General features: G+C 40.1%; 11 protein-coding genes across 20 annotated transcripts in view; 5 read left to right on the top strand and 6 right to left on the bottom strand.

Moving 5' to 3' along the window:
* LOC124140877 (deubiquitinase OTUD6B-like) overlaps positions 1–2,897 on the top strand; it is a 51,790-nt gene extending 48,893 nt beyond the window's left edge. The window contains exons 9-10 of the mRNA XM_046508692.2: positions 319–428; positions 1,630–2,897. Coding sequence (XP_046364648.2) covers positions 319–428; positions 1,630–1,717 — 198 coding nt within the window. The 3' untranslated portion in view covers positions 1,718–2,897. The remainder of the gene's footprint in view (positions 1–318; positions 429–1,629) is intronic.
* A 5,243-nt stretch (positions 2,898–8,140) lies between these two features.
* On the bottom strand, positions 8,141–30,764 carry LOC124140876 (lysine--tRNA ligase-like). Of its 4 annotated transcripts, none has more exons than XM_046508689.2 (16): positions 30,635–30,720; positions 28,391–28,608; positions 25,935–26,070; positions 24,489–24,660; positions 22,968–23,061; positions 22,309–22,391; positions 19,865–19,968; positions 18,712–18,837; positions 18,210–18,329; positions 16,584–16,746; positions 15,508–15,681; positions 14,088–14,173; positions 12,591–12,676; positions 11,084–11,210; positions 10,549–10,692; positions 8,141–9,685 (listed from the first exon to the last, which is right to left on the bottom strand). In XM_046508689.2, exons 2-16 carry the CDS (start codon positions 28,579–28,581, stop codon positions 9,596–9,598), a joined length of 1,896 nt encoding a protein of 631 aa, XP_046364645.2. In that variant the 5' UTR covers positions 28,582–28,608; positions 30,635–30,720; the 3' UTR covers positions 8,141–9,595. The 4 variants fall into 4 exon arrangements, with proteins under 4 accessions (XP_046364645.2, XP_048253589.1, XP_046364646.2 ...); XM_048397632.1 differs by having other exon boundaries at positions 28,391–28,650; positions 30,635–30,697; XM_046508690.2 differs by lacking the exon at positions 28,391–28,608 and having other exon boundaries at positions 30,635–30,764.
* A 2,757-nt stretch (positions 30,765–33,521) lies between these two features.
* Positions 33,522–45,667, top strand: LOC124140875 (serine-rich adhesin for platelets-like). Its single transcript, XM_046508688.2, has 5 exons — positions 33,522–33,754; positions 36,076–39,674; positions 40,175–40,300; positions 42,513–42,688; positions 43,894–45,667. Exons 1-5 carry the CDS (start codon positions 33,614–33,616, stop codon positions 45,066–45,068), a joined length of 5,217 nt encoding a protein of 1,738 aa, XP_046364644.2. The 5' UTR covers positions 33,522–33,613; the 3' UTR covers positions 45,069–45,667.
* A 2,401-nt stretch (positions 45,668–48,068) lies between these two features.
* On the bottom strand, positions 48,069–78,613 carry LOC124140874. Its single transcript, XM_046508687.2, has 21 exons — positions 78,529–78,613; positions 78,044–78,129; positions 76,584–76,661; positions 75,214–75,355; positions 73,864–74,124; positions 72,783–72,991; positions 71,843–72,077; positions 69,991–70,673; positions 69,423–69,485; positions 68,638–68,887; positions 66,925–67,026; positions 63,066–63,240; positions 62,710–62,903; positions 60,186–60,303; positions 59,134–59,272; positions 58,437–58,563; positions 53,724–53,874; positions 52,858–52,987; positions 52,552–52,676; positions 49,805–49,959; positions 48,069–48,957 (listed from the first exon to the last, which is right to left on the bottom strand). The coding sequence occupies exons 1-21, from the start codon at positions 78,548–78,550 to the stop codon at positions 48,503–48,505; spliced, it is 3,900 nt and encodes a 1,299-aa protein (XP_046364643.2). The 5' UTR covers positions 78,551–78,613; the 3' UTR covers positions 48,069–48,502.
* A 4,178-nt stretch (positions 78,614–82,791) lies between these two features.
* Positions 82,792–89,631, bottom strand: LOC124140873 (BTB/POZ domain-containing protein 17-like). Its single transcript, XM_046508685.2, has 2 exons — positions 89,573–89,631; positions 82,792–87,295 (listed from the first exon to the last, which is right to left on the bottom strand). Exon 2 carries the CDS (start codon positions 87,251–87,253, stop codon positions 85,808–85,810), a length of 1,446 nt encoding a protein of 481 aa, XP_046364641.1. The 5' UTR covers positions 87,254–87,295; positions 89,573–89,631; the 3' UTR covers positions 82,792–85,807.
* A 48-nt stretch (positions 89,632–89,679) lies between these two features.
* On the top strand, positions 89,680–102,705 carry LOC124140872 (transcription factor E2F5-like). The gene is made up of 9 exons (XM_046508684.2): positions 89,680–89,805; positions 93,182–93,291; positions 94,282–94,443; positions 94,906–95,014; positions 96,340–96,546; positions 97,043–97,166; positions 98,077–98,178; positions 99,035–99,076; positions 99,568–102,705. The coding sequence occupies exons 1-9, from the start codon at positions 89,698–89,700 to the stop codon at positions 99,681–99,683; spliced, it is 1,080 nt and encodes a 359-aa protein (XP_046364640.1). The 5' UTR covers positions 89,680–89,697; the 3' UTR covers positions 99,684–102,705.
* Positions 102,706–111,376: 8,671 nt separating this feature from the next.
* LOC124140870 (kinesin-like protein KIF28P) lies at positions 111,377–190,455 on the bottom strand. 5 transcript variants are annotated; one of them, XM_048397628.1, is made up of 28 exons: positions 190,301–190,455; positions 189,842–189,880; positions 186,944–187,020; positions 161,458–161,474; positions 160,465–160,487; positions 159,502–159,623; positions 158,287–158,365; positions 156,662–156,728; positions 155,578–155,764; positions 153,899–154,051; positions 153,106–153,203; positions 152,899–152,996; positions 151,365–151,515; positions 150,217–150,295; positions 149,932–150,032; positions 148,005–148,210; positions 146,792–146,937; positions 146,251–146,394; positions 144,641–144,794; positions 143,780–143,800; positions 132,213–132,300; positions 131,520–131,813; positions 131,025–131,291; positions 130,281–130,445; positions 128,639–128,767; positions 124,635–124,796; positions 122,069–122,236; positions 111,377–112,805 (listed from the first exon to the last, which is right to left on the bottom strand). In XM_048397628.1, the coding sequence occupies exons 1-28, from the start codon at positions 190,312–190,314 to the stop codon at positions 112,716–112,718; spliced, it is 3,339 nt and encodes a 1,112-aa protein (XP_048253585.1). In that variant the 5' UTR covers positions 190,315–190,455; the 3' UTR covers positions 111,377–112,715. The 5 variants fall into 5 exon arrangements, with proteins under 5 accessions (XP_048253585.1, XP_048253584.1, XP_048253588.1 ...); XM_048397627.1 differs by lacking the exon at positions 143,780–143,800 and adding an exon at positions 141,897–141,917; XM_048397631.1 differs by lacking the exons at positions 122,069–122,236; positions 124,635–124,796; positions 143,780–143,800 and adding exons at positions 125,664–125,720; positions 141,897–141,917.
* A 4,383-nt stretch (positions 190,456–194,838) lies between these two features.
* Positions 194,839–207,837, bottom strand: LOC124140869 ((Lyso)-N-acylphosphatidylethanolamine lipase-like). Of its 3 annotated transcripts, none has more exons than XM_046508677.2 (6): positions 207,613–207,837; positions 205,394–205,482; positions 202,681–203,208; positions 201,167–201,278; positions 200,023–200,209; positions 194,839–198,571 (listed from the first exon to the last, which is right to left on the bottom strand). In XM_046508677.2, the coding sequence occupies exons 1-6, from the start codon at positions 207,660–207,662 to the stop codon at positions 198,368–198,370; spliced, it is 1,170 nt and encodes a 389-aa protein (XP_046364633.1). In that variant the 5' UTR covers positions 207,663–207,837; the 3' UTR covers positions 194,839–198,367. The 3 variants fall into 3 exon arrangements, with proteins under 3 accessions (XP_046364633.1, XP_046364632.1, XP_046364634.1); XM_046508676.2 differs by lacking the exon at positions 207,613–207,837 and adding an exon at positions 207,135–207,281; XM_046508678.2 differs by lacking the exon at positions 207,613–207,837 and adding an exon at positions 207,047–207,082.
* Positions 207,838–226,069: 18,232 nt separating this feature from the next.
* Positions 226,070–226,651, top strand: LOC125381123 (splicing factor 3A subunit 2-like). The gene has a single exon (XM_048397351.1). The coding sequence runs from the start codon at positions 226,070–226,072 to the stop codon at positions 226,649–226,651; it is 582 nt and encodes a 193-aa protein (XP_048253308.1).
* An 856-nt stretch (positions 226,652–227,507) lies between these two features.
* Positions 227,508–263,963, bottom strand: LOC124140868 (fatty acid 2-hydroxylase-like). The gene is made up of 6 exons (XM_046508675.2): positions 263,627–263,963; positions 242,221–242,277; positions 238,807–239,059; positions 236,864–237,030; positions 235,130–235,379; positions 227,508–233,689 (listed from the first exon to the last, which is right to left on the bottom strand). The coding sequence occupies exons 1-6, from the start codon at positions 263,882–263,884 to the stop codon at positions 233,631–233,633; spliced, it is 1,044 nt and encodes a 347-aa protein (XP_046364631.2). The 5' UTR covers positions 263,885–263,963; the 3' UTR covers positions 227,508–233,630.
* Positions 263,964–267,486: 3,523 nt separating this feature from the next.
* Positions 267,487–283,235, top strand: LOC124140867. Its single transcript, XM_046508674.2, has 6 exons — positions 267,487–267,691; positions 271,400–271,431; positions 277,464–277,690; positions 278,374–278,470; positions 279,392–279,587; positions 282,656–283,235. The coding sequence occupies exons 1-6, from the start codon at positions 267,576–267,578 to the stop codon at positions 282,951–282,953; spliced, it is 966 nt and encodes a 321-aa protein (XP_046364630.2). The 5' UTR covers positions 267,487–267,575; the 3' UTR covers positions 282,954–283,235.
* Positions 283,236–288,358: the final 5,123 nt, after the last annotated feature.

The raw sequence follows: 288,358 nt of genomic DNA, 5'->3' as shown, positions 1-288,358 counted from the left end.
CCCATGCTTGCCGTAAAAGTCGACTGTGCTTGTCGTAAGAGGCAACTAACAGGATCGGGTGGTCAGACTCGCTAATTTGGTTGATGCATGTCATGTTAATCACTGGATTGTTTGGTCCAGACTCAATTATTTACAGACTGCCATCATACAGCTGGAATATTGCAACAAACAAACACTTCATACGACCATTATTAATCCTACTTTAACCTGGAATCCCCACTGGGCTGTTACTATTGATAAAAAATTATATATGTACATAAACGAAGACATATATTGCATAACAAATTTTTTATTCAGAACATAAATGAAATGTTTCAGCTGCGAGCCCTGTCACATGTGTTGCGTCTCCCTCTGGAGGTGATCCAGGCCGAGGGGCCAGCCATCTTGGTTGGGGAGGAGTACTCCGACAACAGCCCAGTCATCCTCACGTTAGTACTGTCTCTATCAGTTGTCGGGTTTCTTCTACTCGGGGGGCAGTGGGGTCATGCCGAAGACCCGGGTTTGATTCCCCACATGGGTACAATGTTTGGAGCACTTCTGTTGTCCCCTGCCGTGATATTACTGGAATATTTATAAAATCCGCATAAAACCATACTCACTCACTTACTCACTCTTGTTCTCTGTAGGGCGGTCAGGTAGCCTAGTGGTTAAGGTGTTCGCTCGTCATGCCGGGTTGGATTCCTGACATGGGTACAATGTGTGAAGCCCATTGCTGGTGTCCCCCACCGTGATATTGTTGGAATATTGCTAAAAACAGCATAAAACCATACTCACTCACTCACTCTTGTTCTCTGTCATTCCAGGTTCTAGGTTGTTCCTGTAGATTCACAAATATTATCCTAGGTCTGACAACACCATAGTCTGTTTCGGGTTTCATCAAAGTGGTAAACATTTATGACGTGTGTGAACATCTATGATACATACTGAACAAAAATGGTTAGGGACAGAATATTTTGGGGATATTTTATTATAGTGAAGACTAAGCACACAATTTCATACAAATATTTGTGATCCCTAACTTTTTTTAGCTCTGTTTATAAAAATAAATGTGCCAGGACATTTATTTTATAATGTGCATGAAAATCTAATATTATGGTCTTATGGACGAAAATTTGATATATCTTTGATAATCTGTTCCCTGAAAATGCTTGGAAAATAGTAGGGATGGGATGGGAAGGGTAACTCAGGTTCTCGGGTCGGGTGGGTCCTGAGTAAGACCCGGGTACCCACAGGACTACCCAGACCCGTGGTTAGTCACATCATATATTGTATAATGACAAAAACTCACTATAGCTCAGTGGTTTTACTACAAGTTGCTAATGTTAGCATTTCTTTCTGACGATGCACACATTCCTTCTGAATTCTGTATATGTTTGAGTAAAATAAAGCTTCTGTCAACTTCAGAGTATGCATGATCTGATTTTTTATACATGTATCTAAATAGTTTTTGCCAGGGCTGCCGTAAAACAATTCCCAATCAGACATTTTGTTTCCAACTCTTGAGACCTACAGTGGGTACCTGGGTAGGGTCGGGTAATTGGTGGTGGGTACCCAGGGCTCGTCCCAGCCCAAGAAAAGAGTAAACTCAGCTCCATTTTTACAATATAATATGTATAGTTTGTCTTTCAGGTATCACCGCCACGCATTTGGCCTGGGGGAGCATTACAACTCCGTGAAGGAGAAGCAGCCAGACACTCAGGAAGATGGCTTCAGCTAACCCTGATGAAACATAGGAACATCTCCACGGTCACATGACAAGACAAACAGGGTCAAGGTCACCAGATCAGCCAATAGGAATGTCTCATAGGCCAATCAGTATCATATCATTGTCATATTGTGAAGGGCTCGATTCTCACAACAGTTGCATGATGGTGTTGGATTGTTTGTTTGTTACACTGATGAATGTCCTGATGCTGGGCCGTGTAATAAATCCTATATATCATGTGTAGGCTAGAAAAAGTCCAGGTTTATTACCCAATGACATTACCCGACCAGAGCTAGGTAGCCATTTTGTTTACTATATTTACTTTATACAGTGAATATGTTTTTTTTCTTGCTCAAGTCAGGACCGTTATTATATATGGTTGAACAATTGTTCTAAAAGCAAACTTTTGTTGATTTTGCTGTAAAATCATATTTTATTGTTTGTGGTTCTGAAGGTCTCTGAAGGCGTTGTTTTTCTGAAAGATCTTTAGTACGTTTACATTAGGATTCAGACTTTCATTCTCAACCTCAAACACTAAAATCATATGAACAAACAAAATACTTTCCAACAAGGTGACAATTCAACATTTTGACACTTGTAACGGTGTCATGCTTTGTTTAATGACATAACATTTTGCTTGGTTTTGTAAATCAGCAATGCAACACTGCAACAATGTCCCAGCTAGGACTCCATAGTTGGGAGGATCCATCTGGTCCATCTCAATAATTTACAGACCATCATCATGTGGCTGGAATATTGCCGAGGGTGGCATTAATTTAAATAACAAACAAACATGTCCTTTTTCAATAGACTCCATGCATTTACTCTCATGTAACATATTTATCACCCATATCCAGGACTACTTTGCTCAGAATGTCTCTAGTCTCTATTGTCCCATAGCCAGATTTAGTCCTAGAGGACTCAGCAGCCACCATGGTGCTCCAGACTTTACTGTTATCAGGGATGTATGATCAATAAGCTTCTGTAGAATGCAAGGAACTTTAATCTCAGTGATTGTAGGCTGAAAAGTCTATACCTTTCCCCAGTCAACTCAGATGTATATCATGCGCTTTTAGGCTAAAAAAAATAATAGTCTTGGTTCTCAGGCACCGCCCACATCATCCTAAAGTTCATCGTACGTTTCGTTTTTATTTCCATTTTATAAAAAAATAATTAAAAAATCCTTAAATATTCCAAGTCCAACGGTAGTCAAATAGTGTATTCCAGTATTTTACTCATCAAGGTATACATTTATGTAGGGAGGCCCATTCCAAGGTTGATTGTACACAATTGTTTATTGGTTACATACTAGTTTGAACAACCAAAAAAAAAAAGACACCGCCCACCCACACAATATTTTCAAAAACCTTCGCCTGAGAACCAAGTCTTTTATTTTTTTAAGCCTAAGCTTGGATTGCACACCATGGTATATATTGTATACAAGCAGACCTCCTCCCTTATTGCACACCATGGTATATATTGTATACAAGCTGACCCCCCTCCTCCCTTATTGCACACCATGGTATATATTGTATACAAGCTGACCCCCCTCCTCCCTTATTGCACACCATGGTATATATTGTATACAAGCTGACCCCTCCTCCCTTATTGCACACCATGGTATATATTGTATACAAGCTGACCCCCTCCTCCCTTATTGCAGACCATGGTATATATTGTATACAAGCTGACCCCCCTCCTCCCTTATTGCACACCATGGTATATATTGTATACAAGCAGACCTCCTCCCTTATTGCACACCATGGTATATATTGTATACAAGCTGACCTCCTCCCTTATTGCACACCATGGTATATATTGTATACAAGCTGACCCCCTCCTCCCTTATTGCACACCATGGTATATATTGTATACAAGCTGACCCCCCTCCTCCCTTATTGCACACCATGGTATATATTGTATACAAGCTGACCCCCCTCCTCCCTTATTGCACACCATGGTATATATTGTATACAAGCTGACCCCCCTCCTCCCTTATTGCACACCATGGTATATATTGTATACAAGCTGACCCCCTCCTCCCTTATTGCAGACCATGGTATATATTGTATACAAGCTGACCCCCCTCCTCCCTTATTGCACACCATGGTATATATTGTATACAAGCAGACCTCCTCCCTTATTGCACACCATGGTATATATTGTATACAAGCTGACCTCCTCCCTTATTGCACACCATGGTATATATTGTATACAAGCTGACCCCCTCCTCCCTTATTGCACACCATGGTATATATTGTATACAAGCTGACCCCCCTCCTCCCTTATTGCACACCATGGTATATATTGTATACAAGCTGACCCCCTCCTCCCTTATTGCACACCATGGTATATATTGTATACAAGCTGACCCCCCTCCTCCCTTATTGCACACCATGGTATATATTGTATACAAGCTGACCCCCCTCCTCCCTTATTGCACACCATGGTATATATTGTATACAAGCTGACCCCCTCCTCCCTTATTGCAGACCATGGTATATATTGTATACAAGCTGACCCCCCTCCTCCCTTATTGCACACCATGGTATATATTGTATACAAGCAGACCTCCTCCCTTATTGCACACCATGGTATATATTGTATACAAGCTGACCCCCCTCCTCCCTTATTGCACACCATGGTATATATTGTATACAAGCTGACCCCCCTCCTCCCTTATTGCATACTATGGTATATATTGTATACAAGCTGACCCCCTCCTCCCTTATTGCAGACCATGGTATATATTGTATACAAGCTGACCCCCTCCTCCCTTATTGCAGACCATGGTATATATTGTATACAAGCTGACCTCCTCCCTTATTGCAGACCATGGTATATATTGTATACAAGCTGACCCCCTCCTCCCTTATTGCACACCATGGTATATATTGTATACAAGCTGACCCCCTCCTCCCTTATTGCACACCATGGTATATATTGTATACAAGCTGACCCCCTCCTCCCTTATTGCAGACCATGGTATATATTGTATACAAGCTGACCCCCTCCTCCCTTATTGCACACCATGGTATATATTGTATACAAGCTGACCCCTCCTCCTCCCTTATTGCACACCATGGTATATATTGTATACAAGCTGACCCCCTCCTCCCTTATTGCACATCATGGTATATGTTGTATACAAGCTGACCGCCCTCCCTATATTGCACATCATGGTATATATTGTATACAAGCTGACCCTCCCATATTGCACACCATGGTACATATTGTATACAAGCTGACCCTCCCTTATTGTACACCATGGTACATATTGTATACAAACTGACCCTCCCTTATTGCACACCATGGTATATATGGTATAAAAGCTGACCCCCCTTCCCATAATGAAGACCATGGGTGGCCCAGTCATCCAAGGCGCCACAATTCGTTCTGAAGAGTTGCGTCCCTTGGGCTCGCCAGAAACCTATGGTCGTGGGTTCAAATCCTGGTTCGCCCTGATTGTTTCTAGGTTTGTCAGCACCATACCTGTGCTCATGGGTTTCACTGAAGTGGTAAATGTCTGAGACCTGCATCACTTGGGGCTTTCCTCCGACATTAAAAGCTGGCACTCCGTGATATAACTGGAATACTGTTAAAAGCGGCATTCAACACAACTCACTCACTGAAGACCATGGTGTATAACAAATGCTCCCTAACGTGGTTACGTTCAGGAACCCACGTCACATGTGATACTGCAATACCAAATACTCCAGGTACATTCAATACAACTTATGGTATTGGAGCATTGTACATGATAGTCAGCCAAGTTTTCATGTTGTATTCATCCAAGGCCTGCTGTTTGATGATGATAGTAATAATGACATGAGGACCACAAGGAATAGCAGCCATCGGTAGACACAGATGTGTGAAGTGTGGACGCCACTCATGCATCATGAAAGAAATCATTGATATACAAAACTGACAGCCCTGACACGGATACAGACGAAAAATTCACCTTCAAAACAGCCAAAATTTGTACAATGCCACCATTGATATTCATAGTAGTACCTACAACACAGGTCTCATTTGTTCTGTGTATGCCAGTATGCATCTTCCTGAGGCAAGGGAGTTAACAGACTCCAAAAGTCCAGTTTCCACCCTTGCCAAACTAGGCTTGAATTTCTGGTCTCGTTCATAGCACCACCAGTGGCTGCTACGAGTCATGTTCCTTCTATGCCCTCCTTTTGACCAATCAGATTTCACCTCTCATATCACTTGCATTTGCTTCAAACAAAATGGCGACGCTCAGTAAAGACAATCTGATCGATGATCAGGATATATAGTGTAATAACTTCGTGATGTGCATCAAATCACATGAGCACCTTGATTAAAACATGAAAACATTTGGAAAATATCTGTTGATGCCCAGTTGACGGTACACATTCTTTGCAAATCCTAGTCAACCGAAATCTGCACATAGATATCCATGTTGTTTATGGACCGGATGTCGATTTTGTTGTGCAATTTTGATTGGACTATGCATAGACTCGTTAGTCCAGCCATACTTGCAGCCTAGTTTGACAAGGGTGGAAACTGGACTTTATGGTCAGTTAAGTCCCTTGTCCCGGGTTGATGACCAGTACTGTGCTCGACGTCCAAGGTGTGATGTTTATTTGTGTATATCCCTCCATGCTGTTACCACACTACCAGTATGCCCAATGCATGCCACCTCAATAAACAATATTACGATATGAATTATGTCTCTTGTTTATCAGTTTACAGTGCCATGTGTGTGAGTGAGTATGGTTTTACGCCGCTTTTAGCAATATGTCAGCAATATCACGGCAGGGGACACCAGAAAGGGGCTTCACACATTGTACCCAAGTCGGGAATCGAACCCGGGTCTTATGCGCGACGAGCAAATGCTTTAACCACTAGGCTAGCCATGTGTGTGAGCCTTCAAGGTGAGGTAAAATAGGGTTTGGCATTGTGCTCAAGATTATTACACTTTTTAGTGACGTGTGTGTTGCTGCTTGTACTAGTCTCAACTAATGCCTGATTTATTAGTGCCAACTGAGATACCATGCAACAGTTTTGAGATGATGCCCCACTCGGACACAGTATGCCGACTCCAAGCCGTCCAGACCGGGTTTTTATCTCCTCAATGCCAAGCAACAGTCAGGGTAACAATTTAGCAATATTCAAGCAATAGCACGGGGTACTTTACACATTGTACCCATGTGGGGAATCGAACCTGGGCCTTTGGCGTCATGAGCGAATGCTTTAACCACTAGGCTTCCCCACTGCCCGGAAGGGTAACAACTGGTACCACCTTTTAATGTCTTCTGCAAGGACGTGGCTTGGGAGCAAACTCTCGACCTTCTGCTCCCCTTAACATGGAGGCAGTCTGATCCTTCAAATGGACAGTGTGATGTTGTATCATGTTTGTGATATTGTTCCTTTATCTCAGCAGCACAAATATTTCACATACACCTAGCGGGTCCATAACCATAGATAGGATTACGGGACAAACAAGTGACTGATATCATGAGCAACGTCCCACACCAGGGTACAATGACAAGCCATCAATCAAGTCTCCAAGTCCGACCATCCAATCTATTAAGTCGCTTTGTGTAACAGGCATAGGTTGCTTGGGATCAATGCAAATCCTGACTCCACACAGGGGAGGTCACTCTATGGTCACCTACACTAGCATACCACTAAATCAGTAGCCTGCAACAATGTGAGTTTGGCCTCTATGCTGGCTGTAAGAGACGACTTAGTGGTTCAGGTCAGGTCAGATAGGCGACTTGGTTGATAGCGTGTCATTGTATCCCAACAGCATGGATCGGAGTTCAAATATCACTGGATTGTCTGGTCCAGACTCATATTTACAGCTGTCATATAGCTGGAATATTGTGGGGTGCAGCGATAAACAATACAATTAACAAAATACAGTATTCCTCCTACGTTAAGGTGACGCAGAGTAATGTAACAGAAACACTGTTGATAAATGGCCCACCTCTAGCCCCTAAATGCTGAGCGCCAGACAAGGTAACAACAAGTACCATCTTTCATTCCAAGCCGACCAGTCCTTGTTTTAGCCCCTAAATGCCGAGCGCAAGACTAGGTAACAACAAGTACCATCTTTGATTCCAAGCCAACCAGTCTTTGTTTTAGCCCCAAAATGCCAAGCGCCAGATAAGGAATCAACAAGTACCATCTTTTAACATCTTTTGGTATGACGTGAGGCGGTCCCCAAGCGCCAGATAAGGAATCAACAAGAACTATCTTTTAACATCTTTTGGTATGACGTGAGGCGGTCCCCAAGCGCCAGATAAGGAATCAACAAGAACTATCTTTTAACATCTTTTGGTATGACGTGAGGCGGTCCCCAAGCGCCAGATAAGGAATCAACAAGTACTATCTTTTAACATCTTTTGGTATGACGTGAGGCGGTCCCCCAGACTGAATAAGCAAGACAACAACATTGGTCAAAGAGTTTATATTCCTAATAAATTATTCACAATTTATTTTACAGTCCACTTCCAGAAATATTTTTTTCATTGACAAGAATCATGGCCACAACTGTACAGAAACATGACATGTTGATCTTCACGAGTCTGTACCAATACGCTGGCAATGCAAATACAACTTGCATTGACCAGTATCAATTATCTGTGGTCTTGAAAGTAATAAAATCCTACATCTGTAATACAGTTTACACATATTGATGAATAAATTATATTAACCTCTCCAAACTTCTTGACACAATATATACTACTCAAAAGAAATAAGAAATCACAGTTTTTCTCATGACAAGTTAATCTGTCATGGTTGGTGGGTATTGCAACACACAGACTTCCAATTAGCAGTGTTCCTTAACTTGTTTTGAGTAGTATAGTACAGGTATGTCATGATGGTGATGTAAGTAGTTGTATGGAATATATTACAATTAACAGGAAACTTGCACAACTGATTATGAAAAGAGCGTCCGTAGTGTCGACATCAGATCATAGTTTCTATATCGTCAATATTCAACCAGTGTCAACATTTGACTATGGTGTCAATATAAGACCATGGTGGAAAAATGGATTCCGCGTGGATCACAAACTAACATTGTCTTAACAATATTTCAAAGTCAACAAGGTCTTACTGTATATTATTACTACAAATATCAGGGTTCATAATAATCATATGTGCCCTAGGGTCATATCACGTAATGAGACAACAGTGTTATATTTCCTTCATCTGGACGTCATTGTTGACGTCATTCGATTCTTATAGTGACGTGAGGTCGGATGATGTCACGCTAGAAACGACATCATAGCTGAAGATTGATGACGTCAATCGACAAATTGTGGTTCCGCTGCTGTTGCGACTTGCTGTCCTTAGGTAAACACTAAAATTCTCTGTATGTAGACATCTTCGGTAATAAATAGAACATTATAGGAGTCTTCATGTCATACTATGTTTACGACACTCGTGCCTAAGAACCGGAATTTAGACACTCGTGTCGTAAACAGAGTATGACATAAACATAATATAATATCCTCTATTTATTTTTTGTCAATTGGAAGAAAGAATAAGGGACTTAAGGTCACAGGAAATCATTCAACCCCCTTTCCCAGAGATACAATATTGCACATTGACTCCAAATGAAATATCGCGATAGAACTGACACACATCTATACAATCCATTAAGAATTTCATAATCCCTGGACACCTTAACCCTGGAATCTACAAGCCTTGATTCTTCTGATAAGTGACATGGGCACTTCCACCCTACCCTGGAATCTAGAAGTCTATCTATTGATGCTACATAAGTGGACATCAGGACTGAAACTGAGCCGCAACAATGAAGAATAACAATGGCTGCAACAATGGTTTCTGGAGGAGGTATGTAGACACACAGACACATGTACACGATGTGTGGAGCTGATGTTAAGATGTTTCCTTCGGGGCGGCGTCTGCTGCGTCTTCCGGCTTCGGGTTGTTGTCTTCTGGTTTCATTGCTGGGAACAGGAGCACTTCCTGTGGGCAAACACATCATAGCTAGCTTTAGGACGGAGATGTATCTTGATATGTGTACTACATCATTGAAGAAATAGCTTTGAATTCACAGAATGGACACACACATGGCTGACTTTTGTGAAATTTCTTTGCATGTTCCACATAACATATATTCATATATATTTACTTTTCATGAAATGGCTTTGAGTAACCCATAAAAGAATCTCAGAATTACAAACGTTAAATAAATTTGTTTTTGTTTTTTGGTTCATTTGTTGTTTAACGCCACACTCAGCAATATTCAAGCTATATGACGGCAGTCTGTAAATAATCGAGTCTAGACGAGACAATCCAGTGATACATATCATGAACATCGATCCACACAATTGGAATATGATGACATGCATCAACCACTTCATTGAGCCTGACCACCCGATCACGTTAGTAGCCTCTTACGGCAAGAATGGGTTGCTGAAGACCTATTCTAACCCAGATCTGACAAATGACTGGTGCAACCATTACAACATAAAGTCTTGATTATGTGAGAGTTTGGTTTAAGGCTCTTTTGAAAAATATTTCACTTAAGTCACAATTTGAGAACTTAATATGGAGTGAAAGTGATGCAGGTCTTAGACATCATGAATATGGTGCAGACAAACCAAGAATTTTAATCAGGGGAAATGTGGGATTCAAACCGTTAATCATTAGCCTGGCACGACCCTAATCTGTGAGTGAGCTTTTAACTTGCTTCTAGCACTAATGTAGCCATACCACAGCAGGTGACACAAAGATTAGGTATGGATTTCGGGATTTGAACTCAGAACCCCACTGCCCCAAATAGTCCCGACTCCTCGTAGGTCCCTGTTTGACCTTGAACTGTTTACCTTGATGTTGTTGGAGTCGGTGAGGAACATGGCAAGTCGGTCTATCCCCATGCCCCATCCTGCTGTGGGGGGGAGGCCGTACTCTAATGCTGTACAGAAGTTCTCGTCCACAAACATGGCTTCATCATCCCCAGCTGCCTTGTCCTAGAAGAGAAACATGAAGTAATAAAGTGGTGAGGTGACATGGGGTTTAAAACTGCGTTCAAGATTATTTCATTCACATATCCATGATAGCAACATTGTTTGTTGTTTAACGCTGCACTCAGCAGTATTCCAGCTATATGAGGGTGGTCTGTAAATAATCGAGTCTGGACCAGACAATCAAGTGATTGACATCATGAGCATCGATCCACGCAATTGGGATACAATGATATGCATCAACTAAGTCAGCGAGCCTGACCATCTGATCCTGTTTGTTGCCTCTTACGACAATCACAGTCGCCTTTTACGGCAAGCATGGGTTGCTGAAGACCTATTCTACCCCGGATCTTCACGGGTCACCACACTCATGAAATATTCTCTGTATGTTACAAACCTTGGCCTGCTGCTGAAACCTATCTCTCTGGACTACAGGGTCGTTCAACTCGGTGTAGGCATTAGCAACCTCCTTCTTCATGACAAACAGCTCAAACCGTTCCGTCAAACCTGGCTTGGATCGATGCCTGCAACAAGATGCACTAGTTACCACGGTGACATGTCATTAGCTGGATGACAATGAGTGGGATGGTGTACACAAACTGAACAGAACACAAAATCAGAAATAAGATTGCCATCTCATCCTACCGGGTACCCATTCACTGCTGGGTGAACAGAGGCACCTTTCGAACAAAGTCACTTGCCCAAGGACACGCCACATGTGTAACACATGCTTCAGTGTGGGGCAGGACGGAAGCCCTAGAAACTCTCAGGAGCCAAGGTGACGAAACGTGGCCACCCATCCAAGGACTATCCACGACCGACATTGCTAAAGTTCACCTGCTTTATGACCTGTGCCCTGTGCACAGGACTACATGCCACCACAATATCGAAGGAGAGCCAAACCAAACCAACCATCATTGATTAACAAAAAACAAAAACAAGATGTGTTATTCACAACAAAATCTTTGACAATACCATATTATTCGAGAGACTTTGGCCTAGCACATCCAAAGGCCCCACGTTACATAGGTGCAACCCATCTGAAGCCCTGTTACAACTGCCCCAGCTCTGAGATATCTGAGATTGGTTAGAGCTATATTAGTGAGTGAGTATGGTTTAACGTCACTTTCAGCAATATTCCAGCAATATCACGGGTTGGGACAACGTAAAATGGGCTTCACACATTGTACCCATGTGGGGAATCGAACCCGTGCCTTCAATGTGACAAGCCAACGCTTTAACCACTAGGCTACACGACCGACCCTACAGCTATATTAAGTTGTCACCCAATCAACTAAGATCGCTAGTGCAGCTCCCACCCTGCTAAAAAAAGAATAAAGACAACAATTTCTCGGGGGCCTCCAATGCTGGCAGGGATTTACCTTGACATGCTCAGAGGCCGATGTTTGTAACTATTGGTAACAATTCCAGAGTGAGTGAGTGAGTGAGTGAGTGAGTGAGTGAGTGAGTGAGAGTGAGTGAGGTTTTATGCCGCTTTTAGCAATATTCCAGCAATATCACGGCGGGGGACACCAGAAATGGGCTTCACACATTGTACCCATGTTGGGAATCGAACCTGGGTCTTCGGCGTGACGAGCTAACGCTTGAACCACTAGGCTACCCGACCAATTCCAGAATTGTGATCTAAAATTTCAAGTTCATGTTAATATATGTAAAGTGAAAACTAATGTTACATCATAGTAGACGTGACTTGTATTCACTGAGAACAGAACCGATAAAGAGACCAATGATTGGTTTTAAACTACTGGACAGAATACAATGGTCAACGTATTAAAATCAATCATAATACCTCTGAATTTAGAAAAAAATAACTTTAAACAAAATGTTTTTTCCCAGTTTGTTCAGAATCCTAGATAAATCCCTATCTCTGGACAAAAACTCACCATTTAGCCAGCGGGCTCATGACCTGAGGGTGTTCGGTGATGAATGCTGGGTTGATGATGTTCTCCTCTAAATATTCACCCACCAGCTGAAACAAAGAAAGAGAATATAGCAGAGCTGAGCCGGAAATCTGAGATTAGATTAGAAGAAATAGCAATTCTATTTAATGCAATATTATAATCAGGATTAGAAATTAACGCTTGTTCAGTAGCACAGGCTGGTAAATCTTCAAAAGGGCTAGTTGTGACGTGCACAGTCTGACTGAGTGAGTTGGATTTAATTGGTTTGGTTGGTTGGTTTGTTGTTTAACGCAGCACTCAGCAATATTCCAGCTATATGACGGCGGTCTGTAAATAATCAAGTCTGGACCAGACCATCCAGTGATTAATTTCATGAGCATCGATCCACGCAATGTGGATTGATGACATGCATCAACCAAGTCAGCGAGCCTGACCACCTGATCCCGTTAGTGGCCTATTACGACAAGCATAGTCACCTTTTACGGCAAGCATGGGTTCCTGAAGACCTATTGGATTTAAGACTGCCTTGATCAGCTTTTCCTTCAAATCACAACATGTCAGCTTAATGTTGGAGGGAAGTCGAATGTGATGCTGGTCCTAGATGTTTACCATGAGAGTTAGTGACTGAGTTGGATTTAATGCCGCTTATAACAGAACTCGAGTTATATAACGGTGTGTCAGGTTAATGTGAGAGGAGTGAGTGAGTTGGGTTTAACGCCGTTTTTAGCAGTATACCAGGTATATCTCACAGCGTGTCAGCTAAATGTGGGAGGAAAGCCCCAAGTGATGCAGATCTCAGACGTTTACCACTTTGGTGAAACCCACGAGCACGGGTATGGTGCTGACAAACCTAGAAACACAATCGGGGCGAACCGGGATTCGTACCCACAATCATAGATTTCTGGTGTATCCAAGGGACGCAACTCTGCACAGCAAATCGCGGCGCCTTAGACGACTGGGCCCTGTGCCCAGGAATGTGAGAGAAGTCTTAAGTGAGGCGGCTCTTAGATGTTTGCAATAAGAGCATCCCAAGCCATAGGGGTTGGCTGACATGCTATAAACCACGCCACCTGTACCCCATACTGATTAGTGGTGAGGTGAGGTGAAATTGGGATTAACGTCGCGTCCAAGATTATTGCACTTACATATAGCGACGTGCATGCACGTGTGTGTGAGTGTGTGGCTGCTTGTACTAGTCCGGACTGATGCCGATCTAAAGTGCTAGCTCACTGAGATACCATGCCGCAGTTTAACATGAATACCCCACTCAGACACAGTATACTGACTCCGAGCCGACCAGTCCTTGTTTTAGCTCCTTAATGCCGAGCGCCAGACAGGGTAACAACAAGTACCATCTTTTAACGTCTTTTGGTATGACTCGGCCGGGGATCAAACCCCGGACCTTCCCCTCTCCAGGCAGACGCTCTACCCCTAGACCACGGATTAGTGATGCCTGTGAAGTAACCATGGTGACCATACCTTGTCCAGCAGTCGACTGAGTGTCCGGGGGGAGGCACATTCCACCTCTTGCTTACGACACAGATCATCAAAGAACTTGCGGGCTCCTGCAGACACAACACGCAAACATAAAATGAATGTGTCATAATACACCCCAATTTTCCTAAAAAGAACATTCCTTGTTAGTTTCGTTCTTGTTTGTCATTGTTTCTTGTTTAACGTCGCACTCAGCAATATTCCAGCTATATGACGGCGGTCTGTAAATAATCGAGCCTGGACCAAACAATCCAGTGATTGACATCATTAGCATCCATCCATGCAATTGGAATATGATGACATGCATCAACCAAGTCAGCAAGCCTCACCCCCAGATCCTGTTAGTCTCCTCTTACGACAAGCATAGTTGCCTTTTACGGCAAGCATGTTTTGCTGAAGACTAACACAGATCTTCATGTGGTCATTGTTAGTAATAATAAACACTAACTAGAAATGCCCCTTATAAAATAAAGCCCAAATATCCTGCAAAATTTTTACATTAAATAATATAATCAATTTATTTTTCACATGTATTTCAAAAAGAGAAATCTCCACTGTGGGCAGACAGACAAATGGCCCAACTTTGTTTCCTTGTTACCTGACACGACCAAATCCAGTGATTGGCCCAGACAATCCAGTGTTTGACATGTGACATGGACGATGACATCCAATCAACAAGTCATATCTTCCTGAGGCAAGTTAGATGACTGACAGGGGGGGGGGGGGGGGGGGGGAGAGGGGAGAGAGAAAACTTTTTATCATTTAACTTAAGCATTTATCCATGACATAAGCTTATGACATAATAACATGTATGTCATACCCCAATGACATAAGTGTGCAAATTAGATATGCAAATTAGATAACCAGAAGAGCGAGCGGTTTGATTTGAAACTATATATTATAAGTGAAGTTACACCAGAGATATAATCAGATTACACAGAATCGTTGTTGTTACCGTTATTAAAGTTTCAATCATTCTGCAAAAGTCTGTTCAAGTATTTTGTTTAAAATAATCAGAGGAACTTTTTTTCTCAGCGAATTGTTTATTTTGGTTTACATGGCTATGGAAAACATGTATCACTACGCACGATCTATACGTAAGATTTCGACAAGTTGCTGATGTTAATGTTTAAAGCAATTATTCCTTAATTTGGAAGCAAAAATGTGAAAATGATAAATAGAATTCATCACTCATGTTTTTTAATATGGGAAATATCAACCTCGTCCCGTTAATCGGTATTTGCCTCGCCAAAGGCTCGGCAAATACCGATTAACTAAGACTCGGTTGATATTTCCCATATTAAAAAACACTCGTGATGAATCCTCTATGTTTGTTGTAAGGGTAACCTAGCTACTAATATTACCGACATTGCAATAGCGATAACGCCCCTGTAGACCTCCTTACCCTCTGTGGCGAACGTTGTTGGGTCTGGGAACTTCACCTTCAGGATCTTCTCTAGCTCCTCGCACAGACTGATGCGTCGGAACGGCGGCGTGAAATCTATCTCGACCCCCTCTCCGTCTGGTCCATCGGGGTGGAACGTCACCTTGTAACCCCCGTACAGGTACTTCACCATACCTGGACACACAGGTAAACAGCTAAGTATGTGATTGACAGGTAAGTGAGTAGGTGTAACAACAATACAGGTACATTTTCACACCTGGACACACAGGTAAACAGGTCAGTATGTGATTGACAGGTAAGTGAGTAGGCGAGTGTCTTGTTTTACACTGCAGTGAGCAATACTACAGATATTAAACTACTATAAATAGAGGTTATCAAGGGAGTGTGTTTGGGGTTGTAAATAACCAATAGCCAAGGCTCCCCAATGCTTATTCCTTATAGTTATACAGGATATTTACAATCCAAAAACACACAAGCATGATAACCTCTTTATGACATTCTTAAATTCCATCATCGGAAATAAATTCTCTCACAAACAGTCCCTAGAAGTCTTCCTGGAATGTGAACATTAATATACTAAGTCACAAGGTCGGTCAGACAGTAACTACAGATGATAAAGTTCCAAATCAAACATTGGTTTGACTACTCCGAAGGCAAAATCTTAAACGTATTTTTTTAAAGCATAAAATTAACCTTTTAGGCAATTCACAGGTTCACCCATTTGAGTAATTATCCTTTACCAAAGAGAAGCTTCACCAGACTATGAGACATCACGTTTGTAAAAAATCTGCCTGGTCATATTACATTATCGTGAGTCAGAAGTCTCACATAATGAGAAATTGAAACCACGAGAAATTGAAAGAGTAAAATTTCAGACTTGTTATGGCCAAATCCACATATAACATCGGGAAAAGATCCCAAGCTGCAGAGGTCAATAAGCACAGGTATAGAAATTGATATGTCTACCATCCTCAGGAAGGCTCGATGCTGATTTTCGGTATTTTAGACTAACTATTTTGAGCATCATTCACCAACACAGCAAATAACACATCTACAGCCATGGAGACAGCACTGACCTGAGACCATGGACTCGGTGAGCTTCATGAGATCCTGGTAGTCGGCGTACGCCATGTAGAACTCACACGTGGTGAACTCGGGGTTGTGCGTCATGTCAATACCCTCGTTACGGAACTGCTTGCCAATCTCGTACACTCGGTCAAGGCCTCCCACAACCAACATCTGGAGAAAACACATTAGTGGATACTCACTCAAGTTTCACTTAATAATATTTCTCACGATTCCATGATGACTTTAATCTAGCAGATCCTTATGAGCGAGTGAGTTCAGACTTCATGTCGCCATAGCAATCATGGCAATGTTTCAGTAAAATAGCAAAGAGACCACCCCTTATGATTTTGTTATTTCAGCAAATTCCATGATCATAAATAAAAAACTATAACTTATGACTTGTATGACATACAGACAAGTTTTGTCTTATCAAACTCCATGTAATCTGAGTGAATTGGGTTCAAGGCTGCTTTGATCAGTATTCCAGTTTTACTTCTGCGTGTCAGCTTAATGTGGGAGGAAAGCCAAAAGTGATGCAGGTCTCAGATGTTTAGTTTACCACTTTGGTGAAACCGACGAGCACAGGCATGGTGCTGACAAACCTAGAAACATAATTGGGGAAAAACCCGGTTTCTGACCACAATCATCGGTTCCTGGTTGCCCAAGGGACACAACCCTGCACAGTCTAAGATAACTGGGCCACCTGTGAGGATGTTTTACTTATGACAGTGGACACCAGGAAGGGGCTCCACACATTTTACCGAAGTGGGGAATTGAACCTGAACCAAAGTAATGATAAGCAAAGACTTTAACCACTAGGCTACAATCACCACTTTCAAAAACTCGTAAAATCTGGATATTTTTTATATTTGTATACTTACCCTGCATTTCTCCTTAATGCATTCACTGCTAACTTTTGACAGAAACAAAGGTGTGATTGGTCTAGCGATGAGAGTGAGTGAGTGAGTTGGGTTTAACGCCACTTTTAACAGTAATCAGTAACAAGTAATCGTGTCAGCTTAATGTGGGAGGAAAATCCCAAATGATGCAGGTCTCAGACATTTACCACTTCGGTAAAACCCACGAGCACAGGTATGGTACTGACAAACCTAGAAACATAATCGGGGTGAACCGGGATTCGAACCCACAATCATAGGTTTCTGGCGTGCCCAAGGGACGCAACTGGGCCACCCGTGCCCCCCACCCCCAGCAATGAGAAGACCAAGAGTCAGCCATGTCATGCCGGAAGTGGTGGCTGATGATTGGAGTTCCTGCTTCTAGAATGGAACAACCTCTTTTCTTCTCATCTGCTGGGGGGGGTGGGTAGCCTAGTGGTTAAAGTGTTCGCTCGTCATGCCGAAGACCCGGGTTCAATTCCCGACATGGGTACAATGTGTGAAGCCCATTTTCTGGTGTCCCCCGCCATGATATTGCTGGAATATTGCCAAAAGCAGCATAAAACCATACTCACTCACTCACTCTCATCTGCTGGACCAATCACAGCTTCGTTTCCATCAAAAGTAAGCAGTGAATGCATTGAGGAGTAATGCAGGATAAGTTAACAACTAAGCATGTTACTAGGGACGGTTCATCCCCAGAATGCCCCAGGGATGAGGAGAGTGTTGTTTGCCTACCTTGAGGTACAACTCCGGCGCCACCCTCATGTACAGGTCCAGTTTCAGATCATTGTGGTGGGTGATGAAAGGCTTGGCAGTGGCGCCCCCTGGGATCATATTCATCATCGGCGTCTCCACCTACAAACACACGGAAAAACAAACAATCAGAAAACCAGAGTCGCTAGTGTGTGTGACTTAATATTTTTTTAAGGTATATAAAAAAAAAAACGCAAATATAATTTCTTGGTTAGCAAGCCAAATGTCAGGGAATCATTGTATTGTATTATATAACAACATACTGCATTTAGAAGCCCCTAAACCAGAATTACTTTGGTTGATATTTAAATTATTCGTTGTAAATGTTCAAAATAGGTTGAATTCCATTTCCATTAAATGAATAACTCTTGGCTCATATCAGTAGATCTGGGCAAAAGGTTACCTTGGAGGTCTATAGTCTATCATGCTCCCTCAGTAAACAATTCACCTGATACAAAGACCAACAGTTTGAAAACCAACTCACCTCAAGAAATCCTAATTCATCCAGGAATTTGCGTACATAGTTGATAATCTTGGCTCGAGTGACAAACTTTCTTCTGACAGGCTCATTAATAATCAAGTCCAGATATCGCTGTCTAAATCTTGTTTCCTGTGAAAGAAATACTATCAATAGATTCTGCAAGTGAGTGAGTAAGGTTGTTTTATTGTAATATTTGGGAACATTGTGACAGTAGAATCATGAAAACAGGGTACAGGGATTTTTAAGTTATATCTTCCCGAGGCAAGGGAGTTAACTGACCATAAAAGTCCAGTTTCCACCCTTGCCAAACTAGGCTGCAATTATGGAGTTACATTTGGGCTGGACTAATGAGTCTATGCATAGTCCAATCAAAATCATGTAACAAAATCAATATCCAATATATAAACTGCCGTGAGGTTTTCGGTCAATTGCAGGATTTGTAAAGCATGTGTACCGTCAACTTTGCGTCAACAGATATGTTCAAAATCTTTTCATGTTTTTAATCAAGGTGCTCACGTGATTTGATGCACCTCGCGCAGAAAGACCCGTTTTACTATATTATAGATCTTTATTATCGATCAGATCGTCTAGACTGGGTGCTGCCATGTTTTTTTAAGCAAATGCAAGTGATATCAGAGGAGGAATCTGATTGGTCAATAGGAGGGACATAACTGATGATAGCCACTGGTGGCGCTACGGTCGAGTTCGGCAAGGGAGGAAACTGGAGTTTTACGGTCACTTAACTCCCTTGCCTCGGGAAGATGCCTATACAGTGATCAACAGTTGGGGTGAAACCATATAACAGGTCACGATACCATATGTGTCATGATACATAGGTCACGATATGAGGCACATTTACTCCAAATCACACGAAAACGTCTTGACTGTAAATATTTCAGAGCAGATTCCAAAGGAAAAGCTAGCTGTAGACACATGTTAGTAGCAGCTATATTTAGACATGAACTTGAAGCACTAATTACATTACATTTTGCGATATTTGTCTGACAAAATGCTGGGAGTCATTAAATCAGAAGTAATTTATTTTCGCAAGTGGAGAAAAAAATGTATCATGTATCATATAGTTGCATGAAACCCAGCACCGGTAAGCGGGGATCAATTCTAACCCAGAATCCCCTAATCCCGAAAATAAGCTCACCTTATCCTTGACCCCGTAGTAGAGATGAGGCAGTTGGTGTAGACAGGGCGACAATAAGGTGATCTCTGAGGGCACGATGCTCAGCTCACCCTTCTTCGTCTTCCCTAGAGGAGTAATTCCGACAGAGCAAGTGTATTAGAGAGAATGGTGTTTAATGTTGCATTGAGCAATCTTCCTCAATTATCCAATCCAATTTATGACATTCAGTTAATTCTCTACCGATGCTTTGGTTGGTTGGTTTGTTGTTTAACGCCGCACTCAGCAATATTCCAGCTATATGACGGCGGTCTGTAGATAATCGAGTCTGGACCAGACAATCCAGTGATTAATATCAAGAGCATCGATCCACGCAATTGGGATCGATGACATGCATCAACCAAGTCAGCGCGTCTGACCACCCGATCCCGGCAAGCATGGGTTGCTGAAGAACTGTTCTAACCCGGAATCTTCACGGGTCACCAATGCTTTGAGTCTGGTTCCTTAATCCCAGATCATTAATTACATTGGATAATTGAGGAAGGACTGTTAAATACTACAACTCTCCTGAGTGATCAGAGGTGTTCAATCCCAGTTCCAATGGCTATATGTGGTTCTGGATCATATACAACATACTTGAGTTAAAGCAGGCTACGATTTAAGGAACTTCTTTCAAATTGCACCAGGTTCATGTTGACATGAAAACCTGGTTGCACCATACAAAAAAGGTTGCACTCTTGTCACATAAAATATCAAAGAGTGAGTGAGTGAGTTGGGTTTTATGCCGCTTTTAGCAATATTCCAGCAATATCAAGCCAGGGGACACCAGAAATGGGCTTCACACATTGTACCCATGTCAGGAATCGAACCTGGGTCTTTGGCATGACGAGCAGACGCTTTAACCACTAGGCTACCCGACAGCCGCAAAATATCAAAGATGAAACATAGATGCATTAGTAAGCACATCTCAGATCTCTGATGACTGGGTTATGATTTTACACAAATACTGCTGTTAAACGTAATAGGATGTGCACATAATCTTGAAGTACCCACAGTTTGATGACGTCCAAGAAAGGATGACAAATTACATATAACATGGATTAACATTGAGTATGGTACATAAAGCTTAGAGGCATTCGCTGTGTTCAATGATCGTGTGAAAGGCAAGGGTTAGTCAGACACAAATTTGAATGTGACAGTCAGACACAAATTAACATGCACTTAGCCAGGGGTCCGGAAACCGTCATATGCGCCGGACATGTCCGATTGGGAATCTCAAATGTCCGTTTTAAAATATTGCTTACCGGACATTTTAAAAAGTATTGTCCGGACATTCTTAAATTTTGACCGGACATGATCAACAGTTAGGACTGAGCAGTTTCTGTCTGCAGTTGCAACACAATGAAGATTAACTACACTGACAAGCTTTGTTTGTTTTGATTGCTGAAAATACATCGTACCTACATGATAGTCCAATCGGTCAATCACTGTAATAGGCAATAAACTGAGTTGACACTGATTAATCGAGGATTAATTACTGAGAACATCTTGTTAATTTGAGTGAAAGGTGTTTACAACTGTACATTAATACCTTGCATCATCGATGTACCTCATTATCCTCACAATGCTACAATACGTAACCTCAGACAAGAAGCGAAAGCGTGACGACAGCCAGTCGACTGATGCAGATCAGTCGAGCGGATCTGCCAAACCCTCAAAGTCTGGACGATCATTTTGTAAGTCGTGGCTAACGACTTTCACTTGGTTGACATACAATGAGGATTTGCAGATTTTATTGTTTTCAGTAGCTAGTCGTATATTGAATCTTGATTGACCGCCATTTTGCTTTCTCGGACGATCGATATATCCATTTTTTTTATGGTCAATAATTAAGTACAGATGAAAAAAGTATTCAAATAACTATTGCTATCAACGATATTTTAGTATTTGTGATTAAATTATCTGTCTTGTTTTTAAGAAAATCTTTAGTTTAAAAAAAACTTTTCCCGTGAGGTCACGTGATAACCAAATATGGGATAATAGTCTCGATCCAAATGTTACAACGCGTACACTTGAGCAGACTCATGAATATGACTCATGAATATTAATTAGACCGTTCACTACGTTAACAGACCGTTATTATAACAGAAACAAACGTATGTTTTCCATGTAAATCTAAAATGATATTATTTGTTATTAATTGTCCGGTGAATTAAACAATTTAAATTGAAACAATTCATAATTCATCATATTATGAATACTTAAACTTGTAATGTGTGTGAAAAGTCATACTAAAATACGCTATTTGAAGGGGGCGTGGCCTAAATGCAAATGTCCGATTGGGATTTTAAATTTTCCGGACCCCTGCACTTAGCGCATGGAAAAATAAATAATAGGTTGCACTAGTACATGTTTTATATAGCTAAATTGAGTCGTAGCCTCTAAGACAACTGACGTCTGTAGCTCACCTGGTCTGCCGCGGACACCGATGATGTCCCCTCGCTTTACCTTGTCCATGACTGACTCGAAGGCTTCCTCGGGTCTGTAGTGCCTTTAGAAGTATACATCAACATTTCTACAACCAACACCATGTACATTGATGAAAACAACCTTAATCCTTAGTGAGTGAGTGAGTGAGTGAGTGAGTGAGTGAGTGAGTGAGTGAGTGAGTGAGTGAGTGAGTGAGTGAGTGAGTGAGTGAGTGAGTGAGTGAGTGAGTGAGTGAGTGAGTGAGTGAGTGAGTGAATAAGGTTTAATGTTGGTTTTAGCAGTGGGCTTTACACATAGTACCCTTGTGGGAAATCAAACTCTGGCCTTCAGCATGACAAGAAAATGCATTTAACAGACTCAGTGGGAAAAAAACAACCCTCATTTAGGGTTGGCAAACCAATTAAGCTTATGGAAGATATACATACAAGGCGGAATCCTGTCCTGTTATCACCAGGCCTTAACACAGACCAGTCTGTTTAGTTTTAAACCTAAACAATATTCTTTCCATATCTACCCAGGGACACAAAGAATGGCCTTTACATATTGTATGCATAAAAGGGAATTGAACCTGGGTCTTAAGCGTGATGAGCCAACGCTTGAACCACTGGGCTACATGAAGTAGAAATGTCTGACTCACTTGGCGTTAGCCATGACCTGGATCTTGACATCTTCACCTCGCAGATCATAGAAGATCAACTTGGCCCCCGACAACCTCTTCGCGTGTATACGACCTGAAACGTAAACATATGTGAAATTATGTAACCTGCAGCTCGGTTTTAGGTTAATGCCTGCACCATGGTCCCTTCAACACTAAGTGGTTTGACATGGCAGGGGATGGAACCACCGCCCTTCCACTCACTGAGCAGACACTCAATCCACTAGACCACGGAGGCGGTCAAGCAATCTTAGACATATTGGAGCAACCACTGTCATAACTGCCATACTTAAATACAGACTTACAACCACCGTAGCGGCAAGATCACTTTGTAGTGATTGGCCTGGGACGAAAACACAAATTTATTTATAGTGAGTGAGTGAGTATGGTTTTATGCCGCTTTTAGCAATATTCCAGCAATATCATGGCGGGGGACACCAGAAATGGGCTTCACACATTGTACCCATGTCGGGAATTGAACCCGGGTCTTCGGCGTGACGAGCGAACGCTTTAACCACTAGGCTACCTGACCGCCCAAATGCATTTATAACCATACCAGCATCACAACCATCATCACCGCCTCCGTGGTCTAGTGGTAGAGCATCCGCCCGGAGAGCGGAAGGTGCGGGGTTCGATCCCCGACCACGTCATACCAAAAGACGTTAAAAGGTGGTACTTATTGTTACCCTGTCTGGCGCTTGGCATTAAGGGGCTAAAACAAGGACTGGTCGGCTCGGAGTCAGTATACTGTGTCTGAGTGGGGTATTCATGTTAAACTGCGGCATGTTATCTCAATGGGCTAGCACTATAAATCGGCATCAGTCCGGACTAATACAAGCAGCCACACACACACGTCGCAATATAAGTGCAATAATCTTGGACGCGACGTTAAACCCAATTTCACCTCACCTCACCTCACCTCACCTCACCTCACCTCACCTCACCTCACCTCACAACCATCATGAAGTATGTACTTCACTGAACTTCAAAATTGGAAGTTAATTGATAATCGATTATGACTCACAGCTAGATTGGTTTGTTTTTTAACGTCGCACTCAGCAATATTCCAGCTATATGACAGCGATCCGTAAATAATCGAGTCTCGACCAGACAATCTAGTGATTGACATCAGGAGCATCCATCCAAGCAATTGGGATCGATGACATGTACCAACCATGTCAGCAAGCATGACCACACGATCTCATTAGTCGCATCTTACGACAAGCATAGTCGCCTTTTATGGCAAGCATGGGTCTTCACAGGCCAACTCACAGTTGGATGGCTGATGGCTGCCTATTATTTTCAATTGTGAATAGTTTCTTTTTAGACTCACAGTTAGAGGTTCTAAAAGAAACTATTCACAATTGAAAATCGGCATTCGTTCAAATCAATCAGCCCAATAACTTAAGATATCATTCCCTAATCAACTCAAGTCCATCTCTTAATGTCATCGTTAACTGGATCATTTTACATGTAATCCAGGCTAACACACAACAATCTTACCTGCAACTGAGACGATGTCATCAAGGATCTCGCCATCAGCCACGCCATTGTACCGAGCGATGAACTCGGTCAGGGAGATCTCCACGTGGTACTTGTGGGGGTAGGGCTGCTCCTTCGGGTCCTTGTGCTCCTTCAACTGAGCTATTGCCCGGGACCGCAGACGGAAGTACTCCTGGGGGGAAACATTATCACGTGAATGGACACCAATGTCAGCAGTTGTTTCCTCATAGTCCCTTCCCCTGTACATCCTAATAACGAGAACTAGTGTCTAAACAACAAGTAAATCGGACAAACAACTGTTGTCTCCTTGCATACAAACTGTTGTCAGTGAATATAATTTCTCAATAGCTTGACGTCTGAGCAAATCACTTGCGACACAAATCACTTCAAGTGAACAAGTGCTACACACTACACATGCTACATGCACTAAAATATAGAAACATTTAAGATTTCACAAGATGATGCAATTTGAATCAATCCTGTATAAGGACTCCTCAGCAATGATGTGTGGACTATGCAACACTGATAAGAAGTAGGCCGAAGGGTATGGGGACAGTCCAGCTCTTGTCTTGTTAGAGTAACAATCCTTGTCTGATGCAATCTTCATGTAACAGTGGTCACCTGTCCTAGTTTTCAACAAACTACTGTCAGAACTACAGATCATAAAAAATAAAATGGAAATGACGCCTGTTTATGTTGATCAGCTTCTTTTTTATTTGGCCATGTTGATTTTACCTGATAGTTGACACTCAGGGGAGATAACTGGCACCCATACGTGAAAAGACAGGTATACAGACATCTTGGTACTTATTTAATTCTGTGAAGTTGTTTTTTTATCAACAATCCATGCTGAAACTGGATCGGTTGTTATGCATGTGTTATCTGTCTGAGGTACCATTTCTTCAGAATATTGTGAACTCTGAGAAAATCAACCAACTCACGGAAGACTCACGGAAAATCAACCAACTTCTCCCTTAAAGTCTTACCATATCAATTACATTAAAGTTTTAATGAAATAGAAATTCAAATTGACAAAAAAAGAAAGTAATTTAGCAGGGGTAAGTGTATTCGGTGTCATGACAGTCGTCACTTGTTTGAAAACATAACGGTCAGTCGGTTGCGTGTTCAATTCCAAGCATGGTTGTGGTCATCTATCACTATGGGGAGTTTTGACTGGAGGCAGCAATAGTATAGAGGGCTCCGCGAACGGGATATCGCTGTGAGGAGCTTGAGTGGGGGACATAGATGGGACATAACTCTATACACTGGTGGCGCTATAATCATGATAATCCACCCCAGAAATTCCACCCTGGTATGGCAAGAGGTGGAAACTGGACGCAAGATGAAGATGAAGATGACGCAAGAAAGGTATGGGCAAGGTACAATGTTAAAAAATTTGCTAACTATTAAACATCAGAGATTTCCGATATTCAATATCAGACTCACATTTGGGTCAATGTCTTCATCATCCTGTTTCTTATCAGCAGTAGGTTTCTGGACTGATTCCGCTGCCGACACCACGGCCTGTTTTTCTGCTTTCTCTGCAGCCTTCTTTTCTGCCTTCAACCGCCTCTTCAGCTCACTGAAACATACACAGCTCACTGAAACATACACAGTTCACCAAAACATACACATCTAACTGAAACACACACAGCTCACTGAAACACTCACGGCTCACTGAAACACTCACGGCTCATTGAAACATACATGGCTCACTGAAACACACACGGCTCACTGAAACACACGGCTCACTGAAACACACACATTCAACTGAAACACACACATCCAACTGAAAAACACGGCTCACTGAAACATACACATCCAACTGAAAAATACACCCAACTGAAACACACACAGCTCACTGAAACACACACAACCAACTGAAACACACACAGTTCACTGAAACACACATGGCTCACTAAAACACACGGCTCACTGAAACACACACATCCAACTGAAACACACAGAGTTCACCGAAACATACACAGTTCACTGAAACACACACAGCTCACTAAAACACAACAGCTCACAAACACACAACCGCTCACTGAAACACACAATAGCTCACAAACACACACAGCTCACTGAAACACACAACCGCTCACTGAAACATACAACCGCTCACTGAAACACACAACCGCTCACTGAAACACACACAGCTCACTAAAACACAACAGCTCACAAACACACAGAGCTAACTGAAACACAACAGTTCACTGAAACACAACAGCTCACTGAAACACACATGCAGCTTCCTGACAACCACTGCTCCCCTCATAGTGGCAGAAACTTGTAGGAGTTACTAGAAATGTGACAGATATTCAGGCAAATAGCAGAGGTGGGTTTTTGTGTTATAGGACGTGATAGAAAACTATCACAGCCTGGATACAAAAGGTAAACTACATCAGTTCTCTAATCAGTGCAACCCTTTTGTTTGTGTCAGATTTTGTATATAATCATATCTAAATGTATGACCCTAAATAATTGGTTTATACTTTTGTATATATTTTTTAAGATTTTGCAAACACGAAACTTTTTTTAAAGCCTCAAATACAAGGTTGGTAAACCGTTCCTGTGTGTTAGGTAGGGAGAATTCCATTTCAAGGTTTTACATTTGTAATGAAAGAATTTTTCCCGGTAGGCAACTATACAAAAAGTATATAATAAAAAGGATATTCCATGAGTCTCATGAAATATCCTGTTTCTCTCACCAAGTGACGGGGAAAGGAGATGTTTGAAAATATCTCCTTTGCGCCCCATCACTCGAGAGAGAAACAGGATATTTCACGAGACGCATGAAATATCCTCTATATACATGATATATGCAGCCTTTTCACTAAGACATAGAGTAGCAGACAAAACAATCCTGAATAGAACAATAACAAGCTGGACATTGTTGAACATGCAGAAAGTGGTCTGGAAAAGATTTATTCTTCACTGTTCATAGCATTAGCATCGCATTAGCATCGCTGCCAACTTTCCCAAATTACAATGAGTATTTTGTTACGATCTTCTGGTTGCATCACCAAAGCCCAGCGTTATGAACAGGGTTAGAACTTAACACTACCCTGCTAGCCCGTGGCTAGTACTAATTCCTGCAGGCTAGTACAAATTTCCCCATAGTTTTAACATTACAAGGGCATTTTATCTTTACCCGGTCCAGTAAAGCTATTGAATCTAGTTCTCACCCTGTATGAATTTAGTACAGTATAATTCAGTCATGTCATTCCAAAACTATAATTTTATAGCTTAGTTTCTTTTTTCGACTACAGCAGCTTCTGATAATACAAGTGGAGAGTCTAGATTGGACAGATGCAACACAATAAACAGACTTCATACCAGTCGATAAAAAAGACGCGTTCGTAGCAGACTGTGTTAAGCTAAATAAAGACCTCCTCTTTGTTTCTTGGAAAATTTAGTCCTTGTGATTTTTCCTCCCGTAGATTGGCATATCATTTGTATGAATTAATCAGGAAATCATACTTTTGTATTTTAGTTGCAAATTCTCAACAAATATGACCATTTGGTAAAGTCGGCAGCCATGCATTAGCCAAGAAGTACATATGTATGATCTTAATTACGAACAAGTAGATGACATGTATCAGTGAACATTGGTACTTATAGAAAAGGCTGATAATGTTTACAATAAGATAAACAGTCCACCCCTTTTGATATTGTTCCATTTCAAATCAGGCAATGCATAATTTGACACTGATTAACCATGACATCTCAAAAGTTACAATCCTGTTTATCAAGTTTCTCAAGTCTAAAACATAACCATGCTCACTAAAAGCCAAGATCACAGATTCTTCCAAAACAAAATCTTGCATATTTTAACATCTTAGTGTCTACGTAACTATGGTAACAAAAGGGTTGCACTATTGGGACTGATGTATATTTACCGTGATTTGTGTAGTAAAGAAGGTGTAGTTGAGATGGTACGAGGCTGGACGTGAAGACAAGGGCTCCGACGACTACAGGACCTCAACATGGATGCAGCACAGAGAGGGGACGAGGCGAGGCGAGATGACACCCGCTGGACAGACACAAACTGCCATGAGGCTAGTCGGAGCAGTGATGACAGGCTCTGCATCGTGTCACCGTGTCTCAGATGATGGGGCTGGTAAATCAATGTTGTTGAAGTGGAGCAAAGTCGAGTTGCCTATTGAATTCGACAAGTATCAAATTTTCCAAGGATTTATCTAGACTAGTAGACTAGACAGAGGCTGACATTTGGACCCACATGAGTAGTAAAAGTCCAAAACTGGAAATAAATATTTCCTAATTCAGGATAACATGGTAAATATAGTCATAACTAATGTGCTTTGGTAGTATTGCTTTGTATTTCACCAATAACAAATATGTGTAAGATGCCTTAATGCTTAGTTTAATATCATCATGATTAATGCATTGAAAGCAATGTTAACGGACAATGTTAGAAACCCTCTGAATAAATGAAAATAAGAACTTTTAAGAAGACCCAATTTTAACAAAATTTATCAAAATATATTTTCACAATCTGCCTCACATGCATTTGTTTTAGTATCTTATACTCTTCCTAGATAAATCCCCGTTTACAATCATGCTCAGATACATATACTATGGCACGATACATTGGTCATGATATGATACGTATCACGATACACATATTTACATTGAATCGCATGGAAACTTCTTGACAATAAATATTCCAGAGCAGGTTCTAAAGGAAAAGCAAGCTGTACACCCATTCGTATGGCTATTTTTAGTAAGGAACTTGAAACGCCCATTACCACACATTTTTTCTGAATCTGTCTGATAAATATGCCAGGGGTCATAAACGAGTAGAAAGTAATTTAATTCAGCAGGTGTATGTCTTGTATGGATACAGAGAAAAAAGCATCGTGTATGGTATTGTCACTTGAAAACTCACAATCCACCGGTGTACCAATGTATCGTTTCACCCCTAGCACCACAGTAACCATGGTAACCTGTAACTATAAAGTCTTGGCCAGGCGCACTAGTGGGTGATAGCATGAGCAACAATTAATGACACCATCAGCTTCATCAGTGAGGTCACACATGATTCATCCACCATAGCGCAGATTCACAAAGTGTTGGCAGCGCGATGACCATGATGTAAGACCTAAGTGCATGTCAAACTGTTCAAATAAAAGTACATACAGAACTACGTAAGCTTGTTTTATATATCGTCCTGGAATGCAGTTATAGCACCATGGCAGACATGTCTATGCTTTTGTCACCATTGATCATACAGTTAAGTGAATGTTATGAAATACACATTTACAAACCTTCTTTCCACTGACGTCTGTATTGTCTCTCGATTAAGCTTAAAGTGAGTGAGTGAGCGAGTATGGTTTTATGCCGCTTTTAGAAATATTCCTGCAATATCACAGCGGGGGACACCAGAAATGGGCTTCACACATTTCACCCATGTCGGTAATCGAACCCGGGTCTTCGGCGTGATGAGCGAACGCTTTAACCACTAGGCTAACCGACCGCCCATTAGGCTTAAAGACAGTGACCCGTGAAGATCCGGGATAGAATGGGTCTTCAGCAACCCATGCTTGCCATAAAAGGTGACTATGCTTGTCGTAAGAGGCGACATACGGGATTTGGTGGTCAGTCTCGCTGACTTGGTTCATGCATGTTATCGAACCCAATTGCATGGATCGATGCTCATGATGTAAATCACAGCATTGTCTGACCCAGACTCGATTATTTACAGACTGCCGTCATATAGCTCGAATATTGCTGAGTGCGGCGTTAAACAATAAACACGCGCAAAAATAAAAGACAGTAATATAATGAAGCACCATAAAAATGCCTGTCATACCGGTACATGGCTGGACAGCCGTCAGGTCCTACTGTCCGAATGTAACGTTATTGCGAGGTAGAGATCAAGTTTAACAACGGTGGACAGTGTAGAGGCCGGAAGTAACGACATGTCTTGACACTGTCACCCCTCTTATTGATGATGATGCAACAAAGCAGCAACCACGTACGTCAACTGTTGATCACAAGTTGCCATAAGCTACAAGTCAAACACCAATCAATCAACAAGTTCACCGCAGATTGGGTTTACATTCTACATGTTTTTATCAAAACCATACTTCACATGACGTTAGAGTTTAAAAAATGCTTACTTTTTGCTGAGTTTCTCTCCCGTCTCTGCCATTGTGATACACGTGCCGTGCGCCAATAGCCGATTTGGCGGAAGTATGTAGAGTTGTCTCCCTTCGATATCTTCCCAAGCTCCTTCCCAGCGCGTGACACCTTCGCTACATTCTCGGTGGTATAGAGAGCTCTGCGAACGGGATATCGCAGTGTAAAACTCGTTAAAGGGCAAGTTCACACGGATATGAACCAATTTTTCTTGTACTTTTTCGACATTAAAAGTGTTAACATAGAAGTGTCATAGACAAAAATATAAAAACATCATATTTAATTAACATATTTTTTGCATTAAAACGATTTATATTTTTCACATTTACCAAGTGTTCTATTTCCACAACAAAAACACCATGGCTTATGCCCCTTGCAATATGACGTCATTGGTGCCAATTGATAAACATTATGACGTCATCATGCTTTGTTAGAGCCGCTTCACGTGGTGTAGGTACAGGTGTGTGATTCTAGCGTCTCAGATGCCAGCCAGCATAGTGTTATGCTGAGTCACCACTGCGCCGGAGTGTGTCGTAGACCATGTTGTTTTACCGCAAACTGGTACTTGATATCTTTTGCGTTGAGAATAGACAGGGACCCAGTTGAATTGGCACCAATTACGTCATTATCTAAGGGGGATAACTCAGGCCTATTTCGCTCGTAAAACGAAGGCCTCATAACGACATATCATTTTAACACTATTGTGAGCTTCCTACTTTCACTGTGAAAAAAATGAGCGTATATTTTCAAACACAGATACTAACTAATTCTAAAATTGCGTTTTGTTTAGAAAAAGAAAGAAAGTGATTTTTGCGTGTACACTTCCCCTTTAAGGGAATTTTCATACTTCATTTTCTCAATTATTGCTTTACGAATTTACACTTCATAATTACTTTCAATGCGACATGTCACAACTTTACAATGATACACTGCCAGAACAACGGAACTACGAAAAAAACAAGTTCTGATTTTTTTATTACATATTTTTCAATCCTGATGATATTTTCTGTCAAATTACTTTCAAATAAAAATTTTGAAAATTTAAGGTCACATCCTGTAAGTTTGGGAATTTTTTTAACAAAAATAAGGTCTCTGGTTAACCCAACGCCACGCTCCTGTTCCAACTAAACAATGTTATCGTAGAGGAATATCTCATGTCAATGTTTTCGGAATGCCACTCAATAAGACTCAAGTTAGCTGCCTGTTGATTGGTTGCTGGGATATCACAGCTACGCTATACTATATAGTATATACAACCTAAACTGCCCAATGAAAGCCCCTGCATTCCTCCCCGCACAAGCGACTCGTACCCGGCTATCGGAACACACGTGTGGATCCAAGCACGGCGCTGCACGTACACGCTCTAGATTCTCCGATTTAACGGTACTCTTTTACGCGTAGCGGCCACGCCATGCACAGAAATGGGATGATTGGGAACCTATAAGGGACATAGGCGACCGGCCTGCTGACCCGTGATTGACATCCTAGGAATTACAATAGCTGGGGGGGGGGGGGGGGGGGGGGGGGGCATTCCAACCACCCAAACATTAAACGGTATGAATGCCACGCAGTCAAACATTTTGAACACCGATCCTCATGAGATATTTCGAACCCGTGAAGATCCGGGGTAGAATAGGTCTTCAGAAACCCATGCTGTAAAAGGCGACTATGCTTGTCGTAACAGGCGACTAACGGGATCGGGTGGTCAGGCACGATGACTTGGTTGATGCATGTCATCGTTTCCCAATTGCGTGGATCGATGCTCATGATGTCAATCACTGGATTGTCTGGTCCAGACTCGATTATTTACAGACCGCCGCCATAAGCTGGAGTATTGCTGAGTGAGGCGTTAAACAACAAACAATAGCTAGGATTCCCAAACGGGATTCGCAGATACCATGCGGTATAAGATTTGTGTTTTGACTTTTGTCGAACTGAAATTTTGATAAATATTGATCTAGGCGGTTACATATACCTCACATGGTCGTATTCTACAACATATTTCCGTGGACTGTTATATATGGGTACCACGTCAGGAGGACGCCCGCTGTGGCGGAGGAGCGAGATAAATTGAAAACAGCTGAGTGAGTGAATGAGTTGGGTTTAACGCCGCTTTTAACACTATTCCAGTTATATCGCGGCGTGTCAGCTAAATGTGGGAGGAAAGCCCCAAGTGATGCAGGTGTCAGTCGTTTACCACCTCGGTGAAACCCACGAGCACGGGTATGGTGCTGACAAACCTAGAAACATAATAGGGGCGAATCGGGATTCGAACCCACAATCATAGGTTTCTGGCGTGCCCAAGGGACGCAACTCTGCACAGCGAATCGCGGCGCCTTAGACGACTGGGCCACCCGTGCCCCCGAAAACACCTGAACGCCGGGTGCTTTCTAAAATAATTTCACTGACGTGACCGCGTTTAATCCTCTGGATGCCGAGTTTTGGGATATAAGGGAGAAAGCTCTAATATCTTTTACCCATCGATTGTTTTGCGGTAAGTGTTGTAGGGATATCATTAATATTTAAAGTAATTTAACAATTAAACATAATCAATTTCAGACAACACAAAACTATTTAATGACATTATTTTTAGATACTGAGTGAGTATGGTTTTACGGCCCAATTAAAGCTATTTCAGCAATATCACAGCGATGAACACCACAAAATGGGCTTCAAACATTGTCTAAAAAATGTTTAATTAATAATTTTATTGTCTAATTATTTCTGTGTTAAGGCTTGGAGAAATGGTTTTGATGTATATAACATCGTAATTCATCAAAAGAAGGCAAGCACGCAGCATTTTCCCGAAACAAAGACCGGATTGTGTTTTAGTGACGTCATATGAACACAATTGTGACGTCATCGCGACATGACGTCACATAGCAATCATAAATGTAAACAAATATGACTGACTGTCTCGCAGTTCCCTGTGTATGAAATTATATGTGAACAAATAGACGATGGAGCGTGGAAGAAAAAGGAAGGCACCTGATGATAAAAGTCGGCCATCACTCCATGGTCGGGGCAACGGTCCGGGTTCAAGACCGGCGTCGTTAGAAAACATTCAATGCAAGAAAGCTCGAACCGACTCCGATTCAAAGGTTGGTTAAATTTATGTTGTGACGTCTTCATACATACATGTGCAGCACAGCCCTTTTATGTCCGAGGGTCAAGGGTTGGTGGTGTATCCTTATTAGTAGTCTGCATATCACTCCGAAGATTCTGACGTTCCGATTACCTACAACCTTGGTCTATGGAGCGCTGTGACTAATCATTCTTCGATAATTCAAGATGGCGGACGCAAACACGGAGCACACAATTCAAAGCCATAATTTAGACAAAAACCCAATATCTTTCGTCAAGAGTTTATATTTAGAATTCTAGAATGTCTATTGTGTAATTCCTATTCTTAGAATGACATTGTTATATACTTGTTACAACTGCTGCTCAATAAACCGCGTATTTGTTTATATTCAAGTTGGTATTTCCGCTATCCAAAGTTTGCAGTGAGACCGTGTTATTGTTTATAGTCATTTTGGAGAAGTTTCATTTATGCAAACAAAGACAACTCGCATTTTTCGCATTTAATTCACGCTCGCGTTAATTTCAAGATTTAAAGTATGTATCAACGGAAAGGCTAATTTCTTTCAAAAAGCCTACTAAATGCTAAGCTGTCTTGTTACGCTAGAAATAGACTTGTCACAAAGAAACAATTTGCTCAACTGACTCAAGTTTTTGAGGATATACCTCTTTGACATTACGACGTCCAGAACAAAGATTTCACTATTACGCAATTCCTATGTGAGACTCAGAACTTATCAATCAACGCTCGTATTTGGAAACACGATAGAATACAGATTATGTTGCATCACGAACTACAATTTAAGACCGTTGTAGCTTTTTGTTTGGTTTGGTTTGTTGTTTAACGCCGCACACATCAGTATTCCAGCTATATGTAAATATGTAAATAACCAAGTCTGGACCAGATAATCCAGTGATTGACATGAGCATCGATGCAATTGGGATACGATGACATGCATCAATCAAGTCAGCGAGCCTGACCACCCGATCCCGTCAGTCGCCTGTTACGACAAGCACAGTGGCCTTTTACGGCAAGCATGGGTTGCTGAAGATTTATTCTACTCCGGATCTTCACAGGTCCCGTTGTAGCTCGAGTGGATTAATAAAAAAAACACTACAAAAACACTATGAGTGAATTGGGGTTAACGCCTCTTTTAAAAGTATTCCAGTTAAATCACGTCGTGTCAGCTTCATGTGGGAGGAAAGCCCGAAGTGATGCAGGTCTCAGACGTTTACCACTTTGGTGAAACCCACGAGCACGGTACGGTGCCAACAAATCTACAAACCTAATCGGGGCGAAACAGGATTCGATTCGATTCGATTCATAAGTTTCTGACGTGCTGAAAGGGTGCAACACTACACAGCGAATCGCGTCACCCTGGCCCTGGCTAAAGCTGGCTAGACTTGCTTTTATATAAATCTAGATTGATTTTGTTCGCATAAAATGCATGGTGCAGGACTAATAAATACCTGATGTGTGTGTGTTTGTGTCCTCCTTGCTGATTTGTGGACTCGTTATGACCAATTGTGTCATCATTGAATTGTATTGCTGGAGTACCAGGAACGTTTTGTGTGAAGTACATCACATAACAGTAATGCATTTTTTGTAGCGGTAATGTGTTTCTATAAACTTATTTACCCTCATCGAAAACCAAACCTTTCAATTAATTATGAATGTTTGTTTTTAATAAACATGGTAAATTTTATTTAATAAATGTTAATTACAATATCGTAGTGTTATATATGTATTTGTTGATAAACCTGATAGCGACTGTGACCCACGTGAGTATATTTCATACAGCGGGAAGTATTGATGTAGAATTGATCCTGGATTATCCAATGCATTATATAAATTATGCATATATAACCGAGGATGAGTTGAATGGCGATACTTTATTCGATGTCGATAAGTCGATGTCGACTTAACTTTAAGTTAACTTATGCTAACGTGTTGCCTTACATCTGGCAAACAAATATGAAGATTGTTTCGGGAAACGGATATGCAAAGATTATTCGTTCATATTCGAATACAACCTTCACGGAAATATCAAGGAACGTACTTGGCAAAGCATTGCAAATAAAATGTATATATGTGTATATAGCTTTCTTTTTTTCTTGTATTTCGGCTCAGTTTATAAATAATCGTGTCTTGGGCAGACAAAACAGTGGTTGATATCACGACGTTCCGGAACAAGGACGCTCAGAGAAATCCTAATAAAACTTTTAAGGCTGACAATTTAGAGTTAAAATATAATATACATATAATTTGACTGAGTAGAATCTGATATAAACAGATCAGATCAGAAATATAGAAATTCAAAATGAATATTGTTTTATACAGAGCTCCCCATCTCGGACACCAGGCAGGGAAAGACGCAACGCGTCCACCACCGGCAGCAGCACAAACAGCAGCAGCAACAGCAGCAACAGCAGCAACAGCACGGATCGTAAAAATAAAATCGGAAACAGGATCAGCACATCCACTACTATCAATAACCCCACCACCAGCAATAACCCCACCAAGAGCAATAAACCAAGTAGCAGCAATATCCCCGCTACCAGCAATAACCCCACCACCAGCAATAAACCAAGTAGCAGCAATAACCCCACCACCAGCAATACGCCCACTATCAGCAATAACCCCACCACCAGCAATAACCCCGCTATCAGCAATAACCGCACCACCAGCAATTTACCAAGTAGCAGCAATTACCCCCTTTCCGACAATAGACCAAGCACCAGCAATTACCCCACTACCAGCAACACCAAACGGGAACTAAAGAAATTGCAAGATGTCTGGTCGTCTGAGGTGTCCCCGTTCAGGACAAGGTCACACAGAGGGGAACAGGAAACGCCAACCAAAACAAGTAGGCGACAGATTAAATTCCCTGAAGCTGAAACCCTGACGTCAAGTTCCAGTACCAGTTCAAGTTCCGGGGTTGGATCAAGTGCTACTTCATACACAAGCTCAAACTCTAAAACTGATTCCTCTTCGATTCTAAGTTCTAATAGTGAATCGTACACGTCAGGGAAGACATCTAGTTACACTACAGGGTCTTCAACAGGGACATATAGTACATCAGGAACATCCAACTCCTCTGAGGCATCCAATCAGGACATGCCCGGGACAAGTGGGATAAAGAATCTCTCGCAGATAAACAGGTTTCTGTCAGCAACACAAGAGGCTAAATATCACCCAATATCGTCAAGTTCAAATGAAGAACCAGAGGCAACCCAAGCTAAAAGCTCTAAGAAATTGAGATCACGAACACTATCTAATCCATCCACAGATAATAATACCAAACAGAATGTGCCTGGCACAAAGATTAACCCCCGAGCACATCCAAAATATTCAGATAGTGATAGTGCAAATGAGTCACATTTATCCAACACCAGTGGTACAACTCCAATCAAACGAGGCGTTGGTAGACCACGAACGAAACATCTTTCATCTAATAGCAAGGCAAAAGAACGTGAACTTTCATCTCCATCCTCGTCACCGTTCTCTATAGTCGTCAGATCTCCCCAAGAAAAAGGAAATAGAGCTGGTAAAAAGACTCTTGGAGTTTCATCTAATGAATCAACCAGCACTGGCGATTCTGAATTAAGTAGGGCATATATAACCAGCGTATCAACTCAAACACCACCCAGAGATCTCAGGAGTCGAGATGGGTCTGTGGCTACCACCTCCCATGCTGCATCGATTGAGGGGTTTTGTCCTGAAGACAGACAGGCGACACAACCTGACAGATGTATGACGAGGGAAATGATTCAGTCATCCCCTATCAGGCAGACAAGAAGCAGGAACAGATCCGGAGATGTGGCTGTAGATGATGATGATGTTAAAGTACTGCTCAAACGAAAACCATCCAGGTTAATGACTATTTTGGCATCAGAACATGATAACTCTCAAAGGGGTCCCCATGAAAGAGATCAAGCGTTGCCTTTGAATACTGATACAAGAAACAATAATGCAGAGGGACCAGTCCTAATCCAAGTGTCCGATATTGTAGGTGGGACCGAATCAGGAACATCAAATACGAAGATATCCAACACAGACAGCGCATCACTTCGTATTGTCACGTCCCAGGAGTCATCAGACGTAATAAGTCCATCCTCTACAAGTGTTCCAGATGAAGATAAAAAATTAGGGTTTGATCTAAACGATTTTGTCATCAGAAGGCGACGGCTAAGAAGCGAATCCCAACAGGATGAGCTGTGGGAAGGTTTGCCTTCAGTCACACCCTTTAGGAAACATGCGAGTAAACTTAAAGATGAAAATGAGTGTAGATATGATACTAACACAGGTGATGGTGTACGAGATGTCAACAATCCCTCATCTGAACCAGCTTCATCATCTAATGAATCGCTACAGCAAGGAACGAGCAGTTCCACAATTTGTTTGATCAGTGAGATTGACTCAATCCTTTCAGATACAGCATCCTCATCTTGTAATCAAGGTCATGTGAGTTTTGAGGACGTTCCAAGCCTAGAGGAAAGGACTCCAGAATACAGTACTTGTGGTGCATCTCAAGCTGGTTCATCTTCTCTTCAACATGTCCTAGACAATGACTTGGCGGCAGCTGCAAATGACAGTCTTTCTGAACTTGATACAAACGTAAAGAGTATGTTTTCTAGCGATATTACATCATGTGCATCAACATTGATATCGCAAGACCCTTCATCTCCAAATGAACAGCAATATTACACAGATGGATCGTTCAGTATGAATCAGGGAACTCGGTCATCAAGTCAATTGACATTTCATAGTAATCCAGGTACACCAATGCCATCTGGACCGGAGAGCGTGTGGTGGAGTGATAAGGCGAACAGTGAAGGGTGGGCAACTCCAGTTGCAGACCCATTAGCTATAAGTCCAATTGCCTCCCAAAGTCTCAGTTCGGATTTAGAGATGTTACCCACAGAAACTGATCAAGGATTTGAGGACTGTTTTATACCTAAAGATGAATATGATTCATTGAGTAACAGTTGTGATGCCGTAGACGGTACAGTATTCAAAGAAGTGATGGAAAGAAAAGCTACTAATGGCCAACTTGAAATCTCAGCTGAAATAATAAACAGCAATCTGACAACTCTCACAGATGAGACGACAGTGACATCTTCTGACACAAACACGAGCGTTTCATTGACTGGAGACAGTGATAAACAGAAACCTGTAAGGTTCATGGTAACACGGTCCGACTGTGCCAATATTGACAGTGACACTGCAAAGGAGGTTGACCAGCCAGTGTTACAACCAACCAGTAGTGGATCATCAAAACCCGAGTCTTCCTCCTCCTCTGGTGAGTTTTTGCTTTGGAGTAAGAAGAAGGACAAACGAAAAATATCTTTTCCAAAAATTGTTCTTCGAAAATGTAAAGAAAGTAACTTCAGAGCCAAGGAAAGACATTCTGTTCAACACTTATGTGATGAAGGAGAAAGGCCCCAACCGATGACAGAGACAGATGAATTTCCAGCTACATCAGAATGTCCATCATCGGGATCCACTTCTCTGACACCAATTAAGAGGAGTGCTCGACTCCTGAAAAAGGTTGATTCCTCAACATCCGGCCAGTGCGGTAGGAGTACCGACTTTGTGTATACTCCACTTAAAAGAGACGACAACAAGACAAAGACAAAGATGTCAACAGAAAGCCCTTCCCCATCCAAGAGGAGAAGGAGGTCCAGCTCTGATATCTGTGAAGGGGAAGCGGATGTTGGAGCAGACCCGTCTACAGACAGAAACATCTCTGATATTGACGTGACTGTTTTGAGCCCCAGACAAGTGAGAATGCAAGAGAGGGAGGGGAGGGAAGTGGTACAATCAGACAGCAGACACGGCCTGCCCCTGAAAGCTAGATGGAAGAAAAAGCTAAAGAAGAATCTCAAGAATAAATCTGGAGTGCTGAAGAAGAAGCCTGCAACCTCTTTTGAACAAAGGTTTGTATAAATATTGGAATTATTGACTAGTATACACTAGTATACACTGGCGGGCATGGTGACCAAAAATGAAACAAACAAGAAATAGTAGTCGATGGTGATGTATCAGATGTGGGTATCATAGTTGTATTTTGGACATTATTTTTGCAGTGTTTCGGTGACTGTACCAGCCTAGTAACGTTTTGATAACGTTTGTAACTTTGGGGTCAAATCCTGTTTTCAATTAAAATAGTGTTGTTATCAGAATGCCTTTAAAGGGGATTTGATAAGCAATTTTGCGGTATGTGTTATTCATTGACAACATCTGCAGGATCCAAAGGTCGTTGGTTCGAACCATAGATTATGATTCCTGGTTTTGCCCATGTTCATGGGTTCCACCAAAGCGATTAATGTCTTTCGATCACGACCCTGGCTACTTTGGGCTTCTCACCACATTTAGCTGACACATTCAAGTGGAACAATATGCAAGAGAGGGTAACAAAGTATCATTCTTCCTACAGGGAAAGAATTGAGAACCAACAAACTCCATCCTGTCTGCCACCGCGGAGAAGGAAGGGGCCAATCATAGACGAAGAGTTGCTGGCCAATCCTGTTATAGATAAACATGCTTGTGTCCTGTGGTCAAGGTAGGTGTAGTGCTGTGATACCCCGTGATAGAAGCACATGATTGTGCCCTGTGGTCAAGGTAGGTGTACTGCTGTGATACCCAGTGATTGATGAACATGCTTGTGTCCTGTGGACAAGGTAGGTGTAGTGCTGTAATACCCCATGATAGAAGCACATGATTGTGCCCTGTGGTCAAGGTAGATGTACTGCTGTGATACCCCGTGATAGATGAACATGCTTGTGTCCTGTGGACAAGGTAGGTGTAGTGCTGTAATACCCCATGATAGAAGCACATGATTGTGTCCTGTGGTCAAGGTAGATGTAATGCTGTGATACCCAGTGATAGATGAACATGCTTGTGTCCTGTGGACAAGGTAGGTGTAGTGCTGTAATACCCCATGATAGAAGCACATGATTGTGCCCTGTGGTCAAGGTAGATGTACTGCTGTGATACCCCGTGATAGATGAACATGCTTGTGTCCTGTGGACAAGGTAGGTGTAGTGCTGTAATACCCCATGATAGAAGCACATGATTGTGTCCTGTGGTCAAGGTAGATGTAATGCTGTGATACCCCGTGATAGATGAACATGATTGTGTCCTGTGGTCAAGGTAGATGTACTGCTGTGATACCCAGTGATAGATGAACATGATTGTGTCCTGTGGACAAGGTAGGTGTAGTGCTGTAATACCCCATGATAGAAGCACATGATTGTGTCCTGTGGTCAAGGTAGATGTACTGCTGTGATACCCAGTGATAGATGAACATGATTGTGTCCTGTGGTCAAGGTAGATGTACTGCTGTGATACCCCGTGATAGATGAACATGCTTGTGTCCTGTGGTCAAGGTAGGTGTAGTGCTGTAATACCCCATGATAGAAGCACATGATTGTGCCCTGTGGTCAAGGTAGATGTACTGCTGTGATACCCCGTGATAGATGAACATGCTTGTGTCCTGTGGACAAGGTAGGTGTAGTGCTGTAATACCCCATGATAGAAGCACATGATTGTGTCCTGTGGTCAAGGTAGATGTAATGCTGTGATACCCCGTGATAGATGAACATGATTGTGTCCTGTGGTCAAGGTAGATGTACTGCTGTGATACCCAGTGATAGATGAACATGATTGTGTCCTGTGGTCAAGGTAGATGTACTGCTGTGATACCCAGTGATAGATGAACATGATTGTGTCCTGTGGTCAAGGTAGATGTACTGCTGTGACACCCCGTGATAGATGAACATGCTTATGTCCTGTGGTCAAGGTAGATGTAATGCTGTGATACCCCGTGATAGATGAACATGCTTGTGTCCTGTGGTCAAGGTAGATGTACTGCTGTGACACCCCGTGATAGATGAACATGCTTGTGTCGTGTGGTCAAGGTAGATGTACTGCTGTGATACCCCGTGATAGAAGCACATGATTGTGCCCTGTGGTCAAGGTAGATTTACTGCTGTGATACCCCGTGATAGATGAACATGCTTGTGTCCTGTGGACAAGGTAGGTGTAGTGCTGTAATACCCCATGACAGAAGCACATGATTGTGTCCTGTGGTCAAGGTAGATGTAATGCTGTGATACCCAGTGATAGATGAACATGCTTGTGTCCTGTGGACAAGGTAGGTGTAGTGCTGTAATACCCCATGACAGAAGCACATGATTGTGTCCTGTGGACAAGGTAGGTGTAGTGCTGTGATACCCAGTGATAGATGAAAATGCTTATGTCCTGTGGTCAAGGTAGATGTAATGCTGTGATACCCAGTGATAGATGAAAATGCTTGTGTCCTGTGGACAAGGTAGATGTAGTGCTGTAATACCCCGTGATAGATGAAAATGCTTATGTCCTGTGGACAAGGTAGGTGTAGTGCTGTGATACCCAGTGATAGATGAAAATGCTTATGTCCTGTGGTCAAGGTAGATGTAATGCTGTGATACCCAGTGATAGATGAAAATGCTTGTGTCCTGTGGACAAGGTAGTTGTAGTGCTGTAATACCCCGTGATAGATGAAAATGCTTATGTCCTGTGGTCAAGGTAACGTTACATCAGAATAAAAGGCTAACTTCAGAAAGTCTATTTGTAGCACTCACGTGTCATACAATCTTCGTTTCTTTCTTAAAACTCCAGTATTAATGTTATACAACGTTTTGACAGACACACTAGTACCCCGACGACATTGATGATTATATTCACCAGAACAACTTATGCTGATATATGTTTCTGTCATCTTCTCATTTCAGTGAACATCGTCGCCACTTCCAGATGTCTCACCCAGAAGCATCTTCTGCAGCTCTTGATGAATTACTTCGTCGACAGTGGTCGAAGGAGCTGACAGCGCAGGAGAAGATGAAATACTTCATCCGTGCACGTGATGCAGTCAGAGATGAAGATAAGCATCAGCCGCGTAGCAGAGGAGGTAATGTTTAGAATTCGAAGCAGGGGTGTATGCTTATCAGGACTTGCCTTCGCACCTAGTTCAGACACCTAGACTCTCGTCATATATTCACCATAATAATAAATGTAGGTATAACTAATTATTTCACTCGTCATTATTTGAATTAAAGTGACCTTTAAACCTAAGACCAAACCAAATGCTTATCCGTAGTTCCAGACAGCCACTCGAGAGTGGGCGTCAGGCAACAACCAAACACTTACCCTTTTATGCAAATTGTGTGAGCGGCGGAGGCTACCGGTAGGGCAGGATATGCTTACCCTTTTCGCGAACACCTGGTGTCATCACTGATTTTCAGTGATTGGTTCATATAATTTTCACCGCTATTTTGCCTTTTACGCCCAATTGGGTCTGTTTTTGTGGATTGTCAAGCTTGTCAAGATCACAGGCGTTGACGGTATATGTTCTTATTATATCATATGTAAAGAGAATGGAGTTTGGGTTAATTAAGAAATAAATGACGAGTGGGAGTTGTACAAGAAGACACTGCAGGGAGAATAAACCTCATGGTTCATTCTCCCTGCAGTGTTTATTGTACGATAAAAATCGACCACGAGTCGTTTATTTCATACAAGGGATATCAATATCATGTACAGCCTCTTTAATGATGTTAATTAAATGTACAAGCTTTACAAATATTTATCCGTATTTAAATAATGATGACTTCCTGAATAGAATCCGACCTCGGCAATGTTGGACAAGTCCTTTTTTATGAACAGGGGGGTAACTTTGGTCTTTGACGCATATTCTCACATTTCTCACGTCATTTATCTGTCCCTTTTCTCCCAATACCGATTGTCATATCTCTCCCAATTCTGGACGCGATCGTTCGGCCATTGCGCGTATCTGCGTTGTCCGACTACATCTATGGGGAACATCTCACTAGGCAATTCCCTCTTTAAAAAAAACGTCATCCAATTTACGACCACATCAAGATTCGAGCGCATGTTTGAATCTCCAGAAATGATGTCATGGTAGAACAATGTGAATAAATCACACTTCGGTCTTCATTGTTCCTTACAATTTATCACATAGCTATCTTATATTTTTTCATAACTGTTCTGTCAGCTCCTGTGTCATATATAATACATCTACTTAACAAGTATACGTTTCACCCCCCTTAACCCAAACCCCAGGAGTAATAAATGTTCTTTTTTCAATCTGAACAGAAACAAAACGAGGTGGTAGATCAGGAAGCGGCCAGAAGTCAACAGAGGAAGAGGATGCAAAATCCAGTCTTGAACAATTCACACGTCTCAAGACAAAACGACAAAAGGATTTGCTTACGAAATGGCTACATTTCTTCCAAAAGGTCTTATCCCGCCAAGACTATGCCAAATTTATTGAGGAGGTCAAAGAAGGCATTCTTGAGGCTGAAGCGCAGAATAAACCAAACAAAACCAGAGGACTTACTAGCAAGATTTTCAGTCACAAGAAGTTGCTATTCATGAAAATGAATAGCTTGAAGGGCCACGTTATGGCCCAGTACCATCGTCGTCAACATCGACACAAGGAACTGCATAAATTAGCCTTCTACATCCTGGTGATCAGACTTATTCAGGGAAAACCTTGCTCCTTCATCAAGGGATGTAGATCTAAGAGGCTAACTGGTGTTTTGCAGGACCTACGGGACTTGGAATACGGGGATAGCATTGCTGTTCTAGGCTACCCCATCCCGACCAACAGCTTCACGGACCTCTACAAGGAGATCGTCGAGACGGTGGACTCGTGTATGTTCAGAGAAGAAACACCTGAAGATGATGATCTGGGAAATCCTGAAACGGTTTCTGAAGATGTGAACAGAAATGGTAGTGATGCAGCTGATGCTAAAGAAACGACAACGAATCCTGTACTGTCGCAGACTTGTGTTGAAAAAAAGCATGTGGTGAGCCTTTTATCACCGAAATCTCGAGTAGCACAAGAACCCGAGTGGTTTGATAAACCGGTCAGTGAACAATTCATGAACAGGACTGTGCATGAGTTAAAGAATGTAACATTCTTTCCGCAACTTCACCCACGAACTCTGGACTCCGTTTTCCTTCCACCACCGGTCCGGATGCCCATGTACGGAGCTCCGTCGGTGGGCAGGTCGCTCCTCCAAAGGGCACAGGGTCAGATACAGTACCGGTGTACAGCCACGCCCTGGATATCTGGGTGTCGTCCAGCTGTCTCCACCACCCCCAGGATCCCTGCCAGCCATCAGTCAGTGAGAGAGGTAATGTACGCTGATGCAAGGGATGCCTTTCAACGGTCATTCACAAGCAACACCGACCCCTGTTGTGAAATGGACTCACCCTCGTGTGTTTTATCAGCATGGGTTGTTGCCGATAAAGCTAGGAAATAGAATATGAAGTAATGCCGCGGAGTAAACTGCCGTGCAAAAGAAAGTATACCATCGTGTTTAATGGTGGCTGAAAATAGAACAAACAAAAAAAGGTTATGCGATGGTGATGTATTTGACACTGGTATCAATATATCGACACTGGTATCTAAATATCGACACTGGTATCAATATATCGATAATATATGCATCATATCAATGAGTATCTCACAACAGGTGACGTGAACATGACCTCTCAATGAACTTGGGGTCGCAATGTCACACTACACAGTTATGGGTAGCGTGAAGCAGGTATTGGTATAATCAGTTTGAGTGTATCCTTTCTTTTGCACGGCAGTGTATATGACTACACAAGATACCTGTGGGAGTCTGTTTTCTTTGTTGTATTTGAAAACGGACCACAAAACGAATCCTGTCTCAATCATACATTCCTTACCTACGGCTTACTACTAAGATGCTATACGAGATGACTAACGCCGGTCAGGGGGCACGGGTGGCCCAGTCGTCTAAGGCGCCGCAATTCGCTGTGCAAAGTTGCGTCCCTTGGGCACGCCAGAAACCTATGGTTGAAGGTTCGAATCCCGGTTCGCCCCAATTATGTTTCTAGGTTTGTCAGCACCATACCCGTGCTCGTGGGTTTCACCAAAGTGGTAAACGTCTGAGACCAGCATCACTTCGGGCCTTCCTCCCACATTAAGCTGACACGCCGAGATATAACTGGAATAATGTTAAAAGCGGCGTTAAACCCAATTCACTCACTCACTCAAGGGTCAATGAGACTAGAATCCAGGATCAGAACTGACCCGGTTCGCCCCGATATCGTTTCTAGGTTTGTCAGCACCATATCGTGGGTTTCACCGAAGTGGTAAACGTCTGAGGCCTGCATCACTTCGGGCTTTCTTCCCACATTAAGCTGACACGCCGCGATATAATTGGAATACTGTTAAAAGCAGCGTTAAACTCAACTCAATCTAAATGCCTGACGTTTAATTATGGAACTGTCGTTATCTGGATGGTTTGGGTGATCGAATCCACTAATAGTTGTTGGTTTCTGGAAAAATAGTGTATCTGTTAAAAGGAGGACTATGGTCTATAGTTCCAGAATTCAAATTAATATCTCGATAAAGATTTCCATATGAGTGCGTCATGGACACGATACAGTGTGAATTGCGGAGAGTAACTGGTGTGTTTATGTACTGTTAGAAAGTAAAGACGATAAATGTGCTGAATTCAGCCGGTGTAATTTAAATTTAGATGTATTCCACATGTTCATAAAGGTACATTAACACTGAAACAGTCTTCATTTTCTCACTGTCGTGATTTATATAAATTCACGTCTGTCGTGTATCAATGGTACACTCATCTTCCCGAGGCAAGGGAGTTAACTGTCTGTAAAAGTCCAGTTTCCACCCTTGCCGAACTCGGCTGGTATTATGAAGTTGCATTTTGGATGGACTAACGAGACTATGCATATGTAGCGGCCATAAAATTTCCGAGTCCCGTAATGGGATTCGAACCACAGACCTTCTGATCCGAGGTGGGACGCCTTGTCCACATGACCAAAGAGGTTAACCCCGTCAGCAAACTGAAAAGGTAAGGATGTCATCTGTGGGATGACTCCACGCCCTGCTACACATAGTCCAATCAAAATCACGCAACGAAATCGAAATCCTGTTCGTAAATAGTCATGCAGATTTCGGTCGATTGCAGAATTTGCAAAACATGGGCACCGCCAACTCGTTGTCAACAGATATTTTCTAAATCTTTTCATGGTTTTAATCAAGGTGCTCGCGTTATTTGATGCACTTCGCGTAAAACCCGTTTTATTACAATATAAATCTTGATTATCGATCAGATCGTCTTGACTAGGCGCCGCCATTTTGTTTGAAGCAAATGAAAGTGACGTGGAATCTGATTGGTCCATAGGAGAGACATAGAAGGGACATAACTCGTAATAGCCACAAATGGCGCTGCGATCGAGCCCAGAAATACCAGTCTAGTTCGGCAAGGGTGGAAACTGGACTTTTTTAGTCGGTTATCTCATTTGCCTCGGGAAGATGTGGTACACTATATTCTTATCAGTTGTCTTTGTCCATGGAGCAGATATTTGTTGATGTTTTTTTGTTTGTTTTTGTTTATCTATTTATTTCATTCTTTATTTAATCTTATTTCTTTATCTCCAATGTTTGTCTGCAATATTCCAGCTATATCACACAGCCTGTAAGCTATATCGTCCACGCGAAGCAGTAATTGGTAGCAGGACCAACGTCCAATCCCGTCGATGAACGCTTACCAACAATGGACAGTCACAATACTCTAGCCACATGTGTTGGGGCGACTTACGGGATCGGGTGGTCAGGCTCGCTGACTTGGTTGATGCATGTCATCGTATCCCACTTGTGTACATCGATGTACACCATGATGTGGATCGATCACTGGATTGTCTGGTCCACACTCGATTATTTACGGACCGCCGTCATATACCTGGAATATTGCTGAGTGCGGCGTTAAACAAACAAATAGACAAACATATGCCGGGGTCCTATATTCCTGTTTGGGGTCCTTACAGGATGAACAGAAAAACATCCGGGGACTAACACAAGTAGTTTCAGATTGGTTTTAGACAGACATTGAGTAGAGTCGGCCTGTCTTACTCTGGGCCCTATTGGACAAAGCGACCTCAGGACTGTCGGAAATCTGCCGGTTTATGTGTACGAGTTACGAACGCCTCGGCGTAAGATCGCTTTGTACAATGGTGTACACAGGACCCCGGACTCAGTGCCCAACGACCGTAGAACTACCCAATTCGTAAGTCGTGGAATAGAAGGTACGATCTTATTATTACAAAAAACATTTTGTACCTTATACAAGGCGACCGTAACCTCAAAGATCGCTTTGTGGAACCTGGACCCACTTGCAAAAAGCCATCTTAGCGCTAAGATGATCGTAACTCCCATACCTTAACATAGGCTTACAATAGTCTTAGCGCTAAGATCGCTTTGTGCAAGTGGGCCCTGGTCTAGTAGCCTAGGGGCCGTATTCATAGAGGGTTATGTTCCAGGAACAATCCACGACTCCTTTCCACCTGTACCAAATTGAAATAAAGTACAATATATACTAAAAGAACTTATTCTACATGTATGTGTTTATTATGAATGTATGTTAAATGTGTTTCGCCAAAATGTATAAAGTTTACAGTTATTATCAAAATCTTCGGAATGGTGTTCTAAAATTCATTCAAAACGATATTAGAAAAAACTCATTTACAATGCCATTGTTATTTCCTCTAAACAGACAATTGTTTGTGAAAAAAAGTATTATGGGTTGGATGGCCTATTCCGAAATAAAATCACATCTCAGACAGCAAATAGGAGCACTAATTGGCTGTGATTAAGCAACATATTGCACTTGACAGTATTCAGCTAGAAGAAAGATTCCTATTCATCTGTCCCTAGCACCTGCGCCATGTTTACAACATCAAGGAGGGTCTTCATAGGTCTGGTGAATTGGGAACCCCGAGGAGGGCTAGTACGGGGTGGTTGACCTTGCTGAATGTTCAGACCCTCCACCAGCAAACTTAATCGCCGAGCTTTTAACCTTCCGGCATCCATACGTGGCGATTCCTGTTCCTGTTCGGCTGACGATCGGCTGCCATCTTTCTCCTTTCCAACACTCCCAGAATCCCTGTGTGAACTGCGAGGTTTACTGAGGGCCGTGTTGAGATTTCTCCCCGAGGGGCGGCTGGTGATAAAGCTCAGCTTCCGTGGCGATACCGAGTGGCCCCTGATTGCAGGCTCGTCCTCGACCTTGCGGTGTCCCTTTGTTTTGGGCAGCAATACACGAATCCCGTTGAAAAGGGAAAAGTTGATCCGGAACTGATCATCGTCATTACCTGTTGGAACAAGGAGATTTTCAGTCCATGCCATTAACACTTCAGCCACTATACAATGTTTGTTTGTTGTTTAGGGCGGTCGGGTAGCCCAGTGGTTAAAGCGTTCGCTCGTCACGCCGAAGACCCGGGTTCGATTCCCGACATGGGTACAATGTGTGAAGCCCATTTCTGGTGTCCCCCGCCGTGATATTGCTGGAATATTGCTAAAAGCGGTGTAAAACCATACTCACTCACTCAATTGTTTGTTGTTTAACACCGCACTAGGAAATATTCCAACTGTATGACGACGTCTGGACATAATCCAGATCCAGGTTAGAACTGGGCCCACTTGCACAAAGCGATCTTAGCGCTAAGACTATTGTAAGCCTAAGTATGGGAGTTACGATCATCTTAGCGCTAAGATCGCTTTGTGCAGCCCAGGTCTTCAGCAACCCATGAGTGTCATTAGGCGACGATCGGGATCGGGTGGTCAGGCTCCTGACTTGGTTGGTGCATGTCATCGATCCCAATTGCGTGGATCGATGCTCATGATATCAATCACTGGATTTTTACAGACCGCCACCATACAGCTCGAATGTTGCTAGGTCTAGGTGCGACGTTAAACAACAAACAAACAAACTACAAATATTACTGTATCAGCTTGTGACGGTGAGTGAGTAAGTGAATATCGTTTCACACGCTTTTACTAATATTCCAGTAATATCGCGGTGCGATCACATAACGGGATCACACACTGTGATGGAGAGAGCCATGCCTGAAGACTGGACCACCATCGTCCCTGGCAGCACGTCAATACTATGTTAATGTTAATCGTAATGTATGGAGTAATTTCTACATGGCGTCTCACTTTGTATCTGGTAGTCCTTCAATGTAGCTTTGGTGTAGTCGACGGGAGCTTCATGGCCGTGGTGGGGGGAGTAATAGTTTTGTCTCGTCTCCTCTTCTCCGATACGGCGCAACAACTCTCGGGGGTCAATCTTTTCAAGCCATTCTGTAGAGAACCTACAGCATACAGAGAACCCCAATATCTCAAACCACTCTGTGGATAACCATCAACATACTGGGGATTTAATATGTCTATTGTCTAGCCACTCTGTGGATAACCCACAAGACGACTCTCTGTGGATAAACCACAACAAGCCTCTCTGTGGATAACCCGCAACAAGCCTCTCTGTGATAACCCACAACATACTGGGGATTCAATATGTCTATTGTCTAGCCACTCTGTGGATAACCCACAAGACGACTCTCTGTGGATAAACCACAACAAGCCTCTCTGTGGATAACCCGCAACAAGCCTCTCTGTGGATAACCCGCAACAAGCCTCTCTGTGATAACCCACAACATACTGGGGATTTAATATGTCTATTGTCTAGCCACTCTGTGGATAACCCACAAGACGCCTCTCTGTGTATAACCCACAACAAGCCTCTCTGTGATAACCTACAACATACTGGGAATTCAATATGTCAAGCCGCCCTGGCTTGGTGCTTATTGAGTACATCGCACACTCCTTTATCTCCTGACGCAGGAATATAATATGGCATCGATAACGTTAGGTGAACATGAGAGGTCTAACCGTTCTTGATTCTGATACATATGCTGCAAAGCGCCTCAACTATTAGTATTTTACTTTTTTTACTTGCCCATGGAGAGTTCACCTGTTTAATAAACATACAGCTGTATTACACATTGTGTAATACCAAAGCGCATGCTTTGCGGGAACGAGCATTGAAAACTTTCAGCATCACTTGGCTTATTCAACGACATTGCGTTTGGAGATGATAGATCGCAGAGAGGAGCTTATGCACACTCAATGACCCCAGGAACATTGTTGCCAGCCTGACGTCACATGGCATTGTTTTGCCGATGGATCTCGCAACAAAATTCCACTGATTACGTCATCGGGTATTGTGACGTGATTGTAAACTTTGTGGTGCAGGGCCCCGTCGTTCGTACAGGGCGATCGTACTGTAGCGCAAAGGCAGTCGTAAGTTTCTGTTAAAGAATGTGGTTTAGGTTGTTCTTTAACGCCGCACTCAGCAAAATTTCAGCTATATGACGGCGGTCTGTAAATAATCGAGTCTGGACCAGACAATCCAGTGATTGATATCATGAGCATCGATCCACGCAATTGGGATCGATGACATGCATCAACCAAGTCAGCGAGTCTGACCACCCGATCCCGTTAGTCGCCTTTTACGGCAAGCATGGGTTGCTGAAGACCTATTCTACCCCGGATCAGCACGGGTCCCTTAGCGCTATGATAACTTTGTGGAACGGATGCCTGAATTCTAAAAGTGGGCGGTTGTAAGGTATTAATGAATATGTGTCAATGTTTCACGTGTTTGAAATATTATTTTGTAAAACTCAATTGGACTAGGTTGTGGATCGTGGATCGTGTCTGCCTATTCATACACGACAGTGAAATTCTAAAAAAAGGGTTATAAATGGCAAGTAATAGATAAAATACTAAACGAGCTCCCGTGTAAGACCAAATTTATGACACTCGTGAATAGTTCTGGTATCTGACTCGCTCTCGCTCGTCAAATACCAGAACCATTCACCCGTATCATAAATAGAGAATACTACACTGATTCTCGTTAGATACCATTTTTACGAAACGAGTGGACTTTCTATGGTATCTGACCGAGCGAAAGCGAGTCAGATACGGAAACTATTCACTAGTGTCATAAAATTGGTGTTACACGGGAGCTCGTTTAGTATTTTGTCTATAACTTGCCATTGAAAACCCTTTTCGCTTTCGCTCGGTCAGATACCATAGAAAGTCCACTCGTTTCGTTAAAATGGTATCTAACGAGAATGAGTGCAGTATTCCCTATATTTTACCTACGAGAGCAAACTTTGGATTTGATAAAAATATAGGATAATATCACGTCACGAGAAAACAGTGTATTGTTTCCGTCATTCGAATCTTATTGTGATGTGAGGTCTGAAAGACGTCACACTAAAAACAACGTCATTGATGGAGATTGTTGACGTCATTCGACAAATTATGGTTCTGCTGCTGTTGTGACTTGCTGTCCTTATAAGTAAGCACTAAAATTCATCTGTGTGTGTAGATATCTTCTGATAAATAGATCATTATATTCGTGTTTATGTCATACTATGTTTATTCATATAATATTCTCTATACATGTAATAACCTCCATCTTTCTGGATCTGCACTTAGGTGAGGTGAGGTGAAATTGGGTTTAACGTCGCGTCCAAGATTATTGCACTTATATAGCGACGTGCATGCACGTGTGTGTGTGTGGCTGCTTGTACTAGTCCGGACTGATGCCGATTTATAGTGCACTGAGATACCATGCCGCAGTTTAACATGAATACTCCACTCAGACACAGTATACTGACTCCGAGCCGACCAGTCCTTGTTTAAGTCCCTTAATGCCGAGCGCCAGACAGGGTAACAACAAGTACCATCTTTTAACGTATTTTGGTATGACGCAGCCGGGGATCGAAACCCGGACCTTCCGCTCTCCAGGCGGACGCTCTACCACTAGACCACGGAGGCGGTCCGCACTTAGGAGAGGGTGAGGACCTTCTCAGCCCTGCTGCTGTATGTGAACTTACTTTTTCCAAAAGTGGTACAGGATGGGGAAGAGTTGGACAGTCGCCTCGTGGAAAATGCCCCTCTGGGGCCCAGCAATGAGGAAATTGTGTGCGATGGTGGCGGCAAGTTCGCTTGGGACGTTCACCTGTGGGAGGTAGAGAGTAAACACTGAGTGAGTGCGTGCGTTCGTGCAAGCGAGTTGTTTATTCGCCCTGCAGTGTTCAATTGTACGATAAATAACTCCCACTGGTCGTTTATTTCTTAAAGAAAAATCATCTAGAAGAATGATTGAGATCAATTACAGCCTTAATCTGCCAGATCCCCACCTGAACCCGAGGCGGGACTTCCGACGACAGGAAGCACGTGATAATAGCTTCTGCCTTCTCCACGAGCATATCATTGTCCTCCTTGGAGTAGGTCCCCGAGTGGACCACGCCGTCCACCTGTTGTCTGAATCTGTGGATGAGTACATTCATAGTGAGTGAGTTGGGTTTTACGCAGCTTTTAGCAATATTCCACCAATGTCATGGCTGGGACACCAGAAATTGGCTTCACACATTGTACCCATGTAGGGAATCCAACCGGGCCTTTGGCGTGATAAGCGAACGCTTTAACCACTAGGCTTCCCCACCGCCCCAGTACATAATATCTGCAGCAATGCACTCTACAGATTATCAGAGTACAGTCAAAGCCATCAATAATTATCTATCAGAAAACGTCATTAAAAGTGTACATCTCGTTAATTGTTGGCGTGAAACATGGCTCAGTTGATAGCTCCTGCCTGGACCTGCTTGCCTAAATATAAAATGCAAACGCCAGAGAACAATCAGAAACAGATTCCATTGAGCCTAAAAGGCAATATAGTGAAAATTATATGAATGGATCACTGGAAAACGGTGATGACACCAGGTGTTTAAGAAAAGGGTAAACATGTTCTGCTCTACCGGTAACAACCGCGACTCTCGCAATCTACTTAAATGGTACTAAGTGTTTGCTTGGAATCACATGGGAATTGTTACCATGGGCTCATCATTAAAAAGACAAAAGAAGGATTGGTTGGCTCGGGGGTCAGCACACACACACACACACACACACACACACACACACACACACACCTATCTCCAACCGGAACGTCCCTTGACTTCAAAATCACCTAAAAGTGTTTCTATGGAAACCAACCCATGTCACCTACAGGTTCACCTCCAGCCAGAACTGAAGGTCTCTAGGCAGCTTGTTGATGATGACAACCTTGTTGCGAAGAACAACACGCGTCATGGTAGACAGAGGGGGGTCGAAGGTGTGATCGCGGCCCCGGGATATCACCTCGCGCGTCTCCGTTATCTCTGGAAGTGGGAATTTGACAGATTATGACTTTACGTTTCTATGAATTTGTTCATGGACATGGCTTTAACCTTTGTTTGTCAAATCTCAGATCCACAGGATCCGGATGAATTATGTGCGGTAGATGTGCGTGCGTGTGAGGACAGATGCCGATTTTATAGTGCTACCCCACCAATGCTAGATGCCATGCCGCAGTTTAACATGAATACCCAAATCAGACACAGTATACTGACTCCGAGGCGACCAGTCCTTGTTTTAGCCCTTTAATGCCGAGCGCCAGACAGGGTAACAACAAGTACCATCTCTGAACGTCCTTTTGTGGGTTTTGGATCAAACCCCGGACCTTCCGCTCTCAGGGCGGACGCTCTACAACTAGACCACAGAGGCATTCTGGGTGCGGAAGGAAAGCCCGATGGGATGCAAGTCTTAAGGGGCATTTACACGGTACAACTAGTTGTATACAATTTGTTGTATGCAATAAGTTGTACGAACTGAAGTTGTATACAAGACGGCATTCACACGGGGGCGAGTTGTACAGAACTCGGGTCTCGCGGGATCTCTGACAGAAAGCTCCGATTCACTACATCTATCGCTGTAATCATGGTTGCCGAGTAATGTTCAGACGCATAGTTTTGAAAAATCAACGCTGTGCGAGAATTGCGGTCGCGTGGTACTAGGCCAACCTCTGACTTTGCAATTTAACGGACTTGTATATGATTGGATTTTTAACCCCATGGTGAAATATTAAAGACTGGTTTGAAAACCAAAAAGTGTTAAATGTTGTCAAAGTTCCTGTTTAGCTAACGTAAAAGCCTCTAAAATATGTAGCAACATTTGATCGTTCATAGATAAAGTACAGTGCGACAAAATGTTTTATTTAACAGCTTTTTGTCAGCGAACAAAATACTGTCTTATATCCGAACAACATCATGCCAAAACCCCACACCCACCCACCAACGCACACCCAACAGGTCATGACCCGCCTCCACCCATGAATCTCAAATTATCGGCCCCTATTTTGAAACGCGCACCTGATGCAATCTTTAGCTGTCAATGTTCCGCCAATTAAACGATAAAATCCAAATGTAAAACAAATAGTTGTCCACACATGAGTTATACATTAATAAAAAATATAACGTGACGAATTTCAGGTATACATTTACTTTGATTTAAAAAATGAAGTGCACGTTTTATTCAACCTATCTATATAAATTTGCCACAATGAATATTTCACAATTCTCCAAAGGAAAGATGTATACTAAGAGGCACAAATAACGCATACTCAAATTTAAGTGTCAATAATTTTTGACTGAAATGAAATATACAAATGACACTGATGAATTTCATGAACAGTTACTGTGTGACAAAGAATTAATGTCTATGAAAATGACGTCAAAGGCGAGTGGTGTCAATAACGAGTGTGTCCTCCTTGTGCAGCAATGCACGCTTGAAGCCGGCGAGGCATTGAGAGACACAGTCGACGAATTGCAGCCTGAGGAATACGTCTCCAATGATGCAGAAGAGCTTGAGTCAGCTGTGGAACCGTCTGTGGAGGATTCTGTTGACGTCGGACACGGCGGCCAAGTTCATCCCACAAATGTTCTATAGGGTTCAAATCTGGGGACCTTGAAGGCCATTAACGTTGTTCTGCTGCAAGAAGGCATTTGTTATCCTGGCAGTGTGAGGCCTTGCATTGTCATGTTGAAAGACATGGCGACGTAAACCACGTTGAGTCAGCAGAACAGGCTGTAGAACGTTGTCGATGTAACGTCTGGCATTAAGGTTCCCCTGAATAACAACAAGATCCGAACGAAAATTTGCATTGATTGCTCCCCAAACCATAACACCTCCACCTCCAAACCGATCACGTTCAATAACATATGGTTGTGTAAATCGTTCATGTTGGCGTCGGTATACACGTAAGCGTCCATCAGGGTAGCTGACTGTGAAACGTGATTCATCAGAAAAAACAAACTTGTCTCCAATCTCTACCATCGAGATTACCTCCACCAGCTGCCCATCGCTGCCGTGCTAGCCTGTGTGCCTGAGTCAAGATTTGTCCACGGTAGGGTTGTCGACACCTCAAATTCCTGGCAGCAAGACGACGACGCACTGTACGGTCACTGATGAGTCTTCCACGGAGACCAATGGTTGCATTTGCCGTTGACCTGGCAGACGTGATGCGATTTCTGAGGTGGCTGTTAACGATTTGACGATCTTGTCTCTGTGACGTCACAGGCGGTGCACATGGTCGAGGACGGTCCCTTACGCTGCCTGTGGTTCTCAACCGCTCATGTAATCTCGATATGGTCGTTTGATGGCAATCGAAATGAGCAGCAACTTGTTCTTGGGTACGACAATTTAACATCCCCATTGCTTCATTACGCTGATCTTGCGTTAACCGTGGCATTGTGTAGGCAAGTGATGGCAAAATGTCATGGTGTGCATTTATAGGGCCTACCTTTGAGGTTTGCACGTGCATCATGCCTTTCACAAAATGTGCATCGCTAGCAGCATTCCCAGTGGTGTGTTGCGTTTTGGTGATTGGCTTCGTTTCCAGAAACAGTTTTTGTTTGCAACCCATATGACATGTTTACAGTAATAACCAACAATGGACAGTGTCAACAAGGTAAAATGTAAACGGACCTCATATGTTCTTAAAAAATTATATCTTAAAATTGTGTAAGCCTTTCTAATGCCTCTCAGTATATATGCTGCAGTGTGTTACATTCACAAAGCATCTTATATGAAGAATAACACGACGGATGTCAATTTCTATGTTCAAACAAACAGCTGATTATTAAGAGTTTCATAAATTCGATGGCATTTTAGATCATATTTGTAACAGTACTACATACATGTACCCATTTTGCAGCAGTGCATTATTTTCCTGGATGTAAAGGTATCGAAGAGATATTCAAATTATAATTCAGAATTGAAACAGTAAACTACTTCATGAACTGAATGCGTTGTGTACTATTTCACCCGCACCTCAAAGAAAATAACAAATATGTACAACGATGTTGATGTTGACGTATACTAACATGACATCACTACCGGTAACCTCCCGTCATAACATAGCGAGTTCACTGATAGCAGTACGCGGAATGTTTGGAGTAGGTTTTACCGTGATGCTGGGATCATATACTTACATAAAAGAGTCATGTAAGTTAAGTAACCAGAATCAATCTGAAATCATCAAGAAATAAGAATCTAGACTCTTATTATTAATTCCTCAATTCTTGCAACGATTATCGACCCATGCATATTCGATTAATCTGAGCTAATGTATGCAACAAATTGACGACGGAATAGTAGAAAATGTTCAGTAAATCTGGAGGTTTGCTTTGTTTACATTTTCAAATGAGAAGGCCCACTGGTAGGTTTCAGAGCACAGGGTTTGGTTTCACACTTGAATATTTCGGTTGATTTCATTTGGACCATTTGTATAAGTGACTGAGACAATGTGTCAATAGATTTTGAATGGTATGATGAATTCAGGGATGTATGTATCGTAGCTGAGTGTGAAATACATGTGATGTGATAGGCATCTCGCCTGACGCGAAAAGAAACGTGATTTTGCAACGCTATCCGGCATGGAGGTTCGGTCAAGAGCTTTTGTTTCGAAAACGAATATACTAATATAGGGTTATTGGAGTCTTTTTGGAATGATGATTGGGGTTTGGACAAAGAGCAGACACCAAATGGTTTTGTAATTGAACTTCTCATGTATCTAAACGTTATTTGAATAAATAATCACATTTAGGACGGTGAATTGGTAAAATGCGAAATTGGCAATATCTTCGTTCTACAATACAGTGTACAGTCACATAGTCTATTGTTTCAAAAAATACTATGAACTGTTTATCCTGGAGAATTAGACCGATGCCAATGTCAACTTATATAATTTGTTACTGTGTTATTCAACGTACCTACTTTTCATAGGTCCTTTCTTGAGTGGTGACAATTAGGATCCCGAAAAGCAGAAGTTACCGACGTGAATCGGAGTCGCCATTTTTTTTAAAAATTGACGTGTAAATGTCACGTGATTTTCATACGCGTTTTGATTGGCTGCGTTCAGCATGTCCTATTTCGTACAACTCACGTCCAACAAGTTGCATACGTCAAAAGTTCACACGATGCAATGTGTTGCATGCAACAAATTGTATACAACTGGTTGTACCGTGTGAATGCCTCTTTAGACCTTTACTAGTTTGGCGAGACCCCAGATAACGAATAAAGTGCTAAAACACCTCGATCATAATCAGGGGAAAGTTAATAACTACTGAGATACTTTGCAAACACCCTGTTCTGATGATTGGAGTAAGTGGAAATGAGTATTATTATACTAACACAATGCTTCTGAAACATGAATTCCTATACTCCTACATAGGCGTACAATAGATGTAGCGCTCGGATAACATGAGCGTACGGATCCAGGCGTACACCATCCCTGCCTTTTTAAAGGCCACTTGTGTCGTACATACACACGCACGCACTATTTTAAAAGCATGATGTCAGCGACGGATTGTGTAATGTTTACACAGTGACCGGATATACTCACTATCAGCAGAAGAAAGTCGGTCCAGTTCTCGCTTCAAGTAGATCTCGAAAAGTTGAACTTCTACAATATTCTGCAGGCTGCGCAGGAAGTTGCGGATAACATTGACAAAGCCAAACCAGAGTCGGAACTGGGAGAAAAGCAAAAGATAATTCCACGATTTTACCCAGAGCACTTTATCACACCAGAATTTAGACAATAACTATCGAGCTATAAAGCATTACGAATTGTCTGTTTGGAGTGAATAAATGTTTCCACTCGCCAAAGGTTATTTAATGTACTGTCTTTGTAAAAAATGTCAGATATGTCAGCTGCAAGAGAATTACCAAAGTCAACCTATTTTTCTACTTTCATAAATAACAATAATGACAACATTAATCATGATTACGTCATATCATTTGGTTCTCAACTCTTTCCGGGGCGGTCGGGGGTAGCCTAGTGGTAATGCGTTCGCTCGTCACGCTGAAGCCTCGGGTTCGGTTCCCGATACGGGTACAATGTGTGAAGCTCATTTCTGGTCCCCACCCTGTGGTATTGCTGGAATATTGCTAAAAGCCGCGTAAAACCTCACTCACTAAGATCTTTCCGACTGACTATTCAGCATTGAGAATAAAAGTTAATTTGCTAACACACCCAGTGTAAATATCGGAAATATACGGTAGTATATGGATATCTCCAGATGACTGACTACCTGACCTACCGTTTTCCTCCGAGGTCTCCTCCGAGGCTTCCAGTCCATCATCATCGTCTCATCTTCCTGATACGAGACGTCAGTCGAGGAGGGCATGGATTCGCGAAGATGTGAATCGACTGGGAACGTCTCCAAATATCCCGGAAACCTTTGGTGAATGAGTGAATAGAGATTTGTGGTAAACTAACACAGACATCACATTCGCAAACTTAGTCGTACTCAGAAGCCATTTTGACCACCTTATCCCCTATGTTAGTTGTTCTTACAACCTAACACACTCACTCATGCACTCACCTAGTTATAATGGCAAATAATTTAGATGATCGGTGCTGTCCAGCCCTTGACACATGGCGTTATGACAATCAGGGTATTCAAACGTCTTAATATTATCGTTAAGCCACAGGAACCAACATGGCTTGTTGGATGTTCGATCTTTTAATATCGAGAATACATAAACTGACCATCCTGAGAAAGCTTTCAGACATATTTTTGGGAAATATACATAGATAGCGTTTATGGAAGGTCAGGTGGATGATAGTATTGTTCGACAGCACGTGACACAAATGAAATATCTTTGCAAGTTGTTGCGTTTGGGCGATGCTGCACGTGTAAAATGACGTGAAGAAAACTTGCGATGCACGTGAAGCGTGATATCCGGTTTTAAAACGGTGGCATGGAACGGGTCCTTGTTTTCATATATTTACCTCATCAAGAATAATCCTTCTTTTTGTTAAACCGAAATTCATTTTCAAGTTTATATATGTTGAGTCATCTGTTTCATTACAGTGACCTAGCTGCGAACCGTAAAGTGTTCGTACCAGACGCCATTTTGTTTTCTGTCAGACGAATCAATATTCATCACGTGATAGGTCAATACTGATCATGTGACGAGTCAATATTCGAGGTCAGTGTCAGTCACATGATTTCGGGGTCTACATAAATGCATTATTTCGTCACGTGGTACGGATTAACCAGTGGAATTGCAAGATTCTTCATAGAGGTATAACAAACATTTATATCCCCCAGTTATGCTTTCTCCGTCCCAAATCGACCCCTCTTACCAATTCCGTTCCATCGTCCTGAAGACGCTGACCTGGGCGCACACCATCATGCCGTACGTGACGTGATCCATGTACGGGATCTGTTTTATCACCTCATCGCTGCATTCCAGGTTCGCGCCTATGATATAACAAAATGAGGACTAAGAGATATTAGATTGGTTCGACGCACAAACGAACATACTGTTGTGTGAACCGTCGCTCATGAACGCATCACATGTGACGTCATACATCCATGACTCGAGATGTACCATTTGTCTCGTGCAGGATTAGCATGTAAAGTTGTCGTGATAACACGTGACTGATTGTTAGTTTTGTCATCAATTGGTACACATTGGAAACATCTATTCTTAACGTACAAACTTCTCAATATGTTGTAGGTTACGCGTTTCTTTTGACGGTGAGTATATGACGAATTCAGGCTTCACCAATAGGTGTGGCAATTAATTTTACACTTCTATTACACTTATATATATATATAAACAATGTGACAATGTGACATAACAACATCCTTTTCTAAACTGATCGTCAGTCAGTTTTGTTGCCTATTTCACGGCATTTAACCTTAATATGAGGAAAGCCAAAAGTGATTCATTTCTACGGGGACCATCTTGCCAAGGCAAGAGAGTTAACTGACTAAAATAGTCCAGTTTCCACCCTTGCCGAACTAGGCTGGTATTCCTGGGCTCGATCGCAGCAACACTTGTGCCTACGAGTTGTGTCCCTTCTATGTCTCTCCTATGGACCAATCAGATTCCACCTCTCGTTTCACTTGCATTTGCTTCAAACAAAATGGTGGCGCCCAGTCAAGACGATCTGATCGATAATCAGTATTTATATTGTGATAAAACGGGTCTTGCATCATATAACGTGAGCACCTTGATTAAAAATATGAAAAGATTTAGAAAATATCTGTTGACTTCGAGTTGGCGGTGCCCATGCTTTGCAAATCCTCCAATCGACCGAAATCTGCATGCCAATTTACGAACCGGATTTCGATTTCGTTGGACTTATGCATAGACTCGTTAGTCCAGCCAAAATGTAACTCCATAATACCAGCCTAGTTCGGCAAGGGTGTAAACTGAACTTTTATAGTCAGTTAACTTCCTTGCCTCGGAAAGATGAAGGGGACTAACGTTTGTTGAAGCCCACGGGAATGTTTTCATCATAAACAGGCTGAATCTGGGATTCGAACGCAAATTTTTCTTATTATGGTGCGTCTAAGGGACGCAACTCTGCACAGTGATTTGCGGCGACTCAGATGACTGGGCCACCCGAGAACGCTGGTTAGCAAGGGGTGCTCTGCCACAGATGAGGCCAGAATTTCGGCGATGTCAGCATCTCATAGGGAACTTAACTTACTTTGTGAGGGGCGGTGGGGTACCTTATTGGTAAAAGTGTTCGCTCTTCACGCTGACGAACCGGGTTCTATTTCCCATATTGTAAAATATGTGAAGCTCATTTCTATTGTCCCACTCTAGAATATTGCTAAAGCCATCCATACTCACTCACTCGGTGAGGTAAGGCGAGATGAAATGGGGTTTAACGTCGAGCTAAAGATTGTTCCAATCAATCATTTTATTTCCAATACATAGAGGCCACAGGCCTTTGTGTACAAAAATTGATTACAGACAGGTTTTAAGCGTTCAGTTTCGCATTTCTTACTTCATTTGCATAATATAGATATTTTGCTAGATTTGTAATAATATATGTATCTTGTGATGACAGAAGCATTTTAAATTTATGAACGTTAGGATGACAATAGAACTTTGCTTTTGAGATAAAGTTGCCATAACTTGGCATACGATGGACAAATAAGCAGGAAGTGGTACTCGGTTTCAACACAGTCTCATTTACAAAGTTTGCATTTTCGTAAATTTCTTGGGATTTTATAATGACGTCTATTCTCAATTTCCAAAGTATGACAACTCAGTCTGAATCTCGTGAGGGTTGTTTTTTATATTTTGCGAATTTAAGAATGACAAATAAGGGTCACATTTAACTAAAGATTGTTACACTTACATAGCGACGTGCAGGCAGAACTAATACCAGTTTTATAGTGCTAGCCCAGTGCAGTTTAACACGGATACCCTACTCAAGAACAGTGTACTGACTACAAGCCAACCAGGCAAGCTAAGATGTTTCTTCTGTGTATCGAATCATCTATCCAAACCAAGGAATATATTGGCTCTACTCATTAATTTGTTTTGTCAAGTTTGTCACTTTTGAATTGACATATTTTGTTTTTGACACGTCTAAATGGGGTCGTTGACCCTGAGGCGTGAAAGGAACCAGTGATCATTGTTCGAATCTGAGATTCGTCTGACTTATGATCCTTGGTTTGTCAGCACTCTGACAGGCTTAAGCAGTATATATTATCGGGTTTTGGTATAACACGGCTGGGGATGGAACTTCTGACCTTCGGCTCTCTGGGCAGACATTCGATTCCCTGGACGAAGGAATCGCTTAGTCACTCACTCACTTACTTACTCATTATGAAACGGATATTCCAAATATGGCTACGTACCATACTTGGCCTGTTTGCCGAAGAATCTCCTGAAGATGTGGATGGTCTTCATGTGTCTGGCTTTGAAGTTGGCCGTTTCCTTCAGGTCCTCCACGGCGCGCCAGAACTGTAGGGGAACGATGACCTTCCGGGCCGCAAGGAACCGCTTGAAAAACTCAAAATGGCTTGTTTTGAGGAGAACCTCCATGAACGATCTGGGAAAATGACGAAGAAAGAACGTCACTGCACGCGGGCGTAATAATTGTCCGCTTACACTTAATCAATCCGTTTCATCATAATTCTTAAACCTGTCCAAATGTAGTAGTTTTTTGTAGTTTTACTTTAGTCAACAGAATTATATTATCAATAAATTGTACCTGGGTTTACTCGGCCTTCTGATGATCAATCCATTCCTCCGGATGACCAACCTGTTACCTTTCCGGGCATTCGCCTCGGACGTTGAGAAGCACATGTTTGGCAGGATGACCTTCCGGGACACTTTGATGGTTTTAATGTCAATCTTCTCCGGACACACCAGACGCTTCAGGTGCTCTGACAACACATGGTGAGGTGAGGTGAGGTGAAATGGGGTTAAACGTCGCGTTCAAGATTTCTGCACTTATGTATAGCCACATGCATGCATGTGTATGTGCGTGAGTGAGTGAGTGTGTGTTAGTTACCATGCCGTAGTGGTATATCACTAAGTGATAAAAATAAACCCCTCTATGGCGAGACTGTGAGGTTTCACTTCCCTTTCCCACGTGCTTACTTACATATATGTTGATCTTTTATAATGTAAACTGAGGGGCCAAAGAAACTATACCTCCCAGTTATGTTTCTCTCTCTATCTTATGTTTGATTTTCAACTGAAGATATCTTAAGTTAGCAATATTTATCCCAAAATAACCTGTAATGCTTTCAGTCAGCACTCAAAGAATATTTTATGGGTTAATTTTTTATTGAATTAAAAACCTTTTATAAAATTTATATGAGTGAGTGGTTATGGTTTTACACTGTTTTTAGAATTATTCCAGCAATATCACGGCGTTGGACACCAAAAATGGGCTTCACACATTGTATTCATATCGGGAATAGAACCCGGGACTTCGGCGTGACAAGTGAACGCTTTAACCACAGGGCTACCCCACCGCCCCTGGTATTTTAAATATCTTATCGTTGAAAATCACCAAAATTCCTATTATCGGCACAAATTTACAACATTTCGAACATGGTAAGGGCCATGTTGTTGCGACTTCTTACCCCAGTCTTCATTGAGCCAGGGGGCACGGGTGGCCCGGTCGTCTAAGGCGACGCGATTCGCTGTGCAGAGTTGCGTCCCTTGGGCACGCCAGAAACCTATGATTGTGGGTTCGAATCCCGGTTCGCCCGTATTATGTTTCTAGGTTTGTCAGGACCATACCCGTGCTCGTGGGTTTCACCGAAGTGGTTAACGTCTGAGACCTGCATCACTTCGGGCTTTCCTCCTTAGGTCTTCAGCAACCCATACTTGTGGTAAGAGGCGACTAACGGGATGGGGTGGTCAGGCTCGCTGACTTGGTTGATGCATGTCATCGATCCCAATTGCGTGTATCGATGCTCATATTAATCACTGGATTGTCTGGTCCAGCCTCGATTATTTACAGACTGCCGTCATATAGCTGAAATATTGCTGAGTGCGGCGTTAAACAACAAACAAACAAACAAAACCAAGTGGTAAACGTCTGAGACCTGCATCACTTCGGGCTTTTCTTCCACATCAAGCTGACACGCCGTGATATGACTGGAATACTGTTAAAAGCGGCGTTAAACCCATCTTACTCACTCACTCACTCACTTCATTGAGCCAAGGTATTTTTACACAAAATTACCCTCCTTTGGTTAAACAGACAAATCTAACAACAGTTCTTTCAATTTTCAATTACATAAAAACAAGCCAAGTATACTTTCTTTTATAAATTTACCGTCTACAAGCATAGTGTAAACCAATACGCCCTCCAAGCGCATTTCTTGTTTAACGCCGCTCTCGGCAACATTCCAGCTTATCAAGGCCTTCAATAGACGGCAATCATATGAACAAACATGTATTACTTTCACTGTCCACATATACGCTTCTAAAATAAAACCGCAAAACGGATATTTTTCGCCATAAAAGCAAAATTAGGGGACTGAGAGGTGCAAAATGTAGAGGTTTAAAGTGTTATAGTGTCAGTGACAAATTTCCCGGATCAAAATGATCACAACAAGGACATGCAAACCATTAGTCGGGAAACACGTACGATTCGGAAAAAACGCCCCGGTGCATTAACAAAAGGGCCATGGAGCTGCACGTACTGCACGTGCAGCAGCACTATGAGCGGTATTAAAGTGCAATTTTTTATTGCCTGGTGTCTGCGTCAATCGAACAGTGACAGTGACAAGATTAACAGATGTGTAAAGAAACAACGCTTGCAGGCAGGGGAATCCCGATCGGCTGTAGCCAGGGTTTTCAATGTAGAGCCCAGCACCATCACAAGGCTATGGGATCGGTTTCAACAGCATGGGTCAACACGTGATCGGCCAAGGTCGCGGCGACCAAGAGTACCGACCCCCGCCCAAGATCGCTACATCCGACTGCGCCACCTACGTGAAAGGACGATCACAGCCACCTCAACCGCATCCCAAAATACCCGGACTGCGCAGAATCTCCGACCAGACCGTACGAAACCGATTAAGAGCAGCAGGTCTACGAGCAAGACGTCCTATTCGCGCCTCATGTTGAGTCGACAACGACTGCATTGGTGTCGTCAACACAGGGTATGGCCACAATTGCGATGGAGATATGTCTGGTTCAGCGACGAATTAAGATATCTCCTCCGTCGAGGGGATGGAAGAGCACGGGTCTAGAGACGTCGTGGAGAACTTTACGCCGGAAACTGCGTACAGGAACTGGACAGGTTTGGTGGGGTAGCGTTATGATGTGGGCGGCTATCTCTCATCATGGCAGGACAGGTTTGGTCCATATCCAGGGCAATCTTACGGGTCAACGATACATCAACGAAATTCTCCTACCAAACGTCCTCCCATTTGCAGCCAACGGCAACGGTGTATTCCAGCAGAACAACGATCGTCCGCATACAGCACGGATCACAAGAGCCTGTCTACACAACAACAACATTGATGTTCTACCCTGACCCTCCAGATCCCCGGATTTAAACCCGATAGTGCACCTGTGGGGTGAATGAGATAGACGGCTACGCCGACGTCAACCTCAACCCCAGACGTTAGAGCAGGTGGCTTTTGCGTTGCAGGCCGAGTGGGCTACCATTCTCAAGGATGTGATTCGCATATTCGTCTCTTCCGTTGGCAGGAGATGTCAACGGGGGACATACACGTTATTGATGGTAGCTGACATTCAACTTGGATAACTGAGGTGAGGTGAGGTGAAATTGGGTATAACGTCGCGTCCAAGATTATTGCACTTATATAGCGACGTGCATGTACGTGTGTGTGTTTGTGTGGCTGCTTGTACTAGTCCGGAATGGTGCCGATTTATAGTGCTATCTCACTGAGATACCATGCCGCAGTTTAACATGAATATCCCTCTTAGACACAGTATACTGACTCCGAGCCGACCAGTCCTTGTTTTAGCCCCTTAATGCCGAGCGCCAGACAGGGTAACAACAAGTACCATCTTTTAACGTCTTTTGGTTTGACCCCGGACCTTCCGCTCTCCGGGCGGACGCTCTGCCACAAGACCATGGAGGCGGTCCGATAAGTGAGGGGACTACAAACACCAAGTGTTCTCTCCAAAACATTTTGGCTCAATGCCTTGTACGGTTCCCGTTTAAATGTATTTTCCTTTTTTTTAAAATGTATATCTGTAACTTTTGAAAGTTTTTTTTGTGGCCACCGTGTACCTATCGGGGTACGAGTGGCCAAGTCGTCATAGGCCCCGCAATTTGCTGTGTAGAGTTGTGTCCCTTGGGCGAGCCAGAAACCTGTGATCGAGGATTCGAATCCTATGTTTCTAGGCTTGTCAGCACCTTACCGTGCTCGTGGGTTTCACCCGAGACCGTCATCACTTTGGGCTTTCCTCCCACACTAAGCTGACACGCCATGATATAACTCGAATACTGTTAAAAGCGACGTGAAACCCAACTCACTCACTCTAGTCCTTACAACATATCCAACGTTCGTATCTGCGCAAAAACACCATTGTTGAATATCTCAATAGAACTGAGAAGGTTAAAGTCATACCTTGTCTGACGATGTCGCCTGGTCCGAGGTCGAGACTGCCGAAGTTGCTGTTGACGGTGTATACAAGATCCGCCACAGTGCTCGTGGCTGGCACCAAGGAACCTGTGAAAACGGAGATTGAAATCCACATCGGAGATCCCAAATTTAATAAAGTTCATAACTAAATTTTCTACGTTGAAAAATGTTCGATTGAGGATTGAATACTGGTCCCGGTTAGAATAGGTCTTCAGCAACCCATGCTTGTAATTTGGTGACTATGCTTGTCCTAAGAGGCGACTAACAGGTACGGGTGGTCAGACTTGCTGACTTAGTTGAAGCATGTCATCGTATCTCAATTGTGTGGATTGGTGCTCATGATGTCAATCACTGGATTGTCTGATCCAGATTCATTTAATTACTGACCGTCGTCACATAGCTGGAATATTGCTGAGTGCGACGTTACACAGTAGTTCTACACTGCCATACCGCGATATTGACCACGCGCCATCAAACTCCAAACGTATTGCTAAATTGGTGAAAAGAAGAAATCACCAAACGTACTTGTTAACGTCAGCTATGCGTTAATTTCATTCTGTTTAAACACCCGAAAAAAATCAGTCTAAATATTGAAATATAGGTTCACAATTTTAGATATTGTTATTAACTATGTGACATATAGAGATTGTTATACGAGCATGTGTGTCATACTGATTTTACTAAGCGAGTGTCGGAACTCGTTTATTTCCCGAGCGGGAGCGAGAGTAATACATGAACTTTTACATGGGTTTTGTAACATCAGCAAGACACATATGCGAGCGTAATAATTTTAAAAAAAACACTGATCACGACCGCCGTCTTAGAAAACCATCATTGTCGAACGACGTCATCAATCTTCGGCTGTGATGTCGTTTCTTGTGTGACGTCATTTCAACCTTACGTCACAATACGATTCGAATGATGTCAACAATGTCGCCTGGTTCACGTAAACAATACACAGCTGCGCGTGATGCACATACGATATTTAAGAGGTCGGTTTTTTTAAACAGTATAGGTGATAAAAGTACTAAATATATAATTACACAGATGGGATATGTGACTTTAATAGTTACTGGTCCGCCTGCAATATTTTTTGTTACGGGAAACCAGACAATTACTTTTATCAAACATTCCTTATTACTGATAAGGGGGTGAAAACATTCGGCCTTCTCACTATAAATATGCCGATAATTGTTTATTTCCAATAAGAAAATTCACTATTATTAGGTGCATTATATCAATTGAATACACTGCACCCATTCGCTATCTTGTGTACAAACAGAGATAGCTAGCGTCCAGTAACGTCTGTATATCAGTATATTCTGTCAGAGTGAGTGAGTTTTAACGCCACTTTTAGCGGTATTACTATTATATCAGCTATTATATATACTATTGTGTCAGCTGAGAGGAAAACCCGAAGTGATGCAGGTCTAAGATGTTTACCACTTTGGTGAAACCAGCGAGCAAAGGTATGGCGCTGACAAACCTAGAAACATAATAAGGACGTACTTGTATTTCCGTCAGTGTAAAATGTGATTAGACATGTTTTTTAAGACGTTGTGACATTCGAATCGGACTAAAAAACGCGGCCATAGAATGGGATCGTGGCATTTAATACAATAGAGTCACAATACACAGGATCGTTGAGGAAGCAGCGTGCAGATAGAAGAAAACAAGCGTTTCTTGACAATCACTCACCATCTTCTGAGGACATCACTGTGTGTTCCAATGCTTTTGTCCTGTGATCCTCACCGAGGGGTTTCACGTAGACGTTGTCGTACTGGGGAACGGGCGACGCTGAGTCGGAGCTGCATTCGCTGTCGACTTTATTTTGAACGCGTTGACGCGCGTCCAAAAAATACAAGGGGTCTGCATCCCCAGTTGGGATCCGCACGCGTGGCACAGGGGATTGTAGACGATTGACAAATAACATGAACCGCTTGCCGCACTGAAATAGGATGGCGTCAGCCGTGAGAGAGAATGTTGTTTAACGGAACAATCAGTTTGTTGTTTAATGGCGCACTCCGCAATATTCCAGCTATATGACGGCGGTCTATGAATAATCGAATCTGCACGAGAAAATCCAGTGATTGGCATCATGAGCATCGATCCACGCATTTGGGATACGATGACATGCATCAACCAAGTCAGGGAGCCTGACCACCCGATCCCGTTAGTCGCCTCTTACGACAAGCATAGTCACCTCACAATAAAGCAGTACCATGTTCCCTTAATGATTATTTATTAATCCGTGATATATTCTGGTTCTCGTCACCGGTGTGTAAAACCCTCGAATATATATATTCTTTGAAACAAGGATGTAAAATATAATTTTCGTTGTTTTCTTTTGTTTCGCACATTTTTTTACATTATATAAATAATAATATGGAGACTTTTCCGGTCTAATTGCCCAAACATTAAATTGTTTTCATGCAGCCTTACAAATTAGGGGAGCACAGTCCTAGAGTTCTGCTCGTACCTACCGCTGTCCTGACGAACTTCCGTCTGTCAATCTGAGCATACTTCTTCCATGAAATATTGAGACTCTGAAAGACAGCAAATACGTGTATTGGCAATCGAGTTATTGACTATTTGTTCTAGCTTCGGCTTGGCGTGCACCATTGGGAATTTCACTACACCGTGCTGACAAACCCAGGATCATTTAGGACGACTTTTGTCACTTTTAATAATTGCTTTGAAGAAATAAAGTGAGAGATATTGTGAACACACGTGTCCCAGGAGTTATCAATAAGTCCTAAGGAGTTGCATTCCTTAGTTACCAGGACCCGTAGGTCGTGTGTTCTAATCCCGAATGAGCCACTACAAGTCATTATACCCGTGTTTATAGACTTCACAAAAGTTTTAATATCTACGGCCCACTTTAACTTTAAGCAGTGATATAACTAAATGCTGTTCAAAATGGCGTCAAAACAAACTCACTCACAACTCTATTTATTTTTACGACTACCACAAACGGTCAACGGAAACGGTTTCCGGCAGACAGAGATCATTTTGTTTTGACACCTATTTGGACATACATGAGATCCTTACACTGGAAACGATGTCGTGCGCGGAAAACAACAGCGACTCATCATCTCCACTCGAGAGAGCGTTCAACAATGCCATCTTGAGACCCTCAGAGAAAATGGCCTCGTCCTCAGACGCCAACAGATAACGCTCTGTCAGCTTTCTCGCCATGACCTTCTTACTGCTGTTGCCGTGACTGTTCAACTTGTCATCCGTCCTCAAATAAGTCCTCACATCGTCCCAGAAGTTGAGATAATTGATGTCGTGGACCATATTAGACTTCTGAAGGAACTGCAAGAACGGAGACCCAGCCAGGTTGTCTGACACAAGCGCGCAAAGGATGCGATTACTCACTCGCGGAGCATTGGTCTTGTAATCCCTCCGCCCTAACACATAGGTTTTAAGGAGAAGCGGCATGCTACTCAGCTTCTTTGGGTCTATACTGGACAGCACCATCCGACTGGGGCTGTTGTCCGTGATATGAAAGCTCGATGTTTGTTGTAACAAATTCGACACAGACGACCCTGATGGTGTCCTGGTGTTGTCGATGTTGTCCTCTGGTGAACTCGAGTTCCACTCCCTGCATGGACTATCTGGGGTGACATTGGTGTCTTCGTCTTCTGCCCACGACACCGCTGACCACGGCCTGGACACTGGATAGCTCTCTAATTCGGGAGCGGTCTCCTCCGGGGGTTTTAGAGCCGATCCTGTATACAAACAATATATTTAGATACATAGATACACGTTATCACAAGCTTTCGACCTGGTGCCTTCATTATGTATACATTCTTTTTGTTTCGCTCTCAATCATTCGGCTTGAGAGTACTTATGTTTATATATTTGCTTGAATCCCCGAATGTAGAATACTAGTACAGTAAACTACGGTTATAACGAACTCAACGGGACCACTTATTTTAGTTCGTTATAACCGTAGTTCGCTATAAGCATATATACAGCATAACTACAACATATAGTGGGGACAAAAAAGTAAGTTCGTTATATCCGTCAGTTCGTTATAAGCGTGTACGTTATAACCGTAGTTTACTGTATATTTAAAATTACAGAAAACTGCGATATTGAAACAAATGAGAAACACATATACGTTCAGTCCGTCAAGCCAAGACAAGGGGAATCGGATGGCCACCTGAACATACACAACCACAGGTTGTGGATTTGAATCCAAGAGACGACCCGATTTTGAAACCTGGTCTATCAGTTAGTTTCATATCGTACTGGGTTTCACCAAAGTGCCATACGATGACGTTGTTATAATGTTGTCTTTAATGTTGACCGTAGCTTGCACCGCCTCCTTGGTCTAGTTGATAGACCGGCTTCCCGGAGAGCGGAAGATTGGCGGTTCGATCACCGATGACGTCATACAATAAGACTTTAAAATATGGTACTTGTTGTTGGACCTCAGCATGAAGGGGCTAAGACTAGTCGGCTCGGAGTCAGCATAATGTGTCTGAGTGGGGTATTCATGTTAAACTGCGATACGGTATATCTAGCTAGAGGGCGGTGGGGTAGCCTGGTGGTTGAAGCGTTCGCTCGTCACGCTGAAGACCAGGGTTCGATTCCACACATAGGTACAATGTGTGAAGCCCATTTCTGTGATATTGCTGGAATATTGCTAAAAGCAGCGTAAAACCATACTCACTCACTCTAGTTAGCACTAGAAATACCGGCATTATTCAAGACTAGTACACGCAGGCACACACGTCCCTATATAAGTTCAATAAACTTGCACGAAACGTCTTTACCCCATTTCAGCTCACCCCAAACGATGACGTCATTTTGGCCTGTGATTTCAGTAAAATATCGTTAAAAGCGGCGTTGTTGACCAAACTCTCTCCCTCCGAGTCAGACATATCCTCACCTCCCCAGAGCTTTAGCAGATCATCCAGTTTCACCTCCCTGGGTTCGAACACGTCGGGAGAGGGTTGCGGTAGGCGAGGGTCATCCTTCTCTGTGATGGATGCGAACACTTCCGTGGGGACGGCAAAAGCTTCCGGCTGAGCGATGACAAACCTCGGGAACATCCGGCGACACCTGACCATTCGGTCCACCTCGTCAAAACTTAAATCTTCGCCCTCACACCTGCTGAAGAGTGGCTGAAAGACACCCAATATGGTTCTACAGAGCTTAGTCACCATCAGTAACATACGTGAGTATCAAACTGAGTATCAAGTGCGGTGTTGCGCCCCTTAGTCGTGTCAAGATCCGATGACGGTGTCAGATCCCCTATGATTATCATTCGAGGTTTTGTCAGCACCATACCCGTGGTCGTGCACACGACCTGTGGGTACTCGTACGATTGAATAAGTTGGATTTTACGCCGCTTTTGCAATATTCCATCAATCTCGCGGCGGGATATACCCATGTTAGGAATCGAACCCGGATCTTCAGCATGTCTAGGTTACCTCACCGTCCCAACTCGCACATTAATCTGACACGCCTTGCTCCAACTCAAATACTCAAATACGACCTGTGAATATCCGGGGTAGAATAGGTGTTCAACAATCCATGCTTGCCGTAGAGTATACATGGCGACTAACGAGATCGGGCGGTCAGGCTCGCTGACTTGGCTGATGCATGTCATCGTACCCCAATTGTGTGGATCGATGCTCATGATATCAATCACTGGATTGTCTGGTCCTCACTCGATTATTTACAGACCGCCGTCTTAAAGCTGGAATATTGCTGAGTGTGGCGTTAAACAACAAACAAACAAACAAAAATCAAATACTGTTCAACGCGAAGTTGAACTCCACTCATTCACTCACTCACTTCGTGACAATATATTGCATATTGCTTACCTTCAGGACTTCAACGTTGGTTGTGTTGAGCACGTGCAGCACGTGGCGAGGGACCCAGTACCCCTTGAGTAGCTCCAGCAGGTGCCCCTGTAGCGTCGTCAAGGCGTCCTCGGCGTCAAGAGTAAACACATCGTCAGTGTATGGCAGCCTTGACAACGTTCCTATGACCTCTGTTATGTTCTTGTCCAAAATCTCGAAATTCAGTTGCCCTAATAAAGTGAATAGTTTTATTAAACCCAAACCCAACATACTCATTCATGTTTTAGAAACATATTGCTGTAAACTGAAGGACAAAAGAAAGTATACCGAGTATATTTTTTATGTAAGTGGAAATTGAAAAAAACTTGTTAAATCTGATTATTTCTGTTTAACCCTCACTCATTCCGTTTGTAAAAAGTAGTCTGACTTGGTAATCTTGGATAAAAATACATTGGTTCAATGTAGACTGTGGTAAAAAAAATGAATTGCAACCACATGACCCTACGATGTGTGAAAATAAAAGTTTTGCCGAAAAAAGCAAATTTATTGAGTTTCAATGATAAAATGTCAGCAGTTGTGTATAATGCAAAATTCTTTATAAACTTGTATACGTTATAATTCAAATTATATTTTTTAAATAAAACCATGTAGAAGTATTCTTTAAGGGTTGACACAACAGTTATTTATTTTTTTTATAATATCGCTAACTTAAGATATTTTCAATTGAAAATCAAATACTTGTACAGTAAACTACGGATATAACGAACTCAAAGGGACCACTAATTTTAGTTCGTTATAACCGTAGTTCGTTTTAGCATATATACAGCATAACTACAGCAAATAGTCGGGACAAAAAAGTAAGTTCGCTATATCCGTCAAGTCGTTATAAGCGTGTTCGTTATAAACGTAGTATATATATATGTATATGATAGAATGAACTGAGAGGTATAGTTTCTTTTGCCCCTCAGTTTATGTAAAGTATGTGTACGTCAAGTTCGCTTTTGGAAAATGGGCACAAATATTATAATGATCAATTTCAAATCTCTAAAGCATATTAATTTGGTTCTGATATTCCGAATCAACGTTTTTTCACGATTAGTACCATACTGAACGAGATATTTCTTGTTCCCATTAAGATCCTGGGGACCACCGTCGGCGATGTACAACTTATTGATGCGTTGAAACTGTTGTCGTTGCCGAATGGGGTCCGTGGTTTGCTTTAAGGTTCCAATGTCCACCCAGCAGTTGTAGACTCTCTCGCCATTGGTGCCGCGCATCGACTCCCGGAATAGCTGCGTGCCCACCACGTGACTCAGAAGGTTCACCGTGAACACTCGTGTCGCCTCGGGTGTTTCCGGCTGATCTGAAAAAAATGTTACTCGTGACCGTTTTATTGACATCTATCCCTTTTGTCTACCTTACACTGTCAAGTCTTTGCCTTATTTGGTGATCAAGAACAGACGTGTGGCTACAGTTATGAGAAAAACGCTTGTTGGAAAAGAAAACCAATAAAAGCAGTCATTTAACACATATTGGACTTCCACTGAAATTGTAACAAGAGTTTGCCACTAACGTGGCTATATCCCCCGCCCCTGTTGCAAACCCTAACCTTTTTTAACCGAGGTGGAACTTGTCATGGAAATTGTAAAAAAAAGAAGAGTTTGGAACCTAAATCCATCTAGTTGCCATGGAAACGTAAAAAAAATTTTTTTTATAAAATTTATAAATAGCAAAAGGCACCCGTTCAGCATGTACCTGTCAAACCTGCAAAGTTTCATGAAAAAATATTGAACGGTTTATGAGTTATGCTCCGGAAACGAACCCTACCCTAACAGAACCTGAGTCCATCTTGTTGCCATGGAAACGTAAAAAATAAAAAATTCTAAAATTTCTCAATAGCAAAAGGCACCAGTTCAGCATGTACCTGACAGACCTGCAAAGTTTGATGAAAAAATATTGAACGGTTTATGAGTTATGCTCCGGAAACGAACCCTACCCTAACAGAACCTGAGTCCATCTTGTTGCCATGGAAACGTAAAAAATAAACATTTCTAAAATTTCTAAATAGCAAAAGGCACCAGTTCAGCATGTACCTGACAGACCTGCAAAGTTTCATGAAAAAATATTGAATGGTTTATGAGTTATGCTCCTGAAACGAAACGTGACGGAAGGACGGACGTACGGAAGGAGCCCGTTTCTATATCCCCCGCCAACTTCGTTGGGCGGGGGATAATTAGACCAAAATATGCAGGTGTAAAAGACGTTTTAAATTTAAATTCTTATTTTTATTTGGATATTTGGATTTTGGAAAGATTCTAAATGTTTTGTTAATAATTTTTAAAATTATAAATTATGAACATCGTGAGGGCAAAAAATGAGTGCTTATCCTGCCTTGTCCTCTTGACAAAACAATCGGACGAACAAGTCATCAATTTGTTGTGGCCTACCCGACCTTTTCCGGATGCATCCTGCACGTGGAAGCCGACCTCCCTTAGTCTAGTGCAAAGTAGGTATTCCACGTATAGGCGGGTCTGCCGGAAGTAGGGAAACCGCTCCAGTCGCAACCAGTTGATCACAGACCGTCGGTGGATGAACTGGAGACGACAGAGGAGGAAACGTTAGTAATTTGTGAATGTGTTTATATTGAGAAAAAATATAGCTGCATTTGATCAACTCAGACAAAACACACCGCCTTGTCACTCTGTATTACGATACTGAATCAAAATGTTTTGGGATCACGAATATGTTTGGGGATATTTTGAAAAAAATGGTCATCTTTCCGAGGCAACGAAGTTAACGGACCATATAAGTCCAGTTTCCACCCTTGTTGAAGTAGACTGGGCCAGATTGTAGCGCCACCAGTGACTATTACGAGTTATGTCCCTGCTATGTCCCTCAAAATGACCAATCAGATTCAGGGGGGCACGGGTGGCCCAGTCGTCTAAGGCGCCGCAATTCGCTGTGCAGAGTTGCGTCCCTTGGGCACGCCAGAAACCTATGATTGTGGGTTCGAATCCTGGTTCGCCCCGATTATGTTTCTAGGTTTGTCAGCACCATACCCGTGCTCGTGGGTTTCACCGAAATGGTAAACGTCTGAGACCTGCATCACTTCGGGCTTTCCTCCCACATTCAGCTTACACACCGTGATATAACTAGAATACTGTTCAAAGCGGCGTTAAACCCAACTCACTCACTCAGATTCCACCTTTCATATAACTGCATTTGCTTCAAACAAAATGGCGCGGCGCCAACTCAAAACGATATGATCGATAATCAAGATCTATTTTGAAATAAAACGGGTCTTACTTCGCGAAGTGCATCAGATAACGTGAGCACTCTGGTTAAAAACATGAAAAGATTTTGAAAATATCTGTTGTCGGTACACATGCTTTGCAAATCCTGCAAACGACCGAAAACTATGTACATGCAGTTTACAAACCGGATGTCGATTTCGTTACGCGAGTTTGATTGGACTAATCATAATCGTTATTCCATCCAAAATACAACTTCACAATTCCAGCGTAGTTCGGCAAGGGTGGAAACTGGAATGTTATAGTCAGCTAATTCCCTTACCTCGGGAAGATGGAAATTGTGTGATCAGTCTTCACTACAAAAAATATCCCAAAAAGTATTCTTCACCCTTAATATTTTTTGGTCAGTATATAAAAGGCACCTGCTTCTGATGATATAAGAAAGTATCATGGTTCGAATTTAATTTCAGACATGGCTCCATTCCATTGCTTGCCAAAGAGAACTCACTACTTTACCGCAACACTCGAAGGGAACGGAATTGCGGCGACGCAATAAGCTATGACCACTTACGTATCGACGGCGCCGGATTGGGGGATCGAATTCGAACTCTTTCTCCCTGAAGCTGTAGATGGCTTGTTGCCCGAACACCTGCAGAGATGAAAGTCGGCACATTGGGGTCATCAATAAGTTTTACGATTACTCCAGGGCTTAACCCAGGACCCAACCTCTTCCCCCACGTATGACACAATAAACATTTAGTCCCAGAAATACAGTTATCATTATATATACTCTCTAGCCCATGGGATTGTTTATACTTGATTTGTTTATACTTGATTTGATCTCCAGCAGTGCTATGGTCGATCTGAAGTTATTTGGCATACGAAAATCAATGTTATAATGCCTCTCCATCTTTCCGAGGCAAGGGAGTTAACCTACTTTAAAAGTGGAAACTGGACTTTAAAATCAGTTCACACCCTTGCCTTGGGAAGATGGCGTGTCTCCAGCTGTATAATCCTCTTGTGAGTTGTGAGTGTGTTGTCTATCACAACGCAGGCAACAATATTCCAGTTACGACGACAAGTGGATAACCGAGTTGATTGTATGAGGCACACATTGTGACACCCGATCCCATTGGGAGTCCACTCTTACTTGGGACGTGGGGGCACGGGTGGCCCAGTCGTCTAAGGCGCCGCGATTCGCTGTGCAGAGTTGCGTCCCTTGGGCACGCCAGAAACCTATGATTGTGGGTTCGAATCCCGGTTCACCCCGATTATGTTTCTAGGTTTGTCAGCACCATACCCGTGCTCGTGGGTTTCACCGAAGTGGTAAACGTCTAAGACCTGGATCACTTGGGGCTTTCCTCCCACATTAAGCTGACACGCCGTGATATGACTGGAATACTGTTAAAAGCGGCGTTAACCCCAACCCACTCACTACTTGTCACCTATTCGGTCTCGGAATCCCCGCAGGAGAGGTGTGTTAAATTTTTCTGTTGTTTTACGCAGCAGTCATGAATGTTCAATCTACATCACGGCTGCCTGTAAATAGTCAAGTATGGGTCAGACAAACCAGTGATTGATATTATAAGCAACGTCCAGGTCGTCAGGGTACGATGACATGCTCAAACATCTAAACGATGACATGCTTCGTTTGTTTGTTGTTCGACGCCGCACTCAGCAATATTCCAGTTATATGACGGCGGTCTGTAAATAATCGAGTCTGTTCGAGACAATCCAGTGATTGACATCATGAGCATCGATCCACGCAATTGGGATAGGCTGACATGCATCGACCAAGTTAGCAAGACTGACCACCCGGTCCTGTTACTCGCCTCTTACGACAAGCATAGTCTCCTTTTACGGCAAGCATGTGTTGCCGAAGTGCTATTGTTCTCTCGGATCTTCACGGATATCGATGATGTGCAATCAATCAAGTTACGTCGCCGCTATAGACAAACAACATAGTTCATCCGGGTCCCACAGGGCGGTGGTCAGTGACTCCAGGGACATGTTATACGTCCAGGTACTCACGGGTAGAGACAGGAAGACATTGAAGTGGTCCACGAAGGCCTTGTCCTCTAGCAGCAGATCAAACTCATCTAAGGTCGGGGGTTCAGCTGGAAGACGAATCGGATATCACATGGCTTTCAGAACCTACACTGGACGGGGAGCTTCGCTGAGGATTATTTGTCGGTTATTCTCTCAGGACATACATATCTTTTACCGGTCGTTTAACTTTCAAGGTGAGTCAGTAGTTAAGTGAAAATATGTTTGTTTGTTTGTTTTTTAGCGCCGCATTCAGCAATATTTCAGGTATATGACGGCGGTCTGTAAATATTCGAGTCTGGACCAGACAATCCAGTGATTGACACCATGAGCATGGATCTCCGTAAGTGGGATACAATGACATGCATCAACCACGTAAACGAGCCTGACTACCCGATCCCGTTAGACGTCTCATACGACAAGAATAGTCGCCTCTTGCTGCAGGCAAACAAACACCTCATAGTACATACCTTCGACGGGGGTAACCGGCATATTTGTTAGAAGTCATGTGTCCGCCATCTTGTCACAACATGGGTTGTAGTTAAATGACGTAATCGAAAATGCTATGACGTCATAATGTGAAGAACACGGGCTACGTCATAAGGAAAGAACATCATAATTGCGTTAGGTCACAAACAGTATGCCCGAGAAATGTAAAGAGAGGGATTTGATTGATAACCGGCTTCAGAGAAAGTATATATCTTTCAAAGATATGGGGGGAGATTATTTGTAGACTTTAGCAAGGCATTCGACTCTGTACATCGTGATAAATTGTGGTTTATACTTAAGAATCTCGCCCTTAGTTATAAAATGTCAATGGAAAAGTAAAATCCCGACATTGTACAACTGTTTTTACTGCTATTTTCTGATGATAGTGTAATTATTTCCAACACCATAACTGGATTAAAACAAATGAATGTATTAGAACAGTTTTGTGAACATGGGAAAAAATAAGCAAATTGTTTTAAAAAAACAGGGGTATATCATCAAAATATTTTTTTATAAAGGCAAATTATAAGATGTCACTAAGTACAAATATCTGGGCGTCTATTTTTCCAGTATACTGTCATGGAATTTCCATTCAATACAAGCTGCCACCCAGACAAATTCCTTCTATGGCATTCTAAAGGAATCTCAAAAACCTTGGTGATGTCAACTTTGATACATTTTTTAAGATCTTCGATACAAAAATTAATCCTATTTTGATGTCGGGGTCTGAGATATGAACTATGATGAAGTTAGACTTTATTGAAAGAGTGCACGCCTATGCATGTAAAAGATTTGGGGTAGCTAAGATGAATACACCATAGAGACTTTAGGGGTGGAAACACACACCCCACCCCCACACATACACACACCTCCCCCTCCCCTAACACACACGCACACCTGAAGGTACAAATGGCCCAAGTTGACCCCCCTCCTTTTTTTTTTAATCCTAGAACCGCCCCTGCATTTCATGTTTCAGAAAACAATCCTAGTGCATGAGCTATATATATAAGTCGATGTCAAAATATGAGTTACGATTGAAGCTAGTATCAAGTTGACGTCATATCGTTTGGGTTGAGATCAGATAGGTTTTATTCCAGTTGTATAAAACAGACGCATGGCTAATGTGTCTGTAGTGATGGAAGTTTGGGACTCATAGTATACTATGCATGACATGCATAGCTGTTACAACGTACATTGCCAAGTGTTTTACTGAATACATTTGTAGGCGACATTTCTTGTTTGAAACTCGTGATATTTCCTTGATATGTTAAGTATAATCATCGTAGCACCATCGCTTCGTGCAAGTGAACCCTGGTAACAAAGGTGGCAATTCAACAATACAGGTACTAAGTGAATGAGTGAGTGAGTGAGTGAGTTCTGTTTAACGCCGCTTTGAGCAGTATTCCAGTTATATCACGGCGTGTCAGCTTGATGTGGGAGTAATGCAGATCTCAAACATTATTTCGATTACATCATAGCCTGTCAACAATACAGAGGTGGTGAGGTGAAATGGGGTTTAACGTCGCGTCCAAGATTATTGCACTTATATAGCGACGTGCATGCGCGTGTGTGTGGCTGCTTGTACTAGTCCGGACTGATGCCGGTTTATAGGGCTAGCCCACTGAGATACCATGCCGCAGTTTAACATGAATACCCCACTCAGACACAGTATACTGACTCCGATTCGACCAGTCCTTGTTTTAGCCCCTTTATGCCGAGCGCCAGACAGGGTAACAACGAGTACCATCTTTTAACTCTTTTGGTATGACGCGGCCGGGGATCGAACCCCGGAACTTCCTCTCTCCGGGCGGACCCTCTACCACTAGATACAGAGAGCACTTCTGAGGACCTGAGAACAAAGGAGGATCGTCCAATTTTCATAAACCTCCACAAACAACAAAAGTACCCAAAATCAAATTAGATTTTATTTTAAAAAATCAGCATATAAACAATCAAAACAGCAAGTCAACAAATACTGAGAGGAAAAGATGATTAAAATGTCTGATATATTATCTGATAATTTGTATAGGATGTATAGGATGTTCGGAGTATTGCTTCAGATGGCATGATAGCTTCTTCTAGGCAATGCCAGTGGTGTGTAGGTAGAACTAGGTCTGATGTTTGACATGGTCAAACAAACCCGGGTCCTAACCGGGGTAAGGCCGATAAAAATTGTCACAATTATTACATCTTCACCTCCACCGTCTACGGAAGCCTTTTAGGCCATTTTCATTCTTGAAATTTCAAGATGCTAACTTGAAATTTCAAGATGTTATAATGAAATTTCAAGATACTGACTTGGAATTTCAAGATACATAAGCTGAAATTTTAAGATACACATATACTAAGTTGAAATTTTAAGATGTTATGTTGAAATTTAAAGATACTAAGTTGAAATTTCAAGAAACATACCAAGTTGAAATTTCAAGATAATAAGTGGAAATTTCAAGTTGATATCTTGAAATTTCAACTTAGTATCTTGGAATTTCAAGATTATTATCTTCAAATTTTAACTAACTTATCTTGAAATTTCTACATTGCATCGTGAAATTTCAACTCAGCATTTTGAAATTTCCACATAACATCTTGAAATTTCAAGACAAAAAAACAAAACAAAAAACAAATGGCCCTAAACATGCTAAAAGGCTTCCGTACGTTTCACTACCCCACCTCACATCATTCCAGGGTCCCTATGTATCCATGGACAAAGACACTCACTATGTACTTTACATTCATTGCATGGTGAAATACACCTTCAAAGTCCTACCTAGTGCTTCATGTGAATCAAACTTTCCATATTTAATGAACACAGATGTGTTGAACAGTTTGTTTAAAATAAAATATGAAAAATAACATACCCCTCACATGTGGGTGAAAATCTATTATTGAATTATTAATACTGGTTCATATCTGGTTACCTGATGATGTCATACAGTGACACATCATTTGTCCAGAAACCTGACCTTTGAGAGATTACTGCTGTGTCTATATATACTACTCGAAAAAGGTTAAGGATCACCTGATTCTTTCATATTACTTTAGTTGATCTTGTCATGCCATGACAGATTACTATAGTAATATGAAAGAATCGGGTGATTCTTAACTGTTTTAGTAGTATGAATACAAATGAAAATTCCTCTACACCCAGGATTTGTCTATTCAGAGGAACCATTTTTTTGTTGAAGTGTTTGACTTTTCATTAATGAAACATCAATATATCAACTGTTAACATCACAATGAGCTACTCTTGTGATGGTCTCCATTAAGGAAAATACCAGCATACCGCAAAAATACTTTTCCATTTGTTTTGATCAAAAAAGATCCTTGTTTGAAAAGACAGAACTCAACACTTGCAAAACTAATCAGAGTTACCTCCCTTAACTCCTTCATATCCAACCTGCTTCACCTCAGAGATAGCGGACATATTAGTTCTTGACGTCATGTCAAAGATTTCAAAGAACTCTACATTGCGAGAAGGCAAAAAACTACGTTGTATAAACATGATAAAGGTAAAATCTACATTGTGCAAAGGCAAACGTGATCATCACCTTATCACAGTTACAATGCTACTATTACAATGATAAAACAATGTTTTTTCATCAAAAGGTCCAGAAAATATACATACATACATAACTGACTAACAGGAGTGAGGTGAGGTGAAATGGGGTATAACATCGCGTCAAAGATTATTGCACTTATATAGCGATGTGCATGTACGTGTGTGAAGTGTGGCTGCTTGTGCTAGTCCGGACTGCTGCTGATTTATAGTGCTAGCTCACTGAGATACCATACCGCAGTTTCACATGAATACCCTACTCAGACACAGTATACTGACTCCGAGCCGACCGGTCCTTGTTTTACCCCCTTAATGCCTAGTGCCAGAAAGGGTAACAACAAGTACCATCTTTTAACGTCTTTTGGTATGACGCGGCCGGGGATCGAACCCCTGAAACCCCGCTCTCCGGGCGGACGCTCTACCACTAGACCATGGAGGCGGTCTGACTAACAGGAAGTCAACATTGGCCACCAAGAACGCTTTCTTGAGCTTTGCGGCTCTAGTTTCATACTGGCGACTTCAATTCCAGACTGTTTTTTAAAGTATTTTGAATCAGTCATACAGATGTTAAGTATTAGAGGTTGCATGATAAGAAAACATTTTCCGCTAACAACGTTACATCACAATATGAATATTTCATTTTTTATTACAACGTGTTTGAATTGTTATCTATCGTGTAGTTGTCTGATTTTCAGTCACAAACTTTGATACTACTTAATTTCGTTTATCCTACATACTTGTTATACCGACATAATCGTATGCAACCAACCATGCCGGATTAACGGGACTTGACTGTACTACTGTTTCACATTGATTCTGCGTTACAGTGCATCAAGAGGGGCCATATAAGACATGGGTATCTAAAGAACACTTGACCATGGAGTTTTCTCGATCTTTAGTCCAAATAAAAACAATACACTAATTTCAAAATAGGGTAGTCAGGTCATTAAGCTTTTTTCTTTTCAAAAACCCTGCAATGCCATATGTCTGTTTCAATGTTTATTTTAGGCATTAAACAGTTTAAGTTAGAACGGAAGCCTTATCAGTATCTTGCCTTTGCATTTTTCACATGGGGGTGGGGTAGGGTGGTGGTAGAGAGGAAGGAGTCATAATTTACACAAACTGTACGGTTTCATTTTGTAGCGGCCATAAAATTTCCAAGTCTCGTGATAGGGTTCAAACCTAGGACCTTCCGAGCAGAGGTCGGACGCCTTGTCCACATGACCAAAGAGGTTAACCCCGTCAGCAAGCTGACAAGGTAAGGATGTCATCTGTGGGACGACTCCACGCCCTGCTACAATTTCACGATACCATTAATTATTAAATTTCATAGCATCTCAAACTTCTAAGTGATGTGATTTGCATAGGAATCATGGCAATTTATGTGTTGGCTGAAACATGATCATCATGATTAGAATACCGTATTCAACGCAATAAGCGCCCAGGGCGCTCTCAGAATTAGAAATAGGGGGCTCTTAGTAGAATATAGTTTTGGTGAGAAAAATAAACAGAGTTGAAAGATCGTAAATTTCGTGGTTTATGCCAACAGCCTGAAATAATACAAAAGAAAAGTCTGTGTGTATTATACATGACAGATATATTTTCCATAATTTAATTGCCCATAATTAAGGGTGCTTATAACACACAAGTGCGTATTATACACGAATAAATAAGTCTTGTGCACACTGATCAATGGGAAGGTGTGCTAATTGAGATTGTTCACTAACCAATATATTAGCAAATATCGCTGTGGGCGCTTTTTAGAGTAGGGCGCTTATTTCGTTGAATATGGTAAATTATCTTAATATTCATTGGTAACATTAGATTAACATCTAGTCTCTGAAATGAACACACTCTACAGATGAAAAGAGTTGTAAACTATAGTTATGAAACATATTAAAAAGGAGTCCAAAGATTCTCTTCATTTCAGAGTAATCTTCACTTGCCAAATATTATAGACTTGCATGGGCTGTATTGGATATACTTGTTTCAGGGTCTGTACGACAGACTAACGTCACATTTACTCTGCTTCAAATGTGTTATTGATGTTAATGTGTTATCTACAATTTTAAAATGTCTTCTATTGGTGTAACAATATGGCGATACAATATTGTATCCCGATACAAGGCCCATGTTATAATACTTTGATATACAACCCCCATATCACAATACATACAATAAATACAATACATTACATCATGCAACGTTACAAGTTATATTGGTGTAAAAACATGAAATATAACAGATTACACAGAGTCTATCATGCTATAGTATTTCCCGGTTGGCTATAAATAGCATAACATCCACAGTGTCCTCTAGCCTAATGTTTCTGGCCTACAATATACTATCTTCGATTTAAGAAATTTAAAAACAAATGATTCAGGGTTGTGATTTATCTGAAAAAAGAAAGAATATCAACTTATGAAAAAGGTACTGTATTATTGGCCCTATAGGGGTACGAATCATAATCGCACCTATAGTATCGGGATACATATCATTTCGCGATCCAACCATATTGTTAAACCTCTGGTAGCCTCACATCATCAAGTTCACAACTTGTTAATACCATTTCTATGAGGCATTATCAATATAAAATACATATCAATAATAACAAAGCAAGCTAACAAGGCTAAGTTACTGACATATTATTTCTTGATTGTTTTCTAACAAAAATAATCTGGCCCATCATACCCAGATAAAACTGATATTCTATTTTGTTCCAATTAAAAGCAACCTCCTTCATACAAAACATTTTATTCCTTTGTGGAATCTAACAAAAAGTTGCCCTCCTTAAGCACAAAAATAGCATGAATACATGATACTTTTTTATGGATAACTTCCCCAAAAATGTCATGTATTCATGGTCTTCCAACTTCTAAATGCCTATCAAAGATTTTTAAAATAGCATGGTTTAACAAAATATCTGAATCATGTGAATTCTTATGATTGTTATCATTGTTCAACAAATCCAAGCTGTACAAATGAATTAGTATTAATCTTTGGTAATCATGTTAATTGAATGACAGGTGTTGTACTGCTAAATAATTCGAAGAACATAAAGTCTTACTTCTAGACAATTCTACTATGCCCACACGTTACCATGGTTACAGGGTTATGGAAATACTCATGCCATAAACAGTTAATTTCTTTTCCGAGACAAAAACTGTAAATTCTTACATCTCAGCAACACATTTTTCACACAAAAAAGATTCATCTTGCTCTTTTTTCTCAAAATCATTAAAACAGGGAATATTTGCCTGAGAACAGATCTCATAAGTTTGTAGCTTTTTACCTTCCAAATTCAACTCAAGTACGCTTCTCTCACAGTCTGTCATATGTTAATAATAATTATCAAAATAAAAATACTAACATGGTCATTATGGTCACTGAATATCATGTGGTTTATTATTTGCATTAGTTTCAGGTGTTACCATGGTTACAGATGAGACATATCATGACATGTAGGAATAGAGTGTGGATGGATCATGATGACCAACATTCAAGAAATGCTGGAACCCCGTCATTAACAACACTGCCATGAAATATTATTGTAAACATTAGGTATATCTACCCTAGCGATAACAAAATAAAACACTGAGTCATGCTGATAACAGGGATAAGACATGTGAATAAATTCACACCGCACATAAGAAAAGCACCTGGAGCTTATTATGGCAAACATTGGCAGATGCTGTTGATGGACATCATCTAACTGGCTTGATGATGATGAGGATTTTGAAAGTGTTACGGTCCTCTTCTGTGAGATACACCGATCCTGCTGCCATCAGTTCATCAAATGGAACAATATCATCTAGATTATGAAGACAGCCATCAAAGTCGAAAATACATTGTTTCTTCACAACATTTCGGATGTATTCGGAGCCATTGATGCCCGAAGCCAGGGCTAGGATTGACACTTCGACATTGCGGATCTCACCGTGGACGGACTTGGCCATGACGCCCAGCCTCGTGATGTGATGCTCGTGCTGGTCAATTTCATAGTTCTCCAAGATGCCGATCATGATAGCCTTGGGGAAGCGGACGCCCTTGGGATAAAGATCCACTTGCCAGTCCCAGCATGCATGGTCATCTGCAGCTGAGCTACTCACAGGCGTGGAGAAGAAAAATGTTCTGGTTGTGAAATCGTCCAGGCAGGAGAAGTTTTCTAGAGTGAACTGACAGCTCCAGTCTTCACATGTGTAGTTTCTAGGTCTACTGGATGGTTGACATGAGGTAACGACTTTCTCAGGATCTGATGAGTTACTATCTGGTGAAGCGCTGGACATGCCTCCGTCTTTTTCGTCGAGTTTAGTGAAGTATTCTACTGCTGTGATGGAATGGTACTGAAATGCCTGCATCAGGCCTTCTTCAAAGATGTCTGCATATTCATGGATGAAATTATCCTGACACAAAAGCTCCAATTGGGCAGACGTCATCATATTGAAACGTACACACCCAGCCATTTTTTCTACCATAACCCTGCGTGCACGCGGACACTTTCGGCAATGAGCTTGATTGCTTAGCAACCATCGTTTGAGGTGAAGGAAGAGACTATATTCACTGTGAACGACCAATTCAGAACTGGATAGAAATTCAAACAAGGTGGACCCATTCATTGACAGAAAGTCTCTACCTTGAACAACTTTCTGGAAGTTCCATTCAGTGTACTGAGCACATTTTGCCTCTAGTGTTCGGTAGTTGCATAATCGAGCATACTGTAGCCACGAGACTACTTGTAGATTATCGCCCACAGCATCAAGGTTATCACACATGTAGGAGACGCAGGTTTCGGAGAGATCCTTGACATTATACTTGTCTGCTAGTGTAATCACAGGCAGCACTGTATGGTTACTGAGGTGGATGTGCCCAGTGTACATGTATTCCAGGAAGTCCTCAAACACGTCCACACACTCGGGTTCTTCAGTGAGAGTAATCTGCTCTTTGAATGCTTCAGGCCATTTGAAATCTGTCAACATGGTCTTGAATACATCACTGCACATACTGAGGATAAGCTTGTGGGCGGAGAAGACCGCCCCACCCACAACCAGCTGCACATCGCTGAGTGTTGAGTTGCGATAGAGAGACCACAGACGTTTCAAGGTGCTTTCGGAGTTGTTGACAAGCTGTCCCTTCAGGAAACTACCAGCCATTGTTTCTTATGTCATCCTCTTGCAATGAATCAGGAATAATTTCTGAAAAAGATGGCACGAATGAAATTGATGCTTTACACAAGTCAAACTGTTCACCTATTGGACTGTAACATATTAATTTCTGAAGAACATGTAAAACATTATATTGCTCATATATGTATACAGGAGTATTCAATAAGTATGCCCGACTTGCCTGACTTGTGTAAATAAAGTGTCGGGCAAGAGGTAACAGGTAATTTAGTTCCCCTTGGGCAAGTACGAAAATCATTGGTGTTAACTTTGAACTTAGAAGACGTATCGTGTCTTTGTCAACTGCAGATGATGTACATGTGCCTGACTAGTCATTTTTTTATTCTGCACATCTCCCATCAGCTTTCGCTTCAGATAATAAAGTTTTCTTCTTTTCTCTGATTAAGCAGGACAAGTTGACAATCAGACTGGACAAGTAGATTTTTAAAGTTTACTTGCCTTGGACAAGAAGGACATTTTGGTGTTTGAACACCCCTATTACTGATTCATATACTGTACAACATTACATGTATGTATTTACAGAGAAAACTGAATCCATGACACTTGCATCTTGAACTTATCTATCAGTATTATCTAAATTTAATCTGTCAATTAGCTTCATTAGCATGATTAGTAAAGCAGCAATAGAAACTGGCACTATACTATGGTCAAATATTTAACCAACCAAATATATACTGTATACTTTTGAATGTGATTCACATAGCTGCATTGACACCTTCCAGTGCAGTAGAAATCAGCTGTCAGTGAAGCATAACGCCAGCTACAAGCAATTTTGACTATTACCAGGTAATACCAGTAACTTGAATTTTCCAAATATTGGTAAGCACAGCAATATGGGTTCAAATACAGGCAGAATTTGCTAAGACCAACCCATATCATGTTTAAAGTCAAAGATATATTTGTATGCGAAGAAATATAATGAACATGATGAATGTATTGTAGTGTAGTGTAATCATAGAAATGTGTAGCATGGTATTGTGAACGATTGTGTTTATGTGTAGAGTAATGAAACAAAAACATTTGCATGCAGTATGATTTGTGTGTTCAGGTGTTAATATTAGTTTCAAGAACATCTTGATGACTGAATACAAGAAACATAGACTATGAATATGAATACTAAAAACTAAACATGCCAAACAAGCTTGTCTTCATTTTAATGGTTCAGTGGCACATTTTGAAGAAATTAACTGGACCATTTGAACTGGCAACTATATCATGTATATCAGGGCTAAGGTATCCACACTGGCGACAATATTGTTTTAACCTCAAATTAAAAATAAATGTTCGTCTATGAGGGATTGTGGTAATTTTGTAGCCCAAATGGAATCATTTCCCTAGAAAATGTGTAACCCTAAAAAAAAGAAACAAATGTTACCCTATTTCATATTTCTAAATATTTGTTTATAAGACAATATTATCGTTGGATTATAGGTTTCCAAACATACTTTTCAGACGGCCATGTTTATCGTTATACTCTCCCTACAACAAGTTGTGTGATGTCACAGTGGAGTAGTTCATTCTACGCATGAGGATAGAGGACAAAACAGACGCTGTTGAGATTTCATAAAACAAATTTATCACCATGCAATTATTGCATAATATTGTGTATATTGCATAAACAATATTTATGCATACTGCATCCTCCAAAGTATTGTCAATTGAAACTGTGTTTTCTTAAAGACTAGCGTTGGTCAACAGATAAACCCCATATGTTGAACATGTTCTTTTTCAAATAAAATATAACCCTTACACATTCACATAAATATATGTTGTTTAGATCTATTATTATCTGTTATTCATTGCTTATTGCATAGGGTTACGAAATTACTTTCGATTTGAGGTACGAAATTGCTCATTTCTAATGGTACGAATTCGTTTGTCTTACGAATTAACGTACACCTGTCTATGAGTATCTTATTGGAGAAAAACTATTCGTGTGTTTATGTCAGATAAAAAAAATCGGTAGAACGTGTGTAGCATTTCTCTAATGATGGGATTCCAGTGAGCATATATGAACAGTCGGAAATATCACACCAGTGACCATAAAAGATGTTTTGGGTGAAAACGAGTACTTCTAGCTCAGCACAGGATACCTTTACAACGTCCACAGGTCTACAGAAGGGCAGTTGCTATACACTACACTACTACGTCTACAGCTGATTTACAAGAATCCACAGCAAGACATGTCACTCTTTTGATGTCACATTACATTGGCACAATAGCACACCTGCTCGTTACTTTAATGCATTAAATTGATTGTTATTCTATCAAACCAAATGAAACAATTACCAACTACTGTTGTTTCCCTGGGGACCAGCTGATAGAGGCGGCCATGTAATGAGTGCCCGGATGTAACGTAATATCTCATCGTGGAATGAGATTTCCCATAATGCTATGCGACGCTTGAAAGCACGATGGCCGACCACACTCCGAGTCGTCATGAGAAAAGTTTAGGACTGCTAACAACTAAGTTTGTATCGCTTCTTCAAGAAGCAAAGGATGGAGTATTGGATCTAAAAGTCGTAAGTTAAAGCATGACTTCAAACTGAAACAAAACTCACCTACTGCCTGTAATTTTGTGCCGACGGATGTCAACTCAGGAGTGACTGCATTGTTTCCGTCCAAACTCAAAACGAAAAGTTTGTTTTCTTTCGGAAATTTAGACATTCCTTATCGTCACGCTATGTTGGGTTGTAACAGATAATCAATTTTGAAATTGGAAAATGTGCAACGTGTCTGCCAAATGAGGAACTGCTAAGAATAAGAGTAATAATTATTTATTTATAAATATGCTCCACTTTTTGAAAACTTCACGCTCTACTGACCTCAAAATACAATCACGTGGTGCACCTGTCACTGTCAAGGGGTTACTGGAGACGCATCAAAGATAACACCTGCTACCTGTTGCTTTCATTTTGGACCGTTTTGAATACACACTGGTGGCAGTGGCCTAGCGCAATCAGTATATATTTTGTTGTTACATACCTTCTCGAATGGTCATTTTTACCAAATAATTCTTCATAAGCCAGGGTTGTGATATCATGGATATGTCAGCGTAAGTACAATACAGTGTCTCAATTTCAGGACAATGATTTCACCATAGTTTTCATTTAAAAACAAAAGTATCCAAGACATTTTGTTAAGTCAAACCATTCATCCTTGAGCATTTAGAATGAGTGGATGAGCATAACGAAGAGGCCATGGCTATCATTATATGTATTCAGAGTTAGGGATGTTGACAAAATGTTCACAAACACAACTGACATTGACATTTATTTCTCTGACACTGATATGGCACGAACAAATAATTCTGACATGATCAAAATTTTTACCACCATTTTTATTTAAATTTCATTCAAGTGATGATCAGGTTTATGTATCTTATCATTATTATTTGTGTAGTATATGCTTGTCCAGCTCTGGTTTGCCCTCACCATGCTTACCATTCTTACCTTACTATTTGTCACTATTTTGTGAAATGTCATACCGGTGCCCACTATGCCTCACTATTTTTGTATTGGCCAGAGATCATTGTTGTCTTCTCATGTATCAATGGTAAAGATATTATCTGTGTGTATGGGTAACGGCTAAACTGTCATCCTAGTTATGATCTACTTGTCCGTGGTTGAAGACTCTCCCTGCATTATGATCATTCACAATATAAACTGGAGTGAAACCAAATCACCAATGTAAAAGTTAGTAATCGATGTCATGGCTAAAATTAGTTACAGGCAGGATGGTGGGGTAGCCTAGTGGTTGAAGCATTAGTTCATCATGCTGAAGACCCAGATTCGATTCTCCACATGGGAACAATATGTGAAGCTCATTTCTGGTGTCCCCTGCCGTGATATTGCTTGAATATTGCTAAAAGCAGCGGTAGAAACTAACAATTTTAGTCATCCGGTCCTTATAATGATAACAAATAGCACAACACTTAAAAATGGCATTTTTCTACTAGTCCTTATGATATCTTAACTATTAGGAAGATTAGCAAGGACTACAGGACAAGTGCCAATTTCTAACCCAGTAAAAGTGGCGTAAAACCATACTCACTCACTCAGTTACAGTATTTGTTGAAAATGTATCTGGAATGATGTAGTACGAAACCAACAAAGTGTGCCTGATGAAGGCAGAGAGGCTGAATTGGTTGCTGAATGCTTGGTTGGCCATCATGTGGGTATATATGCTTTTAACGAACTATGATTATGATGAAACTAAAATTAGTTGTCCCTTTGAGTTCGTTATAAGAAGATATAACCATAGTTTACTGTAGTTGCATCATAAATGAGTACCAGGACTTCACAATGATTTGACTTGAGATAATAATTAACATTGTCATGAGTATGTCTTTCTAAGTTTACAATTGAATTGTCATGTGAAATTTAAATCATTACCCAGATATTTTTAATGTTGCATAACTTTGCAAGTTACATATTGCTAACTAGCACTATAGTAGCAGTGAAAAAACCTTATTTTCTAATGTTTATCAACCTGCTATTATAGTAGTAATCCTTGGTTTTTCTCAATAACTTCATATTTTCGAACATTGTTAAGTTGTGTCATGCTTATCAAACATGTCAACTTTGACTTGATCACTCTTGGTACTTTATTTGACAGTCACATTATCATGATTATTCTTGTACATATTTGTCATCATGGCATCCATTAACTGTTGTTTATACAGTTATATTGAGCCGTGAAGATCTGTGGTAGAATATGTCTTCAGCAACCCATGCTTGCCATAAAAGGCAACTACAGTCAAGTCCAGTTAATCTGACATGGTTGGTTGCATATGATTAGGTTGGATTAATGAGTATGAGTATGAAATTAAGTAGTATAAACGTTCGTGATAAAAAATCGGACAACTACACGATTGATAATGATACAAAAGTAATAAAAAAATGAAAATGAAAGAATCATATTGTTATGTTATATTGTTAGCGGAATATGTTTTCTAATCATGCAACCTCTAAAGCTCAACACAAAACAACTGTTACGGGCTGTATGACTGATTCAAAATACTTTAAAAAACATAGTCTGGAATGGGAGTTGCAAGTTTGAAAATGGTACCGAAAAGCTTAAGAAAGCTGTTTTCTGAGTGGCTAACGTTGACTTCCTGTTAGTCATTTAGTTTTGATGTGACCTCTAATGGGATGTCCTAAGCGATAGCGAGAACTTGTATCTGATTTTAATGAGAATGATTTAATCTAAGTATGTGAATAATCCTGTTTTCTTTATTTAAATTAAAGCATTAATTGTTTATTGTTAAGCAAGTTTATTTCTGCAGCCGTTGTTATATTCGGCATTGTTCAGCTACCATCCGACTCGTCTCGCATCAAAACACGGGCTATGTATTCGCGGGCAGATGACCATGGAGTACGCTGATCACTGTGTCGGATTAACAAGACTGATTAATGAGTGATTTCAGTAATTCATTGCAAATTAGGTGTGTCGGAGGCGGAGTGCGAGACTTTTTGATTAACAGGTCTAAGAAGCACAGTTTTAATCGTTTCCCATCATTAGTGTTGGATAAAGGCGATTAACGAGTGTCTGATCAACGAGACTTGACTGTATGCTTGTCGTAAGAGGCAACCAACGGGTTAGGGTGGTCAGACTCGCTGACTTGGTTGATTCATGTCATTGTATCCCAATTGCGTGATATCAATCACTGGATTGTCTGGTTCAGACATGTCAGACTCCATGATTTACAGACCTCCGTCATATAGCTGGAATATTGCAGAGTGTAGCGTTAAACAAAAAACAAATAAACAAAAAAAAATTATACAGTTATTTGTCATGTTCATGACTGACAACAGTAACCATGGTAACAGTCTCACACTATTTGGTTCCGTAAAGCATTGTGTTATCATGGTTATAGACGTCCCTTGTTTCCTTCAGGCAGCAGATCAGTTGGCTGTACGACAAAAGAGGAGGATATATGACATCACCAATGTCTTGGAAGGCATCGGGCTAATTGAAAAGAAGTCCAAGAACAGCATTCAGTGGAAGTAAGTAATGAAGAAATTATGGAATAAAATCTTATCCTTGTTAAGTCTTTCCATGGATAGGAGTCTACTTGGACAGTGGAAGGTCTACTGGTCGCATCATTCCAAAAGGTGCAAACAGATGGTACATCTTCTTGTTGCCCTGTCTGGCGCTTGACGTCAAGGGGATACAACAAGGACTGGTCAGCTGATAATTGATGTACAAGAATTAAGTACAATAGGAATTGTCTGTTATATAATTTTTAAAAAATGTTTTGTGAACAAAGTGTGATCACCATGTTCACAGGTATATCATTTTTGAGACATTGTCAAATGTTAACACATTATCATGCATTACAATTGTCACAAGCACTTGCATGGCTTAGCCTGTTAGTCATCTGGTCATGCTTGCTGGGCAGCATTGATTTTGTGCATGCATAAAAAATCAGAATATAGAAAAAGTTTGAAAGAAATAAGATTCTACACATTCTAAATTCGGCCCGTGAAGATCCAGGGTAGAATAGGTATTCAGCAACCCATGCTTGCCGTAAAAGGCGACTAACAGGATTGGGTGCTCAGGCTCGCTGACTTGGTTGATACATGTCATCGTATCCCAATTGCATGATATTAATCACTCAATCACGCTGACTTGGTTGATGCATGTCATCGTATCATAATTGCGTGGATCGATGCTCATCAATGGATTGTTTGGTCCAGACTCAATTATTTACAGAGCGCCGTCATATGGCTGGAATATTGCTGAGTGTGGCATTAAACAACAAACAAACAAACAAACAAACAAAACATTCTACTTTCCATTTTCAAATAACATACACTTAGAATGTGAATGGTGCTTTATCAATTTAGCATTTTTCATGATTTAAGCACCTTGGTAATGTTTGAGATATCTTGATCATGCTGATAGATCAGTTATCATGGTAAACCAGCATTATTTGATTGATGGCTCAACCACTAATTGCTAATGTTTGTCTCATCAAATGTGCTCTTTTACAGAGGGGCCGGGCCAGGGTGCAACACCCGTGAGATCTCAGACAGACTTGTCACCCTACAGAGTGATATTGATGACCTCGAACGCCAAGAAAGGGAACTTGACCAGCACAAACTTTGGGTGCAGCAGAGTATAAAGAATGTCACAGATGAAGTTACAAATACCAGGTAAGTAAACCTTAAGTTATAAGGTCAACAATATTCAGAAGAAGAAAAATGTGAAATTAACAAATTGTCAGTGAAATAACACACTAGTCCAAATCACAGGATTGGGTGGTCAGACTCACTGACTTGGTTGATACATGTCATTGTATCCCTGTTGTGTAGATTGATGCTCATGATCTCTATCACTAGGTTGTCTGTCTAGACTCGATTGTTTACAGTCTGGCATCATAGAAATGTAATATTGCTGAGTGCAGTATTTAACCAAAAACAACATGATTTTCAAGAACCTGCCAAGATTTCTTCTTGTGAATGTGATGGGAGTGCAGTGGATATCTTTAGTAGCTGGCTGAGAATTTTTTTTTTGATATACATTGCTTTAGACACTGAGCAAGTTGAAGTTTTGCCATAGCATTGTTAAAAACAAATACAAACAATAAGGACTACTTCTACCTCTCTTGTATTCAGATTGGCATTTGTGACGCATGAGGACACCTGTAAGTGTTTCAAGGGGGACACACTTCTAGCCATCCAGGCACCGTCGGGGACACAGCTAGAAGTCCCCATTCCAGAAATTGTAAGTTCAAACATTAAACAGTGTCAGTGATTATGATGTTCGTTCTATCTTTGCGAGTAGCACACAATCTTTTTTACCTTGATATGTAAGAAGTTAAGGTTTAATTACTATTGCATGTGTTTGGTGACCAATGTTCAAAATTCAGCATGAAAATCAAGAGGCCCTTTCATAATGTTAAAAATTTGTAAGTTATCACAGGGTAAGAACTTAACTTTAAAGCTTTATTACCCCAAGTAAGGATAAAATGCCCTTGTAATGTCAAAACAATTGGGAAATTTGTACTAGCCAAATGGAATTTTGTACTAGCTCCGGGCTAACAGACTAGTGTTAATTTCTAACCCTGCATCATGTTTAGGGGGCTCCTATATTCAAGTAGTAAAAATGTTACTACAGGAAAAAATCTCAACATGCTCAATGACCCCAGGAGGTCCCTTATTTTCTCAAACTGCTTAGAATACAATTAGTACCATATTCTTGTTGTAACAGACAAATGTGATGAGCATTTTTTGTTTCAAAATGCCTGCTGAGTAGGAATTGTGCTTCAGACGAGTTGTTTACAGTACAACATTTTTGGAGTAGACAACTTAATAGTTGTACTGGTCCTTAAAGGGATGGTCGGGTAGCCTACTGGTTAAAGCGTTCGCTTGTCACGCCGAAGACAGGGGTTCGATTCCCAACATGGGTACAATGTGTGAAACCCATTTCTGGTGTCCCCAGCTGTGATATTGCTGGAATATTGCTAAAAGCAGCATAAAACCACACTCACTCACTCACTACTAGTCCTTAAAAATGCTAACTAGTCACAGACTCGTGGTAGTGTCTAACTGTGTGGTAAAGCTGCAATTATTGCTGATATATAACATTAAGCATCATTCATTCACTTGATTTAGTGCTTTGTTGGCGTTATTATTTGCTGTTTGGTGACACCAGAATTGAGCTTCACACATTGTACCCATGTGGGGTATAGAACCCGGGTCTTTGATATCACGAGCGAACACTTTAACCGCTAGGCTACCCCACCGCCTTACCAAGTTCACAAAGGAGGGTGCTTGTTATAGTCATATGCAGGTTATACTTGTCAGATCGAGTAGACTAGGTTCAAATGTTCATGAAACGAAAACTTTTTTAACAATTATATCTAGATCAGTGACATGCAGAAGAAAACAGATTGTCACATAGATATTCAGGCTCAGTCTGGGCGCTTATACCATGTATACAGATTACTTACAGGTTGGTCTAGAAGTTGGTCGGGGATTATTAGTACAGGCACTGAGTACGGATACAGGTGATACAGGTCTTGATTTTCCCGGATTCATTGTCTCCAGGGTCCAGGGTATAAGAAGAACTACCAGATTCACCTGAAGAGCCACGCAGGTCCTATCAATGTCCTACTTGTCAACAAAGATGCCGATTCAACAAGTCCAGTCGTTGTGCAAGTGCCACCACCGAAAGATGACACTGTTGAAAACCCATCCAATCAAAATGTGGACCCGACCACGCAGGGACGTACAGGTCAAAGGTCACAAGGAAAGGTGAGTTGTATGTTGCAGCAGTGCAGTGGACGAAGATGATAATGAAGGTCTGGCAGTGTGACTTGTTGGTCATAATGTCAATGACCCGTGAAGATCCGGGGTAGAATTGTTCTTCAGCAACCCATGCTTGCTGTAAAAGGCTACTATGCTTGTCTTAAAAGACGACTAACGGGATCGAGTGGTCATACTCGCTGACTTGGTTGATGCATGTCATTGTATTTCAATTGCATGGATTGATGCTCATGATATCAATCACTGGATTTTCTGATCCAGAATCGATTATTTGCCAAGCGCCATCATATTGCTGGAATATTGCTGATATTCCGGCGTTAAACAACAGACAAACAAATCAACCACTTGATTGTCTGGTCCGGGTTCAGTTATTTACAGACCGCCTTCTTTCAGCTGTATTTTTGCTGAGTGTGGTGTTAAACCACATACAAATGCTTCCAAATGTTGAGAAAGGAGTCATGTAGAGATTGTTCCCGTTTTTCAGCGTTCTCCCGTCAAGTCGCCACTGAAGCAGACACAGCAGGCCAGTCTGGAGACAACAGCACCTGTCACCAGGATGGCAACACGGTCGTCCCCCAGGAAAAATTCACAAGAGCAGTTTCCACAAGGTAAGAAGAATGGCACATGCATGTGTGTAGCATTATGATAAGGCTAATGAATATCGCTCAGATCATAAGACCTATTATGATATGAACAAACATAGCATTCCAGTTCCCTTCATTGTCACAGTAGCTCAAGGAGATCATACTTGTGTCACTAAGCCGTGCTAGAAACTGCTTGTTCGTGGCTCAAGGCCCTTAAGGAGCACAAAGTTGCCTCCCTTAGAATTGCCAGAATCTGGTTGTTGTTGGTTTGAAACTAGGGCTGGGACAGGGTACTTGGGTAGACTAGGTACTGAGTATGACCTGGGTACCCACAAGACTACCCGGACCCGTGGTTAGTCACATGATATCGTTTAATGAGAATAATTCACTGCTACAACTCCATGGTTACTTGCAAGTTGCTAATGTTCACATATCTTTCTGAATGTACACACATTCTTTCTGACTTTTTATGTTTTGAGTTAGGATACAGCTTCAGCTAACTTCTGTGTAAATTTGATGCTTTTGTATCCAACTCTGGACACTCAACGGGTATCGAGGTAGAGTCAGGTAAAAGGGGGTCGGGTATCTGGGTTGTAAATTTGGACTCGCCCCAGTCCTATTTGAAACTTACATGCACCCTGATTATGATTCTTTGGTTTCTGGAAAGTGGCCTACATCTATGACCCACATCACTTTAAGCTTTCTTCACACATTTTGCCAACGCCAGTAGATATAGATAACTAATAATAAGTAGATAAATAACTGAAGTGTTGTTGAATTTGACTATAAACTCATCTAAAGTGTTTATTTATCAAGTTAAATTATTATGGTTTTGTTAAGTGAATGAAGTGGTTAGACTGTTGACATCCGCAATAACTGTGTCTTAAGGTGGCAACATTATCAAGTAGATAATACATCTCTTCTGCATCCACAGCTTCCACATCCGCATCTACCTCCGCAAGCTTCCCAACAACACCAAGTGGCCTTGACTCCCTTCCATCTGATATGCTCTTTGACCCCTCACGGAGCGACTATGGTGAGACATCATACAACTTTCACCAGATTTACAAACATGTTCTCATGACCTTAGGGGGAGTTCTGGGTCAGAGTTGGTCTCCATTACCCCATGGTTGTTGTAAGAGACAACCAAAATGGGGATCATGCCATGTCTAACCTCATGATTTTGTCGTACACAAAACTGGAGGATTTTGTGTGGTCCAGACTCTATTGCTTGTTAGTTCGTGATGGCTGATATTGCTGATGTCAGTGTGAGATGCAAATGGCTCCTCTCTTTGGACTTACTCGGACATTGGGGTAGCCCAGTGGTTAAAGTGTTCGCTCGTCACGCTGAAGGCCTGGGTACGATTCCCCACATGGTTACAATGTGTGGATCCCATTCTGGCGTCCCCCTGCCATGATATTTCTGAAATATTGCTAAAAGCGATATAAAACCATACGCACTCTCACTCTGTATTCCCAAGGAGGAAAGTGCTGGTGAAGATATCCAACGTTTCAACTAAGAATTACCTATTAATAATTGCAAGATCCAGTTGCCTAAACTGCCACAACTTGCTAGGGAGGATCCAGTACTTCTGTTCACACTGATTACAATCCAGGCTTATCTGAGTGTCAGCACATGGCTTTTGTACAACCTGAATCACTCTTGCTCTTCCATCCTCATTGGGCGTCACTGTGAATAGCTGCAAGATTGCTGCTGCGGCATTAAGCAATGTTCGCTCTCTCATTTGTCATTGAGCGGACATGCTGTGATATAAGTGAAATGCACTACTTATTATCATTGCACTTGACCGTTCTAACTATTTGATGCCCACATACTCTGTAAAGCATACTGTCTGTTCTAACAATTATTTATTCTATTGATGGTTTTACAGATGTTGATGGATCTTTCATCGATGACCTCATTACTTCAGAAGGTATAATAATTTTACTCTCTCGCATTCTGTTTCTTGTGTTATAAAATTGAAAACATCGAAGTGACCAGTGTGTCATCATTGTTGCACAATGACATGTACCAATGCTCATGTTATCAACCACTAGTTTGTCTAGTCCAGGATATATTAGGCTGCACAGTGCTATGATGCACTTGGAGTATTTTTCAGACTCACTCAGTTTCTTTTGAATTATTATAGGTTTAAAATCCTTTTGCGTGCGTGTATGCACACCACAATGGTATCATTATAATATATAAATTTGTTCAGCATTGCTTTGTTTGAAAATAATCATGAAATTCAAGGGTTCCTTGTTTTAAACAATATGTAAAAAAATTAAGGATTTTAAGGGTTTCTTTGTTCGAACACTGAAACAGCAAATCATAAGAATCCCTTTAATTTCGAAAACTCCAAACTAAATGATATATTTATTTCTAAGATTTGCACATGCTCACTGTTTGTTTTTTGTTTGTCAGCATTTGCCCCCCTCCTCCGCCTAAGTCCGCCGCCAAGCGATCGTGACTATTACTTCAACCTTGACGATACCGAGGGAGCCTGTGACCTCTTCGATGTGCCACTATTATCCATTTGAAGATATCAGCAGTAGCAACCTAAACTGTCGTCTTCAAAGACTTGAAGATCCTCATGCAAATAGTGCTTACCAATTGTGTTCGTGCATGTCAGCCAATCGGATTGGTGCGCTAATGACTCAACCAATCAGTTTGGTGCATTTTGGGCTGGACGTTCAACACATTTCCATCTGTCTCATGGAATTACGATAGACAAGTTAGTGTCTCATTGACAACCAAAGCAAGTAGGCGGGGCCAGAATAGTGGCTGTGGTCAGTCAAACGTGTAACCTGAAGACCCAACAAGTGGGTGTGGCCAGTTGAATGGATCTGAAGCAGACTCGTCAAGTGGGTGTGTCTCCGACTTTGTCGCAGGCAGACACAAGTGGATGTGGTCTCGCAAACAATTGTCACAGGCACGTAACAACTGGGCATGGCCTCACGAGTGGATGGCGCCACACAAATGGGCATGAACGATTATCCTGTGCGTTACTGGCTGCCACAGGAACTGGGTGTGGACAACAGTGAAAATATAGCCACAACCAGTACATTAATTAGTTCATGAAAACAGCTTCACTTACTCTTATTATGCCATGTATGTTGGAACTACAATATGGCTGTTTTATCTTCCAAATGATTATCTTGACAAATTTCAGCTTGTATTGTTAGTATATATTGATAGTCTATTGATACAATCTTAGTAGGGCTGGGACGGGTAACTCAGGTACTCGGGTCGGGTGGGTCCTGAGTAGGAGCCAAGTACCCATAGGACTACACGGACCCGTGGTTAGTCATGTGATACATTTGTTAATGACAAAAATTATCTAGAACTCTATGGTTACATAACAAGTCACTAATGTTTGCATTTCTTTCTGACTATGCACTCATTCCTTCTGACTTTAATATGTTTGAATATAGATAAAACTTCAACTTAAGTGTATGCATGACCAGATTGTTTTATATGTGTATCTAAATGCATTTTGCCAGGACTACAATCCATTTTGTACCCAACTCTTGAGACCTACATCGGGTACCTGGGTAGGGTCTGGTAATAGCAGGGTGAGTACCAGGGTATTAAATTTGGACTTGTCCCAGCCCTAAAACCTAGACACCTGAATATTGTGAAGGAAACATTCATCTTTCTGTGTACATTTTTTTGATACTATATAATACTTATCATACTGTACCATGATGGATAGTGAGGTTAGGTCATACTGGAAACAGAATTTGTTCCAATTCTGTGGATGCCTGCTTCTTATGTAGAACTGACATCTGAACCTCTGTCCACATCAGGCAGTGTGTAATTGACTGTTGTACAGTCTTGTTGAATAACATTGGTGTTATTAATCTTGTATATCATGAAATGTGTAAACATTACCTTGCCATAAGTATAGGGGACTGAAAACTGTTTGAAAATGTTACATAACATGGTGGTGGGGTACCGCAAAGTATGATACAGTCCTAAGACCAATCCAACCGGCCCACCATCACCCTATATATAAATAAACTATCCCTGAAGCCTTATTTTAGGAAACGGTTTTGAAATTGGAACTACCGAGAGGTAGATTATATATGTTAACCTATTGATATATAGTTTATATAGAAGTTTTATTCTCACAGATTTTTCTTTCTTTGTATTTCAGAGTTTAGCAAATGATAAGTTGCGAAGTCAAATTAAAGTAAAATGTTTATTCAGTGTTGTTGCTCTTGTAAGAAAGATCATGAAATAGTCTAATGAATATTGATAATAACATTCCTTTCCCTTGAATGTGTTGAAGATCTGAGATTTTCATAATGTAATTTTGTTTTTGTTTTCCTATATTATCTGTGACCTTGGTAACCAACTGGTATCCACATGAAAAACGGTTGAAAACAATTGGTTCGTAATAACCACTTATCATGCTTATCAGCTGATGATAGTGAATGGTTGTTAAACATGGGATAATGATTTTAATCAATGGGTAACCATGGTAACCAAGTTTAAGTATATGCGTAATAATTTAGTAAAATTTATCATAATTTAAAATCATGATACTGTGCGTAGAAGTATGTATGGGGTTAGCTGTTTTCAATATTAACATGATAATGGGACCATATTTATTCATGTTGTTAGATGTGTTAAATCCTAGTGTTACCAAAGGAAGGTTTGAACAACCTGCTATCATGATCCTGATAATGGTATGCCACATTAGAGGTACTGTAAGGTGTATATATTTGTATGTCATGAAATTCCATACTACAGTCCCAGAGTAGAAAGGTACGTTGTCAACTGTAATTGAAATTGCAAAAATGTCAGATGAAACGATGAGAAGTTTATTTTATTTATTTCAAGTTAAAAAAGACTGCAGGATTGGTTTCATTGCAAAATAAGAATCTCTAACAGTGAATTAAATTTGAAAAAAAATTATTTGGTCTTATTGAAATTGAAAACATTGTAATATATCTAATAGCTTTATATTTGCTACCATCTGCATTAATCTAGGGCACTAGGCATGCTAGATGACTGTTGGTTGATTCGAGAATAAAGATTTGTAATAGTTCACTATTGCCCACAAAACATGCCGAACAGATCAAATATTCCCAAAGGGTTCCCAGCGGTTCAGCGACTGCCTTTTTTGGTCTGGGACTGACCTCACTGGTTGACTGTGCACAGCATGCAGTAGACATGTGACTGTATATCTTGTATATATATACTTCTGGCACCTTGATGCTATGTTACTCTCATTATTCCAATGCTGTGTTTTAAGTATGTCCACTGATGTCCACTCATTGTTGTATATTTCCATGTTTTGTACGTTTTCTACCCACACTGTTCATACTTTGCTCTTCAATGCCCTGCAGTTTCTACATGCATGTGCTGTTGTGATCGATGGCCTCTCCTTCATCTACTCTGTAGCAACTGATACACTTCAGACATCTTCTTGGGGGCACGGGTGGCCCAGTCGTCTAAGGCGCCGCGATTCGCTGTGCAGAGTTGCGTCCCTTGGGCACGCCAGAAACCTTTGTTTGTGGGTTCGAATCCCGGTTCGCCCCGATTATGTTTCTAGGTTTGTCAGCACCATACCCGTGCTTGTGGGTTTCACCGAAGTGGTAAACGTCTGGGACCTGCATCACTTTGGGCTTTCCTCCCACATGAAGCTGACACGCTGCGATATAACTGGAATACTGTTAAAAGCGGCGTTAAACCCAACTCACTCACTCACTCAAGGGTCAATGAGACTAGAATCCAGGATCAGAACTGACTATTGGCATTTATTCTTTTGTGTGACAGTATTTGAAATATCTCATAACCATCGTTATAGATTGATTAAATGAAATGTTTTTTATTGTGAAATAATTAATCATCATAAACACTTGTGCCTTGTGTACTCGAGTAGACATAATGGATACATGTAGTTTTGGAGCTTTCAGTTTCTTTCAATTTCTTTCAATAACATGCACTCTTACATCAAACATTGACGTTGTTACCAAACATGCACTTGTCAAATCTAGTACCTTAGTCATGTTAATTGTAGTGACCAACGAATATTACATCCATGGACGTTTTGTAACTTTTATCTAGATATGAGCAGTGATGAGTGAAATATGTACTTCTGCTTTTGACAGTAACCTGAATTAAATAATTCTCAAGCTGGAACAGGTATCCTTTTTCATGGAGAATGTTGCCCATTGATGGTTTAAATGAGGTGTTTCTGTGCTGTCCCAGAGGGAATTTTATTGTGTTATACGGGATGTAGCTGCTAAGACCTCATTAATGACTTCCTGCTTTGTGTTAATGTATAGAAGGGACTTCCCGGCCTCGGGCATTTCTCCACCAGCCTTGACCAGTCCAGCCAGTTCAGTCAGAACAAGGATCTTTATGTTGTTGTTGATGTATTTTCTCAATCCTTGGGGGAGGGATTCTTTTGGTCTACAGACACCCACTCATCAATGGATGTATGTTCTTCTGATTTTAATGTCCTGCAATTAATTCAATTCTCTAAGTCTAATTTAGGTTGCTTGTCTTGATGGCTGTAAAATTACCAAATTAAAGCCAGATATATTTTCTTCTTGTTTTACCAATTTCCTAGGCCTGGAGGTAAATTATTTGGGTAAATTAAAAAGAAAAAAGTGAATGTGAAATTTGTAACCTGAGAAATTGGATGTTATTTCAGAAATGTTTGTTTGATGTTATTTCTTACAATATTCTATTCAAATAAAAGTTCATTAAGATACATGTGCTAACACAGATTTTGCAAGGTGTTATTTTTTTCCACAAAATTTAAGATGGGCTTTAAAAGAAGAAATAATTACTTTAGCCTGGCCTGCTTATGTTATGTTATGTTTCATCAGTTAGATTTGGGAATTAGCTTAAACAGTTCTTAATCTGCTATTGAGGCTCTTTCAAGTCCAGCAAACCATTACCGTCCCGTTTCAGCATGTACCCTGCTTTACACATGTATCAGACACCTGGTTACAACAATCATCCATCAGACTGTAGACCATTGTTAAATTTGTTGTAAAATATTTAAATATAATAAATAACTTTAAACTGTTGTGAGTGTATTTTCTGTGATGACCAAATACTTGACCGTCATTCCTGGAAGTTGTCTTGGAGGCACCTAAGATGGGAAGCATTGGATGGTCAATATGGCAGCTGGAAACAATACTTCCATAACGGGACCCATGATGATCCGGGGTAGAATAGGTTTTCAGCAACCCATGCTTGCCGTAAAAGGTGACCAACGGGATCGGGTGGTCAGGCTCGCTGACTTGGTTGATGCATGTCATCGATCCCAATTGCGGCGTTAAACAACAAACCAACCAACCAACCAACTTCCATAACGGATTACTAACCCGTGAAGATCCAGGTCAGAATTGGACTTCAGCAACTATGCTGGTTGTAAAAGGCACTAACGGGATCGGTTGTCAGGTTTGCGGACTTGATGCATGTCATCATGTCCCAATTACATAGATTAATGCTCATGTCAATCACTGGATTGTGTGGTCCATTTACAGACCACTGCCATATAGCTGGAATACTGCTGTGTGCAACAGACAAAAAATGAATGAATTCCATTTCTCAACTATGACATTGTGCCAGATGTGATCTGCTGAACAGATCATGGAAATAAAGCTGTGATTTTTCACATCGCACTGCACTAGATAGAGCCTTACTATTCTGGCTCCTCTGAACAAAACAATCACTTGAGCTTCTGTAGTTCTTTGCCCATGTTGCAAATGTTTTACATCCTGTACATAGGGCCCATGAAAGTGGAATTTGACATGGATGATCAAAGCAATGTTGTCTTCAACTATTTCCCACAGAATCCAGATGAAAACTTAGCCGTAATGTTGAAATGTCACTTTTGCCCATAGCTTTCCAAATGATGGGGTGGACTAGGTATCAAACAACCCATGCTTGCCGTAAGAGGCCACAAACAGGATCGGGTGGTCAAGCTCACTGACTTGGTTGATGCATGTCATAGTATCCCAATTCCATGGATCGATGCTCATGATGTCAATCACTGGATTTTCTGGTCCAAACTTGTTTATTTACAGACCGCCTTCATATAGCTGGAATATTGCTGAGTGCAGCATTGAACAACCATCGAATTCAAGTTATGGTCAGGTTTTGGCTCACAAACAAAGAATTTTACATACGGCACTTGTTTTTTATTATTGTGCAAATGTATATTATTTTTGTGGTGAATGCTTAACCTTCGTAAGCTAATAGAACAGATTCTGTTTTCATAACAACCATAACACGAACCAGAATCAACAGAAGAAAAAGATTTTATTACCAGATTCATTCCAGTTAGAAGAAACCAGTGTCTATATTGTAATGTACATATATCACAGATTGAACAGTGCAAGTATTTACCGAGCTGACCCTCTCAAGATTAATAGGAATTCATGCAGAAAACAAACATGGACAGTGATGTATCAGGATAAACTTGCATATGTTAATTACTTTCCTTCTGTTCTGTCTAAATCATGCCATCATCTTAAAATGAAAAAATATATTCATATTTTTTTAGACTTTTGTAGGCGGAAAAGTAAGTACTTGTTCTGAACTTAGCAGATCTGCATGACTTTTATGAACCAAACAGTTGTAAGGTACACTTCTCAAGTTTGGATAGGGATACCCAGATGTTTAGTACCGGTATACAAAATATCAAGATAAATACATATGAGAAGATAAGTGTTTGTTTGTTTTTTGTTTAACGCCAACTCAGCAATATTCCAGCTATATGACGGCGGTCTGTAAATAATTGAGTCTGGACCAGACAATCCAGTGATTGACATCATGAGCATCGATCCACGCATTTGGGATACGATGACATGCATCAACAAGTCTGCAAGCCTGACCACCCGGTCCCGTTACTCGCCTCTTACGACAAGCATAGTTACCTTTTGCAGCAAGCATTGGTTGCTGAAGACCTATTCTACTCAGGATCTTTACAGTTGAAAAATGACTCGTATTTAGTGTCACATGTCTGGACACAGTGATTAAACATACATGTCCGAGTTACCCTGAAGAATAAATTAATTTCTAAAATGATTTGGCAGGTCTAGATTGCCTGAAATTAATCATTGTTCTGGGCTCTGGATTTTGTTGATATATTTGTTTAAAAAATATACCTATAATCTCAGACTATATGTTACAGGTTCAGACCTAGTCATTATTGAGAGGGTCATCGCGGACAGACCACACAGCAGACCTATTGGAGACTTGTATTATTGTATTGCAATATGGAAACAACTTGTATGACTTCAAACACTGACAGCATCACACTGGCATTATGTGGTGTCCGACTAACATGATGTATTGCACAAACACAGAACAGGGTTGAGTAGGGCTGGGACGAGTACGACGACGACGACGACGACTCAGGTACTAGAGTAGGACCTGGGTACCCACAGGACTGCCCAGACCTCTGTAAATTACATGATATAAATTGAATTTTTTTTTGGATTTCCTTCTGACTTAATATGTAATAACCAATAAATATATAACTGAGTAACGACAAAGCTAGTCAACTTCAGTGTATGCATGATAAGAGCGTTTTTTACGTGATCTAAATAGTTTTTGCAGGGCTCTGGTGAAATAATTCCCTATAGGACATTTTGTATCCAACTCTTGACCAACAGTACGTAGAAGACTCGGGTCAGGGATAGGGTTGGGTACCAGGTAGTAGATTTGGAATCGTCCCAGCCCCAGTTGAGAGCCATACAGATGGTCAAAAGTACCGCAACGTTATAAGAAGCTTTAATGGTGTTTTGAACAGTATTCCACTTTTATCATAGCGTATCAGGTTTATATGGGAGGAGTGAGTGAGTGAGTGAGTTGGGTTTAACGCCGTTTTTAACATTATTCCAGTAATATCGCGGCGTGTCAGCTTAATGTGGGATGAACGCCCGAAGTGATGCAGGTCTCAGACGTTTACCACTTCGGTGAAACCCACGAGCACGGGTATGGTGCTGACAAACCTAGAAACATAATTGGGGCGAACCGGGATTCGAACCCACAATCATAGGTTTCTGGCGTGTCCAGGGGACGCAACTCTGCACAGTGAATCGCGGCGCCTTAGACGACTGGGCCACCCGTGCCCCCTTATATGGGAGGAAGGCTTGAACCGACAACCATGGACATTGAAGGATAATACTCTGCAGGGAAACTTAAGGCGCCAACCGCATTATAATCTGCACAAAGATCTCAGTATAATGAGGCTGGTTGTGGTGGTTTTGACAACTGGGTCACTTTGTCCCCTGAAACTAAGACTTTCAAAATAATATTTTTAAATATTTCCAGTGTACCCATTTATGAGTGAGTGAGTATGGTTTTAGCAATATTCCAGCAATATCGTTGTTGGGAACACCTGAAATAGGCTTCACACATTGTACCCATGTGAACAATCGAATCGGGGCATTAAGAATGATTCACTAGACTACACCCCACCCCCCACCCCTTGATCAGAAAGGGATCAAAATTTAATGAATATATTCCTTTTCAGCTGAAACTTCTTTGCATTGGAGTGTGGTCCATAATTTGGGGGTGTTAATGGGGGAGCCATCCGATTTTAACAAATTTGTGGTCACTAAACTTTGCGGATCCATGGAAGATTCTCATCCCTCAATGCACATTTGGGGGCACTTATTATCAGTTTGACTGTTTCCTGTTATAAGTTAAATTTGATGTAAAGGTTAAAAATATTCACAGATATTTTATTTTACTAGCAAAATAACTTTGGCCAATCGTTTACAGGTACATGATTACATATTTTATGCTCCTCTGTTCTCAGTGATGTGAGGGGGGTTCGGGTAGCCTAGTGGTTAAAGCGTTCACTGGTCACGCCGAAGACCTGGGTTCGAATCCCGACATGGGTACAATGTGTGAAGCCCATTTCTGGTGTCCCCCGCCGTGATATTGCTGGAATATTGCTAAAAGTGGCGTAAAACCATACTCACTCACTCACTCACTCACTCACAGTTGCTGAACTTTCGACCACCAGTATATGGCCCTATAGACAGAGAAGACAAACATTATATGGACGGAAATTATCACCCTTCTGTTAGTGACAAACAACTTCCAGTGTGACCCAACAGAGTAACATTCTCACACAGAAACTGCAGGAATATTGTGCTCAGACCACAAAATAGTTTTGGTGGTGGAAATACAATTGTGAAAAAACATGGCATTTTTGCCAAAGAAGTCAAAGAGTTACCTCCCTTCCCATACAGACTTTCCTTTTGAGTTTGTTTTAGCATTGTCACGTCTTTATTGACTTCAAGGGGAATAAATATATTACCGGTTCTTGAAATTATTTTATTTTTATTGTATTATATAACAGAGTATGTCACATATTGGGTTTAACCGAATATCAAAAACACCTTGATATAATATATATACAAAATCAAGAAACATCATGGTGCTGAAAATAGATTTACAATTTTAAACTTCTCTTACACCAGTATTCGATATTTATGTACAAAGATTGAAATAACAACCTCAATAAATTACTGATAAGAATCGCATAATAGCTTTTTACATATTTGTTGTTTCTCATTGAAAGCAAGACTCATTTGTATTGCTCCGTACAATCCACCTAAAACAAAACGTCTTCAAGTTTATACGAAATGTTGAATCAGCAATTTTTCAGCTATGTAGCGAAAACTTTGTGTAACAGAGACGAACATGAAATATGTTAGTAATAATGAAAATATGTAATAAACAAAATATGTAATAAACAAAATATGTAATATCAAAGTAATGGAGTAAAGAAACACAAATCTCCATCAACAAGTGATCAAAAATTGGTAACCTTAGCGTTCAAATTATTTTACGGTGACTGCATTTATTTAATATTTGATTTGGTAGAGAATGTTAAAGCTTCATTACTTTCCCGGCTATAATAATGCAAGCCAGTCAGGTACTGTCTCACGGCCTGTGGGTTATATATATGCACATAAACATATGATTATCATACACCGTTGGATAATGCATATCAAAAAAAAAACAAAAAATTATTTTTTTTCAAATAGATAATAATAATAATAATAATAATAATAATAACAATAATAATATGGACAGATCAGTGGGTTCAGCAAAGGCATTGAACATACAGAAAAATATTTTTTTGCATAATATTTGAGGAAATTGAAATAATCAGCAGTCTAATTATGAAAGCAGAATATTTTCATACTAAAACACCTGTAGAAAATTGTCAGAAGTAGAGCATATGTATATATAATTAAATACTGGGTTAAAATCAGTTATTTTGACTAGTTTGAGGGAATTGGGACTGAGTTGCTATGACAACCTTTTTGACTTGTAGTATACAATAGACATACGTACATACGTCATTAACATGGATTTCAACATCTACAAAAAACCCATCAAAAATGTATTTCAGTTGTTTAGAATGAACAAGATGGGGTGATGTCATTATTGAATGTATACGTCTTCATGACAATTTCTTTAAAGTATAAATGCAGATTCAAAACTTGGAACACTTCCATCAGTTGCCCTGTTAATTCTACTACATCACACCACACTTTATTACAAAGCTGTGACAGGTGTAAACACAGGTGTGCCACACTCAGCAATATTCCAGCTATATGGCGGCGGTCTGTAAATAACCAGGACAGGACCAGACAATCCAGTGATTGACATCATGAGCATCGATCCATGCAATAGGGATAAATGACATGCATCAACCAAGTCAACAAGCCTGACCACCTGATCCTGTTAGTCGCCTCTTACAACAAGCTTGGTGATCTTAGTGCTAAGATGATGGTAACTCCCATACTTTAACACAAGCTTACGTTAGTCTTAGCGCTAAGATCGCTTTGTGCAAGTGGGCCCTGGATTTTCATGGATTATAACTGTTTTGTAAACATCACAATAAGTGGAAACTAAACAAATGTAAAGGCCGTGTATCAAACAAGAAAAATGACAATAAATGTTTTTGATTCAATAAATTTGGATTAAAGTATACATCAAAGTTATATAAAAAGAAATATAGAGGACGGATATTTGATGAAATACAATGCCAAATTCACTCCAATATTAATAAATGCAGTACAATACAACTCCAAAATCAGTATAAGTATAAGTATAATTGTTATTGCTTTTTCACAAAGGGTAGAACAAAAACCAACACTACTAGTCTTCAAACAGGTCAGTAGTTTATATTTGATATTGTAAGTATCAGAAAATCACCCATGAGAAATATTCCTCATTTCAAAAAAGCAAAATGCATTCATATTTGTTCTATGAAGCAAGATGCAACATTCTTCATCTATGAAGCAAGAGGACCCTACTTGCTATCATGATGGCGTTACAAAGAAAGATGTAACCATCATGGCCATGTGATTACAACGACAACAGGGTAATATCAACAAGTAAACAAATATACATGTATTATGATAGAAGGATTAAAACACTGCATCTCAAAGTTTCGTTTTGGACACAATAAATGCACATCTATCTTTGTATTATATTGCTGTCTTATACATTTCAGGGTCTGGTTTTCAGGAGTTGGTTTTCAAAAGCAAAATGTGCTTTTGTAAATAACATATCATTTCTGTAGAGTAAAATACAAATGCAATGACAAGGCACCTACGCAGCAGTGAACAAACAGCAGCAGGTTGATCAACAGGGGCACTGTGCAAGATTGATTTCACATTGGTTAGCAAAAAGTGCGTTAGTTCCTTATAAATAATTGTTTAAAGAATAATTCTATATATTTTCAGTACTTACAGTTCCTACAGTTTACAGAAAGAAGGATGCCTTTACTACAGCTAAATGCATCTCCAAACAACACATTGAAATATACTCACCCCCAAAAGAAACACGACCATAGACACATATAGAGAAGTATGTACATTAAGAGTGAGTGAGTGAGTTGGATATAACGCCGCTTTTAACAGTATTCCAGTTATATCGCGGCGTGTCAGCTTAATGTGGGAGGAAAGCCCGAAGTGATGCAGGTCTCAGACGTTTACCACTTCGGTGAAACCCACGAGCACAGGTATGGTGCTGACAAACCTAGAAACATAATCAGGGCGAACCGGGATTCGAACCCACAATCATAAGTTTCTGGCGTGCCAAAGGGATGCAACTCTGTACAGCGAATCGCGGCGCCTTAGAAGACTGGGCCACCCATGCCCCCTGTACGTTTAGAAAAGATGTTTCCAATGTGTACCAATTACTGACAAAACTAACTATCAGTCAAGTGTTACCACATTGTCTATATTCTTATCACGATATGCCGCATGTGATTTCCAAACTTTACACACTAATCCTGCATGAGACAAACGGTGCATCTAGAGTCATGGATCGATGACGTCACATGCGACAGTCAGTCTACACAACATATCAGCATGTTTGCTAGGCCTCGAACCAATCTAATATCTCTTGAATATTAATTATTCTTCATATATTAACCATGGTATTCGCGTTTCTTTTGGCGGTGAGTATATATACACGACATTCAATCCTGCCTGGGATGATGCTTATATAGATTTCGATGGGGATAAGGGTGGGGTTGGGTTGGGGTCGAGATCGGGGTTAAATATGGGTTGGGGCTGGCGTTGGGATCAGGATTGGGGTTCCATTGGTGTTGGGGTTAAATATGGGTTGGGGCTGGTGTTGGGATCGGGATTGAGGTTACAATGGTGTTGGGGTCAAGATTCGGGTTAAATATGGGTTGGGGCTGGTGATGGGATCGGGATTGGGGTTACATTGGTTTTGGGGTCAAGTTTGGGGTTGAATTGGGGTTTAGACTGTGGTTGGGATCGGGATTTGAGCCATAATCTCAAGAATCCATCATCGACTCCTCACTGGTGTGGACAAGTTCACATCTAACAGTTAAGGGATTTCACTTTCACATGAAGACGCTCACAAAATAACAGTCTGAGTATATATCGTATTGCATGTTATACACACTGACAAACCTCTAACAACCTCGCTTCATGAAGTAAACAATTTCTGCAGCTTGTGTTAGAAAGCAACATTGTGCATGATATATTTCTGCCCAGTTGTAAGTATGTATACAATTTACTGTGTATTGCAAGGACACTATTCACAAGTAGCTCCATGATGCATGTGGCTAATGCATCCAACTTATGACGCAAATGTAGCACAAGGGTTGCACAATGTGTGTCAGCTACAAAGGTGCATGATATGGTAACAAGACCCAAACTTTGCATCAATATGTACAACAATGCATCATATTTTATTATTCTAACAGTGTACAGGGTATTACATCACAGGAGTCCGTATCTAAAAATAGACGCCCTCATGCATATTCATGACCCTTCGGGCTCGCGTGTGGAGATGGTCATGAATATGCATGAGGGCGTCTATTTTTAGATACGGACTCCTGTGATTACATATACCAAAAATAATAACAACGTTGTTACATGTTACATCATGAATAACAACATCATATCACAGAAGTAAACTTTGTCAATCACTGCATCGCCATCTTCCATCCTCTATCACTGCATCCGAATGTTCCGTCTCTGCATCGCCACGACCATCTCAGCCTCCCCATCTTCCATCCTGTATCACTGCATCACACAGGCAGAACTCCCTTCTTTGTCTTTTCCATTGCTCTTGGTAACACGGCCATTTTGTCCCCCATTCTGAGCTGCAGACTAATAAAACAATAAAGATTTTGTTATTTTTAAAAAAATTAATCATTGCAGATTAAACAAAACATCCAGAAAATTGCATGCAGCACATGCTTAATATGACGTGATTACAAAAATGGTAAGTTCTTAAAAAATGAAATTTTATAAATTTGAATAAATTCTTTAGAATTTTTTAAAAAGGTATTAATGAAATATAAAACACATCTAAGTTGGAAGAACAACATCTAAAATGAATAAAACAACATGTATTCCTAAAAACATGTTTCCTCAGTTTGACCTTGATGGATCATGGTGTTGACCTTCAGTTACAAAAGTCGGATTTGATCAAAGTGTTGAATTCCATGAAAACCCATATGGGCATTCAAACCATTAACATATTACCTTTTCCAACACATATTGTTTTAAAATATGTAATCATAAACAGTATTTGGTACAAGGTCCACGTTCCACTAAGCAATCTTAGCGCTAAGATGATCGTAACTCCCATACTTTAACATAGGCTTACTATAGTCATAGTGCTAAGACTGCTTTGTGTAATGGGACCCAGGCTAACAATGATCCGTATTTATTTCAGTACTAAAATGAGGAAATAGGTTTACTTGAACTATAGATTATTTTCTATATTTGTTATCACAGTAACCATGGTAACATAAAGAATAAAACATTGCAATGAAGCTAAAGTGCAGTGCAGGTCATTAGGTACATATATATATATGCAAACTCAGCATTTTATATCTTGTCGTAACAGTCACGTCAGCTCTACATTCAAACTGTTTCCATGTGGTCATACTGTCCACAATTTGTTTTTAAAAGACTTGCTTGACTCACTTCTCAATAATACTCAAAATCATAAGAATGGTATAAATGTTCAAAAATGACATTCTCCTCTTTATATCATCTATTCTAACATCTGCGCATACACAGAAGAGCGCATGCACACACACACGCACACGCACACACACACGCACACACATGCAAACGCATTCACGCACACATACAATTAACATTTCCATTCATATGCTGACAGATGCTTGAGATACTGTGTTGCCTATTATGTCATGACAAGTAGTCCGTTCAAAAGAATCCGGGGACACGGGTGGCCCAGTTGTCTAAGGCACCGCAATTCGCTGTGCAGAGTTGCGTCCCTTGGACACGCCAGAAACCTATGATTTGGGGTTCGAATCCCGGTTCGCCCCGATTATGTTTCTAGGTTTGTCAGCACCATACCTGTGCTTGTGGGTTTCACCGAAGTGGTAAACGCCTAAGACCTGCATCACTTCGGGCTTTCCTTTTACATTAAGCTGACATGCCGTGATATAACTGGAATACTGTTAAAAGCGGCGTTAACCCCAACTCACTCACTCGCTCGAAAGAATCCCGACCCAACTCCTACACATCATACAGGGCTAACACACAGATGTGGAAATATACTCCTCAAAAGAAGTTAAGGACCGCCGGATTCTTTCATATTATTATAGTTAGTCTGCCATGACAGATTAGCTATAGTAATATGAAAGAATCCGGCGGTTCTTGACAGATTAACTTAAGTAATATGAACAAATCTGTTGGCCCTTAACTTCTTTTGAGTAGCATATGTATTCCTGTGGAGACGATGCCATGCAGCTCTTGTCTGTAAGTTAGTACGTAAGCAGAAGCCAAAACAGTCAAAATGTGAAAAAGATAATAAAAAATATATTCATGTCAACATACGATGAATTCCTGTTGACATTCAACATGGCTGAAAGTTTTCAGTCAGATGCTCAGTATGATGTCTGCAACTGTAACAAGCTTTCAGTCCAACTGAAGATCACCAAGGCAACAAGTACCTGACTTTGGGAGAACTGAACCAGTAAAGGATATGCCATGATATCGGGAACATGGGATATCATGAAAGTCATCGACTATGGATAGCACACAATATGGAGATTGGGATACCAGGAATCAAAGATATCAGTTGATATCAGAACTAGGGTACCACACTATTCATGGAGTTACTGATATCAGGAATCAAGGATATCATGTGATATCACACCAATAGATACCACACTATTCAAGGAGATATTGATATCAGGAAACAAATATATTGTGTTACCAGACGATGGATACCAAACTATTCAGAAAGCTAGTGACATCGAGAATCAAGGATATCATGTGAGATCACATCAATGGATACCACACTATTCAAGGAGATATTGATATCAGGAAACAAATATATTGTGTTACCAGACGATGGATACCAAACTATTTAGAAAGCTAGTGACATCGAGAATCAAGGATATCATGTGATATCACATCAATGGATACCACACTATTCAAGGAGATATTGATATCAGGAAACAAATATATTGTGTTACCAGACGATGGACGACCCAAACTATTCAGAAAGCTAGTGACATCGAGAATCAAGGATATCATGTGATATCACATCAATGGATACCACACTATTCAAGGAGATATTGATATCAGGAAACAAATATATTGTGTTACCAGACGATGGATACCAAACTATTCAGAAAGCTAGTGACATCGAGAATCAAGGATATCATGTGATATCACATCAATGGATACCACACTATTCAAGGAGATATTGATATCAGGAAACAAATATATTGTGTTACCAGACGATGGATACCAAACTATTCAGAAAGCTAGTGACATCGAGAATCAAGGATATCATGTGATACCAAACCCATGGGAACCAAACTATTCAGGGAGCTAGTGATATCAGGAATCAAGGATTTGAACAATAATGGTGTCACACACCAATGGACACAAGAACATGCATGTCGACACAGCAATGGAACAATAAATGTAACACACACTAATAGAACAACAAGCATGAAATATTCATATCCCCTGCCAATATGACATGTGCGGTTGCTATGGAAACTAGAAAATAATTAATTTTTTTTAAATCCCAAACTATCAAAAGGCACCAGTTTATCACTTGACCTATCAATGTGCCAAGTTTGGTGAAGAAATATTGTACTGTTTAAGATCTGCTCTGAAAAGGAGCACTACTGACATTTTCAATCTAAGTCAAAGTTGTCGCAAAGGAAACTTGAAAAATAATTTATTTTAAAATCCCAAATCAGTTCACCACTCGACCTATCTAAGTGCCAAGTTTAGTTAAGATGTCTCTCTCACAGCAATGGAACAATAATGGTGACAGACAACAACAGGGACATTAACAGTGTCTGATGGTCTATTTTAACAACTGACAGCCACTATGTTCGTCTTGAACTCAAAACAGTTGGAAGAGGAGTTCTTAGATGCCATAGAAAACATACAAAGGAAATCTTCAAAAATCATAACGACCAATACAAATGATCCACCATGATCTAAAGGAACATCTGCTGGAAGAAGCGCCAAGAACCGACCTAATGTAAGAACACTAAAGTCATCTTACATCTCTGAGAAGAAGCACAGTTCAGTCTTGGTGCTGGTGAAAGTCCTCGTGCTTCAGACCGCCTTTGTGGTCTAGTGGTAGAGCATCTGCCCAGAGAGCGAAAGGTTCGGGGTTTGATCCCCGGCCGCGTCATACCAAAAGACGTTAAAAGATGGTACTTGTTGTTACCCTGTCTGGCGCTCGGCATAAAGGGGCTAAAACAAGGACTGGTCGGCTCACAGTCAGTATACTGTGTCTGAGTGGGGTATTCATGTTAAACTGCGGCATGGTATCTCAGTGAGCTAGCACTATAAATCGGCATTAGTCCAGATTAGTACAAGTAGCCACACACACACATACCCACATCCACCCACCCACACACACACACACACCCACACACACACACACACGTCGCTATATAAGTGCAATAATCTTGGACGCGACGTTAAACCCCATTTCACCTCATCTCACCCCATGCTTCACTTCTGACACTAAGTAAACCACATGACTCCCTCTTCTAGATCTCTGACGGAGTGAGTGAGTGAGTGAGTGAGTGGGTGAAATATATAATGCCACAATCAGCATTTACTTAAGAAATAATGACAAGTGGGAGTTGTTTATTTTCCCTGTAGTGTATTATTGTAAGATAAACAACGACTACAATTCATTTAAGTCTTACATGAGATATCAACATTATGTGCAGCCTCTTTAAGGATGCTGATAAAATGTACCAGCTTTAAAAATATTACCCCAATTTTAGTAATGATGACTTCCTGAATAGAATCTGATCTCGGAAATGTCTGACAAGTCCACTTCACATATTCTCACAGTCCTCACGTTACCTTCACCTTTTCTCCTAATACCGATTGTCATATCTCTCCCACTTTTGAATGCGATCATTCAGCCACTGCATTTATTTGCGTAACCCAGTTACATCTATGGGGAACAACTTACTAGATATTTCCCTCTCAAAAATAATGTCCAATATATGACGTCATCAAGTTTCGAGTGTATATTGAAATCTCTATAAATGACGTCATGATAGAACAATGTTTTATCATGAAACAAACCACGCTTCATTCTTCCTTGTTCTTTGTTATTTATCGCGTAGCTATCTTATGTATCGATACAATGATACCCTTCACCATCAAACAATGGTGGACAGTGTGACCATTCATCCACACAACGATCCCTACTGAGAAGATCCCAACTTGGTCCTCTTAAGCTGACTACATGGACCTCTCTGTCCAATAATCCAAAGACTGTCCTGGTGACAGGATTATACCATCATTCCACATCTGTTTGAAACAGTGAGAGACAAACTTATCAAGTAGCATGGGGAACCCATAGTTTCTTAAAAGAAATGAAAATAGCCTTTCCAAGTCTTGTAGACAAGGTAAATACTGCGGCTCTTGCCACAGTGTGGTTCTGGGGGCCTCTTCCGCCCTGCAAGCCCAACAAGGTAAATGTCACATGTCACATTGGGATTTACTGCTTTGGGAATCTAGGATATCATGTGATACCAGATCTATGAATACCCCTCAATTCAACACGCTAGTGGTATTGGGTATCAAGGATATCGTGTGGTACCAGATCTATGAATACCCCTCAATTCAACACGCTAGTGGTATTGGGTATCAAGGATATCATGTAGTACCAAATCTATGAATACCCTACAATTCATGAAGATAGTGGTATACAGTATCAAGGATATCATGTGATATCAGAACTATGAATACCCCACAATTCAGGGAGCTAGTGGTATTGGGTGTCAAGGATATCATGTGATACCAGATCTATGAATACCCCTCAATTCAACACCCTAGTGGTATTGGGTATCAAGGATATCGTGTGGTACCAGATCTATGAATACCCCTCAATTCAACACGCTAGTGGTATTGGGAATCTAGGATGTCGTGTGGTACCAGATCTATGAATACCCCTCAATTCAACACGCTAGTGGTATTGGGTATCAAGGATATCATGTAGTACCAAATCTATGAATACCCTACAATTCATGGAGATAGTGGTCTACGGTATCAAGGATATCCTGTGATATCAGAACTATGAATACCCCACAATTCAGGTAGCTAGTGGTTTTGGGTATCAAGGATATCATATGATACCAGATCTATGAATACCCCTCAATTCACGGAGCTATTGGTATTGGGTATCAAGGATATCATGTGATATCAGATCTATGATAACCCACAATTCAGGGAGCTAGTGGTATTGGGTATCAAGAATATCATATGATACCAGATCTATGAATACCCCACAATTCACAGAGCTAGTGGTATTGGGTATCAAGGATATCATGTGATATCAGATCTATGAATACCCCAAAATTCAGGGAGCTAGTGGTTTTGGGTATCAAGGATATCATGTGATATCAGACCTATGAATACCAACAATTCAGGGAGCTAGTGGTATTGGGTATCAAGGATATCATGTGATATCAGATCTATGAATACCCCACAATTCAGGGAGCTAGTGGTTTTGGGTATCAAGGATATCATATGATACCAGATCTATAAATACCCCTCAATTCACGGAGCTATTGGTATTGGGTATCAAGGATATCATGTGATATCAGATCTATGAATACCCCACAATTCAGGGAGCTAGTGGTATTGGGAATCTAGGATACCATGTGGTACAAGATCTATGAATACCCGACATTTCAACACGCTAGTAATATTGGGCATCAAAGATATCATGTGATATCAGATCTATGAATACCCCACAATTCAGGGAGCTAGTGGTTTTGGGTATCAAGGATATCATGTGATATCAGATCTATGAATACCCCACAATTCAGGGAGCTAGTGGTATTGGGTATCAAGGATATCATGTGGTACCAGATCTATGGAAAACAAACTATTCAGGGAGCTAGTGGTATTGGGTATTAAGGATATCATGTGATATCAGATCTATGAATACCCCACAATTCAGGGAGCTAGTGGTATTGGGTATCAAGGATATCATGTGGTACCAGATCTATGAATACCCCACAATTAAGGGATTTAGTGGTATTGGGTATCAAGGATATCATGTGGTACCAGATCTATGGAAAACAAACTATTCAGGGAGCTAGTGGTATTGGGTATTAAGGATATCATGTGATATCAGATCTATGAATACCCCACAATTCAGGGAGCTAGTGGTATTGGGTATCAAGGATATCATGTGGTACCAGATCTATGAATACCCCACAATTAAGGGATATAGTGGTATTGGGTATTAAGGATATCATGTGATACCAGATCTATGGAAAACAAACTATTCAGGGAGCTCAGGAATCAAGGATATCACTTAATATCAGATTTAATGACACATGACACATTAGGATCTACAGACATCAGGAATCAAACATATAAACTGCTATCAATATGTTAATACCACATGATACAGTGTGTTTATGATGCCAGGAATCCAGGATATTGCATATACATCCTACTGGCATGTGATACCAGGGATCCAGGATATCACATATACATCCACCTACTGACATGTGATACCAGGAATCTAGGATATCACATATACATCCGCCTTCTGACATGTGATACCAGGAATCCAGGATATCACATATACATCCGCCTACTGACATGTGATACCAGGAATCCAGGATATCACATATACATCTGCCTACTGACATGTGATACCAGGAATCCAGGATATCACAGATACATCGGCCTACTGACATGTGAAACCAAGAATCCAGGACATCACATATACATCTGCCTACTGTCGGTGATACCAGGAATCTAGGATATCACATATACATCTGCCTTCTGACATGTGATACCAGGAATCCAGGATATCACATATACATCTGCCTACTGACATGTGTTACCAGGAATCCAGGATATCACATATACATGCACCTTCTCACATGTGATACCAGGAATCCAGGATATCACATATATATACATCCACCTACTGACATGTGATACCAGGAATCCAGGATATCACAGATACATCCACCTACTGACATGTGATACCAGGAATCCAGGATATCACAGATACATCCGCCTTCTGACATGTGATACCAGGAATCCAGGTTATCACAGAAACATCCGCCTACTGACATATGATACCAGGAATCCAGGATATCACAGATACATCCGCCTACTGACATATGATACCAGGAATCCAGGATATCACATATACATCCGCCTACTGACATGTGATACCAGGAATCCAGGATATCACAGATACATCCGCCTACTGACATATGATAGTAGGAATCCAGGATATCACAGATACATCAACCTTCTGACATGTGATAGTAGGAATCCAGGATATCATAGATACATCAACCTTCTTACATGTGATAGTAGGAATCCAAGATATCACATATACATCCACCTTCTGACATGTGATACCAGGAATCCAGGATATCACAGATACATCTGCCTACTGACGTGTGATACCAGGAATCTAGGATATCACATATACATCCGCCTTCTGACATGTGATACCAGGAATCCAGGATATCACATAAACATCCACCTTCTGACATGTGATACCAGGAATCCAGGATATCACATATACATCCGCCTTCTGACATGTGATACCAGGAATCTAGGATATCACATATACATCCGCCTACTGACATGTGATACCAGGAATCCAGGATATCACATATACATCCACCTTCTGACATGTGATACCAGGAATCCAGGATATCACATATACATCCGCCTACTGACATGTGATACCAGGAATCCAGGATATCACATATACATCCACCTTCTGACATGTGATACCAGGAACTAAGAATCCTACAAGATACAACGAAATATGGATATTTTTATGAGACCTATCTGCCCTGGAATCCCTAGAAGCCCCCCTTAAAGGTGAATGTTAAATCGACATACAAGGCCCATCTCACAAACTGTTCTTAGCGCTATACTTATCTTAAGTCATAATGTTACAGAAGTTGGTCTCTCATGCCTCTATGATCACTACATGAAACAGAATCCATGACAATTCCTCTAAATGATCTTAACACTCAGATCTTCGTAACTCCCATACTTTAACACTTTTGTTGAGTGTTCCCACTGCACTGTTCCACAAAGTCGTCTCAGCAGCATGACTACTGTAACATATGTTCACAAAGGCTTATGACTTTCATAGCACTTACATTCCGTTTGTGGCAGGGATTGGAGCTTTAAGTCTATGTTAAATCATGGGTGCTATGACAGACATAGAACTACGACTGCTTTGTGAAACAGGGCCTGATAATCTGTGGTTATCGTAATAGATTCCTGCAGCACATTTAGTCATCCCTATGAATTGAAAGCAGATTAATTAACTACATTATTAAATAACTTGTCTACTGGTAAAGGATACAAAGCTGCTTAAAGAACTACATAAATACGAAATCTCTTCATCGGACTCAAATACGTAACGCTACACAAAGGTAGGGGATATCTACTGCTTCATCTATGACGGGAACAATTGATCTTGGAGTCTATATATTCATCATACAGGATTCGGGTTGATATACAGGATATACACTGACATATCTGTCAGACAACAGCCAATGGGATTGTTGGATATACTGGGATATCATCACAGACACATGACCAATCATCGGTATTATATATCCTAGAAAGGACCTCGGAACTTAGAGAAAGGTGAAGGTCAAACCAAAAAGGAAGTTGGGAACTGGAAAAGGAAGGCGCAGAAAAAGTAAAAAAATTTAAACATCCAAAATATTTTCTAGAAACGGAAGAGAAGACATTAAACACGGATCTAGAAGCATGTGCATCTTGAAGCTGAATCTAGTCAAAGGCAACACAAACGGGAAGACACTAGTGAAGATCAGGTTGATGTCCGTCTGGGGACATATTTCAACCAATCAACTCACGTCTCCCATGCTCCTTGCTCTTGGCTGTCGCTGAGATGCGTTCAGTCCATTCTTATTTCGATTGCGAGGCTTGTTATTATTTTCACGATCGCTAGGGGTTTTCATGAAGGGTTCTAGGTCTACTGATCCTAATGAATCGCTGTCGAAACTCCGGGACTTAATAAACGTCTGTCAGAGAAACAGGAAAATGAATGTTGCAATCTCAGAATGTTTGATTATTATAAAAAAAATGTAAAAAAATGTAAACTATCCTTTGATTGAGTAATCAATTTCAGTGGTGAAATATATAATCTAATATATTAGTATATTTTTAGATCAATGAAAACAATTGGAAAAGAAAATCATTTGACATAATCTAAAAGACATTAACACAGTGGCATAATTTCAGTTATAAAATTTATAATTTAAACATCCTGTTACTGACGTAAGGAGTGGACATGTACATTGTTTCTTTGGTTGTGACAAGGGAAACACGATCTACCTGTCACCTCACACACCCCTCAGGTAAACGTAGAAGGTACAGAAGCTCACCTATATTAGGTTATTTAACACCTAAGAGATAATGCACAAAACTATCCTTTTTGACTTCAGACATTGTCAGAATATTTGTACTTAGAATGTATATTACTTCAAAATAACATGTTACAATGAAATTTCAAGATACTAAGTTGAAATTTCAAGATACTAAGTTGAAATTTCATCTTATTACCTTGAAATTTCAACATGACATCTTGAAAGTTAGTATCTTGAAATTTCAAGTAAAAAAAAAAAAAAAAAATGTCCCTAAAAGGCTTCCATAGACATCACTGTTCCCCCAATTATGTTGCATGGATTTCAGTACTTTTTTATCTTATCATATCATATTTGTATTGAAATAACAAGTTTCACAAACAGTAACAGAGTTCCAAAAGGTATATCAGACAAAACATTGTGGTTTCTTTTACAAACCTCATAAGAATAACAAGCCTTTCGCTGTGCTACTGTTATCATGAACATGCCACATCTCACATAAGTGCAAATATATACACATCAAAGCCTATATTCTACATGCATATATCTATTTCAGGATATCCTTAATTAAAAAACATCTACAATTATTCTATAAATGTTTTACAACATGAAAACATAATGTGCATAAAGCTAAATGAAACAATGAAAAGAATAAAAAAAAAAAATATGAGATCAACATAAGCATAAATACTTATCAGGCCAAGCATTCAATCTCAATATTTATACCAAAAGAAGGATTATTTTGTGTGTCTTACAGTTTATAGTGTAAAGGGGACTTTTTCAAAATCCAAGGTCACTTCATGTGGCCAAAGACGTCGGCTGATATGATTGAGATGTACAGCGCATTGTGTTGATGGCTGACGTGGTATAAATCTGTTAGCGCCCCCTACGATTGATATGGACTTTCACACTCTCAGCTGATACCTTGAGGAAGGTGAAACTATACCTGTCTGTTGGCAGTCTGGATATTTACAAGTCAGAAAGCCAATTCAAGTAATCTTTCCTCGGGGCCTGTCTGAGAGTAAATATTGGTTGAGACCAATATACTTTAGTGTGTCTGGCACAGACGCTGACACACGACTGTGAAAATAGGAGTGACCCCTGCCTTTCCTGAGTTCATGGAAATCGAACCTAACATCATCAAAACTTGGATGACATCAACCTACGGGTTCAAGGTCGCTGAATATTTCATAGACATATTGCCTTGCTTTTATATGTGAAAGAGTGAGTGAGTGAGTGAGTATGGTCTTACACCGCTTTTAGCAATATTCAAGCAATATCACAGCGATGGACACCAGAAATGAGCTTCACAGATTGTACCCATGTGGGGAATCAAACATGAGATCTTCGGCATGAGGAGGTAACACTTTACCCACTGGGCTAATCCACAGCCCCAGCTGTGAAAGAAGTGAGTGAGTGAGTGAGCGAGCGAGTCCTTAATATTCCATTATGTATCAGGGTAGTTGTAAGCAATCAAGTCTGGATCAGGCAAACCAGTGACAGGATATACGAGTAATGATGCACACCACTGGTGCCTCAGCCAACTCATATCAAGGAGGATTTTAATGATAATCAGGGCGATTCTACAATTCACGACCCTGAACATTATATCCATGCCGAACCTCGTTCTCCATCTCTAAGGAAAATGGTTGAGGGGAATGATACCCTTTCATTCCTGATTCTAAGCTGTATGTTCTGATGTTAGATGTGTTTGCAGAGACATTAAGACGTGTTGGAGAGGTCAATGTCAAGGTCATTTTAAATGTCATCCTTTATCCAATATGAGGCCAAGAGCAGCAATAACAAAACACAAACATCCAATCAGTGACAACAAAACTATGAATAACGATGCAAGGGGATGGACGTGGACAAAATGAAACAAATGTGGAGGAGAAAATTCTGATGAACAAGCAAAACAAAGGTGCCGGCAAAATAAACTAAGAAATCCGCTGGCATGAGGTTGAACAAAATCAACAGGTTCAAAAAAACTGAGGAGACTTGTGCAGAGGTCCGGACGTGAGGGTGGGAGACAATATGTCTCAGATAAGTGGCTTACATTCTGTCTGGGCATTGCAGGTTTATCATATTCAAAATGGTGTTTGGCCACTTTATTGTATTCGATGAGCCCCGCATTCTGATCAGCCTCTTCTGCTAAAGCTGATTCCTCTTCACCAAATACATACAAGCTAATTATATCGTCATCTTTCTCTTCTGAAACCTGGTAAGAGCAAAGGGAGATAAATCTTTGCAAGGGGGGTAACTCTCATAGAACCTATACATGCTCCTTGACAAAAAAACACCTGATCCCCATGTTGTCAATAATTCATGCCCTGTTGAAAAAAACATTTCTAGACAAGAATCATCCTTAGTTGAATTGAACTGTGTTTCGATTATCATTTTCGATGCATGAACTGACACAACAATTGGTCCTAATGATAAACAGTTTTTTGATGGTTCATTTAGTCCAACTGAGAATCTTTCTTGTCTAGACAAAGCGCCAATAACATATGCATACATTACAAAATCACTTTCACCGTGTTTCCATGCAAACAAACAATAATATCCATGGTAACCAGTCATGGAAACACACATATACCTACCTTAAGAACAAACTGGCAGTATTGACTATGATCAAAAACACCATTTACCACACATTTTCCCCACTTTCTTATAAAAACAACTTTGCATATATCTGCCAGATTATTCTATCAAAATTATTTAAGAGAAATAAGAGCACCATTCACTCCATGCAAATAAAAGTCTTCCAACCAAGATAACCCAAACTTGACATCAAAATAAATTATGACTGTAAGCCAATCCATATTCCTCCTACTAGTTTATCAAAACAAAGACACAGTGATTGAATTTTACAGAGAGTGAAAAATATACAAAATATATCTATATTAACATAATTAATATAGAAATTCAAACAGCATTCAATTCAATTTGATGTAGTGGGTTCGCCTGGTTTGAAGACCTGACCATTAATGCAGGGGTTAAAGCAGTCAGCAAGGGTTAAACATGGTTCAAGCGTAAGCATATGACAAAGTAAACAACTGCCTTCATGCAAAGGGGCCAGTCTTACTTCTCCATTTTGGTGTAGTTTATGTTTTTCGCGCACAAATTTCTGAGCTTGAAGCACCTGAAATGAATTGTGGATTTAGTCACATGCGTTGGAGTTTTCTGTTGTTTGTTTACTCTGATTATGCAGGAGTTGGGTTAAAACAATTCTCACTCCAAACTAACATTAATTAAAAAAACTTCAAAAGATTTTAAAGAGTGAGTGAGTTTGGTTTTACGCCGCTTTTAGCAATATTCCAGCAATATCACGGCGGGGGACACCAGAAATGGGCTTCACACATTGTACCCATGTCGGGATTCGAACCCGGGTCTTCGGCGTGACGAGCGAACGCTTTAACCACTAGGCTACCCGACCGCCCTGACTTTAAAGAAGAACAATACGTTTTTCTATATATTATACAATTTACCAACACTATGAATAAATTTTGATTAAATTTACAATCAAAATGAAAATATAGATTCAAACTCCTTGAGGACAATTCAGAAAAATAATTGCTATAACTCTATTTAATCTTTTAGCACAATGGCCCTCAACTTACAGTGATGTGTATTGTTGCGTCCACAACAGCACATCACAGGGTTAAACTTTTATAACTATGAGACCCACCCGTTTTTATTGCTTGGATAACCTTCTTGATTTGTTTAGAAATACAGTAAACTACGGTTATAACGAACACGCTTATAACGAACTGACGGATATAATGAACTTACTTTTTTGGTCCCGACAAATTGCGTATTATATATGCTGTATATATGCTTATAACAAACTACGGTTATAACAAACACTCTTATAACGAACTGACGGATATAACGAACTTACTTTTTTGGTCCCGACAATTTGCGTATTATATATGCTGTATATATGCTTATAACGAACTACGGTTATAACGAACTAAAATTAGCAGTCCCTTTGAGTTCGCTATAACCGTAGTTGACTGTTTTAACAAATTGGCTTTTACATGCTCATTGATCATAATTTCATTAAACTGAGAGTCAAGAATTAAATTTAAAATTCAAGTGAAGAAAAAAAGGTAAATAATCTGTCCCTGTTTGTTTTTTGCGTATTCTCGTTCAGCTTGGTGTCGATTTTATTTTTCCGACTCATCCACTCAAAATAGTCAATGCTACAAGTTATGAAAACTTCAGCTAACTATCAAAAGCTTCCTAGTATATTGCTAGTTGGCAGGAAACATGTTTTAGTTACAGAGTGCAAAGACATATCACGCTTGACACACTCACAAGTGAGTTTAGTAGTTTGTTGTCTACTCAAGGGTTAAATGCTCTACAGAAGACTAGGTGTTTGTTATGTACTGATTTGAAAAATAGTTACATTGTTTCGTGGACTTAATGAGCCTTGTGAAGTTCTCTTATGTAACTGAAGCAGCTGTAAGGGGAGACAACTCACAATGACGTCAAGCATAATGGTGACACAAGCCAATATATATATATACATGCTATCTTCTATGTATATACACGATCATTCATTGCAAGCAATATTATCCACATCTGAAAACAATGCTGAAATAGAGCTTGTATTTAGTCAACAAAGATGGATTATTCAATCAAATATTATCATTTCAAGTAACAATATTTCAAAATAATTCTACATTAGTTTGGGTTGGTTGGTTTGTTGTTTAACGCCGCACTCAGCAATATTCCAGCTATATGACGGCGGTCTGTAAATAATCGAGTCTGGACAAGACAATCCAGTGATTAATATCATGAGCATCGATCCACGCAATTGGGATCGATGACATGCATCAACCAAGTCAGCGAGCCTGACCACCCGATCCCGTTAGTCGCCTTTTACGACAAGCATAGTCACCTTTTACGGCAAGCATGGGTTACTGAAGGCCTATTCTACCCCGGAATCTTCACGGGTCTACATTAGTTTGGGAGAACAATTGTATAGTGAATACACAAGTCAATTAATGCATAATATTCTGAATTCTAAACAATCTTTAACAAAACCAAATAGATATAAGCTCTACTGAGACTTTTAAAAGTTAATTGTTACGTTATGAAAGATATGAATGTCTGTCTTATGAAATAGTGTTTTATGGCCGAACATTCTTTTTCATTTGGTTTACAGACTTTGATATTGATGTCTTTTTAAATAAATACACATAGTACACATTTTTTTAATCATCTGAAGTTTCAGATCGGTATGTGATAAACATTGCTGTAAATCTTGGCCTCAGGTTAGGGTCCTTATAAATATTATGAATCTAAAATCGGACAGAGGCATTTCATTATCATTTCTTTTGTCACAGTAACTTTACCGTTGGTTGTACATAAAAAACCTTGTCATTCTGATTTTATTGCTTTTCTGAATTATATATGATAAATGTTGGCGGATCCATAAACCATTAAAAAAAATGTCAGGCCAACCAACTATAGCTGTATCACTCTTCTCATCACACATGCTGTGAATGAAATTAGAAACTATAAACACTACACGTGTAATATTAACAGAGTAATCACAGGTATAATCCAATTCTGAACATTGTCCAACCCAGAATGTGTCCAAAAAGATAATCCTCCCAATTTCTTGGTCATTCTTGGTCCCTATCATCATGATGATGAAAACAAATTTATATCCTGAAAATTACACACATACTACTGATATTTTAACAGGGAGAGTACGAGGTCGATGACAGACAGATTCAGATGATTAAAGCCTGATTAATATAATGGACATAAGCTGCAGATAATAATGATAAAAGTGCTTTCATTTTTTAATTTTGTTATAACCAGAAAACCTGGCATAGACTATGTGTCCCACATTAACTGTCTATCATAAGCTCTCTATAAGGTATCTCCCTACCGCTATTGCCAATCTCTAATCTTTTCTTTGTATTCCCCTTTCTCTGTCAAGTTTTGAGAGTGGCAATCATCAAATTCTCTAAATTATCCAGCATAAAATTTGGATGGCTTTCAACAGTAGACACAGAGTTGCCTCCCTTCCTGTGTACCCACCTGGTTGAGTAGCTGTACACGAGTCTTGAGTCTTGTCCCTGAACTGTTGGCAACAGCCGACACTGAACGTAAGAATGGCTCAAACTGTTGTTGGTCTGGTTGTTTCTTGGACCATTCGTCACATAGTTGCTGTTGACCGAAAACAAAAAGTTGACAGATAAAGAGTGTGTTCAACTGATTCCTCTGTTGGTCCGTGCAGTAATTTTAGCGCTTTAAGCCAACAGATGGGGCATAAATCTGTCCCATATCTGCTTGTAGATGTGTATGCATAGCGTCCTTAAACAAACATAATAATCATTATACATATACTCGGGTCGGGTCAGTCCTGAGTTTGACCCGGGTACCCACTGGACTACCCGGACCTGTGGTTAGTCATGTAATATATTATTTAATGATAAAAACTCACTATAGCTCAGTGGTTACACTTCAAGTCAATAATGTTCGCATTTCTTTCTGATGATGCACACATTCCTTTTGACTTGTATATGTTTGAGTAAAGATAAAGCTTCAGTCAACTTCAGTGAATGCATGACCAGATCGTTGGATACATGTACCTAAACAGTTTTTGCCAGGGCTGCGGTAAAACAATTCCCAAACAGACATTTTGTTCCCAACTCTTGAGACCTACAGTGGGTACCTTGGTAGGGTCGGGTAATAGGGGGTCGGTTACCCAGGTAATAAATTTGGACTCGTCCCAGCCCCAATGTCTATACATGTACCTCAAAAGATTTTTTCGCGATAAAAGTTACAAGTTTTTCTGCTGATGTTTGTGTTTTGATAGAACGATTTTACTTCACAAAATAAAATCATGTAGTCTGCTATTTAACTTGCATTCAATGCTGAGAACCAATGGGCGCCATGCTACGTGTCATCCAATCGCAACCTACAAGAACACCTACATCTACTCAAAGAAACCCAGTCAAAGAATGTGTTGGGTTCAATGCTGCTTGAACACTATTTGAGGATGTGTCTGAAAGCCCAAAGTCAGGCAGGCTGTCTACTTCAGTGATACACACGTTCAGACCAAGAATCATAACTGGAGCCAATCTGAGATTTGGACCTCGATCAGCAGATCCTGGTTCACATAAGTGACAAAACTTTGCACAATGAATCAGGTCACCTTAGACCACAATATCCCGGGATTAATGTTCAGTTTTTATAAAAACTCATAAATTCTCTAAATCTGGCATGAAGATGGTTTTATTGTACTGTTGGCAATATTTCAGCAATATCATGGCAGGAGATACCAGTAATGGGTTTCACACATGTAGGGAATCAAACCTCGGCATTGGGAGAAAACACTTAAACCAGTGGGCCAACCCACTTCCCCCTGGCTCATGAGACATTGGCTTGTTTGTTTTCTTATCAGGCCCATCCTGAAGTACATAGGAAATATAGAAGCATCCATTACTGACAAAGGCAATTTGTTTTATACTATTCCCGTGGGGTAGCCTAGTGGTTTAAGTGTTCCTTCCTCAAACCAAAGGTCTGGGTTCGATTCCCATCATGGGCACAATGTGTGAAACCCACTTCTGGTTTTCCCCACCATGTTATTGATGGAATATTCTAAAAGCAGCATAAAACCTCACTCACTCACTCACACTTATCCACAGATGTATGAGAGAGTTGGTTCTCCACTGACCTGCATCCGTTTCTCCTTCTGTGCCAGCCTCTCGTATTTCCTCTGAAGAAGTACGATCTCGGTCTTCAGATGGGACTGTTCAGACACTGCAGCATCGTTGCCAAATATGGTGCCTCGGCGCCCGTTATCTGCCATATTGCCCATTTGCTCCATCTGACGGAGTTCCTGGTACAAAAAAGAAACAGGATAAAAAGAAGAAATAACTTTCACATAATTGTAGTGGTATTGAAGTGGTAACATATTTCCGATAGAACAAGAATAGTGTTGAGACCATTGGATCCTGGTATAACTAGGGGACTCTGTACTAGTCCTGACTCATGCCGATTTCATAGTGCTAGCCCACTGAGATACCTTGTCACAGATCAACATGGAAACCCACTCATACATATCATACTCAGACTTTGAGCTGACCAGTCCTTGTTTTGTCTCCTCGATTCCGTGAGCCTGGCAGTGTAACAAGTACCATCTTTTACCATCTTTTGGCTGCTAGGGAAATAACTACCAACCTTCAACTCTTCTGGCAGACAATTTATTCACTACACCATGGAGGCAGTTTCAATAGAAAGACTTATCCTTGTGGATAAGTTTGAGAAAGAAAGTTTAACGTGGATACCTAGCAGAATAACAACAAGTTCCATCTTCTAACGTCTTTTAGATGCTAGGGAACGAACCACCAACCTTCCGCTCCCTGGTCAGACAATCTGTTCGCTACATCACAGAGACAGTTTTGATAGAAAGACTCACCCTTGTGGACAGCTTCAGCAGCCGGCGGTCATGCACGGTGTCCTCCTGAACGCCATACACCAGGAACGCGATGTTGCCTTTCTCGAAGAAGGTGAGGTGTTCCTGGGTGACCTCGCTGAAGGAGATGATCTTGGAGTGCTTAAACTCTGGCTGCAGGCTACCGCTGATCATCGGCGTCTCCACAAACTCCCCCTTGTAGTCTTTGTACTTGATGCGGACACCTTTCGAGAAACGTGGCTTGTTGATGTCCGCACTCTGTATCGTTACCTGAGTGGAAATAAATCACAAAAATCATCAGTTGTACCTAACAACTCTGTCACTATCAGTTGAAGAGCAGCTTCTAGACATAAAGAAACTCAAAATACATGAACGTGACATTAAAGGAAGTCATTGAGTGATACCCAAAGGCTGGAAGACCTAACATAACAGGTGACCTAAATATACAACTCAAAAGAAGTTAAAGAATGGAGGCTACAGAGCTAGTTCACAGCCCACCTTGAAGTGATACGGTTTCTGCAGCAGCTCGTTTGGGCTTTCCACAAAGTATTCCTCATCAAAAGGTTTGCCGGATTGAGTACACGGTGTGACATTCACAAACAGAAATCCTTCCTCTTGCGCCTTGTAATCCGTGATGACAACCTTGTCGTCAAAGTCTAGCCCGAAAGCCAGTGACTGAAGAAACACGTTGGCAGTACCAATCAGCACATCCTCCGTTGGCTCCCAGAACGGGTCATCTTCCTTCTTGATGTGTGAAACGTCCTCTCCGTCCAAATAGCGTTGATACATTTCCTGGGAATACACAGACTTTATTAGGTCAAATCAATAAGACATAATAATAAATCCATATCAATTTACTTTTCTTGACTAATTTATTTTGTTTATTGAATTGGCAGAGCTCCCTAAAAACAGTCTGGAATCAAATATACAAACATATAAAGTTGCATTAGCCTGAGGATAGCATTTGCCTCAAAACTAATTATAAGGTAGTTGGCATAGAAGAAAAAGTCTGTTGAAAATTTAAAGATTTTCTGGCGTGATGACAGCCTAAACAGGGAATTTATGGCTATGATGTAATAGAGGTAGGGTATTTGAAAGAATAGTATACTAGTAAAACCATGGCACCTTTCAGCAGTGTTCAAATTATTACCTGTGCAAGATAGTGCCTACTAACGATGTTCCTATTATTACCTGTATGAGGTAGCGCCTGTTCATGAACTTGCCTCGTTCCCACAGCCAGGTGTTGCCATTAAGAAGGTTCTTCATCTTCACCATCACTCTACAAAAAGGACAGTCCAGATATACTTGTGCATTACGGCCATCAACCTACATCACTACACGACCCTAGAATACGCAAGACAGAATATTACATAGCATTCCCCGAACTCTAGTAATAGTGTATCATCGAACCTATAACACAGACAGAATATTATAGCTGTAATGCAGGAAATACAACCCTAGAATATAAACACAATACAGAACCCTTGACTATAAATAGGATATAGAGCCCTAGAATATAAACACAATACAGAACCCTTGACTATAAATAGGATATAGCGCCCTAGACTATAAACAGGATATAGAGCCCTAGAATATAAACACAATACAGAACCCTTGACTATAAATAGGATATAGCGCCCTAGACTATAAACACAATAAAGAACCCTTGACTATAAATAGGATATAGCGTCCTAGAATAAAAACATAATACAGAACCCTTGACTATAAACATGATATAGAGCCCTAGACTATAAACATGATATAGAGCCCTAGAATAAAAACATAATACAGAACCCTTGACTATAAACAGGATATAGAGCCCTAGAATAAAAACATAATACAGAACCCTTGACTATAAACATGATATAGAGCCCTAGACTATAAACATGATACAGAACCCTTGACTATAAACAGGATATAGAGCCCTAGAATATAAACAGGATATAGAGCCCTAGAATAAAAACACAATACAGAACCCTTGACTATAAACATGATATAGAGCCCTAGACTTTAAACAGGATATAGAGCCCTAAAATATAAACAGGATATAGAGCCCTTTACTATAAACGCAAAACAGAACCCTTGACTATTCACACTTTACAGAGCCTTTGACTATAAACACAATACAGAGCCCTAGAATATAAACACAATACAGGCCCTTAGACTATAAACAGGATACAGAACCCTTGACTATAAACAGAACAGAGAACCCTAGAATATAAACAATACAGAACCCTAGAATATATACAGGATACAGACCCCTTTACAATAAATGCAATACAGAACCCTTGACAATAAACACAATACAGGACCCTAGACTATAAACAGGATACAGAGCCCTTGACTATAAACAATACAGAACCCTAGGATATAAACACAATACAGAACCCTAGAATATAAACACAATGTAATACCTTAGACTATAAACAGGATACAGAGCCCATGACTATAAACACAATACAGGACCTTAGACTATAAACAGGATACAGAACCCATGACTATAAACAGAACAGAACTAGAATATAATATAAACATAAGAAGAATATAAGAAGAAAATAAAGAACCCTTAGAATATAAACAGAATAATGATCCCTAGTGTATATAATAACAGAAATCTAGAATATAAACAGAATACAGAGCCCTAGAGTATATACTCGTAATAACAGCTAGAAGTCTAGAATATAAACAGAATACAGAGCCCTAGTATATATAATAACAGAAATCTAGAATATAAACAGAATACAGAGCCCTAGAGTATATAATAACAGAAATCTAGAATATAAATAGAATACAGAGCCCTAGAGTATATGATAACAGAATTCTAGAATATAAACACATGAAGAGGCCCTAACATAATGGTATTACATACAACCAGAGGGAATAGTGAAAACCTGCCATGTTAGAAATAGCAGAATAGCACCAACCCCTGATGTGGAACTAGCAACAACAGAACATTTCATATATATGTATACACAGAATCTCACACAAACAATAACAGAACTTTGAATAAGATATAGAATGTTTTTACAGGTTAGCCCTAACGTACAGTCAATAAAACAGAATAGTACACAGTCACAGGGTTAATAACATAGAACCGGTTATTACAAGTATCCCTAATAGTACATAAGCATGATAACCTTGGGCTACAACAGAATAGAACACAGCCCTCCAAGACAGTCACCATGTCACAGGGCTGCGTCACCGATATACAGACAGATTATTACAGACACGTATAAAATAACGTCATTTCAAGAAGTCAAGATATTATGCTGTGAAAAAACATTCAACATTCTAGGAAAATATATATAGTTTGTCATAAAAAAGGTAGGAGAGGATAGTACCTTCATTTCTCTGGAACAATTAATTTATTCAGTGTTGTACAATCATCAACAATAGCATGCCCTAGCCTAGTCTATTGACAATACTGGTTACCTTACAATACTTAATGGCAATGACTTTACATGTTGTATTTGTTTGTTGTTCAATGCTCATGTTTTGTAATTAACCAGGTCTAGACCAGACAATCCAGTAATTGACATCATGAGCATCGATCCACGCAATTGGGATCGATGACATGCATCAACCAAGTCAGTGAGCCTGACCACCCGATCCCGTTAAGTCGCCTCGTACAACAAGCATGGGTTGCTGAATACCAATTCTAACCAAGATCTTCACAGGGATTACATGTTACAACAGATTAACACAATTTGCGAGATAAATAGGAGGTGCTACATACCGGTACTCTAGATTTTTGTGTGGAACCGTTATTTTCTAGATCATTTAAAACAATCAAATATTGTGTATCTTTATGATTGACAACTGTGCTACATTATTCAAACTAAAACTGGACCAACGCTGACAACTACTTGTGGGAACAAATATAGATGTTATCATACTTAAATTTGTCATGGTGATTCCTATTGGCTGTCTACATGTTAATCAATTATCAAACCCCTCATAGGTCTCAGTGAGACAATAAATTACCCATCAAATCTGAACTAGCTCATATATTGCAGAATTTCTGCAAATAATATATACATTGTACTACATAAAAGAAGTTAAAGAATGACTGATTCTTTCAAATTACTAAAGATATTTCATGGCAAGAACACATGCTTCTTTCATATTACTATAGTAATTTAAAAGAATCAGGTGTTTTTTAACTTTTTTTCAGGAGAATATATCAAGGTGGGTGAGTGAGTGAATGTTGTTTTACTCTGGTGTCAGCAATGTAACAGATATATCGTGTTAGCCTTTGAATGATTGAACCTGGACCAAGTGGTTGATAGCATGAGCATCAGGGTATGATGTCAGGGTACGATGACCAACAATCATCCAGGTCACACACCGTAACAATGCATTCCTCATTAGTCATCCCTAACAACATGTGTGGCGTACTGCTTTGTTTGTTGTTTGACGCTGCAGTCAGCAATATTCCAGCTATATGACCGCCGACTGTAAATAATCAAGCCTGGACCAGACAATCCAGTAATTGACATCATGAGCATCGATCCACGCAATTGGGATCGATGACATGCATCAACCAAGTCAGTGAGCCTGACCACCCGATCCCGTTAAGTCGCCTCGTACAACAAGCATGGGTTGCTGAATACCAATTCTAACCAAGATCTTCACAGGGATTACATGTTACAACAGATTAACACAATTTGCGAGATAAATAGGAGGTGCTACATACCGGTACTCTAGATTTTTGTGTGGAACCGTTATTTTCTAGATCATTTAAAACAATCAAATATTGTGTATCTTTATGATTGACAACTGTGCTACATTATTCAAACTAAAACTGGACCAACGCTGACAACTACTTGTGGGAACAAATATAGATGTTATCATACTTAAATTTGTCATGGTGATTCCTATTGGCTGTCTACATGTTAATCAATTATCAAACCCCTCATAGGTCTCAGTGAGACAATAAATTACCCATCAAATCTGAACTAGCTCATATATTGCAGAATTTCTGCAAATAATATATACATTGTACTACATAAAAGAAGTTAAAGAATGACTGATTCTTTCAAATTACTAAAGATATTTCATGGCAAGAACACATGCTTCTTTCATATTACTATAGTAATTTAAAAGAATCAGGTGTTTTTTAACTTTTTTTCAGGAGAATATATCAAGGTGGGTGAGTGAGTGAATGTTGTTTTACTCTGGTGTCAGCAATGTAACAGATATATCGTGTTAGCCTTTGAATGATTGAACCTGGACCAAGTGGTTGATAGCATGAGCATCAGGGTATGATGTCAGGGTACGATGACCAACAATCATCCAGGTCACACACCGTAACAATGCATTCCTCATTAGTCATCCCTAACAACATGTGTGGCGTACTGCTTTGTTTGTTGTTTGACGCTGCAGTCAGCAATATTCCAGCTATATGACCGCCGACTGTAAATAATCAAGCCTGGACCAAACAATCAAGTGATTGTCATCATGAACATCAATCTAAGTATTTGGGATATAATGACTTGCATCAACCAAGTCAGTGAGCCTGACCACCCATCCCGTTAGTCGCCTCTTACGACAAAAATGGGTTGTTGAAGACCTACTCTCACCCGGATCTTCACAGGTAGCGTGGGTACTGGAGACATATACAGAATATTTGAAAATATTGTAACAATTCTTCAAAATGAGATATAGGTGAATGTGTTCACTAATATTTTAAATACAACCATAGAGAAACTATCAGTGAGCATGAGCAATATTAAATATAAAAGGACAAGCAGGGAAATGTTGTTTCATTGATTTCAGATGCAAATGCTGAGTGTTCATTCAGTGATTCCGATTACATTCAGTCACAAGTGGTTGGCATACAGCATTGTGTCATTTCAGGCAAGTGTGTGAATCAGGGGAGGTCACCCATACATGACAAATTCAGGGGAAGGTCCAAAATATAACCAAATAATGAAATGAATTGAGATGGGGATGGAAAATGTATTTACAGTTATTAGAAATTTTTAGTTATTTTTATGAAAAATACCTGGGGGTATCCTGGAGGTACTTGGGAGTATCTTACACTTGGAAAATATTTTAATGGGGCCAAAAGAATATTTTCATAACAAAAAATCTCCCACTTAAATATTTTATGTAGAAATACCGTTAAGTAATATTTTGTATTCATAGAATTCCATTTCAACAAGATAGTAAACTTGTACTTAGTGCTACTAGACAATATTTCAAAACAAATGTTACATTTGGGATAACACTTTCTTGGGTTGAGTCCCATCTGGGATTCGAACTCACACTGCCAGAGTGAGGAACCTAATCAAGGGGTAGAAAATGTACGTGATCTAGACTACCAGTTGTCAGATTTCCATTTTTGTAGAAGTCTCGGTGCCTGAGTGGATTAGATCGCTGACTTTGTGCGCTGGCGATTAGGTGCCTCACTCTGGAAATGTGGGTTCAAATCCCCGATGGGACTCAACCCCCCAAAGTACTAGAATTTGTACTTTACCAAGAAAGTGTTATCCCAAATAGAACATTTGTTACATTTGACCGCTGTCTTAAAGGCATTGTCTATTGATGGACAATATTTTGACAATATGGTTATGAAATATTGTTTATAGATTAAAAATTCCATTTATATAAATGTTATACATCAACATAATGCATAATGACTGATATTTGTAACAACTAAATGCGCATTACACAGCTTCACAAGGCTTCCAGTACAGTGTGCACATGCAACTATATATTGAGCTGTGTCGCAACGTCGTAACATGACGATATTGATATCTACCAACATCTGAGGTTAAACAAGGGACTGGGAATATGCGCATGCAAATAGTTACAAAAATTACCGCATGTCATCAAGGAAAACACTGAGAAGACAAAGGCAGTATGTCGCTACAATGACTGGTACTATACGATAAATACTATATATACACTCCCTACAAGTTCTATTCTCTAACAGGTCAAAAAAAGCTAGGGGCCATCTCAAGAATTTTGTGGTGTATAAAACTAAGGAAACAATATTAATAGTACAAACAGTTTTAGACACACAAGATGTTTTAATTTAGAAATCTAGTTTTGAATGACATGTCACTTTAGCAATATAATGTCACATGTTTATTGTTTCTGTACTTCTCATGTGTCATCAGACAGCATAATTTGATCAAAAGTAACAGGAATATGAAACCACCTTTGTTGTCATGGCGACTAAAATAAAATATGATTTTTTTTACAAAATGACGATTTTGAATTAGCACATCATTCATCTTTCATTCCTTATACATTCCTCATGCAAATGTCTATTTCAGCTAACTTTGCAAAATATGTTCAAAAGATCTGAAGAGACAACTTGAGAAATCCTCCACCCACACTGATTATGGAATGGAAAGACTGGAATGAAATGTCACTGTTTATAATGGACAAATTGAGATAAATCTATTTCAAAATGACCTTCACCTTGGCTACATATAAGAATTTCAAAGAAATCAATCATATTTTTTTTTTCTGATATAGAAATTGAAGACAGCATGATCACAATGTTAATTGGATCGAATTCCTATCAACAATCACCTCAGCCAAAACCGATGTTAGAGAAAGAAAAAAAATCATCCTACAGTTTTGAATATGAAACAGTACCTGTATTTAAGGTTAAAAGAATGAAAAACATTAGCAATATTCAAAAATAACCAAACCCAACATAAAATAAACTGATGGATGACAACAGATGCAGGGTATTATGGGTAATAAAGCTTGCAGTCTCGTCGGGAGTACCTGACCGAAAGATCCTCTTCTGCTTTGCTGAGGGTACGATAGCGTAGGTGGTTTAAAACATCATACTGACCACAACGAGATCAGCTTGTTTCATAAAACCCATACAGTACGACAGATGTAGAAGATATTTACCTCTCCTACCTCTCCTACCTCATATAATATGTCTATGTCATCGAGCCATCTGACAAAATTGCTGTTTTCATGAACGCTACAGCCAAAAGTCAAAATGGCAACTTTTCTCAAGTCACAAGATGAGATTACAAGCTATTGGACAAAACAATCCAAATGTTGTTTGTAAAGTATTTTCGCACTGATCTTCCATGTCTTAAGTCTCAGATCGTTGTATCATTGAGGCAGATTGAAAGTAGTTCCGGCTTTAAGTATTATTTCACTCTAGATGTAGTTCCTGCAGTAGTATCTTGTAAAATAACATGCTAGTGAAATATCAATTTTTTTGGCATATAAATATAGTATTTCATCAATAAATCCACAATAAACTGACATATATTCTCTGATTATACAGGATGATATTCTGCCAGTTACTCAAACATTTGACAATTGACATTTGTTCCTCGTCTTCATACTTTCATTTGTTTCATTTCTAATAATTAGGTCAGACCAATTTACTTGTTTTATTGACAAATCTGTTCTAAAATTTTCAAGAAGTCCCAAAACAAATAAGCTACAGTGTTTAAATGAAAATACCTGCTTTTGTAGCAAATCTTCATGTTTACATTTTTGTTAAATGTTAAATCAAGACTTTCCTCTGAAAGGTATTAACTGCTAATCAGCTGTGACAGCTTTTGATTTTGCCCCTTGTCTTTTGGAATTCTGGGCAAGAATATCTGTGTAACAAAAAATTAAATTGGTCCGACCTCATTGTGATGCTGATAAAAATCCACGGAACGAAAATTAAAATGAGCAAAATTTTCAACTAACAGAAAAAAACATGTTTAAAAAAATGTTATTACTGTTTAGTGAATAGTATTAGTATTTTTAACATTTTTCATATTAAAAATATTAAGTTCAGTTCTCATACTTTTGTATCAATATTCTTGAATTAACATTTATGATCTTTATATTGGTTGTTGTAAACACAGTTAGAAAGTTAGTATTACCATAACATGGTCATATCTATATTAAAACATCTTAATTTTTAATTGTTAGATTGTCATAATTCATTTCGACCAGAATTTCAACACTTTGTTAAGAAGTATTTTCTAACGTCAGAATGGTTCAAATTTTGGTAATTGTAAACAAATTATATACTTCTCAAAAGAAGTTAAAGAACACCCTATTCTTTCATATTACTATAGCTAATCTGTCATGGCATGACAGATTAGTTATAGTAATATGTTTAATAGGGCATTCTTTAACTTAAAGAATAGGGTGTTCCTGAACTTCTTTTGAGTAGTATCTTTCTAGTAGAAATTTAATGATGTAAGTAATGTGAGATGTTAGTAAGTTAATCCTTTCCCTGTAACGTCGTCGTTCCGCCTAGATCGGTTTCTGCATCACATCTATAACATCTCCAACCAGAACATCTAGCCCTCGTCTTCTAGCGGACAAAACTTACATGTAGCGAGATATCTTAACAGTTCTGTTCCTCAGTCGAACAACTGGCAAACGTTGGAGTCGATCATGTCTTATCGCAACACAAAAAACATCATGAGCATTGTGGAAAGTCACTTCTCAGTGCTATTTGTTGGATTAAAAAGAGTTTGTTTGTTATTTAACAGGCAGCAGCCAGAAATAAATAATTCTGTCTGCAGCAGACCAACAAGAGTGAGTGAGTGAGTTGGGTTTAACACCGCTTTTAACAGTCTTCCAGTTATATCACGGCATGTCAGCTTAATGTGGGAGGAAAGCCTGAAGTAATGCAGGTCTCAGACATTTACCACTTAGGTGAACCCACGAGCACGGGTATGGTGCTGACAAACCTAGAAACATAATTGGGGCGAAGCGGGATTCGAACCCACAATCATAGGTTCCTGGCATGCCCAAGGGACGCAACTCTGCACAGCGAATAGCGGCACCTTAGACGACTGCCCCCAGACCAACAAGAGACCTGTTGGAGGAGCATGACCATGGGTTCAATTCTCTCTCTCACACACGCACGCCCGCCCGCCTGCCCGCACGCCCTCACGCACGCACGCACGCATGGCACACACACACACACACACACACACACACACAGAGTTTTCACAAATGTTTTGCATATTAGAATCCATTATGTTTCTTATGCCTATTCTTGTGTTGGAAAAACAAATTGGTCATTTTTACCTCTTATAAAAGAAAGCTAATAAATAATATTCATGCTTTGAAGCATAGTAAAATAATATCATAATTTTATATAAAAATAAAATATATTTTAAAGCGGTCAAAGCTTTGAAGCAAATACAATAATAGTTTTTTTTAAAAAAGATATATATCATAATTACAGAAGTGTAGTAGGGCCACGGTGAATTTTTTTTTTGTCTAAGTATCTCCTACGTAGGACTTAGTATGGACTAGAATAACTATCTCCTATGTAGGACTTAGTATCTCCTACGTAGGAGATAGGAAGACCTACGTAGGAGCTAATAAGTCCTATGTAAGAAATAATAAGTCCTACGTAGGAGATAGTAAGTCCTACGTAGGAGATAGTAAGTCCTACGTAGGAGATACTAAGTCCTACGTAGGAGATAGTGATTCTAGGCCATACTAAGTCCTATGTAAGAGATAGTAAGTCCTACGTAGGAGATACTAAGTCCTACGTAGGAGATAATAAGTCCTACGTAGGAGATACTAAGTCCTACGTAGGAGATAATAAGTCCTACATGGGAGATAATAAGTCCTACGTAGGAGATACTTTGACAACAACAAAATTCACCGTGGCCCTACTACGCTTCCGTACATAATATGCAGAAGAGAATTATAAGTAAGAATTACTTATCAAGTAATGTTGCTTCTTAGAAAAAGGTTCTAAATCATGTCCACAGTGACTAGCATAGAGAGGAAGCTGGACAAAGGATAAATATGTTTCAAGGGAAAGATTCCAGGCAACTAAATACTGGGCTTGGCAATGAGAAAATTTGTTTGTCTTTGAGACAAGCAGATGGATTGGCAGATCAGGGAGTGAGATACCTGGCTGCATCCTTGCTCCTGCTATTGGGAATTAAGTAAAATATGGAAAAAATGTAAATGTCTAAAATATGCAAATATACACTCTGAAAATGTGAAAATGGTCATCAAAAATTGAATTCACATCACTGCAAGACAAAAACACTTGTATATGTGATTAGCTCTCACGACAGGCAAATCAGTGCTCTAACAGGAATTAGGACAAGCATATATAGTTGATAGCAAAACATATCTGGATGTTATTTTTCATTTTTTCATTACCTGTATGTGATATTTTATGAAATAATGCAATAAAATTATTTTCAAGATCTGTTCCTATTTAATTTCAGTTATAGCTATCAGAGTTTGATATCGAGGGAAGGTCGAGGTGATGCACGTCTTTGACATTTATCACTTTGGTGAAACCCTAGGTCGGGTCAGTCATAGCTATCAGAGTTTGATATCGAGGGAAGGTCGAGGTGATGCACGTCTTTGACATTTACCACTTTGGTGAAACCCTAGGTCGGGTCAGTCATAGCTATCAGAGTTTGATATCGAGGGAAGGTCGAGGTGATGCACGTCTTTGACATTTATCACTTTGGTGAAACCCTAGGTCGGGTCAGTCATAGCTATCAGAGTTTGATATCGAGGGAAGGTCGAGGTGATGCACGGCTTTTGACATTTACCACTTTGGTGAAACCCTAGGTCGGGTCAGTCATAGCTATCCGAGTTTGATATCGAGGGAAGGTCGAGGTGATGCACGTCTTTGACATTTACCACTTTGGTGAAACCCTAGGTCGGGTCAGTCATAGCTATCAGAGTTTGATATCGAGGGAAGGTCGAGGTGATGCACGGCTTTTGACATTTACCACTTTGGTGAAACCCTAGGTCAGGTCAGTCATAGCTATCAGAGTTTGATATCGAGGGAAGGTCGAGGTGATGCACGTCTTTGACATTTATCACTTTGGTGAAACCCTAGGTCGGGTCAGTCATAGCTATCAGAGTTTGATATCGAGGGAAGGTCGAGGGGGTGCACGTCTTTGACATTTACCACTTTGGTGAAACCCTAGGTCGGGTCAGTCATAGCTATCAGAGTTTGATATCGAGGGAAGGTCGAGGTGATGCACGTCTTTGACATTTACCACTTTGGTGAAACCCTAGGTCGGGTCAGTCATAGCTATCAGAGTTTGTTATCGAGGGAAGGTCGAGGTGATGCACTGTCTTTGACATTTACCACTTTGGTGAAACCCTAGGTCGGGTCAGTCATAGCTATCAGAGTTTGATATCGAGGGAAGGTCGAGGTGATGCACGTCTTTGACATTTACCACTTTGGTGAAACCCTAGGTCGGGTCAGTCATAGCTATCAGAGTTTGATATCGAGGGAAGGTCGAGGTGATGCACGTCTTTGACATTTACCACTTTGGTGAAACCCTAGGTCGGGTCAGTCATAGCTATCAGAGTTTGATATCGAGGGAACATCGAGGTGATGCACGTCTTTGACATTTACCACTTTGGTGAAACCCTAGGTCGGGTCAGTCATAGCTATCAGAGTTTGATATCGAGGGAAGGTCGAGGTGATGCACGTCTTTGACATTTACCACTTTGGTGAAACCCTAGGTCGGGTATGGTTCAGACAAACTGACATAATCAGGACAAATGTTGAATTGGAACCCTTCATTATTGGTTTCTGGTACTCCAAAGGGAAGTAACTCTGCACAGTGAATTAAAACACTTTAGACGACTAAGACAGCTATGCCCCTTCAATCCCACTGAGAAATCTTAATGATTAATGTGTACTAAAAATACAAATGTTACATGCATTTGTGAAGGCAATTCAATAGCAATGAGATGTGAAGTTATAACTGCAAGCATCGATACATGACTCAATCAAGAACACGGCTACATACATTGGAGTGAAAATGCCAACACTGGAAATTCATAATATATTAGACCAAATAGTACTTCATTTGAATTCAGAATTCTACTACAATATTAGTATACAGTTTTCCATAAAAATGACTTCATATTATTGTACTTCCGTTTGTCAACTATTTCATGTGTCTTAATATGAAGTTAATAATTGAAATTTACAAAAACTGCTAAGAATTATCATTTTGTACAGGACTTACAAATAAAAACATTTTAACCAAAATTATTACTTTCTTTAGCAATAATTATGAAAGTAAGGCCTGGTTGCTCTATAGATAGATAATATATAAATAATTCATAAAAAACATACAGAACAAACAATATCCCCTTAATGATTTTCCAAGAACAATACTTTTGAAACCCTATCCTATCTGGTAACCATAGGAACATGCTGAAATTAAGCATATCTATTAGTAACAGGTTATTCACCTTAGCTTAATTCTCATCTTACTGAAGTTCCTGACACGGGACAATATCAGTTAGTTACCGCCTTGTACTAATTACTTACACATATCACATTGCAGTTACTTGCCTAAATGTCATTCTGAAACAATCTGATATGGTCAACAGGCTCTGGCAACTAAGGGGCATTACTCTAAGTGACATACCTCTAAGGGACATAACTCTGAACAGTACAATATAGTTCTTCAGACCACTGGGGCCTCTGCTCAATGAAGGAAAGAAGTTGAATCTCAAGAAAATTCTTCATCATTAATTACTGCAGTTGACATTATATTTCATAAAAAAAATCTTTAAGAGCCTATGCTTATGACGGAAACATTCAAATCTAAAAGGTAAAGACACTGAAAGACGAGGACAGAATGAGAAATAGGGTGTACCTTGTTCCCTTCTGGCCGCCCTGTCCCTCCTGCGCTGCTGCGGAGATCAGGACAACCTCGAAGTTTTTCTGCTTGTTGAGTTCCTCCGACACAGCATTGACCTCCGACACCATTGGGAGGATCTCAAGGATCTGCTCCTGGGCGATCTGCTGTTCTGTGATCAAAAACAAGCACTTGCAAAAATACGGACCCAGTGAATGTTTTATTTCTGTCAGCCATATTCCAGCTTCATCACAGTGGCCACTAATTAATAAAGCCGGGGTTGACCTGCATGAGCAGCAAGAAGGTCAGTCACTGAAATACTGAGTGACTGTTGTTTTATGCCACTGTCAGTAATAGTCCAGCTACCCTACAGTGGCCACTAATTAATGAAGCCAGTGATTGACAGCATGAGCAGCAAGAAGGTCAGTCACTGAAATACTGAGTGACTGTTGTTTTATGCCACTGTCAGTAATAGTCCAGCTACCCTACAGTGGCCACTAATTAATGAAGCCAGTGATTGACAGTATGAGCAGCAAGAAGGTCAGTCACTGAAATACTGAGTGACTGTTGTTTTATGCCACTGTCAGTAATAGTCCAGCTACCCTACAGTGGCCACTAATTAATGAAGCCAGTGATTGACAGTATGAGCAGCAAGAAGGTCAGTCACTGAAATACTGAGTGACTGTTGTTTTATGCCACTGTCAGTAATAGTCCAGCTACCCTACAGTGGCCACTAATTAATGAAGCCAGTGATTGACAGTATGAGCAGCAAGAAGGTCAGTCACTGAAATACTGAGTGACTGTTGTTTTATGCCACTGTCAGTAATAGTCCAGCTACCCTACAGTGGCCACTAATTAATGAAGCCAGTGATTGACAGTATGAGCAGCAAGAAGGTCAGTCACTGAAATACTGAGTGACTGTTGTTTTATGCCACTGTCAGTAATAGTCCAGCTACCCTACAGTGGCCACTAATTAATGAAGCCAGTGATTGACAGTATGAGCAGCAAGAAGGTCAGTCACTGAAATACTGATCAACTGTTGTTTTATGCCACTGTCAATAATAGTCCAGCTACCCTACAGTGGCCACTAAATAATAAAGCCAGTGGTTGACAGCATGAGCAGCAAGAAGGTCAGTCACTGAAATACTGAGTGACTGTTGTTTTATGCCACTGTCAGTAATAGTCCAGCTACCCTACAGTGGCCACTAATTAATGAAGCCAGTGATTGACAGTATGAGCAGCAAGAAGGTCAGTCACTGAAATACTGAGTGACTGTTGTTTTATGCCACTGTCAGTAATAGTCCAGCTACCCTACAGTGGCCACTAATTAATGAAGCCAGTGATTGACAGTATGAGCAGCAAGAAGGTCAGTCACTGAAATACTGAGTGACTGTTGCTTTACGCCACTGCCATTGGCCTGTCATGATTGCATGAGTAGGATCAGGGCATCAGGCCATCGCGGCATGATCATCACAATCATCATTGTCACTCATTTAAACCACCAAATCCTTTCTCAGCTGCCCTCACAACAAGCAGTGGGTACTGCAGACATATTTTGCCCCTAAATCCCCCAAAGAAAGAAACCTTGAAAAGATGAACAGAGAGCCTTGACCAAATTATTAAAGTACCTTTTGTCATGCCCGCTGATCCTGTGGCAAAACCCTTGGCCTGCGCGATCTCCTTCTGGGCAAACTCCCACGTGATCTGGGCTGGGAGGTCCACATCGGTCTCGGGCTTCAGGGGGTTCATGAACACATACAGGTGATTCGAACCTGGAACATAGCGAGATGCAAAATATGTGTTACAAAATATTCAGCCCAACAACTGCGTGTGAACAATTTGAAACAACCTACATATTTGGAGTGAGTGAGTGAGTGAGTGTGTGAATGTGTGAGTGGGTGAGTGAGCGCTGCTTTCAGCAAATGAGGGAGTAAGAGAATATTGTTTTTGTTTGTTTGTTTGTTTGTTGTTTAACGCTGCACTCGGCAATACCCCAGCCATATGATCATAGCTTTAAATAATTGAGTCTGGACCAAACAATTCAGTGATCAATGTTGTGAGCATCGATCTATGCAACTGGGATGCGATGACTGCATCAACCAAGTCAGAGATCCTCACCATCTGATCCTATTACTTGCCTCTAACAAGCAGCTTCCTGGAGACACTCACCAAACAGAATCCTGTCTTTATGGCACAGCTGTTTGCGGCCGGCAAGTGGCAATCCGTTCACCTTGGTCTTGGCGCCGTGGTTGCCAACAGGTTCGATCTCGACGCCATTATTTGTGTTGTAGATGACTGCATGCTGCTTCTGTATGCTGGGGAGCGATTATCAGGGATATTTACCATATAAACTGTCATACATTAGAATCATAAACTAGTAGACAATAAAGCTTTGAATCACATAATAGTTTAAGTTGTAGCAAGATCACGAGGGGTACATGGGGTTTAATGCATCCCACGTTAGGTTTTATACTACTCGCCTCCGGCTCATGGTATAAAAACTAATGTGGGACGCATTCCTGCTACGAATTTATCGTACCAACATGTTTTAATGTGACATCATCAAAGAATTAACACAAATTCAACATTGATAGAAAACAGCTGTCAATTAAGCTGCGGTTAACTTGTGCTATGTCACATGACTTCCACTGACTCGGGAAAAGCATGTGGCTTTTTGCTTTGAAGTGGGGTATAAGGGATTTATTCTGTCACTCAGATATCCACATGCAGCCTACGCATGCATTGCTCGTGGCGGGGTATAAGAGATTTATTCCCCCACTAAGAAATTTATTGCCCTCCAAGATGGGTTACACAGTATTTTATCAAGATCATGTGGACCAATCAGATCTAATGTTATCAACGCATTGAACCAATCTGATAAGAAAAGGATTCTGCCCGTATCCCCCTCCAAAAGTTGTAGATGTAGGTATTGCCGCTCAATCCTCTTAGTTAACTAATGTTATCGATGTTGAGGCTGAGTGAGTGAGTGAGTGAGCTGGGTTTAAAGCCGCTTTTAACAGTATTCCAGTTATATCACGGCGTGTCAGCTTAATATGGGAGGAAAGCCTGAAGTGAAGCAGGTCACAGATGTTTACCACTTCGGTAAAACCCTTGAGCACAGGTGTTGTACTGAAAAACCTAGAAACATAATCAGGGCGAACCAGGAATTGAACCCACAATCATAGGTTTCTGGAGTGCCCAAGGGACGCAACTCTGCACAGCGAATCGCGACGCCTTAGACGACTGGGCCACCCGTGCCCCCCAAAACATCTTGAAAACATTTTGCTGATTAGTTGATTTAATAGGGTTCAGCTGTACAATCACATTCTATAGTACTTTGAATTAATGGAATTCAAGTGGATAAACTTTTAAGAATACCTACCTAAGTCCGCTGAGGCAAATCTTTGGTTGTGGGCTTGCATCTTTCCTGCCAATAGTTGTGTCCCCTTGTTCAAGGAAGTGGAACACGACCCCTGAGAGCATGGGGTCCTCATTCAGGTTGACCATGTGAGGCATTGTCTTCTTCTTGGACATTTCTCGGTGGTCAGCCTGGGTGATGGCGTCTGTCTCGTGCCGCGCCTCGGTCAGCTGGAATTGGCGTCCGAAACATACTCATGAATCACTTGATGTTTATTAAAATGACATTTACAGGCTGATAAGGCCTGGTGTGTGAGGAGGCTGATAAGGCTTGGTGTGTGAGGAGGCTGATAAGGCCTGGTGTGTGAGGAGGAGGAGGAGGAGGAGGCTAATAAGGCCTGATGTGTGAGGAGGATGAGGCTGATAAGGCCTGGGGTGTGAGGAGGCTGATAAGGCCTGATGTGTGAGGAGGAGGAGGAGGCTGATAAGGCCTGATGTGTGAGGAGTCTGATAGGGCCTGGTGTGTGAGAAGGCTGATAAGGCTTGATGTGTGAGGAGGAGGTTGATAAGGCCTGATGTGTGAGGAGGCTGATAAGGCCTGGTGTGTGAGGAGGCTGATAAGGCCTGGTGTGTGAGGAGGAGGCTGATAAGGCCTGATGTGTGAGGAGGAGGAGGAGGGTGATAAGGCCTGATGTGTGAGGAGGCTGATAAGACCTGGTGTGTGAGGAGGCTGATAAGGCCTGGTGTGTGAGGAGGAGGAGGAGGAGGAGGAGGAGGAGGCTGATAAGGCCTGATGTGTGAGGAGGAGGAGGCTGATAAGGCCTGGTGTGTGAGGAGGAGGAGGAGGGTGATAAGGCCTGATGTGTGAGGAGGCTGATAAGGCCTGATGTGTGAGGAGGAGGAGGAGGCTGATAAGGCCTGATGTGTGAGGAGTCTGATAGGGCCTGGTGTGTGAGAAGGCTGATAAGGCTTGATGTGTGAGGAGGAGGTTGATAAGGCCTGATGTGTGAGGAGGCTGATAAGGCCTGGTGTGTGAGGAGGCTGATAAGGCCTGGTGTGTGAGGAGGAGGCTGATAAGGCCTGATGTGTGAGGAGGAGGAGGAGGGTGATAAGGCCTGATGTGTGAGGAGGCTGATAAGACCTGGTGTGTGAGGAGGCTGATAAGGCCTGGTGTGTGAGGAGGAGGAGGAGGAGGAGGAGGAGGAGGAGGCTGATAAGGCCTGGTGTGTGAGGAGGAGGAGGCTGATAAGGCCTGGTGTGTGAGGAGGCTGATAAGGCCTGGTGTGTGAGGAGTCTGATAAGGCCTGGTGTGTGAGGAGGCTGATAAGGCCTGGTGTGTGAGGAGGCTGATAACGCCTGGTGTGTGAATAGGCTGATAAGGCCTGATGTGTGAGGAGGAGGAGGAGGGTGATAAGGCCTGATGTGTGAGGAGGCTGATAAGACCTGGGTTGTGAGGAGGCTGGTAAGGCCTGGTGTGTGAGGAGGCTGATAAGGCCTGGTGTGTGAGGAGGCTGATAAGGCCTGGTGTGTGAGGAGGAGGCTGATAAGGCCTGATGTGTGAGGAGGCTGATAAGGCCTGGTGTGTGAGGAGGAGGAGACTGATAAGGCCTGGTGTGTGAGGAGGCTGATAAGGCCTGGTGTGTGAGGAGGCTGATAAGGCCTGATGTGTGAGGAGGAGGAGGAGGCTGATAAGGCCTGATGTGTGAGTGGGAGGTGGAGGCTGATAAGGCCTGGTGTATGGGAAGGAGGAGGAGGCTGATAAGGCCTGATGTGTGAGGAGGCTGATAAGGCCTGATGTGTGAGGAGGAGGCTGATAAGGCCTGATGTGTGAGGAGGAGGAGGAGGCTGATAAGGCCTGATGTGTGAGGAGGAGGCTGATAAGGCCTGGTGTGTGAGGAGGCTGATAAGGCCTGATGTGTGAGGAGGAGGAGGAGGAGGAGGAGGAGGCCTACCTTCTGGTCCCAGTTCTGGATGTTGTCTGTGAGGAGCTGCTGGTTGGCCATCAGCTGTGCCCGGATCTCCTCCTCCATCTTCTTCCTCATCTGCATCTGGTCTGCAACAACAGCAACAAGCTTGTTACCAACATGGAATCATATTTCAAACAACATCAACAATAGGTAACTAATATTTACACTCTTAGAGCTGTAACTTCATCTTGCTTGGGACAAGAATTTCAAGATTTTTAAATCTTCTTAATTGATCATTAATCTATTTTCATCAATCTGCAGTCAACTGACCTTCTGGTGACATGGTCACATCTCCGCCACCAATGACTCCCCCACCATCCAGGGCACGCTTCAATCGGTCGTTCTCTTCCTGTAATACATCACTCTCATTCAAGTCAATTCATTAAGAACATTTGAGGCTGATATCTTCTTGAAATAACAGTTCATCATGTTGGTGTCACAATGTGTGAGGAACTTGGACCTATAATGGTGATATATTCTTCACTAGATCCCCATGAGGAGACAAGAATGTGGTAGTCATGGAGCTGTTCTGCCCTGAAACCCCAAAGGGGAGATAAGTATGAGGTACTGGGGGCCTATTCTGCCCTGGAATCACCAAGGTGAGACAAGCATGGGATACTGGGGGCCTATTCTGTCCTGGAATCACCAAGGTGAGACAAGCATGGGATACTTGGGGCCTATTCTGACCTGGAATCACCAAGGTGAGACAAGCATGGGATACTTGGGGCCTATTCTGACCTGGAATCACCAAGGTGAGACAAGCATGGGATACTTGGGGCCTGTTCTGACCTGGAATCACCAAGGTGAGACAAGCATGGGATACTTGGGGCCTATTCTGCCCTGGAATCACCAAGGTGAGACAAGCATGTAATACTTGGGGCCTATTCTGCCCTGGAATCACCAAGGTGAGACAAGCATGTAATACTAGGGGCCTGTTCTGACCTGGAATCACCAAGGTAAGACAAGCATGTAATACTAGGGGCCTATTCTGACCTGGAATCACCAAGGTAAGACAAGCATGTAATACTAGGGGCCTGTTCTGACCTGGAATCACCAAGGGGAGACAATCATGGGATACTGGGGGCCTATTCTGCCCTGAAACCCCCAAGGGGAGACAAGCATGGGATACTGGAGGCCTATTCTACCCTGGAATCACCAAGGTGAGACAAGCATGGGATACTGGGGGCCTCTCTGGGGGTTTTGCACTTAGATACAGCTTGCAAAGACCTTTTTGACCTTGTAGACAATCACAGATCCAAATTTCACCAACAAAACAAGCAACTCATAAGAACAAACTTCACAATTACAACACATGATAAACACAGTTTTGGTACACATTCTTTCAGCATCAATCATATTCACATTTACTGTTCACGGACATAAGCTACTATCTTCACAACTGTTAATTGTGTTTTTACCTTGAGTTCTCTTATCATTTTGTCCAGTGGATTTTCATTGATGACAGCTTGATTCTTAATTTTTTTGGCACGGTCTGCATATCGTAACGTTCCCAACGTTTCATCGTAGTTGATGTCAGCAGGTGAAAGGGCAGCGATCATAACAGTTTTACTGGAATCAAACAGTTGAAAATCACGAGAATCCAGAGATGCCAATAATCCCCAAAAGAGAACTATAAAACTTTAGCTGCAAAACATTTCACACTCAGCACCAACTCTGTGGAATTCTCTACCTTTGGTCACGAAGCAATCTCCATCTCCAACAACAATATGCTTACCGTATTTGACGTAATAAGCACCCAGGGCGCTCTCAAAATAAGAAGTAGGGGGCTCTTATTAGAATATTATTTTGGTGGAAAAAACAGAGTTGAAAGATAAATTTCGTGGTTTATGCTGACAGACTGAAATGTTCATATGCGACAGATATATTTTTCCAGAATTAAATTGCCCATAATTAAGAATGCATGTAACACACGAGTGAGTATTATACGAGAATAAATAAGTCTAGTGTACATTGATCAATCAGAAGGGGTGCTAATTGAGATTGTTCACTAGCCAATATATTAGCAAATATCGCCGTGGGTGCTTATTAGAGCAGGGAGCTTATTACGTCGAATACGGTAATTGTCTTTTCACGTGTTTTCATGTAGCACTATGAGCATGCACTGTTGGGTGGATATGGTGTGATACAAATGTCTATTACTATATGATTATGATTATGATTATGATTATAATAAACATACTGTCTGCAGCCATCAGACCACACATTATGTTGGTTTTACAACTAGAGTAGACACAAGCTCCTCACAGCAATAGTCCGTTTGTGGAGCTCTCTAAACTATCGCTGCAACCAGTCAAAACTCCCCACTGTGATAGGTGGCCCCAACCATGCTTGGAGTTGAACTCGCAGCTGATTGACCGTTATGTTTACAAACAAGTGACGACTATCGTGACGACGAATACACTTATCACTGATAAATTACTTTCTTCGTTTGTCAGTTTGAATTTCTATTTCATTAAAAGTATCATCTTTAATTGATATAGTAAGAATGTAAGGGAGAAGTTGGTTGATTTTCCGTGAGTCTGCAATCTCCAACCAATCTGATTATAAAACAACAAAGTAAATTTATCTGGAAAACATGGTCAGTCGTAAACCTTTTCAAAATGAAATATGATGGCATTCCCAAAGACATAAACAAAAGTATAAACGTTACTACACATGGGGTTAGAGGGCAAATTTCGAGATTCTTGTAATGGCCGCGCCCACACTGGTGGCAGAGATGTTACAGAGAGTGTAACGAAGGTGTCACGCGCTGGGAAGGAGCTTGGAGTAGACAATCACTACTTATTACAACACAGGTATGATGGTGGCAAACCTTGAAACATATTTGGGTTGAACTTGGACTCGAACCTGTGATGTAGTATTATGTTACTCTGCAGGGTGGCTACCGACTCGAGTGGCTGAGGAACCAGACAAGAAGGTTGTAACACTGACCTGTTTCCTCCAAGAGCGTTCTGGAGCAGCTTGGTAAGGACCGAATCTCGGTACGGCACCACAATCTTCTTCTTCCCCATCGACAGGTCGGCCAGCGCCTGCAGGCATCAAAAACAAATGTCAGAATCTACAACAGTTCGACAGTCAGTCTTGCCATATCCAACGCAAAATAAGATTCCCGCAAGATTCTCAGCGCAAGTTACTTACCGATATGACATTTCCGAGCGCTGAGAGGGACTTGTTGATGTTGGCTCCCTCCTTGAGACGATCTCCTGTGGCACCGGTACTGTCAGCTCTCTCAGAACCTGACAGAAGTATTCGATTATAAGTAAATCAGTATAGAGTCAAGTCTCGTTAATCCGACACTCGTTAATCCGATCTTTGACCGACCAGTTGTCCGATTTTTTATCATGACCCTTGATACGACCTAATTTTGTTTATCTGACATACTTGTTAATCCGACACTAATGATGGGAACCAATTAAATCAGTGCTATTTAGACCCATTATTCATAATCATATGCAATTAACCACGTCGGATTAACGGGACTTGACTGCATTTACAAATATTTAGTGTGGCAGTATCTTAGACACTTATCAAAATGTCTTACGTAGACTAATATTGACTAATTGAAGCACAGATTTTTGTCTAAGATGGCAAAAAGAAATTTCTTAGTTAGTGAGTGAGTGAGTATGGTTTTACGTCGCTTTTAGCAATATTCCAGCAATATCACGGCGGGGGACACCAGAAATGGGCTTCACACAATGTACCCATGTCGGGAATCGAACCCGGGTCTTCGGCATGACGAGCAAACGCTTTAACCACAAGGCTACCCGACCGACCCAATTTCTTGGTTAACTGACAATGACTGAATGTAGAGGTGTGTATGGTAATTAGGCAAAGGATGTGGGATTCAAACCTGGTCTTCAGTGTGACAAGCGAATACTTAAACCACTAGGCTACCCCCGCCCCTGCCCCAAGTATCTGATACGGCACATACCAGCCAGATCCACCAAGTTCATCACACTGCTTTTCTTCGTCTCCGAGCCAACCTCGTTCTTGATGATCTGGTCGAATGTGATGGTGACAACAGTGTGAGCCCGACTACTGGTGGCGTTCATGTTGGTAGATGCCACCGTTCGACTTGCCGTACCTAGGACACAACACCAGATTAGTCAATATACATCAGTGAGTGAATAAGTGAGGTTGGTTTAACACTGCTTTAAATAGTATGCCAGTGACATCACAGCATGTCAGCTTAATGTGGGAGGAAAGCTCAAGGCGATGTACAACGTTTACAACTTTGGTGAAAACCACGAGCATGGGTATGGTGCTGACAAACCGAAAAACAAAATCGGGGCGAACTAGGATTTTAACCCACAATTTTTGTTAATCAAACTGGTGTGCCCAAGGGATGAAACTCTGCACAGCAAATTGCGGCGCCTTAGATGGCTGTTTACATCACAGTCACCATTATTCTCAGTCATTGAAGCCTGCAACGCAAACTGAGCCAGGAAATCTAGAATTTGGAAGCATAGGCAACCATTCTGTCGCCACCTCGTCTTTACTTAAGTATGTTGTTATACACTCTCAACACACCAGCCACATTATAGCCTGAAAATAATCAGGTCTGGGTTAGGAAACTAGTGCTTCATAGCACAAACAACGATTCAATTCACCGGTGTGTGATCACACACAATCATCAAGGAAACTATTGTATTTTATTCCCCATAATCTTATGATTTGTTTATTGTTTGTTGTTTAACGCTGCAGTGAACAATGTTCCAGCTATATGACCGTTCTGTAGATATTCAAATCTGGACCAGACAATCCAGTGATTGATATCATGAGCATCGATCACTGTAAGTTGGACACGATGACATGCATCAACCAAGTCAGCGATCCTGACCACCCGATCCCGTTAGTCGCCTCTTCCGACAAGCATGGCTTGCTGAAGACCAATTCTACCCAGCTCTTCACGGGGTTGCTCTTATGACAAGCATGAGGTACTCAGGAACCACAGAGGAAATGTAATGAAGCCCCTTCATTGTTGAAAGCATTTGGTCCCACCAGCTCTTCCAACTGCTCCCATGGATGTAAAGTATACCAAACAATCACTACACACCATAAACCATCACTACCTTTTAATATTTACAATGATCTAGAATACACATCTTCCCGAGGCAAGGGAGTTAACTTCAGTAAAATTCCAGTTTCCATCCTTAGGATTAGGCTGGTATTTCTGGGCACAATTGTAGCGCCACCAGTGGCTATTACGAGTTATGTCACTTCAGTGTCCCCCACTGACCAATCAGATACCACCTCTCATATCCCTTGCATTTGCTTCAAATAAAATCACCCTGTGAAGACGATCTGATCGATAATCAAGACCTATTTTGTAATAAAACAGGTCTAACTTTGAGAAGAGCATCAAATCACATGAGCACCTTGATTAGAAACATGAAAAGATCTGGAAAATATCTGTTGACGCTAAGTTGTCGGTACACATGTTTTGCATAGACTCATTAGTCCAACCAAAATATAACTCCATAATTGCAGCCTAGTTCGGCAAGGGTGGAAACTGGACTTTTAAAGTCAGTTAACTCCATTGCCTTGGGAAGATGTAGAATACAGGGAATCATAAATTGGCGAGACTATTGTACAGAATCTTAAACAAACCTTGTTCCGTTCTCTTTTCAATTTCCTCGTAGCTGCCAACTGGTACACGTTTCAGATTCTCCACGTAGAACATGCCAAGTTTGGGGTTCTGCCGCACCGTGAGTCCGCCCTTCGGGTTATCTTTGGACAGAAGGTCACGCACCTGCTCATTGTAGATCTCCAACATGGAGAAGGTCACCTCAAACCTCTGGCACAAAAAAAGACTTGTGTTAGCATTGTTAACCTATACTGAACTACAAATCTTTCCATTGTTCTAGGATGAATGCATGCAGGTCAGACTGCACGAATGGTTGCCAATACTTTTAATGTGAGAACCATCTACAGATTACTGCAACGACACAAGGTCACCAACAGCATGCAGTCGTCCTAAAGACTGGTTTTTCTCTGATTCTTCGTAAGTCTTGGCATGGCGCTAGTATGCATACAATAATGTTGGATCGATGTATCGGGGTGCCGTGTATCAGAAAAGGAAACGTGAGTGAATTTTAATTTTCATAACTGAGTTGGGTTTAACGCCGCTTTTAACACTATTCCAGTTATATCGCAGCGTGTCAGCTTAATGTTGGAGGAAAGCCTGAAGTGATGCAGGTCTCAGGCGTTAACCACTTCGGTGAAACCCACGAGCACGGGTATGGTGCTGACAAACCTAGAAACATAATCTGGGCGAACCGGGATTGGAACCCAGAATCATAGGTTTCTGGCGTGCCCAAGGGACGCAACTCTGCACAGCAAATCGCGGCGCCTTAGACGACTGGGCCACCACATTTCAATGGGAAACTTTCATGAAGTGAAAATTCTTTAGTGGTTCAGTATATATTTTCAGTTTTCTAAACATTTATTTAATATCAATTAGACATTTTAGAAGGTCAATATTAATTCTGACTGACCCAATCAACCAATTATATGATTAAAAATTATAAATTGTTCGGGTCCTACTTTCAGAAAAAAATCTTCTTTTTTTTTATGGAGTAACCGAAAAATATCCTGTCTTTCAGAAACAAAACAGGTGACCCCAGAATAATATAAGTTCAGTCTTTTAATAATGGTTGTTGTTTGATGAGTTGTGTGTTCTTGAAGAAATTACCTTGTTAGGATCTGTGTTAGCATCCATTGTCTTAAACAGTTCATCACAGGTGATAGGGACTATTCCCCTGGAAACAAATGAAAGCAATTGAGCATCAATACATCTAGACACATATGACATCAAATGATCAAAATACTTGGCTTCAATTCAAATGACAAACCATATTCACACAATACCCATGACAGATTAACTATAGTAATATGAAAGAATTGGGGGGCCCTTAACTTCTTTTGAGTCGAATAAATCATCCAAACAATCTGAATTCTTTTTGCAATGGACATATTTATTCATCAGAGCTCAAAGACATGAAACTTTTTTATGAGGAATTACATATATTCTTCCTCATAATGCTTCAGACCCGTGAACCCATAAAGATCTGAGGTAGAATAGGTCTTCAGCATCTGAATTCTTTTTGCAATGGACATATTTATTCATCAGAGCTCAAAGACATGAAACTTTTTTTATGAGGAATTACATATATTCTTCCTCATAATGCTTCAGACCCATGAACCCATAAAGATCTGGGGTAGAATAGGTCTTCAGCAACCCATACTTGTCATAAGAGGCGACTAACGGGATCGGGTGGTCAGACTCGCTGACTGCATGTCATTGATCCCAATTGCGTTGATCGATGCTTATGATATCAGTCACTGGATTGTCTGGTCCAGACTCGATTATTTACAGACTGCCGTTATATAGCTGGAATATTGCTGAGTGTGGCGTCAAACAACAAACAAACAAATAAACAAAGCATCATGTTGCCCCTTCATCACAGAATCCTTCATCATCAGGGCGCCAGGACAAGGAGCCAAGTCACTGAACACCACCATCCAAACTATTTCCGTCAGCTCTATGAATAGTTTACTGGGGTTTACCGGAAACTCTAACCCAGATTTCTCATGGGATAGTAATTGATGGAATAATGTCTGTGAATATCGGTGAATTCTTTTTCCATTCAACATAGACGATTCAACATGGCCACCAGACTTGTTCTCCTGGCATGGTGTACAGGAGTACAGAGTGATCCTAATGCTGACTTTTGGAAGTCTATGTTAAAGTTGGGAGTTACGACCATCTTATTGCCAAGACCGCTTTGTGGCATGTCCTGGGGAGTGCCAGCTGTGGAGTTTCTTCCTGATTTAACCAGACTGTCTCCGTGGTCTAGGGGTAGAGTGTCCGCCCGGACAGCGGAAGGTCCGGGATTCGTTCCCCGGCCGCATCATACCAAAAGACAGACAGACAGACAGACAGACAGACAGACAGACAGACAGACAGACAGACAGACAGACAGACAGAAAGACAGATGGACGGACAGACAGACAGACAGACAGACAGACAGACAGACAGACAGACAGACAGACAAACAGACAGACAGAAAGACAGACAGACTCGCATGCACATCGCTTGGATGCAACGTTAAACCCCATTTCACTTCACCTGATTGAACCATGTTAAACTGTGGCCTGGTATCTCAGTGGGCTAGCACTATAAAACCGCCACAACAAGAAGCAGACACACACACGTGCATGCATGTCGCTTTTTAAGTGAAATAATCTTGAATGGACATTAAACTCCATTTCACCTCACCTCTAGTTAGAACTGTGATGTAAGTAAAATGAACTTACTTATTTGCTCCATAGCCCACCATGGAGTAGGACTTCCCTGAGCCCGTCTGGCCGTACGCAAACAGCGAGCAGTTGTAACCTGCAAACACCATCACCATCACATCCATGTTGATAATAAACACTTCATCATAACTATCCATGAATACTTGTCAAATTCAGTGCAAAACTGTATCTTTATGTAGTACACCATACAAATTTTTAAGGTTACGAGGCACAAAAAGAATCATGTGTTATTTTAGTTGTGTTACCTGCCATTGGAATGGTAGAAAATCACAATCATCTCATGGGCAGGGTTAGACTGACATTAGTCCCAGAAATACAGTATCTTATTTAAAAATATATCTAGAAAAAAATTATTTTAAAATTTATTTAAAAAAAATAAAATCTAGATGGAGCCCAGAACAATCCTTAATTTACAGCTGCAGCAATCTAGACTTCGCAAATAATACTAGACTTGAGTTGGACTCCTTTTTCAATTATATTCTCTTGGGTGAGTGACAAGGGCAGGGTGGAAAATGATTTTATCATCCAAAACTGGCTTCCACAGTGATTATAGCTCGGGTCAAGGATATCTAGGAGATACTGCTGCAGTGAAATTCCAGCACAATGCTTTGCAGACCATTGTGACATCATTGGTAACCATGACGTCACAATCAAATGACATCGCAATTTGCTCTGTCACTGTCCTCTCTACACTCAGGACATGATATATACACTCTAACCTTGGTGTCTTTTAATATCCAATATATCAACACTCATATATAAAAGCCTTTGACCTTTAACTTTTATCGACTCAAGATGATATTCTGATATCAAAAGGGTGAGATTCCTATCACGTTGAAATGAGAAACAAACTTTTCTACTTTTTCTTTTTCAATCCTTTCTTGCCCTTCAGTGACTGAGTTTGAATATTATTCCAGTTATATCATGGCGTGGTAGCTAAATGTTGAAGAACAGTCGGAAATTATGCAGTTCTTAAGATCTTTGAGACTTTGGAGAAACCCCAAGTACAGGTTTGGTGCCGACAAACCAAGAATCATAAACACTGGAACCCACGATTAAAGGATCCTGGCATGCCCAAGGGACACAATCTGTACAGTGAATTCCAGTGCTTAAATGCCTTGGCCACCAGTGCCCCCTTGTGTGTAAATAATGTATGTCATAATGTTATAACATGTCAGTCAGGCACATATTCTGTCACGACGTGACCCTGACCTTCAAAGGCATTGTCCAGCACGCCTTGTCCCAGGTCACCAAATACATTCCGCTGACTTGCATAGTTCGATCCTGGTCGTGGTACCAGCAAACCATTCTCTTCCAAATAGCCATCATGTGACCTGTAGCAAAAGATTTTTTTTAAAGTTTCTTGTTCTCTTTAATCATAGCCAGACTGTCATATTTTCAAATTCAAATGGTGTGAAAGGCAATAGGCCCAAATACGGGAAATGCATGCTAAACAGGGCAGGATTATTTTACAAATAGATTCACGTTTCATTTAAGTACATTTCTGCGCTTGAAGGCATACTTGAAATATAACTGGACAGAATATATATCTTGATAATTTGTTTCCATAAGGTAAATAAATGTTTGGACAGGAGGTCAAATTACACATTTATTCGCAACATCCCTGTGACTATTTGTGTTATCACTAAGCATTTATATCTGAAATATTTGTCAACATTTTCAACAATATACTGCTACATAATTTTACCACACAGACTGAAGATATTTAAACAAAAATATTCTCATTAGGCCTCATATTATTTTTAGTTGGTTTACGAGACTGACAAACAAAAAGCCAGACATTAGAAGAAAAAAATTATGTTTGACACGCATGTGGACTGACCAGCTGCTGACTGTTTTCCAATTAGGAGAAATGAAAAAAACATGCGATTTATAGAAATGGTGAAAAATATGAATAAAAACTGTTATTCCAACAACAAAAACAATCAGTTATCTTTTGGCATCATTTCAAAATCATTCTTCCATGCTTCTGTGACCTACGAATACTACCAATTCTAACGAAAAGTTGAATTTAAAAACAAAGAAATTCGACATTCTACAATGAATTTTAGTCAAAAACATTGTAAACCAACAATTAAAAATATAAGGCCTTAAAGATAGGCCTCAGAGGCCATATACACCTCACCACAAGTACAAATTAACATTTAAACTTACCAGTACGAGTAATCAAAGGAAAACTGAAATAAACAATCATTCAATTTAATACATTTTCATTTCTACATGCACCACTATACAAAATATAGTATTTCTACATCAAACATAAAGAGTTGGACATTAATAATAGATATCAAGAAACATTAGACAGAACAAACACGGGAGCTGACACATCAAGGGAGGTAACTCTAATGGCCCCTGTTTGAATAAACTTATGACTATGTTTATTAATTGTATAATTTTAAATCCGTAATTCTAGAATAGTACAGTATGACCTAAAATGAAACAAAACAAAAACATATACTTCACTAAAAGAAGTAAAATTATAAATGTAACATAACAATTGTCTAATTACACAGTGTTACAAGGGATAGGTATGTGCATCACAATATTTTACAATGCACAAGGCCGTATTGCGATATGTATCACAATATATTGCATAATTGAAAATTTTGAATTCAGAAGCAATTTGAAACATCAATGCAGGAATTGAAGTTCATAAATGGAACAAAACAAGATGCTGGAACAGCATAATGTTTATTCATTCAATAAATACGCTCTGAGACAGTGATGCCTTGGTCATATACCATTGCCACAGAAGAACTCCAGTATGCAAACTTGCATTTTGGAATTACGGAAACATTTAGAAGGTACATGTATTTGGCAAATGTATAACACTAAACACATGATAATAATTGCTATTTGACATCACCCATTATACTGAGCACTAGAAATTGATATTGTGATACCTTATTTTCTTGAGTATAGTGCGCACCCATGTATAATGTGCACCCCCCTCTAGCAGATTCAATATTTTGGAAAAATTTCGTACGTATCATAAAAAGAATGAACCTCAATTTACTGATATATCGGTAATACTGCTAATTACAATGATAGCCATGTTTGTATCGTCATACTGTACACAAATATTCAGATTTAACGGGTCCAAACCCTAAAAAGGAAACTACCATCTTCTAGCTTCATCACACTCACCTTTTTGGGATCTTCATCTGAAATGAAAACAGAGATATGTTAGAAATTAAGAACATTCCACATATAAAGCATACATTAAATGGTCGTACACTTAAAGTAATAATCTTCTTTGCTATGAGAGATAAACTAGAAAAAAACATCCTTCAACTGGTCACTCATTGTCTTGAATCAAACCAAGTATTGGGCAGATAGAATTCAGAATGTGCACTTGTCCTTGTACTAGTGGTAGAGTGTCTGCCATGAGAGCAGAAGGACCGAGGCTCAATCCCTGGCCGCATCATACCAAAAGACGTTAGAAGATGGCACTTGTTGTTACCCTCTCTGGCGCTTGACATTAAGGGGCTAAAACAAGGACTGGTCAGCTCAGAGTCAGTATACTGTGTCTGAGTGGAGTATTTATGTTAAACTGCGGCACGGTATCTCAGTGGGCTAGGATTATAAAACCGGCATCAGTTCGGACTAGTACAAGCAGCCACACAATCACACACACATGTGCATCTTGAATGTGAGGTTAAACCCCATTTCACCTCACCTCGCTTGTCCTTGTATGTTCATCTATACTGACATACACTGACTATGGCACACTATTCCATGCGAGTGATTCCAGACTATCTTGTATATCCTCGTGTGAAAACAATGTGTTACCAAGGCATGGGTCATAGCTACGACAGCTACACGATAAATCACAAAGAACAATTAAGAACAAGGCGTGGTTTATTTCAAAATAAAACATTCTCCTATCATGATGTCATTTCTGGGGATTTGAACATGCGCTCACAACTTGATGACGCTGTAAACTGGGCGACATTATTTTTTAGAGGGTAATGAGTTAGTGAAACACTAAACTTAACCCCCTGTTCATGAAATGGACTTGTCCGACATTGCCGTGATCGGATAGTATTCAGGTAGTCATCATTATTTAAATACAGGTAAATATGCTTAAGCTTGTAAATTTTGTAATTTTGAAGATGTAAATATTGTTGATATCTCATATAAGAATTAAACAACTCCTCCTCCTCGTTTATTTCTGAATTAATGTAGGCACTCACTGGCAGCACCTAAGAACTGTGTCTAAACAAAGGAAGACAACACCTAGTTTTGTCCACTGAAACCCCATCAATCTGGATTGTGTCAATCCCAGTGAAATCATCCAGATTAACAAAGTTCCATATTCACATCATGGGTTCAGTTTTATTTGATGTCTGTGTACAAAATATGGGTTAGAATTGGTCTTCAGTAACCCATGCTTGTCATAAGTGGCGTCTAATGGGAATTGGTTGTCAGGTTCACTGACTTGGTTAATGGATGTAATCATATCAATGCTTATAAGCTCAATAAGCACCCTCCTCATTGGACCAGCTTCTAGACCAGTTTGTATTCTTTATAAGCGCCCCCTACAAAGATGACCCATGAAGATCCGGGTTTATATAGATCTTCAGCCACCCATGCTTGCTATAAAAGACGACTATGCTTGTCGTAAAAGGCGATTAATGGGATCGGGTTGTCAGGCTCGCTGACCTGGTTGGTGCATGTCATTGTATCCCAATTGCAGGGATCGATGCTCATGACGTCAATCACTGGATTGTCTGGTCCAGATTTGATTATTTACAGACCACTGTCATAGAGCTTGAATACTGCTGAGTGCAGCATCAAACAAACAAACAAACAAACAAACAAACATGTCTATGTATATGGAAATACCAGCTACCAGTAATTAGAGTTCCAAACGAACAAGGATCGGTCAAGAGGAAGTTCATTGGATTCACTTAAAAAATTACCCGCTCCGAGGTTGTGGTCATTTAAACCATTCATATGATGAAATACCCATTCCTGAATTCAATCAGTATTACCCATCGATTCATGTGAACTTCTTGACACTGTGTGCCTCAAACAATATGCATTAGCCTACCCAGTCAACCATATGACAACACCTTTGAATAAACACAAAGCAAAATAGCCGCAACACACGTTATCCCTCATTGTCTTACAACCATGTCCTTATTAACCTCAATCTGGAAAAGCAGAATCAGTGATTTCTTTGGCTACCATTTGAAAAACAATACACCTGATTAGTCAATCAATGCCCTGACATATACACTGACATCCACATCGATGAAGACGGACACACGTCCACAGCAACATGCAAACATTCGAGGGAGAGAGACACAGTCGATTGAAGCAACGATTACTAGCTGCTAACAACACCAAGTATCACCAACTGGAACAACAGTTAGGATGAGGGTGGAAGATTTCATTGTTCATTGACCTACCTAACTTATCCTCTATAGGGCTACACCCGGCCAAGTGTGACTGGGTGATTGTCAATATCCATCAAATATTCTTTTGTCAAAGTCCATTGAGCCTGTTTATGACCCAGGAGTTAAGATGGTAATGTTTTAGATACATGATATTGTAAAGACTTATTAGGAAGACCAGGGTTTTGTTGTTCACATTGTTTGACAATAACCCATATAATTCAATTCTATTAAGACAAAGAACAGGGAGCTGGACTTTCTTTCCAGAGAATGGGATTGCCGGTGAACGGGGAGATGGACTTTCTTCCCAGAGAATGGGATTGCCGGTGAACAGGGAGATGGACTTTCTTCCCAGAGAATGGGATTGCCGGTGAACAGGGGGATGGACTTTCTTCCCAGAGAATGGGATTGCTGGTGAACAGGGAGATAGACTTTCTTCCCAGAGAATGGGATTGCTGGTGAACAGGGAGATGGACTTTCTTCCCAGAGAATGGGATTGCTGGTGAACAGGGAGATTGACTTTCTTCCCAGAGAATGGGATTGCTGGTGAACAGGGAGATTGACTTTCTTCCCAGAGAATGGGATTGCTGGTGAACAGGGAGATGCACTTTCTTCCCAGAGAATGGGATTGTTGGTGAACAGGGAGATGGACTTTATTCCCAGAGAATGGGATTGCTGGTGAACAGGGGGATGGACTTTCTTCCCCGAGAATGGGATTGCTGGTGAACAGGGGGATGGACTTTCTTCCCCGAGAATGGGATTGCTGGTGAACAGGGAGATGGACTTTCTTCCCCGAGAATGGGATTGCTGGTGTTCAAATCTTAAAGCTTGTCGTGATCAAATGTTTTGTTTGTTTGTTGTTTAGAACTTCCACACACCTGGACCTAATTCCTATACTAAAGAGTGCAATAGCGAGGGGACACTGTAATATAAACTGTATTAACCCTTGTGTAATTTAATATCACATAAATCAACACACTCATCACTAAAAGTCTACAAGAGTTAAATTTGTTTTCAGAAATCAAGCGGTAGCGAATAAACTTAGTTCAAATGTCAATGAAACTAAAACTATGTCATAATACCAGCAGTTACCAAGGCAACAACACTTTCCTGTTAAGCTGCTGCTTTCAGTAAACAATCTGCAATATACACACAAAAATATGGACTGTCGTGTAAAAATTGAGCTTTGTAAGGTTTGTTTGTTTGATTGTTTGTATGTTGTTTAACACTGCACTCAGCAAAATTCCAACTATATGACAACGGTTAGTAAATAATTAAGTCTGGACCAGACAATCCAGTGATTGACATCATGAACATCGATCTATGCAATTGGGATACGATGACAAGCATCAACCAAAGGCTCTCTGACTTGATTGATGCATGTCATCGTATCCCAGTGGCGTAGGTCAATGCCCAATGGGGAGCATGGGAGGGCAGGCAAAAAGAACCAAGGAAGGGGCACAACAAAATATCACATTCTTTAGCGGATCTAGGGGATCATAAAAAAATATTTGAGGAAAAATGTACAAGGACATGGGGAGGGTCATCCTACAATATAACAAGCATATGGGAGGGTCAAGAATTTAGTCAACATGGCTCAGAAGGTCCCCTCCCACCATTCAAACAAGACATCTTGGAATGAAAGCGTGATCATAAATCAGTACCGCCTGATTTCATGCAAACCAATACCTGCAATGATTTAATGACTGGTTTCCTGCCAGGAAAAGAAGTGTCTCCAACATAAAGGTTGCACTGTACAAACCCTCAATAAAATGACGTAACGGCTCACCTCCAGTAATCACTCATGTCAGACACTCACGTTTATGACCACTTAATGCTCTTTTGGGGTTTAACTTCAAGCGACACACTGTTTATGATGTGATTGGTTCAAACAAGCGTGTTATTTACTGTGTCAAGTAGGTTTACTTGTGTTTCTCTCCTCGAGTCCGCCTCCCGGGTCTAGAAGCTAGAGCATCTGTCTGGAGAGGTCGATGGTTTCATCATAATGCTTCAGACCCGTGAACCCATAAAGATCTGGGGTAGAATAGGTCTTCAGCAACCCATACTTGTCGTAAGAGGCGACTAACGGGATCGAGTGGTCAGGCTCGCTGACTTGGTTGATGCAGGTCATCGATCCCAATTGCGTGTATCGATGCTCATATTAATCACTGGATTGTCTGGTCCAGCCTCGATTATTTACAGACCGTCGTCATATAGCTGGAATATTGCTGAGTGCGGTGTTAAACAACAAACAAACAAACAAACAAAACCAAGTGGTAAACATCTGAGGCCTGCATCACTTTAGGCTTTTCTTCCACATCAAGCTGACACGCTGTGATATAACTGGAAAACTGTTAAAAGCAGCATTTAACCCAACTCACTCACTCACTCACTCTTATTGCCTGTCTCCATTTACAAGTCAGTTCTCTGTTGAAATTAATGAAAACACAAGTCGGCATAACAGTCCAAAATGCTACTGTCACTTTTTTGTCATCCAATATTTTCGAAAATGGAAATCAAGTCCAAAAAGAAAAGTTAAAAAGACCAAATATATTTAATTACACCTAAGGAAATTCAACATTTTGAAAAGATGCATACTAGTAATTTATACAATTGAGTTGCAATATGCAGACAAAAGTTTATTACTCAACAATCTTTTCATCATACAATATCAGAAGGACGATCATACGATAATTAACTTGTTATCGACAATATCCATTTCACATGAACATTTCATATCAACATTGGCAATATTGACAGGTACCAAGAACATACAAATACCGTATTCGACGTAATAAGCGCCCCGCTCTAATAAGCGCCCACGGGAATATTTGCTAATATATTGGCTAGTGAACAATCCCAATTAGCACCCTTTCCAATTGATCAATGTATACAAGACTTATTTATTCGCGTATAATACACACTCTGTGTGATATGCACCCTCAATTATGGGGAATTTAATTCTGGAAAAATATATTTGTCGTACATAAACATTTCAGGCTGTCAGCATAAACCACGAATTTTTGAGAGCGCCCTGGGTGCTTATTACGTCGAATACGGTACCTGTATTTCAAAGACGAAAAGCCTGCCAACACACACTATTTACTGGTAACCATGCATTGAAAATGTTATCTCCAATACTGAAGAGTTCCCACTCACTAAGGGCTTCAGATCAACTGGATGCAAACAGTCGGGCATTACTAATGGCCAGAAACTGGCGATGGTGCTTGCGGAATCAATAAACTGCCAATATGTGATGAAGGGCTGTAGAAAGAGTGTTGTGTGAGAATCGGTAATGTTTGATGTTATGTAATATGTCTTATTCATAGTTGACAAGGGCGTGAATATGATCCTCCCAGTCCAATGTTGTTGGGACATGGCAGGTGTTGGCAAGTTCAGTTTATCCAGAGCTGTGTGAGTGTTCTAGCTATGTGAGTGTCCAACTGTGTGAAGTCTCTAGCTGTACGAATCTTCTAGCTGAATGAGTGTTCTGGTTGTGTGAGTGTTCTAGCTATGTGAGTGTCTAGTTGTGTGAGTGTTCTTACTATCTGAGTGTCTAGTTGTGTGAGTATTCTAACTATGTGAAGTGTTCTAGCTGTGTGAATATTCTAGCTCTGTGTGTTGTAGCTGTGTGAGTGTCTAGCTGTGTGAGTGTTCTAACTATGTGAAGTGTTCTAGCTGTGTGAGTGTTCTATGTGAAGTGTTCTAGCTGTGTGAGTGTTCTAACTATGTGAAGTGTTCTAGCTGTGTGAGTGTTCTAACTATGTGAAGTGTTCTAGCTGTGTGAGTATTCTAACTACCGTATATGACCGCGGATAAGCCGACCCCGTAGATAAGCCGAGGTGTTAATTTGACCATTGAAATACGAAAGAAAATGATATGACCCGCAGATAAGCCGAATCAGGAATTGAAAGACAAAAAACACTGCGAAGTCGGACTGCAAGACATGTGCCGGTACTCGCAGATATTCAAAAATATAAGATGAAAAACGTTGTAATTATATTGAAAAAGTCATTATTATTTCTAATAAAGATTTAACAAACCAGTCATCCACTTTCATAATGTGGGAAGCTGTTTCTCGTGGTTTTTTTTAATCTCATAATGATCGTTATAGTTGCCATCAACAACCAAGCGCCATTTTGTGAATCGGTGTATATAGAATTCTGAACCCGTGAGAAAATATATCAGCTGGAGCGAAAACTCGCAGTTTGAATTCAGCATCGTAAGCATGGCGTTTTCGTTTAAAACTCATGATGAAAATGTCAGTCAGTAAAAATATACCAACTTTTATAACCCCCTTACACCACTATTGTATGTTAATCCAATTGAATTAAATAAACTATCATACTATGAACACATTGAATGACCATCACTTACTCACAGGCTTTTCCAGTTTATTAAACTAATCTCTCGAAAACAAAGGAATTAAGCCCCTACTCCCAACACGATCGCTAAGCACCCACAACTTGAAAATGTTTGTGTAAACAACATGACAATAGCAATCGGCCCGTTATTATCAATGCTGATTTCCTTGTGTACCGTGTTGCTTTAAACAACAGGAAGCAATCACAGTGGTCACCGTTTGTGACGTCACAGGAAACAGCTGATCACATGTTTTTGCAAATGGCGAACGGAATAACTCGCCAATACAGTTGTTTATTTGCCCCTTTCAATAAAGGTAGACACTTGTTCACTATCAATTTATGAACTTTGCAAAACGTACGTAATAGCTATTGGCGATTTTATCTGGGGATTATATATTATAGCTGTGAATTACATATATTGTTACATGTAAAGATTGTGGAGTTGACGAAGAACGATAAACTTTGAACATTCAATTGAAAACTTATTATCGGAAGTAGTAACATGCATAACATTTTTTTAATAATGACAACATTGGTGTATAATAATAACTTTATTGATAATTTATAACAATAATGGCTCTAGTTGTGGCAACTTCCAAACTTTCGGGAAGTTGTAATCTATCGGACCGTCATTCAGGCGATGTTTCTGACAGATCACGATCTGAAAAATACTATCATGAAAGTGTATCCCGTGGATAAGCCGACCCCTTTCTACAGAATCTTTTTTCTGGTCCTCAAAATTCGGCTTATACGCGGTCATATACGGTATGTGAAGTGTTCTAGCTGTGTGAGTGTTCTAGTAGTGTGAATATTCTAGCTGTACGAATCTTCTAGCTGAATGAGTGTTCTAGCTGTGTGAGTATTCTCGCTGTACGAATCTTCTAGCTGAATGAGTGTTCTAGCTGTTTGAGTGTTACACACTTCATCTTCCTGAAGCAAGGGTGTAAACGTCAAGTTTCCAGCCTTGCCAAACTGGGCTGGAATTTCTAGGCTCAATTGTAGCGCCACCAGTGGCTATTACAAGTGATGTCCCTCCTATCCTCTCCTATTGACTATCAGCTTCCACCTCTCATATCACCTGCATTTGCTTCAAACAAAATGGCGGTACCCAGTCAAGACAATCTGATCAATAATCAAGGTTTATAGTGTGATAAAACGGGTCTTACATTGCAAAGTGCATCAAATCACGTGAGCAACTTGATTAAAAACATGAAAAGATTTGAAAAATATCTGTTATCAGTGCACATGCTTCGCGAATCCTGCAATTGACGGAAATCTGCACAACAGTTAACAAGCGGGATGTTGATTTCATTACGCTATTTTGATTGGATATGACTCGTTAGTCCAGCCGAAATATACCTCTATAATACCAGCCTATTTTGGCCAAGGGTGGAAACTGGACTCTTAAAGTCACTTAACTCCCTTGCCTCGGGAAGATGACACACTTGGGTATTCTTGTTATCATGCATTAGTTTGGCTTGTTTATTTGTTGTTTAATTTTTTAGTCTGGGCCAGACAATCCAGTGATTGACACATGACATTAATTTATGCTATTAGGATATGATGACATGCATCAAACAAGTTAGCGAGTCGGACCACATGATCCTGTCAGTCGCCTTTTACAACAATCACGGGTTGCCGAAGATCAATCCTACCCCGGACCTTCATGGGTCTCATTAACTAGTAATTGATTCAATGGACAAGAGATGTAAAACACAATAGCAGTGAGCATTCAAAATTTAGCGAGCAAGACATGCATCTTTCTAAAACACTTCTCCTTATTGTCCTTGTGACACAGGTAGAATTTTGAACTTTATCTGTTTATGGAAATGTTTGAAATTCTCTAAAAAACATAATTATGTGATTTTTAAATAATGGTACTTTGATCTGTGGCATAGCTGATATAGATAAAAAATAAAATAAAATATAATTTAAAACAAATGTGCTTTGTAACAAATGTTATATTTGGGATAACACTTTGTTAGTAAAGTACAGATTCTCGTACTTTTTCTGGGTTGAGTCCTGTCCGGGATTCGAACCCACACTGCCAGAATGAGGTCTTTATCGCCAGCACACAAAGTCAGCGTAAGTGTCAGTTAGTGTGTTCTTCTTTTAGCCATTATAGTTACCTGATTTTCAGTTAATTTACAGGCTGGACCGGCTACTAGAGCAAAAATTATCATGGATGAGTTGGTTCGATATTGTTATTTGCTTGTTGCATTTGTTTTTGAGTGAGTGAGTGAGTATGGTGTTATGCAGCTTTTATCAATATTCAAGCAATATCATGGCAGGGACACAAGAATTGGGCTTAACACATCATATCCATGTGGGGAATCGAACCCGGGTCTTCGGCGTGACGAGCAAACGCTTTAACCACTCGGCTACAACACTACCCCTTTCAGTTTTCGAGGATATCTGGGTTTGATCACACTGATCAAACTATTTTACAATTACAATGTGTGATGTCAAGAGCATGGAAGGATGTCTCTGAGGTATCTCTGTTTTAGCAATAATGAGTGAGTGAGTGAGTGAGTATGGCTTTATGCTGCTTTTAGCAATATTCCAGCAATATCACGGCGGGAGACACCAGAAATGGGCTTCACACATTGTACCCATGTCGGGAATCAAACCCGGGTCTTTGGCGTGACGAGCGAACGCTTTAACCACCCGGCTACCACACTACCCCCTTCAGCTTTCGAAGATATCTGGGTTTGATCACAATCATCAAACTATTTTACAATTACAATGTGTGATGTCAAGAGCGAGGAAGGATGTCTCTGAGGTATCTCTGTTTTAGTAATAATGAATGAGTGAGTAAGCATGGTTTTACGCCGCTTTTAGCAATATTGCAATATCACGGCGGGGGGACACCAGAAATGGGCTTCAGACATTGTACCCATGTTGGGAATCGAACCCGGGTCTTTGTCGTGACGAGCGAACGCTTAAACCACTCGGCTACCCGACCGCCCCTTTAGTAATAATGAGCAGGCCTGCCTGAGTTTGGTTTGTATTTGCTGAGCGTGATAAGTGCTAAAGATAAAGATGAACTGCAACATGTTTGCTTACATTCCTATTTTCCCTGGCTACGCCCGGTTGATACAACACGTCATTATTCAATATTTCCTGTCACTGCCAGTGTTGAACAACAGCATAGGTTGCTAGCCAATTTACATGAATAGAAATATTTATGAAGTCCTATCGTCATCTTTGTCATTGATATTCCGGATGTGTAATATTACAAAATGTTCTGATCAGTAAGTCAACAGTCAAGAACTAGAAATGATCGTGATGGACACCCCATTTCCAGATCAGCAGATTTGAGTTTTCTAACATTTATTAAAATACCGGCTGTGCATGAATAGTTCTAAATATTTTAGCTTTTTATTATTGGTAGTTAAAAAAACAAAGTAAGAAGAGCATTTAACATTGGCACTTTTACAGTTTTATCACAAAAATAAACTAATCCCTGTTTCCAAATCAGGGTTATAAGAGGTCACAGTGATGTGATCATATATTGCATTAAATATTCAGTAATAATTAGATTTTCTACTCCTTCAGAAAACATATATCTAGGAACACGATAAAAGTTTATGAATCACATCACATACATTAAAGTATATCATATATTAAAATAAGAGAGTTAGTGAGTTTGGTGTAAAGCCGTTTTGAAAAATATTCCAGTTATATCATGGTGTGTCAGTTTAATGAGGGAGGAAATCCTGAAGTGATGCAGGTCTCAGACGTTTCCACTTTGGTGAAACCCATGGGTATGGTTCTGACAAACCTAGAAACACAATCAGGGCAAATCTGGGATTCAAACCACAATCATAGGATCCTGGCACATCTAAGGGACACAACTCTGTACAGCAAAATTACCTTACACCACTGAGCCATCGATGCTCCCTTTTTGAAATAACACTTACCTAACACTATCAGACACACAAAATATCAAAGTGAACCGGACATTATGGCTTCAGCACAAAGCCCTGTGTATATCCACGATATACGGCCATAAACAAATTCCCCACACACAACAAGTAGCCTGAGTGACATACAGGTGGAATGTCGTGTGATAACGATCTCACCTGTACACCCAGCTCGTTATGACTTGTATACAGGTGAAAACAGTCTGCCTAACACTGTCAATCAACATCAAAGACTTCTCCCTACTGAATTCAACCTGGTTCAGAGGTCGGACAGACAACTATATTCAAACTCAGTATCTTTATTATGTTTATTTCACCTACTAGTGTTGTGTATGTCGACTGACGGTGAGAAGGTATATATGTATAATGCATTATGTTGGCTGTCAATGACAGCATGAATAAGTATGTTCCCCCTACACTGCAATAGTTCATTCACACATATGTCCTTGATGTAAGTTGCAAAGAATATTATGATAGCTGGTATACATGCAGACATCAAGCAGGGAGGGCTATAAATTTTGTTATTCCATGGTGATTAATAACTTATGATAAATAATCTAGTTAAAGCTGGGATCTTTTGGGAAATTTTGAAACTGGTGGTGAGATGGTCTTACACCTTTTTAGCAATATTCCCGCAACCTCATCGCAGGGGGGCATTGAAATGGGCTTCGCAAATTGTGCCTATGTGGGAACGAATCTTGGAGAGACCTCAAACATTTTAACAAGGCTCCCCAGCACCTGGTATAAATAATTGGTATCTCTGTATAAAGCTTTATTTCAAGTCAGTATGAATTAAGGAATAGAGAAATATATTTTCAGGCAAAAGGAATTAATTTTGTTTCAATTCAAATTATAGAACAAACTTTAGAAATGATTACTGAATCCATCTTCAGCCCAATTTGGCACAAGTACACATTAAATATTCATAGAATAAAAGAGGAAATTCGAGAAACGTGCTTCAAAAACAGTATTCCAGTTATATCGCAGCTTGTCGGCTTTATGTGGGAGGAAAGCCTGAAGTGGGACGTTTATCACTTTCATGAAACCCACAAGCCGGGTATGGTGCTGATAAGCGTAAAAACATAATTGGAGCAAATCGGGATTTGACCCCATGTTCCTAGGTTTCGGGCATGAGGTTGGCACCTCAGACAACTGTGCCCCCAGTGCCCCCCCCCCCCCCCCCAATAATCAAGAAGAACATGATCACGTGTAGCAGCTACTCTGTTTGTTTGTTTGTGTTTGATTGTTTGTTGTTTAACGCCGCACTCAATATTCCAGCTATATGACGCTTATTATTTTAAATATAATTAGTAACGGCTGCAACTAAAATAACATAATATTGGAATATTTTATTCCTCATAACAAAATAGTTTCAGATACAATTTTTCCCGATCCTTGCATCAAAATCCTTATATCATTGGGTAAGTTTAAACCGAATCACCGGTAGATTCCAAGAAAACGTGTGTATAGCTGATTGCTGTTTCCGGCCTTGTTTACGAGAAAATACACAAGGTAATCTTAATCCTTGCATGTAAAACAATACCTAGCTGAACAGAAAATCCAATGTGTGGTGATTTTTTATCTCTAATTTCATAATTGTACTGACAAAGTTCTTTATCACCCATTCCTTTACCTGAATTTGCCGAAGGGGTACGGTGTAATTTCTTTTCCGGGCAAAATATTTAGAAAAAAAATTGTTTCCAAAATACTAAATCAGCTAGAAGGGGTGCACATTATACATGGGTGCACACTATACTCAAGATATACATACACCATGTCAGCTTATTGTGGGAGGAAAGTGCAAAGTGATGCAGTCTCGCTGACGACTTGGGGGAAACCCACAAGCACAGGTATGATGCCAAGAAACCTAGAAACATAATCAGGGTGAACCAGGATTTGAACCCACAATCATAGGTTTCTGCCGTAGCCAAGGGATGCAACTCTGCACAGCGAATTAAGGCGACTTAGACGACTGGGCCATCCGTTCTCACCAACCGAAGCCCTAGAAACTCTCAGGATTCAAGTCATTAATTATTCAAGTTTCTCTTCAGTCAAAATTCACAATGCCTTTAATACAAATAACTGCAATCACTTTTCAGTGTTGGACATTGTAGACAGACTTTAACAGGATCTGTTCACAGTTCTTTCAGACTCGCCATGCAATCTTTTCAGATGCTTGAAATCCATTTAAGATCAATACATGACAATCCCGATGATGTAGTGTGATGTAGTTGCTGTGCGACTGTCGACGACGATGCCACGGAACACCACGCTGTATCCAAAACACTGACATCTTAACACAGCTACAATGGAATACCTGATACAGTGCACCGCTTCACATCAAGGAAGCAACGTTTACATGTTTACTCTTTCGTATTGAAAACAGAAACTTACCACGCCCAAACCATTGGCTGGCTGGCTTGCTGGATCAGGCTAAAATTGATAATCTTATTTTATGGACGACCAACCCAAATTTGCAAAAGTAAATAAATTAAACAGACATGCTGTTAAATTGTACAGTGTGTTGTTTTATAGTTAAATTCTTTTTTGATCAAGTCTGACAACATTTTCGTCTCCTTCTTGTCGTATTGATCAACAAAATTGATCTTGCCTAATTTTCATTCCAATTCTGGCCAAAGGTTTCATTTTATGTGGATTGTGAGAAGATTCTGAAATATTTTACTTTCTAAATATTCAAAATGTATTGTTTTGGAGCCACTATGATTAAAGACATTTTCAAATTTAATCTACTCAGTTATTCAGAGAAGTTGAAAGTTTACAGATGAACAGTGAGTGAGTGAGTATGGTTTTACGCCACTTTTAGCAATATTCTAACAAAATCACGACAGGGGTCACCAGAAATGGGCTTCTTACATTGTACCCATGCTGGGAATCAAACCCGGGTTTTCAGCTTGACGAGCGAAAACTTTAACCACTAGGCTACCCGACTGCCCTTCTAGGGAATTAAACCAGACTTTGGCATATATAGTAGTGTCACAACCACTAGGCTACCTGGATGCCCCACCAAGCAATAAGCTCAAGGGCCATGATGAACTGAAAATATAAATCAATATTAACCCCGAATCAGAAAACATCTATTAGATAACACAAACTATGAGACTTGTGAAAGGATGTGGAACGTGTCATCCAGGCGGCCATATTGAAACACCTGCTGGCAGTCTACCTGGCTCACCTGTGAAAGGTGTTTACGTCGTTAAGTGATTGGAAATAGCTCTTAATAAATTATGCGGCCAGTTCCAATGTCGGGGTGCCCAGACATTTACTGATTCTGTAGGGCCACGCAGACACATTCATTATTAAAACACCCGATACAAACGTACCGGTAGATATATAAGATCCTGGTGAACAGATCTGGATTAAAGTATCTGCCAATTTTGATTTAATCATGTTAATAACCGCTCAGGCAACAACAACAACAACAACAACAACAACCACTGACATTGGGAGAGTACCCGGGATTGCTGCCAGGAATACAGCCCTTCTGACAATCTTGGTAATGCAGAAGGCTGCAGTGTTGGGGAGTCTTCACATTCTCCGAAAAGTTCTGGGTGGGTTCGAATGGGCAGCGCTTCCTGGGAGAAGTCCCATTCGCTGTCTGGGCTGCGTGTAGAGGGGGCCAGGGCCCTGAGCTGATCATGAGCCTAACCAGCCTGACTGTGCCAGGATCACCCAAACCCTCTTTGCTGCATTTACTTATTTTAATATGTATACTGATGATAATGATAATAAAAATAATAATAATAATAATAATAATAATAATAATAATAATACCAAAGAAAAAGAAAGGTTGATGAAAATCTGAAAAAATACCATGAAAGATGTCAGAAGATGTCAATCTTTTTTGCTAAAATCTTTTTCAAGACATTTTTAGGACATTTACCGCAATATTGTAAATAAAATTTTCATAGACTTTACATTTAGCCTACCTCATGTCTTTTGCTAAAATAACCAAGAAAATCAGCAAACCAGGAAATTACATTTGTCACACCTAATCTGAAGACACAAAGGATAGCAGCTATTCACACTGCTGAGAGCTACGAGCTCGTATAATAGCATATGTCCCTCACCCACACCCTCAGAACAAAGTAGAAGAATATCAATACAATCAGTGTTCATTGATTTCCAGTCGTGAGCTCATTGATTGGAAAAATCTTATAATGGAGAGCTTGTATGGGTAATTGTGAAGCCATGGCATAGACTGGTATGATAGTCATCAATACATCAATCAGCTTGATGTATCATTAATAAGTTTATCTAGGTTCCACTCAAACAGACCTTTATTGATAAGTTGATAAGGAACATTAATATGATTCAAATTTATACTGATTTTTAAAAAAAATTACAAGAAAATAACCTACGAGTTATTAGGAAATATGGTTTATCTATAATCAACATAACCTTTAATCATTTGCAACAACACATTATTTGACGACATGTGGCAATGGGCCTCTTGCAAACCAATCAAAAACACCAGAAACATTTCCATGAATTAACCAGTCAGCATGAAGCAGAAATATTTTGCTCAGTGAGAATAATTGCACTGATATTCTTGTCCCTATTGGTAACATTGAGAAATAATGTCACATGTTCAATATATTTAGGGCTAATATTGGAGCTGCTAACATAAACATGTTCAATGTATTTAGGGCTAAAATTGGAGCTGCCAACACGAACATGTTCAATATATTTAGGGCTAATATTGGAGCTGCTAACATGAACATGTTCAATGTATTTAGGGCTAATATTGGAGCTGCTAACATAAACATGTTCAATGTATTTAGGGCTAATATTGGAGCTGCTAACATAAACATGTTCAATGTATTTAGGGCTAATATTGGCGCTGCTAACATGAACATGTTCAATGTATTTAGGGCTAAAATTGGAGCTGCTTACATGAACCTGTTCAATATATTTAGGGCTAATATTGGAGCTGCTAACATGAACATGTTCAATATATTTAGGGCTAATATTGGAGCTGCTAACATGAACATGTTCAATGTATTTAGGGCTAATATTGGAGCTGCTAACATAAACATGTTCAATGTATTTAGGGCTAATATTGGAGCTGCTAACACGAACATGTTCAATATATTTAGGGCTAATATTGGAGCTGCTAACACGAACATGTTCAATGTATTTAGGGCTAATATTGGAGCTGCTAACATGAACATGTTCAATGTATTTAGGGCTAATATTGGAGCTGCTAACATGAACATGTTCAATGTATTTAGGGCTAATATTGGAGCTGCTAACATAAACATGTTCAATGTATTTAGGGCTAATATTGGAGCTGCTAACACGAACATGTTCAATATATTTAGGGCTAATATTGGAGCTGCTAACACGAACATGTTCAATGTATTTAGGGCTAATATTGGAGCTGCTAACATGAACATGTTCAATGTATTTAGGGCTAATATTGGAGCTGCTAACATGAACATGTTCAATATATTTAGGGCTAATATTGGAGCTGCTAACATGAACATGTTCAATGTATTTAGGGCTAATATTGGAGCTGCTAACATAAACATGTTCAATGTATTTAGGGCTAATATTGGAGCTGCTAACACGAACATGTTCAATATATTTAGGGCTAATATTGGAGCTGCTAACACGAACATGTTCAATGTATTTAGGGCTAATATTGGAGCTGCTAACACGAACATGTTCAATGTATTTAGGGCTAATATTGGAGCTGCTAACACGAACATGTTCAATATATTTAGGGCTAATATTGGAGCTGCTAACACGAACATGTTCAATATATTTAGGGCTAGTATTGGAACTGCCAACATGAACATGTTCAATGTATATAGGGCTAATATTGGAGCTGCTAACACGAACATGTTCAATGTATTTAGGGCTAGTATTGGAGCTGCTAACACGAACATGTTCAATGTATTTAGGGCTAATATTTGAGCTGCTAACATGAACATGTTGAATGTATTTAGGGCTAATATTGGAGCTGCTAACATGAACATGTTCAATGTATTTGTTCGATTCCTACTATTGGTACATTTCTAGTGTCCCCGCCATGATATTGTTGAAATATTGCTAACAGCGGCATAAAACCGTACTCACTGTGGTCAGTGAGACCTGAATATATTAACAAATACCCACAACCCCACCCAACCCCACCCAACCCAACCCCATCCCCAAACAGCAAGATTGTCCCTATAGCTATGCAGCCAATGGGACCTAACCAGAATATATTAACTCCCTCCCAACAGTGATATTAATCCTAGTTCTGTGAGATTTGATACCCACATGAAAATATTAATTTTAGCCTGATAAAAAATTCAGAATATAAAATGTCTTCTTCTTGTGTCATGTCAGCTTAATCAAGTGTATATTTTTACCTTCTCATTTGGTTGCAAAGCAACACTAGCATCTTTTTCAATATCCCCAATCTGAAGACAAGGTTTCTGTATTCCCAGCACCTGCTAGCAAAAGGTATCTATGAAAGAACTACACGAACATATAGCCGACAGCAGAGATCGGTATATGGTCTCTGCCGACAGTGATCTGATTCTTATCAGGTAAAAATAGATTTCATCTTAGTGTCTGTCTTTGAAAGATGCTATGACATTTGCCCTGGAACTGAAACTGCCTTTTCCAAGACGTGTGTCTTGATTTGACCTTTTAGATATATCTACATTCTCATCCTGATTTCTTGTACAATACACCATGAAATATGAAAAATTAAGAGAAGAGAAGGAATCTGTCTTTTTAGCACACTAACTTCCCACAGGCATGTATATTATAAAACACATGAAACAACATCACAACATTGTATCCATTGCGTACCGACTGGCAAGCCTAAATGCTTATTATGAGTGAGTATTGTTTTACGGCGCTTTTAGCAGAATTCCAGCCATATCATGGTGGGGGACACCAAAAATAGGCTTCACATATTGACTCATTTTGGGAAGGCCTCTGGTGTGAAGTGAACACTTTAACCATGGCTACCCTACTGCTCTGACTTAAAATATGTCGCGATACAAAACTATCTTGGGAGTCACATGTTTCCTGCTCACTTCTGTACACTCATTTAATCAAATACAGTATTCTATTAATGTTAACTAGTTTGAATGTTATATAGTTTACCAGATCTTCATGGGCAACAAAATATATAGTTTTTAATATCATTGGTTGAAGTAACAGAATATTTACAGGACATTGTTTCTGTTACTAACTTGATCAATGAATATACAGTAAACTATGGTTATAACGAACTCAAAGGGACCACTAATATTAGTTCGTAATAACCGTAGTTCATTATATGCATATATACATCATATATTCAACAAATGGCCGGGACTAAAAAATAAGTTCGTTATAATCGGTCAGTTCGTTACAAGCGTGTTCGTTACAAACGTAGTTTACTATATTTGAAAATATGTAAATTGCAAGTGATTCTGTGACATTTGATTGGCTAACAAAACAGTTGTTTTTTTCGTTTATGTCTCAATAAACCAAAGTTTAAAAGTTAACCAATCTCACTACAAATTGGAATTGAACAAAACTGACAGAAAATGTAAACAAAGTGAACAGTATTGTCTCGTTGAGAGAGATTGGTTTCATGCCGCTTTTAGCAATATTCCAGCAATATCACGGGGGAGGACACCAGAAATGGGCTTCACACATTGTACCCATGTCGGGAATCAAACCCGGGTGTTCAGCGTGACGAGGGAACACTTTAACCACGAGACTACCCCACCACCCCTTGTCTCATTGAAGAAGGCCTAGTTACAAACTTTGAGGCCTAGTGAAATAAGGTTAACATTAAATCTCTGGACGTAAAAACGATGAATTCTTAAGGCTGTATTCCTTTCCTTATCGGGCGGTCGGGTAGCCTAGTGGTTAAAGCATTCGCTCGTCACGCCGAAGACCCGGGTTCGATTCCCGACATGGGTACAATGTGTGAAGCCCATTTCTGGTGTCCCCCGCCGTGATATTGCGGGAATATTGCTAATAGCAGTGTAAAACCATACTCACTCACTCCTTTCCTTATCACATGGTACATATGTATGTATATGTAAGTTCGGAAATCAAGTTCTGCTCCTCCAAGTCATGTGACTACAAATGGCCACAATTAACCGGCATGACATGAAGGGGGAGATAAAATAACACCAAAAAAAGTGCTGGGTAACATGCCATTCAAAGACAAGTTCATCTTGATGTAGTCGTCAGCTTATACAACCTGTGTGAGGAAACATGATAGTCATGCCATCTCACCCCACTGATCTCTTCCTGGGCACTATCAGCCCTATCTGACACTCCACATGCTGTTTCTGAATGCTGGTCACCGTGAGTCAGTGGATCTGTACGACAAGAGTGAACTGCTCCACCTCATTACCCAAACCTCACCCGTGAAGATTTGGGGTAGAATAGGTCTTCTGCAACCCATGCTTGCAGCGAAGATCCGGGGTAGAATAGGTCTTCAGCAACCCATGCTTGCTGTGAAGATCCGGGGTAGAACAGGTCTTCAGCAACCCATGCTTGCAGTGAAGATCCGGGGTAGAATAGGTCTTCAGCAACCCATGCTTGCCATGAAGATCCGGGGTAGAATAGGTCTTCAGCAACCCATGCTTGCCATGAAGATCCGGGGTAGAATAGGTCTTCAGCAACCCATGCTTGCCGTAAAAGGCTACTGTGCTTCTCGTAAGAGGCGACTAACAGGATCGGGTGGTCAGTCTCGCTAACTTGGTTGATGCATGTCATTGTATCCCAATTGCGTAGATCGATGCTCATGATGTCAATCACTGGATTGTCAGGTCCACACTTGATTAGTTACCGATCACCATCATATAAATGGAATATTGCTGAGTGTGGCGTTACACAACAAACAAATCAACACGCTCATCAAGACTACATATTCCATTTTCAGGGTTTTAATGGACACAGAATACCGTCTTGAACGCATACAAACTGAGAATTGATGCAAATAACTTACATTGCGTGTCGCGTGGGATGAAGAATAGTATGGCTGATTGAATCATAACATTTATCAAAAATGAAGATTGCATGTAACATAGAACTGACATTTGTATTCTGGTAAGAAACACATCCAATGTTCAGGGTGTCAATAGCTGATTTTCCATAATAAGAGCCTTTGGCAAGCAAACTGTAAAAAAAACATTTGGAATTTCAAAAATGTTCATATTTTCTAAACTTCCAAGATTTTTTGAACATTGCATTAAATGTCGTATGTAAAACTGAGGATCTGTCTCTTCCTCATTATTGGTCTAGTGACAGCTAAATACAAGTCATCTTTGCAAAGTCATAATATAACTCAGCTATAACAAAAACAAAAATGACATTTTACCGGGATCTTACTGATGTTTGCAGTAGACATGGGCCGAACATCGACCACTGAGAGGGTCTAGATAAATCTGTGATATCACAACAGAAGTCTAATCTTTATCAAGACTACCTACCTCGCTTCATTTTAAAACAGTTAAGTTTCTGAATGGGCGGTCGGGTAGCCTAGTGGTTAAAGCATTCGCTCGTCACGCCAAAGACCAAGGTTCAATTCCTGACATGGGTACAATGTGTGAAGCCCATTTCTGGTGTCCCCCGCCGTGATATTGCTGGAATATTGCTAAAAGCGGCGAAAACCATACTCACTCACTCACTCACTCACTGAATACTTTCTACAAAATAATAAGTTGACTTTTTGTCATGTTTACATCGGATGTGTACTTAGAAAGTTATATTTGTGGCTTATATACTGAACAAAAAGATTAGGGATCCTGAATTTTTTTGGGATATGTTTTTGCAGTGAAGACTGATCACACAATTTAATAAAAATATCCTCAAATATATTCATGATCCCAACCTTTTTTGTTCAGTATATATAATTACATTAGAGACATGTGTTTTCTAAGGTGATGCAATTTGCTGTTTAGAGTTGCATCCCTTTAGCATGCTGGAAACTATAGGTTTGAATCCCAGTTTCAGAATAATAATGTTTCTAGGTTTGTCAGCACCATACCCGTGCTCGTGGTTCTCACAGAAGTCTTACCAGTCTAAGATCTGCATTACTTTAGGCTTTCCTCCACATGCTGAGACGCCATGATATTAATTAAATATTATTCAAAGAGGTTTTAAACCCAACTCACGATTTATAATTTAAATTACATTTTCAATATAATTATGGTCATGGCCATGTAACAAAATCCTATTCAATTTGACAAACACTGGCTGTAAAGATAATTCATAAAATAACTTCACACTTTTCATTATAATGTTGAATCTACGGAATGTATCCAGCTTAAGTGTGTGCGTGTGTGAGTGGTTTCAGCAATATTCTAGCAATATCCCAGCGGGTATCCACTTAAAACAACAAAACCTGTTAACAATGAATAAAACAAAACAACCCATCCGAAAATCTGATTGTACCAACCGCCATAAACATTGTCAATATACAGGTCAAGTACAGTGATAACACTATAAGACTGCCACCTGCCTGGGATCTATTTCATTATATACAACAGAAGGAGGTACACACCCACCTGTGTTATTACATAGTCAATGCACAGCAGATTTTATTAGATCCTCTTTATACACAAAGTGTCATGTTGCTATTTCACTCTTTATGTTGTTTTTTGTTGTACTTAGAAAATAACTTTGATGAATTTCAGTCATGCAACTAAGCTGGAGCAGAACAATTTCATATTTTTTGGCAATGCCTTATATTTTATAGTGGTTGGTTTACAAAAAAATTACCTAAAATACAATTTGGGTGGTCAAAAGAATATATGTAAAAATTCAACTTCCAGATTGGTATTGCTACTCATGAATGCAAAACATACTGTAGGACACTCCATCGTGGAAGTATGATTGTAAAATGAAACCGAAAGATAATTAATTTGTTTTGTTTTTTAGATCAATGATTTTTTAAATATATTGTTTACCATCTGTCAGTGGTGATAAAATATGGTGGGGTTTTTCATTTCATCTAACTGTAAAATAGTCGGACAAAACAAAATTGTCAAAGTTGTTGGGTTTGTTCTTCTAGCTTCAGCATTTTTTTTCGATCGGTCTCACAAACCAATTAAAACAATATGTGACCCATGGTTGGTCCCTATAAGACAACAGGATTGTATTGATGTCGCAAGAAATCTGTAGCATCATCAGTAGTGGGTGATGTTGATCTTCCATTGTTTCCAAAATAGCACTGATGTATTGTCATGTTGCTAGGGGCTTGGCGACCAGTCAAAACAAAGGAATATTAAGGGTTATTCAGCAAATGAATGTAAAGAAAAATAGTTTGAGTTCTCAATGAAAATAGATGGAAATTTTGTAATTACTCCAAATACAATGCAACCACCTAAAACCATGTTAATCCTGAAGACCTTTTCAAAGATATTGTCAGTAATGTCTATATGTTTTGTTTGTTTGTTGTTAACCCCACACTCAGCAATATTCAACTATATGGCATTGGTCTGTAAATCCAGAGAATCCAGTGACATCGTGAGCATTAACCCATATGGTAAGAATGAGAAGCAATCAACCAAGTCACCGAGCCTGACCACCCAATCCATTTAGTCACCTCTTATGACCAGCGTAGGTTGCAGAGAAACCATATTCTTACCCAGAACCCAAAGCAGGTTTACCCTGACCTTGACCCTGACCTTGACCCATGATTCATAAACCCTGATATTGGTTAATCCAGACGATTAAACTAGGACAGTATTGACAAGGTATCACTGTATATTTCATGATTGAGTGTTTATAAATGATGATTTGTCCAAAATAACACCCTAATAAAAAATACTTAGCAAAAATACACTGTGTTTAATTCATACTTGCATACATAAACATCTACAAGGTAATTTGTTAATGACACTGAACAAATCCACAATAAGATCTAGCTAAACCAATCAACACACATGTAACATCCTATTAACAATAAAGATATTTTCCTAACAACTGTTCTCATCATGTGTGATTGATATATCCACACAACCACCTCCATATGTGAGACTGTTGTGAAGGAAGCAGACAATGTTGACATACCAATTCAAGGGGTTAATCTTTTCTTTACATTTGTAATAAACATGTCAGTCAGATTAACCCTTCAATGTCTAAATCAGTAGGGCAACCCGCCTAATCCTCTGCCTGCTGTGCACAACTGAGAGTTACAAAGAACAAGTAGGATCAGGATATTACAAAATACCATTCAATCTACAAAGCCACCAATCCTATTAAATCTTACTTACTTATACACAAAGGTGTACTTAAGTCATTAAAGCCTTTCTGAAATGGTGGTCTAATTTCTTTAACAAAATTTGCAATAAAACTGAGGTATTATTTATTTATTTATTTATTTATTTATTTATTTATTTATTTATTTATTTATTTATTTATTTATTTATTTATTTATTTATTTATTTATTTATTTATTTATTTATTTATTTATTTATTTATTTATTTATTTATTTATTTATTTATTTATATGAAAGTAATTCTTTCATGTAGTTGAAACTGCATCTGGCTTCTTCAATTACTCATAATGATCTAGACATGGTTTTTAAATATAACATTTAATGTTGTATAAGAGGGTCTATATTACTAGCGAGAGACATAATAAAAATAAATATTTTTATGTTTAATTTATTTCTTAGACCGGCTGCTTTACAGTAGGGGGGAATCATAAAATGAGTGGCCTAATGGAGAAATCTGGAAATGGAATCAACTTGTCCTGATTCTACTGACTGAATTGAGAGATTTCTCCAACAAACCATGTTATGGTTGACACATGTGTATAATTCCTCTATTATTTCACATAATGACCAACAGCACCATCAGTTTTACTTGATAAAATGCATGTTCAAAATGGCCAGTGAATTCCGAGCTCAGAACCATCAGCAACAGTAATAGAGTGACGTCAGCATAATGTATTAATTGTTATGAATTTAATTGAAATTTGCAACACTAATAAGTGAGTGAGTGACTGAGCAGAGATCACAGCACTTTAAGGAAAATTCCAGCAAAATCAGCTGAGAACTCCAATGATAAACTCCACATGAATACCCACATCAGGAACTGAACCCAGAGTTATAGTGTGCCTGGCAAACACTTTAACCACATGGCCCCCAAACATAATAAAATGACTGAATCTGGTAATTTCAGAAACAGAAACTAAATATACGCTCATGGAAGAACTATAGCGTTTGATGGCTTGGTAGTTAAAAGGGTTAAATAGGTTGTATTTACTTTGTATGTTGTCTAGTCACTCTTATGTTGTCCTTCCTTAACTCGCTGCAAACAGCTGTAATATTTACTCATACGTTCATTCCCCTCAAAAAAGTTGTTCAGGGAATGCTTTATGTAAGCCCCTCTCTTATGTTGTCCTTCCTTAACTCGCTGCAAACAGCTGTAATATTTACTCATACGTTCATTCCCCTCAAAAAAGTTGTTCAGGGAATGCTTTATGTAAGCCCCTCAAAACACGTGTTCACGGAATGCTTTATGTAAGCCCCTCAAAACACGTGTTCACGGAGTGCTTTATGTAAGCCCCTCAAAACACGTGTTCACGGAGTGCTTTATGTAAGCCCCTCAAAACACGTGTTCACGGAATGCTTTATGTAAGCCCCTCAAAACACGTGTTCAGGGAATGCTTTATGTAAGCCCCTCAAAACACGTGTTCACGGAATGCTATATGTAAGCCCTTCAAAACACGTGTTCACGGAGTGCTTTATGTAAGCCCCTCAAAACACGTGTTCACGGAATGCTTTATGTAAGCCCCTCAAAACACGTGTTCAGGGAATGCTTTATGTAAGCCCCTCAAAACACGTGTTCACGGAATGCTATATGTAAGCCCCTCAAAACACGTGTTCAGGGAATGCTTTATGTAAGCCCATGAAATAGTCATTGATTGTCATAGGTAAGAATAAATAATTTTATGAATCAAATAAAAAAATTTCCATCCATTTCGGGACCAGATTATGTTTTCCCCTACAATGTCCAATGGTTGTGCCGGCATACAGTACAGGTGAGGTGAAATGGGGTTAAACGTCTCGTCCAAGATTATTGCACATATGTAGCGACGTGCATGCACGTTGCACGTGTGTGTGTGTGTATGTGCATTTGTGTATATGTGTGTGTGTATGTGCGTGCGTGTCTGCTTGTAGTAGTCCGGACTAATGCCAATTTGTTTTTAGTGCTAGCCCATTGAGAAACCATGCTGCAGTTTAACATGAATACCCCAACCAGACACAGTATACCGACTCCGAGCCGACCAGTCCTTGTTTTAGCCCCTTAATGCCAAGTGCCAGGCATCGTAACAACAAGTACCATATACTTTAACGTCTTGTGGCATGGCGTGGCCGGGGATCGACTCCCAACATTCCACTCTCAGGGCGGAGGCTCTACCACTAGCCCACTCCATACATTCAGCCACCTGTAAGATCTGCCTGGGACTGGGGCCAGGTCACACACAGACCTGTTCCACGGAGAGGAACAAATTGACTACACCAGGCAACAATAATCCAGGTGTAAGGAGGCATGTTTGTAACCTGGATAGGGAGATTAGACCAAGGACTGGCAGTTCCCTCGACTTGCTGTCAGCTGTACAACAATAACACATTTGTAGGCTATTAAATGGAACATCACCTGCTTGATTGAACTAATTATGTGTATTGAAATTCTAGTGGCACTTTTGATGAACCTAGTTAGGGTTCTGGGTTAGCTTGGGATTCCAGCAACATCCCATTGCCCTGTTGGGATTCCGGGTTAGAACGGGTAACCAGTAACGTATTCTTGTCATACGGGATGATTCCCCCGTTGGGATTCCGGTTAGAACAGGTTCCAAGCAATCAATGCTTGTCTTACAAGGTGATACCGCGTTGGTCTCACGACACCCACGTGACCATGGACCGCTATAGTGTTTAACAAGAGTCAGTATACTCACTGTTTCCGTCTGGGTTGATGATCATGGTCATCTTGCCCTGCATCTTGATGATCAACTTGGCCTGGCGGTCCTTCTCCCTGAACACAAACAATCAGCATTGAAGTACACTTGCAAATCAAGACTTTTCTACTAGGGCTGGGACAAGTCCAAATTTACTACAGTAGAACATGGATATAACGAACACGGATAGAGCGAACAAACGGATACAACGAAGTATTAAAACATCCCCGATTTATCTCCTATATATTATGATATAAAATTTACGTACATAACACGCTCTCTACAGCGAACTAACGGATATAGTGAACTGATATCTGATCACCAACAAGCCCATCTACCACTAATTAGTGACGTGTATAGCGAACTGGGAAATATCTCTCAGAGTCAAGTGTCACTGACAATTGGCTGTACGCAATCAGACGCAAATCAACACAATTGTGGCAAATCAAAACAATCACTGGTGATGATTCAACCTTGTTAAACATGCATTATGTTAATCTTAATTGTCCATGTAATTAGACTAATCTCGTCTGTAACACAAACACATTTCATTCAATAATGTTTACATTCATTTCGGTGATATTTGAATATATTAATCTGATAAAATAATAACTTCAGATACAATTTCTTCTGACCATTGCATTAAAATTTTGGTACTTTTTAACTGAATCACTGGTAGATGCGAGAGGAAACGTGTATAAATGTGTATGTGTATTGTATTTTGTTTTTAGCCAAGATGGCGGATGTTTCCGAGTGGAAACGTATATAACAAACGTATATAACGAACTGATTTCTCCGATCCCTTGTAGTTCGTTATATCCATGTTCTATTGTACTCGGGGAAACCCATGCCCCTATTACCTGACCCTTCCCGGGTACCTGCTGTAGGTCTCAAGAGATGGGCATAGAATGTCCCCTTGGGAGAAGTTTGTCCGTAGCCCTGGACAAAATGTATTTAGATTCACGTATAAAACAATCTGGTCATGCATACACTGAAGTTGACTGAAGTTATATCTTTATTCAAACATAAACGTCAGAAGGAATGGGTGCATAGTCATAAAAAAATGTGAACATTAGTGACTTGTAGTGTAACCATATACAGTTGTAGATCATTTTTGTCATTAAACAATATGTTACATGACTAACCGAGGGTGGGGCCGGGTAGTCCTGTGTTTACCCAGGTCCTTCTCAGTACCCACCCATCCCGAGTACCCAAGTTACCTGGCCCAGCCCTAGTTTCTACTTGGGTAGAAGTAATGCACTAAAACTCTCACAATCATAATTTCACACTATAATATACTACTCAAAAAAAGTTAAAGAACACTAGATTTTTTCATATGAACATAGCCATTTTTTGGTTCAGTGCATGTCAACATGATTATTAAGTTTCAAAGAAAAGGTGATGAGGTGCCAACTCCTGCATCCTCATCCTCAAAGAGGGGCACAGGTCGCCCAGTCGTCTTAGGTGCCGCAATTCGCGGCCCTTGGGCACGCCAGAAACCTATGATTGTGTGTTCGATTCCCGGTTCACCTCGATTATGTTTCTAGGTTTGTCAGCACCATACCCATGCTCGTGGGTTTCACCGAAGTGGTAAACGTCTGAGACCTGCATCACTATGGGATTTTCCTCCCACATTAAGCTGACAGGCCGTGATATGACAAGAATACTGTTAAAAGCGGCGTTAAATACAACTCACTCACTCATCCTCAGAGGCTAGCTGAACCATTCAGATTCAGATTCATTTCTATTATAGAAAGTCAAACACAACATAGATAAGATTCCCACTCTATTTTCTTGCAGTGAAGGAACAAAGTATTTTTCTTTTTAAAAAGATGTAGAATTTATAATTCTTGTAGTGATCATAAGAGTGTGAACTGTGATGAAAAAGCAACCAAACATATTAGTTGACCAGTATTATTATATGTTGATCAGACGAGACAACATAAAACCTCCATTTCACAGGATACATAAACTCAGTGGCTTCAGGTGCAAACAATGACAGGTGTGTGTGTGTGTGTGTGTGTGGGGGGGGTATATTTTATTTTTTAAATACCATATTCGCCATAATATGCGCCCTGGGAACGTAGAAAATTTACAAAGCAGGACACTTATTAGAACCATAAACAATGAGTTTAAAAGAATTCAGAGATTGAGCGGTTGTGAACAAACAGTTAAAACTCCGATGAAAGTAACTGTTTTCAATAACATTTGATTGACAATTAAATACCCCTTGTGCACTGTTGTCTTCAGTGAATATATCTGTAACACCTTGGACCCTGACACTGATTTTTGTATCGTTGTAATGAACCTCCGCGGGCAAGGTGTTGATGAAGACATTGATTCGACAACAATTGGCTCCGTTATAGGTCTTGTGTGAAAGTTGGAGTGCCACAATTCAATACAGTGTAATGTGATATAAATAGCATTGACTTATTTTTCATCAACAATCACAATCAACATGTCAAAAGAAATCTTGCATAATTTCCAAAGATTGAAATATGTCTGTCTATATGCTTGTTTATAAATTAACATGACACATTATTAGTAGATATGGTCAAAGGTATCCTGACAGACATACTCCAATGTTATTGTCAACTATTTCTCGAACAAAACCATAAGATTTCAGAACATAAGTCAAAAATTAATTATCCCATTTGAATTTTGACCGATTTATAGTTTTTAAGAAACATTTTCACGAAAAGTAAACAAAAATATACTGATTTTGCAGCATTTCCTGCAACAAATTATATAACATGTCATTGATTATTACTGATCATTCCCTCAAATTCGAAATGGTAAGATTTCAAGGGTCACTAAGTACTGTCTAATGGCACTATCCAGAATCTTATGATTATTAAACAATTAGATATTGTTGAATATTCAAATATATTCACTTACCTTTGGTTAAAGGGGCGGACCCTAACGGCCACTTTCACCCTGAGAAAACAATAGGAAATAGTACATGAGTTTATTCACATAATATCAAACACGACAAATTATACAAACATCACCATTTTACATAATCAGTAGAGCAACAGAATAAGAATTTGTTGTGTTACTTTTAGCAGTAGATTATAAACATTTCTTGTCAAAGTATATTTACATAAATACGTTTGTCAAATTATATTGTTTAAACACAAATATAACAATTACAAATTCCATAACTTACGAGTTTTCGGCCATTGTGATTATGCACTAGACATGTATTATTATAACTATACAGAAGAGACGACAGTAATACTAATAGTAATAGTTCTAGCGTGTGGACAGAGGTTTGCAAACAAGATTCTATCAAGCGACTGTCACAATCGCCCCGCTCCAAGTCCCGGTGGTGGCTAAATGTATATATCTACTTACGAATCCTCCGGCATGCTGGTGTGTCTTTAGCTTCTTAGACGTAATCCTGATCCCAGATTAAAAGGGATAAATTCCATATCAAACAGTGGCGATATAGACTATAGCTCCTAGCACGACTAACTCGCCACTGCGCTATTCGCGGGATTGCCGGGTACGGAGACACGATCCAGTGGCTATAGTCTATATCGCATAATGTCATAACCTTCCAAGGGTGGATAAGTGCTTACGTACTGCAATCACTTTTTTTATATTTGAGTTGTGGGGGTACTTCTTTAACGCAATAGTCCATCGTGTAGGTCGCTTTAAGTGTTTTTTGCGATGATATATATATTATAAAAGGAGATTTGTCGTATCTACCCCCCACCCCACCCACCTCCACCACCATCCCACCCCCCACCACCCCCACATACCTCCACCCTCCAACCTTTCATAAACGGCTACCCTTTTATACATTGAATTATTCATTTTTTAGATAATAAAGTTGAAGATATTTCTCCGTCTACTGCTCATTTTAAAAAATCAATTAGTGAAAGTGCTTGAGCGATGCATTGATGATGATGGCGTTGGTGCTCAAACTATTAGGATTGATGCTTATTTTTCAAAGCAATACCATGCGTAAACCTATTATTTAAAGATTATCAGTCATCATATTATAGCTGAGAAAATCAAGACATTGAACATTAGTAAAAAGTTTATCCCTTAAGCGGCTCACACGTCCACAGAATATAGAACGAACTATAATCACCGCTGTTGTCATGGTCACCGAATAAACAATCCTGAGACAATAGTTCCACCTCATGGAGGGGACGATCGATGGTCTGAAATCGAAGTGTTTCGTCGTTTCTAGCGTATATCTAAGGGAATATAGCACAACAATTGCTTATATAAATATTTCAGGCCGTTACTCGCGACATAAATACCATCCTGCCAACAAATGTGCATAATTTATTCAATATCCTTCGTAACAGATCATGCCATCGCAGGATGTTGTGAAAGAGTGTATTATATGTTTAACTAATTGAGATAGTTCGTAATTCGAGGTGAGTTAAAAACACTTGGATTCAGTTGATCACTTTTAGGATTAGCAGGATGCGTGTGAGCGGAATGCTGGGGAAATGACTTCATCATAACTGTTTGAGATTTAGAGAAAAACTAACGAGTTACGAGGAATGCGGGATTATCACCCCGGGTGAATGAATGGTGTTAAATCCGAGCCTTTGGCAAGTGACTTACAAAGTTTATTCACGAGAGAAGATTATCCACAATTCCGAGTTTCGAGTAGGTTATTTCGTATGTATTGCTCATTGACATTTTAAGAGAGAAAATGAAGAAAAACGTATATGTAAACTTTACAGAGAAAATTCACTGAAGGCAGCCTTTTGTTTAGATGACATAATTTAATAAATTTGTGACGTCATGTATAATGGATGACGTCATATCGTTTTTCATCAACAATGAGCACTGTGACGCCACTTGGCTTCAGTTGACCAATCGGCATTGAGAATCGCCAAAATGCAGATGTGCATTTATCATCCAAACCTGGCTCCCACAAAAGATATCGCTTGGGTGCGATTATGTGATATCTTCATTGTAGATATCGCTGCAGTAAAATTGCATCGCAATGCTCTCCAAACCATTGTGACGTCATTGTTTCCATTACGTCATAATCAAATGACATCACTGATGGTTTTGCTACTGAAGCTGTTAGCAGTACTTTTTACACTTATTATACTGCTTTTTACTCTCTGCAAACTGAAAAAGTTGGAAGAATGTTGTTGGATGATAAATAAAATCTCACCCTCTTGTCTTTTGATGTCAAATATATCAACACTCGTTAATATATTTGAAATCAAAAGACACTCGTGTGAGATTCTCTATATATCGGAAAGGTGTTACACACGACCATTCAACCCTTATATTTGTTTTTTGTTTAACGTCGCACTCAGTAATATTCTACCCTTATGGGTAATATATTATAACGGTAACGCTGTTTTTCAGGGCATTATCATTTGCAGAAGCCCGAGGTCTTCCATTAACTGCCCGACGAAGGAGGGCAGTTGAAAAGACCGAGGGCTTCTTCAAATGATAATGCCCTGAAAAATAGCGTTACCGTTATTATAGCTAAAATGGATGGAATTTGTTATCAAATAAAAAGAAACAACAATATCGGTTTTGAAACATTTACTGCAATCAACACGAATGTCACTGACCAACTTACAATGGAAACGTCATAGAACAAACGAGATGACGTCACTATTGAACGTGACGTCACCTATCCCTATCCTATGACGTCACCTGACAACGGGCGTGATAATGGCCCGTCGTCAAGCAATGTGAGGGCATTATCAAATTACAGTGGCCCGCTCATTTTTGATAACATGCGGGCGGTTTGATGATAATTCTATCTATGTTAGCTATAATAGTCTTTTGTTCATGTTTCTTGCACGCTGATCCGGGTGCTATATATCTCCTACTCCCTCACGCATGCACTCACAGCAGGGAATGCTTGATGTATACTATACGTTGCATGGAAAAAAGACATCGTTCGGGCTTGGTTGTTTTAACGTATTATTAGAAGTAAGATATTGCCATCGATCGTAATTTTTCAATGGAAATACATGTCATATTTATAGAACGGCTTTGTTGTTATTTTTTCGACCAACAATTGCCGCCGTTATAATGTGTACGAGCCACGTATTGTATACAGTATACACATTATTACATATACTTACAGAAAATAACGACGGACCGTAAGAATTGAATGGGGAAATATTGTATGTTTAATAACACTGTAGAATCAAGGATGTGAGGACAGTAAGGTGAGGTTAAGCGTGTGTGTGGTGTGTGTGTGGTGTGTGTGTGGTGTGTGTGTGTGGGGGGGGGGGGGGGGGGGGGGAGGTGTGTGTTTTGGTTTTTTTATTGTGCTAACCCACAGAGATTCCTCCAGGCCGCCCTTAATGCCAAGCACCAGGTGCGACCTGAACCAAACTCGATTGGACAACGTTTCTCTATTGGCGTTTGTAATGCAGTGTAATTGCTGTAAATATAAAGTAAAAAAGAAAGACTATGCTATAAAATAGGGATGCACCCGTACTAAAACGAAATATGATCTCTATATGTAGCCCGGTACGCGAACAGGTAAAAATGCCCACGGGGAACGGAACAATCCCTTTTAAAACAAGCCACGTTAAAAGGTTTAATCATACAGTATATATAGTGTTAGTTTCCATTCATTTGCTTAAGTTATTTCATTATTCCAAAAGATAACAATAAACTTTGATCATTAATACCGCCCGATGCAGAATCGATTTACAAACAGTTCCCATCAAAATGTTCGCGGGGTGCCATTGTAATCTCTCGTACACTTTATCCTGGATGCTGTCAATGAAGCTTAGTCTGAGCAGAGAATTATGTATGTTGTCGGACTCTGACGCAGTTCCACCCTGGTGTTTGAAGACTGGAATATCAGTATTCAGTAGCTGCTACAACAAAGGGAAAATACACGGATGGATCCCTTCAGGATCGTTCAGATGAATGCAATTATCTCCGGTGTCTGACGCCGTCAGTGATTTCTAGTGCGCTTCAATCACTTTCAGGACTGTGCGTTGAACAAACGGCTGCAGTGTTGGTGCTGTTGGTTTCGTACATCTGTTTTGAATTACGTTTGGTGTTAATACTGTATTTTATATTAACAGAGTTTCCACCTTATTCGAGGTTGTTCCCAAGTCTTTGTTACAGAAACGCAAGGTACCAGACCTTTGGAGAACCAAAAAGAGACAGCACTCCAGAAAACCTTCTAGGTACACATGAGACAATTTCCTTGTAGAGTGACAGCTCGGCTAATAAATATGTGCTATAATTTTTCTGTGAGAAGTAATCTTTTTATCTTTTAATTTTTTATCATAGAATTACTTACAGTGAGTGAGTGAGTGAGTGAGATGCTGCTTAATATCAAATCAGGGACACCAATAATGATCATTGAACACATCTAGCGATGGGACCTGGGTCTTTGAAGTCGCACACAAATGCTTCAGTTACAAAATTACAAGACCCGTGAAGATCTGGGTTAGAATAGGTCTTCAGCAACTCATGCTTGCCCTAATAGGAGACTATGCTTGTCTTAAGAGGTGACTAATGGGATCGGGTGGTCAGGCTCAGCTCACAGACTTGATATCAATCACTGGATTGTCTGGTCCAGACTCGATTATTTACAGACAGCCATCATATAGCTGGAATATTGCTGAGTGAGGCGTTAAACGAAAAACAAACAAACAAAACCCCGATCCAGAAAAACTTTGAACACCCATCAGTTGCCATAACAGAACCATGGCCCAGCTACCAGGCTATAATTGTTTGTTAAATCTGTGCTTGGTGTTGATTCCGCCTTTATGTTTTCAGTGCAAAATGCTGTGAAAAGCAGGTGCTAAAACAAAATTGACAAAAAGAAACCATAATAACATGCTGTCCTAGATATTCCATCTCATTGCCTGAGAACCGACATATTTTGATAGTACAATATAAATGAGACAAGACAAAGCTTAATAATTGTCAGTTTTATTGAAAATTGTCTACAAACTGCCACACTTGAAGCAGAGACACAATTTCCTGATACACATATCACAAAAGTAACGGCATAATCTTCACCTGGGCTTTTACAGCTCCAGATGAGCATAAACAATTCAATATTAGTGTAGTAGTGGTCCTGAAATCATTCAACTTAAAACATAACTGTTATAAAAATCTATTCATCATGGTTTTAAGGTGTTCAATAACAGCAAAATGAACACATCACCTATGACATGACCAAAAAATATTTGGTTCTATCAATATATAAAACTCAATGACAAGAACGTGTTTATGACCGCATAATCCAAACCACATCAATACACACATATCTTCTATCAAAGGTTTTAATTTCTCTTTGTATTATTTATTGGTCTATATAACCTATTTAAGAAATGACTTCCCCAATGTGATAAGCTTGCACACTTGCATACTATGATCCCCATTACATCCTGAACCATTATCCGAAACCACTCAAAATATAACGAATGGTGGCGAATGAGTCTAGCATATCTTTTATAATATATGGAACAAAATAAGTTTGGGATTATGAATATTTTGGGGGATATTTTATGAAGACTGAGCAGTCAATTTCATATAAATATCCCCCCCATAATATTCATGATCCCTAATTTGTTTTGTTCAGGATTATATTTGAATGTATTTTTTACTCCCAGTTGGGGTATGGTAAGATACTGAAAAGGTTGTTTGGCTTAAAGTGAGCACACACTTACTACTGGATTAAACCAGACCAACAAACTCAAATTACACAACATTCTCATTTTATTAGAAAAGATCTACCCTAAAATTGTAAAAGGTACAAAAGGGAAAAAAAACTGTTTAATTGAAAAAAAAAAAAAAAAAAAAAAATCATAGTAAAAAGAACAATTTTATTTTATTCAATTTTAAAAGATTTCATTCAAAAGGAAAATAACCACTTTTTCGCCTGATGCCAATTGGTTTTGTTTGTTTGTTTGTTGTTTAACGCCACACTCAGCAGTATTCCAGCTATATGACGGCGGTCTGTAAATAATCGAGTCTGGACCAGACAATCCAGTGATTGACATCATGAGCATCGATCCACGCAATTGGGTCATGCCAAGTGGTACATTACCAGAAACCAAGTGTAACATGAAATGTGGTTGGTCATGCCTCACATCAACCAAACCATTCCAGCTGAATAATAAACATGTATATTCAATAATGCTGCGTACTGGCTTCATTATTATGCTCCATTGCCAGCCAGTTATCACAGACAGGTAGCCAACTATTTTCTACATCTCCTTTGCACATGTATGGTTTTACCCTGCTTTTAGCAATATTCCAGCAATATCAAGGCAGGGGACACCAGAAATGGGCTCCACACTATGTACCCATGTGGGGAATCGAACCCGGGTCTTCGGCGTGACAAGCGAACACTTTAACCACTAGGCTACCCGACCGCCCCTCTCCAGCTGTGGAGACGGTGGGGTAGCCTTGTGATAAAAGTGTTCACTCATCACGCCGAAGGCCTGGGTTCGATTCCCCACATGGAATCTATGTGTGAGGCTCAAATCTTGTGTCCCCCGCCGTGATATTGCTGGAATATTGCTAAAAGCAGCGTAAAATCAAACTCCCTCACACACTCTAGCTTTGTTATCGCTTCTATCATGCTCGTTAAGATTTCCTTGGAATTGATCTTATTAGCTTCATTTCAGGACTATCTGATTGTCTATGACATATCAAATACAGGTGTGATTATATCACAATACTTAACTTGCACAACTTCTGCATGAAATTCTCCATATCCTATGTGGCCTGGATAAAAAAATGTTGAATAAGTATGTCTTGTTTAGTGTCAGGTGGTAAACAACTCAAAAGAAGTTAAAGAACACCTGATTTTTTCAAACGACTATCGTTAATCTGTCATGCCTGGTGCATGTGCGGACCCCCCCCCCCTTTTTTTGTGCATCTGATGACATTTTGTATGCGCACTGCCTACCATGATAACATGTTGATTTGAATGGTAAAGTAAAACTCAGAATGATTTACATATAGTGTTTGTGATTTTGGGGTAGGTTTTGGATGGTTTGTTGAGAAGTACTAAACAGTAGGTAATAAAAGAAATATCTCCATATACATACAAAATAAAATAACGTGTTATATTACAAATGTAGCAACGTGAAAACTACAACAATTATTATGTAAAACACTGGCACTAGCTTCATATTAGGAAGTGAGAATGTGATGTGAAATAACACTGACATATCATAAATGTTTTATGACACAAATATATGGAAGTGTGATTTAATTTGCTTGCATACAAAAATAATTAAACTTTTGTCCCAAAAATGTCTTATTTCCATGTTATGAAAGTGTTCATGCTCAGTATAGATAAAGGCACATCCTTCTGGCATATAAAAGAAATATATCTACATTCACTGGTTGAAAAGTCACTGCTACCATGGCAACAACTCCAAAGAGAGGCTGTGTATTGTCACATGATTACAAATATCTTCGTTCACTGGTTGATAAGCCACTGCTTCCATGGCAACAACTCCAAAGAGAGGCTGAGTATGGTTACATGATTACAAATATCTACATTCACTGGTTGATAAGCCACTGCTACCATGGCAACAACTCCAAAGAGAGGCTGTGCATGGTCACATGATTACAAATATTTACATTCACTGGTTGATAAGCCACTGCTACCATGGTAACAACTCCAAACAGAGGCTGTGTATGGTCACATGATACCATGGTTACCTGAGTGGCATGTAACTTAAATCATGTACATAAAGAATATAAACAAACGGTTTTGATACATACAATACTTCAATCAATGCCACAGAAAATGATTATCAGTTGCAAGTGTGGAGGCAATTTCCACATTTTGTAAAAACTGACCAAGTCATTGACACGACTCGGAAACACAATTTTACAGGTTTCCATGAGAGATTGAGAGGTGACAAATAAGAAAATGAAATTATAATATAGCCTGATATAGAAATATCAACTTCACATCAAATAGTGACATTATTTTTGAAAACATGATGCATCAGAGAGTAAAGACAAATAAATCTGGTGCAGTTAGAAAATAAAAATATTGTTGTAAACTTTGAAAAGTACGGTAATCAAAATGGTAAAAACCTTCATCCAGTTAATGATTTGTTTTCGAAAATCTTTTCTGTCAAAGGGAGACTACTCTCCAAGGTCTTATGCCCATTGCTAGTCAAGACCTTGTCTGTGAAAATGATTATTATTTCTCTGTAGTTGTAATCATTAACTGATAGATTAATAAACATCATAATTATTGAGGCTCCAGAGTATGAGAACGACTTCATCAATCTTTGTATATTTACCCATTTGTGTGAATACATATCACTGCTCTGGCTATGATGAGATGAGAATTTGTATTTTATTTTGATAATTCAAATGCAACGTCTCAGTACCCCTGCTCATTGTGCAGACCGTCATGGATAAAAAAATACCAAATGTATCAAACTGTATCTAGGGCTAGCCATGTCATAAATTAGCATTAAATGAGGTATCCACTGGCTGGTCTCTGCTGATGTCAGACAGGGACTGACTAATTCCGCGAGAACGTGTCCGTTCCGAGTCCCGTCGACTCCTGCTGGGTGTGTCAACACTGTCACACACTTTCTTCACCACATTGTTGAATAACACCGGCTTGTCTGCATACACGTGGTGACCGGCCCCTGAGATGCTCTGAAACAAATTGAAAATAATTAAAACAAGGCAAAAAGTGAGCAGGGCTCAGTAATAACCCCGACCTCGACTACAACATTAGCTGAAGAAGAATTTCATATTGGAGATATATTAACACCATTAAGTTTGAGCCAGTTTCTTTTAAAAAGCACAATAATATAAAATAGTAAGGGCATGATTCAAAGATCCACTGGTGCATCATTGGCAAGCTTTGCCAGACACAGTACACGTGACAAGAGCAAAAAAAGCAATATTTTCTCAGAAAATTTGATTATTGAAATCAAACTTTGAAACCTCTCCTATTGGTATAGGAACTCAACCACCAATTTGAAAAGAATCGACAAAGCAGTTTTCAAGTTATAGGTCGCATGAATGTTGAAGGAAAAAAGATCTAAGTTCAAAAAATGAAAAAAATAATATTTTTCTCAGAAAATCCACATATCAAAATCAAAACTTTGCTCTGCAACTCTTCTTTTAGTATGGAAACTGTTCCCGAAAAGAATCCATAAAGTTGTTTGAGGTTGTAAGCTGTTTAAAGTAAGTTATAGGTCGCACAAATGTTGAAGTAAAAAAAAGTAAAAAAAGTAAGAAAAGAAAGAAAAATAGATGTATTTTTTTCCATAAAATCCCAACACTGAATTAAACTTCACACTGCACCTCTCCTATTGGTATAGAAAGTGTTCACCAAGATAGAAAAGAATCTATGCCCTAACTTTAAACTGAAAGGTTGCACACAAAAATGTCCTCGGAACAATGGAAGATTCTAAAGCTTAGAGTGATTTTTCCACCAGTTGCTTAGTACGATCTATAATCCCCTTCAAAACTTTCGTTTGGGGGAGGGATAACAAGCAGATTGACTATGGAGATACAATGAACAGACGACAGATGACAGACAACATGCTTTGCCATGAAATTCATGACAATCAATCCAGGTGATCAAAAAAGAAACAAGAGTTTGCCACTAACATGGCTATATCCCCCGCCCCTGTTGCAGAATTTATGACATAATTAAATCTAAACAAACCCTAACCTTTTTTAACCGAGGTGGAACTTGTCATGGAAATTGTAAAAAAAAAGAAGAGTTTGGAACCTAAGTCCATCTTAATGCCATGGAAAAGTAAAAAATAAAAATTTCTAAAATTTCTTAAGAGCAAAAGGCACCAGTTCAGCATGGACATGACAGGCCTGCAAAGTTTGATGCCAAAATATTGAAGAGTTCTGCTCCGGAAACGAAACCTGACGTACGGACGGACAGACGGATTGACAGACGGACGGAGCCCGTTTCTATATTGATAACTATATTGATAACAACAATCAAAGCTGGGTTGCTCAATACCTCAAATTCATGGAATGTTAACAAAGGTCTAAACATGTAATTGTTAGGGATGGTATAAAGAAAACATGAGTTATGATCAAGAGCTATGAGTTAAGTATGAATTAATCACACTTACCTGTACAACAACATAACTGTCAGTCCGAAGCTTCTTAACATGGTGACCTATCTGTTGGTCAATCCATGACCTTGACCCGTGGATGAAGGTCATAGAGACTTGGGGCGCAACATCGGTTATTCTGTTTATCATTGGATTTCTAGCCCAGCCAAAGGACATCTGCATCGTTTTGAACGCAGTTTCTCCACTGGAAGATGATGCAATGAGAGGGAATATACTGATAGGCTGGTATACAGGTGAAAATTAAGTAGAGTAAGTGAGTGAGTCAGGTTTAACGCCACTTTTAACAGTATTCCAGTTATATCACGGCGTGTCAGCTTAATGTGGGAGGAAAGCCCGAAGTGATGCAGGTCTTAGACGTTTACCACTTCAATGAAACCCTCAAGCACGGGTATGGTGCTGACAAATCTAGAAACATAATCGGGGTGAACAGGGATTCGAATCCACAATCCTAGGTTTCTGGCGTGCCCAAGGGACGCAACTTGCGGCGACTTAGACGACTGGGCCACCCGTGCCCCTGAAAATTAAGTAGAAACATCTGGTAGTCCTTCACAGTTCTAGCTGTACTCAGTTACTGAATATCATCCACTGTCCCATTAAGTCGCTATTTACCAGGACGTATCTTAAATGCTTTGACATTGTAATTCCTATGATGTCACTGCTCCCAAGAAAGAAATACATTTGTGTCTTTTTTAAATATCAGCTTCTGTGGTAATGCTGCAGTTTTGATCAGTGGTGGTTATTGAATTTTAAACCACTGATTGACCAATCAGAATCGAGCATTTTCCCAAGTTTATTTATTTGTTGCTTACGCCGCTCTCAGCAATATTGCAGCTATATGACAGCAGTCTATAAATATTCAAGTCTGGACCAGACCGTCCAGTGATTGACATCACAAGCAACAATCTACACAATTTGGATACAATGACATGCAAGTCAGCAAGTCTGACCACCCAGTCCCGTTAGTTGCCTCTTACAACAAGCATGGATTGCCAAAAACCAATTGTAACCCGGATCAAGGCAGACAATGCATGGTAGAATGTACTGTATTTGAGGACTATCAGCACTTTCAGCACGGCTGCTGTACAGGTATTAAGTATCAGACTTTGCCTCACATCATCAGCATTACATGTAAGAGACCTACCTTGGTTTCTGAGCATTGCAATGATAGATATAATCAAATATTGTCTCATCGGCGAAAAGATCAGCAAACTTGGCTTGAAGATCTGGGCGAAAACGTTTGATTAGACCGGGACCTATCATCAACAGAAAAAAACACATTGCAAAACCATCACCGAATCTTATGGTTCTTATTGTTCAAAGCGGTGTTAAACCCAATCCACTCACTCACTATGTGGTTCAGACACTATTGTATACCAAACTGACACAAGTCAAAGAGTGAGTGAGAATGATTTTACGCCGCTTTTAGCAATATTCCAGCAATATCCCAGTGAGGGACACCATAAATGGGTTTCATACATTGTACCCACGTTGGGAATCAAACCCTGGTCTTCGGCGTGACGAGTGAACGCTTTAACCACTAGGCTCCCCTCCCCCTGCCCCCATACTTCCTTTAAAAAAATAAACAGTATGAACATGATAAAATATAAGTTTGATTATTTCGAGGTCATATAGGAAATTCTGTTGTTTGTCATTGATAGTATATCAGCAATATCCCAGGCAGAAGACAATGACATGTCAACGATCATGTCTGGACCAGACAAACCAGTGATTATCATAATGAGCAAGGTCTCAAGTCCCAACCAAGTCACAGACCGCCGTCAGATCTGCTGGAATACTGCTGAGTGTGGCGTTAAACAAACAAACAAACATGATTATGGTAAATGAAACAATTAGCCTTCATAATCAACACCCCCAGTTCCCATGCACTCAGCTATATCCAAATCTTTGGATCAGACATACCAGTGCAACCATCTACTTGCAACAGTGAGTGAGTGAGTATGGTTTTACGCCGCTTTTAGCAATATTCCAGCAATATAACGGCGGGGGACACCAGAAATGGGCTTCACACATTGTACCCATGACGGGAATAAAACCCGGGTCTTTGGCGTGATGAGCGAACGCTTTAACCACTAGGCTACCCGACCGCCCCTCTACTTGCAACAATGCGTACCATCTGGGTGTGGTGATATGCATTCAAGTCCCAGAGCCGGACCACCATATTCAAGTTAGCTGCCTCTTACGTGGGATTCGGGGTATAAGAATTTCAACCCGAGCAACCTACGGTGGTCGTAAGAGGCTACTTAATGCATCAGGTGGTCATTTTCAGTGACTTGGCTGATTGCATGCAGGGGCGGTCGGGTAGCCTTGTGGTTAAAGCATTCGTTCGTCACACCGAAGACCCGGGTTCGATTCCCGACATGGGTACAATGTGTGGATCCCATTTCTGGTGTCCCCCGCCGTGATATTGCTGGAATATTGCAAAAAGCGGCGTAAAACCATACTCACTGATTGCATGTCACCATATCCTGACAATGTGTATCATTGCTCACAATATCGCTCACTGGATTATCTGGTCCAGAGTCATTTATTTATAGGCCGGTAATTTACAGCTGGAAACTGCCGAGTGATGGTGACTACTCTAACCTGTAACATTACAGGGCTGGTTGCTATGGACAACAGGTGGAAAAGACTCACCCCAGGGGCCTGCCACCCTCAGTCCTGCCAGGGGATTGAAGGGTTGCAACATTGTAGCAATCATCCTGATCCATGTGGGGACCCGTCTCTGTATCTGGTTGTCTGGGGGCTTCTCCGGAAACCCCCAGGGATCCACTAGAATAAGGTGCTTTATTCTGTCTGGATGTTGGATCGCATACGAACTCGATACAAAAGCACCCAGGCTGTGTCCTAACAGTATAAACTTTTCTAGCTTCATTTCCTTGCGCCATTCCTCTATGGAACTGACAAACTCGTCTTCAGCTATTTTGGGATCACTACTGAAATTGGGTCGTGAGCTCCGCCCAAATCCAAGGAGGTCAAATGTATAAACGGGCCTGTTCTGTGCCAGAGCGTCCATGTTCTGTACCCAAAGACCGAGCCCACCTCCCATGCCATGTACCATCACTAGGGGAGTGTTCTCAGCCTTCCTGTTGAGAGTCACAGACCAGATACGAGACTGAGTCGTCCTTATTGTAACAAAACGAGAGTCTATCAAACTCTTCACACCTGAAACAAGAACAAACATTAGGCAAACCCACAGGTACCAGATCCAGTGGACGAAACCACCGGAGTCATCAGAAGATGTCCTCCCAGAGTTTGCCCTGATGCAGAAAACCTGTGTACCATATTCGACTTAATAAGCGCCCACGGCGATATTTGCTAATATATTTGCTAGTGAACAATAGCAATTAGCACCCCTTCTGATTGATCAATGTACACAACACTTATTCATTTGCGTATAATACGTGTTATATGCACCCTTAATTATGGGCAATTAAATTCTGGAAAAATGTATCTCTCGTATATAAACATTTCAGGCTTTCAGCATAAACCACAAAATTCATCTTTCAACTCTGTTTTTTCTCTCACCAAAATAATATTCTAATAAGAGCCCCCTATTTCTAATTTTGAGAGCACCCTGGGCGCTTATTACATTGAATACGGTATTTGACGCAATCTAAGGAGGAAATATGCAATATTATTTCTCTGTTGCATCAGTCATAACGCAGATCATTCAGTCTGTCAAGATCAATTAATTGTACCAAATTGTCGGAACATTAAAATTTGAAACAGACATATCCCTTGACAATAAAATATGACCGATATCAGCTTTGTCTAATGTTGGAAAACCTAATGTTCACAAATGGAACATCCCTACTGGCAAGCTCTCGGTTGCAGCCAATCAGAACTAAGTTTCTGTAGTTGCCTAGCAGAACGGTTGTACTTCCTGTCAGCCACTGTCAAGAATAGGTTACGCCACATCATGTAAAGAGTAAAGAGTTATTATATTATAATGCAGCTCCCTTATCAGTCTATATATATCAATCTGTTATCTGCAAATATGATAACAAATATTGGACATTACAAATTACATTATAATTAGTTTAGCAATTCGAGAAACAAGATAATATGTTTTAAATTAAAAATTAAATTCATTACGAAACCTAACCATGCTAACATCATTTAGTACTTTTGTTAAAATGGCCCCCTTCAAAAGACATATGACTTCCTGTACTACAGCTAGGGAGTCATAATGATCCCGAGTTCTAAGAGGCAAGGGGAAACCCTGTCCCCCCCACCCAACCCCGGTTTGGTGCAATTCAGAATTGGAGTTTGGCTACCAAAACCCCACCTTTGGTTCATTGCCATTGGATACCTTCAGTTCGGTGAAGAAAAAAATAATGCTGTTCAGTATTTTTCATTATTCCATATCATGAAATGGTACCAGTTCACCACTAGACTGATCTGCATAGTTAACTCAAGAAATATATTCAACGGTTTTGGAGTTCTGCGCCGGAAACAAGAACTACCATCATTTTCAGCAAAGTCCAACTTGTCTTTGGACTGCATGCTGCTCAACGTGAAGTGCCCAAATCAACAATGGTCATTTCTGGTAGTTGTGTGCCAAGAAATTTGTCAGATACTTTTTTAACTCCTGATGTTTTCTTTTTGAGGTAAATAAACTACTGAAAGCTTTGATAATCTGCACGCTCAGCATTTTTGCATACCATACGTAACTTAGAATATAAAGAAAGCCTACTCATTAAACAGTTATTGCGAGTTTCATCTGGGAGTGTCCTTCGACTATGCACCTGTCAAATGGATTCGACAGTAGCATTGAGAGCATTAAACAAACAAACAAACAAAAAAACAGTAGTTGATCACTTGTTGATGAAGGCATCTGTACCAAAATGTCACATTGAAATACCGTATCTGACATAATAAGCGCCAAAGGCGCCCTCAAAGTTAGAAATAGGGGGCTCTTATTAGAATATTATTTGTTGAAAGATCGTAAGTTTCGTGGTTTATGCTGACAGTCTGAAATGTTTACATACGACAGATATATTTTTTCCAGAATTTAATTTCCCATAATTAAGAATGCATATATATAATATACATATTATACACAAATATATAAGTCCTGTGTACATTGATTAATTGGAAGGGGTGCTAATTGGGATTGTTCACTAGCCAATATATTAGAAAATATCGCTGTGGGCGCTTATTACGTCAAATACGGTAATATAGAAGTTGAAATCCACAAGTCAACTCCATATTCACTGACACTACAGCTACTAAAATGCCACTTAAAGACTTGATGAAAACTCTCCGGGGTACTTATACCCTGAATGGTTGTTGAATTGTTACCGCCTTATTGTCGACATTGAGGAACATACTCATTTGGACTTACATTTTAAAATGCGCTGCTCCACCTGCACAAGCTGCGCCATTGATGTAGGTCTCCACTGGATCCACTGACGAGGCCTCACATACTCCAAACTGAAATGGGAAGAGGAAAGAGGTTTTAGTACAAGTGTCATAATACACTACATATTCAGTGTATAAAATTCCCCAATATTACAGTAGACAACTGCACTGGCAGCATCGCAAGGTTACCAGAACAGATAAAATGTCGCCAGTCGAGAAATTTCAAGACTAACAAAAAAAAGGGTAAATATGAGAATAGCACTGTTTTATGTTAGTTCTCAGAAAATAACAATAAACTAGTGGATTGTCAACTTAGTACCTTTAACTCCTGACCATCAGGCGTGCAACTTTTCAAACGGGACACTAACAAATTGCGATATTGAATTTTCAGTGTTTGGCTTGAATTTCTCCATGCAGACCAGCAAACCAGAAGTTATCAACCAGTTACTGGGGTAACAGCTGTCAACATTGGCTAACAATGAAATTAACCATATTTAATTAAATACTGAATAATACAACAGCATGCATGTATGATATGCATCACCTTCTACATCATGTACGTAACTGTATTTTCTGTAAAAAATGTATATTATACACATGAAAATACAGACTATCACGTTAACTTCCTGGCTTAGTACTTGGAGTTGATACAAGATTACATGCAGATGGAACTAATAGTTTGTCCAGGGGTGCGTGATAATGATAATAACAATAATTTAAGCTACTGAACATAACATAAGCCCTCCTAACAGAACATATATCATAAACAATTAAACAAATGGCACACAATATCAACAATACACTGACCTCCAATTACTATCATCAAACACAAAACTCCACCATGTCTATTAGGACTGGAGCGAGTCCAAATTAACTACCAGTGAACCAACCTCCCTATTACCTGACCCTACGGGAAACCCGCTGTATGTCTCAAGAGATACGTACAAAATGTCGGACATGCATCAAGCAAGTCAGCTAGTCTGATCACCCGATCCTGTTAGTTGCCATTTACAGCAAGCATGGGTTGCTGAAGATCTATTCTACCCCGGATATTCACAGGTCGTTTTGTAATGAAGTAAAATTTCTCCTCTATATCATTGCACAATAAATAAACATGGATGCTGGGATGGACATAGTAATTAATATTCTTTAAGATACTTATTTCTTAGGGTGGAATAAAACTGGACATACAAGAAGAAAGTGATCTTCAATGGTATCTAAGTTACATAGCTGGCACATTCTATATCTTCTCTTTTAATAAAGGTACATTGTCAGTTTCAATAAAAAGTTTGTGTGAGGAACATCGGAATCCTGCTAAAACAATACAAAACGCCTTACACATAAATCAGATAAATTAAGTTGACTGTGGTTTCAGAATTTTATGACAGAATAAAATATTACCTAGATATCATGAATGTACTGTAACCATATAGTCTAATACCATGAATTCTGCAAATAATCTCGAGTCAAGAAAAAAAAAAAATCAACATGCAGCTACTGCATGGCTACTGGGTAGAAGAACGCAAAGCAACAACACTCATATAATTCTTTTACCAATTATTTTCCTATATTTTGACACACACACACACACACACACAACCTGTTTCGTAAGTGAATGAACTCTGATCTAGCCTACATAAACTGGTTAAGTTCTTCAATGCTTTGCCGACTTCCATGTCCCCCTGAAACTACGCAGTTTAATTATCAGCATGTTCCCAACTTACACCACTCTGATCGCATGATGTACAGCCCTTGTAAAAAACTGGAAAGTTGCCGTTATAAAACACATGCTTATATAACATTACTGTCAAGCCTAAATGTAAACATTGGTGACGTGAGAAAAGCTACTGCAGTAACATCAATCGTAATTTCCAACAGGTGCGCGTTATTAAAAAAATATTCAGTTTTGAAAGTATTACAACAAAAAATAGAAAAATGCGCATAAACAAAATAACACATTTCCGACAGAACAGATACCAATGTGTAAAACATGTAATTGCGATGTGACATTTCAGAATAATTTGTATAAGAATTAGTTGTACACAAACATCATGTGACACTGACATTAATACTAACTTCCTTCCTTTCAGCTCAGACGCCATTAAATAGTGGTACCAACAATCGCCCCGTGAAGAATTCTGAGACAGTTCTATGCATTATCTTTCACATGACACATTATTTGAAACTTGCTCGTCACCTTACCTTTGTTCTGTTGGTTCGTCCACTTTCCCTACTTCCGTGGGCTGCGCCATGTTTTCCCCAAGTCACGTGACCAAAGTCTGTCGCTCAGAAACAGCGAGCAGTCGATAAGACAGTCTTAACCATGACGCAGTGAATTCCAATCCAAGAAAAACCTTATTACCGGTTTATGCAAATATGCTTACCGTCTTTCACGTGTACGTTGAACACATGATGTAATCACGACTAACATTGCAAAGCCTGATACTTTCTATCAACCATGTAGGCCTATGAATATTTGCATCGTTTGGAGGAAGGAAAAGAAACAACAAAATAAAACTATATATATGTTTATTTAGCTAATTAAACTAGTTCCTCAATCGACCTATTCCAATGAAATAGTTAGTTTCTTATCATTAATAATTGCATACCACTAATTAATGTGAGGGGTTATGAGAATGGGGGTAAAAAAATGTCTTTTATACCTACGAGGGCAAACATATCGGGGTTCATAAAAATCATATGTGCCCTAGGGTCAATAACGTCACGAGACAAAAGTGTATTGTTTCCGTCATCATATAAGTATAGAATACTAAACGAGCTCCCGTGTATAACCAATTTTATGAAACGAGTGAATAGTTGTGGTATCTGACGAGCGAAAGCTCGTTTAGTATTTTATTTATTACTTGCAATTTATAACGTTTTTTGAATTATACTGTTGAGTATGAATAGGCTGACACCTACATGATCCACGACACAGTCCAATTGAGTTTAACAGAATAATACTTCAAACACGTCAAAAGTTGAAACGTATGAATTTCATACCATACAACGGGTCTACCTTTAGAATTCACAAAATTATCGTAGGGCTAAGACTTTCGCATCTCACATACTTTAACTTAGACCAACGACTGTCGTTGCGCTACAATACGATCGCCTTGTGGAACGGGCCTTGCACCTCAAAGTTTTCAATAACGTCACAATACCCGATGACGTAATTTGTGGAATTTTGATGCAAGATACATCGGCGAATCAATGCCATGTGACGTCAACCTAGCAACAAGGTTGCTGGGGTCATCGAGTGTGCATAAGCTCCTCTCAGTGATCTATCAACTCCACACGCAATGTCGTTGAATAAGCCAAGGGATGTTGAGAGCTTTCAATATTTGTTCGTGAAACGTGTTCCGAGAGTACATAAGCACGCGTTTTGGTATTACACAATGTGTAATAAAGCTGTATGTTTATTAAACGGGTGATCTCTTCACGGGCAAGTAATAAACAATATTATTACATACGAGGGCAAACATATCGTGGTTCATAAAAATCATATGTGCCCTAGTGTCATATCACGTCACGACAGAGTATTGGGGCGCGTTGCAAAGCGCCAATCGCTAGTAAGCGATGTACAGCGATTCGCCTTACAACAGTGCGCTAACTTTCAGCCGCTTGCAAGCGAAACAATCGCTGACTGAGGTCGCTTCGTTCTCAAACCAAAATGGCGGCTTACTTTGACAGCGGAACAAGGAATTCTTGACTGGATCAACTAGAAAATGAGCAAAGGTAGCTAACACCCCATCATCCTCAGTCTGCTCCACATCTTCAAAGTAGTCATAAATTTCATCAGCTCGTCATCGAGCCTCTTCTATTACGTTCTTCTTTACGCAGATGGTCAGGCTCGCTGACATGGTTGATGCATGTCATCGTATCCCAATTACGTGGATAGATGCTCATGATGTCAACCACTGGATTGTCTGGTCCATACTCGATTATTTACAAACCGCCGTCATATAGCTGGAAGATTGCTGAGTGCGGCGTTAAACAACAAACACACAAACGTCAAGGCAACCAAGCGGTATAGTTGTACCGCCATTTTGGAAGAGTGCGCAAGCGCTTCGAACTGTTGCAGACCCCGGGTTGAGCGATGAATTTGCTTTCTCTAAGCGATTCGTGGCTTGCAACGCGCCCTTGGTTTCGTCATCCGGGTGGCATTTTTGACGTCATTCGAATGTTACTGTGACGTGAGGTCGGAATGTCGTCACACTAGTAACGACGTCATAGGTGAAGATTGTTGACGTCATTCGTCAAATTGTAGTACCGCTGCTGTTGCGACTTGCTGTTCTTATAGGTAAAAAAATAGGACATTATATTCGTGTTCATGTCATGCTATATTTACGATACTCGTGCCTAAATTCAAACATTTCCCTCGCCCTCGCTCTTGAAATACCGGAATTTAGACACTTGTGTCGTAAACATAGTATGACATGATTACGAATATCATATCCTCTATTGTCATACTGATTTTAAGAAACGAGTGTCAAAATTCTTCTATTTCCCTAGCGAGAGAGAGGGTAATACATGAATTTTTACACGAGTTTCGTAAAATCAATATGACACACATGTGAGCTCAACAATTTCTTTATATTACCAATTATTTCCTAATCCTTTTGTGCTCCCCTTTTGAAAAATCCACTGATCACCACCGCTGTCCTAGAAAACCACAATTTGTCGAATCTTCTGACGCTATTCCGACCTTACGTCACAATAATATTCGAATTACGCAAATAATGCCGCCAGGATGACGTTTTCATTAGAAGAGAGAAATATTTATCCGAAAATGATGAACAAAACGGACTTTTGTGACGAAATATTGAAAAACCCCACCATAATCACCTTGCTCAAATAGGCTGACTTGGTTGATGCATGTCATCGTATCCGAATAACGTGGATCGGTGCTCATGATGTCAGTCACTAGATTGTCTGGTCCAGACTCGAGTATTTACAGATATATAGCTGGAATATTGCTGAGTGCGGCGTCAAACAAGAAACAAACAATAAAAGAGTTGCCTCGTAAGATAAGCCACGGCATCAGTGACCAACTCGTGTTAATCCGGGACAAGCAAAAAAGGTTACGGAAAGGGGCGAGTGTTGACGAATGTAGAACCATTCCGGGACAAGGTCACGGAAAGATGCGAGTGGTTACGAATGAAGCCAAGGTTGCTTGGAACCAATTCCAGCCGGGAAACTCCTCTGGGAACTGTATCGTTGAGACCACGTGTCTCTCAAACGTTAACAAATGAAATATTCTTCTCAACAAAAGTTTATTTTGCTGTTAGTGTCCGCAATTCTGTGACTTTCCCCAGACATTTGAAGCACTGTTTTCTCTGTTAGAATATAGAATATAGAATCCCGAAATACAATTTATTATATATTTTCCTTTTTATACCAGTCAGCATATTACGTTCCTACAGTTTGCTGAGTAATCGCATCCCCGTGCTGCTCCGTATAAACGGCTTTGATATTGACTTATCGTTATTGCGACAGGTTACCTTAAATCAAACTTGGTTGATGCATATGCTCATGATGTCAATCACTGGAATGTTTGATCCAGACTTGATTATTTACAGACCGCCGTCATATAGCTGGAATATTGCTGAGTTCGGCGTAAAACAACAAACAAACAAATAAATAAGAACTGGTAAATAATTGCCACAACGGTCCCAGGTCCGCAGGAGTACAGTCGTGAAAGGAGAAGATGCGTCCGTATTATATTACACCAATAGGCAAGTTGCATTCCCATGGTTAGCAGTTGTGTTTTTTTCTTCAAAAGAAGCTTTCCTCTTCCATGTGTGAGACCGCCTCCGTGGTCTTGTGGTAGAGCGTCCGCCCGGAGAGCGGAGGGTCCAGGGTTCGATCCCGGGCCGCGTCATACAAAAAGACGTTAAAAGATGGTACTTGCTGTTACCCTGTCTGGCGCTCGGCATTAAGGGGCTAAAACAAGGACTGGTCGGCTCGGAGTCAGTATACTGTGTCTGAGTGGGGTATTCATGTTAAACTGCGGCATGGTATCTCAGTGAGCTAGCACTATAAATCGGCATCAGTCCGGACTAGTACAAGCAGCCACACACACACATACACGTGCATGCACGTCGCTATATAAGTGCAATAATCTTGGACGCGACGTTAAACCCAATTTCACCTCACCTCACCTTCCATGTGTGAGTGTGTGTGTGCGTGCGTGCGTGCGTGCGTGCATGCGGTAAACTACGGTTATAACGAACTCAAGGGACCACTTTATTTTAGTTCGTTAAAACCGTAGTTCGGTGTAAGCATATATACAGCAAATGTCCGAGACCCAAAATAAGTTCGTTATATGCGTCAGTTCGTCATAACCGTGTTCGTTACAAACGTAGTTTACTGTATATAAACTGGGCGGCAAAAGAAAGTATAGGTCGAGTTCCATGATCGATAAAAAAATAACAAGAAGAGGTTTTGCTGTGAATAACAATATAATCTAGGGAGGGGCATCTTCCCGAGGCAAGGGAGTTAACTGACTATGAAAGTCCAGTTTCCACCCTTGCCGAACAAGGCAGGAATTATGGAGTTACATTTTGGCTGGACTAACGAGTCTATGTATAGTATCAAAATCGCGCACCGAAATCGAAATCCGGTTTGTAAATCGATTTCGGTCGATTGCAGGATTTGCAAAACATGTGAACCGCCAACTCGTTGTCAACAGATAATTTCCAAGTCTTTTCAAGTTTCTAATCAAGGTGCTCACTTGATTTGATGCACTTCGCGATGTAAGACCCGTTTTATCACAATATAGACCTTGATTATCTTGACTGGGCGCCGCCGTTTTGTTTGAAACAAATGCAAGTGATACGAGAGGTGGAATCTGATTGGTCCATAGGAGAGGCTCAGAAGGGACATAACTGGTAATAACCACTGGTGGCGCTACGATCGAGCCCAGGAATTCAAGCCTAGTTCGGCAAGGGTGGAACTCCTTGCCTCGGGAAGATGAGGGAGGGGTAACAAATGATCGATCAACCACAGTTTGAATGAAATTGTGCAATCACAGGTAATGTAAGCTCAAGGTAAACAATGGTGGGGTAAGAAATTTCATCTTCAAAAGTTGTCTGAAATGTCACCAAAAAATTGTGAGACACACTACAAGTTCATTGTCGACACAGTTGCCTTCAATAGCGTGTATGACCTCCAGCTGCCTCAATGTATGCTGTGATACGCCGCCTCATCGATGACGTCAGTCTTCTGATGACGTTGACTGGAATCCGTTGCCACTCGTCTCTCAGGGCCTGCTGCAATTCTTGTCTGTTGACGGGAGGCTGATGGCGTCCTCTAATCTGTCTGTCAAGATGGTCCCACAGATGTTCAATAGGATTCAAAGCGGGTGAGTGGGCAGGGCCAGGGCAAAACGTCAACGTTCTGCTGGTTTAGAAAGTTCCGAGTCAGTCTTGCAGTATGGGGTCTAGCATTGTCGTGTTGAAACAATGTCCCCTGCTGTTGGTTTTGTAAGAACGGAAGCACAACTGGCTGCAACACTTGGTCTCTGTACTGCACAGCGTTCAGGTTTCCCTGTATAATCACCAAATCTTCTGATCTCCACAAATACCGCCCCACACCATGACACCTCCCCCGCCGAATGGATGGACCTCTTGAATACAGGCCGGAGCCAAACGTTTCCCTCTGCGTCGATAAACTCGTTTTCTGCCGTCTTTCGAAACGTTAAACCGACTTTCATCAGTAAACAGCACTCGACGCCAATTTCTTACTTGCTAGCGTCGAACCTGTCTCGCCTATCGCAGTCTCAGGCGTCGATGCTGAGCAGTCAGTACCATTCCTCGGAAAGGACGATACGCTCGGTTTCAAGCAGGACGATGTCGTCGTAGTACTGTACGTTGGCTAATGGGAAGTCCCAACGCTGTTGCTGCCGTCGCCGTTACGAATCTGTTTCGCAGGTGAATGAGCCGTATCTGACCGTCTTCCAGTGGTGTTGTCACTCGGGGTCGTCCGGTTCTAGGTCTGTCCTGTGTCCTCCCTGTCTGCCTGTACCGTTGAATCAGCCTGCATGGCTACTGTCAATGGTGTACATGTACAACCAAACCGTCTGGCAATTTGGACCTGTGTTGCCCCCATTTCGGCCATACCGATGGCTCTCTCTCTCTCTGTGCTCCCGTGACAGTCGTGGCATTTCTTTTGTGTGCTTTCATCACGTGTGGTTATACCCTGCAGACGAACGCATTTATACAGCTAACATGCACGTGCAGTTTATGTCATAGGCGGGAAACCTGTTTCACCATTTTTTTGTCACCGCACGTCAAAGGTGGCGCGTTCGGGTGAGGTGTTTTTTGGTACCTGTTCCTGGGCAGTCATGTTCCCAATACCCACTTTCCACTAGTTATGGCTGTTTTTAGGAAAATTACAAATTGCCAGCCTATACTTTCTTTTGCCGCTTAGTTTATTTATATCAACTTGACTGTTGATTGTAGTTCTGTTGAGCATGCTCTCAGTTAGTGAGTTGGAATATGCCAGCAATATCAACATGGGAGATTGCAGAGTGGCCTCCACCCATGTGGGGAATCGAACCAGCTTTTTGGTGTGATGAGCAAGGACTTCCACCGCCAGGCTGGCTACCCCACACCCTGGATGAAGCACCATTCCATCAGACATCGACTGCACCAGAAGCATATTTTGTCTTGAACCATCTAGTAGAAACAACCAGAACCTACTTGCTCAAGGCATCAAGACTAGTATACACACAGTATGAAGATAAGGTGCCATTTTCAAGCTTCCAAAGTTCCATTTTTAATTATTTACAATTTTAAAGAACAATCATCAATCACTTTTCAAGGGATCTTCACCTCTTGCAAGATGGCCTCGCAGGGCCCATGTACAATACAGTATGCCACAATCATAGAACACATTCAAACATATACCATGCATTATTGAGCAGTGACAGGTGATAATAATTATTGCCTATGGTTTATAGATTGCCTTAACATATCGTGAACAGTTTTCTATTTGTGATTTACTATTGCAGTTAAATACCTTTGAATATTAATAACATTTTGACTATTTTCAAAGATAGGCATACATAATGCGTAAAGAGCCATATGCTTTACATTCAAACATGAAATAAGAGTCTATCCTCGCTGTATCTGCTGTCACACATTGAACATGTACCACTTCATCGTACAAAGTCATCATCAACCAAGTCTGCGAGCCGGACCACCCGATCCCGTTAGTCGCCTCTTACGACAAGCATAGTCGCCTTTTACGGCAAGGATGGGTTGCTGAAGACCTATTCCATTCCGGATCTTCACGGGTTTATCATGAACCAAATTTAGAGAGACCTTAATCTTCCCAAAACACATGTTTTCTTACAATTCAGGGGGCACGGGTGGTCCAGTCGTCTAAGGCGCCGTGATTCGCTGTGCAGAGTTGCGTCCCTTGGGCACGCCAGAAACCTAGGATTGTGGGTTCGAATCCCGGTTCGCCCCGATTATGTTTCTAGGTTTGTCAGCACCATACCCGTGCTCGTGGGTTTCACCGAAGTGGTAAACGTCCGAGACCTGCATCACTTCGGGCTTTCCTCCCACATTAAGCTGACACGACGCGATATAACTGGAATACTGCTAAAAGCGGCGTTAAACCCAACTGACTCACTCACTATTACAATTCACTCGTCTTTGCTTGAAAGTAGAAATAAAGTGTTTACCATTGCCCACGTCGTGCTTATACCAGACAAACCCCAAATCAATAACATAACAATGCTTTGAAAGATGACGCCCAAGCATGTCTTTCTGTCAGTCTTACCTTTTAAAAAGTAATTAAAACAATTGAACAACGATGCTGAGGAATGACAATAGCTTCGACAGTCGTATGTGATATGACGGCTGCGTGAAAGGGGTCCTTCGATGCATGTTCGCGAACTTCACATAACTTAAAGCGCGGAACAGGTGTTGCCATCATATATTCAGATCAGTGTTGATCTGTACTAACATAGTAATAGTGTTGATGAAACTTGTTCTACACTATTAATACAGTATATTCGGTGCAGTCTTTGATGTGCGATCCTACAGTGAGTGCTGGTTTACAGGCGCATGTATAGAGCCCGCTGTCAGCAACCACGGGAACTCGTTATTGGTCAGTAAATAAAAACATACACCCCTATATATACGTACTTACATATAGGGGGTATATTTTTTTAATTTACTGTGGAACTTGTTATTGGTCATTAAATATAACTATATCCACCATATATATAAGCACTTATAAGAACTTAATGAGTTTCTGTGTTAGCAAAGGTTTCCAGTTCACGAGAGGTGCACGGTGCATGGTTCGAAAAGAACCGCGCCATGATTCGGTGAGTGCATGAGTTCAAATACCAACTTTGTGCTGATTATGATCCTTGGTCTGTCATGGTGGAAAGTATCTTAAAATCTACTAGTCCGCTAGCCCGAGACTACTAAAAAGTGCTGAGGATAAGTTAAAAAATTTTTTGGTTGAGGAAGAACCCCCCCCCCCGTAAAAAAAACCCCAAAACAAAACAAAAAACAAACCCCTCAGTTGTACTCAGACTGCATATATATATTTGTTGTTTAACGCCGCACTCAGCAATATGCCAGCTATATGAAGGCGGTCTGTAAATAATCGAGTCTGGACAAGACAATCCAGTGATTGACATCATGAGCATCGATCAACACAAATGGAATACGATGACATGCATCAACCAAGTCATCAAGCCTGACCACCTGATCCCGTTAATCCCCCTCTTACAAGCATATTCGCCTTTTGAGGCAGCATATATATGTATGTAACAGAGATATATATACGAATAAATAGTTTCATTTCCGAAAAAGAAATGTTCAGCTGGCTCTGTATCCTGAACCTAACTGTCAGGCCTTTCGTGTTGTCTGTGTCGTACTAATATGAGCCCTGCAGTATATACAATTCTGTCTAACAATAGAATAATTATAAGGCAATCATTTCTGACTGACTTCATCCAGCACATTGTTGTGGAAGGGTCTGTAGGCAGCTGCTAATACATCACGACATGTTTAACGTGGGAGGAAAGTCCAAAGTGATACCGGTCACAGATATATGAAACCATGTGCACAGGGCATATTAGGATTTGAACCCACGTCTCTGGCTACCCAAGGGACGCAAATCTGCACAGCAAATTGTGGTGAAATGAATTATGTTTTTGTCTGTTTGTGTCTTGCTTTGATCATCAGTGGTTCAGCATGAGCAATATACACTACTCAGGTATGATAACACATTCTGCCAGGTCACACATGAAAGTTGACGCTTAACAAAAGCCCCCGCGAAGATCCTTGTGATAACTGGTAGTCATCAACCCATGCTTGTCGTAAGAGGCGGTCAGGCTAGGTGACTTGGATGATGCATGTCATTGTGTCCCAGTTGTATATCGGTGCTCAAAATGTCAATAGCTGGACTGTCTGGTTTACAGACCGCTGTCATACAGCTGGAATACTGCTAAATGCTGCTTTAAACAACGAACAAACAAACTTAGCACAAACATAGAGTACTCAGGACCTCTTCCCCCCGAATCCCAGAGACAGAGAAAAAACAATCAGACAAAAGAACCATGACCTGTGGTGAGTTCTAGATACAATTTTATTGAGAGTTGGCTGGTTTGGAATATGGGAGCGCCTGCTGGAAGCTGCTGGCATCCTGTTATAGCAGTAGCAGCAACAATGGCCAGCAACAAGTCAGTTCCAGTTCTTGCTTATACTCTCACATATACATGTATAATTGATCAAATGTACAATATTTGGTAGGTTGATATATACACATCTGGTGCATGTCCGCTTCATTGATGTCATAACACGCTGGATCAATGAATCATACAGTCATCATATAACACTGCTTCAAACTGGCAACTTCTGCGGGCGATTACGTCCATTATACAGCTTAGCCTAACTCCAGGCTACTTAAACAGCCAATCTAGTCTAGGCTGTTTGTTCAAAGGAAATCCTTTATCCTCAGTTCTATACCTCCTGGTAAACATCCTACACATAAACTAATGATGGTCAAGGACATTACTGGAGCCAGTTTTCCATTTTCTTTATGAAAACATGACCTACACATTCAGTGATGCACCAACACTCACTGGTTGATATACTATTAGGCTGACAACTGAGTAAGATTGGTTCTCATACAATGAATTTTAAATGATTGATGCAAGCTGACATGCTTTTACAATGCCAAAACTCTTTGCTGAGGGTTGTAAGCATCACATTTTGGATTTCAACTATTTTTAATGTGTAAAATATGTTATTTGTTGACAATATTTTCTGAAAGGGTCTGATATGAGGTAACTTGTATCTGATCCATTTCTCAATAAATAAAATATGTTGAACAAAAGTAAATACATTTTTTTTGGGGTGGGTGGGGGTTGGGGGGTGATATGATCAGCACATCTGAAATAATGTGGTTAGTTTCATAAAAAAGCAGTGATATCATGAGAGTGTCACCTAATACTATAAGGCATTCACACTGACAGATGTTACAAAATATACAAAACATATGGCGTAAAAAACTAAACTGAAAAACAATTAATCTGAACAAGCTGCAGACTAAACATCGGGATATAACAGAACTTCCAAGTCATCACTGAAATCCTTCTACATAAAAATGGTGATCAGAACTGTACCAAAATGAGTTGCAAGGAAAATACCATCAGTATTGTGATCAAACTTTGCGCTCTTGTGTTTTATAGTGCATATGTTAAGCTCATTACATTACAGATAGAAAACACTTCTATATGCACACACACTGGAATGGGCTTCATCATTTGCATAATTCGGTGATAATATCAACAGCTTTTTCACACAATAGTAACTGCATGATATTATAGTTCTAAATCTACATGATGAACACACAGACACACAGACACACACACACACACACACACACTGCTGTGTGTCAATCTCTTTAGTCCTTCAGTAAAATGCATATATATCTTTGATTATACAATGTATAATGTCTCCATTCTATGAAATATATATACTGGACCTATTTGCCTCCAGTTTTGTTATAAGTCAAGTCATTCGTGACCAACTGTCATTCCGGGACAAGCCGAACAGCCCCTCTCGAGGCCATTTTTACGACTGGGTTCTATCTAAGCGCAAATTGGCAAAGCTAAAAGAATTGTCAACGTAATGATTCAAGTATATTTCCCCCATATATAATATATATTCCAGATGCTATTTAAACACATCAGGACTTATGGTATTATACAGTATAACTGAGCACAGTTAAGTGTATCTTGGGTATATTTCCAGATGCAAGACATGTAAAATTAAAATGTATTCCTGAGGGATTCTTTGAACGAAGTACTTGAAGTCATACGCACATTCTGATTAGTTTGTCATATTTTCGCACGTAATATTCATCCATAGGAGGGCGAGTCTTCTTGTAGGTTACCGAAAGGGGCGAGTGGTGACGAATGGAGTTAAGTTTAAATGTCAATGCAAAAAATTGATGTCCCATTAAAATAAAATACACAGTTCTTTTATGACTGAAAGAAGTGTACTTGACTCGTACACTTGGGTACCGTGAGGGAACATGTGGTTGTATAAAGACTTCCCGCTCCCTGTTTTAGTACTCAGGAAAACGTCTTCTCTTGCTTAGGGTTCAAGGTCTTCTGACTAATTGTTAAGCCCTCTTCCTATTAAGTAGAATATGGGATTTTCCTTCTTGGCTCTGGCTATCCTAAGTTGAAGCTTGGAAACATTGATTCATATGTACGCAATATACCGACAATCAATCAATTACAAGCAATGACAAGTTAACACATTAACAGAAACATCTGGATCAGTTTGGAAACCAGAAACATCCCTTCATTTAATTTTGGCTTAAAGTTTGCTTGTTTGTTTGTTGTTTAACGCCGCACTCAGCAATATTCCAGCTGCATGACGGTGGTCTGTAAATAATCAAGTCTGTACCAAACAATCCAGTGACTGCCATCATGAGCATCGATCCACGCATTTGGGAAACGATGGCATGCATCAACCAAGTCAGTGAGCCTGAACACTTGATCCCGCTCGTCGCCTCTTACGACAAGCATAGTCGCCTTTTGGGTCGCTGATGGCCTATTAGTAAGTCTCCATACTAACACCCTGGAACCAATCTTACCCACGGCACTGTTTTGAACCAAGTATGAATGATACACTAAAACTTGCCATTCAATCAAATTACACTCAAGAGCCAAAGAAAATCTGTGCTCAGTCATAAGAGAGATACGATAATACACCACTTTCCAAACAAAGACTTACGGTTAATGGGTCAAGGGTATTAATGATAATAGATGGAGATATATTACCCTGTATAATTGAGGATGATGTATACACTATGTCCTCTTAAATATACACATGTGTGTAAGCACACCACTACTGTGTTATAGATATGTATGGGACTATTGTATATTTCCTATTTACATATATGCATGCACACTCACAATTATCTGAAGAACCTATGTAATATGCATATTTCACATGTTTACATTGACACTCTCACACACACGAATATGTGAAACATATGAATGTACTTTTCACATGCACTGTCATATGAACATGTGACATGATATACAGATGTATATTTCACATGCAGTGACATGTAGACATGTGACCGGATATACAGATGTATATTTCACATGCAGAGACATGTAAACATGTGACATGATATACAGATGTATATTTCATATGCACTGACATGTGGACATGTGACATGATATACAGATGTATATTTCATATGCAGTGACATGTAGACATGTGACCGGATATACAGATGTATATTTCACATGCAGAGACATGTAAACATGTGACATGATATACAGATGTATATTTCATATGCACTGACACGCAAACATGTGACATGATATACAGATGTATATTTCACATGCAGTGACATGCAAACATGTGACATGATATACAGATGTATATTTCACATGCATTGACATATGAACATGTGACATGGTATACAGATGTATATTTCATATGCATAAACATATATATGTGAATGTGACATGATATACAGATGTATATTTCACATGCACAGACATATGAACATGTGACATGGTATACAGATGTATATTTCATATGCACAAACATATATATGAACATGTGACATGATATACAAATGTATATTTCACATGAACACATGATTTGTTTGTTTGTTGCTTAACAGCACACATAGCAATGTTCCAGCAATATGACAGCGACCTGTAAATATCAAGTCTGGACAAGACAAACTAGTAATTGATACAATGAGCATCACTCCACGCTGTCAGACTATCAGTCAACCACGACACCAAGCCAGGCCACCTAATTTGTTGCCTCGAATGACCAATTCTTACTTCATCACATATACACACAGATATATGTATAAACATGCCATGATATACAACTGTATATTTCAAATATACACAACACCCAAATGTATGTGCAAAATGTACTATACAACATAACTGTCATTCATACCCACATACACTTCATATTTCACGACTGTTTATAAGAGACAATATAAACAGGCTGCAGCTGGTTGTCAAGAATGATTACCGTATTCGACATAATAAGCGCCCAGGGTGCTCTCAAAATTAGAAATAGGGGGCTCTTTTGGGAATATCATTTGGTGAAAAAAAAACAGAGTTGAAAGATAAATTTCGTGGTTTATGCTGACAGGCTGAAATGTTTATATAAGACAGATATATATTTCCCGAATTTAATAGCCCCTAATTAAGGGTGCATATAACACACGAGTGCGTATTTTACGCATATAATATCCTTGTGTACATTGATCAATCAGAAGGGATGCTAATTGGGATTGTTCACTAGCCAATATATTAGCAAATATCGGGGTGGGCACTTATTAGAATGGGGCGCTTATTATGTCGAATATGGTACTTGATAAATAAGCTTCGAGAGAAATTACTGCCACTTCAACAGTAACATAACAAACAAGCACATGCCAGCACATTTAGGCTTAGCAGTCTAATATTTAGTACCAGACATTCTTGCAACCCCCTTGTTCTTTAAGAAATGACAGCCATGAAACCAGTCAATTAACCAGAGAATTACTCTTCAATCACCATAGAAACAAAAGACAGCAGAACAGGCATCTGTATATGTCTTGTATTGTCGGATGAAACTCACACATATGCATAGTGTGATAATATACAATATCACATACAAGAATGATGTTATATACACATTGTATATACATATGGAGTACAATCGCCAACAATTATATACACACGGAATACAACTACCGGTACAGACAAATGGTATACGAAACTACAGGCAACAAGCATATAAGTACAACACAAAATAAAAAAACACTCATGACAAAGACGGCCTACCATGCAATACTAATGAAGATGAGGAGCCAATTTGTTCCTGTAATCTAAAAGGTGAGTGAGTGAGTGAGTATGGTTTTACGCCGCTTTTAGCAATATTCCAGCAATATCACGGCGGGGGACACCAGAAATGGGCTTCACACAATGTACCCATGTCGGGAATCGAACCCGTCGGTGACGAGCGAACGCTTTAACCACTAGGCTACCCGACCGCCCCTAATCTGAAAGGGTTATCATAATAAGCATGCACCTTAGTAAAATATTCTCCCCAAATCATATTTTCTACAGAATTGCTATCTTTAGTAAAAAATCGCAGGATTAATGGATATGGTTTGACAATTCAATATCATTTCATTCTAATGATAACACAACTAATACTCTGCTGGAATACACTGAATATCAACATTTGTTTTTCTAAATGACAAAAGTGAGTACTCAGATTATGGTTTTACGCCGCTTTTAGCAATATTCCAGCAATATCACGTCAGGGGACACCAGAAATGAGCTTCACACATTGTACCCATGTCGGGAATCGAACTCGGGTCTTTGGTGTGACGAGCAAACGCTTTAACCACTCGGCTACCCCTAAATGACAAAGAGTTTAAGTAATCTTTGGTAAATTAAACTTGGAAACACAGGCAAGGAACAACAGAATGTGAAATGTAAATGTGATATTTGACACAATATTGCTATGAAAATGTCTAGAATGAATTCACTAATGAAAGTCTACACTATTTCACTGGATGGTGTATCACCTTGAGCTTCAACAACCAACATGATTACAAATAAACAACATCTAGCATACACAACTCAACTGAGCAGGAAACTAAACATGTGTTATCATTCAGCACTTCAATGAAGGTAATCTCATAATTTGCTACCTGACTAACAATAACTGTAATAAATTCAGAACAGTACCAATAATAATAGTCAGTACACGGTCAACACATTAGGAACCAACCATTTGATATTGAGGAGGGGGGATTTTATCGAGAAAAAAAAATTGTCCCAGAAAATACTTGAAAAAAATTACTTATGCTGGAGAATTGGAAAAAAGTCATTGTCATCAAATGGTCAGTCACTTAACTATTTGTTTGTAATGTACAAAATGTAGGTCAATTTTAGGTTTTAAAACTAATAGGGATAAACCCCATCTAAGCCATATACTGTTCAAAAGAAGCCAAAGAACACCTGATTCTTTCTTTTTACCAGTACCAGTACTCATGGGTGATAGACTAACTATAGCAACATGAAAGAATCGGGTGTTCCATAAACCTTCAATCATGACATTCATTATTAGTTCTTACGGAAGTAATCCAGAACAAGGCTTCTGCAATGAGCAAGGCTGCTAACTATTGCACACGGAAATACAAACCTTTAATTATTTCGAATATGTACCTGTCATTTCAAATAAAAACAAAATATTTTCAAACAAATTTGTTTTCTTTCTGAACCAATCAACAAATTTCAGTAATAATGAAGTCTTCAAAGTGACAACATATAAAGGCAAGTTTTTGTCGTATTTCTCATTCAAAGTAACAATCAATTATATAAATTATTATGATTAATATTTTGATCACTGACCCTTTAATTTAGATTCTAATGCAAGTACATGTACTGGAAAAAATAAATAAAGATGCTCAGTAATTCAATATGTTTTGCTCCACATTTCGACTACTTTACTGGGAAACACCATCTAAGGATGTCAACTGTTGGAAATGTCTACCCATCGGTACATATGAAAGATGGACATAACTCAAGTACAGGGTTTAACTGGCAACGGGGTAATCAGGATAGTTTATCTGGAACAGTGTCATCCAGATTACAGTGTTGTCCAGATTACAGTGTTGTCAAGATGACAGTGTTGTCCAGATAACAGTGTCGTCCACATTACAGAGTTGTCCAGATTAGTGTTGTCCAGATTACAGTGTCATCCAGATTACAGTGTTGTCCAGATTAGTGTTGTCCAGATTACAGTGTCATCCAGACAACAGTGTTATCCAGATAACAGTGTCATCCAGGTTACAGTGTTGTCCAGATTACAGTGTTGTCCAGATTACAGTGTCATCCAGATTACAGAGTTGTCCAGATTACAGTGTTGTCCAGATTAGTGTTGTCCAGATTACAGTGTCATCCAGACAACAGTGTTATCCAGATAACAGTGTCATCCAGGTTACAGTGTTGTCCAGATTACAGTGTTGTCCAGATTACAGTGTCATCCAGATTACAGAGTTGTCCAGATTACAGTGTCATCCAGATTACAGAGTTGTCCAGATTACAGTGTTGTCCAGACAACAGTGTTATCCAGATAACAGTGTCGTCCACATTACAGTGTTGTCCAGATTACAGTGTTGTCCAGATTACAGTGTCATCCAGATTACAGAGTTGTCCAGATTACAGTGTTGTCCAGATTAGTGTTGTCCAGATTACAGTGTCATCCAGACAACAGTGTTATCCAGATAACAGTGTCATCCAGGTTACAGTGTTGTCCAGATTACAGTGTTGTCCAGATTACAGTGTCATCCAGATTACAGAGTTGTCCAGATTACAGTGTTGTCCAGATTACAGTGTCATCCAGATTACAGAGTTGTCCAGATTACAGTGTCATCCAGATTACAGAGTTGTCCAGATTACAGTGTCGTCCAGAATACAGTGTAGTCCAGATTGAAGTATTGTCCAGATTACAGTGTTGTCCAGATTAACAGGGTTTCACTGTACATGAAAATATAATTGTACAGAAACAAATAAGCTTTCCGGTATGATATGATGACATTGCTTTATCATTAAAACTCTTAACATATTAATTAGAGACATATGGCTTTCGCGTTTTCAACATGTTCAAAATGAGTTTAGAAAATATTGGTTCATGGTAAAACACAGAACACCGTCTTTATGTGCAAAAGCAACTTGAATAATAGGGGCATAGTCATGATATATTAAATACACAAAGAAATGAGAACATCACAACATGATATGTAAAGTATCAGACAGTGTAGAGATAGAGCTATATATCTATATAAACCCAAGATGTATACATATATAATACATATATATTTATATAACCAGACAAAAATATGATTTAGAATTAACAAGAAATAGACATGTGGCATTGATGAATACAGGATTTTGGTGGCACCTCCAAACCATATGGTAACAAGAAGTATGAAATTAGTGCTTATGGACCATCCTCAAAATGAATTACCGGTATTCAGTTGGCCATTTCAAGTTAAACATACTGTCAGAAATTTTTTAAACATCCAACTGATAAGTTTGATTATTTATAAGGTAAAGCATGATACATACCGCCCATGACAGTTGGCTCTCATTGTCTTGCAGTTATTCAGTGCTTAATCTGTCTCCACTGGTCATATCACATCTGTAAACATGGATTATCTCCCCTTGGTCCCCTTCAACTTGGAGAAAATGAGAGGCAACCGAACATGGGTTCGACATCAGAACAATCTACCAGAAGAATGTTCAAGGTAACATTGAATACACTGCAGCATGGGGACATTATACACCCAAGGAAAAATACAAAGATGTGTCCTCCAAAATATTGTGTCATGCATTATTCTCGTTTTTCAAAGAGCTTGGTTATTTCATCACAGACATTGTCAGTTTTGCAAGTAAACTCAGTGTTTATTTCAGCTATTTGATCTTTTGGTGTGCAAATTAAACAAATAACATACACACTTTTATGGTTTTGGACACATCTTAGTAGTTTTTGTGTTAGGTACAAACAAAGTCTCCTGACTGGCTGGATTAAGATGCGCACACTGATCTTCGGACCGAACATTTAATACTATGCTGAGGTGGACCCAAAATGCATTATTTTATAGAACAACCAAAATGTCTGTGAACGACTTAAAACAAAATAATTTGGGGTGGAAACCAGAGGACGAAGTATTTATTCCAGCATATAGGAAACAGATTTCTCTCCTCTGAGCTTTCTGTCTTTCCTCAACTGTTAATAGTTTTGGATAGGGTCTTCTAACATGTACCCAATCTATTTTCATAATTGAACATATAATCTGTTCAAACCATGTTGGTTCATTTTGTGAACTTGACTTTATTCAAAATGCTCAAGACCATTTGAATTTCTTCATAATGATCTTAGGCGGACAACTGTTGTACCTCTCACACCATAGCATGGAATAACTGTCTCAGGTCACCCTGTGGAAGGAAGTCCTAGCGCAGAATCCTATCTCTTCTCACATTAACAAAATAGCAAAGTATATGGACTCAACACCATCTTGCCAACAATGTCCATGTCAGTGTATAATCTGCAAGAATCACCTTTAAATGAACACAGTGAAAAACATTTTACAAGAGAAGCAAAATCTAAATGCCATACCCTATTATGCTGACAGACAACCGCCAGGCCCCGACACACCACAGCCAGGCCTCGACATACCACAGGCAGGCCTTGACACACCACAGCCAGGCCTCGACATACTACAGCAAGGCCTCGAAACACCACAGCCAGGCCTCGACATGCTACAGCCAAGCCTAGACACACCACAGCCAGGCCTCGACACACCACAGGCAGGCCTTGACACACCACAGCCAGGCCTCGACATGCTACAGCCAAGCCTAGACACACCACAGCCAGGCCTTGACACACCACAGGCAGGCCTAGACACACCACAGCCAGGCCTCGACACACCACATCCAGGCCTCGACACACCACAGCCAGGCCTCGACATGCTACAGCCAAGCCTAGACACACCACAGCCAGGCCTTGATACACCACAGCCAGGCCTCGACACACCACAGCCAAGCCTAGAAACACCACAGCCAGGCCTCGACATGCTACAGCCAAGCCTAGACACACCACAGCCAGGCCTTGATACACCACAGCCAAGCCTCGACATCTTAAGTTGAAGCTTGGAAACACAGATTAATATGTAAGTAATATACAATCAATCAATTCCAAGCAATGACAAGTTTACACATTAACAGAAACATCTGGATCAGTTTGGAGACCGGAAACACCCGTTCATTTTGATTTGACTTAAAGAATCACCCCTATTATAAACCAGTGCCTTACAACCTTCTGACCAGACAAAGTTAGCATCCTCACTGATTGCACCGGTATGAGAGTATGAAGAATCTTTGCACATTAGATTGACCAATCACTATATAAAACATTAAAGCAAAAAAATAGCAACAAGTAATCAGGGAACTTAACAGAGACAAAAATATGAACATGAAATTGAATAAACTGAAAAAATTATGAAATAAATAAATCATGAACAATGGTGACAACTACGGAATGAAGCATCACAACATAAATTAGACCCATAAACAATCAATATTTAACAACCTTCTCTCTCAAAAGCATACAAAGAGATGACCTTGAAAAACAACAAACAATCCCTCGTCACAACCATGCAAATGTGTAACCCATGTGTATGCGATATGTGGGAGGAAACATCTTCATCACAGGCACCTGCAGCATATCCTCAAAACAAAACATGTCCAGAATATCTTACTAATGTAATTAATAATCATAATCACAACAATTATCATCACAATTTCATCCATCTATTTTCAAGAATAATGTAGGATTCATTTTTTTCTATGTAACGGTACCTTTAAATAGATAATAAGTTATTACAATTTCATTCAAATGCAGTAATTATTCCATTTTTCAAAAGCGATGTTGGGGATCTTATTTCTAAGTTAATTAACTTTGGACATTATTACATTTTCATCAATTTTGTTTTTCAAAAGGTGAGGAGGGAATGAATTTGTTTATGAATTAATAACTTTAGAAATAAATAATCAATTATTCCACCTACAAGGTTTTAACTTTTATTATTTTGCAAACAGACCGTGAAACGGTCACGATGTTATTGGAAAACAATCTATCCAACATGAAAGCAATAATAGTAATAATAAATTATTCCACCTACAAGGTTTTAACTTTTATTACTTTGCAAACAGACCGTGAAACGGTCACGATGTTATTGGAAAACAATCTATCCAACATGAAAGCAATAATAGTAATAACAAGCATGAAATACTCATATCCCCCGCCACTATGACATGTCCGGTTGTGTGCAATGCCTCTTGGCAATTTGATATATTCTCCACAATATAAGATATAACTGTGTCGAAACTATCGAAAAACTGCCAACAGAGGGCAATAAAATACAAAGCAGAGCTCCAGATATGCAGTGTCCATGCGTGAAATACACAGTTGTGCTCAGGAAGCGAAATCTACGCAGCCTATAGGTCGGCCATATTTGTTGATGTAAAATGAACATATTTCTCCAATCCATTTTCTATCCAAAGCAAAAACATTACCATATATTACATAACCTGTAACCATGGTAACTGATGAAGCTGCAACACTGAAATGATTACATATAGTTAAAGCATAACGGTATAACGGCGCCTCAGAGGTTTGCCATTTCAGTCATGAAGTGGGATGAATCATAAACGGAATTGACACATTTCATACTAATGGTGGGGCATGTTTCGCGGGATAAATAAGTGTGAGTGAGTTCGGTTTTACGCCGCAATCTTCCAGCAATATCACGACAAGGACACCAGAAATGGGCTTCACACATTGTACCCATGTCGGAAATCGAACCTTGGTCCTCAGCGTAACATGTGAACGCTTTAACCACAAGGCTACTCAACCGCCCCAGATAAATAAGATAACATCAAACATGTAGATGGGCTCTGAACATGAAAGAAAATCGACTACCCAACAATTTGATTTCACAAGTTAACAGTATGGGTACGATTCTGAGTAAACAATATATACAACAAATGTACCGAGCAAGCAACGACTCCAGCTATTTATCCGTGACCACTCATGTCATTCAAAGACAAGCCGACTTGTGCCCTCCCATGTCTAATTTATCAACTTCAATCTTTGCACAATTTCATTCCGAGACAAGCCGAATGACGACTTGTGCGCTTTTGTGTCAAATATATCAACTTGGATCGATCTTTGCACAATTTCATTCCGAGAAAAGCCGATGGCGACTTGTGTATAATTTATCAACTTGGATCGATCTTTGCTCAATTTCATTCAAAGACCAGCCGAATGGCGACTTGTGCCTCTCTCTAGTCTTTTTTATCAACTCAGTCTTTGTGCAAACAGGTACAGCTTGTTGTATCCCATCTTCCAATACTTTGGAAGTTTCAAAGTTTTTTTCTAAACATACCATTTTCAATCACTTGTTATTCAGTATGGTTGAACAATTGTCACTTGTCACTAATCTCAGCTGTCATGCACGACAAAGTAGCGATTGTATGTTGCTCTAGATACAGGGATAAACAAAGTACAGTTACACACTGCTAGGAAACAATATCAGCACAGGATCTGTTTCAGCTTACTAGCTTCATCTTGGTATCTCGTGCAAATGGAAGCAACTTTCAACAACTAAATATTCCATATTACAGAAACTCAATGTTTCTAATGATACTGACAATTCTGACTCAAAGGGACTACTAACACTTAACATCAAGGAGGTATTTCACAGTATTAGCCATTCTCCATTATCAGGTGGATTATATTGCCATTCTATTACGATAAAGGGTGGAAACTGGACTTTTTCAGTCAGTTAACTCCCTTGCTTCAGGAAGATGTCTAGTAACATAAGGACTTCCCTTATCAAGTCTTAGTACATTATTTTCCAAGACCAACGTTTCCTTATAATGGTAATCTGATTTGATTAAATATATTGACTGCTCGCTCGCTGCTACAAGATCACGATTTTGGAAATGCTAAACTTGTGTTCAGAAGGGACATTCTGATTGGTTGTTTATTTCAAACTCATAAAAGTAATTTCGAACAGAGTTAATAAGAGAGACAGAGACTTTAAATATATGGTGACGAATCATTATAGGGTATATGTCATATAGAATAAATATGTAATTCCCTAGATAGTCAAGGATGATATAGGATAAGAGGATAGAGCATACGACTTTTCACATCTAACTTATTTCGCTTGATTTCATCTCGATAATTTGTATTGGTGACGAGGACCATTTGTCATTTCATTCTAAAACTTGGGAGGAATTCAGGGATGTATGTATCACAGCTTAGTTTGAAATAAACGTTAGGCAATAGGCGTCTCATAACCGGCATACATGAAATGTGATTTCATAAGCACTATCCAATATGGAAGAAAGTTCACTTCGGCTTTCGTGTATTTTCCAAAATGTTCTACGCTTATCAGTGACATTTCAGAATTAACAATTCAGATTTAATGATACCCATGATCACCCATATGCTATTTTTGAAATTCAATTCTTTAAGTTAATACAACCGATATGTAGATTTTGAGATTTTAGCGAGATTTTCAATGTACCTAATTTTCAGTAATTTTGTTTTACCTAAAATGACAGAACAGGGAGAAGCCAATCACAGGCCGGAATTCAATCTCACACATGTTTGATACTAGTGGCAAGAGTCATTATTGTCAGGATACTGGCAAGAGGATCCCAATGCATTACTCAGGTACCTATATCTATTACATGGGCAGGATACCTGCATTCTTACAGAGATCAAGGTCATCTTGTACATGAAGTAATCACACACAGAAACTCTACTCTCCATGGTAACAGGATGTGCTGGCGATTGAACCAGGGTATATCTCAGAACAGAATAATATTCCCTGGATAGTCGAGGATGATATAGGATAAAAGGATAAAGCATACCACTTAAGCTATTCGGCCAGCAGTATTTTCTGGAACGAGGGCACGAATGTCCCGATGTTGTGACAAGAGTAAATATTGTCAGGATACTGGCAAGAGGTCCCCATGCATTACACAGTTAGCTCTAGTATCCATGGTAACAGGTTGCTAAGATTTAGGTGGCATCTGGGGATTGAGCAATGGGAAACACAAGGGTAATATTAGGTACAAGTGACAAGGATTCTCTGTGCTGTTTCCTCAAATAGTTTATACACTGAAAAAAAACCCCAACCGGATAGGGATTATGAATATTTGGGAGGATAGTTTTATGGAATTGTGTGTCCCCAAAATTGTCACGATCCCTAACGATTTGAAGAAGGGATATCAATGCATGCTTGAGAGGAATTAGGATGATCTTCTAAGTAAATAATAAGTTTCCACAATCTAGAAAACACCATGAATAGGCCCCTACTGATTTGCCATACACAGACATGCCTTGTAACACTCCTACAATAGTTTGTAACACTCCTACAATCAGTCACGCTAAGGTGATACCTGATTATGTAATGTTATATATGTGGTTATCAACAAAACCATTGCACTGAATAACATGAATAAGGCCAGATCTTCTTGGTTTACAAATTTGCAGATTCAATTGGAAAAGTGAACGAATAAAAAATAAATGAAAAGTAGTGGGGTTAATATTCCGCAGACCCGAAACAATTAAAATGTTAAAAATCCAAATGCAATTACTGTGGCTATCAATATAAATAAATTATTTAAAATACCATAATTAAAACCTGTTGAAATTCTAGCCTAAAAACTGCTGCCCAACTTATTTTTCACCCCCTAAAAAATGTCCAACCTACCTAACATTTCGAGGGGTCGAAAAATAAAATAGTTTTTTAGAACTACCGACCTGAATTTTATGGCCAGAAATCCGTAAACCAAAAAGAAAAGAAAAAGGTCTGGCTGAACTGAGGCTAACCATCCTAAAGCACTGCAAAAGGACTTCTGGCCTTCCCTGCAAAATACTGAATATGGCGAAAAGGATTAACAAAGATTAAAATTCTGTACAAATGAGCATACACAAGGTAAGTCACACTGAAGACATTCCCCAACAAGCTGTTAATTTTCAACTTCAAACATCATTTGACACTGCACAATGCTCAACAAATATTTTACACATATCAACCTTGATAATGTACATGTATCTAGACTTGACGTAGAGGTTCTCTCTACGAACACAGCCTAATGTAACTCACAGAATGACAATGATGTAATTTACAGCTTGCATGACTGGATTTCAGTCAACAGTCAAAGTACTAAAAAATGGAAACATCCAAATGCAAACCATATTTACAAGATTTACATTCCTCAACAAATTATCAACGAAACGCAAGTATCAACATTTTGTGTTTAACATTTCCTGAATAAAATCATGTCATATTATGCCCCTCCATAACCTAAAACTTCATTTTGAAACAGATTTTATATCAGCCCCCTTGATTTCCACAAGTTCATTCCACAAAGCGATCGTAGCACTACAAATGTTGTAAGTCAGCGTTAAAGTATGGGAGTTAGGATCACCTTAGCGCTAACATCACTTTGTGGAACAGGTCCAAGGGCCCATCACACGAAATAATCATAGTGCTAGAATAGTTTAACACAAACTTAACACTCATACTTAAACACGGACTTATGAAGATTTTGCCACTACGATTGCTTTGTGGAACAGGACCAAACAGTGATCACAGCACTTCATTTGTCGTAACTCCCATAGACTTATGAAGATCGCAGTGCTAAGACTATGAGGAACCATTTTCAACTTGGCTTCGGGGAACTCTAGAAACGGTACAAAATATATCTGGAAACCTAATGATGGTACAAAACTGTAAGAATACGATCATATCTTTTTCCTCTCAGAACCTGCAGCTCCTGTATCTTGAGCAAAAGACACTGGAGGACACACACATTCTGGGACTTCCTCACGCCTTTCAATCCCTATTAAGGAGACAACTAAACAGAAACATCAACAAAGAAATTCAAAATAAGAAATAACAATATCCAAAATGGCACACTGATACAGGAAGTTTTGAAAAATAACTCTACTGTACAAACTCTGCAAAAATACCTCTTCAGCAGAATGAAAATATATCTGAACTTGGCCATTCAAGCCACACACTGCCTACAGCTTGACAGCTTAATCCCAGCTTCTGGTGGGTTTACAGGCGCTCATACAGTAGTCATGCATCTGCTTATGTGCTTGCTAATAATATATACATAGCCATTATATACACAACAAAAACAGGATTTCTTTCTGTCTCATTAATCTCTCTCTATCACACATTACTATATATAAACTGAAAATGTAAGATTGACAGACTGCAGATATTTCGTGACATTTACAAATCTTGGTGTGAAAAATGGAAAATCTGAATAGCTTCATGGATATACTGCAAGGACTGAAGAAACCTGACAAAATCATGCATAGCGTCGACTATGTATTTTCGTCCACAATGCACACTGGTGCACCTTACCCCCTCCTATATGCACATCCTAAGGTGCACGAAAGAACATTAAGGGGCTGTAACGGTACAAAATGACAAATAGGATCATAATAATATGCAACAGTATACATATGAATTACATATCACAATGTTCTGATTAACATTAGGACCTCTTTTCATCATCAATTTTTTTATAGGAACGGGTTTGTTAACAAATATACATAAGTAACCACATTCTTATCACAATTTTTTGATCTTGTCATTTCATTTAAATGGAATTCTAAACAAACTCACAAATATATCGTACCACTTAAAAAACAACTCTTGATAATATTGTCTAAACATGCATCAATGTTGAATACATACATACAATTCTTCTGCCTATGCGATAATAATTACAGAATCTTAAGCTCTTAAGCATCGGAAACACATTGATGCCTATCACACTAAAACTAAGTACACAAATATAGCAAAAAAACAATAAATCTGTTTATTATAATTGGAGAAACTCAGTTCTTCAGTACGACGGAATTAGCGCCATCAGGGTATGTTTGTGAAAGTCTACACTCAAAGACACACGACTGGCCGGACTGACAGAACAGAAGGGCTTCCTGTTGCAAGGGCTGATGGGATAGCCTCTGTGTCCTTCCTGGTCTTCCTCAGTGAAAGAATGTGTGGCAAGGGCAAGGTGAAGGTCACTCTGTTATGAGTGTATTGAACGGATAATCCCACAGTTTACTGGATATTCCAAAACCTGCAACATTCAGAAAAATATATTATGTAATTAGTTATGAAGTGCCATATGTATCCTAAAACAGAGACCCGTGAAGATCCAGGTTAGAATAGGTCTTCAGCAACCCATGATGACATGCAGCAACCCATGATGCATGTCATTGATCCCAATTGCGTGGATCGATGCTCATGATATTAATCACTGGATTGTCTGGTCCAGACTCGATTATTTATAGACCGCCGTTAAGTGCGGTGTTAAACAACAAACCAACCAACCAACCAACCTGAAACAGAAAATTAATATTTCACTCAAGTGAATTGACACCTAAAGCTGGAACTTCTTTCAGCCAACCTGAAAGACACTGTGTTTCTAAGTTGTCTGTGAATTTGGTGTTAAGCACCCACTCAGCAATATTTGCACTATATGACATATCTTGTGACATGAATATCACCTAAATGTTGCAAGTTTGCAAGTTTGCAAGGCTGCAGAGCTATAGATAAGCTTTTGATTATTTAATTATTTTATCCAGGGGGGTTGATTTTTATTGGGTATCAGCAATTCTTAGAGGGTATTTAAATAGGGTATTTTAACTTGAAAACCTGTTTCGTAACAATCCCTGCAAACTATTTAGAACTGTATGAATAGTAATTCTGTCTGCATCTGCATGTGGCTCCCTCTCCGGAAAGCCATTTTGGTTTGCAATAAGAAATGCGTTATTTTCTTTATCTCCAATCAGCGACTGTTTAACATATAACATGTACATTGACTAGGCAGGATGTGCTTTTCAATTGGCATTTTCAGTATGTTTGTCACACTAGCTTTTCCGAATGTAACTGTCAGTAAGTGAATTTCGCAGTTGTAATTTATGCAATAGTTTTATCTAAAAGCTTGAATATATGCATTAATTTTATTTCAATAGTGTATTTATAGTAGTTGTGTATTTGATACGCTAGGATTTGATTTGTCTGCATATTTCAGTTTATCTAATGCATATTTTACGCAGATACTTTATCTTGAGCTCAGAATTTTGCATGCCCGCATCTTTTTTTTTCTGTTTATTGTCTAGCACCACACTCAGCAATAGTCCAGACGACGGTCTTTGAAAAATCGAATCTGGACCAGATAATCAAGCATCTATCCACGCAATTGGGATACGACGACATGCATCAACCAAGTCAGTGAGTCTGACCACCCAATCCCATTAGTCGCCCTTACGACAAGCATAGTCACGTTTTAAGGTAAGAATGGGTAAAAACTTGAGTCTGGACCAGACAATGGATTGACATAACGAGCATTGATCCATGCAACTGGGATACAACTACATGCAATCAAACAAGAATTTGATACAATGAATGTAATGCGTAACTCGGGATTGAATATAGTTCTTTTCTATACATTTGTGCATATTGGACGCACATTTCGCTGTTGTGTAAAACCCCTGCATGTACACAACCACTTTACCTTTATGCTGTTGTTCAAAATGGTGTTTGACATGGTATCGCTTGAGGTTCTTGAAGTACGTGAGGGATGGTGAACCATGATGTAGGTAGTAGTGGATGAGGTCATACGTCATATAGCCCAGCACAGTCCCTGAGATGACGGACAGCGTCATCAGCCGCGGACACACCAGACGCACGAGAGAGTACATTATTACTGCCAAGATGTTTGCTGGCACCAGCGGAAATACTAGTCGACCCTTCTCCATGGGTGCCTACAAGGAACAATGGATCTCATGTTGAAGTATTGTAGAATCAGGTGAGGTCAAATAGGTTAACGTCGCGATCAAGATTATTGCACTTATATATGGTGACATGCAATCACCTGCGAGTGTGCATATATGTGTCTCTGCTTGTACTATTCCACACTAACGCTGGTTCATAATACTAAGCCCACTGAGATAGCATGCTGCAGTTTACCTTCGATACCCCACTCAGACACAGTGTACTGACTACGGGCTGACCAGTCCTTGTCTTAGCCCCTTAATGACAAGCACCAGGCAGGGCAACATCAAGTACCACTTCTACTACTTATTTCTTTAGGTTCCACAACCATTTCTACAGCTACTGCCACAGCTACTATCACAGCCACTGCCACAAGGCCCACAACCATTTCCACAGCTACTATCACAGCTACTGCCAGAAGGCCCACAACCACTTCCACAGCCACAGCTACTATCACAGCTACTGCTACAAGGCCCACAACCACTTCCACAGCTACTATCACAGCTACTGCCACAAGGCCAACTACCACTTCCACAGCCACTGCCACAGCTACTATCACAGCCACTGCCACAAGGCCCACAACCATTTCCACAGCTACTATCACAGCTACTGCCAGAAGGCCCACAACCACTTCCACAGCCACAGCTACTATCACAGCTACTGCCACAAGGCCCACAACCACTTCCACAGCTACTATCACAGCTACTGCCACAAGGCCAACTACCACTTCCACAGCCACTGCCACAGCTACTATCACAGCCACTGCCGCAAGGCCAACTACCACTTCCACAGCCACTGCTACAAGGCCAACTACCACTTCCACAGCCACTGCTACAAGGCCAACTACCACTTCCACAGCCACTATCACAGCTACTGCCACAAGGCCAACTACCACTTCCACAGCTACTGCCACAGCTACTATCACAGCCAATGCCAGAAGGCTCACAACTACTTCCACAGCTACTGCCACAGCTACTATCACAGCCACTGCCACAAGGCCCACAACTACTTCCACAGCCACTGCCACAGCTACTATCGAGCCACTGCCACAAGGCCAACTACCACTTCCACAGCTACTGCCACAGCTACTATAACAGCCACTACCACAAGGCCCATTACCACTTCCACAGCTACTGCTACAGCCACAACTACAGCTAATGCAACATCTTCAGCTACAGCTACTGCCACTACTACAGTTACTGCTACAGCTACTGCCACAACTACAGCCACAGCTACAGCTACTGCCACAACTACAGTTACTGCTACAGCTAAAACTACTGCTACAGCTACAGCCACAACTACAGTTACTGCTACAGCTAAAACTACTGCTACAGCTACAGCCACAACTACAGTTACTGCTACAGCTAAAACTACTGCTACAGCTACTGCCACAACTACAGTTACTGCTACAGCTAAAACTACTGCTACAGCTACAGCTCCCACCACTTCCACTACTCATTCCTTTGGGTCCTACCTTATGGTGCTGCCCATGCAACAAGAAGTGCAGCTGGAGGATGATGGGATACTGTGTGGGTGGTTTGAGATGAAACACCCAGCGATGAATTACATATTCCAGCAGTGTCCATGACAAAGCACCCAGGAGAAAGAGATATGGCATCCGGGACACGTTGATCTCAATACCTACAATAAATGTACAGAAATGGAAGCAAGTTGCAAATAAACACAAACCTTTTCAATGAGAAATTAAAACACATAGGTTTCAACTTGGAAAGATCATAGCAAGACTACTGAATGGTAATAAAGAGATTCAAGAGCCAGAGGAGGTGTAGCTCAACTGGTTTACACATGAGTGTGGGGGATTTAAAGTGTTTTGCATGCTCTGTGACATCATAGGACCTCAGCTTAAAGGGAAGAAAAAACCTGAAGCTTTGCAGGTCTAAGACATATACCACTTCGGTGAAACCTAGAAGCATGGGTATAGTGCTGAAAAACCTAGAAACATAATCAGGGACAATCTGGGATTTAAAACCCACGATCACAGGCAAAGCCAAGGGACGCAGCAGTACGAACTCTTAACAGCAAATTGTTGAGAATTAGACAGTTGGGCCATCTGTGCCCCTGACATAAAATTGATAGCTAAACAAGTGTTTACATTACATGCAAAACAGAAGCAGCACCAACCCCACCATATACTGAGTGTCCCCCAAACTTTCCCTTCAGAAACATGTATCCTGAACCATTTTGATTTCACCAGTTGACAAATGACCTCAAACATTCCCAATGCAGTACAACTTTCAAACAGAAAGTCATACCGGTAAATCATTAATACTCATGATATTGTGCATATTTTCACTTTTTGGGAGACGTCTGCTTACCACTGAGTGACCTTGACCTTGAATGTGTTTGAGTGAGTGAGTGAGTGAGTTGGGTTTAACGCCGCTTTTAACATTATTCCAGTTATATCGCGGCGTGTCAGCTTCATGTGGGAGGGAAGCCCGAAGTGATGCAGGTCTTAGACGTTTACCACTTCGGTGAAACCCATGAGCACGGGTATGGTGCTGACAAACCTAGAAACATAATCGGGGCGAACCGGGATTCGAACCCACAATCCTAGGTTTCTGGCGTGCCCAAGGGACGCAACTCTGCACAGCGAATCCCGGCGCCTTAGACGACTGGGCCACCCGTGCCCCCTGAATGTTTTTAAAACAGAGACAACAACCCCCTGTGGGGATTCAAGGTTAGAATAGGTTCCCAGTAACCGATCCTTGTTGCAATGTGGGACTTAATCGATCAGGTGGTCAGTCTTGATGATTTACTTCATAGTGTCACTTTACATGATACCAACCACTGATTTGTCAAGTCCAGACAGTTATTTAGAGTCCGCTGTGATTGTGGTGTAATACAACTAGAATGTGTTGTTACTCATTATAAAGATATCTCCTCTCTTCGTTACATTCTTTCAAGTTGTTATTATAAATGTTTTTCCAAATCCAAAAAACAACCACAGCAAAATAAATACCCTTACAGATTCTGTTTAATGCATTTATAAAGCAGTAGTCTCTCATGTAAGATTAAGTCAAAATTGTTTCCATGGAAAATAAAATTTAGAAAAATGTTAAAATAGCAAAATTCACCCGTTCAGCTGATGAGCACAGCATATGGAAAGTTGAAATATGTGGAATGGTTTTCATGGTTCGGTCCGGGAACAAACCCTTCCCTTATTTGAGACTAAGTCGAAACTGTTTCCATGGTAACATAAAATAAAATAAAAGTTAGAACAATTTCAAAATAGCAAAAGGCACCAGTTAAGCTGATGAGAAATGCATTTGGAAAGTTTTGTTGAAAAACATTGTGAACGGGTTTCACGTTATGGCTCGGAATAGGATGGGAATGCTGATACCAACGCCAATGCTGACGCCAACAGGAACTGATAAAACAATATGTCTCCCAACCAACCTCCCGCCATCCATGGCAGCCACAGATCGGGGTGTTCGCTGAGTCCGGTGTAGGCCGTGTAGATCATGGCCAGCATGGCGGGCACCCAATACATAGGCACCATCCACCAGGAACACTTGGAGAAGTACTCCACGAAGTCCGAGTGGAACAGGCGCAGGGGTAAATCTGTCGGTTGGTGTGCCCACTCAAAGTACTGCTCTCCCAGCTTGGGAATCTGTGGTAGAACTGGTTTCTTCCAATCCACAGGGTCTGTCTGAATCAAAAACACATTCAGTAGAGTAAAAACCCATTTTCTCCATACAGATGTTGAAGATTGATTTTTTCACAGCCATATGGCCCTTAACTTCATTTCCCTGTAGTATAGCCAAAGCAATAACTAAGAAGCAATTGCAATTTTGAAAGAAGGTAATTTTCACGGCCATATGGTTCTCAACTTTATTTTCCTGTAGCCAAAGCAATATCTTAGAAGCCAACGTAATTTTGAAAGAAGCTAAATCAAAACCTTAAAATATTCACATGCCACAATAATATATCTGGAATATTGCTGACTTGCGACATTCAGTCAGTGAGTCACACATTACTTCAACTGTATCTACTTCACAAAACAATGATTTGATAACTAGTTGTCAGGGAATGAATACATGTATCCTAAACATGACATCTGCCATATTTTCATTGTTTTTGTTTTTGGTTTTGGTTTCAGAAGGGTAAGTCACTAAGTGAGTGCATTATTGTGGGACGGGATTTCTTGTCCATCACTTGATTGTCTGGTTTGTTGTGAGGTGTCAGGCAATAAAGCATATTTTCTTACACAAATTGCATGAACGGTGGGTGCTGGCGGTAGGGCAGGACATGCTTTCCTTTTTGGGAATGTCTGTTGTCATCACGATTTGCAGTGACCCATTCATATAATTTTTGACATTATTTTGCCTTTTAAACCAAATTGAATCTGTCTGGTCTGATAATCGAGACTGTTTATTCCCTGACGTTGACCTTGTATAATTATTTGATTATCTTAAGTCAAAAGTTTATTTAGGAAGCCAAATAGCTGGGATTCCTGAAAGCTTTTCACTTACTGGTATGGATGTCATCATAGATTCTGATATCAATGTATTAATACATTGTTAATAGCAATACTGGATTGATACAAATTTATGAATATTGGTACATTAATAATTCACTGCCCCAAAAACATTTACATTTGATAAGAATCCCATGACTGAGGCAGAAAATTCAATGTTAAACATTTTAGATTGTTAAAAAAATCATGATATGCTTCAACATGTACAATCACCTCATTATTTTAATCGTTTGACTTTACACTTTGGCAGACCATTAAATAATTAAATTATGTAGCTACAAAACAAATAACTCCATTACGCCAGGGAAAACACAGAGACACAAAGTCCATGAGGTTTGTTGTAATTTCCTCACAAAACGTGAGAGGTGCATCCTGTATGTATTCAAATATACCTCAAGCAACACCATCCTATTGTTATTGGAGTTTCTTCTTTTATCAGGATAACCTAATCTCCAGGCTGCCGAAGTTGATTCTATAGAATTCTGCAGAATAATCTAGGGACTTTCAACAGATCATCTTAATCAAAGGAACATTCTGTAGAAAGTCTTTTTTGTCCCAGGGTTCGATTCCCGACATGGGTACAATGTGTGAAGCCCATTTCTGGAGTTCCCCGCCGTGATATTGCTTGAATATTGCTAAAAGCAGTGTAAAAACATACTCACTCACTCACTTTTTGTCCCAGAGATTTTTGATTGAACACAATCCCCATAACACTGATTACAATGATAACATCAGGACATGTGCGGAAATATGTAAAATCAAACGCCGAAATGTTACTAATTAGGGCTGGGACGAGTCCAAATTTACTACTCGGGTACGCGATCCCTACTACTCGACCCTACCCAGATACCGACTATAGGTCTCAAGAGTTGGGTACAAAATGTCCGAGTAGGAATTGTTTACCGTACCCCTGGCAAAATGTATTTAGATACACGTATGAAACGATCTGGTCATGCATACATTGAAGTTGATGAAGCTGTATCTTTACTCATAACATTAAAAAGTCAGAAGGAATGTGCACATAGTCAGAAAGATATCAGAACATTACCGATTTGTAGGTAACCAGGTAACCATGGAGTTATAGTAGTGTTTTTTTTCATTAAACAATATATCACGTGACTAACCAGGGGTCAGGGTAGACCTGTGTGTACCCGGGTCCTACTCAGTACCCACCCGACCAGAGTACCCGAGCTACCCGTCCCAGCCCTATCACTAATCATGCTAATATTTCAGAGGGATTGAACCTGTTACCCTCTTATCTGTAGCCAAGTGAGTGAACTTCAAGGTGCTGATAGTCCACAAAGCTTTTAAAAATCTCTGTTTCAAGCACATGTTCACCCGCAAGAAAGGTCTTACGGACATTTTCTAAAAGTTCATGGAAAGTATGTTGGCAACATAAAATTGTTGATAAATGTTGTTTTGGCTTATCAACTGCGTATCAGACAGATAAAACACTGTCTCTCTGATTTGGTTACCGAAGTAAACACTCAGGGTAAGTGGAGAAAGGGTGTTCAGTGGTCTGCATGCTGCATGTGGTCTTTCTTGTTGTCATCACAGTGAGTGAGTGAGTTGGGTTTAACGCCGCTTTTAACATTATTCCAGTTATATCACAGCGTGTCAGCTTAATGTGGGAGGAAAGCCCGAAGTGATGCAGGTCTCGGACTTTTACCACTTCGGTGAAACCCATGAGCACGGGTATGGTGCTGACAAACCTAGAAACATAATCGGGGCGAACCGCGATTCGAACCCACAATCCTAGGTTTCTGGCGTGCCCAAGGGACGCAACTCTGCACAGCGAATCGCGGCGCCTCAGACGACTGGGCCAACCGTACCCCCTGTTGTCATCAAAATCATTTTATACCATGTATACTGCTACGCTCCTTTTCTTGGATTTAGACGGTTTACATGATAGATAAAATACTCCTAAGTTTTGGTTGAAAATGTAAAACCTCACGCTTTTCCTTGCTCTCGGTCTTACATTTTCAACCCTTTCAACTAAGGAGTGTTTTATCCTTTACCATGTTTACATTGCCTAGCTGTCCCACACTGAATGCAAAGGATTCTTGTCATTGGCTAATATTCTCTCACATCTCTGTTGTAGGACCAACAGGTTTGAGAGTACATAACACATGCAAACAAATGCCAAAATGCCAGGGATGTTCACACAAACCAGACTCTCTTCTTTTCTCACTCGCAAAAGCAAAGAAAGTCTTAATAAGAGAAAGTCCTCAAGCTGCTAATGCTTTTTGTAAAGCAGTTGCACTTTTGAAATTGTGACCGGTGAAAAGTAAACAGGACCAGTATTTGTACAACCATGAGTCTGCAACACTTACATAGCCCTCCTGTCTGTTGTAGAAGTACTTGTCCTCCATCGAAAACAGGTCTGCATCCTGGGAACAACAATAAAACATTTATTTTTTTTATACCTCTATTAAGAATCTTGCAATTCCATTGGTTAATCCGTACCACATGACAAAACAAAACATTTCAATGTAGACCCCAAAATCATGTGACTGGAGCTGACCTCGAATATTGGCTTGTTGTTTTATGCGTACTCAGCAATATTCCAACTATATGATGTCAATCTGTATATAATCGAGTCTGGACCAGACAATCCAGTGATTGATATCATGAGAATTGATCCATGCAATTTGGATCGATGACATGCTTCAACCAAGTCAGAGAGCCCGACCATCCGATCATGTGAGTCGCCTCTTACAACAAGCATGGGTTGCTAAAGACCTATTCTACCCTAAATCTTCACGGGTCGACCTCGAATATTGACTCGTCACATGATTAGTATTGACCTGTAACATGATGAATATTGATTAATCTGCTAGAAAACAAGATGACGTCTGGTACAAACGTTTCATGGTTTGCAGCTAAGTTACGTAATGAAACAGAGGACAGTTACAAGACTTCAGAAAGTTTAAAGTGAATTTCGGTAAAACAAAACGAATGATTACTCTTGATTACCCTCGGACCCGACCCCTTCAGCAGTCTGGTCAGATCACCTCAGGGGTTGGGTTCTCGGGTCCTTGTTTCCAGCATATTGACCTTGTCAATAGTAATTATTTGTATAGTTTCAGCCTTATAAGTGGCACAATACTGACTCGTGGGGATTCTGGGTAAGAATATAGGTCCTCAGGAATGTATGCTTTTCATAAGAGGTAACTAACGGGATTGGGTGGTCAGGTTCGCTGACTTGTTTCATCAATACAAGTCATCGTATTCCATTTGCGTGGACCGATGCTCATGATGTCAATCACTGGATAATGTGGACGAGAAACCCATTCCAAAAAGCGATCTTAGACTTATGATTGTCGTAAGCCTGTGTTAAAGTATGGGAGTTACAATCATCTTAGACTTATGATTGTCGTAGGCCTGTGTTAAAGTATGGGAGTTACGATCATCTTAGACTTATGATTGTCGTAAGCCTGTGTTAAAGTATGGGAGTTACGATCATTTTAGACTTATGATTATCGTCAGCCTGTGTTAAAGTATGGGAGTTACGATCATCTTAGACTTATGATTGTCGTAAGCCTGTGTTAAAGTATGGGAGTTACGATCATCTTAGACTTATGATTGTCGTAAGCCTGTGTTAAAGTATGGGAGTTACGATCATCTTAGACTTATGATTGTCGTCAGCCTGTGTTAAAGTATGGGAGTTACGATCATCTTAGACTTATGATTGTCGTCAGCCTGTGTTACAGTATGGGAGTTACGATCATCTTAGACTTATGATTGTCGTAAGCCTGTGTTAAAGTATGGGAGTTACGATCATCTTAGACTTATGATTGTCGTAAGCCTGTGTTAAAGTATGGGAGTTACGATCATCTTAGACTTATGATTGTCGTCAGCCTGTGTTAAAGTATGGGAGTTACGATCATCTTAGACTTATGATTGTCGTAAGCCTGTGTTAAAGTATGGGAGTTACGATCATCTTAGACTTATGATTGTCGTAAGCCAGTGTTAAAGTATGGGAGTTACGATCATCTTAGACTTATGATTGTCGTAAGCCAGTGTTAAAGTATGGGAGTTACGATCATCTTAGACTTATGATTGTTGTAAGCCTGTGTTAAAGTATGGGAGTTACGATCATCTTAGACTTATGATTGTTGTAAGCCTGTGTTAAAGTATGGGAGTTACGATCATCTTAGACTTATGATTGTCGTAAGCCTGTGTTAAAGTATGGGAGTTACGATCATCTTAGACTTAAGATTGTCGTAAGCCTGTGTTAAAGTATGGGAGTTACGATCATCTCAGCACTAAGATCCCTTTGTGGAACAGGGCCCAGACTTGATTATTTACAGACAACAGACATATAATAGGAATACTGCTTAGAGCAGCATTAAAGAACAAACAAACAAGAAGACAAAGTCATCTATATCCCCTACACATTGTCCAATCTTAAAGACAATGATAGGTGCGGTCAAATGTGATGGTGTATCGTCCCACTAAAACAGAGACAAACATGGTGCAGATATTCACTGTACACTGTGTTTCCTCTAGTCAAGGCATTTACCCATACTGTCCAGTGCCTGAATTAGATTTTTAAATCATTAACTTCCCTTGGCTGACGTGGTCAGTCTGAGATGTTGCTTGGCCCATTGTGACAGCAGAGCTGGCATTGGCTTCTTACAGCATCATGTCATTGCCTGTGCTATAAGATGAAAGGGATGTGAAGGTGCTATGCTTTGTGCCGGAGCTTGCTTTTCACAACATTGCACACTTTACACATCTGTATAAACACGGGCAAGCCAGGCATGTTGATGAATGTTTTGATAATCTGTGTTGCTGTATTTATATGAGAATCTAGGGCCAACTTCCACATGTCTGTGATGATTCTTGCATCATTATTGACAAGCATGTGGAAAATTCATCTAGCATGAACACTAGACTCAGTTCATCTATATATTAGAAGTACGAAAAGTCCTAAAATTGCATTATGTCTTATTACGCTGACAATATTATTGATATCCTATTTCATGATGAAGAATTACATTATATGATTAATAGCTTATCATGCTTGTGTTTGGGGATGGTAAACATGGTAAATATCCTGAATTTTTTGGGAATGGTTAATATCCTGAATTAGGAATAAACACTGTGTATTTATTCCTAATATGTCCACATTGTTATACCTAATACAGGATATTTACCATTCCCAACCACACTCGTGTGATAACCTCTATATCTGTCTGATTTGTTGCCTTATTTTGAAGAACTCCTGCAATTGCGAAATCCATGCAGTCAAGCCAAAAAGCTTGACAGTTAACCTTATCACAACAGATACATTTAGGACGAATATCCACATCATCTTCACAGGAGTATTTTAAGTTATTATGCATTTAAAATTAAACAGATTGTGTTGACTGACTCATAATTTTATTCAGTGATTACTAAATGAGCCTTGTTATCAGCAGTCTGGCATTTGTCTTCATCACATCATTTTATCAAATGCTCAGATAACCTAATTTCCGTCTGGTTGTTAGATGTTTGACGCCACACTCAGCAATATTCTGGCTATATCACAACAACCCGTAAACACGGCAAATAATCAGGTCTGGCCAGGAGAACCAGTGGTTGATATTATGACACACTTTCACACTGTCAGGCTACAATCACCAGCCAAGCAACCACCCATCAACTTAGTCACCTCTTACAATGCTGGGGATCTTATCTCCCTTTGGCTGTCTTCAGGGTCTGATGTCAGTGATGTTATGAGGGAGTGATGTTATGAGGGAGTGAGTGAGTATGGTTCTGCTCGCTTTTAACAATATTCAAGCAGTATTACTGCGCGGGACACAAGATTTGGGCTTTTCACATTGTACCCATGTGGGAAATCGAGCCCTTAAAGTATAATGAGCAAATGCTTTAACCACGAGTCTAATCCACCCCTCCCTTACGATGTTACAAGTCTAACTAACAAAGAGTTTTTAGGCATGCAGCGTTAGAAATTGGCACTGGTCCTATAGTCCTTACCAAACTGCCCAATAGTAAAGGTATCCTAAGGACTAGTAGAAATTGGCCAATTTTAAGGGTTATGTTATTATTATAAGGACTAGTGGACAAAAACTGTTAGTTTCTAGCCCTGGGCATGTAATGTTTATTCTTAACCTGGACTACACATAAGTGACATATCCATCACTTTTATACATCTGATCTAAGGCTCGGACGAGTCCAAATTAACTACCTGGGTAACCACTGTAGGTCTCAAGAGATGGGAACAAAATGTCAATTGGGAATTGTTTTTAAAATTGTTGTAACTATTTAGATACATGCATCAATTCATCAGATCATGTGTACACTGAAGCTTTATCTTTACTCCAACACATACAAAAAAAGTCAAAAGGAATGTGTGCATCGTCAGAAAGAAATGCGAACATTAGCGACTTGTAGTGTAACTGAGCTATAGTAAGTTTTTGTCATTAAATAATATATCACGCGACTAACCACATGTCCGGGTAGTCCTGTGGGTACCCGGGTCCTAGTGAGGACCCACCCGGCCCGAGTACCCAGTCTGTGCCAAAAAACATTTTTGCCTGCTTGCCTGAATTAGCTTTGTTTATCCTTTGCTGTAGAGTTTCGTGTTAACGTATGGACGTAGATTAGCTGTTTACAAAAGAATTGACTTCTACTTCATCATATTCATATAATGATGACCAAACTGTATGAATGTTTGAGTTCGCGACGACATTCTTACCATGTTTGGACCTCACTCTATGAAAGTTCATACACCAATGACCTCACACTAAAGTGAATGTCAATTCTTTGAGTTTGTTTCACTATTCAGGGTTAGAAACTAATAGTTTTTGTCCACTCGTCCTTATAATGATAACATATAGCAAAACCTTTAAAATGGGCCAATTTCTACTAGTCCTTAAGATACCATTACTATTGGGCAGTTTGGTAAGGACTATAGGACAAGTGCCAATTTCTAACGCTGCTATTTTATACTTCGAAGGGTGTGTATACAATTTTATTTAGTGTGTTTGAATTCATGTTTACACTGACAGCCATACACACAACCAGCTGTATTGCAGAATAAAACAGTTCCTCAAAACGAAAGGTGACATGAGTGTATGCATGCTGAAATTGATTAACAGTAACAAACTGATTCCAACAATATCATCATTTCTGGTGTCCCCCGCTGTGATATTGCTGTAATATTATCACATTAGAAGGTCTGGTGGTATTTTAAAAAACTACCTCAGTAGGTCAGTCAGTGCATCGTTATGCATTTACATCAAGTACAGGACATCAAAATGGCCGACACAATCAACATGACAGGGGAGATTTCCGAAGTGGTTAATAAACCTGTTGTGTTAATAAGTGACAGGTGATGATAAAGATGTGTTAAATCAGAGCTCCAGATAAGCTTTTGGTGTTGTGGGTATTTTACCCATGCATTTTAAAATCATTGGGTATCATTGGGTATTCAAATTTCTGTTACCCACTAGTTTTTACACATGTGGGTATTTAAGTTAAATATTTAAAAATACTATTCATCTAGTCCCTGCAAACTGGTGTTGTGTGGGTTCGAGAGCTTTATAGGACTCAAAAATACCACGATACTTCCACAAGAAAGTGTGATGGCAAATGATCATGATGTAACTGTCATCATGGAGTTTGGCAAGGTTGACGGAATGCCCGTTTATAATTTCAAAATAAGTTGCTGATTTGCTAAACGAATACGCAGGGTTACTTCACGATATTTTGATGATACGCACAAGTTTTATTTTGGTAGCGTATCTGTAATGTTCGTTGCATATTTTATACGCTTGGATTTTATTTTACTGCGTATTTCAGCATTTCTGATTTGTATTATACGCAGATACGCAGCTTATCTGGAGCTCTGGTTAAATAGATACTGAGGTAAATTCAGTGATTGCTGTAAACTGTCACTTGTCAGTCAATAGTTTTGACGTGTATTTCTGAGTATTGTTCACTAGGATGAGTTGTAGCAAGCTGTCATGCTCATGCCATCTTCCTGAGGCAGGGGAGTTAACTGAGTCCAGGTTCCAAACTTGGCTTCAATTATGGAGTTATATTTTGGCTTGACTTAACAAGTTTTTGCATAGTCCGATGAAAACTGTTTAACGAAATCAATATCCGGTTCAAAAATAAAATGTTGCCTGCCATGCCATATTTCTGCTGATTGTAGGATTTGCAGAGCATGTGTACTGTCAACTTGGATTCAACAGATATTTTCCAAATCTTTTCATGTTTCCATGTGCCTCAAGTGATTTGATGCACTTCGCAAGGTGAAACCTGTTTTAAAGGGTTAAAATGATCTGAATATTCCCAGGGGTTTCCCAAGGAATGTGAAAGTTATGAGTCTGTAAGTGTCATTTCAAGAGCCTCATGAGAAACACATCAACTTCAAAACGTTTATGAATGTCAGTTTTGAGGTCATGTGACCGGTCTCTCATCCAATGGAAAAGCCCTACATCGTGTAAAGTTCACATCCAAAAAGGTTTTGACACTGGCCTTGGACTAGCAGCGCAAGTCGCAAAGTCACATATATGTTAATTGCACACTGGAATGAAAACGTGCTGAGAGCATGCTCAACAGAACTACAATCAACAGTCAAGTTGATATAAATATATATAATGGAACAGTTAATTATGCTGTAGTAAGTGAGGACATACTTACACTTAACAACACCCAGCAGAGAGAGAGAGAGAGAGAGAGAGAGAGAGAGAGAGAGAGAGAGAGAGAGAGTGTGAGTGAGTGAGTGAGTGAGTGAGTGAGTGAGTGAGTGAGTGAGTGAGTGTGGTTTAACGCCACTTTTAGCAATATTCCAGGTGGGGGACACCAGTAATGGACTTCGCACATTGTACCCATGTCGGGATTCGAACCCGGGTCTTCATCCTAACAAGTGAACGCTTTAACCACTAGGCTGACCGACAGCCCCAGAGAGAGGGGGGAGAGAGGGGGTAGAGAGGGAGGGTCCTGTGAGGTCTTCTATAGTATCTGAATCTAGGAACTTTCTAATTCACTGATTAGTATCAACAATGACTGAAAAATAACAAACCAATAATAGACATGCAAGTCTACAACACTGTCAGTACAGCCTACATTATTGCAACATCGCTATCAAATGAAAACCTCTAATCATGCTGATTCACTCTCTATAACGAAATACATTAGATACGTAAACAAGGGAACTGAATGGACTATTGATAGTACTGACTCAAGTCTCCAACCCTTCTCTGACTTGACACGCATGGCTTCAGATTGGGTCATTTTCTAGGGCACTGACTGACTACCGTCCAAAATGTCCTAATGGTTTCTTAAGGATTGGATCATGATGTTGAAGAATATCCATTCAAAGGTTGATAAAATCAGGACAAAGGCTTAATGTAGTACATCTCCAGCAAAAGCACTGCTAGTGAGATGGGCATGATAGCGAATAGGATGGGCGAACATTGAGGCCACACAAACCAGTGTTGCAGCAATAACCCTAGACTTGCACAAGTCTCTAAGGCAATAATTATTAGTTTAAATCATAAGTTCTAGATTATGTAAATAATAAGAACAAGTTGTCCCTATAACAGACTGGAGTCCTTACTGTCCTCATATCTAGACTTGCCCATTAGTAGGATAGAATAACTTCACATCCATGGATTTTTCTTTCAGTACAGCCGTAGAGCAAGGCTACAATAACCGTGATAATAGGAACACAATGGAAACTCCTGTGGCTACGTGACAAGTAACAACAACGATAGGCCAGTACATTATGTTATCACACGAACACAGGCTTAGGATCACGTCCTACTGTGGATATTCACAATAGCCTCATAGATCAACACTAAATATAAACATATCTTGTCACATGTACCAGGAGTTAAGTAAGGGCTTTTTTTATAATTTAGCTTGGAAGTCCCATGTCGAAACCCTAGTGTCGAAAGATGGAACTTCTTAGGGTACCTTGATTCAATCAGCGTTAGACATTGGCACGTGTCCTATGGTCCTTGCCAAACTGACCAATAGTTAAGTTATCCTAAGGCCTATTAGAAATTTGCTCTCTTTAAGGGTGTTACTGTATGTTATCATTACAAGGACTAGTGGGCTAAAACTGTTAGTTTCTATCGCTATTCAATACAGTAGAATTAAATGTCAAGGACTCCACAACCATCTTATTTTTAACACAGTATTTACCTGGGAAAAAACATCTCTATTTGGGAAGTTTTTCCTAGTTACACAGATACTGCAAGGACTAAATCTGAAGACCCATGTAAGATCACCAGCTTTAAATCCTACAGAAGATCAGGCCAACAGTATCCTTGTTTAACCATGTTAACAGAGAAGACTGCCCAAAATATTACAAAAGTAAAAGCAACCAAAAAAATAACAAAAAAATAAATGCTGTGTTTGATATAAAATAATCTTAAGAACAAGTCTGATAAATTAGATTTAAAAGAATTTCCTTCAAATCAAGTCCGACATTTTTATATTTTGTTACTTTGCCTCCTGCCTCTTTGTATACTGACCAAGATGATCTGTGCAAGCAAAAATTGGTATGGATTTACAGGTCCCTGAGAAATAAATTAATTGTAATTTTTATTAGTCCATAAAAATGACCTGCTTCACAGCTGCCATTTACCTAATGGTAACAGTGGTAGTCCACAAAGAAAAGTCATTCCTCCATCCTGAATGTTATCAGTCTCAGATAGTAGATAACATCAATTTCTAACACTTTGATTATGTGTTGCCTACTGTACAAATGTAATTCTTCACGTTGAGTGTGGTATTTTGTCACTTTTACAGTCTATAATTTATTCACAAATCTGAAGCTTACAATAGTTCATATAATAACACTAAATTCTACTTAAAGTGATGTTCAAAGATCAGGCTAGTACGCTCGGATCTTTTCCGTAAGGACCAATATGTTAGCAGAAAAAGGTCTTCACACATTGCAGGGGCGATCGGGTAGCCTAGTGGTTAAAGTGTTTGCTCGTCACTCTAAAAGTTTGTTTTGTTTGTTTGTTTGTTTGTTGTTTAACGCCACACTCAGCAATATTCCAGCTATATGACGGCGGTCTGTAAAATAATCGAGTCTGGACCAGACAATCCAGTGATTGACATCATGAGCATCGATCCACGCAATTGGGATCGATGATATGTATCAACCAAGTCAGCGAGCCTGACCACCCGATCCCGTTAGTCGCCTTTTACGACAAGCATAGTCGCCTTTTACGGCATGTATGGGTTGCTGACGACCTATTCTAACTCGGAATCTTCACGGGTCCGTCACACTAAAGACCAGGTTTGAATCCTGACATGGGTACAATGTGTGAAGCCCATTTCTGGTGTACCCCGCTGTGATATTGCTGGAATATTGCTAAAAGTTGCGAAAAAAAACTCACTCACTCACTCACTTCACACATTGCACCCATGTGGGGAATAAAAATTGGTCACTTGACATGACGAGTGAACGATTACCACCCATGTGTTGGCTGAGCCTGACGGAATTAATGTGTGAAGCTTTATATAGGGCAAAGATCTCCACCAACCATGCATGCCAGAGCATGAGGCGAGGTGAATTGGGCTTACATGATGCTTGAATGCTTGTGTTCAAGCGTGTATGTGTGTACAAGTCCGTACTAAGGCCAGTTTTATAGTGCTAGCCCACTGAGATACCACGCTACAGTTAACATGAATACCATCCCCAAAACTTGCAAGATCAAGCCTCCCATGTTCATGCATACAAGGGTTGTAACTCTAAATTCCACACACCGCCACTGACAACACTGAACATTTTACCAGCACTTTAATCATTTACTTCCACTGACAATTACTACAAATAAATTTACCAGTCTCTTAGGGATGGATAACTCGGGTACTCGGGTCAGTTCACATTTCTTTCTGACTGAATGCACACATTCCTTCTGACTTTATATGTTGGCATAAAGATAAAACTTAAGTCAACTTCAGTGTGAGCATGACAAGAGCAGTTTATACGTGTATCTAAATAAATTTTGACAGGAGTACGGTCAAACATTTCCCAATCGGACACTGAGTACCTATCTCTTGAGGCCTACAGCGAGTGCCCGGGTAGGGTCGGGTATGAGTGGAATAGGTACCCGGGGAGGGTCGGGTAATAGGGGGGGGTACCCGGGTAGTAAATTTGGACTCGTCCCAGCCCTACAGTCTCTACTGGCACATGACACAAGAGCAACACATGGACATGAACATATGTACTTTTTGCTTAAGGTTCAGGACAATTCACGACAAACACCTGAGATTCACTTTAGAAATCGTAATGAGTGAGTGAGTGAGTATGGTTTTACGCTGCTTTTAGCAATATTCCGTCAATATCATGGAGGGGGGACACCAGAAATGGGCTTCACGCATTATACCCATGTGGGAAATCGAATCTGGTCCTTCAGCGTGACGAGCGAATGCTTTAACCATTAGGCTACCCCACCACCCCGAGAAATCATAATGAAGGGGCAAACCTTCTTAATAACAACTGCTTATTGTCAAAATTATCTAGCACAAGATGAAATGACATTCATTGAGTTCCAAGATGCATTGAAAGCATTCTTCTTGTGGGCACACTCAAGAGGCACATCTAAACATCCTTATGAGTGCCCGTTGGCATGCATGAAAAGAAAACCCTTTCTATCCTAGCAACAGTCCAGGGCTGCCTGTTGTTATTTTAAGTCACATACATGACCAACTGGGCCCAATGTTTGAAAATGTTTTCATAAAGATCTGGGTTTGAACTGGTCTTCAGCAACCTATGTTAGTCTTCCGAGAGACTAACAGGACCAGATGGTCAGGCTCGCTGACTTGGCTGATGCATGTTACTGTATCCCAATTGCGTAGACGATGCTCAAGACGTCAGTCACTTGATTGTCTGGTCCAGACTCGATTATTTACAGACCACTGTCATATGGCTGGAATAGTGTTGAGTGCGGGTTAAACAACAAACAACAAAAGTAAACATCTATCTTCAACACCACCTTGATTGGAATCACATCACAGCACGAAAGCTAAATATGAGAGGAAACCTCTACATGACACAGGAGATACACAGTTACCAGAATTGTGAAACAAAAGAAGGAGTTGTATGGCAACGACAGACCGAGGTTCTCAGTGAGGGGGATTTGGGCCATCTCTGCCTCCTGTAATGTATCCAGTATTCATCTCGGAATCAAAACTATGGTAGGTACTCTTGGTAGGAAAATTGGGAACATAAATTCAGAATTTTGTTTAAAATTGGGATATTTTTTTTATAAACTTTCATTTACTGAACAAGCTGAAGTATAAACATTCATATTCAAATACAATAATGCAAAACCAAGCATTTAATCCTCTTCCTCTGTCCTCAACTCTGCAAAGCCATAACATTAAACACTCCGCCACTTTTGCCATTAGCAATGATTAGTCTGAAGCCTGAGTCTAGTAAAATTCTGTCCAGTGCAGTAAGCTCAGGTAATAATGGTCCACATAATAACACTAAAATCTACAGAAAATAATGTTAAAAGCCAATGTTGAAATGGTAGTCTCAAAGGTTTTTGGTACAGACTGATTGAATATAACCACAACGTGACTGGAAGTTTTAAATTCCAATGTGAAAATTTCTACAGATATGGGACATCCTTGTGTATTTTCAATATCATTTGGTTGTTTAATTGTTTGTTGTTTAACGTCACACTCAGCAATATTGTGGCTATATGACGGCGGTCTGTAAATAATTGAGTCTGGACCAGACAATCCAGTGATTAACATCATGAGCATCGATCCACGCAATTGGGATCGATGACATGCATCAACCAAGTCAGCGAGCCTGACCATCCGATCCCGTTAGTTGCCTCTTACGACAAGCGTAGTCGCCTTTAACGGCTAGTATGGGTTGCTGAAGACCTATTCTACCCCAGATCTGAGCAGGTCTAGACAAATCCCTGTTGTGACTTTTATCCTAAAGATGGACAGCTGGCAACTTCCCAAATGTGTTGAGATCTTGCTTTTTTAAGAAACTTTAAACAAATGAGGATACAGCACACTTTTGCTAGTATTTGTCATTTAGTAATATCGATAACTGCAGTTGCTGAAACTGATATTTGTTCCAGTTAAATAAAATATGGATCCTAATTCAGTCCTATGGACATACTTATGTTCATTCATTGGTTTGCAAGACCGCCTCCGTGGTCTAGTGGTAGAGCATCCGCCCGGAGAGCGGAAGGTCCAGGTTTCGATCCCCAGCCACATCATACCAAAAGACGTTAAAAGATGGTACTTGTTGTTACCCTGTCTGGCGCTCGGCATTAAGGGGCTAAAACAAGGACTGGTTGGCTCGGAGTCAGTATACTGTTTCTGAGTGGGGTATTCATGTTAAACTGCGGCATGGTATCTCAGTGCCCTAGCACCATCAGTCCGGATTAGTACAAGCAGCCACACCCACACACGTGCATGCACGTCGCTATATAAGTGCAATAATCTTGGAGGCGACGTTAAACCCCATTTCACCTCACCTCATTGGTTTGCAGATCAGAAAAGATTATCAGCTTTCAAGATAGAAGTGTGACACAGGGAAACCACAATGATGTTTAGGTTTCCTTTGGAATGTAAGAGTGCTGGCGATCTTACAAGAATACTTCAGATGTATCTTCAAACTCGGGGAATATCATTTCACCATGAGCCAGATAATCAGCTGTATTAATCTAGAACCTTTGCTTCCTTCTCTTTCATTGACCATGTTTGTATGTTCATTTTACATGTTTAGCTACATTACTTTTGCAAAAGAACATCAGTTATAGTTATACTATTGAAAAGAAGTTAAGAACCACCCACTTCTTTCATATTACTGTAGTTAATCTGTCATGCCGCAAGTAATCATCATATCATCATCATCATCATCATCATCATCATCACAAGGTATGTCTTAAGATACTAGAAACAAATTGAATGTATGTTTAAATTTTCACCCAGCCTCTAATACAAGGAATTTCTAACCATGAAAGTTCAAACTGAATTGAAAGAATTTTTATGTGACTTACAGTGGTAGAAACTAACCGTTTTAGTCCACTAGTCCTTATGATGATAACCATGATAACATATATAAACCCCTTTAAAATAGAAAATTTCTACTAGTCCTTATGATGCCACAACTATTGAGCAGTTTGGCAAGGACCATGGGACTAGTGTCAATTTCTAACGCTAGACTTACCAATTTTCAAATAGCATCTATCAATTTGAAAATAAGAAAAAGGACATTTATGCCTGGAGATATTTCGAGTTTCAGTAGATAAGTTTTAATCTTAAAGTCAACAATATTAGGCTTATTTAAACAACAATTTCTAGAAAGACAGAACAAAAAAATAGAAAGAAAAGTATTGACACAAAAACATATCGACATAATCATGATAATGTGCAAAAGTATTAACGTGCACCAGTCTGGGTTAACATGGTTAAGCAAACAACCAGTCATATTTGTAATAAGAATCATGCTCATATACCTCATTATCTGGAAACAAGTTCATCGTTTATTTCTGAAAAGTGTTCTTCACGTCTAATGCTGATCGCTTGTCCCACTGTCAGCAGCTATTTAAGACATATGATCTCGTTAATTAAAGGAGGTATATCTGACATCCACAAAACCATACATGCAATAATCTGATCATCATAATGGGGCTGCCCATCTCTTTGCTTGAGAAACAATTAGTCTGTTGGAAACATGTACCGTATTTGACGTAATAAGCACCCTGCTCTTATAAGCGCCCACGGCAATATTTGCCAATATATTGACAAGTGAACAATCCCAATTAGCACCCTTCTAATTGATCAATGTACACAAGACTTATTTATTTGTGTATAATACGCACTCGTGTGTTATATGCACCCTTAATTACAGGCAATTATTTGTGTATAATATGCACTCGTGTTTTATACGCACCCTTAATTACAGGCAATTAACTTCTGGAAAAATATATCTGTCGTGTATAAAACGCACAGACTTTTCTTTTGTATCATTTCAGGCTGTCAGCATAAACCATTATATTTATGATCTTTCAACTCTTTCACCAAATTTATATTCTAATAAGAGCCCCCTATTTCTAATTTTGAGAGCTCCCTAGGCGCTTATTACATCGAATACGGTATTATTGTACATGAGCAGATGATTGATTGAAAGTGAGGTGAGGTGAGGTGAGGTTTAACGTCGCGTCCAAGATTATTGCACTTATATAGCGATGTGCATGTGTGTGTGTGTGTGTGTGTGTGTGTGTGTGTGTGTGCGTGTGCGTCTGCTTGTTGTACTAGTCCGGACTGGTGCCGATTTATAGTGCTAGCCCACTGAGGTACCATGCCGCAGTTTAACATGAATACCCCGCTCAGACACAGTATACTGACTCTGAGCCGACAAGTACCATATTTTATCGTCTTTTGGTATTACGCGGTCAGGGATTGAACCCTGGACCTTCCGCTCTCCGGACGGACGCTCTACCACTAGACCACGGAGGCGGTGATTGATTGAAAGAAACATATACTATGAAAAAAAAGTAAAAGAATATCTGATTTTTTATATGATGATAGTTAATCTGTCATGTCATGACAGATAAACTCTAGTCATATAAAATAATTGGGTGTTCTTAACTTATGCAATAAAGCTTTTTAAGTTTCCTTGTGTACATACTTTTTACATAAAATTCAAATGTTAAACATGTTAAATGGGGATAAATAAATTTAAAAAACACTTCAAATTTCTTAATATGTTCTTCAAAAGGTACCTGAATATTGCCACTTGTGTAATGTTACCGTATTCAACGTAATAAGCGCCCTGGGTGCTCTCAAGAATAGAACTAGGGGGCACTTATTGGAATATTATTTTGGTGGAAAAAAAAAACAGAGTTGAAAGATAAATTCCGTGGTTTATGCTGACTGCCTGAAATGTTTATGTACGACATATATTTTTCCAGAATTTAATAGCCCATATTTAAGGGTGCATATAACACATGAATGCGTATTATACACGAAAGAGATAGGTCTTGTGTAGATTGATCAATTGGAAGGGGTGCCAATTGGGATTGTTCACTAGCCAATATATTAGCAAATATCGCTGTGGGTGCTTATTAGAGCGGGGCGCTTATTACGTCGAATGCGGTAATTAAACTTGTCTCATGGTTAAACTTACTGCAGCCAGTGGTCATGTCTTCAGCCTACTGTACAAGTTGTATACTCATATCAGTACACTCATTCGGTGGAATGGTAACAAAATTGTGCTTTTCTGGTTTAACTGTTTTCACTTTTTAATTTAAGTTTGTGTAGAATGTATAAACTAATGATAAAAGTAGTCTCATTTAACATTAATTGACCTGAATAAGTAGAGCGGTACAGTGTAGAGGTGTCACATGCCATTGAGTTGACCCTATGCTGCCATATGGTCTTGGCATAACTGCTGACATATTTAATGTTGTTGGCTACCCTTATAATAAACCGGAGATTTATCCAAACTTGTGAAAACGTTTTATCAGATTTTACAAGTGAATGTAAACACTCTCAGGAGTGTAATGATTGCAACATAAGATAAAATGAGGTGTAGCGGTGCAGAGCATATTCTATCTTTAGCCACACTGCCTGACTGCTTGTGACACATGCAATACCCAGTAGGTCAGATGCTTGTGAAAATGTATAGAAACTAGTAAAATGCTGCTTGTCAGAAAACAAGTTCTAATGAGCATGATGAGTGAGTGAGGTTTTACACAGCTTTTAGCAATATCAGGAAATACCATGGCAGGGGGACACCAGAAATGGCCTTACACATTACCCTTGTGGGGAATCAAACCTGGGTTTGGCGCAAACCCAGTTGTAAGTGGTCTAGAAGCAATAATCACATATGTAATTCTATCCTCCAAATGTCTTCATAGTTCCCCCCAACAGTGTTGGAAATTAAAAGGGGTCCTGGGGTCCTTGAGTGCCGCTGCACTACAGTATTTGAATCTACGGATGCCTAATCTTTACTTTTAACATTAGCATAATGACGAGGACCTTTGATGCTGAACACTGATCCAACAATACACACTGTAATTACGCTTGTGCTTTGCTTCACAAAAGCAACATCTCAAGGTTTGTCTGATTGGTTGAAAAACGTTTTTGAATGGGACTAGAAACCCGAAATATTCTGGACTTTTCACGGTGTTTGAATATATTTCTATTAATAGGTATCTATGTTGTCTCTATTCCAAATTTGAGTGATTGAGTTCCAGTTATATCACACCATGTCAGCTTAATGTGGGAGGAAAGCCTGAAGTGATGCAGGTCTTTGGTGAAACCCATGAGCAAGGGTATAGTCTGACAAAACTAGACATGTACCAAGGTGAACTTGAGTCGAACCAACAATCATCAGTAGAGGACGTAACGTGTACACGAGACGGCTCTCCCGTCTCGAGACGGCTCTCCCGTCTCGCGCACAAGTGACCACCTGAGAGGGGTCACTCGTATGCGTGACGGCCTGTCAGTGGACCATGGATTTCTGCATGTTGCACATAAATGTCTCTACAAGTGTTATTTGTGAAAATAATAAAACAAAATTATCATACAGCGTTAGAAATTGGCATTAGTCCTGTAGTCCTCACCAAACTGCCCAATAGTAAAGGTATCCTAAGGACTAGTAGAAATATGACATTTTAAGGGTTTTGCTATATGTTATCATTATAAGGACTAGTGGACAAAAACTGTTAGTTTCTAACCCTGTCATAGGTTTCTGGAGTGCCCAAGGGATGCAACTCTGCATGGCGAATTGCGGCGCCTAGATAACTGGGCCAACTGTGCCCCATAAATTTGAAGAAAAAAACCCATGACATCGGTTTAATAAATGGATACTACATTCATCATGTTCATTGTATATAAGATTGATATACTATTATCAGAACAACTGTGATTGATTTTGTTTTTCTCAACCCTCTAACAATGCAGGTTCAGATGTCAGAAGAGCACATGACATTGGCCATTGTATCAAGATGTATCACAGCACACCTAAAAATGTCATGTCTGTCTAACAGCTGCGATAGCTCAGGTAGAAAGAGAGCCCGACAGAAATTAATGATGACTTTTGTATCATACAAGAACAATATTGAAAAACTTTCAGATTTGCAAAGTTATGAGCTGATGAGTATTTCCAGGTAACACACACATTTATCTCCTAAGATGGTCAAAAGACAAAGTTTTGAGGCTGCAACTAATCCAAGACCAGCTCAGATCAACTTGTATACTAAATCTGAAAACCAATACTCTGACCAGATGTAACAGCTTGAGACACAGACTGATGTTTTTTTCACACCCGTTTGCTTGCCATTCAACATGACTCCCAGCAATACTCCAGTGGTCTGTAAATAATCGTGTCAGGACAAAACAACCAAGTGTTTGACAGCATGAGCATCGATCTATGGGATACAATGATATGCATCAACCAAGTCAGGGAGCCTGACCACCTCATCCCGTTAGTCACTGCTTATGACAAGCATAGGTTGCTGAAAATCAACTCAGCCTATTATAAACCTGGATCTTCATGGTTTTTTTCCTGAGAACATGTCATCGGAATATGTCACAGAGTCCACGACATGACAACCCGTGAAGATTCCGGGGTAGAATAGGACTTCAGCAACCCATGCTTGTCGTAAAAGGTGACTAACGGGATCGGTTGGTCAGGCTCGCTGCTTTGGTTAATGCATGTCATTGGTCCCAATTGTGAAGATCGATGCTCATGATTTCAATTACTAGATCGTCTGGTCCAGACTTGATTATTTACAGACTTCCGTCATATAGCTGGAATATTGCTGAGTGTGGCGTTAAACAACAACTAACCAGCCAACCATGACATGACAATGTGTTTATTCTGTCTATCTGGATGCATCGCTTCAGTACTTTAAGAGACGTAACACAGCATAAAAGTGAGTGAGTGAGTTTGGTTTTACGCTGCTTTTAGCAATACACATCCAGCAATATCACGGCGGGGGACACCAGAAATGGGCTTCACACATTGTACCCATATTGGGATTCGAACCCAGGTCTTTGGCGTGACAAGCGAACGCTTTAACCACAAGGCTACCCGACCGCCCCCACAGCATGAGAGCATAAAAGACAAGGGATCCATGCCATACCTCTATAATTCAAGGATGAGTAACTACAGTAACATTTCCTTGTCGACTACCAAAATTTAACATGAGGTAAATAGCAACACTGAAGAAAATTTTTGTGGATCAGTTACAATATATTTTAATGTTTAACTCTGGGCACATGTTCATCCAGAGCAACATTTGTTTGACAGATCTTCTTGGCCAGGAGGCAATTAGTCTCCATGGTCTGGTGCTTAATTTCACTGTAGGTCTAGTCAATCTAATTAGAGCCTTGAACGAATTTGGGACATTGTCTCCATGTAATGAGGGTTATTGTTTACTGTTAGATTGGTGTACCCCATAAAGCTGGGTTTAGTAGACACGTTATGTGTTATCTTATTGACCAGATTCAAACTTGCTAGTCTGCTAATGATCACCATCCTCCTCACCATCATCCACTTATTATGGTCAAACAATCTCTCCAAATGAATATTTATTAATTGGCATGTCAGGCATTAATGCTTATTACACCTCCTTTTAAACCATATGCAACCTAATTGCCGTCATAGAAGTATTTCTTTTCAGTTCTACAACAGACAGTTACTCCAGTTTAGTCATCTCTTCCTTCATAAATGGCATACTGTATTCAACATAATAAGCGCCCAGGGTGCTCTCAAAATTAGAAATAGGGGGCTCTTATTAGAATATTATTTTGGTGAAAAAAAAACAGAGTTGAAAGATTGTCAATTTTGTGGTTTATGCTGACAGCATGAAATGTTAATATACGACAGATATATTTTTTAGTGTATTAGGTTCTTCAGATAACCAATGTTATTAGGCAATCTCTGTCTCCGCCAGACGATTGTTCTGCATTTCCTGATAACCCTTACTTGTCTTCTATAGAATTTATTTTTATAAACACATGGTTTAAAACAAGCTCTACAAATGCTCTACACTGAGGATAGTGGTAAGCACAGTCTTAGTCTGAGTATTGTTAATGAGTTTAGCCTTAATATGAGACCAACCTTAATTTACCTCAGGCAATTAGTCTCCATGGCCTGGTGCTTAATTTCACTGCAGGTATAGTCACTGTAATTAGAACCTTGAACGTAATTGGGACATTGTCTCCATATAATTAGGGTTATTGGTTACTGTTAGATTGATGTTAGTCTGTCTTACAGACCCTGATACAAATATATATCAAATGCAGCCCATGCAAGTCTATAATGTTTGGCAAGTCTAGATCACTGCAGTATCTGAAAATGAAGAGTCACTGGGCTCCTTTTTATTATATTTTTATTAAGATAACTGAACAACTGTTTTTTTAATGTACGATATGTTCATTTCAGAGACTAGATTTTAGTCTAGATTGATGTACCCCATAAAAGTTGATTTAGTAGACATGTAATATGTTATTTTATTGACTAGATTCAAACTTGCAGGCACCATGTGCACAAGCCTCCATTCACAAACAGTCCCTACTACATGTACATATAGAACATAATATTGTTAAGTCCCCACCTGACTTTAAACAGCAAAGTAGTAATATTGGTACAACTATTGAAACTACAATGATATTGGTCTCTGCCAGTGTACCTTCACTTATAAAAGACACCCTGAATTTGTACTATTGCCGTTTTGACATGACTTGTAGTTTTTATTAGGGCTGGGACGAGTCCAAATTTACTACCCGTGAACCCACCCCCCTATTACCCGACCCTACCCAGGTAGCCGCTGTAGGTCTCAAGAGATAGGTACAGAGTGTCCGATTGGGAAACGTTTGACCGTACTACTGTCAAAATGTATTTAGATACAGGTATAAGATGATCTGGTCATGCATACACTGAAGTTGACTGAAGTTTTATCTTTATGCAAACACATAAAGTGAGAAGGAAGGTGTGCATAGCAGCGGTAGAAAGTAACTGTTTTAGTCCACTAGTTCTTATAATGATAACATATACTATAGCAAAACCCTTAAAAATGGAAAAATTCTACTAGTCCCTATGATATCTTTACTACTGGGCAGTTTGGCAAAGACTATAGGACAACAATGCATAGTAGGAAAGAAATGTGAAAATTTGTCACTTATAGTGTAACCATAGAGTTCTAGATAATTTTTGCCATAATACTCGGACCCCATGGTACCGCGGCATTCATCGTATCGAGGCATTTGTGATTTCCGGTAGTTCACGCGGGACACGTCTCTTAGCAGCTGTCTATTAATGCAAATTAGTAGCCAGGAAGTGCACACTTCGTAAACAATTTCAATTTCCTCGGAATGTTCCGTCTGCTGTAAGTAAGGAGTTAATAATGCGTTGATACATATTTCTGGCATCTTTTGTAATATTGCCTTACCCCCATCTATCAATGGCCAACAATAACCCGCAGTTCCCCAAGTAAACTTTTTCTATCGACCTGAACTAGATCATCTGCATATTCATGGCGACTAATAAGGTAACGGAAGTTACGTAGTCCGCACATTTTTTGCCCTTCTGTGCCCAGAATCTATTGGGAGATCATACGGGCCATACTGCCAAACTTAGAAATACGTTCTTCACTAGTAGCCAAAAGATAAATACATACTTTGGGCATACTAGGAGTGTTTTTTATATATTTATTGTTAACGTTTAACATTTTTCCATTATGTGACAAATTATTGTCATCCAATTTTTTTTTATAAACGATCTTAGAATATCATTTGTGATATTTTGTTTTTGATTTTTTAAATATTTTTCTCTTACTTTTCTGTAAACATGCATTGAATACCTATTACAGTTAACACATTTAGAATTTTACTTGTGCTGTCTTTGCACTTGTCTGGATAAATCACTGATATCTGGCATGATCATACTAAGTGGTTGGTAGAATTATGTCCTCTTTTTGTCTAATTCGGACCTCCATACACAACTTTTCTCTGTACCGCAATCGATGGAGTTATCTCCCTTGTCAAACTGAGCACGAGGCCCGGGTTTTACTCGGAGCTACTGATGTATGTAATGAACTTTTATCCGTAAAATATGCATTGTTAGATAAAATAAATGAGATCTGATATAGAGAACACGAATAATCATAACGGTTAGTGAGTGCATTTTTTTCCGTTCAGCGTACATGACAAGTACCCCGATACCCCGAGGTTGCAGGCTAAACAATATAATCACGTGACTAAACGGGGGTTCAGGTAGTCCTGTGGGTACCCGGGTCCTACTCACCTCCTCACCGGACCAGAGTATACCCGAGTTACCAGTCCCAGTCCTAATTTTAATCTAAAATTAATTGTGGCAATGTCCAACTAACCTATTTTCAATTAAATGTGGACTTTTTGGATGCTGCCTATTTATGGAACTGGCCATTCACACAGCATTGATTCAATGAATTCCTGGAAACATGCACTCACACATTCAATAAAAGCTATCCTTTTTTCATTTGAAGACAGCAAATAACACCACAGTGAAGTGGGGAGCTGACATAAACATATATAACGAATTCATTCAATTTTTATCAGTGATAAATTGAATGGAGTGATATTTTAGCCATGGAAGCAACTTGCAAGTGTTACATAAATAAAGAAAAAAAGAATTATATTTTGGTCTCCGCGTCACACTACAATTGGAAATTCCACGATCATTGAAAATACAATACCAAATATGACATCAAAAAGACAACAAGATCTTACCTCATTATTTGACGATTTCTGAACTTTTCGAACACAGTACTTTTCTAAGATTGTAAACGCATGTTTGGAGTGTTTATGGGTTTCCCGGCTATGCATAGCTTCTGTAACATCATGACCCGAGTGCTCCTCAAAAACATCGACACCTCCTGGGTGTTTAGAGACAAAGTCCGTGACATCATAAACGTTTCCCGAATAGGTTATACACGTCCGACCTTGTTTAGCCCGCTGACGAACCACATCTTCCGTTGGAGAAGACATTTTCAGAAGTAAACACACACAGGTACATGAATGTGTACACCACTACCAATATAAGGTCAAGGTCGGATTTAGAGACTACTTTCCCAACCACGCTCTGCGTTGGAATTGGGGATGATGGGGTCGTGGTAAAACCGCACCGCATCAAGATTGGTGTGGCGAAAACGGCACCATAAGCATTGCATAGTTTACATTAGGGAGACAGGGGAAAATAAAGAATATTTAACATCGACCATGTATCAATTTTTTACACACAAACAATATTCTCAGATTATTAAAGAAAACCACATTTTTTATGAATGTTAAATTCACTTCACATTCTCACAATGCACTTTTCACATAAACAGACCATATTCTTTTTTCTTTCTATTTTTTTTCAAATAATTATATATGTTTCATCGCTCACCAGCACATTCTCACATACAAACCATTACTATCAGAATTTCCGAAGTCATTTTATTCAGGTTGACATTGATTGATTTTTGTTGTCTTTGTATTGTTTTATATTTGATTGTGTGTGTTTATATATAATTTAAATCTAAATAACATGAGCGTAAAATAATTTGAGTGGGGGAAGTGTGATTACAACAAGCATTGTTTGAAATAACCAGTAACTGCTGCCTGTTATACGTTTTGGAAACACCCTTCGCTCGGTTTCACGAAACCACCTGCCGTTTACGGTTGGTGCTGTTTTGATGCGGTGCCGTTTGATAGTTTTTTTTAACCGGTACGATCACATTCAAACGTGCGTTGTTACATTTGTCCATTTTCAATGCTCGTAATATGCACAACGTCATTTGTTTTCTTCGTGTATTTGCACAAAATATATAAAATAGCCTGTATCAAAATATTTCAAACAAACACTGATTTCAAAACAAGCTTTGATAATTGCGACATATCGACGTCCCCAAGAGGCCTACTTTGACCGAGATCTGATCGCACGTACTTTTCGAATCATACAAACAAAACAAGAAATAACCTAAATGTAGCAACTCTTGAACACCACATCGACCAGTGAAGGACATGACGCGTGTGCACTGACCTATTTAGTTTCTTGATCGTTTTAGCGTACCCGTAAGATGACCGTTTGATTTCCGCAGAATGTTTTTTTAAAATATAAGAAAAGTGAATTAAAGCAAATTAGATCTATAAAAGTTTAATTGCCATGATTATTAATCATACATTTTTCTCTCGAGTTACTTAAGTATTACATTTACTGAATCCACAACATATTCATTAATTATTTCTAAATTTAATTGTTTGTCAGAGATAAGAACTAATTGTCAGTTTTGATTTTTTATGACAACATATATTAAAGTTAGATAAAGTAAATATGTTTCCTAAAAATAAAGTTTATTGTACTAAGAACAATGGCCCACATACAGTAATATTATCCGATACGTAGAGGGATAGCTACGGTGGCCCATACCCGCCACTGGTGAGATCATTTTTCACTGTATGCCTCTATATTTTATCTCACAGTGGAAGTATCTGGCGGCCGCCAGATAAAATATAGAGGCATACAGTGAAAAATGATCTCACCAGTGGCGGGTATGGGCGACCGTAGATAGCTGATATGAAGTGACAAAGTCTTAATACAAAAAACGTATAATAAATGTCATGTGGCGAATAGGCTCAAAGTATACATATATGCACTGCAATCATTGTATACCGTACGTACCGTACATATGTGTGTGTGTGTGTGTGTGTGTGTGTGTGTGTGTGTGTGTGTGTGTGTGTGTGACAAGATAGACACATTTTTTTATGGATAACAGCTTCTTTAATACTGGGAAAAGCGACGTTTCGGTATAGATCTTTATACCCTTTGTTGTCAACACCTACCAATTAATGTTATCCCACTCAGGTATGCAATTGTTGTTACTGTTAATCCTCCACCTACTATATATACTCTGTACTATGTCTCTCATTCAGAAACTAGAAAACTTCAAGGCCTTAGGCGTATTCTTAATAAAAACGGAACTAATAAAACGCATCTAAAAACACAATAACCTACCAAATCAAAATCACATAAACAAACAAACATCCACCATACCCAGCTCCCTTAGTTCTCCTCCCCAATCCCATCGGCATCTATTCCAAATCTCAAAATTCCCAAATTCTATATAAGCAACCCCTAAAACCCCCCTCTTGGGTTGCACAGACCACCTTCGCCCCTTTCGGAAACACATTAAATGGCCTGGCCGGGCCCGTGTGCGAAATACGCATCAGTCGGAAAGCGCACGTTAAATCTCCAAAGTAAGTAAGTAAGTAAGTACTCTCATTCAGTCTTGCTTGACAACGGTATTAGGATCTATACCGAAACGTCGCTTTTCCCAGTATAAAAGAAGTTGTTATCCATAATTTTGTGTGTGTCTATCTTGTCATGTGTGTGTGTGTGTGTGTGTGTGTGTGTGTGTGTGTGTGTGGACCTTGATATGGGTGATTTATCAAGGCAGTTTTTACTTGCATAAACTGTTTGCACTCTTTTAATAGACATTACAGATCGTACTGCTAAGATATTGTTTCAAGGTAATTTGTGTGTGTGTGTGTGAACCCGGGGCATTGGCATAAAGAATATCATGACAGTTCATTGGATAATGATATTATAACGGATATGGGATAATCTGCATGACCTGGGCGAATTAAAGTTGGGTGGGTGGGTCGACAGAATGCAAGTCCACCTGGTGACTCTCTGCGCACCCCTTAATCGTACCCATAATGCCCGTCGGCCTCGTGGCACGCTCCCAACAAGGGATTTGTTATATTAACCAGAGACCATATACCGGTATATGGTCTCTGTATTAACCAACACAATCGCGATCAGCCCGAAAAAAACCCACCCCAAACCACTAACTTACAGCTAATAATTTCTGTACTGTACTGTGGAACTACACGAACTAATTTATATAATTTACTGTGTCACTCGTTTATTTCTAACCAGAGGCCATATACGTTATATGGTCTCTGTTCTAACTAACCAGCCAGCCAACCAACTATTAGAGTAGTACAAGACTGGTTCCTTGATTGAAAGCAATAATCCCCTGATCCACGTACTTCTTATATAATATCTAAGTATAGACCATGACATGACCTCTAACGCTGTATTGATTGCCAACGTATCCTCTAACAAACACTTGAGGGTAGATCAAATCCCTGTGCGGTGACTTGTTAGCAATGTTTGTTGGTGAAAGTACAATAGTTCAAGTTACCATCATGGCAACCAAATGCATATCTATACATTATCTTTCCCATTTAACTTCTTTGGGAGGCATTTAGAAGTTGGGGTGCCAAGTAAGGATGAGATATATCGATGAACAACTTCTTTATTACAAGTAGGAGCGACGTTTCGGTGTTGGTTCTAACACTGTTATCAAGCAAGTGATGTACAGAGTATGGTTGACAAGTATATATACCAGTGTTTATACAGTATAAACACTGCCTCCTATCAGGTATATATATACGTCGCTCCTAATTGTAAAAAAGACGATGTTCATCCATATATCTTATCCTTACTTATTTTCCCATTTAGTAGTGTCACGCAATATGTCACGTTCACACCCACGCAACCTGCCGTGTACGGAAGAAAGCGGAACTTGCCGATGAAATGAGAATAGTTACCCGAATAGTTACGACTCTAGCCGAACACATTCGACCTCAGCAAATAACTTCCGGGTCAGAAACCAACGTGTTTCAGATGACAGTAAACACGATGGAAGCGCCTCCAAAGACTTACGAAAATCAAGCCAGGGCATTGAATAACTTGGGTGAAAACCTGTTAAAGACCCAACCTGAGTATTCAAGATACTGCATGTATGTCCTTGTTTTGTCTCGGCCTCGTCTGCGAGTTTCCCCGAGTTGGTTTGTTATTGTTATTAGCTACATGACCCTGTGGCTGGTGATATCTGTTGGCCTAATCACAGGAATTCGTAGCTGTACATAAACACGATAAGATAGCTTTGATTCAGACGATCAATACGGCGCAATTTTGTTTTTCTACCATACACCTACCTATTGATGCAAGTCTGTAAAAGGCGTCTATGCGACTAACGGGATCGGGTGGTCAGGCTCGCAGATTTTGTTTGATGCCCGTCGTCGTATCCCAATTTCGTGGATTGATGTTCATGATGTCAATCACTGGATTGTCTGGTCCAGAATCGATTATTAACAGACGCCGTCAGAAAGCGGGAATATTGCTGAGTGCGACGTTAGATGATAAACAAACAAACAAGTACCTATATGCTGTCATAAAGCGCACATATGTATACTCGGACCCCATGGTACCGCGGCATTCATCGTATCGCGGCATTTGTGATTTCCGATAGTTCACGCGGGACACGCCTCTTAGCGGCTGTCTATTAATGCAAATCGGTAACCAGGAAGTGCGCACTTCGTAAACAATTTCAATTTCCTCGGAATGTTCTGTCTGCTGTAAGTAAGGAGTTATTAATCCGTTGATACATATTAATTTCTGGCATCTGTTGTAATATTGCCTTACCCCCATCTATCAATGGCCAACGATATAACCCGCAGTTCCCCAAGTAAACTTTCTCTATCGACCTGAACTAGCTCATCTGCATATTCATGGAGACTAATGAGGTAACGGTAGTTACGTAGTCCGCACATTTTTTCCCGCTCTGTGCCCAGAATCTATTGGGAGATCATAAGGGCCATAATGCCAAACTTAGAAATACGTTCTTCACTAGTAACCAAAAGATAAATACATACTTTGGGCATACTAGGAGTGCTTTTTATATATTTATTGTTGACTTTTAACTTTTTTCTATTTTGTGACAAATTATTGTCATCCAATTTTTTTTAAACAATCTTAAAATATCATTTCTGATATTTTGTTGTTGACTTATAAAAATATTTTTCTTTTACTTTTCGGTAAAAATGAATTGAATACCAATTGCTGATAACACATTTAGAATTTTACTTGTGCTGTCTTTGCACTTGTCTGGACAAATCACTGATGTCTGGCATGATCATACCAAGTGGTTGGTAGAATTATGTCCTCTTTTTGTCCAATTCGGACCTCCATACACAACTTTTCTCTGTACCGCGATACGATGGAGTTCTCTCCCTTGTCGAACAGAGCGCGAGGCCCGGGTTTTACTCGGAACGACTAATGTAAATAATGAACTTTTATCAGTAAAATATGCATTGTTTGATAACATGAATGATATCTGATCTAGAGAACACGAATAATCATAAAGGTTAATGAGTGCATTTTGTTCCATTTAGCGTACATGACAAGTACCGCGATACCCCGAGGTTGCAGGCTAACCCTGAAGATAAAACAAACTGTAATTTGCATGTGGTAGGCTACCTTCAGGAATCAGGAATGTTAGTTTGTTTGTTGTTTAACGCCGCGCTCAGCAATATTCCAGCAATATGATGACAGTCTGTAAATAATCGAGTCTGGACCAGACAATCCAGGAATGAGAATATAGCACATATTTATGTAATATAAAATTAGAAAACAAATATAGAGGGCTCATTAGAATAAAATTTTGGTTAAAAAACAGAGTTGAAAGATCGTAAATTTCCTGGTTTATGCTGACAGCCTGAAATGATAGAAAAGAAAAATCTGTGAGTATTATATACGACAGATATATTTTTCCTGAATTTAATATCCCATAATTAAGGATGCATACAACACACAAGTGTGTATCAAACACTAACAAATAAGTCTTGTGTACATTGATCAATCGGAAGGGGTGCTAATTGGGATTGTTCACTAGCCAATATGTTAGCAAATATCGCCGTGGGTGCTTATTAGAGCGGGGTGCATATTACGTTGAATACAGTATTATGAAAACAAAGCCAGTAAAATGTTTCAACAACAATGACTTTGTTATGAAACGTTTGTTATTGTTTTCAAGGAACATGTGTTATTAGGTTGACACAATCATTTAGTGGTATACATGATACAGTCAACATTGATATATCTACAGTTGCAAAGTTATTAATATTTTTTCATAATAAATCTTTTCAAAGTAATGACTATATTATTGTAATATTATTTTATAATGAAGTATATCTTTTGAGACATGCAAAAAATTATTGAAATTTGAACCCACAATGTGAGTGAGTGTGTTTATTATTCTAAACCATGAACCATATTAATGGTAATATGTATACACTTGTAGCTTGCCACGTCAATTATACTCCATGTCCATAAGTGCTAATATCTCTACTACACAGAAACTGGGTTAAAGTTTCCCATATGGTGATATGCTGTAGGCTGGGCCCCACCCCTTGTCGACAGACAGACCCACTTTACGGAAATGGGTCCACGTATCACCGCATGTACCAATTCTTGTGCTGTAATCTTCATATGAATAGGGGGCATGGGTGGCCCAGTCGTCTAAGGCGCCGCGATTCGCTGTGCAGAGTTGCATCCCTTGGGCACGCCAGAAACCTATGATTGTGGGTTCGAATCCCGGTTTGCCCCGATTATGTTTCTAGGTTTGTCAGCACCATACCCGTGCTCGTGGGTTTCACCGAAGTGGTAAACGTCTGAGACCTGCATCACTTCAGGTTTTCCTCCCACATTAATCTGACACGCTGCGATATAACTGGAATACTGTTAAAAGCGGCATTAAACCAAACTCATTCACTCACTCATATGAATACCCCCTATTAGTTATATAGAGCAAAGACGTCTATATACGTCTTTGTGTGGAGCAATGTATCCGTGTGTGGATGTCGGCTGTACCATATAGTGTATGTACCAACAAGGTTGAACTTTTGCACTACAGTTGCACCTTGAACGATGATAACACATGATCTATAACTAGATATTCTGGAATTCCTCGTACATCTATTGTTATTGTGTTACTTTTCTGCAGAAGTGTGGTAGACTAGTGGTTGAAGTGTTTGCTTTCCGAAGCTCCAGGTTATCTGTATCACAGTGAAGAAGAGAGAACACATATTTTTTCATTGTGACTGTTGCCATAAATATGCCATACATTTTGTACAAAGGGCCTGTGGCCTGTACTGTACTGAATAAAGAATTCAAGACTCCCCACATGGGCACAATGAGTGCAGCCTATTTCTGTAAACCTCCTCCGTGGTCTAGTGGTAGAGCGTCCGCCCGGAGAGCGGAAGGTCCGTGGTTCGATCCCAAGCCGCGTCATACCAAAAGACGTTAAAAGATGGTACTTGTTGTTACCCTGTCTGGCGCTCGGCATTAAGGGGCTAAAACAAGTACTGGTCGGCTCAGAGTCAGTATACTGTGTCTGAGTGGGGTATTCATGTTAAACTGCGGCATGGTATCTCAGTGAGCTAGCGCTATAAATCGGCATCAGTCCGGACTAGTACAAGCAGCCACACACACATGCACGTCGCTATATAAGTGCAATAATCTTGGACGCGACGTTAAACCCCATTTCACCTCACCTCACCTCACCTATTTCTGTATCTACTCACTCACTCCGCTTTCTGTAGTCTACGTATATCTGTACTAATGGCATGTCAACTGCAGATGAAAATCTATTCTTATTACTGTTTCAGATTCAGAGCCAAGACTTTTAAAATGTCCAAAGGTAGGAACAATAACTTAGCTACCAATTTTGTCAAATTTGTTATTAAGATTTTATGCATGGGAACCAAAACTATTTTAGGCCATTTAGCTGAAATATTGCTAAGTGCAACAACAGTTAAACAACAAACAAACAAAACCAAAGTAAAATACATTTATTTTTTAAACATTGAAATAGTGCAGCCAATGGGAGGACATTGAGTGCTGTGGATCTCAAATTGAATTGTGAAAAAGGAACATTGACTCAATGAACATCCGGCCTAGAATTGGTCTTCAGCAACCTGTGCTTGCCGTATGGTTGTTGTAAGAGGCGACTAATGGGATCAGGTGGTCAGACTCACTGACTTGGTTGATTCATGTCATCGTATCCCAATTGCGTTGATCGATGCTCATGATATCAATCACTGGATTGTCTGGTCCAGACTCCATTATTTTCATATTGCTGAGTGTGGAGTTAACCAACAAACAAACATACACACAATATGCCCATAAATGGTATGTAATCACAGACTACATTCACACTGACGATCATCTTCCTGAGGCAAGGGAGTTACGGTAACTGATTACAAAAGTCAAGTTTCCACTCTTGCTGAACTTGGCTGGAATTAGGGAGTTATATTTTGGTTGGATTAACGAGTCTACGCATTGTCCAATCAAAATTATGGAACAAATCGACATTCAGTTCATAAACAGAATGTTCACTGCCGTGATTATTTCGGTCGATTTTAGGATTTGCGGAGCCTGTGTATCGTCAAATGGGCCTTGACTCATATTTTAAAAATGTTTTCATGTTTTTAATCAAGGTGCTCACATGATTTAATGCATTTCGTGGGGTAAGACCCGTTTTATTACAATATAGATCTTGATTATTGATCAGATTGTCTTGACTGGGCACCACCATTTTGTTTGAATCAAATGCAAGTGACAGAGGTTGAATCTGATTGGTATCTCAGTGGGATGGCACTGGAAAAACGGCATTAGTCTGGATTAAAACAAGCAGAGACACACATATGCATGCACATCAATATATAAGTGCAATACCGTTCATCTTGAACGTAACCCAATTTTACCTAACATGGTAAATCATAGCACCCCCAATAGCAAGAGTACTAATACACAATCAGGGTTTCATAAGGACTTAGGAAAGTGGGGGTCAAGGGGACCCCAATAATTACTTTTAAGGGTCCTTATTGGCAGTATGAGGGTCCTGTACAGTAATGAAATGTACTGTATATTTAGATAATTACTTTAGAGCCTGGAATGAATCAATGATAATGTGGACAGTGGTTATGATTGATGGAGGGGGCACGGGTGGCCCAGTCGTCTAAGGCGCCGCAATTCGCTGTGCAGAGTTGCGTCCCTTGGGCACGCCAGAAACCTATGATTGTGGGTTTGAATCCCGGTTCGCCCCGATTATGTTTCTAGGTTTGTCAGCACCATACCCGTGCTCGTGGGTTTCACCAAAGTGGTAAACATCTGAGACCTGCGTCACTTCGGGCTTTCCTCCCACATTAAGCTGACACGCCGTGATATAACTGGAATACTGTTGTGCGTCCCTCGGGAAGCTGTATATTTATGTCTCCCCCAGAATGGAGGGAGACATATTGTTTTTGGCAACGCAAGGAAATCTCATCCACCTCCACCAAGAATTGACCCATGTTCCATGGTCATCAAACCTGAAAAAGAACCTATTCAGCACAAGCCAATTAAAGTTACCCGTCACCAAATTCCACTTAAATTGGCATGGGCGGTGACTGTGCACAAAGTGCAGGGAATGACCACAGACAAGGCTGTTGTTTCATTAGACAGAATATTTAAAGCAGGGATGGCTTATGTTGCGCTAAGTAGAGTGACATCACTCAATGGCTTGTTCCTCATTAAGGACGATTATAAACCAAGTGGAATCTATGCAGACAGCAGGGTAGAAAATGCCATTTCAGAAATGCCGCTTGCTACAAGTTTGCCAAGATGGAATAACCTAGTACCACCAAACATTCCTGATTATGCAAATTCCCTGGTGCTTGTGGGCCACAACACTGAAGGATTTCTCCCTCACTTGAAAGATTTCACAGCAAATAGATTTCTGCCAGCTGCAGACATCATAGCCCTTCAAGAAACATGGCTTCTTCCAAATCAGTCATTTACTAACCCACTGCCTACCCACAATGTTCTGACATGTAGCAGGGGAAATCAGTACAACTCAGCCTCTAGTGTACCAGACTCATTGAAAACAAGAGGAAAGGGTGGAGTAGCTATGTTCATCCATCAGGATCTTTCCTACAAAGTCATTGACACTTCATGTGTAGGACTGGAATGCCTTGGCATCCAGTTGCAGTGTTCATCAATTTCTGTTTTCTCTGTGTACAGACCACCAACCCTTCCCATTCCCTACTTCAGACAAGAGTTGAACAGAATGTTGGACCTATCTCCGACTTACAGTACAGTTCTTCTGGGAGATTTCAACATTGACCTCAATACAAACAAAGCGCAACCTCTTCTGCAAGAACCCTTCACGCAGCTGATTGAAGTGTCCACTACCAGGAAAGAAACTGTTATTGACCATATTTATGTCAAGGATCTTTCACATCAGAGAGCTGGTGTGGTGCCTTGCTATTACAGTTTCCATGACATCACATATGTCATTGTGTAGAAGACCTGCAGAGTCAGATACACGAGCAATTACATCACAGAGACTTTCCTTTGTGCCATATAACATTGCTACATCATTTCTGATATGTTGGGGATATTAATATATTTGTGTCCAAACTCTATTAGTACTTTAAGTGGATTTTCTACAAATACTTCAGTAACAAGAAAACTGTGCTACTTAGATGACTACACTGTCAGGTGGGTAAATGATTGAGGGATTAGTGGTGTTGATTAGACGCTGAAGTGGTGCCCATTAGTTGTTTGAAATTTCTAGGAGTTCTATTTATGTCTCTGTTATTTAGTAATGGAGGGTGGGAATGAAGAGATGGGGTTTAACGTGAAGTAAACGAATGAATGGGGGTTAGGGGAGTGGGGGGAGAAATATGTTTTTACGAGTAAAAACACTTTCTAGTTTATTCTGCGTCTATTCTCTACATTTGTGCATTGCGTAAACCCCTGCACAATATTACAATGCCCTGAAGAACTACAGATATAACTTGGGGAAATACAGAATGTGTTAATATTATCATTAGCATGATTGTGAGTGTCAGTGACTGAGAAGAAGGGAGGTGTATAAGGATTCAAGGGTCAAGTGATACAGGCTGTATCTAATGATCTATATATCTATTTATGAGTCAGTAACAGTTATATCAACATACACGATCATGATATCACACTTGTTGTCTTATTTATTGTCCTGATAGCCAAGATAATCACCATTTTGTTTTGAGATTGACATTTTTATCTCAACCTTAAATGTTTACATATTGAAGGTTACAGAGTTCAAGGAGTAATCTAGGATCAGAATCTGAAAGGAGAGTCTCTAAATTTGGCGGTATATTTATTATTTTGGGTGCGCAATTCGTTGTAGATAGTAGGGATGGTTATTAACATTGGCAAGAAAATAACATTAAAAAATCGCTATTTGACTTCACCCGATATGTCGAGCATGCAAAAATGAAATTGTGATACGATGGAAAGAATGAACCTCAATTTACCGATATACCAATAATACCGCACACCCTTAGTGGATAGGTGTGGAAAAATTCAAAACTCGATTCAGACCTCCCACTACATGGATCTGGTGGTCAGACTTGGTGACTTGATGGATGTCATCATATCCCAGTTGCGTGGATCGATGCTTATGTTATCAATCACTGGGTTGTGTGATCCAGACTCGATTATTGTCCATAGCTGGAATATCGATTCCAGCAGCATTAAAAAAACAAAAAAACAGAAGACAAATCTACCTATGGGTTTGCAACCTTTAGAAAATATTGTTTTTTTTAAAGAATATAGCCCAGCAAAGAGAGTGTTACCAAGGTATTGCAATGCACATGTATCATTTTGAGAAGTAAATTCATAATCGAACAGTAGTGTCAATACAGATTCATTAACATGATTAAGTTGAACCCTGAATGTATAGACGATCAAGGTATTTGAACAAATTTTTACTGTATCTGTTCCCCATGGTTCAAGCAACCTATGTGGCTGTAGGAGGTGACCAAATGGATAGTGTGGTCAGGCTCGCTCACTTGGTTGATGGTAGTAGCGGGACGATACACTGATGCATTGGTGGATCGCGATTTGTTACTTCTCGATACAAGTATCGATCATAATCGCACACTGCGTAAAAAGTGTTGATTCTTACCTTAAATGTATTCTTTAATAAATGTTACACCAAACACTAATTATGAGTAATAAATAAATAATAAATGAGTAGTGGAAACATAAATATTTTCATCCATTGCGCTATACTTGACACTGCCAACTGTAAATCGTTAGTGTGCAAGCCATCCTGTCCATGAAAAAGATGACTTATGTACCACAGATACCAGCACATGCACATATTGTGGTACATATTTGATCGTTAGCAAGGTATTGTGATACATATCGGATCTCACAGTTGGTGTATTGCCCCAGCCCTACTTGATGGCCAGTCATCGTACCCCGACAGCATGGTTCGATGTTCACAATATCAAACACTAGAATGTCTAGTCCCTATTTGATTATTTACAGGCCACTGTCATATAGCTGGAATATTGCAGAGAGTGAATTTAAACAACAAACAAACATTTACGGTATTTGTAATTTGTTAAGGAATCAAGCATCTCCCGATGCTCCTTAAAGGTCAACAACCAAGGACCTAGGACTCCATAACTACCGTATATCGCTGTGTATAAGGCGACCCCACGTATAAGACGACCCCCCTTTACAGGCCTTCGAAATCAACCCAAAATCCTATACTCCGTGTATAAGGCGACCTGGAATGAAACACATCACAAGTGCGTGCACAAACCTTATATGCAATGAAAATATGTTTATCTTGCGTTGTTTTTTTCTACGATGACTGGTCGCGTGTGTAACTCCAGCACATGTCGCCATTTTGTGTTTACACGGTGCGACACCAAATTGGTAAGTGCCCTTGGCAAACAAATTGATGTTCAAATTCGGGATTTTTTAAAGTTCTTGTTTTCCCAAATTCTAAGGTATTTTAACAAGTAATTCCATACAATAATTGTATTACAAAGCATTAAGCCTCTTCATTGGTTCTGTTATTTGTGAAATACAAGTCACCTCTGTCAAGCCATCACATTAGTTACATACCCGTGAAGACCCGGGGTAGAATAGGTCTTCAGCAACCCATGCTTGCCGTAAAAGGCGACTATGCTTGTCATAAAAGGCGACTAACAGGATCGGGTGGTCAGGCTCTCTGACTTGGTTAATGCATGTCATTGATCCCAATTGTGAAGATCGATGCTCATGATGTCAATCACTGGATTGTCTGGTCCAGACTTGATTATTTACAGACCGCCGTCATATAGCTGGAATATTGCTAAGTGCAGCGTTAAACAATAAACTAACAAAACAAAACATTAGTTATATAACATCTTCCCAAGGAAAGGGAGTTAACTGACTATGAACTATGCAGCTATTATGGAGTTATATTTAGTCTGGACTAAGGAGTCGTGAAATGAAATCTACATCCGGTTCGTAAACTGCCATGCAGATTTCGGTCGATTGCAGGATTTGCAAAGCATGTGTACCGACAACTCGGCGTCAACATATATTTTCGATTTTTTTTCATGTTTTTAATCAAGGTGCTCACATGTTTTGATGCACTTCGTAAAGTAAGACCTATTTATTACAATAAAGATTGTATTTATCAATTGGTTAGTCTTGACTGGGCGTCACCATTTTGTTTAAACCAAATGCCAGTGATATGAGTGATATGCCTCGGGAAGATGGTTATGTAACTATATTAGCATGATTTGGGAAATTTTAGAATCCAATTTGGGATTTTTTACTAACATTTGCTGCAGACTTTGGACTGAACATGGGACTCTGAGCAGGTCTAGATAAATCCCTGACACCTGACTGTTTCAGACCCCCCTCTCACCCCACACTGTCAGCTGTGCTGTACAATATTCACCAGCAACAACCGTAAGGTGAGACTGGCTCCCAGGACACCGCTGACAAAGAAGCTGAAGAAGTTGTTGGATCGATATGTGCAACAGTCGATGTCCGCCTCTGCCTCCTCGTCGTTACACCCGACCCTCAGCAAGTGCCAGCTGAAGATGGTGAAGGGGTACCTCAACAGCAGGAATGTCCTGGTATGTAGCGTGTATCCCATGGGATCAGAGTTAATAGGTCCATGTGCATCTCAAACTAGGTCAATAGCGCTTAAGGGACATCTTCTCGGGGTTTTTTTTTCAGTTTGAGGGGCGGTCGGGTAGCCTAGTGGTTAAAGCGTCCGCTCGTCACTCCGAAGGGTTCGATTCCCGACATGGGTACAATGTGTGAAGTCCATTTCTGGTGTCCCCCGCTGTGATTTTGCTGGAATATTGCTAAAAGCGGCCTAAAAACATACTCACTCACAATGTGTATGCCCATTCAGGGGGATATTTAGTGCCTTTGAAAGACGGTGGTGTAAAGCTACACTCGCTTGCTCACTCACTCACTCACTCACTCACTCAAGCACTCACCCACCCAACTCACTCACTCGTTCACTGACTCATTCTCTCAAATATGCAACTACAAGTGTTTTTTTCAAGTTGGTGGAAAGAGTCAATTAAGTTATGCAAACTGCCTGGCATGTAAACCATACATCTTTCTGTTTCTGTGTACAAGCATGTCATGAAGTGCATTCTGTGAGTGTTCTGGGTATATAGGCCCATGAGGCCTTCAGGTGGTACAGTTTGTCAGAGCAATCTTGAGATTGATGAAAGCTGTGTAAAACCCTCCCTGCCGGTTCCCATGTGATGTCAGATGTTCAATCCGTTTGCTTCTATTGCAGACAGTGTCGTGTAACACGTGTGGTAAAACTACAAAGACAAAATGTCAGGGTCGCTCTGACCGTGTCAAACAGCTTTTGTCATGGCGAGAACCAATAGGTAAGTGGAGGATTGGATACAGTGTCTAAGGTGCTGCAATTTGATGTGCAGAGTTATGTCCCTTTGCCAGAATCCTATGGTGAAGAGTTAAAAATAGGTCTTCAGCAACCCATGCTTGCTGTAAAAGGCAACTATTCTTGTCGTAAGAGGCGACTAACGGGATCAGGTGGTCAGGCTCGCTGACTTTGTTGATGCATGTCATCGTATCCCAATTGCGTGGATCGATGCTCATGATGTCAATCACTAGATTGTCTGGTCCAGACTGGATTATTTACAGACTGCGGTGTGGTGATCAATAGCAAACAAAACAGAAACCTATATTTTTTACTTACCGTGCATTACTATGTCTGAGGATGCATTAAGGAGTAATGCCGGATAAGTTTTACAAATGTAAAAAGATTTTAGATTTCACTAAATTATTTACTCATCCTGCATCACTCCTTAATGCATCCTTAGACGTAGTAATGCAGGATAAGTATACAAATGTAAAAAAATATTTAGATTTTACTAAATTATTTACTTATCCTGCATTACTCCTTAATGCACCCTCAGACGTATTAGTGCAGGATAAGTATACAAATGTAAAAAATATTTAGATTTTACTAAGGTTGTGTATCCCTGACTCACCCTGATTATGTTTCTTAACTTGTCAGTACCATAAGTTTGAACGTCTCAGATCAGCATCACTTTGCCCTATTGTGATTTCCCACAACATGCTGACAGGCCATGATGTGAAAAGAATACAAAATAAGTGGCGTCAAACTACTCTCTTTTGAAATGGTCAGGATGCAAAGAAAGCACACTTTGAATTTGAATATTTGCTTTCAAGGGTTAGATGCCATAACCTTTTATGGTGACAGTACTGTGACCAACCAGAATTAACTTGATTTTTTGTCGTTGAAATGTGATATAATTTTGTAGAAATTGAAGAGAAAGAAGAATCTTTTACCAAGAAAAGAAAAAAGAAACCTAAGAAAGCATCAGTGTCGCCTCTCTCAGTGATCTCCCCTGATGAGTTTATTGGTGGCACTACCAACGGATCCAGTCGGCCAATCAGCATAGGGTCTGCCAAAACTAATTTGAAGAAGAAAAATGTTGGTGCACCACTTGGCACAAGGTAGTCTTTAATCCCAGCATTGCCACATTTGTGATTAGGCCAGTCATTTTCTTTTGTTTTACAGACAGCCTCCGTGGTCATATGGTAGAGTGTCCGCCCGGAGAGCGGAAGGTCCGGGGTTCGATCCCCGGCCGCGTCATACCAAAAGACGTTTAAAGATGGTACTTGTTGTTACCCTGTCTGGCACTCGGCATTAAGGGGCTAAAACAAGGACTGGTCGGCTCGGAGTCAGTATGCTGTGTCTGAGTGGGGTATTCATGTTAAAACTGCGGCATGGTATCTCAGTGAGCTAGCACTATAAATCAGCATCAGTCTGACTAGTACAAGCAGACACACACACGTGCATGCATGTCGCTATATAAGTGCAATAATCGTGGACGCGACATTAAACCCCATTTCACCTCAACGCCAAAATAAAGTTGAAAACATTCAAATTTCCAAATAATTATTATTTCCTCTTGCGATTCGTCATTATTCTTTGTCTTTTGAAACTTTCAGACAAATTTTCAACAGGTTTAAATTACAGTATTTAAAATCATTTATTTGTATCAACAGCGATAGTAAATTTTATTTTTTTTTTCACATTTTACTGATTTCTGGTCAGTGGAATAAAAAGAACCATTGCTTTTATTTTATATATTTTTTTCACGAGTCAGCGGATTCGTAAACCAAGTTGGCCTTAGAAATAATACGATTTTTTTCATTACTCTACCATGTAATGTGTTCTTTGTACATATGAATTAAGTCTTTTTTGTAAGCATTCTTGGGTATTTCTATGGCAACTTCAACAGGCGGCCTATTCTCAAAGCTGTCATAGCTATTAAGACAAATCTTGGCGACTTACGAAACAAAATTTGCTTTCTTGTCATTCGTTTGCAAAATGTCTGAAATAATTTGTAAACAAAGTTAGGATGATAGGAGTCCACTGCTTAACCTTGGAAAAGAACAATGTTCAACTCAAAACAACAACTTGTCTAAATGTTGCACAATGCTATATCATTCAACTAATATTGTTTACAATATTATTTCAAACCCTTGTGTGCGATAACTATATTATCCTGGGGCGAGTCAAAATCACAAGGTCAAGTAAAAGGCCATTGGATGCTATGCTGGTTTATTAAATATGGAATTTTTTCTAAAATTTGTCGGAAAGTTTCAAAAGACAAAGAATAAGGGATGAATCGCAAGAGGAAATAATAATTATTTGGAAATTTCATGGTGATGCTGATTTTTATTTAGCATAGAATAAGGTCATTTGTGCATGTCTTTTGAGCATCTAGAATAAAACAAATCTTGACGAAAGTTTGCAAGTTGAAAATCACTTGTTTCATCCTTGATACTCACAACAATGAAATGAAAATAGAACTTTGTAAAATATCCTGTATGTATGTTTCATTGTAATATGTTCAGGATTTCCTTGTGATATCCTTTAAGCTTAATCTATCTCCTGTTAACTGACACTATTTAGGAGCGATGGGGTAGCCTAGTGGTTAAAGCGTTTGCTTGTCACACCAAAGACCGGGGTTCAATTCCCCACATGGGTACAATGTGTGAAGCCAATTTGTGGTGTCCCCACTGTGATATTGTTGGAATATTGCTAAAAGCAGAGTAAAACCATACTCACTCACGCTGTAGGATCTCACATCAAGCAAGAGTGAGTGAGTGAGTGAGTGAGTGAGTGAGTGAGTATGGCTTTACACCGCTTTTAGCAATATTCCAGCAATATCACGGCAGGGGACACCAGAAATGGGCTTCATAACATTGTACCCATGTCGGGAATCGAACCCGGGTCTTCGGCGTGACGAGCGAACGCTTTAACCACTAGGCTACCCAACCGTCCCCCATCAAGCAAGAGGGAAACAGGACAAGAAATAACACTTTGAACAAACATCCTTTTGCTAGATGGGAGAAGGATATCCTGAGCATATTACAATGAAAACATCTGTTCATACAGGATGTCCAACCATTGCGACATGGTTCATGCGATGCTCCCTGAGAGACAAATTTATAATTTGGGAAGGAATGTCATGGGAATCAACCTACCTAGACTGCAAACTGACCTTATATATATTATGCATTTTTTACACAACACTGAAGAATAATCTTTTTCCTTTATCATTCGTAATAAATAATTCATTCATGGATTAAATGATTTTCAAACAGCACGCCATCCATCTATACATAATCGACAAGGTGCTCACTCCATTAGACGTTACATATATTTCATACGTTGTACTCAGAGTCAAAGGGAAACCACTCTCAGCTTCTAAATAAATGCCCTTGATAGAAAAGGTCACGGTGATAGCATGCAAACACACTGCTTGTGTTTCAACTAAAATTAACGAGAAAGTGAGGTCCGACCCTGTCTTAATTTTTGTCATAAACTTTACATAACTTAGTGCTAAGACAGCTTCAAGAATAGACATAGCCAAGATTTATTTCGCTACGACACTTTTATGACATTCTTAGCGCTAAGACAGCTTCCGGAACAAACTTAGCCATCAATCTTAGCACTGAGACAGCTTCAAGAATAGACATAGCCAAGAATTATTTCACTAAGACACTTTTATGTCATTCTTAGCGCTAAGACAGCTTCCGGAACAAACTTAGCCATCAATCTTAGCACTGAGACAGCTTCAAGAATAGACTTAGCCAAGATTGATTTCGCTACGACACCTTTATATCAGTCAATCAGACAGTTTCGTGAATAGACTTAACAGAGCTATGACCTGCGCTAAGACAGCTTCGTTAATTGGCTGCCAGGGCTTTTTTCTGGAAGGAGCCTCCGCATCGCAGAAGATCCTCACATACAGACATAAACATTTTAGAAAAGAAAATTTGTGTGTGCTTCGTCTGACAATTCAGTTTACTTCACCTCCCACCTTACCATTATTTACTCTTTCAACGATAAAAGTATGAATAGTAAACAAAACAAACTTACTTGCTCTACATTTTGTTAACAAGGTTAAATTAATAACATACAGTCACTGGGATCCAGTAAAATTAAGGTAATTTGAATAAAATCCCCTTTGAAAGTTGTTTTAAAATATTTTTAAAATGTTTTCCAGCACACCAATAACAACTCCAGACAGTGGAATAGAAGACGGATCCTTGTCGCAGATTACAAAATCCTCTGATTTGAAGAAAAAGGACTGCCGGCAGGCTCCTAGGACAAACAAATCCTCCCCTGTGTTAGCCTTGCTGGAGTCCATGGGGGTCAAGTCGGGGGGCGTCGCCAAGAAGAAGAAGAAAGGAAGAGACAAGCATCAACAGCTGGAGAAAATGCTCAAGGAACAGAAGTCAGCTAAACCCCCGACACAGCAGAAAAACAGTCTGGCAGATTTCCTCTCACAAATGACATACTGAAGATTTTTGTACTGATTTCCATGCTGCTTATGTTGACATACAAGTGTGACTGTAGAGGTTCAGTTCAGCATTAGATTCAAATTCAGAAAATTGTTTTCACTTGAAATAATGGAGTAACATTTATGAGAACAAATGGATCTCGAGTAATAATTGGGGTATGGGTGGCCCAGTCATCAGAGTACCGTCCCTTGGGCATGCCAGAAACCTTAGATCATGGGTTCGAATTTTGATTTGCTCCAATTATGTTTCTAGGTATGTCAGCACCATACCCATGCTCATGGGTTTCCCCAAAGTGGTAAGCTTCTAAGACCTGCATCACTTTGGGCTTTCCTCCCACATTAAGCTGACACGCCCTGATATATCTGGAATACTGTCAGAAGCTGTGGTAAACCCAACGCACTCACTCGCTCAAGTGGACCCGTGAAGATTCCGGGGTAGAAAAGGTCTTCAGCAACCCATGCTTGCCGTAAAAGGCGACTATGCTTGTCGTAAAAGGCGACTAACGGGATTGGGTAGTCAGGCTCGCTGACTTGGTTGATCCATGTCATCGATCCCAATTGCGTGGATCGATGCTCATGATATTAATCACTGGATTGTTTGGTCCAGACTCGATTATTTACAGACCACCGTCATATAGCTGGAATATTGCTGAGTCAGGCGTTAAACAACAAACTACAAACAAACTACACTCGCTCAAGTGAAATTTTTTAATACTGAGATATTCAGACACTTTGAGACGGATACACACTGCAATTTGAATTATGATAATGTAGATGCACATTTAACTGAAACCCACCATGCTAATTATGCAGTATTATTGTTAAGAGTATTTCATGTTATACTATCTCACATGCTACACACGGGTCTTGTTATTTGGTGTATTAAGTATTTGATTGTTACCACTGTCACTTATTCCGCTCTCTTCATTCTTCTGTTGTGTGGAAAATATTATATATACAGACCGGAAATTGCATGTCTTCATCTGTTGTTTACCAACAGTGAGAAACTGGACAATGGAAGCTGCGTTGGGATCTCCTGTGTGTGTGCTTGTGTGAGAGAGAGCTAACCCAATTACAACCCATGTTTACCATAAAAGGAGGCTGCTTGTCGTAAGAGGTGACTAATGGGATCGGGTGGTCAGGCTCGCTGACTTGGTGGATGTATGTCATCGTATCCCAATTGGTGGATCGATGCTCATGATATCAATCACTGGATTGTCTGGTCCAGACTTGAATATTGTTGAGTGCGGTGTTAAATAACAAACAAACAACAAGCGAGTTAGTGAGAGAGAAGGATTGGACCCTGATGAGGTACCTGCAGAATTATGGGTGTTTTGAAAGCCTTGTGGTTACTCTCATTGTATCCCAGTTGGTGAAAATAAGAGCTGCTAAAATTATTTACTCGTTCATTCAGATGTCTAAAAAGGGATTCAGCGGCATATCATTCATGGATGACATGATGTTCATGTCAGATTTGACCCATGAAAATCTGGGTAAGAATAATTCTTCAGCAACCCATGCTTGCCATAAAAGGCAAGTATGCTTGTCTAAGAGGCGACTAACGGGATCGGGTGGTCAGGCTAGCTGACTTGGTCTTGCATGTCACTGTATCTCAATTGCGTGGATCGATGCTCATGATATCAATCACTGGATTGTCTGGTCTAGACTCGAATATTGCTGAGTGCTGTGTTAAATAACAAACAAAACAACAATAATAATTCATAAATTGTTTGATTAACTTAACGACACTGTGTCCCGAAATAATGTTCCAACATTTGTGCATCTTTCGTGTCACCATTTGCTTTGATGTATTGTGACCTTGATTCACCCAAAAAGCACGCCTGATTACAGATAACTTATCTTTATCATATAATGGACAGGTTTCCCGGCAGAATAAAGCCAACAGATAAAAAGGATATCCGTTGGGTCATATGCGGAATCACCACTGCGCGGGAGTGTGGTTTATTTATAAACACTCCCTACTTGACCTTTAATATTTGTATCTCTATCCGCAAAGGCTCGCTAAACACAATGTTCATTCCTAATACAGGATATATACCATCCCCAAACACACTCGCGTGATAACCCCTATAAATTGTGATTTAAGCAAACAGGTGAGGTGAGGTGAAATGGGGTTTAACGTCGCGTCCAAGATTATTGCACTTATATAGCGACGTACATGTACGTGTGTGTGTTTGTGTGGTTGCTTGTACTAGTCCGGACTGATGCCGATTTATAGTGCTAGCTCACTGAGATACCATGCCGCAGTTTAACATGAATACCCCACTCAGACACAGTATACTGACTCCGAGCCGACCAGTCCTTGTTTTAGCCCCTTCATGTCGAGCGCCAGACAGGATAACAAAAAGTACCATCTTCTAACGTCTTTTGGTATGACGCGGCCGGGCATCGAACCCCGGACCTTCCGCTCTCCGGGCGGACGCTCTACCACTAGACCACGGAGGCGGTCTTTTTAGGCAAACAGACATGATACATGTATTTATTTAACATTGCAGTCACTTGGTCAGTTGCTCATAATATCAATCACTGATTTGTCTGGTCAGGATTACTTATAGTCTGCCAGCAGGTAATTGGAATTCCTCTGAGTCCAGTGTTAAGAGAGAAAAAACCACAGTGTTGACTCATCTTAAATGGTTATATTAGGGGGAAAATGACCTCTGTGCTCATGAAATCGATCCGCACACAGTGAATGCGTGTGTATGTGTGCCGTATCCTGTTCATACAAAGCTCGAGTGTCAAGCGCTGACTCACCAGAAAGTGACCCGAATCCAACTCGATTGCACAACATCTGGGTGTTTTGTGTTTAACCTAGCCTGCCACACAGACCCAGGAACAAATATATCCAATACAGCCCAAGTCTAGAATATTTGGCAAGTCCAGATTACTGCAGTATCAGTATCTGAAAATGAAGAGCCTAAGGGATACTGTTTAATTTTTTTCATAACTATAATAATTTAACAACTGTTTTTATCTGTAAAATACGTTTCAGAGACTAGATGTCAGTCTATGTTTAATCATGCCCCGGCCACACGTCCGAGTACATGCAGTTCTCAGTGCAGAATTCAGCCTATCCTGTGTAGTCATACTTCATAGAGGCAGTTGGGTAGTCTATAGGTCAAAGTGACAGCTTGTCAGGCCGGTGAGTCGAGGTCGATTCCCCACAAGGACACAGTGGTGAAGCCTATTTCTGGTGTGACTCCGGAATGATATGGCAGGGAATACACCCGGGTCGCGTAAAACTTGACTCACTCACTATTTAGGTGCTCATTCTTTTTAATATTACTGAAATATACTCATAAAGTGTACTGACTCACCATGTCAGGAACCATACTCCTCTATTACCCATAACATTTGAAGGGTTAAGTATAATAACTTTTCGACATTCCCACATTCAGCGATTCTCAAAGATGAATGGTTAGTAGAATGACCTCATACTTCTGCACTGAAGATAACAATACGACAGAACGTGAATTCACCCGGGTCTTTGGCGTGACGAGCGAACGCTTTAACCACAAGGCTACCCTACCGCCCCATGCCTGAAGCGAAAGAATGCACACTGCTCATGGTCAAGCAACGAACATGGCGCTTTTCGAAACGAACAGTTTCGATTGACGAGTTAAATGAGAAATTTACAGTGTATAACGAAACATTTCAAGAGAATAACAAACGGCAAGAAGCGATATTAACATTATTTTGCCTTGTCAATGTGCAACTAACGTAAAAAAAGAAGTCAACAGTTTGTGTACGTGCCAGACACTTACGATAAAGGAAGACAACTTGTTGGGAGGTAGCTCTTGTATGACAATAGTTCCGTCAAAGTGTTATGGTCACTGCAATGGAAATATATCTTTTCTCAGCTTCAGAAAACTCAGTCTTTCACACTGAAGTATATAATAAAACACACAAACCACTGTTTGATATTGTGAGCAACGATTCAAGCCATCAGGTTACGGTGACACAATCAGCCAAGTCATCGAGCCTGACAACCCGATCCAGTTAGTCGCCTCTTAAGACCAACATAGATCCCTGGGGACCTTTTCTAACCTAGAATCCCCATTGGGAACCCTTCTTAAAACGACGATGGATACTGACCAGCCAGGCAAAGACATGTATACACTTGAAACCTGGATTTGACCCCCCGCAATATACAAACATCATCAAAACGTTACTAGGCTGAAAACGGTCGCATAAACACTGCAAGCTTAGTATTCAAAACATCTGTGATACCCGTATCAAATACATCATAATCGAATAACCATTTCTTGTTCGTTTCATATTTAGCCACCATCAACCATGGGTGTATACTTTCTTTTGCCCGGCAGGGGGTGTGACGTTTAAAGTCTACACAAACTAACATTGACAGAACTGTGAAGAGAAATAAAATATAACGAGGTGGTACATTAACCATATCCATCAAAAGCAATACTTCTTGGAAACCCTGGAATATTTACTCTTTGCATTGGTTACAACCCATTCTTAATCCGGATTAAGAAAGACACGTGCACGACTGATGACCCGTGAAGATCCGGGAAGGAACAGGTCTTCAGCAACCCATGATTTTCGTAAAAGGCGACTATGCTTGTCGTAACAGCCTTGTCGGGATCGGGTGGTCAGACTCGCTGACGATGTTGTGTGGAACGATGCTCATGATATCAATCACTTGATTGTCTGGACAGGATTATTTACAGCCCGCTGTCATATAGCTGGAATATTGTTGAGTGCGGCGTCAAACAACAAACAGCACGGGCGATTTCGAGAACAAAATTCGCACGACGTCCAAGAAAGAGATTAAGGAAAATTCAGTTGGTCACCGTCCTGCGAATGAACCTTCTGGAAAGAATCCCTATTCAGAGATTATACTACGAAATGAAGGCCCTGTTAAAAAATAGGATGACATCAGTAGATGATTAAATAACCATCGCCACTCGTAATTATAACAATTAAATATGCAGCAAGTGATTAACTAACATAATGTCATATTTTGTTTTAAAATGACATCTTAAATGATAGAATGATATTGACTTATTCGAAGCTGTAAAAGTTTCAAGTCAACGTCCATGTATATTTCTCTACTCAGTTGTAAGCGTATCGTGTAATGGGCTACGACTTAAGATCGACTTACACCTAACGACGCGATCCATATATAAACACGGATCACTTCCTCCTAGTCCACAGTCGATAGATCTAGCCATACTCGATTTAAAACAAAAATAAAGACCGCCAATGCTTTTGAGTTCATTGTGGAATAGAATATATTTGAGGACAGATGTCACAATACAATACCTGATATTAAATCTAAAACATCACAACTTTCGCCAACTAAATTCTATATCCACTTGATCTACGACATGCGACATAAAACTCGACTCTTTCCATATATCAATT

Source organism: Haliotis rufescens, unplaced genomic scaffold (genome assembly GCF_023055435.1).
Source record: "Haliotis rufescens isolate VD_foot unplaced genomic scaffold, xgHalRufe1.0.p SCAF_17, whole genome shotgun sequence".
Lineage (NCBI taxonomy): Eukaryota > Metazoa > Mollusca > Gastropoda > Lepetellida > Haliotidae > Haliotis > Haliotis rufescens.
The sequence above is the reverse complement of the archived record's forward strand: the minus strand, read 5'-3'. Positions and strand labels throughout refer to the sequence as shown.

Bases quoted from the DNA above. Each gene is read 5' to 3' on its own strand.
- LOC124140875 (XM_046508688.2), top strand. From the start codon at position 33,614: ATGGAGCGTGGAAGAAAAAGGAAGGCACCTGATGATAAAAGTCGGCCA. The intron at 39,675-40,174 runs GTTTGTATAAAT...TTCTTCCTACAG, and splicing joins GCAACCTCTTTTGAACAAAG to GGAAAGAATTGAGAACCAAC. The intron at 42,689-43,893 runs GTAATGTTTAGA...CAATCTGAACAG, and splicing joins TCAGCCGCGTAGCAGAGGAG to AAACAAAACGAGGTGGTAGA.
- LOC124140876 (XM_046508689.2), bottom strand. From the start codon at position 28,581: ATGCAGAGCCTGTCATCACTGCTCCGACTAGCCTCATGGCAGTTTGTG. The intron at 22,392-22,967 runs GTGAGTCAGACA...ATACTTCTAAAG, and splicing joins CAGGTCATGGCTAACGCCAA to GCACTACAGACCCGAGGAAG. The intron at 15,682-16,583 runs GTCAGTGCTGTC...CTGTGTGTCCAG, and splicing joins CACCGAGTCCATGGTCTCAG to GTATGGTGAAGTACCTGTAC.
- LOC124140872 (XM_046508684.2), top strand. From the start codon at position 89,698: ATGGCCGACCACACTCCGAGTCGTCATGAGAAAAGTTTAGGACTGCTA. The intron at 93,292-94,281 runs GTAAGTAATGAA...GCTCTTTTACAG, and splicing joins AAGAACAGCATTCAGTGGAA to AGGGGCCGGGCCAGGGTGCA. The intron at 98,179-99,034 runs GTGAGACATCAT...ATGGTTTTACAG, and splicing joins CCCCTCACGGAGCGACTATG to ATGTTGATGGATCTTTCATC.
- LOC124140868 (XM_046508675.2), bottom strand. From the start codon at position 263,884: ATGTCTTCTCCAACGGAAGATGTGGTTCGTCAGCGGGCTAAACAAGGT. The intron at 239,060-242,220 runs GTAAGTGTTGCA...TTTTTGATTCAG, and splicing joins ACAACAGACAGGAGGGCTAT to ACAGACCCTGTGGATTGGAA. The intron at 235,380-236,863 runs GTAGGACCCAAA...TGTTCCTTGTAG, and splicing joins TGCATGGGCAGCACCATAAG to GCACCCATGGAGAAGGGTCG.
- LOC124140870 (XM_048397628.1), bottom strand. The intron at 152,997-153,105 runs GTAAGTAACTTG...TGATGCCTGCAG, and splicing joins CGCTCGGAAATGTCATATCG to GCGCTGGCCGACCTGTCGAT. The intron at 150,296-151,364 runs GTAAAAACACAA...GATGTATTACAG, and splicing joins AAATGATAAGAGAACTCAAG to GAAGAGAACGACCGATTGAA.
- LOC125381123 (XM_048397351.1), top strand. From the start codon at position 226,070: ATGAACACAGTGAAAAACATTTTACAAGAGAAGCAAAATCTAAATGCC.
- LOC124140867 (XM_046508674.2), top strand. From the start codon at position 267,576: ATGACAGTAAACACGATGGAAGCGCCTCCAAAGACTTACGAAAATCAA. The intron at 271,432-277,463 runs GTAGGAACAATA...TGACTGTTTCAG, and splicing joins GACTTTTAAAATGTCCAAAG to ACCCCCCTCTCACCCCACAC. The intron at 278,471-279,391 runs GTAAGTGGAGGA...ATAATTTTGTAG, and splicing joins GTCATGGCGAGAACCAATAG to AAATTGAAGAGAAAGAAGAA.
- LOC124140874 (XM_046508687.2), bottom strand. From the start codon at position 78,550: ATGCCGGTTACCCCCGTCGAAG. The intron at 76,662-78,043 runs GTGAGTACCTGG...TCATCTCTGCAG, and splicing joins ATGTCTTCCTGTCTCTACCC to GTGTTCGGGCAACAAGCCAT. The intron at 69,486-69,990 runs GTAAGGATCTCA...GCTGTCTTTCAG, and splicing joins CGCACGACATCGTTTCCAGT to AGTCTCAATATTTCATGGAA.
- LOC124140873 (XM_046508685.2), bottom strand. From the start codon at position 87,253: ATGGCTGGTAGTTTCCTGAAGGGACAGCTTGTCAACAACTCCGAAAGC.
- LOC124140869 (XM_046508676.2), bottom strand. From the start codon at position 207,199: ATGTGTTTTATAACGGCAACTTTCCAGTTTTTTACAAGGGCTGTACAT. The intron at 205,483-207,134 runs GTAAGTTGGGAA...TTCCCATTTCAG, and splicing joins CATCATGCGATCAGAGTGGT to TTTGGAGTATGTGAGGCCTC. The intron at 200,210-201,166 runs GTAGGTCTCTTA...ATCATCTTCCAG, and splicing joins TGCAATGCTCAGAAACCAAG to TGGAGAAACTGCGTTCAAAA.